Source organism: Delphinus delphis, chromosome 7, assembly GCF_949987515.2.
Source record: "Delphinus delphis chromosome 7, mDelDel1.2, whole genome shotgun sequence".
Classification (NCBI taxonomy): Eukaryota; Metazoa; Chordata; class Mammalia; order Artiodactyla; family Delphinidae; genus Delphinus; species Delphinus delphis.
The window spans coordinates 22,191,202-22,479,559 of record NC_082689.1 but is presented as its reverse complement, the minus strand read 5'-3'; the positions used below and the strand labels follow the sequence as shown (position 1 = coordinate 22,479,559).

At 38.1% G+C, this 288,358-nt stretch overlaps 1 protein-coding gene across 1 annotated transcript; it reads right to left on the bottom strand.

Annotated features, from left to right (window-relative positions):
* Positions 1-86,538: 86,538 nt before the first annotated feature.
* ABCA12 (ATP binding cassette subfamily A member 12) lies at positions 86,539-266,832 on the bottom strand. Its single transcript, XM_060016160.1, has 53 exons — positions 266,428-266,832; positions 254,072-254,165; positions 207,541-207,694; positions 197,747-197,838; positions 195,650-195,747; positions 192,819-192,995; positions 190,911-191,089; positions 187,163-187,275; positions 182,677-182,752; positions 178,837-178,955; positions 177,714-177,820; positions 171,555-171,811; positions 171,344-171,456; positions 169,993-170,117; positions 167,412-167,585; positions 164,207-164,371; positions 163,671-163,881; positions 161,712-161,851; positions 159,845-159,964; positions 156,623-156,713; positions 154,299-154,478; positions 153,392-153,707; positions 150,546-150,660; positions 136,056-136,385; positions 134,875-134,944; positions 134,652-134,786; positions 133,631-133,786; positions 132,542-132,728; positions 130,535-130,753; positions 128,861-129,057; positions 127,895-128,055; positions 126,247-126,483; positions 124,463-124,613; positions 121,901-122,153; positions 121,251-121,337; positions 120,342-120,435; positions 117,597-117,724; positions 116,067-116,154; positions 114,187-114,292; positions 109,657-109,711; positions 108,910-109,087; positions 107,332-107,447; positions 106,168-106,327; positions 104,673-104,926; positions 102,443-102,647; positions 101,437-101,546; positions 100,998-101,139; positions 99,942-100,076; positions 97,898-98,001; positions 96,239-96,331; positions 91,485-91,590; positions 89,024-89,161; positions 86,539-87,716 (listed from the first exon to the last, which is right to left on the bottom strand). The coding sequence occupies exons 1-53, from the start codon at positions 266,494-266,496 to the stop codon at positions 87,615-87,617; spliced, it is 7,782 nt and encodes a 2,593-aa protein (XP_059872143.1). The 5' UTR covers positions 266,497-266,832; the 3' UTR covers positions 86,539-87,614.
* Between the last annotated feature and the right edge of the window lie 21,526 nt (positions 266,833-288,358).

Below are 288,358 nucleotides of genomic sequence, written 5' to 3'. Positions count from 1 at the left end.
CAAAACTGAAAGAGGGTCCTAGGAGGGTGGTGATTAGGGGTCCTGGGAGTAGCAGACCTGCCCTAGTCTACCTCTTCAGTGCATCCCAAGGAGGTGTTAGGAGCTTGAAGAATGGCTGGATCCAGTCACCAAAGCTCCCCGCCTCTGCAAGGGTCTCAGTGCTCATGTTATCAACGATACCTCTTTACAAAGAAAAGCCCAGGCCTGGACAATAAATTGTGACCTATTTGGGCCACAGACAAGACCTACTGAATCTGAGGTGCTGGGGGAGTGGGCTGGCAGAGGGAGAGGTGTGTTAGTTTTCTTAGAAGTACGTAATTGCTGTAAATACTCATTTAGGATATGTCGATTGCTTATCTCAGACTCAGAGACCTTCAGACTCAGGTCTGATCCAGGCCTTTGGAATAGGAGTGGCTCATATTTACTCTTGTCTCCAGAGTTTGTGGGGTTTCTGAAGGTCTCGGGATCATCATTTCCAGCACATTCATACATTTAGAATTAGAGATATTCATTTTCACCATGATTTAATAAACTATATTTTACATTTGTCACGGTCACAAAGAACAGAAACCAATATGAATATAGGCCATGCAAAGGTTGAACATTTACCACAGAAAGGTAAAAACAAGAGGAGACACTCATACACACAGCACAAGCTCTTTTCCAAGTACTGTTTTAAGTGAATGAGCTAGATTAAGCTGCATGATACTCTTAACAACCCTATAGACAGGTACTATTTTTATCTCAAGTGTGACTACTGCCATGAGAAGGATGGTGGATGAAGAAATGCAAACACTGACTAGGTAGGACTTTCCATCAGGAGAGAAGATGAGATTGAGCACCAATGAAGTAAAGCTAAAGGTAATTCCTGGATCAAAATCAAATACGATCAAAAGAGAAAAATAATCTATTATTTTTACCAACGTTAAAACCAGACACAGAACGACTTTTGCCGCATAGAGGATGGATGACGTGATTATGTGAACTTATTTTGCCCCCTCCTTTCTGGGAGTCAGTTGCTTTTTGTATATAAGGCTTTTCGGCATTATCCCTCTTGAGTTTTCATTGAACAATGAAGGCTTACTGTTGGGTGATTTCCAGCATCATCATTAGGAGGGTGCGCCACCCTGAATCCAGCCATCATTTCCAGGCATCTAGGGGCTTCCCATTGATTGTAATAAGCCAAAATGCTCTGAAATTGAAAATTTTAGGTACTATTGCTCAATAGAATCTACTATGCAATTTATTTTACAGCAAAATCTATCACAAAGCATTGAGTAAATTAATCTGGCTTGACTGCCAGGAGATTCTAATGTTCCAATATTTTTCCCCCAGAGCACCAAGGGGAGTTTGTTCATCTGCCCTTCATATTATTCCCAGTGTTTTATCGTCAGTGACACGGCTGACCCTAGGCAAAATGGCAAAGCAGCCAAAGCACACTTTAGGAGTCCTTCCTGCTTCTCGTGCTTACCCTCTTCATCTTCTTGAGAAAGCACGGATTGTATCTAGTCGCAGGAAGGCTCAGATATCCATTGAAGCTCACTGGATTTATGAAGTGTTTAGACAACCAAAATTTGTCATCAGGATTGAATTGACCTTCCCATTGCTAAATCCACTCATAAATGCTTAGTCCTTATTTGGCCTAACTTAGCAGCAGCATTTGATACCTCTTCCTTGCTGTATCATTTTTCTTCGCCCCGTTGGCCTCCCATTTGGACATCCCATTTCCTCGGTTTTCTTCCTATTCCACTGCTAGCTTCTTTTTGATCTCCGTTGTTCCTTCTCTTCCCTCTAGCCTTTTAACATTGGAGGGATGCAGTGCTCAGGCTTTGGTTGTCTTCTCTTTCCATCTGTATTCACTCTCTTTTTTAATTTTAATTTAATTTAATTAATTTATTTATTTAACATCTTTATTGGAGTATAATTGCTTTACACTGGTGTGTTAGTTTCTGCTTTACAACAAAATGAATCAGTTATATATATATACATATGTTCCCATCTCTTTTCTCTCTTGCATCTCCCTCCCTCCCACCCTCCCTATCCCACCCCTCCAGGTGGTCACAAAGCACCGAGCTGATCTCCCTGTGCTATGCAGCTGCTTCCCACTAGCTATCTACCTTACATTTGGTAGTGTATATATGTCCATGCTTCTCTCTCGCTTTGTCACAGCTTACCCTTCCCCCTCCCCATATCCTCAAGTCCATTCTCTAGTAGGTCTGTGTCTTTATTCCTGTCTTACCCCTAGGTTCTTCATGGCATCTTTTTTTCTCTTAAATTCCATATATATGTGTTAGCATACAGTATTTGTCTCTCTCTTTCTGACTTACTTCACTCTGTATGACAGTCTCTAGGTCCATCCACCTCACTACAAATAACTCAGTTTCATTTCTTTCCCTTTTTGAAGGGAACCTGGCCTCCTCTTCTTAATTAATGAGTCATGGGTCTGATAACTGACTCAGATGTGAACACAAGTGATCGTGATCTGTTATTGCAATGGCTGACATCAACCATTTGCTTTCCAGCTTTGTTTTTGCTTATACAAATCAAGCAAGAATTGTTATTGGTTGCCTACTTACCTAGTTCCAAGGCACACCCTGGTCAATTAACCATCGTCACAGATCCTTGTGGATCAAGTTTCCTTGGTTACCACTACAGTCTGTGCCTGTTATAGAAATAGTTAAGTGATGCCACCTAACCTCTGTTATTCCAGAATCTTTTCATCTCCCTCATCACCGGGAAGCTCAGTTTCATAGCAGTCTCCCCTATTGTCAACCCTGACCTAGAGATGACATCCATCACTTAGTTTTTCAATGATGCCGGCACCCCCTCACTAGTGTATCCTTCGAGTTTTCTTGAAGAGTGCCTGCCCAGGCCCTTCTAGGTAACAGAGTCAGATAGTGGGTTCCCTGGACTTAAGTAATAAACCCATCCCTTTGAGTATCAGGACCCCTTTCTCAAAATTTTGCTGAGGCAGTGCTGGCATCTCCATCTCCACTGTTGACGTCCTTATCTCCAAGTTCAAGGCGTCATTCTAGCTGCGTACTAAGACCGACTCCAGGCATCCCTGTCAAGGTGTTGCACTCTAAGTCACAGGAGAGCACCCCATATTGATAAACTCTTCCCTAGTGTTAATATTCTGTCCCCACCTTACACCCAGCCCCCATCCAACCCCCTCAAAATTCACATCATACAAACCTCCTGGTTCTTGCTGATATATACTAGCCAGGTTCTGAAGAACTCTGGGGACATTAGCTGTTTCCTACAAAACAGGGACAGTATTTCCCCCATCTGATCCATGCTGAGACCTGACCCCAGTCACTGGTCTAGAAGCCAAGAGGGGAGGTGAAGAAACATCATTTTGTGAGGCATCTGCCTCTGGAGAGGTCTTTGCATGAGCCCCAGGCAATGGGAAGCTAGAGGGAAGGAGGTGCTCATGCCATCCAGAGATGCTGGAGGGTTAGTGCCAGTAGTAGCGACCCAACCCTCAACAAATAGCGGAAGGGGCTTGCCTGGGACTCACAACTCAGTGGCACAATTCTGAAGTGTATTCCACAAATTCTCTGAAAAAGTCTGCAGCAAGATTGAGCTCTGGTCACTGACCGTGGTAACCTGCTCATCATAATGTTAAATAACAGATACACAGATGCATAACAGGCCAGGCATCTGTGCTAATCATTTAACAAGAAGTACTCCTATTGTTCTTGTAAGAAAGGGAGGAAAGCCCATACAAAGTGCATTACTATCAGATGTTTGCTCCTAAAAACAGAAAATTAAGATGACTAAAACATGGCTTTTGGATTTATTTGAATTTATTTTTGAAAAAAAAAATCTCATAATCTTGTTTTTGGTTTTAACTGGAAAGTTTGAGTTAGTCTAGAGCTCCTAAAGGACTGTGTTCTATCAATCCTTGTCCTTGAAGCAGCTAGCCTTACACCTGGTTCATGGTGACATCACCACTGGCCAGAGAAATTAATCATTCTCCAAGATTTGGGAAGGTACTATTAGAAGGACAAAACCATTTGTTTCAAGTTATATGTGAAATTTTAAAATATTTTAATTGATCACATTAAGATCCTGTCAAATGAAATAAATTTTATACTTGTATGTGGTAGTATTTGAAAAATTATCAATTCAAAAATATTTATTGAGAACCTACTATTTGTCCCAAAGTGTGCTAGAGACAAGATATTAATTCTCATAATCGCTGTCAGTGGAAGTTTCCAAGGTAGTTAATCCCATTCCTGGTTTTTCTTCTCAGCATCATTCTCATAGGGAAACTGCCCATTCAGTGGATTAAAGAAGGATCCTTCTAGAGAACTGTCACTGGGCTGTGATAGAAGTTCCAGGATGTAGAAAAGAGAACAGTCTGCTGTAAATCTTAGTTTTTCTTGCTGCATGTTTCAGAGCTGTGTTTCATCAGATGGCTGTCCCCTGTGGCACAACACTGAGTTATACAGGAGAGCACTGATATTTCCCACCTCTGTACTCCATGAACAGCATAGAGACTGGCCCTACTCAGCCTCTGTAAAGAGAAAGATATTTTTGTAAACGACTCTATACACTAGCTCCCTTTATTGGTTTGGACTCTGAAAGTTGTACTTTAGCAAGGTAAACATGTCAGTGGCATGATTAAAATCAGTGAATCTGTCCAAAGAAAAGCAAAAAATGTACAAGATTCCTCATCAAATGCTTTAAAAGAAGATCTAGCAATAATTTGTTTCTTGTCCTTGGATGTCCCTGGGATTGTCCGTTGTGTCCTTACTGTAAAACACCCTGTGGTGTGCTGGAGCTGGTTCTTCCCTGCTCTTGCTGATCATACCCATGTCTTCCCAGCTCTGCACTTGGTGACATCACCACTGGTAGTTTGAAACTAACCATAAGTAAAATGTATTTACATCATGGAAATCTAGCAAATGCTACAAATCCTGGCCTTTTTTCCCCATGGAGACATTTACCAGCATACCACTGACACCCTTTATTTAACAAGTATATGGTTCCTTGCACCCAAACTCATTGACAGGAATAAAAGTTCAAAGTCATGAAAAGACACGGAGGAACCAAAAATGCTTATTCCTAAGTAAAAGAAGCCAATCTAAAAAGGCTACATACTGTATGATTCCAATTATGTGACATTCTGGAAAAGGTAAAACTATGGAAACAATAAAAAGATCAGCAGTTATTTGGGGAGGGGGATGTATAGGAGGGCACAGAGGATTTACAGGGCAGTGAAAATGCTCTGTATGATATTGCTGACCTAAAGCAAATACACTGCCAGATATTTCTCCAGCAAAAATGGGATTTATTCAGGACCAGCAGAGAATCGAAATTTGGGGTATACAACTATGATGAGCCATGTGCAAGCTTCCCCATGGCAAGGGAAGGAGAGCATTTTTATAGACAGAGAAGGATGGTGGGAGGGCTATAGTAAAAAAAAGTCCACAGCTTTTCACTGGCCAAGTCCTCGCCAGGAAAGAAGAGGCAAGTTCATGTGTCCAAGGCACGATGAGCCCATACAAACTGAAACGTCGGAGCTTGGAGCAGAGAAAGGTTTATTGCAGAGCCAAGGAAGGAGAACAGGTGGCTTGTGCTCAAAATTCCCTGAACTCCCTGATGATTTTCAGGGAGAAGTTTTTATAGGCAAAATTTGTGGTGAGGTCTGCAGGGTGATTGACTTTCTTCTGATTGGTTGGTGGTGAGGTAACACAGTGGTACTCCAGGAATCTCAATCATCAGCCTTCAGATTTTAACCAGTCTGGGGTCTGAGCATGTAGTTACCTTCTTCCACGTGGGTGGGGGTCTTAGTTCTTGCAGAAGAACTCAGAGATACTGTTATGTATGTTCCTTGAGGAGGAACCAGGACCCTGCCCCATCACTGCAGTATTGTCTCTTGACTGCTCTTCCTTTGTTTCTGCATTCCCTCCCTTCCCTGATTAGCAACTGTTTGAATCTGCCCTTTGGTATTCCAGAAGGTCTAGGAGGCTGAAGTCTTTTTCCTGCAAATAAGAAATGGGAGATGGGGGCAATGTGTTTAGGGGGGCAGAATTTGCTACCCCAAAATGTGTCTCTTTGGAATATTATGTTAAGCTGGTTATTTTTTAAGAAACAGCAGACGTGGGAAAAACTCTGAAAACCAAGTAGAAGTTACCTTTTCCTAAGAAACATTTACACTTATAAGGGAAATCTCCCTTTGTAATGGTGTCTGTCTCGCTGTACCAGGAAAAGAAGGATGACCAATTCCCCAGAAACTTATCAAAGGATGGTATTTAAGGTGAGGGCTTCAGCCCTTTTGGTGGATTACTCAGTTTTCCTGGGTCTCTCCCATGTATACGTGTTACTAAACTTTTGTTTGATTTTTTTCCTGTTAATCTGTCTCATGTCAATTTAATTCTTAGACCAGCCGAAAGAACCTAGAAGTGTAGAGGAAAATTTCTTCCTCTCCGACAGGGGTATATGGGAAATCTCCACCCTGCTTTCAGTTTTGCTGTGAACCTAAAACTGCTCTAAAAAATAAAGTCCTTAAAACATATATCAATGGATACCTTAAACAAGAAAAAAAAAGGGAATCAAATTTCAAGTTACTTTTCACTTGGACAAGTTACTTATTCTCTTTGAAGCCCAGTTTCTCATTCACAAAAATGGAAACTATGATACTGCCTTATTTACAGAAAATAATGATTTTATAAGAACATATTAAAACTACAAGTCATCCTATAAAAACTTGATGAAACAGGGATCAATGGCTGTATTTCAAAGCATTTTATTTCTCCTGGGGTAACTCAAGTGTCTAGCAGACACTTTGTTGCTCTGAGCTACTCCCACAAAAAACAACAAAAAAATAACGCCTCCCATGAAGGTATTAGTAAGAAACATAGGATTTACAAGCAATTTCAGAGGAGAAGCAGAGGAACTTTACTCCATATGTCACTTAGCCAATGATTTAGTAATATCTTCTTAAAATTTTCTCTTTTCCTCTGAAACCTGTTAGGTTGGGCAACCATGTCCTCCTCTTTTTTCCAGAAACTTGCCGCTCCCAGCCCTTATGTCCTCCCCTCCCCCCTCTCCCTTCATATTATTCAAATTACCTTCCTTTTTCAAGAAACATAGGGGCCAACTGGGAGCTTCCTTAGACCCCACTACTGGCATCTCTTCAACAAATCTGTGTCTTTTCCCACAAAGGAATTCTCCTACCAGCTGCAAAGAAAAAAGCGTTTTTCCCCAGGTACTACATATTCCCCTGAGAAAATATTTCCTCCCTGACAAATCATTTATAGAGACTCTGTCCCTTTAGGCTGAATGAACAGAAGAGAAACACAACATTTATATGTGATTCTCAAGCCTTAGGGTTCCGTCACTCGTGCTAGGATGCGCAAGGGTACAGGATACAGGAAATGTTTTCATCTCTTCCCATAGGGCATCTTCCCCACGCTAGCCCACCTCCCACTCTGGAGAATTCTCCTGTTCTTCACGCAGAAGTGGATTTCATTGGTTCATTACAGGAGCTTGGGGATATAAATTTGCCTGGGAAAGTAGCTGGGAAGCCCACGCTGGGTCCTCAATTACCCCAGAGCCCAGGGCTCATCTCTGGCCTTTCATCCCTGACCCCCACTCCCATTGTCTCTGAGGGCTATACCTGGCTTGTGTCAGCCTCACCTTCAGGCGCCCTGCCTCTGGTGGGAGGAAAGGAGGCTGAGAAGGTAGTAAGTCTAACAAGCTAGAATACCTTCACAAATAACCTAACAAGCTAGAATACATCCCTGCCTTATTTTCTTGTCTCAGTTTCTGGAGGACCAGGGTAAAATTTGCCTCATAGATGTACTCCTTCAAGATGCCTATTCTTCTCAAAATAGAAAAAAAAAGAAAAAGAAACAGAAAGCTGATTGTTTCTCTCAACAGAGTTCCCAGCACTCCTCTGTCTTCCTCAGAATGAAACAGGAGGGAAGGGGTCAGAGCACTAACTTTAGAAGAATGACATAGCCATTGATGATATGACATAAACTGGTTAGAACCAGTCAGGCCCAAGATGGCGGAAGATTCCACTTCCAGTGGACCTTGAGTCTCATTATGTGCTATTATAATACATTAGGATACGCTAAATGACACACCCACAGGTGCCATGACGGTTCGAGGCTGACCATAAAAGTCCAAAAAGTGGGCAGTGGCCCAATTCCTGGAAATCCCCACCCCCTTCCCCAAAAGGGTTGGAATAATCCTCCCATTCACTAGCCTCTAAAATTACCCAGCCCATAAAAACTAACCACCCCATATTTTAGGGCCAGCTCTTGCCTTCTGAGATGGACCACATTCTGCCTATGGAATGCATCTCTCTCTAAATAAACTCACTTTCACTTTACTATGGCTCGCTCTTGAATTCTTTCCTGCGCAAAGCCAAGGACCCTCACTTGGCGGCCCGTCCCAGGGACTCACCTGAAACCTGGGACATGACCGTCCTCTCAGGCCCCATTTTTCCTGCAACAGGAATACCAGAGGACTGGTGCTCAGGTGGTCGTGCCTATCCTGTCAGGGAATAGGTAGCCTAAACCACCTGTACATTAGTGGGTGGAGCTTAACCAGGAGCTGAGCTTTCCTGTGCATGCTTCTGTGGAGGACTGGGTTTTCCTCTTTTTGAGAAGTCTTCCTGTGGGGAACTGGACTGGAGCTGGGAGACTGAATCATAACAAGTAACTCTAGTTCCCCAAGTTTGAACTGGGACTTACCTGGGCAAACTCCCTTTTTGGTTTACCTGCAACCTGACAGCAGCCAGATCTCTCCTTTTCTTTCTTCTTCTAAATTATCTCCACCAATTTTGGCAAATTTCTTTCTGACCTTGCCTCTGTCTCTTAGCTGTCTGAGCTCCTTCAGAAAAATCTGACTGTAAATTGTTCCTATACCTACCCACAGAAATCTTTCTGACTTTGCCCAGAGCATCTAGTTTAAATTCATATCGACACAGTCTCTCCAGTCCTGGTACAGGGGCTGAGGCCTTGTCTTCTTGTAATTGTATGGTCAGAATCGACCTATTGACGCCGGCCCTGGTAAATCCCTATACTCCTGAATATCTATTGATATATTCCCGGACACCTGTTTTAAGGTCACGAGAGACATTTGAGGCCTTAAACTCCTGAATAATTCTGAATGCCAGGCCCAGAAATTCTAATTTTCATCCCCAAATCCTCCCCTCCAGTTCCTGGCACTGAGTACCTTGAAAATGCTTATATTTTCTAGAAACATGTAGCTCTCACTTGATAGGCACTTGCTACATAATCCGATGTCAGCTGCTGAAGGATGGAAAAGGACCTGAATTAGCTCATTTCTCATAACTTCAGATTCTGATCTTTCTCCAGGAACACTCCCACTTTCTAAAAAACTTCCATGGAGACTGGGTTAACTATGAATTTCTAGCCTGCTACTTCATGAGCTTGTTTCTTGCACTTAACCAGGACCCATTCACCTGATCCTGCATTTATCTGATTCCCAGTAGGATCCATATATCTTGAACCTTGTCATCTCCCCAAAGACCAGATTGCCTATGTCATTAGAGTTTCCACATTCTCTTGCAGAATTTTGAAGGGTGTTCCAAGAACTGACAATCTCCTTGAACTCTGTTTTGAAGAGGTCAGGGTTCCACTGGTGAGGGTACACTCCTGGCTCAGTTCCATGAAAATATCAAGACTCTTGGAATAATAGTGGAAAAGAACTCTGTAGCAGACACAGGAACACTCGGTGCCAGCCTTAGCTCCACCACTAATTAAATGGTGTAACTAAAAACAAGTCACTTAGCCTTTCGGTGCCTCGTTTCCCTCATATATCAAAAGGGAAATAATAACTAGATTTGTTGTGAGACAAAACTCAATAATGAGAAAGTGCTTTGAAAAATATGAAACTGTACCAGTGTGAGGCAATTTTGTTATTATATAGCCTAAGTTGCTTTGGTCTTCTAATTTTAGTTGAAATGAAACATTTGAACACGAAATATCAATTCTGTAAAGAAAATACAGCAGAATAAACAGTAGTAAAAAGATCAATTTAATCTAGACTTCATGTTTTTATTATGTGAAGTCATTTAAAAAGAAATGGTATTTTTACTTATAACTTTGGTTTAAGAAAGGAAATATATATTGGAGCAATTGCAAAGAATTGGGCTGTAAATTTTATTAGATTTTGACATCCTTTAAACACACTTCAGGTAAAGGTTATATGTTTGTTTCATGCTACCAAAATGGTAAACTCAAATGATAACACCGTATAGGGAAAATTAAAAGGGCTTTTATCTTTTGTGTTAAAAAAAAGAAGGGCTCTTTCTTTAAAAATATTAGTATTGTAAATAGATTTTAATAATTTTTGCCTGTGAATTATTACAAGCCATAAGAACAGCAAGTAATAATTCTTTCACTTATAACTCATTATGATTAAAGATTTTAAGTATAATTTTGCATTTTTATCATTAAAAATTTCAACAGTTTTTAAACTCTTGTCCCTTCTGGTTTGTTGCTGCTGGTTTACAAGCCTACAGTCAAGGTGATTCAGCAACTCCTCTGCTTGCTTAAAATGACTTGAATTCTATTCACAATCACCAGGGTGGACAATCACAGTGCAAAGAAATCCCTAAACAATCTTGTTTTCAGGCAGCCTCCCCACCTTAATGCCTTGTGTTTCTGGGATCAGAACACCTCCTTGGAGCAGACAGAGCGCACTGTATGGGCTTTTCCATCAGGCAGGTCTATTTTTCCAAATGGAAATTAAAGTTGTTTCCAAATCTGGTGTCGAGAGCACTGGTCTACACCTACATGAAGGGTGCATGCTGATACACTTTTTACAGATAGGACTGTTGCTCACATATTAGGAGTACACTTGTTTAGAGCACCAGAAAACATGTATTTGATGAATGGTGAAATATCTAGAGAGCTACAGTTGAGTTTCATCTTTTAACAACTTCTAATTTATCTTTTTCCCCTTGTCCTCCTGGTTCTTAAAATTCTGAACAATTCAGCTCTGAGTATAACATTCAGCAAAACAGAAGTCCTAGACTTAAATTATTCTACCCACGTGAAGAATTAGTTCAGGGGCTATATTCCTGCATCTTCGGAATCTCATATACACCTCCAAGTGGCAAAGCAAACTATTTAGTCTCCTCTTTAGGGGTTAGAAGGTAGATATTTGGCATCTTGTTGCTAGTAAAATTTTTTCTATATGTTTACATTTGTAGTTATCCTTGATTTGTAAATACAAGTGTTTGAATTTATACTTTTCTATTGTCAGGAAGGAAAAACTTTTCCTCTACACTCTTAGATACAGTGCTGGGGGCATGCAAATGTAACTGACAAAAGACAGAATAATAGGAGAAAAAGAACAAAATTTATTAATATTTTTATATTCACAGGAGTTCACAGAAAAGAAGTGAAATTGAAAGAAGCAGTTAGACACAGGAGCTTATGTACCCTTTTTAACAAAGGAAAGATGGTTTGAGCTTCAAGGTATGATAAACTGTGGGAAAACTAATGGACAATACGGGTCACTTTAGTAAGCTTTTTTTTTTTTTTTTCTTTTTGCAGTACGTGGGCCTCACACTGTTGTGGCCTCTCCCTTTGTGGAGCACATGCTCCGGACGCTCAGGCTCAGTGGCCATGGCTCAGGGGCCCAGCCACTCTGCGGCATGTGGGATCTTCCCAGACCGGGGCACGAACCCGTGTCCCTTGCAACGGCAGGCGGACTCTCAACCACTGTACCACCGGGGAAGCCCTTTAGTAAGCTTTTAAAATGCAGATTCATCTGGCGATAGGGGTCACACATCCTGGTATAGGATGGGGGGAAACTTATGTCTTGTTTTTAGGCAGATAAAGAGAGGGCAAATAACTCTTCCTTTATTTGTTGATTCTTAATTGCCTTCAGCTCAAAATAATCTTTATGCCAATGTGGCATATATTGGGGTGTCATATCCAATCCCCTTCACTATTAACATCTCTAGTGAGTCAGCATCTTCAGCCTCTGAGGCAAACACTTGGTCAGATGAGTCATTGTTATTCCCAAACCCTTTCTCCTTTGCCTTCTTACACATTGGGATGGTAAAAGCTAAATATTCTTTTCCCAGGTTCCCCTCCAGCTGGGGGTGGTCAACAAGACATACGAGAGATCTCTAGCTTTCTTAATAAGAGGACAGCTATGACTTGCCATCTACTCTACTCATTGTTACTCTCAACATGGCTGTACCATTAGAAGCCGCAGGCAGCATCTTTGCCACCATGAGATGCTAATCTGAAGGAAAGGCTGAGAGAATTGTAGAGGCTTTAAGCCTGACAGTCAAGCCACTGGACCGAGAGCCAGCAGTTTCTTTCCCCCAGAATTGTTCTGAGAAAAATATATCCCTCCGTGAGTTGGATTTCTCTATTACTTGAAGCTGAATGCGTTTCTTAACTGTAATAACCTTCCCCTGAACAAGACAACAATAGTTTGCTTTCGGTTACATCCTGCATTCCTTTCTCAGCAGTTCCCATTGTCACATTAGCTTTTCTTAAATGTTGTACATTGACAAGTCACATATCTCTGCTTCCTTCTGCTAATTGGATTCTTTTTCTCCTTTTACTGGAGTTTATCCCTAGGAATTCTTTCAGAAAGAACTCATAGATGGTAACTTCTTGAGCCTCGCGTGTCTGAAAAATGTCTTTATTTTGCTCTCACACTGAATTGACTGGATATAGAATTCTAGATTTGAGCCAATATTCCCTCAGAACTTTGAAGTGCTTGCCTCACCACTTTCTAGCTTTTCTTGCTAGCAGTGACAAGCCTGGCCAGGGTGCTGTATTACCAACTGCAGGCAGCGGTCTTATGTGATTGGTCCCTCGGGGGCACAGTGAGAGCTGTTCCCACGGGGGATGTAAATTCCTGGGGGCCCTGACCCTGACACTTATTCAATTTTCATTCCTTCATAGGAATATGTTTTCTTGTTTTCTTTCTGAAAGTCTTGAGATTTTCTCTTTATTCTTAGGGCTCTGAAATACTTGCAGCATGTGTCTGTATGTGGGTCTTTTTACATCAGAGCTTCAGCACGCGTTGCGCCTTTCAGCTCTGGTGAATTTCCTCCTCCACCTTCCTTTCTGTTTCCTTCCTTTCCTCTCCCTTCTCCTCTGTTTATAACTTCCTCCCTTTCATTTCCTTTGCTCTCTCTTTTGTACTGCCTGTGGGAACATCTAAATGAATTATCCAGACTTATCTTTTCTGTTGTACTTTCTGCCTCTTCTCCTGAGCCGCATTCTCAGAAATCTACTTAGCTCCGCTGGCCCCTCACTAAGTCAGCCTTGGTTTGTTCCCAGTCCGTCAATCTACTGACTGTTTTGGGGTAGGGGTCATATTTTTCGTTTCTATAATCTCTCCTTGTTCTTTGCATAGTCACTTATTCTTGTTTTTCTATTAAATGGTCTCCTTTGATGTGAATTTTCTGTTGAGTTTGGTGCCTCTATCTCACAGCTTTTTCTTCAGTGTTTGGTAATTTTGTTTTTTTTTGTCATGTAACTATTTGAAAATTCTTCTTTCTCTCTTGGTGACTGTAGGTTCTGTTTAGAGCCGCTTGTCCCTGGCAATTACAGGAGGGGGGAGTGCGTGAAGCCAGGGTACATAGGGATGGTTTGGCATCAGGGCATTTGCGTCCTCATGCCTCCCAGAGAACGTATGTCACCAGGGCGCTGGCCGGCCTCCTCTAGCTCAAGCGCCCACTCTGTGTGCCTCCCATATGAGAATTTCGACTTTAGAAAATAATACTCATGGTTCAGGTCAGTCTAGGGATGAGTCAGATTCTCTCTTGCCTTTTCTTCAGTCCTGCTGTTCTTAAGGGGATCTATAGAGAACTCAGAGCCTGCTCTGCATCTCTCCCCAGCCCTAGCACTCATGTCAGGAGAACTTCTAGGCAGACAGTTTCCTAGGTTTAGAAAGCAGTTATCAGGGACTTCCCTGGTGGCGCAGTCGTTAAGAATCCGCCTGCCAATATAGGGGACACGGGTTCGAGCCCTGGTCGGGGAAGATCCCACATGCCACAGAGCAACTAAGCCCATGTGCCACAACTACTGAAGCCCACGTGCCTAGAGCCCGTGCTCTGCAACAAGAGAAGCCACCGCAGTGAGAAGCCCACGCACCGCAGCGAAGAGTATCCCCCGCTCACCGCACTGGAGAAAGCCCACATGCAGCAACAGACCCAACGCAGCCAAAAATAAATACGTAAAATAAATAAATTTTTTAAAAAAAGCAGTTATCAAAGTGTTAGCTGGAGAGCAATATCCATGTACCAATATTCACGTTCCAAACACAATTAATTAATACCCTGATGATATTTTGATACCTCTCACTCTCTCTTGTTTCTTTGAGTTTGGGATATAGCTGGACTTTCTCTTATCTCTCCAGTCATTTCCTCTGTGCATTTCCTTCTTTCAGTCTGTTTCTCTGTTGATGTGCTCCTATCTGTTTTCTATCACTTGGGACCTTCTGTTCCACTGATGGCACCCTCGTTTTTTAGCACCATGATGGAAATACCTTCTTAAAGATATGTTTTCTGTTATGTAAAAGAACCCCAGACAGGAAGGTGGGTAGATGTTGTGATTGGTCTTAATTTTTATAGTGTTTTCTGGTTACTACTCATAAATTTGGAAATGCAACTTAAGCCAAAAATAAAAATCACATAACCCCAGTATCTTGAGCTAATCAGTATTCATATCTTGATATTTATCTTTTGGGGTATTCTACTGATATTTGTTGAAACAAAAATGGGATCATTGCAAATCTGTTTACCTTTGTGTTTAATGAGTGTCTAATAAGTAGCAGGCACAGGGATGGATGAAAAGATTTAGAGGTGTGATGAGGCCACAAAGGAAAAACAAAATTCTCTGCCTTTAAGTAGCTCCCAATCTAAAGGATACACAAATATATAAATATTACTACTTTCTCCCAGTTACTCAATCAAACATGAATCTAAGTATTGCTATGAAGGGATTTTTCAGTTATAATTAAGATGCTACAGCAGTTGACCTTAAAGTAGTGAGATTATCTATATATGTCTGGCCTATTCAAATGAATCTTTTAAAAGAAAATTTTCTCCAACATGGTTTGGGAAGGGGAAGCCAGAGATTTGAAGAAGGAGAAAGATCAAGACACGGAAGGATTGCTGGCTTGCTAGATGTAGGTGTCCACATGTGTAGGAATGCAGTAGGCCTCTAATTGCTGAGGGGAAATCCTGCTGGACAGCCAGTAAGAAAATCAGGACCTCAATCCTACTACTGCAAGGAACTAAACCCTGCCAACAGTAAGAATGATCTCGGAGGCCTTGGGCTTCCTCAGAGCCTCCAGATGAGAACCTAGCCTGGCTGACACCCTGATTTCAGACTTGTGCTACTCGGAGCAGAAAACCCAGCCACACCACGCTGGACTTCTGATCAGCACAACTTTGAGTTAAGAAATGGGTACTGCTGGGCTTCCCTGGTGGCGCAGTGGTTGAGAGTCCGCCTGCCGATGCAGGGGACACGGGTTCGTGCCCCGGTCTGGGAGGATCCCACATGCCGTGGAGCGGCTGGGCCCGTGAGCCAGGGCCGCTGAGCCTGCGCGTCCAGAGCCTGTGCTCTGCAACGGGAGAGGCCACGGCAGTGAGAGGCCCGCGTACAGCAAAAAAAAAAAAAAAAAAAAAAAAAAAAAAAGAAGTGGGTATTGTTTTAAGCCACTAAGTTGGTAATAATTTGTTTTGCAGCAAATAAAAACTAATATGACCCACACATTGCTATAGGACTTAGCCAAAATATACTGGCGAATTTGGGGAGCACCCACAGGCCTGGATTCTGAGAGTGCTGGATCAAAGGGAGCAAAACACAGCTGTTTATTGATTTGAGAGCTCTCTTTATCACATTTAATACTTGAAAAAGACCACAGGTTATGGTGTTTTTCCTAGAAGCATGGACAGGGTGGTAACCCACAATAAATGAGGTATTTAATATTAGAATTGCCATAGCAGACAGTGGAAGAAAGGATTAAAACGACTCAGAGAATTGAACATGCTCTGAAACAGCTCCCCTCTCCAGGCAATACAGTAACTTAAAACCAACACTGTATCCCAAACAAACGGCAGAGATTAGTGTGACCCTCTAAGATCTAAAGGACGCAGGGGTGATGCTCCCTTTCGTATCTCCACTTAGTTCACCAGTTTGGCTCCTGCAGAAACTAGGCAGATTCTGGAGGTTATGGTGGTCTACCACAAACTCAACCAAACAGTATTCCCAGTCGCAGCTTCTGCATCAAAGATCTGTGGGATCTTTACTAGAGTGTGTGAACATGGCCACAGGTAAATGGTAGATAGCCAATGAGCTGCCAATTGCATTCCATCCCTTTCAAAAGCAGGATCAGCAAACTTTTCAGTCACTTAGAACAGACAAATGTATACATTTACAGTTTTGCCCTAGGACTATGGCAACTCTTCTGTCTTCTGTTGTAATATGGTCAGAACAGACCAGGACCGGCTGGATTTTCCACAGAACATCACACTGATTCACTCTCTGGATACCAGCTTGTCAGGTAGGGGGTCTTTGTAAGACACAAGCCATCCAGATGTGGGAAATAAATCTACAATACAAAGATTCTTGGACCAAACACATCAGTACATTTGGTAGAGGTTCAGACATCTGGGGCATCAAAGACACATGATCATATTTTGAACTTCCTATGATGAAGGCGGCAACACAATGCCTGGTGTTTTATTTTTGAGGCAGAAGATTCCACACTTAGGAATACTATTCTACTACTCTAAGCTATATATCAGGTGACAGAAAGTGGCCCTGCTTTTTTGGCCATACAGCCTTGGGTTTCCTATTATATTAGAGGTATCGGTGGTAGGAAGAGATGCTCTTTGGCATTTACGTCAAGTCCCAATGGAAGAATCACAACATAGATCCCTAAGGTCCTAGAGCAAAACTATAGCATCTTCAGTGGAGAATTATACACCTTTCAAAAATAGTATCTGGCACGCTATTAGGCTCTTGTGGATACTAAATGCCTGACCATGTTATATCAGTTGATCATGTAGCCAGAACTGCTCATCATGAGCTGAGAGCCTCTACACGTGATAAAAATCGGGTAGTGTATAAGATGGAGGTGGCACATTCGGTGTTAAACATGAAAAGACTGGAAGCACATGTATGATGCACAAGCCTAGATATGTTTAACATCCATCGCAGTTTCATCAGCACCTCTCCCTCAGTTCACACCTATGACTGCATACTGGTTCCCTGATGACCAGGTAACGGAAGAGAAGAACATTCAATCTTGGTTCATGGATGGGCTGCGTTGTTATATAGATGCAAGCTGATACGGATGGCAGCTATACCAAGGTCCCACTCAGAGGGGGCCTTGAAAGAAAATAGTGAGGCAAATGCTTCTAACGAATGGAACTTTGGATGGCGCACTGAGTCATTACTTTATGTAAAAGGAGACATATTCTGAAGCTAGAACATACATAAACTCATGCCTTGGCTAACTGGATAGGGACCTGGAAGATCTGCAGTAGAGACGTATGAGTGGATATATGCATGTAGGCACAGTGTGAAAATACTTGTATCACGTGTAATGTGCTCAGCAAACATTCAGCAAGGAAGAGGCATTAAACAATCAGGCAGACCAAAAATATCCAGTTGATATCAGCCAGCCTCTTCTTCATCTACAACAGGGCTGTCTCAATGGGCATATGAATGAACAGCTATGATGGCAAGGCTGGAGGCTACGCATGGACCCAACTGCATAGACTGTCACTTATTAAGACTGATGTAGTTACTGATGCTACCAAATGTCCAATTTTCCTGCAGCAGAAACTAATGAGTTCCTCAATATGACACCATCCCTCAAGGAGAACAATCAGTTATTTGATAGCAAGTTGATTACATGAGATCATCTTTACCATGAAAGAAGCAGCTAGTTTTTTGACAGAAAGAGAGAGAGATTTCAGGTATTGATTTACATTTCTTGCCCACAAGGCCTCAGGTTTATATAGTATTTCCTCCATTCATGTGGCATCCTACATACATTGTGTTAGACTAAGGAACCCATTTGATGACAAAGTGTGGGAGTGAGTACATGACCAATGGATCCACTGGGCATGTCACACTCTACACCACCCAGAAAGCTGACAACACAGCTGAATGGCAGCCCAGAGGCAATACTTTGCAATGATAGCTACCATCCTCCAGTGTATGCCTCCAGTATGTATTTTAATCAGTGCTTCTCAACCAGGGGCAAATTTTCCCCCTGAGAGACCTTTGGCAAAGTCTAGAGACATTTTTGGTTGTCACAATTGGGGGTTGCTACTGGCATCTAGTGGATGGAGGCCAAAGATACTGCTAAACATCTTATATTACACAGGATAGCTCCACAAAAAATTATCCAGCCCCAAACGACAACAGTACCAAGGTTGAGAAGTCTTACTTTAAACTGATGACTTTTATAGGGTGCAGTTTCCCTGGAGTTGAATACATTGGTCTGAGACCCATGAGTAAGAAACAGAGTGGTCCATTTACCATCACTTCCACCTCTTCTCTCCAGCCCTTGCAATCTCAAGAACACTCCCCAATAAACCGCTTGCATATAACCTCTATCTCAGTCTGCTTCCTCGGGAACCCCATCTATGCCAGATTATAAATTGAGCCAAGGCAGTTGCAATAGCAATAAAGCCTGCATAGCAATTTTAGAATATTTTAAGGAAAAATAGAGTTCATTGTCAATTGGATGTAAAAGGAGGGGAAGATGGAAGACTTAATTATAATTTCTAGGTTTACTTGGACAACTGGGTAGTCAATGGTACATTCACTAAGATAAGGAATATAGAAATAGGAGAGAATTTGAGGGGGAAAATGACCAATTTTTTCTGGTACATTTTCATCATGTATATAAAGGAAAATGCATCAATATGATATGTATAAAGTTATTAGGCTGAATCATATGAAATTGCCATTTTTATAGGTCACAAACTGTCAAATACTGGCAATTTCAAATAGATCAACCTAATAATTACATATTAGCTTCTACATGGGAAAATTTACTATTTTTATTAAAACTGATATAGGTCATATAAGATTTTAGAAAGGTAATATCTGTCAGATTCGAAAGACAATCTTTTGGGTAATGATATATCATTTACATTTAAGCTTCCAAAGCAAGAATATAAGTCACATATCATTGCTTTAAGGCACATTAGGGGATCTTGATGAAACTGGAAACTGTATTTTATATCAATTTTCTTGTGAGAGTTGAGACATAATTGCTGTAAGCAGAGCCAGGAAAGGTCACAGATAACTTAACTTCCATGCCAAAGCGTTCAAAAACATGCTATCATCTGTCATAAAACAGAGTCTAAGACAAATGTAGTATGCTATGGCATTTGATTTCCCTATCGACAGGCTCATTTGCAGAACCCAAAATGCCTACATGCAGTTTTAGGTGAGATCAAATCTGTAAACTTATAGATGAGCTCACATCACTTTTATAGGCTGAAATACACACTCATTATACCAAGTTATACCAAGGTTGTAGCATGTAATGTTGATTGAGTATGGACATCCAAATATTGCTGATATAACTGATTCAAAAAGGTAGGTGAGGGGGTGGAGTCAGAAGAAGGCTGTGTTGCTTCTTATTGTGCCAAGCCTGAGAATTTGGTTTTCATTCCTTCAGTAGAGAAGTAACCCACTGAATCTATACTAAATTGATCAAAGAAAGATAAATATTCATGACTAATATTTTGTTAAACCACTGACCTGGAGACATAGAAAATTAGTACATGCAGAAAGAAAAATAACAACCCTTTTTTAAAATATAAGCATCGGTTCGAGGACAGAGGAGCGACATCGTTCACAGAGGATATAAGCGAGAGATGTGGTGAAAACTATCAATACACGTATCAGTTAGAACAGACTAGGTTGTTCTGAAGTTAAAACAAACAAACAAACAATCTGGAAATCTCAATGACTTAAAACCACTACGTTTATTTCTGGCTCACATTATCTGTCCGCTGCAAGTTGGCTGTGGTCTCTACTCCCCATTGTCCTGACTCCAGGACCCCAGCTGAATAAGAAACCATTGCCTGAAACACTGCCAATCACCCAAAGTGAGCAGAGAGCGTGATGAACTGCACACTGTTTTTTAAAGCTACGTCCAGGGTAATACACATCCTTTTTGCTCACACTTTATTGCCAAAGCAAGTCCAAGGCCACTAATAACTGCAGGGGGATGAGAACGTACAATATTACAGAATACCTGGGAGGAAAAAATAAAAATATTTGGTGAGCAGCACTAATGACAAACGAAGACTGCCACTTTCTTAGTCTGTAGCTGAGACCAAAAACATGGCAGTGTTGGGAGATGCAGTAGCAGAAGAGATAGGACCTGGCAGACCAAGGAGAGTAATGGTAAAGGCATGAGGCCAGAACATGACTCACTACAGACAGCTTTGAAGTTTCAGGGGGCACATCAGCCTTTCCTGGAGGTGTGAGAGCAACTATTTCTCCCATACACGTGCATAAAGCCTAGATTTTGTTATCATCAGTGAGTAGAAGAGACGCTAATATAGGGAAATTAGAGGTTGAAAAGGAAAGTTGTGACGTGAAAGAGTGACTTATGGAATCCTTTCTCCTCTTGGTGACATTCAGTAGCATAAAGTGTGCTACTTTTTATTCATCTCCCAATACCCTGTATTCAACTTCAAGTCATTGCTTGAGGGCAACATTATTAAGACAGAATTTTAAAATAGAATAAAAAGTACATGTTTTAATTACTCCCTAAAGTGCTATTTCTGTATTAATTCCACATTTCTACTGGTTTTTCTAGAGTTTATATATTTGATATGATTTATTAAAATAATTATTCATTTACCCAATTATCAGCTGCTATATTACTTTGTATGGTTTTAATTTATAGGGATAGGAATTGTAACTAAGAAAATTGCATTTGCATGAGTTTAGACAGGCTGTATGTATTGTAAATAATTCTGAGCAAACGGCATCATTCTGCAGACTACCTGCTGCTGCTCAGAAATGTTCACAAAAGAGAGGAAGAGTCCTTTCTATTTTCTTCAGTCTTATGTGTGACTTCATGAATAAGATTTATGCAAAAGCAAAATGATGTGGTTATTAAATCTTACAGTTAGGTTTAAGTATACCTGTAAGACAGATTGTTAAAAATTTGGTTACTGGCAAAAAAAATAAATAAGTAAATAGGTTACTGGCTACGATGACCAACATCTTGTTACAAAACTATACTAAAGAAGCTGCACCAGGTGGTTCTTAAATTGTTTTAATTACCATGGGCCACTTTAATGTTTCCTTCAATATTCAAACAGTAACAACTCCTCCATTTGATCTCGCAGTTACAAAGTCAAATAGTGTCCATGAAGTAGAACAGTAAAGCCACATTTTAAAGTCAGTGGTCATTTTCATCTTCATAGCTAGTATGGAGAACATTTGTTAATGAAAACAAGACGGGAGGGAGAGAGAGAGAAAGAAAGGAAGAGAAAGAGAGAGAGAGAGAGAAGCTTTTTTAGAGGCTCTGAATGTTTCCAGTATCTAGCACAATGTTTTGTACATATGATAAGCTCAATGATTGTCAAAATGAACTGAGTTTAGAGTTAATTATTATATACTGAAAGTTCTTTAACTCCTTTTTGATTGAAGAAGCTGAATTAGGAGGTTTGTTATTTTATCTTATATTTTCGGTATCAGTGTAATACTGGCTGTATAAAATGAGTTGTTTATGGATATATATATGTCCAATCATATAGGATTAGAAGTACTCCTATCGCCTCTATTTTCTGAAAGAGCTAATCTGAGATTAGGATTATTTCTCCCTTAAATGTTAGGAGGAATTCACTAGTGAGGCCATCAGGGCCTGGAGTTTTCTTTGTGGAAAGATTTTAACTATGGATTCAATTTCTTTAATGGATTTTGGGTCAGTTCTGCTAATATGTATCTTTCCAGGATTTGTTGTTGTTGTTGTTGTTGCTGTTGTTAGTTGGCTGAAACATGGACGAAAAGATGCCCCAGAATGAATGTATTAGAAATGCTTGACCTGCTTCAGTTTATTTTATTATTTTTAAGACTATTTTTTTATACAACAGGTTCTTGTTGGTTATCTATTTTATACATATTAGTGTACATATGTCAATCCCCATCTCCCAATTCATCCCACCCCCTGCCCTCCCCACCGCTTTCCCTCCTTGGTGTCCATAGGTTTGTTCTCTACATCTGTGTCTCTATTTCTGCCTTGCAAGCTGGTTCATCTGCACCATTTTTCTAGATTCCACATATATGTGTTAATATACAATATTTGTTTTTCTCATTCTGACTTACTTCATTCTGTATGACAGTCTCTAGGTCCATCCACGTCTCAAAAAAAGACCAAATTTCCTCCTTTTTATGGCTGAGTAATATTCCACTGTTTATATGTACCACACATTCTTTATCTATTCGTCTGTCGATGGGAATTTAGGTTACTTCCATGAACTGGCTATTGTAAATAGTGCTTCAATGAACATTGGGGTGCATGTGTCTTTCTGAATTATAGTTTTCTCTGGGTATATGCCCAGTAGTGGGATTGCTGAGTTATATGGTAATTCTATATTTAGTGTTTTAAGGAACCTCCATACTGTTCTCCATAGTGGCTGTATTTACGTTCCCACCAACAGTGCAAGAGGGTTCCCTTTTCTCCACACCCCTTCCAGCATTTGTTGTTTGTAGATTTTCTGATGATGGCCATTCTGACCGGTGTGAGGTGATACCTCATTGTAGTTTTGATTTGCATTTCTCTAATAATTAGTGATGATGAGCAGCTTTTCATGTGCCTCTAGGCCATCTGTATGTCTTCTCTGGAGAAATATCTATTTAAGTTTTCTGCCCATTTTTGATTAGGTTTTTTTTTTTTTTTGCGGTACGCAGGACTCTCGCTGCTGTGGCCTCTCCCGTTGCGGAGCACAGGCTCCGGACGTGCAGGCTCAGCGGCCATGGCTCACAGGCCCAGCCGCTCCGCAGCATGTAGGATCTTCCCGGACTGGGGCACGAACCCGTGTCCCCTGCATCGGCAGGCGGACTCTCAACCACTGCACCACCAGGGAAGCCTAGGTTGTCTTTTTAATATAGAGTTGCATGAACTGTTTATATATTTTGGAGATTAATCCTTTGTCAGTTGCTTCACTTGCAAATATTTTCTCCCATTCTGAGGGTTGTCTTTTCGTCTTGTTTATAGTTTCCTTTGCTGTGCAAAAGCTTTGAAGTTTCATTAGGTCCCTTTTGTTTATTTTTGTTTTTATTTCCATTACTCTAGGGGGTGGGTCAAAAAAAGATCTTGCTGTGATTTATGTCAAAGAATATTCCTCCTATGATTTCCTCTAAGAGTTTTATAGTGTCCGGTCTTACATTTAGGTCTCGAATCCGTTTTGAGTTTATTTTTGTGTATGGTGTTAGGGAGTGTTCTAGTTTCATTCTTTTACACGTAGCTGTCCTGTTTTCCCAGCACCACTTATTGAAGAGACTGCTTTTTCTCCATTGTATATCCTTGCCTCCTTTGTCATAGATTAGTTGACCACAGGTGCGTGGGTTTATCTCTGGGCTTTCTATCCTGTTCCATTGATCTGTAGTTCTGTTTTTGTGCCAGTACCATATTGTCTTGATTACTGTAGCTTTGTAGTTTAGTCTGAAGTCAGGGAGCCTGATTCCTCTAGCTCCTTTTTTTTAAAAATTTATTTAATTTATTTATTTTTGAATGCATTGGGTCTTCACTGCTGCACACAGGTTTTCTCTAGTTGCGGTGAGCGGGGTCTACTCTTCCTTGTTGTGCGCAGGCTTCTCATTGAGGTGGCTTCTCTTGTTGCAGAGCACAGGCTCTAGGCACATGGGCTCAGTAGTTGTGGCACGCAGGCTCAGTAGCTGTGGCTCGTGGGCTCTACAGCACAGGCTCAATTGTTGTAGCACATGGGTTTAGTTGCTCTGTGGCATGTGGGATCTTCCCAGGCCAGGGATCGAACCCATGTCCCCTACATTGGTAGGTGGGTTCTCAACCACTGTGCCACCAGGGAAGCCCTCCAGCTCCGTTTTTTCCCTCAAGATTGCTTTGTCTATTTGGGGTCTTTTGTGTCTCCATACACATTTAAAGATTTTTTGTTCTAGTTCTGTAAAAAATGCCATTGGCAATTTGATAGGGATTGCACTGAATCTGTAGATTGCTTTGGGTAGTACAGTCTTTTTCACAATATTGATTCTTCAATCCAAGACCATGGTATATCTCTCCATCTGTTTGTGTCATCTTTGATTGCTTTCATCAGTGTCTTACAGTTTTCTGAGTACAGCTATTTTACCTCCTTAGGTAGGTTTATTCCTAGGTATTTTATTCTTTTTGTTACAGTGGCAAATGGGATTGTTTCCTTAATTTCTCTTTCTGATCTTTCATTGTTAGTGTACAGGAATGCAAGAGATTTCTGTGCATTAATTTTGTATCCCACAACTTTACCAGATTCATTGATTAGCTCTAGTAGTTTTCTGGTGGCATATTTAGGTTTATCTATGTATAGTATCATGTCATCTGCAAACAGTGACAGTTTTACTTCCTCTTTTCCAATTTGTATTCCTTTTCTTTTTCTTCTCTGATTGCTGTGGCTAGGACTTCCAAAACTATGTTGAAAAATAGTGGCAAGGGTGGACATCCTTGTCCTGTTCCTGATCTTAGAGGAAATGCTTTCAGCTTTTCACCATTGAGAATGATGTTTGCTGTGGGTTTGTCATATATGGCATTTATTATGTTGAGGTAGGCTCCCTCTATGCCCACTTTCTCGAGAGTTTTTATCGTAAATGGGTGTTGAATTTTGTCAAAACCTTTTTCTGCATCTATTGAGATCATCATAAGTTTTTTACTCTTCAATTTGTTAATATGGTGTATCACATTGATTGATTTGCATATATTGAAGAATCCTTGCATTCCCTAGGATAAATCTCACTTGATCATGGTGTATGATCCTTTTAATGTGTTGTTGGATTCTGTTTGCTAGTATTTTGTTGAGGATTCTTATTTCTATATTCATCAGTGATATTGGCCTGTAATTTTCTTTTTTTGTAGTTTCTCTGTCTGGTTTTGGTATCAGGGTGATGGTGGCCTCATAGAATGAGTTTGGGAGTGTTCTTTCCTCTGCAGTTTTTTGGAAGAGTTTGAAAAGGATGGGTGTTAGCTCTTCTTTAAATGTTTGATAGAATTCAGCTGTGAAGCCATCTGGTCCTGGACTTTTGTTTGCTGGAAGATTTTTAATCATAGTTTCAATTTCATTACTTGTGATTGGTCTGTTCATACTTTCTATTTCTTCCTGATTTAGTCTTGGAAGGTTATACCTTTCTAAGAATTTGTCCATTTGTTCCAGGTTGTCCATTTTATTGGCATAGAGTTGCTTGTAGTAATGTCTCATGATCCTCTGTATTTATCTGGTGTCCGTTGTGATTTCTCCTTTTTTATTTCTAGTTGTATTGATTTGAATCCTCTCCCTCTTTTTCTTGATGAGTCTGGCTAAGGGGTTATCAATTTTGTTTATCTTCTCAGAGAACCAGCTTTTAGTTTTATTGATCTTTGCTATCGTTTTCTTTGTTTCTATTTCATTTATTTCTGGTCTGATCTTTCTGATTTCTTTCCTTCTACTAACTTTGGGTTTTGTTTGTTCTTCTTTCTCTAGTTCCTTTAGGTGTAAGGTTAGATTGTTTGAGAGTTTTCTTGTTTCTGAGGTAGGATTGTACTGCTATAAACTTCCCTCTTACAATGGCTTTTGCTGCATGCCATAGGTTTTGGATCGTCGTGTTTTCACTGTCATTTGTCTCTAGGTATTTTTTGATTTCTTCAGTGATCTCTTGGTTATTTAGTAACGTATTTTTTGGCCTCCATATGTTTGTGTTTTTTACATTTTTTCCCCTGTAATTCATTTCCAATCTCATAGTGTTGTGGTCAGAAAAGATGCTTGATATGACTCAAATTTTCTTAAATTTAACGAGGCTTGATTTGGGACCCAAGATGTGATCTATCCTGGAGAATATTCCGTGTGCACTTGATAAGAAAGTGTAATCCACTGTTTTTGGATGGAATGTCCTATAAATATCAATTAAAACTACCTGGTCTATTGTGTCATTTAAAGCTTGTATATTCTTATTAATTTTCTGTCTGGATGATCTGTCTATTGGTGTAAGTGAGGTGTTAAATCCCCCACTTATATTGTGTTACTGTTGATTTCCTCTTTTATAGCTGTTAGCATTTGCCTTATGTACTGAGGTGCTCCTATGTTGGGTACACATATATTTATAATTGTTATATCTTCCTCTTGGATTGATCCCTTGATCATTATATAGTGTCCTTCTTTGTCTCTTGTAACATTCTTTATTTAAAAGTCTACATTATCTGATACGAACATTGCTACTCCATCTTTCTTTTGATTTCCATTTGCATGGAATATCTTTTTCCACCTCTCACTTTCAGTCTGTATGTGTCCCTAGGTCTGAAGTGGGTCTCTTGTAGACAGCACATAGATGGGTCTTGTTTTTGTATCCATTCAGCGAGCCTGTGTCCTTTGGTTGGGGCATTTAATCCATTCACATTTAAGGTAATTAACAATATGTATGTTCCTATTACCATTTTCTTAATTGTTTTGGGTTTGTTTTTGTAGGTTCTTTTCTTCTCTTGTGTTTCCCACTTAGAGAAGTTCCTTTAGCCATTTTTTGTAGAGCTGGTTTGGTGGTGCCGAATTCTCTTATCTTTTGCTTGTCTGTAAAGTTTTTGATTTCTCTGTTGAATCTGAATGAGATCCTTGCTGGGTAGAGTCACCTTGGTTGTAGGTTCTTCCCTTTCATCACTTTAAATATATCATGACACTCCCTTCTGGCTTGTAGAGTTTCTGCTGAGAAATCAGCTGTTAACCTTATGGGAGTTTCTATGTATGTTATTTGTCGTTTTTCCTTGCTGCCTTTTTTTTTTTTTTTTTGCGGTACGCGGGCCTCTCACTGTTGTGGCCTCTCCCATTGTGGAGCACAGGCTCTGGATGCGCAGGCTTAGTGGCCACGGCTCATGGGCCCAGCCGCTCCGTGGCATGTGGGATCTTCCCGGACCGGGGCACAAACCCGTGTCCCCTGCATCGGCAGGCAGACTCTCAACCACTGCACCACCAGGGAAGCCCCCTTGCTGCTTTTAATAATTTTTCTTTGTCTTTAATTTGTGTCAGTTTGATTACTGTGTGTCTCGGTGTGTGTATCCTTGGGTTTATGCTGCCTGGGACTCTCTGCACTTCCTGGACTTGGGTGGCTATTTCCCTTCCCATGTTAGGGAATTTTTCTACTATAATGTCTTCAAATATTTTCTCGGGTCCTTTCTCTCTCTCTTCTCCTTCTGTGACCCCTATAATGGGGATGTTGGTGCGTTTAATGTCGTCCCAGAGGTCTCTTAGGCTGTCTTCATTTCTTTTCATTCTTTTTTCTTTATTCTGTTCCACAGCAGTGAATTCCACCATTCTGTCTTCCAGGTCATTTATCCGTTCTTCTGCCTCAGTTATTCTGCTACTGATTCCTTCTAGTGTATTTTTCATTTCAGTTACTGTATTGTTCATCTCTGTTTGTTTGTTCTTTAATTCTTCTAGGTCTTTGTTCTTTAATTCTTCCATGTCTTTGTTAAACATTTCTTGCATCTTTTCCATCTTTGCCTCCATTCTTTTTCCAAGGTCCTGGATCATCTTCACTATCATTATTCTGAATTTTTTCTGGAAGGTTGCCTATCTCCACTTCATTTAATTGTTTTTTCTGGGTTTTTATCTGTTCCTTCATCTGGTACATAGCCTTCTGCCTTTTCATTTTGTCTGTCTTTCTGTGAACGTGGTTTTGGCTCCACAGGCTGCAGGAGTGTAGTTCTTCTTGCTTCTGCTGTCTGCCCTCTGGTGGATGAGGCTATCTAAGAGGCTTGTGCAAGCTTCCTGAGGGGAGGGACTGGTGGTGGGTAGAGTTGGGTGTTGCTCTGGTGGGCAGGGCTCAGTAAAACTTTAATCCACTTCTGTGCTGATGGGTGGGGCTGAGTTCCCTCCCTGTTGGTTGTTTGGCCTGAGGTGACCCAGCACTGGAGCCTACAGGCTCTTTGGTGGGGCTAATGTTCGACTCTGGGAGGGCTCATGCCAAGGAGTACTTCCCAGAACTTCTGCTGCCAGTGTCCTTGTCCCCGCAGTGAACCATAGCCACCCCCTGCCTCTGCAGGAGACCCTCCAACACTAGCAGGTAGGTCTGGTTCAGACTTCTATGGGGTCACTGCTCCTTCCCCGAGTCCTGATGCGCACACTACTTTGTGTGTGCCCTCCAAGAGTGGAGTCTCTGTCATCCCCAGTCCTGTTGAAGTCCTGCAATCAAATCCCACTAGTCTTCAAAGTCTGATTCTCTGGGAATTCCTCATCCCGTTGCCGGACCCCCAGGTGGGAAGCCTGATGTAGGGCTGAGAACCTTCACTCCAGTGAGTGGACCTCTGTGATATAATTGTTCTCCAGTTTGTGTGTCACCCACCCAGCGGTTATGGGTTTTGATTTTATTGTGATTGCACCCCTCCTAACATCTCATTGCAGCTTCTTCTTTGTCTTTGGAGGTGGGGTATTTCTTTTGGTGAGTTCCAGTGTCTTCTTGTCAATGATTGTTCAGCAGTTAGCTGTGATTCTGGTGATCTCGCAAGAGGGAGTGAGTGCACTTCCTTCTACTCTGCCATCTTGAACCAATCTAGCCTACTTTGGTTTAATGTAGAGGAAGAAATTCAAAGGCTTAGGGAGATTAGAATGTTAGAGTGGATTTGACATTTAAGACCTATTCACCTACACTGGGAGGGTCCAGAATACACGCTTTCACAGTTACTGTGAGAAAAAAATTTTTGAGCTGAGCCTCGGCATCCTTGAAGGGTTCCGTGATCACTCTTCTCTGTAGACCAGACTTTGCAGTGGGAACTACAGTTGTTGAGTTGAGAAATCTAAATGAACTGGGAGCAAATTGGATCCCAGAGGTGGCAGGGGCCAAATGGCAGCACTCAGCTGCCAAAGGCAAGATAGGCATGGTTGCTGTAACGGAAAGCAGAGTCAAAGCAGCAATCAGAATACTCTAACTCCCACAGACCTACGGTGTTGGCTACTTGATCTTGGTGTTCCTAGAAGCAGATGGGAAGCCCAGTGAATTCTCACTTGACCTGTATAAGCAGAAATGTTCTAGGTCAAGTGCTATGGACTGAATTTTTATGTCCCCTCAAAATTTATACATTGAAGCCCTAACTCTTAATGTGGTCATATTTGGAGGTGGGGCCTTTGCGAAGTAATTAGATTTAGATGAGGTCATGAAGGTGGTGCCCTCATGATGGGATTAATGTCTTTATAAGAAAAGGAAGAGATGTGAGGCCTCTCCTCCCCTCCCTCTCTCTCTCTATATCTATATCTATATCTATATCTATATGTAATACACACACACACACAAGCACATATCAAGAACAGGGCATGTGGGCACATAGTGAGAAGGTAGCCAGGAAGTGGGCTCTCACCAGGAACCAAATCTGCCAGTATCTTGATCTTGGAATTCCTAGCCTCCAGAATTATGAGAAATAAGGGTCTGTTGTGTAAGCCACCTAGTATATTTTGTGATAGCAGCTCAAGTTGACTACAACAAGTACTGCAGTTGAAGTGGTAGCCATAGCTATAGGAGAGTGCTGCCTGCTACGAGCTGGGTTGTCAGTAGAGAGATGCAGGCTTGGCAAGGCAGGAGGTGAGAATTAATACTCCGAAGTTACCTTCTTCCTGCCTTCCAATCCCTTGCTGGTGGCTCCTATGTGCCAAATCTAACTGGAAGCCAGAAAAGTTTGGTTTATGTAGTTCAGGGGTCAGCAAACTGTGGCCCACAGGCCAAATCCAGCCCATGGTCTTTTTTTGTAAATAAACGTTTATTGCAGTTTTATTCATTTGTTTATGTATTGTTGGTGGAGGCTTTCTTGCAGTAACAGCAAAGTTTATTTGTTGCAACAGGGGCCACATGCCCCTTGAAGCCTAAAATATATATCCTCTGGCCCTTTACAGAAAATGTTTGCTGACCACTGATACAGTTCACATGATTCAGTCTCTCAAGGCACAGAGCAGTGTGGAGAAAGATGGAGAATGACTCTGAAGGGGCAAACAAAGACTATTCAGCATAAAAAGTAATTTCATATTCTGTCAGTGCATATTTGCAATAGGTTCCTAGGAGTGGGATTGCTGAGTCAAAGGCTAAATGCCTGTGTAATTTTTCTAGATATCACCAAGTTCTCCTTCATCGGAGTTATATAACATTTTGCATTGTCACTGGCAACATATGACAGGGCCTGTTTCCCCACAGCCTAGTCAGCAGAATATATCAAACTTTTGGATTTTTGCCTATCTGATAGGTAAGAAGTGGCATCACAATGTATTACTTCAGTTTGCAGCTCTGTTATTAAAATTGAACACCTTTTTGAATGTGCGAGGGACACTTTTATTTCTTCTTCTCTAAACTACTATTTGTTTATAGGAGGAATAAGATTTTTTTTTCCATTGAAGAATAGCATACTGTAAAGTGCACTGAATGTATAAATATATAGCTCAGTGAATCTTTTAAACAAAGTAAATATTCTCACGTAACAACCAACTAGATTAAGTTATAAACATTCTCAGCATCTCTAAAGCTTTCTTCTTGTCCTCTCTCAGTCATTATCCCCACAAAGATAATCACTATTCTGTCCATCATAAATTAATTTGATTTTTAACTTTCTATAAACAAAATTGTATAGCATACGCTCTTTGGTTTCTTTCATTCATCACTGTATCTGAGCTTTATCCATATTGTTGGTGAAGCAGTTCTTTTTTTATTGCAATATGATCTATTGTAGAAATATATAATTCATTTATTCATTATATTGTTGATAAGTATTTAAGCATTTCCATTTCTCTGCAATTAAGAACAGTACTGTGGGCTTCCCTGGTGGCGCAGTGGTTGAGAGTCCGCCTGCCGATGCAGGGGACATGGGTTCATGCCCCGGTCCGGGAAGATCCCACATGCCACGGAGCGGCTAGGCCCGTGAGCCATGGCCACTGAGCCTGTGCGTCCGGAGCCTGTGCTCTGCAACGGGAGAGGCCACAACAATGAGAGGCCCGCGTACCGCAAAAAAAAAAAAAAAAGAATACTACTGCCACAAACATTCATGTCCATGTATTTTGGTGCACATATGTATATATTTATGTATGATATATACACAGAAGTGAACTAGAGGGTCATAAGGTATGACTCTGTTCAACTTCAGTAGATAACTGATGAAAGCTTTTCCATAGTGGTTTTATTAATTTTTATTCCCATCAGTAGTATCTTAGAGCTCTAGTTGCTGCATTTTTTTTTTTTTGCCAGAACTTGGTATTGTCAGAATTTTAAATTTAGGCCTGTAAATCAGATATCCATATATAAAAAATATAACTGTAACCTCTAGCTTGCACAATTCACCAAAATTTACTACAGATGGATTTTAAGCCTAAGCATGCTTCAACAACCTTCAGTGAGAAGGGATTTATGGTCCATGCCAGATTAAGTTTTGTCTTTCCTTGTAATTCAGTAAATTATCTACCTATCTATCTACATTTACATCCATATCTATATAATCACTATTTACTTCTATCTATGCCTGAACATGAATTAGTGTCATTTTTATGCTTTTTATTTGCTCCAGTTTCTTGTGGTTGCAAGACTGAGGCTCTCAGCTCTTAAAGGTCACCTTCAGTTCCCCACCATGTGGCCTTCTCCATGGGCAGTTCACATCATAACAGCTTACTTCTTCAAGACCAACAGAAGAGTCTCTTTTTTCAGTCTACTAAGACAGGATCAGATAAGGTAACATAATCATGGGAGTAACATCTCATTACCTTTACCAAAAGACATAACTGAATCAAGAGAGTGGCATTCATTACATTTTCCCTATTCTATGAGTCAGAAGCAAGTCACAGGTTCCACTTGCTCTCAAGGGGAGGGGATTATACAAGGTAATGATTCACTGGAGTATGTCCACCACAGTGCAGTTATCACAATGTGTACACAACATGCTTGGAAGTAAGGGAGATGAGAAGCCAAGAAGGGTATTGCTCGAACTGAAAAATTAATATAAATCAAAGATGGGGACTTCCCTGGTAGTGCAGTTGTTAAGAATCCACCTGCCAATGCAGGGGATACGGGTTCGAGCCCTGGTCCAGGTAGATCCCACGTGCTGTGGAACAGCTAAGCCCTTGCACCACAACTACTGAGCCTGCGTGCCACAACTACTGAAGCCTGCACACCTAGAGCCCGTACTCCACAACAAGAGAAGCCACTGCAATGAGAAGTCCGCGCACTGCAATGAAGAGTAGACACTGCTCGCCGCAACTAGAGAAAGCCCACGCACAGCAAAGAAGACACACGCAGCCAAAAATAACTAAATAAAATAAATTTTTAAAATATATAAATCAAGGATGAATGATCAGGAAACTGAAGACCACCAACTTAGTAACAAGTTATAAACTCACTTGCAGCTTCTGTACCTGAGTCACTGTCTGACTCTAAACTTATCGATTGAAGAAGGGGGACTCTGTAACAATGGCAAGTCATTTCTCAACAGGACTGACAGGCATTTACTTGTATAACAAAATTCTGAAGGAAGAGGAATACACAAATATTTTGAGGAATGTTAGATGTCAGGTCTGAGTCGACATCAATAATAGAGACATAAAGCATCGTCACTGTCCCTATGTTAAAGTGAAGGCATACGGAGGCTAGATAGGTAATAGAATTCTGGCATAAGTCCAATTCACAGTAGTTGGTTCACTGGGTTCACTGACTCCCAAAGTGATTGTTTCCTTGGTCCCAGGATATGTAGTTGGAATGGAGATCCTTGGTAATTAGTGTTCATTAGATTCCAGAATATTCCAGTGTGAAGGCTGGGTGGAAATTTCTAAAACTCCCCCCACCACGCCCCCCCATCCCCACACTTGTGAAATATATTGAGTAAAAAAACCCAATATTGGGCTTCCCTGGTGGCACAGTGGTTGAGAGTCCGCCTGCCGATGCAGGGGACACGGGTTCGTGCCCCGGTCTGGGAGGATCCCATGTGCCGCGGAGCGGCTGGGCCCGTGAGCCATGGCCGCTAAGCCTGCACGTCCGGAGCCTGTGCTCTGCAGCAGGAGAGGCCACAGCAGTGAGAGGCCCGCGTACCGCAAAAAACCCCCCAAAGAAACCCAATATTGCATCTCATGGGGAATAACAGAAGACCTAAAAGATGCAGAGGCCATGGGTCCATCATATGATGATTTAATTCACTATTTTGGCCCCCTAAAATGTCCAGATGGATCCTGACAATGAAAATAGACTACTGCAAACTCAGCCAAGTAGCAGCACTAATTGCAGTTGCTATTCCAAAAGAGGTATCTTTGTTAGAGCATAACAGCTTCAGGTACATGGTATTCAGTCACTAATTTGTCTAATTCATTTTTATTTCCTCCTCTATAAGAAAGAAGGATCAGAAGCAGTTCTGTATTCATGTGGGATAAACGTTTATAAATTTACCCCATTAATAGGTTAATTTTCACACCCTCTGCCATGATATTGTCTAGAGGGACCTGAGTTCAGACATCTGTATAACATCATTTTGGTCCATGATATTGATGACATATTAATTGGACCACATGAACAAAAAGTGGCAAGATAAGTACACTGGAAGCCTCGTTAAGACACATGCTCCAGAGAGTAAGAGATAAACATTGTGAATGTCAAGTACCTGCCACATCAGTTAAATTTTAGAGACTCGTTGGTTTGAGGTATCCTGAGACATCCCCTCCAAAATGGTTAAATTATCGTGTCCTCACATTTTCTATCACTAGAAGAAACACAATGCTTGGTGGCTTTGGGAGATTTTAAGGCACTTTTTTTTGCACACTTGGAAATAATGCTCAGCTAGCTCTGAGTGGGACTCAGAGAGGGTAAGGTCTGTGCAGTAGGTCCAGATGGAGCAGAATCCAGAGGCACCTGTGATAGGGTAGCTGTGAAGTTAATGACAATAGGATAATCACAATTCCAGTACTTGTGCTTTCACGAGTCCACAGACATAAAGCAATTGGACTCCTGGGGCTGTACTGAAGGAATTACACTCAAGGAGACTCATCCACATTTGAACGTGATTTAAATGAGGTGATAGTGGACTTTGATCTGATGCTGTAATGGATTGAGTTTTACAGGGACCTGGAGGTGGCGAGTATATTTTTCATGTGAAAGGGATGAGAATCACCAGGGGCTGGGGGAATATGTGCTTATTAAATGGCTCCCTGTAATTCCCACCTTCTGGTACTCTCCTGTATAATCCCTTCTCCTTGAGTATGGACTGGACCTAATTACTCACTTTTAGAGAACAGGATATAGCAGAAGTAACGGGATGTCACTTCTCAGATCAGGTTATAAGGACTATAACTTCTGGCTTGGACTCTCTCTTTCCCTGGCTCTTATTGCCTGCTTGTTTTGATAAAGCAAGTTGCCATATCATGAGATGCCTAATAAGGAAGCCCGTGTGGAAAGGAATGGATGGCAGCCTTCAACCATTGGCCAGCAAGGACTGAGGTCCATGAAGAGCTGAATAGTGCTAGTAGCCATGAGTGAGCTTGGAGACAAATCCAAGTTGATCCTTGGAATGACTGAAACCCAGATGACACCATGATTGTAGGCTGTGAGAAATCCTGAAGCAGAAGACAATAAACAGTGCTCAGATTCCTGATGCACAGGAACCCGTGAGAGAATGTGTTGTTTCAAGCCACTAAATTTTTGAGTACTTTGTTATAAAACAATAGATAATTAATATAATAGCATGTCATTGCACAGCTTGAAGTTCATCTATTCAAGACCCTCCCTCATTTTATAGCAGAGGAAAATGAACCCCAGTGTAGTTAAACATGTTCTTTTAACATTTTTTAAGATAAAAAAGTTTTTAATCACATCGAGATGTTTTATTTTTCTTTTAAAAAACACCAAATCTTTCAAGATGTTTAAATAAATGAATTACTGAATCATGGAATCATAAAGCTGGAAAGGAATTTAGAGTCAGCTAGTTGTATCCCCTCATTTTACAAAGGAAGAAACCAAAAATCTACTTTAAAAAATTCCCTTTTATAATTGCCTTCTAAAGTGGTTTATGAGCTACATGAGAAAACTTGGCTCATTACTTTAGCTCACCATATTTCTGAAACCCCAAACAGCAGAACCCTATTTAACCAACTACTTTATTCACTAGTCCTGACTTTTGGCAAACTTTAAAAACTCAAATCCCCTGTCAAAGGATGAAGATTTGCCACTAGTGAGGACAGTCAAAGAAATTAGCTTCAGGCTCTGAAAGCAATTTCAGGAGGAGTTCTAAAACTGATTTAAGCAATGGCAGTCCCGCTGCAATAAATGTATATCCTGTCAGGGCAGCTATTTGAATGAGATATAGTAATTTGGATCTGTAATTTCCGCTTTGTTTCTTGAGGAGTAGAAACATTATATACCAAGTGTGCAGAAAACAATAGCCATCCATCTCATAACAACTACAACAAAAAGATTTAAATAAAAGATTTCAAACAGTGCTTCACTCTTCGCTCAACAATCTACACCTATGATCCTGAGTATGACCTCTTCGCATTGTGTAGTTAACAGCTATTTGGGTTTACAATACTCTTTCTAGGAGGTCTGTCATTAACTATTGATTTCTCTAACATTTTCCTTCAATATAGTGTCTAATAGAAGGACTAGATTTATAATTACGTGAACCATCACCCCTCAGTTCCTATCCTTTCATCCTACCATACAGCTCATACTTTCTCTATAGTTACACATCTTGATTGATGCTTAAAATGTAACCATTACGGTTTTATGACATAGATACTGAATTATAAATAGGTTTTTATGTTGCTTGTTCACTTTGTTGAGCTGCCTGTGGTTACCAGAATGCCAATATTGAGAAAGCTTCTGTGGCTTCATCTGTTCTCAGTGGGCGAGAATTCCACGTTTCGTTAAGTCTGCCACGATCAAAGAGGAAAAGCAGCCACATGTATATTGATGACTTTCTTTGGATTACTGCTTTGATTCTTATTGCAATGAAGATATCTCTAGGGTGGATAATGCTTTAATAATTGTCAGCCAGTTAAACCTCAAAAGGAATAAATGTTTCCATTGTGTAGAAGCAGAGAGCACACACAGCTAGTATGTATTGGGAATATGGGATGTCACCATGAGGAAGAATGAAACAGAACTGTTGCAAAGATGATCTATACTTCCATACTTCACAGTGCTTTCAAGTGTATCTTCAATTTAGTATAGTTTCCTCTTTTCACCATTAAGGAAAATGGCAGAAACCCGGAAAAATTCATACTTTCACTTATGCTTTCAGGACATCGAGTTAATCTCAGCTCCATTGTGCTAAGATAGGTTGGAAAAATTCATACTTTCACTTATGCTTTCAGGACATCAAGTTAATCTCAGCTCCACTGTGCTAAGATAGGTTGATTTCCCAAGCTATCATTTGCCTGAAGAAAGGGCAGAATTTATCATGGTTGTACCTGGAAGAACACCTGATGGCAGTATTTTATGATATTCCTGGATATTGAATCAGGAAGCAGTCTTACAGTCCTCTATCCCAGTCACATCTATGGTCAATGCCCAGTGTTTGGATGTGACTCTCCTTTCACCTGTGCTTGGGGCTCAGAGACTGTGAATTTGATGTCAAAACTCCTTTTCTTGCCTGCAGTAATAGCTAGACACAAGAAGGTAAGCGATCAGAAGAGTTTGGGAACAACTCATACAGGCACACTTTGACCCTAAAAACCTGAATCACTTCACGATACTCTAGATTTACCTGGTATTACTCTTATAGCTTCCCTCCCCGTCCCCCACCATGTTCGTCTTTCCTCTCTCCTCTTATTGGTCTATATCTCTCTTCAAATCTCCTATTGATGTTCTTTTCTTTTTCTTATTTTTCTACCTCACTTTGCTGTAGCCATTCAGAACTAAACGGAATGCCAACCTCTGAACCAATCTATAGTATATTACTGTGACTTGAATCCCTTTTTCTCAGTTACCGATAAATTGCAGTTCATTTCTCACAGATTCCTGACATAACCTCTGACTGGTTCACACTAAATCTTTACTGTATCCCAGAAATCTAACCTGGTCTAGACTCTAGTTCTCTTTTATGGTAACTCAACGTCTTTCTAGGAGAATTATCCTAGTTAGCATTATCAAACTTTTTCTTAAAGTTTGAGACAATATTTAAAATCTAGGGAGAAATTATATTAATTATGAACAGATTCTTACAAATCTTTTAAAAATTTTACTGTCATTCCAGCTGGAAGAAATATGACACTTTGTTATAGAATGGCTGAAATTTACTTTTTCTTTTATTTTATTAAGAAAAATGTTGGAAAACACCAAAGTATTCATGTTTTCTCAAGTCAAGGCTTTGCTTTGGTGGGTTGGGAACTTTTCTGAACCCTTTCTATGAGAAATAATTGGAGGTGTGCATAAGATGAATTACAATTCAAACCAGTCACTGCAAGCATAGTGACTGGCTCCCTTGAAAATATAGCAAATTCATTACTGGTGAATTCTCAAAAATCAGTTTGGCAAAGTGAGGTAGAAAAAAATAATTATAGCTTCTCATACCACTGATTATCTAATATATAAATTAGTTTGTATAATTGGGTATTTATCAGTGACACAACTCAATTATGCTTTCTTTAATAGATTGGAGATCTCATACTACTAACTGCTACTTCTCCACACGGCCACCACTGCCCTGCCACTGCCAATGAGAAACAGCACAGACCGCAACCACATTCCTTAAAAATTCTTTCCAGATAGAGAGCTTACTCTTCATTTTATATAACAATCTTGTCTCCAGTGTCTGATGTGGATCCCAGATGGAAGATATGCTAAGAATTATCTGGGTAGGGAATGGAAAAGAAAAAGATACTGTGAACAGTTTATTCCTATAACATTGAAAGAGAATCTTCATCCCCTTATTAGAAGGAATGATACTGGTTATAGAGAAAAAAATTTGTACCCATGCATATCTGCTCTCCTAGCAGTACAGTCTTAGTGAATTTCCCTGAGGGCTACATAGCACCACTGGAAACTTCCTTGTTAGCCAGCTATCTGTTTCTGGCTAGTCTCAATTAACGTGCATTTAAAAATAATTGCATGGTCAGAAAAAGCTTTCCAAAGCCTCCAAAATGGCACTTCTGTCTCTCAAAATATATAGAACATCACTGACTAAAAGGTTGCTTTAGAGTGAATGGCAAGTAACTTCTGCAAGGGCAGGCAGGGTAAGGCAGATAGAAAGCAGGGTCAGTCTTTAAGTGCCTAAGTGATCACATTTCCTAAAGGGCATTTTTGGAGGAGGTCATCAAGAGGACATGACCACCAGTTGACCCAAGAACTGGACCTGAACAATTGGAGACTCCTCCCTGCCTCCCCATGTGCTTGAAATGTACTCTCTCCCCGCTGTTCCCACAGCGGGACTCATTTTCAAGGACGCAGCCTTGATAGAGCAATGTGTTGTTGAGACCATCCAGATGGTACAGGTGACAGAACCCAGTTAAGGCCTTTATATAAAATTTTAAGATTTGGTGGGTGGGTCGGGAAATCTACTTATCTTGCAACTGCCCAAGACAAGCTTGTTAAGTAAGTTCCCTTGTTTATCAATCCTGCCACCTACCAACCTGGAGTGGTCTGCCTCTTTCTTCCGTCTCTCCCTGCCCTCCAAGTATGGAGGTGATTTTAGGTTATACCTGGGCAGCTCCAAGGAAGTTTGTGAACCAACAGGCATATCTCCTTCCATTATATCAACCAAAGAAGAAAGCATAAAAGGCATAGCCTGAGGGCAAATGTCAGGAACAAGAGGGAAATCCTGCAGGGAGAATCAGAAACCACATGGAGGGTACAGATTATAGGAAAAAATACAATAAAAACAAACTTGAGGGCTTCCCTGGTGGCGCAGTGGTTGAGAGTCCGCCTGCCGATGCAGGGGACATGGGTTCGTGCCCTGGTCCGGGAGGATCCCACATGCCGCAGAGCAGCTGGGCCTGTGAGCCATGGCCGCTGAGCCTGTGCATCCGGAGGCTGTGCTCCGCAATGCGAGAGGCCACAACAGTGAGAGGCCCACGTACCGCAAAAAAACAAAACAAAACAAAAAACTTGAGAAGTCAAAGCATTGGGCGGTTAGTCCCATAAAAAGTTTTTTAAAAAGGAAGAAAAACTGAAAAGTAAAACAAACTTTAAGGATTTGCACTAAAAGTAACAGAAGTCTAGTAAAAACGGTTTTATATCTAGACATTCAGCTAGTTGCAGAGGCATATTTCTATGTTACACACAACCGGAAAACAAATATAGATAGAAGCTCTCCTGTAGATGATGGATACCTCAAGTGGTAGAATGAGTTAGGACACTGTGAGAGAAGTAAGGAGAAAAGTTGATTTAGAAGGCAGAAGAAAAGGACCTAACAGAGATCCTTGTGAAAGTCTCTGATTGAACTCTGAAAATGTCAGTAACATACAGCAAGATTTTTCCTTAAGAGAGCTGATGAAATTAACAGATATTCAACTATTCTCACACAAGGAATCTCCTTTCTGAAATAGGTGCTGAATATTTACCCCAAGGGAGCATGAGTAACATCTATAACTTTCACTTTAAAGGCCTTTGTTAGAAACTCTCTTTTTTTACCCTTTATTTGCATGCCTCATAGATGAGGAAGAAATGTGTACCTTTTTATTCCCAAACAAGACAAAAGGAAATTGTAATTGGATTTTATGAAACCCACATATTCTTCATGGAGGAAGGCCGTAAAAAAGGGCCAGAATCCCCTCTGTGCTGGAATGATCTCAGGGAATCTTGTGTGGGAGCTTGGATGGAGCATCTCAGTAGAGGCAGATTTACTGTGAGGTCCATGATGACCGAGCTTTAGGGACCCTCACCTGTATGGGCCTCAAACAGAAGTTAATGCTTTGGGTATGATCTGATTTTTTTTTGCTCTTGTTTTAATTTTCTTTTTGATGTCAGGATAATTCCTATTAATTTTATTATTTTTCATTCCATTTTTTTTCATACTTTATTACTTATTATCTGAATTTTCTCAGGTCTTTAATATATAAATTTATGTATGACAAAGACAGTGCTATTTATATATTCCATGTTAGTGTTGATAATGTCTCATTTGTTTCATCGAACATCTTTAAAATGATGACAGAATGGGCCTCTGAACAACCACAGTTAGGCCATTACTTGCTGTCTCTCACAACTATTTCTATGTGTGGATTTTATGAAGTCCTAATGCCACCAGTTAGTACCTCTGAGGGTCCAGCCACCAGCAACTCCCTGACTCAATTTCCCGGTTTTACCCCTTGAGACAGATTTAGGGATTGCCTCTCTTACATTAGTTCTAATTAAAAAAAAAAAAAATCTCAGGTGAGTGTAATGTCCATTTTTTAGAGCATTTTGGACATATTTGTTCTGGTAATTTTGTATTCTTTTTCTTAAGGAGGGCCCTCAAATTGTACAAGCTTCAGGACCACAAAGCCTACATTAGCTTCCAGCTGGGTCATACCTCTTGAAGTATAAAGCAGCCCTAGATTAGAGAATCAGAGCAGTTCAGTGATCCATGAGTCTGATGGCTGATCATTGAGGCATCATCTGGATATGTAATGACATCACAATTGACAGGAAATATAGTTATGCTTTGTTGTTGACCCACCCTTTCACATTGTTATAATCCAAAGACTCAGAGTACTGCCTAGACTTAAACAGGGAATTTTCTCAAATATTGGCCGATCTTAAAACATTATGTTATTGCCAGAAGAGTTTGGGGGTGTGGGTCGGGGAGAGGCGTTAGAAGTTCAATGCAGGCTTTATTAACTTGTTATAGAATAAATAATTACATTTATGCTTATTTTAATTCTCAAATCAAATATTTCCCATGAGATGCTCATCAGGTTATTTTCTGTTTAAAATCCCAATTTTAAGAGGCTTAATTGAGCATTGCATATAGTGGAAATACCTAGTATAGGGACCAATGACTACCTGGTTAATGCAACAGTGCTTAACAAAGAATGAAAGGAGGGGGCTTCCCTGGTGGCGCAGTGGTTGAGAGTCTGCCTGCCGATGCAGGGGATGCGGGTTTGTGCCCTGGTCCGGGAGGATCCCACATGCCGCAGAGTGGCTGGGCCCGTGAGCCATGGCCGCTGGGCCTGCGCGTCCAGAGCCTGTGCTCCGCGGCGGGAGAGGCCACAGCGGTGAGAGGCCCGCGTGCCACAAAAAAAAAAAAAAGAATGAAAGGAGATAGAGTTTCAGAATTAACATACAGTAGTGAAGGTCTCATCTCTAAGTCTTTAAATTTTTTGTAAAGAGAATAATTGGCAAACACTCCAGTCTCCACACTAGAGGGAGATGGCTAAAGTTTAGGAATTAATCATATCTCAGAGTCTCTCTTCAAGAAAAAATTTGGAGTCAATATTAAAGGCTAATGTAATTAATTATTCAGGAAGACCCCCCCCGCCCCGGCACACTAATGCTCTAAATGCTACTCAATACAATTATAGGATCCAGGGAAAGGTGAAGGGAGCCATGCCTTGATAAAGGCATAGAGAGAAACTACCTCAACATAATAAAAGCCATATATGACAAACCCACAGCAAACATCACTCTCAATGGTGAAAAACTGAAAGCAATTCCTCTAAGATCAGGAATAAGACAAGGATGTCCACTCTCACCACTATTATTCAACATAAGTATTGGAAGTGCTAGCCACAGCAATCAGAGAAGAAAAAGAAATAAAATGAATACAAACTGGAAAATAAGAAGTAAAGCTGTCACTGTTTGCAGACAACATTATACTATATACATAGATAATCCTAAAGATGCCACCAAAAAACTACCAGAACTAATCAATGAATTTGGTAAGGTTGCAGAATACAAAATTAATGCACAGAAATCTCTTGCATTCCTATACACTAACAACGAGAGATCAGAAAGAGTAATTAAGGAAACAATCCCATTTACCATCGCAACAAAAAGAATAAAATACTCAGGAGTAAATGTACCTAAGGAGGCAAAACACCTGTGTTCAGAAAACTATAAAACACTGATGAGGGACTTCCATGGTGGGGCAGTGATTAAGAATCTGCCTGCCAATGCAGAGGACACAGGTTCAAGCCCTGGTCTGGGAAGATCCCACATGCCGTGGAGCAGTGAAGCTTATGCACCACAACTACTGAGCCTGTGCTCTAGAGCCCGCAAGCCACAACTATTGAGCCCATGTGCCACAGCTACTGAAGCCCACACATCTAGAGCCAGTGCTCCGCAACAAGAGAAGCCACCTCAATGAGAAGACCATGCACCACAACCAAGAGTAGCCCCCACTCACTGCAACTAGAGAAAGCCCACGCACAGTAACGAAGACTCAACACAGCCAAAAACAAATAAATAAAATAAATAAATTTATTAAAAAAAGAAAAACACTGATGAAAGAAATCAAAGATAACATAAACAGATGGAAGAATATACCATGCTCCTGGATTGGAAGAATCAATATTGTGAAATTGACTGTACTACCCAAAGCAATCTACAGGTTCAATGCAATGTCTATCAAATTACCAATGGCATTTTTCACAGAACAAGAACAAGAAATTTCACAATTTGTATGGAAACAAAAAAGACTCTGAATAGCCAAAGCAATCTTAAGAAAGAAAAATGGAGCTGGAGGAATCAGGCTCCCTGACTTCATTCTATACTACAAAGCTACAGTAATCAAGACAGTATGGTACTGGCACAAAAACAGAAAGATAGATCAGTGGAACAGGACAGAAAGCCCAGAGATAAACGCATGCACATATGGTCACCTTATTTTTGATAAAGGAGGCAAGAATATACAATGGAGAAAAGACAGCCTCTTCAATAAGTGGTGCTGGGAAAACTGGACAGCTACATGCAAAAGAATGAAATTAGAACACTCCCTAACACTGCATACAAAAATAAACTCAAATTGGATTAAAGAACTAAGTGTAAGGCCAGACACTATAAAACTCTTAGAGGAAAACATAGGAAGAACACTCTATGACATAAATCACAGTGAGATTCTTTTCAACCCTCCTCCTAGAGAAATGGAAGTAAAAACAAAAATAAACAAATGGGACCTAATGAAACTTAAAAGCTTTTGTGCAACAAAGAAAACCATAAACAAGACGAAAACATAACCCTCAGAATGGGAGAAAATATTTGCAAGCGAAGCAACTGACAAAGGAATAATCTCCAAAATATACAAGCAGCTCATGCAGCTCAAAATCGCAAAAACAACCCAATCCAAAAATGGGCAGAAGACCTAAAAGACATTTCTCTAAAGAAGACATAGAGATGGCCAACAAATACATGAAAAGATGCTCAACATCACTAATCATAAGAGAAATGCAAATCAAAACTGCAGTGAGGTATCACCTCACACTGGTCAGAATGGTCATCATCAAAAAATCTAGAAACAATAAATGCTGGAGAGGGTGTGGAGAAAAGGGAACCCTCCTGCACTGTTGGTGGGAATGTAAATTGATACAGCCACTATGGAGAACAGTATGGAGGTTCCTTAAAAAACTAAAATTAGAACTACCATATGACCCAGTAATCCCACTACTGGGCATATACCCTCAGAAAACCAAAACTCAAAAATATACATGTACCACAATATTCATTGCAGCTCTATTTACAACAGCCAGAACATGGAAGCAACCTAAATGTCCATCAACAGACGAATGGATAAAGGAAATGTGGCACATATATACAATGGAATATTAGCCATAAAAAGGAATGAAATTGAGTTATCTGTAGTGAGGTGGATGGACCTAGAATCTGTCATACAGAGTGAAGTAAGTCAGAAAGAGAAAAGCATGCATGCTAACGCATATATGTGGAATTTTAAAAAGTGGTACTGATGAACCTAGTGGCAGGGCAGGAATAAAGACACAGACGTAGAGAACGGACATGAGGACATGGTGGGGGGGGAGGGGAAGCTGGGATGAAGTGAGAAAGTAGCATTGACATATATACACTACCAAATGTGAAATGGATGGTTAGTGGGAAGCTGCTGCATAGCACAAAGAGAGCAACTTGATGCTTTGTGACCACCTAGAGGGATGGGATAGGGAGGGTGGGAGTGAGGCTCAAGAGGGAGGGGATAAGGGGATATATGTATACGTATAGCTGATTCACTTTGTTGTACAGCAGAAACTAACACAACATTGTAAAGCATTTATACTCCAATAAAGATGTGGGAATAAAAAGAAAATTATATTTTCAAAATATTTTCATCTGGTGTCCCAAATTCAGTGGATAGACATGTGTTTTGTTTGGCCTCTTCAGTGTTTAAAAATTGGACATTTCACATGTAAATCCACTTCTTTGAATAAAGAGGAGAGAGAGGTGACAGGTCTGTTTAATTCCTGCAAAACAGCCGTTTTTAGGAGGTGCATCACAGCCGTGCCCTTTGCAAAGGCATGCAAGCTCATTCTACTTTGTCATAATTCCAATCTTTGCCCATTAATAACACCAAGTCCATTTCACTCATTTATATTACCTGCTTAAAGTCCAAATGTCTCAATTTGTGATTCTTGGATTAAAATGCCCCATTGTCCCTAAATTAATGACTTTTCTTGGATTTGTGCTTCACTTAAATGTTCCTTAATTATGAGGATCTCTCAATTACAGCATACACTGATACAGTATTGAAAAAAAAAAAATCCAACGAAGAGGCTCCTGCTTCACTATTACCAATGGCTCAGAACCATTCCTCCCTCACCTGTTCTGTGAGGCTGGGTTATCCACCTGCTTCACTGACCATCTCGCTAAACCCTGGGGCTGCTACTCCATTTCAAGCATTTCACCATGTGGGGTGTTTATTTTAGGAGAGGAAAGGTGGTACTGAGCAGAACTCTGTGAGGCCCTGCTGGGTACAAAAGCCCCTCCATGTTCCCCATTTCTTGTTTGTAGAAAAAGGCTTTAGTTTCCTAGGCCTTTCCTGAGTTCCAAAGTGCCGCCTCAAGCACTTGCTAACTAGGGAGGTGAGAAAATACAGAAACAAAGGAAAAGCGGTCAATCAAGAAAAGTAATGGCAGCTTAAACAATAGTTTAATGATAAAACAGAGACCTAGTTCCTCCTCAGGGGATACACATAACAATCCGTGCATATCTCTGAGTTTATCTGCCTCCACCCCTGCCACCCAGGTAAAGGATGGGGACTACATGCCAAACACAAATACCCCAGACTGGTTGGAACCAAAAGGCTGATGATTAAAAGTCCTGAAACATCACCCTGTTACCACACCACCAACCATTTATAAGGAAGTCCATGAGCTGCAACTCTCACCCCAAATGTTGCCTTTAAAAACTCTTTCCTGAAAGCCATTGCGGAGTTGGATCCCTGCAATAAACACTGTACTTTCCTTAATCATAATCTGGTGTCAGTAGACTGGCTTTGCCATTTGGCTTTGCCAAGTTTAGCTCAGGATCAAGGGGATGGATTCAGGAAGAGTTGGAGTGTTCTGTCATGGTGGGTAGAAATTCAGGCCAATGACTAGCCGATAAAGATGTTTGAAGGAAACTTAATCAGTCAAGGAGGGGATGTTACCTGAGGACATGGGAGCTAAAAGAGTTGTGGAAAAACCCATGAGGGGAACTCCTTTTCAGGATCCAGTTCTTAGGTGTCTTCACTCTCAGTTCTCAAGTATAACCTTTGTTGTCTATTTTACACTTCTCTTCTGAAATTGCTCTAATCTTTTAGTAAAGAAATTTGCATTTGGCTAAACATCATGTATAGCAGTCTTTAAGAGACTAAATGATGGGTTAGTAAAAGGAAAGAAGCCTTTCTCATTCCATGAATTTCTGGCACCTGGGAAGAGTGGCAGTTCTGGTTACCTACTGCTGTGTAACAAGCACGTCCAAAACTTAAGCCACAAAGTAGCAACCATATTATTATGCTCACAAATCTGCACACTGGGCAGGTCTTCACATGGCTGAGGGCTGAAGTGGCAGCCATGTGTGCCCTTCTCTTCATGCAGTCTCAGGGATGCTCCACATGGCCTGTTCATGTAGTTTCTACAGGAAGGTGGCCTCAGGGAGCTCAGAGTTTATACAAACCAGCTGAGAACTTTAAAGAGTAAGTGCAACACTTCCTATATCCTCAACATAGAAATTTTAAAATGTCACTTCTGCAACATCCCATTGCTCAAGTCAATCTCTAAGACCAGCAAAGATTTAAGAGGATAGGAATTAAACTATGCCTCTCAATGGAGAAACAGTGAAGAATTTGTGGATATATTTAATCTACCTCGGTGGCCTTATAAGGTTACTGGGTACAGCGTGACACAGATTTCAGGCAGTCACTAGCATTACAGAAGGGAGACTCCATGGTCGGGTTGGGAACTGAGGGGCATGATCCATAACACTACAGGAGAACTCTGCAGGGGGAACCTCTCAGCTGAGCTAGCAAGATCAAACCTTTGGATTGCTCCTAAAAAGGGAAACAACGCTGACATTGGAAAGGGGAATGGAGGGAGGCGGAATCGTTTTTGTGAGATTGTTGAATAGAAAGCAGTGAATCAGTTGAAATAATGTCAATGTCTCACTTATTTTGGTTATCTCAAACATACAATGCAACACGGAAGAAAACTAAAAAGGCTTCAGAGCAGCCAGAATGGTGGTAGAAAGTCTAGATGTTAACGTGTATTTACTTATTCGTAAGGGGGTCACTCCAGGCTTGACTCAAGAGCTCCTTTGCTCTTACATGCAACTAGGATAAATGCAGTTTGTGGTATTTTAGCTGGTAATAAATTTTAAGTGGATTGGTGGGGACAGAGATGGGAGGTGCTGCTAGAGGTAAGTTCATTGACAGTAATAAGAAATAACTCAGTTTCTAAGCCTAAGTAGCTGCCAGACCCTAGCATCGTCCTTCCCTTTCCCATGCTCTAGTCGGCACCACATTAAAACTCTGGGGCCATCTGTACAGACTCATCTTCATTCGCAGTTCCCGAGGTCAACAAAAAGTTAAACATTGGAAAAACCTCTTTCTGACGCTCAGTATCGAGTTACCTTTGGTGTGGAGCTGACCCTGAAGTTTTGTGTCTGTTCTAATAACCGGTAATCCTCTCATTCCTGAGCCCCACAATTCTCCTAATTCTTCTAACTGGGCTTCAGTCTAGGTCTTTGTTTTCAGGGTGTTATGCTGATACCTGATGTCCAAATCTCTTCTGGATTAGGGTTCTGCCCTCCTGGGGGTACCATAGCCCATGAATCCCTATTTAGTTAGTAGGGCTCTTTCACCCTGTGAAAGACCTTGCAAAGCCAATCCCTATCAGCTGAACTACTAAGTGTCCCTAACCCAAGTCCCCAGAATCAGATTCTCCTCATGTTAGGATGTCCTAATCTTTCATTGAAAAACTCTATTGCTGACTGTACAGGCCACAGCTGAAGAATTGAGGGGGTGACCAAATCTGACCCTAAGTTTGCCACTCTGGCTGATCCTCCATTGTCAGCATTGTCCCCTGTCTGAGTGGACTTATCTCCCCCTAGTGGCAGGTCCAGTGCTAGATGACGTAGATGTTACTTCTCTCCCGGCCTGCCCCACCATGCTCTAAATGGTTGGCCAAAGACCATGCCCTCTTCATGCCCTAGATATGATCTCAACATCCCCAAATTAAAGGAGGAGAAAGAAAATAGATATCTATAAAGCAAATACAAAATCAAAAGAAAGAGTGTGGGATTATTTTGTGAACAAATAAACACCTCAAGAATAATGAGAACAGTAGACTCACATGTACTGGGCACTTCCTGTGTCAGGCACTCTCCTAAGCCCTTTACATGTATAAACTCACTTCATCCTCACAACAACTTGGTGACGTGTTCTCATTTTGTAGATGAGAACACTAAGGCACTAGTGTGTAAGTAACCAGCCCAGGTTATATGGCTGAGTAAGTGGGGGGTGGGGGGTGAGCGTGGGCAGGGGCTAAGTTTCCAACTCAGTGATCTTGCCCCAGAATTCTCTTACTCATTTTTCTAAATCCTCAAAAGATGTCAGTGTGTCCTAGCCCAGTGTGATAACTCAAGCCCATAATGATGGTCCCGAGTCCTCAAAAATATTCAGTTCTATTTTACAGGGCAGAAAATTGTGTAAAAGATACTTCAAATAATTATCTCAAAATTGATTAAAAGTGATGTCACTTCAAGGGGGCAGCGTCTGTTATCTGGAAAATGAACTCACGAGTTGTTACTATCTTATAGCCATTCACTTTTTCATCAGGTCTATTTACTACTTGAGACATATCACATCATGAATTTAGACCTAAATCTTCACAGGGCATAGGTACATGCAGTAATGTATTTCTAGAGTTACACCAGAAACAACTTTATTTATGGTGTAACATATTTCAATGCTACCTAATTTTTGGATTACTCAGCTCTTTTCAGAGCTAAGATCAACAATAATCAAAAGTGGTACATTAGAATCACATGTAAAAGACAATCGCCCCAAATGGAAAATAATTGGTCATTCCCCCGTCCCTCCTCCTATCACATTTGTAGAACTTAGATAAGAGCTTTTAATTTCATCTTCCTAAAAGTTTGGCCAAGTGACTAAAAAAAATGCTGTTCCCAACATTATATTTCTTAAAAAATGAATTCCAATTACCTCACAGCCGAGGCACAGTTACAGGTCATGATTTAATTGCATCAATCTAGAGTTTATTGCCAAATTATCTTGTTAGCATCCAGGGCCTCTAGCCCACTGAAAGTCTAACTAAATATTTATGTTGTCATAAATCTTTTCTCAGGAAGGACAGATAGGGGTATTAAAAACACATAAAAATAAAAAAGAAACTGTCCAGGACATTGAATGTTTCTTCTTAAGAAGTGGCCAACATTGGCATTGGTTAAAAGGAAAAGCATCACCCGAGAAGTACAGCAAGGCCTTTTAACAAATACTTGGGTTTAACCCCAGAATGATTACATCAGGAACTCAGGGAGCAGGCCTTGAATACTGGTGTATTTAAAATTTCCCCAGTTAATTCTAACATGCAGCAAGCTTGAGAACAATGATCTAGGCCAGGGGTTGGCAAACTGTGGCTGTTGGCCTGGCCACTTTGTAAATAAAGTTTTATTGGAACCACAGCAACACCCATTCATGCACATGTTTTCTATGGCTGCTTTGTGGCTGCAAGGGCAGAGCTGAGTAGTTGAGATGGAGACTCCGCGGTTCTAAAAGCCTAAAATATTTACTATGTGGCTCTTTAAGGAATAAGTTTGCCAACCCCTGCTGCATGCTAATGCAATATCACTGTTTTTGAGTGGTGTTATTTAAATGTGTTAAATTTGCTCAAAAGAAGGGAGAATAGGTTTAGAAGTACAGTATGTGTCCTCCTCCCTTAATTATCCTTCCAGAAAGTTACACACACCATTTCTGCTTGCATCCTATTGGTTAGAACTTAGTCACATGGCACTGCCTAGCAGCAAGAGGAGCTGGGAAATGTAGTCCTTATTATCATGGCCTTGCCCAGCTAAAATTCAAGTGTTCTATGACTATAAAGGAAAAAGGGAACAAAGATATTGGGTGACTAAAAGAACTCTCTTCCACATCAGTCAGTTTTCATATTTAAATACTATACCCAAGTCCTGAAACAGAACAGAAAGAAATACTCTTTGGATCAGGAAACAACCAAAGACAGATTAAGAATCCATTTGCCATTATCTGTTATGTTAAAACATTTGAACCTTCAGCTTTTGCATATGATATGCTCACTGAAGAAAAGAATGGAGAACAGAAAATATTTTTCAGTTAGAAATCTCTCTATAATCATAAGGTTTGTGATTGACTCAGATATCCCAAACTAACAGAACAGAGTACCTAACATTTGCTGCCATACCTGATGGCTGGGGTGAATATATAATTTATGTTCCAGCTGGATAGTTGAGAGTGAAAGGGATGTTATTAACAGCTGTTCTTGGACAACAGGTATAATCTGGAAAATTGAGACAATAGTCACCTTAATTTTGATCTGCAATTTGGGTGAGCATTTTCTAACTTAGGATAAATAAAGAGGAGCAAAAGAAAACAATCTCATTGTTGAGCCTGATCTAATCACGACCAATCACTGAGCCAGATGGTTATCATTACTGTAGGGAAAAGTAGTAAATAATATTATTCCTGGCACTGAGGTAAATTCAATGTTATTTTAAATTTCAAGAGATTATATTTTATTACTTAAAATTGTGGTAAGTCTTTTAGTTCACCTAAAATCTGTGGTCTTCGTGGGGGCTAAACATACATTAGACAGTCCACAGATGACAAAAACTTGAGAAACACTCACTGAAAGAATTATTTTGAGAGCATACAGACTTTTAATCACAACGTAAGACAAGTAACAAAAGGCACGGGGACAAGTCTTGGCAATTCTAACTTAATATTTTAAAATCCACTACCTTCTATCAATCCTTTTCATTCCATCTCTAGTGCCATTATTCTAATTGGGTTCCTTGTCTCCGATGTATTTGTCCCCCACATCCATGCACCACGCTGTTCCTAGGGCAATTTTCTAATGCACAAATCTGGTCATGTCATCAACTTCCTTTTAAAATCTTTCCACTATTCCCCATGCTCCTCATCACCCTTCAGGGTCAAGTCTAGACAGGGCTACATAATTTGTAAGGCCCATTACAGAATGAAAATGTAGGGTTCCCTAGTTCAAACAGCAGGGAAAATAATGCCATTAAAAGTCATGGAATATAAAGATTTTTCCTTTATTCTGTGCTGTGCCTTTCAACTTGTCACAGTGTTTTTATTTGCTATATAATGTTCTAAATAAAGATAAAGTCTTAAATTATTAGAACAAATTTTACTGTTCATGTTTATATAGTGCCAGTTTTAAATGTAAAAATAAATGTTTAACTTAAATATAGAATCACCAAACTGACACAATTTCTTCTTTTTTTTTTTTTGCTCTACGCGGGCCTCTCACCGCTGTGGCCTCTCCCGTTGTGCAGCACAGGCTCCGGACGCTCAGGCTCAGCGGCCATGGCTCACAGGCCCAGCCGCACCGCGGCATGTGGGATCCTCCTGGACCGGGGCATGAACCCGCGTCCCCTGCGTCGGCAGGCGGACTCTCAACCACTGCGCCACCAGGGAAGCCCCACAATTTCTATTTTATAGCTTGTACTTGCACATGTAGAAATGCTACACAAAACCAACTCAACTGTTTGTATTTTACTTCTTGACTCCTTTACTCTCTCACCTTCAGTCTTGGCAAAACATTCCTCCAACCTGCCTCATCACACCTCCACCATAGCACTTGTTACACAAGGCTCTGCATAATAATATGGTTCATTTCTCCTCGCAACTAAACTGGGAGTCCTAGGAAGTCAAAAGAATAGGTTGTTCACCTTTGTTTCTCTAGTGTCTGGCAAATCGTTGATATTCAATACCTGTTTTTTGGTTTAATATGTAAATGACTAATAAATTAATGAATGATGAACCCCATTTCTCAGTTTCCAATTCCCAAATTCCACAGACAGAATTGTCAGTTATGTTTTTCAAAGATTCCCAAGGATAGAAACGCTATAGGTGTTTTCTGTAGATATAGAAATACTTTCTGTAGATACAGAAGTACTTTCTAATACTTTACCAACTTGATCATTTTCTCTCACTGTCAAATGGTTAAGTTTTTCTATTTGCTCACTACTCTTTCGTAGACACTGAGCAGGGCTTGTTTTGGCCATGGTTTAGGGCAAAGATTCACACAGACTAGGGTCAAGCCTCTCTCTAAGTCGCTTGTCTAGAATCTTCAGGCGAGTTACTTAATTTGGATTAGCTACCTTCCTCGAGGAGTTACTGCAAGAATTATCTCAGAGTATGAAAACATGATAACTAGTCAAGAGTAGACTTTCAAGAAATGTTATTCTCCTTCCTTCTCCTTCCCAGCCATTTAAATACAGGTATCCCATGCTTTTGGAAAGTTCACTTTACGCCACTGCGATTTTACCAAAGACCTACGTTTTCACTAACAAAAAGAAATTCAAAGAGGATTTTCACTTTATGAAAAAAGGCAGAAAGTGAAAATAGCATTCACTGTTTCAGAGGCAGCTCCCACCGTGAGCAGTGAGAGTGGCACTGCTAAGCTCCTTCCTCGGGAACTAGACTCAGCATCTCAGCATTAAGCCACCAGGGCTTTGAACTGAATCTGTGAGCATCTGTGCTTTATCTCCTTTAACAGTAGTCCCCCCTTACCCTCGGGGTTACGCTCCAAGATCCTCAGCAGATGCCTAACCACGGATAGTACTGAATCCCCCAAATACTATGTTTTTTCCCCATACATACATATGATAGAGATTAATTTATAAATTAGGCACAGTGAGAGATTAGCAACAATAATAATAAATAGAACAATTATAACAATATACTGTAATAAAAATGATATAAATGTGGTCTCTCTCTCAAAATATCTTATTGTACAAATGTAATGCCTTCCCCATCTTAACTAAGCACTAACACACTGTGGCCATAACTTTTGCAGTTTGAGGTGAAACAGCAAAGCTAATAAAAAATTTTTTTCCTTCTTTACAACCTCATGGATAGAAGATTCGTTTTTACCATAGATCTTAGCAACCTCAGCATACAATTGTTTTCTTTCCTTATTCAGTTCAGAACTTTCACCTTTTGACCTACAGGAAGCACTTTACAGCTTCTCTTTGGCATATCTAATTGCCAGCATCACTGCTCTTGTGCTTTGGGATCATTATCAAGTAAATTAAGGGTCACTTGAACATGAGCGCTGCGGTACCTCTACAGTCGACCTGATAAGCGGGACGCCTACTAAGTGACGAAGGGATAGGATTCTCTGGACAAAGGGATGATTCACGTTCTGGGGGGGATGGAGAGAGACAGAGTGAGATTTCCTCACGCTACTCAGAGCAGCTTGAAATTGAAAACTTATAAATTGTTTATTTCTGGAATTCTCCATTTAATATTTTCCGACCAAGGTTGCCTGAGGGTAACAAACCTTAAAAAGCAAAAGCGCTGGTAATGGGGAGTTTACTGTATTTCGTGTGTCCATTAGCAAGATGTGTCCTGAGGTAGTTGCTTCTTTGATTTACAGCTACTGAAGGGTTTCATAGGAATGCTCTACTTTTGGATAGTGGGAGAAACCTGTATCTTTTACATAGTACAGCAATTGTTTTATCTCTGAGATAAATAGCTTTATTTTTTTAAATTAATTTTTATTGAAGTATAGTTGATTTACAATGTTATGTTAGTTTCTGCTGTACAGCAAAGTGAATCAGTTATACATATACATATATCCATTCTATTTTATTTTTTATTATTATTTTTTTTTTTCGGTACACGGGCCTCTCACTGCTGTGGCCTCTCCCGTTGCGGAGCACAGGCTCCGGAAGCGCAGGCTCAGCGGCCATGGCTCACGGGCCCAGCCGCTCCGCGGCATGTGGGCTCTTCCCCGACCGGGGCACGAACCCGTGTCCCCTGCATTGGCAGGCGGACTCTCAACCACTGTGCCACCAGGGAAGCCCTATCCACTCTATTTTAGATTCTATTCTCATATAGGTCATTACATAGTATTGAGTAGAGTTTCCTGTGCTATACAGTAGGTTCTTATTAGTTATCTATTTTATATATAATAATGTGTATGTGTCAATCCCAATCATCCAATTTATCCCTCCCCCTTTTCCCCTTTGGTAACCGTAAGTTTGTTTTCTACATCTGTGACTCTACTTCTGTTTTGTACCATTTTTTAAGATTCCACATGTAAGTGATATCATATGATATTTGTCTTTCTCTCTCTTACTTCACTCAACATGACAATCTATAAGGCTGTCCCTGTCGCTGCAATTGACATTATTTCATTCTTTCTTATGGCTGAGTAATATTCCATTGTATGTATGTATGAGACAAATGGCTTTAAATCATTGTATCTTAACTCAAGAGAAGACCATTAGTGGTCCAAGGTAACTTGAACTTTGTCATTTTTTTTCATTTGTTTCTCTGTGTGTGTGATGTTGGTTAGACAATTTAATATATCCACCCAATACACGGAAATTATACACTTAAATATATTGAATTTTATTTTATGTATATTATATCTCAGTATACTGGACAATATAAATAATAATAAAGATATGCTAAAGTCATGTCTCTTTCACTTTCTAATATCTATGTTTCTCTTGATTCAAACTCCCCTATCTTTTCTCCCTCCTGGATCCTTTCATATTCTCCAAAATTCATACTCTCTGTATTGGTTTGCAGACATTCCATAACCAAATACCACAGACTGGGTGGTTTGAACAAGAAAAGTGTATTTTCTCATAGCTCTGAGGGCTCTAAGTACAAGACCAAAGTGTTAGCAGGTTTGGTTTCTCCTAAGGCCTCTCCCCTTGGCCTGCAGATGGCTACCTTTTCACCGTGTGTCCTCACGTGGCCTTTTCCCTGTTCAGGCTTCCTTGGTATCTCCCTTGTAAGAACAGCAGTCACGTTGAATTAGGGCCCCACCCAATTGGCCTCAGGATCATTTAATCGCTTCTTAGAAGGTGCTACCTCCAAATAAAGGCATATGGGTTGGGGTCCATCCACATGACCTCATTTAAACTTATCACTTCTTCACAGGCCCTATCTCCAAGCACTTTTACATCCTGAGATACCAGGGACTGAGACTTCAACGTATACTTTTGGGTGGGGGGGACACAATACGGCCTACAACACTCTCCTATTAAACTCCCCTAGTTAAAACCTCCCTGCTTTAACTGGAACCTGACTCACTCCAGTAAAATACTTAGCATATCCTTTCCTCCCAACTGGGAAATACTTTTCATCTTACTTTCATTTAGTTAACTCTTATTTATCCTTTAAGTCTTAACCTAAATATCCCAAATATCACTTCCTTAGGAAGGCCACTCCTTAACCCTCAGGTTAGGTCCTCTGGTTCCTGCTCACCATTGCACCCCGTAACCCCTTTTTATTACGTGAAGGTATTTTGGTCAGCTTTACTGAAGTGCAATTTATATGCAGTAAAGCTCACCAATGTTAAGTGTACAGCTCGAGTTTTGACAAAATTATACAGTGGTATAACCACCACCACAAACACGATATAAAACATTTTTATTACCCTAAAAAGACCCCTTGAGCCCATCTGCAATCAGTTCCCTCTACCCACGGGACCTCCCTGGCAGTCCAGTGGTTAAGACTTCGGCTACCAATGCAACGGGTGCAGGTGTGATCCCTGGTCTGGGAATTAAGATCCCACATGCCTCCGGGCCAAAACACCAAAACATAAAACAGAAGCAATATTGTAACAATTCAATAAAGACTTTAAAAATGGTCCACATCAAAAAAAAAAAAAAAAACTTGAAAAAAAAATTCCCTCTACCCACAAGTAATTACTGGTCTATTTTCAATTGCTATTGGTTTGCCTTTTCTAAAATGTCATATAAATGGACTCATACAGTATGTAGTCTTTTACGACGGCTTCCTTTCATTTATCATAATGCTTTTGAGCTTTGCACATAGTAGGCATACCAGGAGTCCATTCCTTTTTATTAGTGGAATTCCATGTATGGATATACCACAATTGGTTTAATCCATTCAAGAGCTGATAAAGATTCTGGTTTTTTTTTTTTCCCCCCAGTTTTTGACATTTATAAATAGCAAAATTGGGTTGTTTCCAGTTTTGGGCTACTATAAATAGTTACTATTAATATTTACATACAAGTCTATGTTGACAAGTTTTCATTTTCTTGGAAGACTACCTAAGAATGGAATGTCTGGGTCATATGGTAAGTGTATATTTAACCTTTTTAATAAACTCCCAAATGGTTTTTCAAAGTGTTGTACAATCTCACTTTTCCATTTGAGGTGTTTAAGAGTTAACATTTGTTTCATGTCTTCACCAAAACTTAGCATTTTCAGTTATTAATGTTAGTCATTCTAGTGGGTATTTTAAAGGTATTCATTGTGATTTTAATTGGCTTTTTCTTGATGACTATTGCTATTGAGTTAATTCTCTCTTAATACCTTTAAGTACTTGCAGAATGTCTATCTAACCCTCCCTGCTAAACTATAAACCTCATGACAGAAGAAATGGTATACTTCTTTTGTCTTTTTAAATTTTGGGACCTCTATGCTCTTTATTCTTTAAAAATGTTTTAACAGAATATTTCAAAGTTACAGAAAAATTGTGAGTAACAAACCCTCGTGTATTCACAACCCATGTGTGAGTATCATCTAGACAACCCCACTGTGTTTAATCTTTTTTTTTTTTTTTTTTTTGCGGTACGTGGGCCTCTCACTGTTGTGGCCTCTCCCCTTGCAGAGCACAGGCTCCGGACGCGCAGGCTCAGCGGCCATGGCTCACGGGCCCAGCCGCTCCGCGGCATGTGGGATCTTCCCGAACCGGGGCACGCACCCGTGTCCCCTGCATCGGCAGGCGGACTCTCAACCACTGTGCCACCAGGGAAGCCCTGTGTTTAATCTTTTAACACCCCCAAACCACTCTCCCAACACAAACACAGATTAATTTTTAAACAAATCTGAGACTATATATCTCTCTTGCTGACAGAGGTATCTCTAGTGTTTAGAATATGCCCCAAATGGGAGGCACTCAATATTTATTTGAATGACTAGATGCCACTTTTTGTATTTAACTTATTTTATCTTATGGTCTTATCTCAAAGACAGACCATGACTTTGAGTTAGCTGATTAATGGAGTTGAGATTTTTTTGGTAAATTTGAACAGGAATATATCATTAGCCTCCTTCAAAAACTGCACCCATTCTCTTACTGTCAGAGGGATGGTTGAAGTTCAGAAATATCAAAATTTTCTTTAGGCTGAGAAACATCCCTTGATTACTTGCTAAGATTTTTTGGTTGTGAAGCAGTATCTCTGGGTAAATCAGCCATGGAAATGAACTGCTGCTATAGTAGGTTTTAGCTTTCAAAAGCTGTTTTTACTAAAGTCTGTGTTAGGTTGAATACTGAATAGTCCATCATACCAATAATGGGGCGAGAACAGAATAGCTTGACTCTGGTTTGATGCCGCTTTAATACATAAGTTGTAAAACTGGCTGTCAGGACGGAATAAACAATCAGAATAGCCTGTAGCAGAAAAACATTCATAGACTGATGATTGGGCCACAGTAAGGAAGATGTAAGTCAAATTTCTGGAGCCAACTTAATTCTAAGGCATAATTCACAACATAACAATGCTTCAAGAAACATGTTCTTCTATTGGTTAAGAGATAAATAAGACCGCCCAAGAAGTAAGAGAGGTAAATACATCTCCCATATTCCCCTAGTTTGGTCCTACAATGAATCCTGAACCAAAATGCTTCTGAATCTTCCAGTGAGTTTTGAAAAAACAAATGCCTAAAAGGAACTACGTTCTTCCAAAAATCTAAGTTCTGTGTGATAGCCTCAGCTCTGTTGTTCCAAAGAGCAATCGGATGACTCAAAAAGCTTAGTGATGGGCTTCCCTGGTGGCGCAGTGGTTGAGAATCTGCCTGCTAATGCAGGGGACATGGGTTCGAACCCTGGTCTGGGAGGATCCCACATGCCATGGAGCAACTACACCTGTGAGTCACAACTACTGAGCCTGCGCATCTAGAGCCTGTGCTCCGCAACAAGAGAGGCCGCGATAGTGAGAGGCCCCCGCACCGCGATGAAGAGTGGCCCCCGCTTGCCACAACTAGAGAAAGCCCTCGCACAGAAACGAAGACCCAACACAGCAAAAATAAATTAATAAACTCCTACCCCCAACATAAAAAAAAAAAAAGCTTAGTGATAGGTGATTCTGACTGGCTGACAGGTGACTCAGCCAAGGTAAGGTGTGTGTATTAATTGCAACAATTCTCTTAAGCAGTTAGCTTTTTATGCCATGGGTTGTGGAATACGCGACACAAAAGCATCACATTTTAAAGCGGCAGTTTGACGATTTCTGTTAATCCTTCTGTTGTGGTTAGATGCCAATGGCTCCCTGAAGGCTACAGTTTAAAATAGCAATTATTTTAAAGTATGTCTCTTTTGTACACCACTAGTAAATTGGATTATGTTTTCTGAGCCTCCCAAGAGCATTAGCCAAAGCATACCTAAAGCTTTTCCAGTGTTATAAATCACCTTTATAGGCTCACAGATATTTTATAATAAAGGTTGGAATTTCCCTAATCTTTTTAATATGAAATTCATGTTTCCTTCTCTCCATTAATCCTTATCTCATTTCTGCAACTCCACTCACACATTAAATTTATCTAGGCTATCAGCCAAAGTGGAGGGCTTGTTTACTTTCTTGCTAAAGCCGGTTTCTTCATCCAAATTACCCACAGTAGATTAGGACTCTATTCTGACCTTGCTGCAATAAATAGGGGAACTCAGTTATTCTGAATTGTATGTAGGTGGATAGGCTTATAAATTATCCACCTGTTTTGTTGGTATTAACTTATAAGAGGAAGTTCTTTTCAGAAAGGTATGTTAAAGGTTGTGAGAAAAATAAGGAAAGACCTCTTTGTGTATCTGAAACTAACTGAGCTGTTAACTCTAGGGCATTATTTTAAAAACTGCTTATCATTGGTAATCTGTAGTTTGCATTGTTAGATGTCTTCCTACACAACTATACAAAATCTTAATTAAAAAAAAAACCTCCCAAATGTCAATGTATTTTAATTCTGAGCTCTATTTATTTGATTTTGTAGAAACTCTTCTCTAACCCCATCCCAAAGTAAAAACAAAAACACAAATAAGTAAAAACCACTCTACAATGAGCTCCAGCCTAATTATCAATGCCATATTTAAGGGGGAAAATGTCATTAGAATCTGAATCTATTTAAATGTGATTTTTAGGGCAAAATCAGAAAAATAATTGCTATTAGAGAGATTTGCTTTAGCTTCAGTAAGAGGATATAGTAGATAAATGTAATTAGAATGTTAGGTAAATATTATTTGGTAGAGATATAGCTCTGCATTGCATAATAATCATCAAATTTCCTATCAGTTAATGTGGTGATTTTAAAAATTCTTTTGGCTACGAGTAACAGAATATCCAACTTAAATGGCTTATCAAAAGTAGTATAATTATTTCATCATAAAAGAAGCCCAAAGGCTGGGTGCTTTCAGGATTGGTTCAACAGCTTAGTAACATTATGAAGGATTCTGGTCTTTCTGTATTTCAGCTCTCCATCCTCAGAGGATTGTCTTGAAGCTCAGGTTTACTTAAACCTCTTGGATGTAAGAGTGTGGCTGTGGTTTAGGGATCACATATAGAGATGACAGCACCTGCCATAAAAAATGCACAGTTGCCTTGCATATATCTTTTTGTAATAGGAGGGAAACTTTTTCCAGACACTCACTAGCAGACTTTCCTTTGGGTCCCTTCTGCTAGGATTGGGTCACATGCCCCTGACCTAGCTGCAAGGAAATTTAAGAAAAGTACGTGTGACTTTTTTTTTTTCATGGAAAGGCATTTTATTTTAAATATAGCAGTGTGTACATGTCAATCCCAAGCTCCCAATTTGAGACTCTGTAGTTGAATGTCATCTGGGCCGGCAGGAAGAAGTGGGGAAAGAGAGAACTATGCCAGTTAGGAATACAATGTCTACCAATAGTTTATATCACATTTTGCCACTGTTTTTGTAAAATTAAGTTACTAAAAATTAAGTGTAATTTAATTTAAACTTTTGGGCTTTTTTTTGCAAATAAACTTGTATCAATACATTACAGATATTTTCCATAAGAGATTTACAGAGTAATTCTAATTAAACCTCTTGAATTTCTTTCAAGTAAATTTTAGAAGTCCCCTTTAAACATACTTGGGAAAAAAAAAGAAACCTTATTGTGATATACTATTCCAAGAAATAAAAAACAATAGGATGTGATGACTTGAGAAACCAAATCACTCTCTTTCAATGGAATGTGGCAAAGACCAACTGACTAGTAAAATAATTAGGGAACGAGACCCTAAGCATGCACAAAGGCATAATGGAAACAATCAGATTAAACAGACATCAGCGCTGTGATTACATTCCACAGCAGACATAGAACTGAAAACACCAGGACACCTGTTTAGTTCAAACTAAAGCTAGATTTTACAATGTTTGAGAGGCAGAGGGCAACATCAAATCATCTTTCTTCATTTGGCTTGATTCACTGGGGAGGCATCTAGATTTGCCAAGGGTGGGACAATTCCATTCAGGAAAAAAGAAACAACTAAAAAGAATCCAACAATGAAAACAAAACACCGAAACAAAAATGTTTCCTTCTTCTGAGTGCCCCTATTCCAAAATATTTCAAAAGCATATTTCTCTTTTCATAGTTTTCTAGTTTCACCCCAAGTGAATACAAAACAAACAAGCTTTAATGCAAAATATTTCTCAAGGACACAGTGTAAGCAAGGATTTATGAATCCTCAAAATGGCTTGCTTTATTGTTTCCCTCTCTTAAGGGAAAAAGAAAGAAAAGAACTCGGAGAGTTGCAAAGGGGGCTTAAAATGACTTGTTCGGTAAGTCCCCAACTAAAGGACCAGAGTCTAAGGTCGCCTATATTTTCACGAAAGACAAAGGGGAGCTTCAAAGTTTCCTCCAAGCGCCAAAATGAATACAATTCTGGCTGCATTTAATTTGGGATTAATAGAGAATACAGAAATTACAGCACATTATTAAGGAACCATTCCACCCCCTGAAAGATAAGGTGCTTTTCTGATGAAAACAAGCACAGTACATTGAAATTTTCTTTAAAAAAAAAACAAAAACAGAAACTCATCCTAATGAAAATCGAGAAATACCATTTTATTAATTTTTCAAGAATAAAGGCTTTTTATATTCTTCATTATTCTAAAAGTCAAAATCTCCATTTGAATAGAGGGTTTTTAAGGGGAGATGGAGGGAAGTTCTAATGAATATTTATGTCTATTTCTATCTGGATTTGCTTCGTGACAGGACACAGAACCTTTTCATATACTTTTAAAAATGTGCATGGAACCTCACATGAAAAACAGGATTGTCATCACACTCATAGTGCTGCGACTGGATGTACTTCAACAGGACATTACAAAGGTCTTAAAAGAATTATGCTTTTTCACAGTAACAAATGGCTTTCCCTCCAAGATACAATACAGCAAAACCAGCAGTCGTTTCATTGCAGCCTAATTGAGCCTAAGATAATAGGTTTAAGTCTGTGGAGTATTTGAATCCGCAGCAGCAATTAAAAACCCTGCATATGATTATTCCTCCTGTCAGTCAATAAGTCAGTAGATAGTTATTGAACACTTAGTGTGCACAGTGATGGATACCGGGGACACAGCAGTGAACGAATCTTAGATTCTGCCCTCAACTTCCAGTCCTTTTTTCCCTCTTTTATCTTTTCCTTTAGGATCTAGGGGAGAATTCTGAAACCTGTTTTTGCAAGATTCTCGAGTGATGCTAAGGGATCCAGAAAAAGATAAACACCCATGTAAATGATATACACACCTTTCAGGTTTCAGCTCAAGCAAAGCTTTATACAGAGAACCTTTCTAGACCCTCCTTCCTTCAAAAAACACACAACTTAATCAAATCAGGTCAGACTTTCATGAACTCCAATAGTATGTAAAAATATTTCCTTCCATTTAATTTAGCTTAAATCAAAGGAGAGACAATGGGGCTTCCCTGGTGGCGCAGTGGTTGAGAGTCCACCTGCCGATGCAGGGGATGCGGGTTCGTGCCAGGGTCTGGGAAGATCCCACATGCCGCGGAGTGGCTAGTCCCATGAACCATGACCGCTGAGCCTGCGCATCCAGAGCCTGTGCTCTGCAACTGGAGAGGCCACAAAAGTGAGAGGCCCGCGTACCGTAAAAAAAAAAAAAAAAAAAAAGGAGAAACAATGACTGGGAAATTAATACAGTTGGAGGTATAGCTGCAGTGGTCAGTAATATAATCTCTGCATGATCTTGATCGTCGTGCTAGTTACCATCAGTTTAGTTCCCGTTGTTTTTACAAGCAGCCAAATGACCGGAAACAAACAGACCTGAAGCTCTGCTGGAATTTTCTTTTCTTAGAATGAAGATACTTCCCTCAGGAACTTTACATAATGGCATGGGTATGGAGACATATTTCTCTGCTGTATGAGAGACGACAATGCAGGCATGACGATAAATTTGGTCACTTTTCTGACAAATACTTATTAGAGTGTCTGCAATATATCAGGTAGTGTTCTAAGTGTTGGGGTACTGTGATCCCTGCTCTTTTGGAACTTTAATTCTAGAGTGGAGGTGGAGTCAGAGAATAAACAAGAAAGCAGGTGGCCGTGTAAGTTTATTTCAGAGAATCATAAGTATCATCAAGAAAAGAGAAGAAGGTGAAATGGGGTAGAGTCACCAGGTCCAGGGAATGGGGGAGCTTTTCAGTATGAATGGTCAGAAAAGGCCTCTTGAAGTATTTGACACTAGCCTCAGAGTCAGAAGAAACTCTGAGATGGAGGCAACTTAACAAACTAGAGAAATGCATGTCTCATCTGAGACCAGCAATGCCACTGAACTTGTGCAGACTATTACTACTTGGCAATGGAGGGATACGGGGCTGGATGGGGGAGACCATGGTGCCAGATATGGCTTTCCAAGAGAAGCCAGAGATTTTGATTTCAAAAGAAAACTGCTTTTCAAAATGTTGGCAAATAATTAAAATTTAAAATATTTTGCCAACTAACTCTATATTATTGGGAACTAAGTATTGATACATGGGAGGGCTGGATCAAGGTAGAGGGCTGCCAGTACTTGGACTCTGCTCTATGTCTTTCTTTTGGTCTAGATTACCTAGGGCTAATCTAATAAAATAATCTGGCAAAAAATGTTAATGGCAGATAAGGACGTATCTTCTAGAGATGATATTTACAGTTTAACTGGGACTTTCCATGAAATGTGAATGGTAAGACATGGTTGGAAGGAGACTGCTGATCCAGAGTGGTCTGGCTCACTCTCCCTCAAGTCACAGCTACATACTTCCACCCATTTTCCCCCTTGTAATGCTCCTACTTGTGGATGCAAAAACAATGGGAACTCAACTGTCGGTAATTAGCATGATGATTAAGATCCTTCAGAGAGTTTTTTTTTAATGGATCACTGTAGGTATATTTCCAACTGTATTAACTTCTCAGTCATCTCCTCCCTTATGGTTTAAATTAAATCAAAGGAAAGAAAATGAAAATTGGACACAGGTTCCTTGATTTAATAAGGAAATAACTATGTTGATATTGTCAGTAATGCATTATAGAACTAAAAACATATGCTTTATAGCAAGAAGCAAATGATATGTAGCAACAGCGTTTTCAGTTTTGCTCCATTTTAGGCTTACTTGGAGCCTTTTTCCATTGTCTCTTTATCTGTCTCCTTCATCGTGTCTCAGCATGTCGGAACTTGGCTATGATTCTTGGAAAAATCGTGCCACATAGTGTCAATGCCTCACCATTTTTAAGCAAAGCCTGTACTCTGCCCATCTTGAAGCACAGAAAGCACTGTAAGCAATTTTCTATTATTTCTTTTTTTTTTAACTTTATCTTTTTAGAGCGGTTTTAGGTTTACAACAAAATTGAGAGGAAGGTACAGAGATTTCTCATATGTTCCCGGCCCCCCAGATATGCATAGCTCCCCTATCAGCAATATCTCTCACCAGAGTGGTAAACATTTTTTTTTTTTTTTTTTTAACCAAGGAAAATCCTACATGGACACATCATAATCACCCAAAGTCCGCACTTTACCTTAGGGTTCACTCTTGGTGTTATACATTCTATGGATTTGAACGAAAGTATAATGACATATATTCATCATTATAATACCACACAGAGTATTTTTATTACCCTAAAAATTCTCTGTGCTCTGCCTACTCATCTCTTCTCCTCTACCCGCCTGGCAACCACTGATTTTTTTTTTTTAACTATCTCCATAGTTTTGCCTTTTCCAGAATGTCAGAGTTGGAATCATACGGCATGTAGCCTTTTTAGATTGGCTTCTTTCATTTAGGAATATGCATTTAAGCTTCCTCTATGTCTTTTCTTAGCTTGATAGCTCATTTCTTTTCAGTGTTGAATATTACTCCATTGTCTGGATGTACCACAGTTCATTTATCCATTCACCTGCAGAAAGACACCTTACTTACAAGTTTTGGCAATTATAAATAAAGCTTCTGTAAACACATGTGCAGGTTTTTTGTGGTCAGAGTTTTCAACTCTTTTGGGTAAATACTGAAGAGCACAGTTGATAGACAGTGTGGTAAAGTATGTTTGGTTTGGTATCTATTTGCTTTGTAAAGAAAAACAAATCTGACAGTCTTCTATGTGTTTATATAAATAAGTGCAGATTTTCTTCCATTATGTTTGGTTTTACAGCCAGATAATGATTTCTGAGACACCTGACCAAGTTTTATTTTTTTCTTTTAATTCTTAAACATTTCAGATCTACAGAAATTGATGACAATTAATTAGATTCTAAAATATATTAAACAATGTGGTCTTTCTTTGAAAAGAACTATTAAAGTAACTGAGTAAAAACTATCCAGGATAAACTCTTTTGGAAAACAGATTATTTAAATTAGAAATATATTTAAAAATTAAAATAATTACCCCATTTAGATTTTAGTTTATGATGACAAACAAAGACAAAAAGGAGGGGGAGGAAAAGGAGAAAAGAAAGAAAAGAAGAAAGGAAAAGAGTATCAAAATTTTTTTCGAGGAAACCTTTCTTTTCCCCAAGGATAGATGGCCTTGGTTAAGGGCAATGGGATCCTCCATCACACTAATGACAGCAATGATAATGGTGAAGATGGGAATAAGGATAAAAATCTCCCCCATGGTTAGAAAGCTACCATGTGAACCAATTCATTTTGAATTAAAAATTGGGACCATCTACTAAGAGACTTAAACACAGGTATGGAAATCACACCCAACTCCAAGGTCTTAGTTGCTTTTAGTTTCTTTATTCTAGTTGATTGTTTTTCACTTTCCTATATTTTCATTGTCATTCTTATGAGCAGGAGAGGAGTTAGCATATTTATACCCTGAATGCAACCACTTCCAAATCAGTATGTTTCTTCTTTTTTCTTTTGAAAGTCTCAGTGAATGTTACGTACTTTGAAGAGGTTAAAACACATTATATTGATCCAGGGAGAAAGTATCCTCTGCATAGACTTTCCTTTCGGAGAAAATTATTTTTGAACAATGCCATTTGACCTCTCTGTTATACTGTCCATTTGGACATATAATAGGCTGCAAACTGTTCTTTCTGCAAAATGAGCTTGTTTTGAAGTTAGACCTTGGTTCAGAGAAGTATTTTGTACCGACTGTTTAGAGAAGCTGGAATCTGGATGGGGAGCTGTGGGTGTGGACTTGCTTGTGGGATGGAGTTGCCAGGCAGGTTTGGATCTCGGCTATGGAAGCAGATATTTGAGGACCTGATCTCTTTCCAGCTCGGCTGCTACAGATGTATTTAATTATTGTTAAGTCACTTCAAGAATGTAAGCAAATAGCTGAGTGAACCCCTTACTCAGCTCCCAGACTTCCTGTGCACAGTTCCTGTAAGCTCTCAGAAAACCCTCCTAAAGTCTCCGTTTTCAAACTACTTACCATTCTATCGCCAAAGAACTACTTATCATTCCATTTCCAGGGCACAACCTTTGGCATAAAATAAAAACTGCTCCAGAACCTGAACTGATGTGCTTCATCCAATGACTAAAACACCCCTTGGGGGCTTCCCTGGTGGCGCAGTGGTTGAGAGTCCGCCTGCCGATGCAGGGGACATGGGTTTGTGCCCCAGTCCAGGAAGATCCCACATGCCGCAGAGAGGCTGGGCCCGTGAGCCATGGCCGCTGAGCTTGTGCGTCCGGAGCCTGTGCTCCGCAATGGGAGAGGCCACAACAGTGAGAGGCCCGCGTAACGCAAAAATAAATAAATAAATAAAATAAAATAAAACACCCCTTGGAAGGAAATTCCATTTCCTTCTTTATCCATACATTCGAGTGTTAATACCCTTTTTCTAAGCAACAAGTTCTTATTTCCCAAGCTCAAGCTTTCTGCTTCATCCCTATCACAGTAAATGAACAATGATGTAATGAGCACAAGACCAGCTAATCATCAGCTATCGAGACATAAATATCTGAAAGTATTTTGTTCATTCAAAATTAGGGTGCATTTGATTAATGGTATTTGGTATAATTAATATTCAAATTACATGATATTTTACTGCCCTCTAAATAAACTGTGTAACCATATAATTTTAAAAAGGTTTGAAATAATTTAATATTTTTACAGTCCTCTCAATAAATGACTATGTAACTATGAACAGTTTTGAGAGTGTAAAGAAGCATTATGAGTGACTAAGCTTGGTTCACAGATGTAAACCAGGACTGTCCTGTGCAAAGCAGGATGCATGTTCTCCCTGCTTCCAAAGCACATTCTCAAGCTAAAGAAGAGTTAAGTTTCCTCAGCCAACTTTCTCCCATTTATAGTTAGAGTTTATATTTGCAAGCAAATGAAATAATCAATTCCCCATTCCTGCAAATAGGGAAACCCTGTCTACTTAAATTTTCAACATCAATAACTTCTCCAATGTGCATGTAACTAAATTACACTACATCACTCCTCCACCGAAACTGAGGAATAATGTAGCGAGAACTTCTTGTTCCACTCTCTCTGCCACTCTCTTCTACTATCTGAAAATATCGCTTTCACTTTTATTTTCCAGTTTCTTTTCTGTCCCCCCCACCTCTCCCCAACCACCATGTGAGCTCCATAGAGGCAAATACTTTTTCTGGTTCATTGCTGTATCCTCACTGCCCAGAACATAGTAGGTGCTCAACAAATATTTACTGAATGAATGAAAGTCCATGTGCAATAAGTATTATTCAATTAAAAGCTGAAAAGGAGATAGATAGGAGGACGATACTCTTGGCAGGGTTTTGTAGGGCCAGAATTTCAAATGTCTCTTAGGACAGGTAAAGGATGAAATGAACACAGCCAGGGGAAACCCTTATGCCTACCATGCGGGGGCAGTGGGGATCGTGCTCCACTGAAACAGGCAGCTACACACCAGCTCCAGCCAGTTGCTGCTGCGTTAAGGTGGAGAGTCCAGTGATGTCAAACCTTACACGTTTTCAAGACCAGAAATTTGAATTTCAAGCCAATACCTAGGATGTAACATGTTGGCTCTTTAATCTTTTCCATAATATTGTGCAGAGTAAGTGAAACATATCTTGTGTAGAATCTGGTTTTTCAACTGCACATTTGTGACCTCTGGTATATTTCTAATTCCATCAACTGAAAATTCATTAGGATAAATTTTTTCTGATATAAATAATGCTTAGAGTATTAATCTTCCCTCTCATTCTCAATTTCAAAACAATGACTTCTGTTACATCAATACATCTGCAGCTATTACCTTCCAGAAATGGGAGATTTGACTGTGGGATGAAAAGGGACTAACCTATCATATCTGACTTTGAGAGAGGATCTTTTTTTTTTTAATCTCTCTTCTCAATATGACAATCATTTATTTTACATCTCCCTTCTCAATATGACAAAATTATTTTTAAAATAATCATCATGAAATAAAACTAATAGTAGCCACAAAAGCAATGAAAACTGTGAAGATTTATCTTTTATTGAATTTCACATATAGTCATGCCAGTAAAAAATAGAAAATTAATAAACTCAGAGAATAAAATAAATATTATGTTAAACAAAGAAAAAAGTAACAGATTGATACTTTTTAATGATCTTAATACATTTTTTGTTAGAAAAGGGAAAAAACATCTTTTTAGTTATTTGTTTCTAAATGAACACAGTTTGTGTGTCAAGCCTTATCTTCTGCAAATTTGTCAATGCCTTTCTCAAAATAGATTTTTGTGTATTTAAGCTCATTAGCAAGTATAGCCAGCCTGTTTAATCTATCTTCGCTCATAACTCAAAGAACACATTAATTTCAAAATAGTTTTCTCACTCAAAGCAACAATTATATAAATAGTCAGGAAAGCCTTAAAAATAAAAGTTTGGTAGAGATTTACAAAAATTTCATTTCACAATAAATTTAGCTACCCCAATACTCGTCACATCTTTATTTCTTTGGGATTGATACTAGCAGCCTTTAAATATCTATGTAGTCAAAAAATTTTGAACAGGGCTTCCCTGGTGGCAGTGGTTAAGAATCCACCTGCCAATGCAGGGGACACAGGTTCGAGCTCTGGTCCGGGAAGATCCCACATGCCGTGCAGCAACTGGGCCCTGGGCCCATGTGATACAACGACTGCGCCTGTGCTCTAGTGCCTGCAAGCCACAACTACTGAAGCCTGCATGACCTAGAGCATACTCTGAAACAAGAGAAGCCACCGCAACGAGAGGCCTGTGCACCGCAACAGAGTAGCCCCCGCTCACCACAACTCGAGGAAGCCCGCACGCAGCAACGAAGACCCAACACAGCCAAAAATAAATAAAATTAATTAAAAAAAATTTTTTGAACATAAATAAAAACTTGAGGAGCCTACACAGAATGACAGAATTGAAGTAACAAGAGCCCTTTCTTCTTTACAATTACAGTGTTATCATTGTTTATTTAAAACCTGTTTAAACGCTGGAAATTATATATTCCATCATTATATTCTTGCAAATTGTCTTATGTTTACCCTCTGGATCTGATTTCCTATATACGCTAAGGTAAGTCATTGTTTTTATTTAAAGAAGGAGTCACTGAGGATGCTAAAGTAACTGAGCTCTGGTACCCCTCAACTCATTGGAAGTCATTTTAGTCCCCTTTGCTCCCCAGGGGCTTAATTCAGGGCCACCACTGCCTGCTGTTCAACTCGAGTTTCAGCAACCTATTGTTGCCAGACACGCCGCGATCCAAATGCTGAAACACCAACGTCCGCAGCAGAGAAGGGGTTTACTCACCAGGCAGATAAGTGAGAGGATGGGAGAACAAATCTCAAATCCGCCCCTCCAAAGGTGAGGGCCTCGGGATACTTACAGGATAAAGCTGAGGCTGGGAAGCACGGGGAAAGGTAACTGGAGAAAAGGAAAAGGTGAAGGAATCATTGCTCTGCACAGGTACAACTAAGGCACAGATTTCTTCACAGGACGCTGGTCCAGAAAATGGCGGCGCGAATGTGCTCTGAGGGTGGACCTCCTAGTCGCCTGACATCAAAAAGTCCAAGCAGACACTCGCGCATGCCCAGTTGGAAGCCCGTGGTCCTAACCAGTCTTAACCGGCTCGGGCCCAAACTAGACACAGTTGAGTTCAAGCTCCTTCGAATCAACTCGGGCAAATATCTTGTTTGTATGTGATGCTTGGAGGTCTTTTGTAGCAACAATTAAAGCCAGCTGGAGCAGCAAGGCAGGTTCCAGGTGTAATGGATTTAACTGATGATTACCCTCGGTTTCACGCTGGCTCTTATTTCAGCTGTTTCTGATCCGTGAGCCTGTTTATCTTGTTTTCGAAACCAGTCCTGGTTTTGTTTTATCTTTTGCATTTTATCTACAGTTATTCTATTTTTGTAGTAAAGGTGGGTGCAGCAGAGCTTGGACTCCGAGCTGGCATCTCTGTATTCCACTGGCATGTACATATGCATGCACGTTTGTAAGGTTAATTAAAACTCTTAAAAAGTTCTTGAGTGAAATGCACTAAATTCATCATGGTGCTTATCTCTGGGGAGGTGAGGAGGACGCTCAAATTGGGAGTGGTGTCAAAATCACTTTAATCTTATCTGTAATATTTTAAGTTTTAAGGGAGTCTGTAGAAATATATTAATTCAGTAATTTAAAATTCACTTAAACATTAATGAAATAAAACCTAATGAGAATGAGGGAAAGTATTTCCTAAATACGTGCTGTTTTATTCTTTGTAGTTTTTAACTTAGAAGCATGATTTTATCTCTATTAAGTCTAAGTCCATCTATTTATGTGATGTTACTTTAATGGAGCTTTAAAAATATTAAAAATATATTGTTGCACTTCATGCTTTTATTAAGATATGTTTAAATTTTAAAAATTGAAAAATTATTCACAAAGAACAATTCGCTGAAATATTGTAATGAACCATTTACTCTTCCAGCGCTAAAATCTACAGAGATAAAAGTATATACCTGGGGCCTCCCTGGTGGTACAGTGGTTGAGAGTCCGCCTGCCGATGCAGGGGACGCGGGTTCGTGCCCCGGTCCGGGAGGATCCCACATTCTGCGGAGCGGCTGGGCCCGTGAGCAGTGGCCACTGAGCCTGTGCATCTGGAGCCTGTGCTCCGCAATGGGAGAGGCCACAACGGTGAGAGGCCCGCGTACCGCCAAAAAAAAAAAAAGTATGCATCTGTGTCTCCATTTTTCTGAAAGTAATTAATTTACTAAGAAAACTCATTTCTCTGTGGTACTTCTTACTCACTGATACGTAACATAATGCCTTAATGCCTTAACTGGATTGTTAGGTAGGATTTAAATGATTCACATGTGATTCTGCAACAAAGCCCATTCTCTAATAACAGCTCAACATGATTCATGCTCTGTGCTATATTTTAAGAAAACAAGAAAGAATAGAGAAACGACTACAAAAGCAGATGGGACAAATACTTCAGAAGCTGTCTTGGTACCTATAAGTGTTGTAGTACCACCTGGCTAAAAAAGCAAAAGAATGTTCATTAGGAAAATTAGCAGAGTTGTTGGGAAGAGATTCTTTTGGAAAGACCCCAAACTCAGGTGTGTCTTCCTCTTGTACGTGGCAGTTGAGTGCATTTACGTTTTTTAAAATGTTCCATTAGTTTTAAAATATAATTAAAAAAAAAAAACTAGGGCATAACTTGATTTTTACATCATTTAAAACCACTATTTGAGGCCTCAAAAGGCTCTTCTTTCCAATTCTGATTTTAGTGACATGATTATAATACAAGTTTTCAAGGGGCATTAGTACCTGGGATCTATAGTACAGCAATACAATTTATAATTCTATCTATGGAACCAAAGACTAATACAAATTTAATAAGACTTTGAGGAGTGATATATCACTTTTGAAGATTTTCAATGATGTCAGTTATCCACAGCAGATAGAACCATGGATCTCAACCTCGGTTGCACATTAGAAACACTTGGAGACCTTTTAAGACTCCCAGTGGCTACACCATACCCTGACCAATTATATCAAAATTTCTAGGAAAGGTGAAATTCTGAAATCAGTATAATTTCCCTGGGTAATTTCCTTTTTTTCTGTAACATTTTTATTAGAGTATAATTGCTTTACAATGTTGTGTTCATTTCTGCTGTATAACAAAGTGAATCAGCTATATGTATACATATATCCCCATACCCCCTCCCTGTTGCGTCTCCCTCCCACCCTCCCTATTTCACCCCTCCAGGTGGTCATAAAACACTGAGCTGATCTCCCCGTGTGATGCAGCTGCTTCCCACTAGCTATCTATTTTACATTTGGTAGTGTATATATGTCAATGCTACTCTCTTACTTCGTCCTAGCTTACCCTTCCCTCATGTCCTCAAGTCCATTTTCTACATCTGCATCTTTATTCCTATCCTGCTGCTAGGTTCATCAGAACAATTTTTTTTTTTTTTTTAGATTCCATATATATGTGTTAGCATATGGTATTTCTTTTTCTCTTTCTGACTATTTCACTCTGTATGACAGACTCTAGGTCCATCCACCTCACTACAAATAACTCAATTTCGTTTCTTTTTATGGCTGAGTAATATTCCATTGTATATATGTGCCACATCTTCTTTATCCATTCATCTGTTGATGGACACTTAGGTTGCTTCCATGTCCTGGCCATTGTAAATAGTGCTGCAGTGAACACTGTGGTACATAACTTTTTTGAATTATGGTTTTCTCAGGGTATATTCCCAGTAGTCGGACTTCTGGGTCATATGGTAGTTCTATTTTTAGTTTTTTAAGGAACCTCTATACTGTTCCCCATAGTGGCTGTATCAATTTACATTCCCACCAGCAGTGCAAGACGGTTCCCTTTTCTCCACACCCTCTCCAGCATTTATTGTTTATAGGTTTTCTGATGATGGCCATTCTGACCAGTGTGAAGTGATACCTCACTGCAGTTTTGATTTGCATTTCTCTAATGATTAGTGATGTTGAGCATCCTTCCATGTGTTTGTTGGCAATCTGTATATCTTCTTTGGAGAAATGTATATTTAGATCTGCCTATTTTTGGATTGGGATGTTTGTTTTTTTGATGTTGAGCTGCATGAGCTGCTTGTATATTTTGGAGATTAATCCTTTGTCAGTTGCTTTGCTTGCAAATATGTTCTCCCATTCTGAGGGTTATGTATTCATTTTGTTTATGGTTTCCTTTGCTGTGCAAAAGCTTTTAAGATTCATTAGGTCTCATTTGTTTATTTTTATTTCCATTACTCTAGGAGGTGGGTCAAAGAGGATCTTGCTGTGATTTATGTCAAAGAGTGTTCTTCCTACGTTTTCCTCTAAGAGTTTTATAGTGTCTGGCCTTGCATTTAGGTCTTTACTCCATTTTGAGTTTATTTTTGTGTATGGTGTTAGGATGTGTTCTAATCTCATTCTTTTGCATGTAGCTGTCCAGTTTTCCTAGCACCAAATATTCAGAGGCTGTCTTTTCTCCATTGTATATTCTTGCCTCCTTTATCAAAGATAAGGTGACCATATATGCGTGGGTTTATCTCTGGGCTTTCTATCCTGTTCCACTGATCTATATTTCTGTTTTTGTGCCAGAACCATACTGTCTTGATGACTGTAGCTTTGTAGTATAGTCTGAAGTCAGGGAGCCTGATTCCTCCAGCTCCATTTTTCTTTCTCAAGATTGCTTTGGTTATTTGAGGTCTTTTGTGTTTCCATACAAATTGTGAATTTTTTTGTTCTATTTCTGTGAAAAGTGCCATTGGTGGTTTGATAGGGATTGCACTGAATTTGTAGATTGCTTTGGGTAATATAGTCATATTCACAATGTTGATTCTTCCAGTCCAAGAACATGGTATATCTCTCCATCTGTTTGTATCATCTTTAATTTCTTTCATCAATGTCTTATAGTTTTCTGCATACAGGTCTTTTGTTTCCCTAGGTAGGTTTATTCCTAGGTATTTTATTCTTTTTGTTGCAAAGGTAAATGGAAGTGTTTCCTTAATTTCTCTTTCAGATTTTTCATCATTAGTGTATTGGAATGCAAGAGATTTCTGTGCATTAATTTTGTACCCTGCTACTTTACCAAATTCATTAATTAGCTCTAGTAGTTTTCTGGTAGCATCTTTAGGATTCTCTATGTATAGTATCATGTCATCCGTAAACAGTGACAGCTTTACTTCTTCTTATCTCATTTGGATTCCTTTTACTTCTTTTTCTTCTATGATTGCTATTGCTAAAACTTCCAAAACTATGTTGAATAATAGTGGTGAGACTGGGCATCCTTGTCTTGTTCCTGATTTTAGAGGAAATGGTTTCAGTTTTTCAACATTGAGAATGATGTTGCCTGTGGGTTTGTCATATATGGCCTTTATTATGCTGAGGTAGGTTCCCTCTATGCCTAATTTCTGGCGAGTTTTTATCATAAACGGGTGTTGAATTTTGTCAAAAGCTTTTTCTGCATCTATTGAGATTATCATATGGTTTTTATCCTTCAGTTTCTTAATAGGTGTATCACATTGATTGATTTGCATATATTGAAGAATCCTTGCATACCTGTGATAAATCCTACTTGATCATGGTGTATGATCCCTTTATTGTGCTGTTGGATTCTGTTTGCTATTATCTTGTTGAGGATTTTTGCATCTATGTTCATCAGTGATATTGGTCTGTAGTTTTCTTTTCTGTGACATCTCTGTCTGGTTTTGGTATCAGGGTGATGGTGGCCTCATAAAATGAGTTTGGGAGTGTTCCTCCTTCTGCTATATTTTGGAAGAGTTTGTGAAGGATAGGCATTAGCTCTTCTCTAAATGTTTGATAGAATTTGCCTGTGAAGCCATCTGGTCCTGGGCTTTTGTTTGTTGGAAGATTTTTTTTTTTTTTTTTTTTTTTTTGCGGTATGTGGGCCTCTCACTGTTGTGGCCTCTCCCTTTGCGGAGCACAGGCTCCGGATGTGCAGGCTCAGTGGCCATGGCTCATGGGCCCAGCCGTTCCACGGCATGTGGGATCTTCCCGGACCGGGGCACGAACCCGTGTCCCTGGATCAGCAGGCTGACTCTCAACAACTGCGCCACCAGGGAAGACCTGTTGGAAGATTTTTAATCACAGTTTCAATTTCAGTGCTTGTGACTGGTCTGTTTACATTTTCTGTTTCTTCCTGGTTCAGTCTCAGAAGGTTGTGCTTTTCTAAGAATTTGTCCATTCCTTCCAGGTTGTCCATTTTATTGGCATATAGTTGCTTGTGGTAATCCCTCGTGATTCTTTGTATTTCTGCAGTGTCAGCTGTTACTTCTCCTTTTTCATTCTAATTCTGTTGATTTGAGTGTTCTCCCTTTTTTTCTTATGAGTGTGGCTAGTGGTTTATCAATTTTTGTTTCTCTTCAAAGAACCAGCTTTTAGTTTTATTGATCTTTGCTATTGTTTCCTTCATTTCTTTTTCATTTATTTCTGATCTGATCTTTAAGATTTCTTTCCTTCTGCTGACTTTGTTTTTTTTTGTTGTTGTTGTTTTCTTCTTCTTCCTGTAACTGCTTTAGGTGTAAGGTTAGGTTGTTTATTTGACATTTTTCTTGTTTCTTGAGGTAGGATTGTACTGCTATAAACTTTCCTCTAAGAACTGCTTTTGCTGCATCCCATAGGTTTTGGATCGTCGTGTTTTCATTGTCATTTGGTTTTAGGTATTTTTTGACTTCTTCTTTGATTTCTTCAGTGACTTTTTGATTATTTAGTAGCATATTGTTTAGCCTCTATGTGTTTGCATTTTTTACAGTTTTTTTTTCCCTGTAATTGATATCTAATCTCATAACGTTGTGGTCGGAAAAGATACTTGATATGATTTCAATTTTCTTAAATTTACCAAGGCTTGATTAGTGACCCAAGATATGATCTATCCTGGAGAATGTTCCGTGCGCACTTCAGAAGTGTAATCTGCTCTTTTTGGATGGAATGTCCTATAAATATGAATTAAATCTATCTAGTCTATTGTGTCATTTAAAGCTTGTGTTTCCTTATTTATTTTCATTTTGGATGATCTGTCCATTGGTGAAAGTGGGGTGTCAAAGTCCCCTGCTATGATTGTGTTACTGTCGATTTCCCCTTTTATGGCTGTTAGCATTTGCCTTATGTATTGAGGTGCTCCTATGTTGGGTCCATAGATATTTACAATTGTTATATCTTCTTCTTGGATTGATCCCTTGATCATTGTGCAGTGTCCTTGTCTCTTGTAATAGTCTTTATTTTAAAGTCTATTTTGTCTGATATGAGAATTTCTACTCCAGCTTTCTTTTGATTTCCATTTGCATGGAGTATCTTTTTCCATCCCCTCACTTTCAGTCTGTATGTGTCCCTAGGTCTGAAGTGGTTGTCTTGTAGACAGCATATATACAGGTCTTGTTTTGGTATCCATTCAGCCAGTCTACGTCTTTTGGTTGGAGCATTTAATCCATTTACAATTAAGGTAATTATTGATATGTGTGTTCCTATTACCATTTTCTTAATTGTTTTGGATTTGTTATTGTAGGTCTTTTCCTTCTGTTGTGTTTCCTTTCTAGAGAAGTTCCTTTAACATTTGTTGTAAAGTGGGTTTGGTGGTGCTGAATTCTCTCTCAAGCCAAGTTTTGCTTGGCTGTAAAGGTTTTAATTTCTCTTTCGAATCTGAATGAGATCCTTGCTGGGTAGAGCAATCTTGGTAGGTTTTTCTCTTTCATCACTTAAAATATGTTCTGCCACTCCCTTCTGGCTTGCTGAGTTTCTGCTGAAAGGTCAGCTGTTAGCCTTATGGGGATTCCCTTGTATGTTATTTGTTGCTTTTCCCTTGCTGCTTTTTTTTTTTTTTTGAATTTTTTTTTTTTTTAAGAAGATGTTGGGGTTAGGAGTTTATTAATTAATTAATTAATTTTTGCTGTGTTGAGGCTTCGTTTCTGTGCGAGGGCTTTCTCTAGTTTGGCAAGCGGCGGCCACTCTTCATTGCGGTGCATGGGCCTCCCACTATCGTGGCCTCTATTGTTGAGGAGCACAGGCTCCAGACGCGCAGGCTCAGCAGTTGTGGCTCACGGGCCCAGTTGCTCCGTGGCATGTGGGATCCTCCCAGACCAGGGCTTGACCCCATGTCCCCTGCATTAGCAGGCAGTTTCTAAACCACTGCGCCACCAGGGAAGCCCTCCCTTGCTGCTTTTAATATTTTTTCTTTGTATTTAATTTTTGATAGTTTGGTTAATATGTGTCTTGGTATATTTCTCCTTGGATTTATCCTGTATGGGAGTCTCTGTGCTTCCTGGACTTGAGTGACTATTCCCTTTCCCATGTTAGGGAAGTTTTCAACTATAATCTCTTCAAATATTTTCTCAGACCCTTTCTTTTTCTCTTCTTCTGGGACCCCTATAATTCGAATGTTGTTGCGTTTAATATTGTTCCAGAGCTCTCTAAGAGTGTCCTCAATTCTTTTCATTCTTTTTTCTTTATTCTGCTCTGTGATAGTTATTTCCACTATTTTATCTTCCAGGTCACTTATCTGTTCTTGTGCATCAGTTATCCTATTGATTTCTTCTAGAGCAATTTTAATTTCATTTATCATGTTGTTCATCATTGTTTGTTTGCCCTTTAGTTCTTCTAGGTCCTTGTTAAACGTTTCTTGTATTTTCTCCTTTCTATTTCCAAGATTTTGGAATCATCTTTACTATCATTACTCTGAATTCTTTTTCAGGTAGACTGCGTATTTCCTCTTCATTTGTTTGGTCTGGTGGGTTTTTACCTTACTCCTTCATCTGCTGTGTATTTCTGTCTTCCCATTTTGCTTAACTTACTGTGTTTGGGGTCTTCTCTTTGCAGGCTGCAGGTTCATAGTTCCCATTGATTTTGGTGTCTGCCCCTAGTGGCTAAGGTTGGTTCAGTGGTTTGTGTAGGCTTCCTGGTGGAGGGGACTGGTGCCTGTGTTCTGGTGGGTGGGGCTGGATCTTGTCTTTCTGGTGGGCAGGGCTGTGTCCAGTGGTGTGTTTTGGGGTGTCTGTGAACTTAGTATGATTTTAGGCAGCCTCTCTGCTAATGGGTGGTGGTGTTTTCCTGTCTTGCTAGTTGTTTTGCATGGGGCGTCCAGCACTGGAGCTTGCTGGCTATTGGGTGGAGCTGGGTCTTAGCACTGAGATGGAGATCTCTGGAAGAGCTCTCGCCGATTGATATTACTTAGGGCCTGGAGGTCTCTGGTGGTCCAATGTCCTGGAACTCACCAAAAAAGATACCCAACCTCCAAAGACAAAGGAGAAGCCACAGTGAGATGGTGGGAGGGGCACAAACACAGTAAAATCAAATCCCATAACTGCTGGGTGGGTGACTCACAGACTGGCGAACACTTATACTACAGAAGTCCACCCACTGGAGTGAAGGTTGTGAGCCCCCCGCCAGGCTTCCCAACCTGGGGGTCCAGCAACGGGAGGAGGAATTCCTAGATAATCAGACTTTGAAGCCTAGGGGGAGTTGATTGCAGGACTTCGACAGGACTGCGGGAAACAGAGACTCCACTCTTGGAGGGCACACACAAAGTAGTGTGTGCATCGGGACCCAGGGGAAGGGGCAGTGACCCCGGGGGAGACTGAACCAGACCTACCTGCTGGTGTTGGAGGGTCTCCTGCAGAGGCGGGGGGTGGCTCTGTTTCACTGTGGGGACAAGGACATTGGCAGCAGAAGTTCTGGGAAGTACTCCCTGGCATGAGCCCTCCCAGAGACTGTCATCAGCCCTACCAAGGAGCCCAGGTAGGCTCCAGTGTTGGGTTGCCCCAGGCCAAAAAACCAACAGGGAGGGAACCCAGCCCAACCCATCAGCAGTCAAGTGGATTAAAATTTTACCGTGCTCTGCCCACCAGAGCGACAGTCAACTCTACCCACCACAAGTCCCTTCCAACAGGAAACTTGCACAAGCCTCTTAGGTAGCCTCATCCACCAGAGGGCAGACAGCAGAAGCAAGAAGAACTACACTCCTGCAGCCTGTGGAATAAAAACCACATTCACAGGAAGACAGACAAGGTGAAAGGCTATGAACCAGATGAAGGAACAAGATAAAACCCCAGAAAGACAAATAAATGAAGTGAAGATAGGCAACCTTCCAGAAAAAGAATTCAGAATAATGATAGTGAAGATGATCCAGGACCTCGGAAAAAGAATGGAGGCAAAAATCGAGAAGATGCAAGATAAGTTTAACAAAGACCTAGAAGAATTAAAGAACAAACAAACAGAGATGAACAATACAATAACTGAAATGAAAACTACACTAGAAGCAATCAATAGCAGAAAAACTGAGGGAGAAGAATGGATAAGTGACCTGGAAGACAGAATGGTGGAATTCACTGCTGTGGAACAGAATAAAGAAAAAAGAATGAAAAGAAATGAAGACAGCCTAAGAGACCTCTGGGACAACATTAAATGCACCAACATTCACATTATATGGGTGGCAGAAGTAGAAGAGAGAAAGGACCCGAGAAAATATTTGAAGAGATTATAGTCAAAATTACCCCAACATGGGAAAGGAAATAGCCACTCAAGTCCAGGAAGTGCAGTGAGTCCCATACAGGATAAACCCAAGGAGAAACATGCCAAGACACATAGTAATCAAACTGGCAAAAATTAAAGACAAAGAAAAATTATTGAAAGCAGCAAGGGAAAAATGACAACATACAAGGGAACAGCAGAAGCTCTACACGCCAGAAGGGAGAGGCATGATATACTTAAAGTGATGAAAGGGAAGAACCTACAATCAAGATTACTCTACCGGCAAGGATCTCATTCGGATTTCATGGAGAAATCAAAAGCTTTACAGACAAGCAAAAGCTAAAAGAATTCAGCACCACCAAACCAGCTCTACAACAAATGCTAAAGGAACTTCTCTATGTGGGAAACACAAGAGAAGAAAAGGACCTACAAAAACAAACCCAAAACAATTAAGAAAATGGTCATAGGAACATACATATCGATAATTACCTTAAACGTGAATGGATTAAATGCTCTAACCGAAAAACACAGGCTTGCTGAATGGATACAAAAACAAGACCCATATATATGCTGTCTACAAGAGACCCACTTCAGACCTAGGGACACATACAAACTGAAAGTGAGGGGATGGAAAAAGATATTCCATGCAAATGGAAATCAAAAGAAAGCTGGAGTAGCAATACTCACATCAGATAAAATAGACTTTAAAATAATGTTACAAGAGACAAGGAAGGATTCTACATAATCATCAAGGGATCAATCCAAGGAGAAGATATAACAATTATAAATATATATGCACCCAGTATAGGAGCACCTCAATACATAAGGCAACTGCTAACAGGTATAAAAGAGGAAATTGACAGTAACACAGTAATAGTGGGATCTTTAACACCTCACTTACACCAATGGACAGATCATCCAAAATGAAAATAAATAAGGAAGCAGAAATTTTAATTGACACAATAGACTAGATAGATTTAATTACGTTTATAGGACATTCCATCCAAAAAGAACAGATTACACTTTCTTCTCAAGTGCGCACAGAACATTCTCCAGGATAGATCACATCTTGGGTCACAAATCAAGCCTCAGTAAATTTAAGAAAATTGAAATCATATCAACCAACTTTTCTGACCACAACGCTATGAGATTAGAAACGAATTACAGGGGAAAAAACGTAAAAAACACAAACACATGGAGGCTAAACAATACGTTACTAAATAACCAAGAGATCACTGAGCAAATCAAAGAGGAAATGAAAAAATACCTAGAGACAAATGACAATGAAAACACGACGATCCAAAACCTATGGGATGCAGCAAAAGCAGTTCTAAGAGGGAAGCTTATAGCTATACAAGCCTACCTCAAGAAACAAGAAAAACCTCAAATAAGCAATCTAACCTTACACCTAAAGCAATGAGAGAAAGAAGAACAAACAAAACCCAAAGGTAGCAGAAGGAAAGTAATCATAAAGATCAGAGCAGAAATAAATGAAATAGAAACAAAGAAAACAATAGCAAAGATCAATAAAACTAAAAGTTGGTTCTTTGAGAAGATAAACAAAATTGATAAACCATTAGCCAGACTCATCAAGAAAAAGAGAGAGAGGACTCAAATCAATAAAATTAGAAATGAAAAAGAAGTTACAACAGACACCACAGAAATACAAAGCATCTTAAGAGACTACAAGCAACTACAAGCAACTCTATGCCAATAAAATGGACAACCTGGAAGAAATGGACAAATTCTTAGAAAGGTATAACCTTCCAAGACTGAACCAGGAAGAAATAGAAAATATGAACAGACCAATCACAAGTAATGAAATTGAAACTGTGATTAAAAATCTTCCAACAAACAAAAGTCCAGGACCAGATGGCTTCACAGGTGAATTCTATCAAACATTTAGAGAAGAGCTAACACCCATCCTTCTCAAACTCTTCCAAAAAATTGCAGAGGAAGGAACACTCCCAAACTCATTCTATGAGGCCAGCGTCACCCTGATACCGAAACCAGACAAAGATACTACAAAAAAAGAAAATTACAGACCAATATCACTGATGAATATAGATGCAAGAAACCTCAACAAAATACTAGCAAAGAGAATCCAACAACACATTAAAAGAATCATACACCATGATCAAGTGGGATTTATCCCAGGAATGCAAGGATTCTTCAATATACACAAATCAATCAATGTCATACACCATATTAACAAATTGAAGAATACAAACCATATGATCATCTCAATAGACGCAGAAAAAGGTTTTGAAAAAATTCAACACCCGTTTATGATAAAAACTCTCCAGAAGGTGGGCATAGAGGGAACCTACCTCAACATAATAAAGTCCGTATACGACAAACCCACAGCAAACATCATTCTCAATGGTGAAAAACTGAAAGCATTTCCTCTAAGATCAGGAACAAGACAAGGATGTCCACTCTCACCACTATTATTCAACATAATTTTGGAAGTCCTAGCCACAGCAATCAGAGGAGAAAAAGAAATAAAAGGAATAGAAATTGGAAAAGAAGAAGTAAAACTGTCACTGTTTGCAGATGACATGATACTATACATAAAGAATCCTAAAGAATGCCAGCAGAAAACTACTAGAGCTAATCAGTGAAGTTGGTAAAGTTGCAGGATACAAAATTAATGCACAGAAATCTCTTGCATTCCTGTACACTAATGATGAAAAATCTGAAAGAGAAATTAAGGAAACCCTCCCATTTACCACTGCAACAAAACGAATAAAACACCTAGGAATAAACCTACCTAGGGAAACAAAAGACCTGTATGCAGAAAACTTTAAGACACTGATGAAAGAAAGTAAAGATGATAGCAACAGATGGAGAGATATACTATGTTTTTGGATTGGAAAAATCAATATTTTGAAAATGAGTATACAACCCAAAGCATTCTACAGGTTCAGTGCAAGTCGTATCAAATTACAAATGGCGTCTTTTACGGAACTAGAAAAAGAAATCTTAAAATTTCTATGGAGACAAAGAAGACCCCGAATAGCCAAAGCAGTCTTCAGGGAAAAAAACGGAGCTGGAGGAATCAGGCTCCCTGACTTCAGACTATACTACAAAGCTACAGTAATCAAGACAATATGGCACTGGCACAAAAACAGAAACATAGATCAATGGAACAAGATAGAAAAGCCCAGAGATAAACCCACGCACCTATGGTCAACTAATCTATGACAAAGGAGGCAAGGATATACAATGGAGAAAAGACAGTCTCTTCAATAAGTGGTGCTGGGAAAACTGGACAGCTACATGTAAAAGAATGAAATTAGAACACTCCCTAACACGATACACAAAAATAAATGCAAAATGGATTCAAGACCTAAATGTAAGACTGGACACTATAAAACTCTTAGAGGAAAACATAGGAAGAACACTCTTTGACATAAATCACAGCAAGATCTTTTTTGATCCACCTCCTAGAGTAATGGAAATAAAAACAAAAATAAACAAATGGGGGCTTCCCTGGTGGCGCAGTGGTTGAGAATTTGCCAATGCAGGGGACACGGGTTCGAGCCCTGGTCTGGGAAGATCCCACATGCCACAGAGCAACTGGGCCCGTGAGCCACAACTACTGAGCCTGTGTGTCTGGAGCCTGTGCCCCGCAACAAGAGAGGCTGCGACAGTGACAGGCCCGCGCACCGCGATGAAGAGTGGCCCCCGCTCACCGCAACTAGAGAAAGCCCTCACGCAGAAACGAGGACCCATCACAGCCAAAAATAAAAATAAATAAATAAATAGCTCTCTTAGCAATACCGACTCCATTTAAAAAATAAATAAATAAATAAACAAATGGGACCTAATGAAACTTCAAAGCTTTTGCACAGCAAAGGAAACCATAAACAAGACGAAAGACAACCCTCAGAATGGGAGAAAATATTTGCAAACGAATCAACGGACAAAGGATTAATCTCCAAAATATATAAACAGCTCATGCATCTCAGTATTATAAAAAACAACTGAATCCAAAAATGGGCAGAAGACCTAAATAGACATTTCTCCAAAGAAGACATCAGATGGCCAAGAAGCACATGAAAAGCTGCTCAGCGTCACTAATTATTAGAGAAATGCAAAGCAAAACTACAGTGAGGTATCACCTCACACCAGTTAGAATGGGCATCATCAGAAAATCTACAAACAACAAATGCTGGAGAGGGTGTGGAGAAAAGGAAACCCTCTTGCACTGTTGGTGGGAATGTAAATTGATACAGCCACTATGGAGGACAGTATGGAGGTTCCTTAAAAAACTAAAAATAGAATAACCATATGATCCAGCAATCCCACTACTGGGCATATACCCAGAGAAAACCATAATTCAAAAAGACACATGCACCCCAATGTTCATTGCAGCACTGTTTACAATAGCCAGGTCATGGAAGCAACCTAAATGCCCACTGACAGACGAATGCATAAAGAAGATGTGGTACATATATACAATGGAATATTACTCAGCCATAAGATGGAACAAAATTGGGTCATTTGTTGAGACGTGGATGGACCTAGAGACTGTCATACAGAGTGAAGTAAGTCAGAAAGAGAAAAACAAATATCGTATGTTAACACATGTATGTGGAACCTAGAAAAATGGTACAGATGAACCGGTTTGTGGGGCAGAAATTTAGACACAGATGTAGAGAACAAACGTATGGACACCAAGGGGGGACAGCTGCAGGGGGTGGGGGTGGTGGTCTGATGAACTGGGCGATTGGGATTGACATGTATACACTGATGTGTGTAAAACTGATGACTAATAAGGACCTGCTATATAAAAAAATAAATAAAATAAAATTCAAAAATTAAAATAAAAATAAAACAAAGAAACAGAAAAGATTAATTCAAGGATGATTGATTAATTTTACTGGAGTCATATGTCAATCTCTAAAGTAATCAAAGTGGTCGCGAGAAATTAGGTACTCTGGTCATCCTGGGTCATCTGCCCACCCTAACTGCTCAGCATCTGTGCTTTATGCAGAAACAACATTTCAATGTAAAATGGCTGGTTATCTGAACATTTTTCCCTAGCAGTTAACATTAAATTATAATAGCTAGTCTTCTAAAGCTAAAACAAACATAACTGCAAAAAATTCAGAGCAAAATTATGAAAATATTTCTACATTGAAACAGACGTTTTGGTGTCTCAATGATTTATTGAGCAAGAATAGTTGGTACTCTGCTGGGTATGGCAGATACAACGATGAAGGAATAACAGGTCACTACTCTTGATCAACTTAGAGTGTAATGGGAAGAGAAAGACGGTATAGAGATGATTATAATCTAGCAGGGAAACACTGCTGCAGAGGCCTGCACGGAATGCTTTTGTAATGAGGATAGAACAATGAACTCTGCCTGAGGCTTTCTGGGAAGATTTCCTTAAAGAAAACGTGAAGAAGAAGAGGAGTTTCTACATAAAAGCTGAGTGGGAACAGGGAGAAGGTCTTTCAAGAGAAAGGAGTGGCACAAGCGCAAAGTGGCACAAGGGTGCGAAAAGATCTGTCATAATAGGAAATAGCAAGCAATTCATTGAAGTTGGGTGTAGAGTACATGAGGAAGAGAGGTGGACGTGGTGGGGTGTATTATGAAATATTGATTCTTTGAGGGTCAGTTAAGGAGTCTGCATTTCGTTCTACAGATTATGGAAAACCGGTCTGGGTTGATAAGTAAGGGAGGGATAAGATTAAGTGTCACAAATGATGCCAAAGGAAATAATATCATTCCCTTTTAGCTTGCTGTTATTACACTTAAAATCTTATGTTGATAAGTGTACTTTAATGAAGCAAGCAGGCTCCCAGGCTCCTGTCGAGGTAAGAGCATGCAAGCCTGCTGCATCACCCTCACCCTCACCCAGGAGGGCATTTGCTATTGTCTAGGGAATTATCATCTCTGAGGAGAAGAATGAATCATTCGGGCAGAGAGCATATTTGGAGAAGGTAGTTGTACATATCATTTTTCCAAATGTTTTAATATTATGAAAATCAGGTTTTATACGTGAGGTGAAGATTGCCACAATCCTCAGAGGTAATTTAGGTAACTCATATGAAAAAGCGGAATCTGTACGGGTTATCCAGAGTGGAGGCAGTCCTCCAAGAACTGGGAATTCTCAAAACATTTTCTCTACTGTAGAGAAGCCCCAACGGATGTGGGTTCAAATAGTTTTTTATGTACGTTCCTTACTTATATGTAAAAATGCACTGTAAAACTCAAACAGTACATCCTCACAGACAAAAAGACAAAGAAGAAATAAATGTGCAGGAATGTACAGAAGCAAAGCATTAGAATTCCATTCCCAAAGAAGGTACCCAAATCCTCCTATTCCAGTGGATACACTGTAATATCTGTATTATGGAACAAAGCGTCATCTTTCCTTTTTCTTCTCCATGAATAAACTACCTCATGGGACACTTCACTGAATTTCATAGATTTAAACAGAATAAAGATGCCTGGTTTCCATACCAACCATGCCTGCTTCTCTTTTGTTTCTCATTCATTTATTTATTCATCTATTTAACCAACAAATCTTTATTGAGTACCACAAATATTTATCGTGTGTGTAGGTACTGATGGGAAAACTAGGAAGATCAAAGTAGGTCTCCTGTCCTCATAGAGCTTCATGTCTAGTGAGGGAGAGAAATACTAAATAAACACTCAAAAGTGCCATCCATGTCATTCAGAGGGCAGCTTGGACTTCCCTGCCTACTGAGAGGTAGATGAGATTGGCTGGAACCTCCCAGATCCACATCCTGGGGGGTCAGAAGCTCCGCTCAGCACATATCCGGACCCCTCCGACTCATGGTCTCGCCTCCCACCAGGCTTCTCCTGCTCTGTGGTGAAGCAGGCATTGTTCTGTGCCTCTTTCAAAGAAGACAACTCATCCTTTCCTCAATTTCCACTAGACACTCATTCACATAAAGCATTAGTAAGTATGACTGACTTTAACCAAGATTTAGGGGTAGGAGGACAGTCCACAGCATGGCTGCACAGCAAACGAATGTGAAAACATTTGGAAATTCATGGTTTTAAAAGTCCATTCAACCACTCAGTTTCTCAATACTCAGTTTCTCTTCAATACTCAGCCTTCTACCATCTCACTGGTTCCTCCTTTCTCCACTTCCTTTCTCTCCTCCCCCTGTGTTTCTCTTCCTACAACTGCTCAGAAGCAAGCAACCAACCACCACAATAACAAACACAATGAACAATAAACAAATCCCTCTATTCTCTCATGGAGCCTGACCATTTTTTTGCTTGTTTGGACCGCTGAAGACACTCATCCTCTCAGAATTACACTGTCTACTCCAAAAAGCTTATCTATGTATTATATTCAACAAGGATATTTTCTATCTTAAGAGAAATTTTGTTGCCATCTGTTAAGATATATATCATTAATCTAGATATATTACAAATTAGGATGCGTGCTCTCACAGAAAATTAGGAAGTACAATAGAGTACAGTTTTAGGACTGGGGGATTGGATTTAAACTGAAGAATTAGGGAAAGAAAGCTTCTTTGAGAAAGAAAAACATTTCTGAAGACTTAGCTAGGCACACACTGTGGGGGAAGGGCATTTCACACAGGGAGACGTATGAAAATACATGCAGAGGTGTGGAGGGAGGAAGGAGTTTGGTGCACTGGCAAAACCAAAAAGAGGCCAGCATGGCTACACCCTAAAGAGGAAGAGGAGAAAGAAAGTGGTGAAGGTGCAGAAGTAAGCAGGGGCCAGGTCTCATGGGAGCTTGTCATCCATGTGACTCCAAGTTTTAAATTCCTGGCTCTTCCCTAACAAATGAAATGACTTCATGAACTGTTTTTACTAAATGTTGATTTTATTGATTTTCAAAACAGATGTGCCAAAGCAAACTCATATAGACACATAGACACACACACACACACACACACACACGTTATGTAAAGCACCTCCCCCAAGGGCCATATAATTTGGCATTATTATGAAGTCTATTCTATAGCCATATATATGATTCTGGGTCAGCCGGGTAATTAGCTGAAAATTATCTTCATATTCATTTTCCTTCCACAGGAATGTTTCCTTCAGAGAGACCCAGAATATGAACCTTTCTGTTAACAGCTTTAAAAAATGTTGTCTGCCAGCAGCACATGAATTCTCTATCATCTTTCAGGATTTGTATCTGCCCAGCTGACACACCTATTTCCGCCGAAAAGCAAGTAGCTTCTTGCTCTGCTCTGTGCCTTACTATTGGCAAGGCACTGCAGGAATAGATTTAAGCTCTATTTACCACCAGGGTAAACTGCCCTTCTATAGCATTCTTGTAGAAAGGCATTTCGGGGGGGTCAGTATGTCCCCATGTATTTACAGGTACTGAAGATGACATACACAAACACTCTAGACATTGTGCCCACTCATTACTGCCAATGTTAATCTGGCCCTTGGCACTTTACACATCACAATAGATTCATGTATTCATGATGATGTTCATTCTATTATTTTCTGAAAATAAATTATTTTGTTTGCTCTCCCAATTCTACCTACCCCAAACTACCTTACTTTTCTTCTCCACTCTTTCCTTTCAACTGCTAATAGCCATGCTTTTAAGCTGTCTTTTTATTGAAAGTAACAAATTAAGGCATTCATCTTCAGAGGTTTCACCTTTGCATAAGAGTCAGCAGCTTACACACTAGCATGCTCACAGTGCTGAGTAGACAGAAATTCATTTCAGTAGTAAAAACATTCACTGACCTTAGAAAGAAAACTTTCCATTTATAGTTACTGGCTAGTCTTGCACAATTGTAACTTTCCAATACAGAATAATACTTTAAAATTAAGATATTTTGAGGAATTTGTATCTTCTGCGGCTCCTCAAAATGAAGCCATTGGCATTTGTTGAGACTGAGTTTGCTGGAGGTACTAAGACTACAGCTGGTCATCTTGTGAGTCAGTGCTTACGGTGGAAACTTGGCTACTGGTATCGGCAGTCTCATAGCACTTTTGGTCTTTGGCAAAGTTGATGAAAACCTGATTTTTCAAGGGAAATAAAGCCATTAGTACTTGGTAAACCAAAGGAAGAAATAAGGTGTGTGTGTATGCACAATGGGAGAGCTAATAAGAAGAAAACTAGATGTCATAGGGGCACGCCCAAACACAGAAACAAACTCTCACTAGGAGTCCTTCCTTTAGGTACTGAAATTTATCTGGGGTTTGAAAATAATATCTATATCTACAACTATAAATACATTTATAATCATAATATAAATCTAAAGCTATAATTAAATATCTATAGCCACATATTTGTATCTATTTGATCTGTATCAGTATCTTTCAAGTATCTTTTAACAAGGAGCCCAAACCAAGCCCTTGTCAAATGTTTGTATGATGATGTTGAGAGAAATTTCACTAGTTTCAAGAGGTTCGCTAGTTTCAACAGTTAATGCACTAAAATAAAATTTGTATACAAAGCTCACATTAACATTATGTTCAGTAAGCTTATTATTTAACAGGCAGAACTTTATGACTTTGTTTAAAATTCTATTAGTCATAGATTCATCCAGAAAATATTGAGAGTCTACTTTGTGCCAGACATGATACTGGTAATTGGTTACAAGTCAAAGGATAAATCTTCTGTGTTGGTAAGGCCATAATTGCTTAACTTCCCATAAAAAATTGTCCATGAGATGCAGCATGATTCAGAGGCCTCTGTAGCCTCACTTTCAGACCCATTCCAGTGATAGGTCCAATCAAATGTTCTATATATCAGGTTGGTTGAACTGTATAAAACTAAAACAGTGCAAAGGTGATGAAGGATGTTCCATGATGCCTCGAGTTATCGAATATAAATGTAATTAAGACAGATGATGTGAATGAAACAAAAGAATCCTGCATTTACCACTTTGGTTGCCTGAATCTAGCAGATCTAAAGCTTTGGCACCAAATTCTCACTAGATAACTCCATCCTCCCCTAATCTAGGAAGCCAATCAATAGAAATGTTATTTAAGAAACCTACCAAGGAAAAAGTAAGGAAAGTGTTAACAGCTATTTGTTTTAGAGATGAAAATAACTGTTGCTTTACATATACAGATAACTGATAGGTACAGATGTCTTATAGAAGGAAAAAAACATTTTCTCCATTAAAAATAGTTAACTCTTTTCATATTTTTTCCTAACATCCTCAAATGCACTTAGAAATAAATTAAGCTAACTTTTTCAGGTGCAAGTTTAGATACTGCTTCAATCAAAAACAAATTCAATGTCATTAAAAAGCAATAATCAGAATGTATAATAATTTATGTGACATTGTGCACATGGATCATGGTATCCAGCTTACCTCTTCCAGAGTAGTCTGACTCACTAAGAAATTTGTGATATTTAAAGCAGTCTTGTTGGTTTCCAGCAGATCAAAAATGTTTGCTACTCCTCCTGCGGTGACCGGCACATGATACTCTAGCATGCTGAGGTGCTGATCCTGTGGGAACCAAAGGGAAAAAATGTATTTCTCAATGTCAGGTAATATTGACTTGACTAGACATAACTTGACCAAGAGCTAAGAAACGTACTGAAATTCATTCCTCTGAAAATGATGTTACATTGTAAATAATGGGTATGTTTTGAGATTAACAGCTTTCAAAGATGAGATAAAAAGTTTTATGAATGTCCAAGAGAAAACAAATTAAAAAGCTAATGAAAATTCCAAAATATTCTACATTCATGTGCACTTATAAAGACATTATAGTCTTGCCTAGGAGAAAATATTGTGGAATGGTATTGCCTATGTCAGATTACGCTTAGCTCACATAAGCGTTTTCAGAGATAACTTTTAGAAATTTCATTTTTTTTTAAATGTTAAAATTGTTCTAAAAGGCTAAGGATTAGCTGTTCAATTTATATTGGCTATAGTTGCCAGATTTCAAAAGCATTGTCTATGAGAAACCTCATTCAAATAATGCTACATTCTTTCTTAACTCACTCTAAAATACTTTTCAGTTTATTTAGTCTGTAGTATCACCATCAATTTAGTAATCTATTCTTATTTCCTTGGAGTATCTTCAACATTTTGCTTTTCTGCATATTTCATCAATTATCATATCTTATTTATTTTTCCTCTAAAATAACTCTCAAATGTAACCTTTCCTCTCTATCTGCACCATCAATTTTACTAACTTGCTGCTCATCACTCCACATCTGAGTTATTGCAACAGCCTCTTCAGAAGCTTAGAAACCATATACACTCATATGTTCTGGCACAAAGTAGCTAGGATAATCTTTCCTAAACACTAGTTTGGTCAGGATGTTTTTTTTACTCCATAAACAATCCCTGTAACCTATATTGATCAGATCAAGATTGTATATTGCAGCCTGGTATTCCAGACCTGCGTTACTGGAAACCCCTCTTCTCACTCCTTTGCTCGCTGTCTAGCCCCTCTCATTGATTTGTGTTTACATCATACCTGTCAGTGCAATCAGGCTATCATATCGATACTTATTTTTACTCCCAAATTGTTGTTTGGTTATTTCCCTTTTAGAGATCTAGAAACCATCACATACTTGTAGAGAATGGTCTGCTTAGGAAGTAATCAAACTTTTATCATCACTGCACTTGTCTTGTATAGCGCTAGTCCCCTGAAGAACAGACCAGGGCAAATGTAATCTCATCACTCAGTGAATAAACACAGATTTCAACCCAGAAGTTCACTGAAAGAAGAAGTACTATGACCAACGTGGTTTGTGCAAAAAAAAAAAAAAAAGAAAAAAAAAGTGTCCTTTAATTTTTAAATTTGATTTTAATTTAGATGATAGAAAATGGACTTTGATAAGAATCAGAGGTTGAGGCAAAGGTATTTTGTAGAGATAAAAGAATTGTTTTTAAAAAGGAACTCTATTTTGCTCTCCAAAATCACTTCACGTTAATATGGTGCCTGACAGTTTATGAAGCATCTTTGTGGACATTTTATCATTTAGTTCTCACACCAGTCTTGTGAAGTAGATATCAACAGTATTTGTAAAATAGGAATACGAGGCTCAGAGACTTTAAATGTCTTGCTGGAAATCACATAGGCAGAGCTGGACCTCAGCCCAAGTCTTCCAATTTCTGTTCATCATTCCACACCTGACTTCCGTTTAAAAACAATCACTTGCTATAATCATCTTATATCAATTACCTGCACATCAAAGATGTTACAATGATAATTTTTTTGTCAAGTGCATTTAAATATGTACTATGTGAGATTTATATGTATATATCTGTGTGTGTCCATCCTGTTGATATGTATATGTAAGATGAAATTAATTGAGCAATGTTTCAAGTAGTGTGTGATTTAAGAACTTGATTTCCAAGCAATTCTGCTCAAAACTTTGTGGGCTTATCTTTCAAGTGAGGAAAGCAAAGGAGATAATCTCTTCTAGCTGCGACATTCTGGAAATTTGTAATTTTTTTTTTCTTAGAAGAAATGCCCTTGGTCATATGTATCTGTCATTCCTCAATTCCCTAACATATGTAACTAATAATCTAGTTAAGCATACAACCTGAAAAGTAATACAATACGGTCATAAAGCCTTTGTGAGGAAGAAATAAAGGTATGTAAAAGGACTATGTTACTCTTAAGTAGCTACAAAAATATATAACTAATTTGAAGATTTTATCTGTTAATACTAAGTGTGCTTCAGAGTATCTTAAGCATCTTGAACTAATAAATATATATTGATGAATAACAAGGCTATGGTCAGCTTGAAAATGACAAACATCCACTACGATATTAGATTATAGCTATCAAAACCAGTCAATCTCTTACTTTTAAGTATGTTTTTGGAAAGTGAAGTTGCATGAACCTTGTGAGGGGCTCCATGCTCACTTTGACATTCTTCACGTGAACCTTGACGGTAAATCCTCGTCCAAACCTAGAAAGAAGTGCAAAATACAGTATGAGTTATGTTTTGCTGAAATAGCTCCTTTGGAATTCTAGATAGTGAAACAGGACCCAAGCTGACCATGATAGCCCCTTTTCCTATATAAAGACTACCATTTTGCTATAAAAGTTCAGGGCCTGTTGCAAACTGGAAATAGTACACTGCTATTACTTTTTATTTATTTCTACCACTATACAAAGTCAGATCCTTTGGACAAAAGTTGCATTAGAAAGAAAATACAAAATCCTGGCTTTCTTTGGCATCCATGAATTGGTAATTGATGTAAATTCCTGGAGCTACATACTTTCTAATTTAAAGCAAAGAGAATCTTTAAAGGCAAGTTATTGGAGATTTGATGTGAATAGTAAAGATTAAAATCACTGGGGTTTTAAAAATAAATAATAAATCAATATACTAGCTAACAGTTTGCACCAAAAATAGAGTTTGTAAACAAGTCACAACAGACTCTCTGGGAACAATATATAAGGCCTTTTTCATCCTTTTTTCTTATCTTGGTTAATATTGTCTTATAAGAAAGCCAAGCTGTTGTACAGACAAAGGTATAAAGTAATGTCATGATGTTGGAAGATTAACATGGACATGTATAAATGCATATGCACTATGATAAACATAAAAATATTAATTTAATTTTAATTTGATAGTATGATATTTATGCACATCTCCCCAATGTATTTTTGGTGAAAAGGTTTTGAATGTAGTAAAAATGTTAAATAGCTTGCTGAAAGCCTGTTCAAATGGCAAATGAACATTCTAGATAAAAATCGATGCCTTCATGTACTTGTCAAGGTCTAATTTGTTACCAAGATAACGTTTTTGTGTGTGTGTGTGTGGGGGGGGGCTTCTCATTGCGGTGGCTTTTCTTGTTGCGGAGCTCGGGCTCTAGGAGCACAGGCTTCAGTATGTGTGGCTCACTGGCTCCAGAGCACAGGCTCAGTAGTTGTGACGCACAGGCTTAGTTGCTCCGCGGCATGTGGGATCTTCCCGGACCAGGGCTCGAACCCGTGTCCCCTGCATTGGCAGGCAGATTCTTAACCACTGCGCCACCAGGGAAGTCCTGTCATTTACTTTTTTTCTTTGAATTTTTGAATTATATTTTATTTATTTTTGTATACAGCAGATTTTTATTAGTCATCAATTTTATACACATCAGTGTATACATGTCAATCCCAATCGCCCAATTCAGCACACCACCATCCCTGCCCCCATGCGGCTTTCCCCGCTTGGTGTCCATACATTTGTTCTCTACATCTGTGTCTCAACTTTTGCCCTGCAAACTGGTTCATCTGTACCATTTTTCTAGGTTCCACATACATGCGTTAATATACGATATTTGTTTTTCTCTTTCTGACTTATTTCACTCTGTATGACAGTCTCTAGATCCATCCACATCTAAACAAATGACTCAAATTTGTTCCGTTTTATGGCTGAGTAATATTCCATTGTATATATGTACCACATCTTCTTTATGCGTTCGTCTGTCAATGGGCATTTAGGTTGCTTCCGTGACCTGGCTATTGTAAATAGTGCTGCAATGAACACTGGGGTGCCATGTCTTTTTGAATTATGGTTTTCTCTGGGTATATGCCCAGTAGTGGGATTGCTGGATCATATGGTAAGTCTATTTTTAGTTTTCTAAGGAACCTCCACACTGTTCTCCATAGAGGCTGTATCAATTTACATTCCCACCAATAGAGCAAGAGGGTTCCCTTTTCTCCACACCCTCTCCAGCATTTGTTGTTTGTAGATTTTCTGATGATGCCCATTCTAACTGGTGTGAGGTGATACCTCACTGTAGTTTTGCTTTGCATTTCTCTAATAATTAGTGACGCTGAGCAGCTTTTCACGTGCTTCTTGACCATCTGTATGTCTTCTTTGGAGAAATGTCTATTTAGGTTTTCTGCCCAGTTTTGGATTGGGTTGTTTGTTTCTTTAATATTGAGCTGCATGAGCTGTTTATATACTTTGGAGATTAATCCTTTGTCCGTTGATTCGTTTGCAAATATTTTCTCCCATTCTGGGGGTTGTTTTTTTGTCTTGTTTATGGTTTCCTTTGCTGTGCAAAGGCTTTGAAGTTTCATTAGGTCCCATTTGTTTATTTTTGTTTTTATTTCCATTACTCTAGGAGGTGGATCAAAAAAGATCTTGCTGTGATTTATGTCAAAGAGTGTTCTTTCTATGTTTTCCTCTAAGAGTTTTATAGCGGCCTGTCTTACATTTAGGTCTCGAATCCATTTTGAGTTTATTTTTGTGTATGGTGTTAGGAAGTGTTCTAGTTTCACTCTTTTACATGTAGCTGTCCAGTTTTCCCAGCAACACTTACTGAAGAGACTGTCTTTTCTCCATTGTATATCCTTGCCTACTTTGTCATAGATTAGTTGACCATAGGTGCATGGGTTTATCTCTGGGCTTTCTATCTTGTTCCATTGATCTATGTTTCTGTTTTTGTGCCAGTGCCATATTGTCTTGATTACTGTAGCTTTGTAGTATAGTCTGAAGTCGGGGAGTCTGATTCCTCCAGCTCTGTCTTTTTTCCCTCAAGACTGCTTTGGCTATTCAGGGTCTTTTGTGTCTCCATACAAATTTTAAGATTTTTTTGTTCTAGTTCCTTAAAAATGCCATTGGTAATTAGATAGGGATTGCATTGAATCTGTAGATTGCTTTGGGTAGTATAGGCATTTTCACAATATTGATTCTTCCAATCCAAGAACATGGTATATCTCTCCATCTGTTGGTATAATCTTTAATTTCTTTCATCAGTGTCTTATAGTTTTCTGCATACAGGTCTTTTGTCTCCCTAGGTAGGTTTATTCCTAGGTATTTTATTCATTTTGTTGCAATGGTAAATGGGAGGGTTTCCTTAATTTCTCTTTCAGATTTTTCATCGTTAGTGTACAGGAATGCAAGAGATTTCTGTACATTAATTTTGTATCCTGCAACTTTACCAAATTCATTGATTAGCTCTGGTAGTTTTCTTCTGGCATCTTTAGGATTCTCTATGTATAGTATCATATCATCTGCAAACAGTGACAGTTTTACTTCTTCTTTTCCAATTTCTATTCCTTTTCTTTTTCTCCTCTGATTGCTGTGGCTAGGACTTCCAAAATTATGTTGAATAATAGTGGTGAGAGTGGACATCCTTGTCTTGTTCCTGATCTTAGAGGAAATGCTTTCAGTTTTTCACCATTGAGAATGATGTTTGCTGTGGGTTTGTCGTATACGGACTTTATTATGTTGAGGTAGGTTCCCTCTATGCCCACCTTCTGGAGAGTTTTTATCATAAACGGGTGTTGAATTTTGTCAAAAGCTTTTTCTGCATCTATTGAGATGATCATATGGTTTGTATCCTTCACTTTGTTAATATGGTGTATCACATTGATTGATTTGCGTATATTAAAGAATCCCTGCATCCCTGGGATAAATCCCACTTGATTATGGTGTATGATCCTTTTAATGTGTTGTTGGATTCTGTTTGCTAGTATTTTGTTGAGGATTTTTGCATCTATATTCATCAGTGATATTGGTCTGTAATTTTCTTTTTTTGTAGTATCTTTGTCTGGTTTTGGTATCAGGGTGATGGTGGCCTTGTAGAATGAGTTTGGGAGTGTTCCTTCCTCTGCAATTTTTTGGAGGCGTTTGAGAAGAATGGGTGTTAGCTTTTCTCTAAATGTTTGATAGAAGTCACCTGTGAAGAGCTTTTCTCTAAATGTTTGATAGAATTCACCTGTGAAGCCATCTGGTCCTGGACTTTTGTTTGTTGGAAGAGTTTTAATCACAGTTTCAATTTCATTACTTGTGACTGGTCTGTTCATATTTTCTATTTCTTCCTTTTCCAGTCTTGGAAGGTTATGCCTTTCTAAGAATTTGTCCATTTCTTTCAGGTTATCCATTTTATTGGATAGAGTTGCTTGTAGTATTCCCTTAGGATGCTTTGGATTTCCATGGTGTCTGTTGTAACTTCTCCTTTTTCATTTCTAAATTTATTGATTTGAATCCACTCCCTCTTTTTCTTGATGAGTCTGGCTAATAGTTCATCAATTTTGTTTATCTTCTCAAAGAACCAGCGTTTAGTTTTATTGATCTTTTCTATTGCTTTTCTTTGTTTCTATTTCATTTATTTCTGCTCTGGTCTTTATTTCTTTCCTTCTGCTAACTTTGGATTTTGTTTGTTCTTCTTTCTCTAGTTCCGTTAGGTGTCAGGTTAGATTGTTTATTTGATATTGTTCTTGTTTCTTGAGGTAGGCTTGTATAGCTATAAACTTCCCTCTTAGAACTGCTTTTGCTGCATCCCATAGGTTTTGGATCGTCGTGTTTTCATTGTCATTTGTCACTAAGATAACTGTTGAAACTGCTTTCTGAGAGTATTTTGGTTGGGGAATAATAATAATAATAATGATATTATTAGCTTTTAGGCCTTCCAGCTTTTGGGGTTATTAATTAAAAAAAAATTCAATCCTCAGTACTATAATTTAACTTCAAGGTAAATTAATGATTAACTTCTCCATTCCAGTTTCACTACTCATTGTAGGATGGGCTGCTGTGATAATCCTTGAAGGTGAGTATAGCACTGGTAGATATGATTACCCTTTACCATGTGTTAAAGAATACATTTGTTCCTCACCTGCTCTTAATATGCTGCAATGATCCAATACATTGGAACCTTCCATTCACCATAATGGCCAACCTGGTACAGAGAGCTTCACATTCCTCCATGCTGGAAGACAGAATCATGTCAGTATTCTGGGCACAGAAAATTGGTTTAAGATCATGAGCATAAGCTTAACTTTTTTCATTATGGCACCTTAGAAATACTGTTTGAGTATTTGAGTTCCTTAAAATGTCCTTTCCCTTGAAGAACAAAAATATCTTTTAACATATAAATTAAATGTCTTCATATAGGGTTTATTACTGTTTCTTCTCAAACTTGAGGTCATCTCTCTCACCTGGATAGCCCACTCTATCAAACACAGTATTTCTTTTAAGCTCTTTCAAACTTTGACTCAAGACCTACATTTCGTAAGAAATGTTCCCAAAATACTACTAAGCTGTTTTCATTACGCCTTATACTCCGTATTCAGTTGGCTTCTATGCTTCTGTGTTTATAACTAGTTAACCTGTACTTGATTATATAATTCTAATTTCATGTATGATGATAACTGGAGGAGATCTTAGGTATCACCCTGTCCACTTAATACAAAAGTTAATGGAGGGCTTCCCTGGTGGCTCAGTGGTTGAGAGTCTGCCTGCCGATGCAGGGGACACGGGTTCGTGCCCCGGTCCGGGAAGATCCCACATGCCGCGGAGCGGCTGGGCCCGTGAGCCATGGCCGCTGAGCCTGCACGTCCGGAGCCTGTGCTCCGCAACGGGAGAGGCCACAGCGGTGAGAGGCCCGCGTACCGCAAAAAAAAAAAAAAAAAGTTAATGGAAATCAGGGGAGAATGGATACATGTATATGTATGGTTGAGCCCCTTTGCTGTGCACCTGAATCTATCACAATGTTGTTAATCGGCTATACTCCAACATAAAATAAAAAGTTAAAAAAAAGTTAATAGAAATTATATGATTGGCTTCAGAACGTATACTGTGCCAGGGCAAGGCTAGTATATAGGATATAAACAAGTCTCTTGATTCTAAACATACCTAGTTCTTTTTCTACTATATGATCATTATAACGAAAGGATGAACTTAATATAAGGCCGACCTTATAAGAAAGGCACAGAGAAAATTCTTTAGTAGCTTTTTTACCTAATTGATTGGAAGGGTCTACTTCATGGAGAAGGCTTGTGAACGAGCTCTTAAAGGACTAGTAAGATTAGAATCTGGAGAGATTTTGTGAAAAGATCAATTCCAGTAGAAGGCACAGCCAAAGAAAGTGCATGTGATAGGAAAGAGCAGTGAGTGTACACGGAACCACGAGTCATTCAGATTGACAGATAGGAGAGAGTGTCATAGGAAAAAAAGACTAGAAGTTTAGACGAGGCCAGATAATAAAAGGCCTTGCATACTAAGCCGAAAAATGCTGAATTTTATGTGATAGGCAATAGGGAGGCATAGTTGAATTAAGAGGGCCGCAAGTTATGGGAAATTTGTTTCTTAAAAGATTTCTTAGGCCCTGTCCCACCACAGGAGCTGGAGTCTCACCATGAAACCTTCCGGACTTGCTCCTTTGACTATGAACAGAAAATACTTTAATCCAATTGCGGAATTCACTATCAGTATATATTACACGGGATTACCTTTCCCGTCTCTCATCCTAACATCGTGTCATCTCTCAGCTTACCTGTGAGAAGTGAGGATGACGGCACATTTATTCTGTACTTCTTCTGAAATGATCTTCCAGAGGTGCCGTTTTGATTTAGGATCCATCCCAGAGCTTGGCTCATCCTTAATAGAAAGTTACAAGAAGAATTTATCAAATTAATTAAATTTTGATGAGGTTCTTTACATGAATCATTGCATCTCACTTGCCTAGAACAGAAATCACTTTTCCAGGTCATGTGACTAACTTGTTTTATACTTAATAGGCTTCTTTCTGCTGCTGTCAGAAAGCTCAAAATTAATCATTTAAAATTGTCAATGTGTTTTAAAAAGTATCTCAGTGAAGTTGTACTCTTACTTTACACTTGTCTCTCATATTTCTTTGGAAAATATTCTGCTTCAATTACTGACAAAGCAAGAATTTTTACATTTAATACTATATTGTCACATATATATTTGAAGCTACATCAGCAAGACTGCTACCTTGCTCCTGATGGCAGAATTGTGGCTGTGAGTGATAGATAATATGTTATGTGAAGCACAGAGAATTCAATTTGATTTGTTTTTGTTAATATGATTGAGGTGTACTTTCAGTTTTATGTTATTAATTGAAATTTAATACTCCTTGGGGAAATAAAAGTAAGATTTGCAGAAATTGCCAAATAGAAAGATATAAATTACATTTTAAAGTAAACGATGTTTAGAAAAATTATTCAGACATAAAATTAGAAATGCAGCAATGGAAAACCTAAACAAGCAATAATAAATCCTGACAGATGATTAAAAAACCAAATTGTAGGTCAAGGTTAGGTAAAAATTAAAAACATATGTCTGAAATGGAAAGTATATACATAGGATCATCAGAGGTTTATTTTTACAGTAAGGGGTTAAATTTAAATTTAAAGAAGGAAATGAGTGTTAATTTGGGGAAACAGTAAAGGTTATATTGTCACTGTTCCTATTTTTGAAGACAATGGCATTACAGTAAATATATATAAGAGAAAATACGGTATCTTTCTCTCATAGCCTGATTTTAGTTCAGCTCATTAATACATAATATTTGCATAGAGCTTTTAACAACATTTTAAAGTACTTTACATCTATTATCTCACAGGGGTGCCTAAGGATTGTTTTCTTCAATTTAAGGTACACTTATACAATAGAATTCCATTATGAGCATCGATTGGCGGGGATATAATGCATTATAAGCTTCCGGTATTATAGAGAGATAGGTTGTGCATTACTCTACTCAGTTTAAATGATTTGATCCTCTATATTACTTAATCTCTGGAATAATGTGATGATTTATAACTGGTGATTTTATTGCATATAGTTAAGCCTCTTCTGGAGTTTGGAAGTCCTTGAATGAAGGGGATCTTCCAAAATAAGGGCAAGCTTATTTCTCTGAAATAAATACTTTTCACAGTGTTTGGCCTGGGGAGCAGAATGCTATGTCACTCCTAGTGTAATTTATATTTCCAGGTGATCAACTTAATTTTTCAGCTCTTAATCAAAATATAAACGTGACACGTATTTCTTGCCTCCAAAAAATTCAGATAAAGTAGAATGGCATATTGTCAAGATTGCATCTCAAGCTAGGTAACTCATATTTTTAAGCAACAAGGAAATAACATTTTAGCACAGCATGTTGTCCTCAAATGTGTATTTCCTTTTTGGTAGAAGTTGGAAAATATGTTAGTTCACCTGATCAGTTACTAATAGAACTGATTTCTTCAATAACTGGGAATCAAATTCTGTCATAATTTTACTTACTCATTTGAATATCCTGACTTCGTTTCAGCTACTTCCTATTCCCATGTTTCCTCTGAAACCGACTGAGCCATAGCTTCAGACAAAAACATTTTTGACGGCATATTTTTGTGGCAACAAATTATCTGATATAAATTCCTTAGTGAGACAATATATGTAAAGTGTTTTACAAAATAACTAGCATATAGTGAGACCCCAGTAAATGTTTATTGCAATAATGATAATGAACTGTTACACACACTGTTGGATATGTGGTTCTAATTAGGTAGTAGCCTTTTTCACAATGATTCTCTTACCAGCAACAGTATGGAAGGTTTCCCTATCAAGGCCAGTGCAGTGGATAATTTTCTTTTTGTGCCGTAACTACACATAGAGGTAGTTTTGTCCTTGTAGGGCTCCAGGTAAAGCCTCCTAAGGAGTTTATGAACAGCCTGTGGGTGGAAAAGAGGACTTAAGTTGATTTTTCCCTTGCCAAAACCCTTAAAGCATTAAACAGAAAAAGAGCTACTTGTGAAAAGAAAGTTTTATAATGAAGAAATACATTCCCGAAAAAATTAAAACATTTAAATTCAACATAAATTTTAGTTTATTTTCAAAGGTCCACTTAAACATTAATAGTTCAGGGACTTCCCTGGTGGCACAGTGGTTAAGAATCCTCCTGCCAATGCAGGGGACACGGGTTCGAGCCCTGGTCTGGGAAGATCCCACATGCCGCGGAGCAACTAAGTCTGTGCGCCACAACTACTGAGCCTGTGCTCTAGGGGCCCGCGCACCACAACTACTGATCCCAGGTGCTGCAACTACTGAAGCCCGCGTGCCAAGAGCCCATGTTCCACAACAAGAGGAGCCACCGCAATGAGAAGCCCGCGCACCACAACGAAGAATAGCCCCTGCTCACCGCAACTAGAGAAAACCTGCATGCAGCAAAGAAGACTCAATGCAGCCAAAAAAAAAAAAAAATTAAAAAAAAGAAATATAAAAAATCAAATTGGAAGCTATTCTATTTTACTTGGGCATTTTGTAGGTAATTCCATGTTTCAGTACTTATCTGAACACTAAAGGATATACAGGCATCACCAAACATGGCTCAGTCCAGAGCCTAAGGCAAATGTCATTCTTTATTTGATAGTTTTTAAAAGACAACTGAACAAACATGGGCCAAGATGTTTCTAAAGTCGAGTGCATAGGTTCATTTATGATATACACAATCAAGCTAATACTGCCTCAATTATCACTGTCAGGAGAGAAATGTCATAATTTTCCAGATGTCAACTTGGTCTTGAGGGTGGGTGTGTGAGAAGCAGAAATAATAATGGTTTTCAAATGAACTAGTTTTTCACACTTATACTCACTTCTTTAATATCTTTTTCTGGAATTCCATGTATCCTAGCATAGAAATACAAGTGTTCTTCCACGGTTACCAGGTCATCCAAAGCATCTTCCTGAGGACAGTAGCCAATTAATGAGCTGTCAGAGTCAGCGTGAGCCAGAGACCTGAATTGAAAGAATCAAAAACACAAATGACTTTCAGAAGATGTTTCCCTCTTAGCCCTCAGATGTTGGGAAGGTAGCTCTATTTGGGTCATCGTGATTGGTGAGTCTGGAAAAAAGAGGTAAAAACAATCCCACCATCATAGTCATACTTAAAGGTTTAAAAATTTCCACTCGAGTAGCTGTTTCTCCTCTAAGGATTTAATAATATAACCACAAAATAACAGAAAGAGTTCATTGTAATTATTTTTCTCATTTAATTATATTGTGTTCAGTAATTTGAAGCATTTGTTTTCATACCCAATCTTATTTCTGATCAGAATGTTTCCGCCTGTAGGAATTATGTCTCCAGTCAGCATCTTGAAGATGGTGGTCTTTCCTGCTCCATTCACCCCAAGAAGGCCAAAGCACTGGTTTGAGGGAGAAAAAAAAAAGATGTAAACTTTAATTCAAACCAAAGACATGGTACTATTATATCTCTTTTCTTCTCCTTGGGTGAAATAAATTACCAAGAAAAATAAATCACTCGAATTACTCATGGATATTGCAGTGCTTTGCTGGCACTGGATAAAACTTTTTCTTTTAAAACAATTAGGTACTTAAGTATCTTTTTTTCCTTTAATCATCTGAACATTTTACATATACATAGGACTTGTTTTACATACTATATTATAGCACACCTCTGTGTGACATGATAGGATACCCAAGTCAGATATGCTAACCTGACAAAGTAATTATATTTATAGATTTCAAATTATTCACACAAAACCACAACTTTACTGAATAAGCTACTGAAGCGATAATCTCTTTATGTGGTAGAATAAACCTGATGCATTTAGTTTGCAGTCAGGCTCGGCAAAAAGGGAAATGTCCGCATTCTTCTCCTCCTTTCAAAGCTGCCTTACTATTGCTTCTGTGAAAACAGCAAGAATGTGAATATGAATGTGAATATGAATATGAAATCACTTCCGACAACTGATTTCTTTATGCTGTCTTTTGAAGAGGCCTGGAAACTAAGAGTTGAAAAGAGCACCCTGCCTGGACTTCTTGACTGAAAGTCCACTCAGGGAGGATAGTAACTTGGGAGGGGGCTCAGGATTTGGTGTGTGGTGAGTCCTCCCTGCCAAAACGAAGACTTACAGGGTAAGTAACACATAGACACATGTAAATTACATATATAGAATCCATCAAAATATTCAGGGGTTGGCTTTCAGATTTCTAGAAAAAAATTAAGGAAAGATAAAGATTTTTGTCACTTAACCATGTCAATACAAAGGATAGCTAGAAACAAAACACTGTTCCTTACCTCCCCAGCAGGTATCCCAACACTGATGTTGTTTACAGCTATAATCTTTTTGTGGATAAGGTGGTAGGTCTTTGTAAGATGATGGAGTTGAACCAGGTCACATTCATTTGCACCATTCTCAACTCTAAACCTCTCAGTCCACACATCTTCATCTTCAACTATTGTCTCAATAACAGGTGGAGAACGAAATTTTTTGAAGAAGCGTCTAAAAAATGGGCCCAATGATTCTGCATCAATGACTCTGAAATGGTACCACTCAGTTTTGACATATTTTAATAAGTTCTTACTTCATTAAAAGTGTGCTATCACATACTAGGTTTCTTTTAAATTTTTTATGCATTATGGTACTCAAACAACTTAAAAATTAGTACGGATGCTCTTTACAATATTTGTTATAATATTTGGGAAAACAGCTTTTGCTTTCCATGACTTAAATGCTTACAGATCCACTATTAAAAGTGAGAATCTTAATTTCAGTAACAAGGAAATTAGTTTGGGTTTGAAAGTTACTGCCTAACAGAGAGACTAGAGTCATTAGTAAGACTCAACATTTTACAAGCCCATGATCAATGATCACCTTTTTTAAATCCTCTCTATTTCTTCTTTTGTCATCACAATATGAATGTTATTCTACAGTCTTTTTACTGTGAATGTCTTATCTAGGATCTAGCCAATATATTAAGGTTATCAGTCCTGAAAACTCACGAAATCTCAAACCCACTTCAGTATCTTGCCTAATGAATACCAAAGCAAAACAAACCAACAAATCAATTCAGGTCTTCCTCCCAATGTCCCGTTTCTTTTAATGATACCCCCAGAGATTCCAATTGTGATGTTTTCTTTGAAAACATCCCCATTCCAAAATCCACTCACGCAGTCAGACTCCTAGCACTGGAAATGCCTTATAACAGCCAGTCATCTATCATTTTCTGTCTTTTTCTATTACCATCACAGGCTTTCATTTTTTTTTCACACAGATTTATCCAAGAACCTCAAACTGGTCCAGCGTCTCTGACTCTTCCCTTACAGTATGCACTGTCTCCACAAAAATCACAGCTCCTAAAGCACCATTTGATCCTGTTGGTGTCTGTTCAAAAACCTTTAATGTGCTACTATTTGTTTCTTGAATAAAGTCCAAGCTATCGCTTTTTAACCAATCAGTAGACTCCATAATTTTCCAACCCCATGCTTTAGCTCCTACTCTTTCGTTACATTTAGTCTATGCTCTAGTCAAATTGTATTACTCACTTCTCAAATATGCCTCAAGATTTTTCTATCTTTGCTCTTATCTTTCCTTTCATTATTATTAACTTAAATCTTATTTTTCAATAGGTGATACATGCCGTTCATGTATTAAAATTAAAATGGTACTGAAGAATATTTAGTGAAAAGTAAGTCTCCTTCAACCATATACAGTTTTTTAACAGAGGCACTCATAATTAGAAATAATCTATGCATATGTATGCATAAGTAATATATATTCCTTTTTTTAAACTCAAATTGTAATATACTTCATTTATAGTTCTGAACTTGCATTTCTCACTTAATAAATATTAGAAGTAATCCCAAACATTACATAGTGAACTGCATCATTCTTTCTAATGGCTGCATAGTGTTTCATTGATAAATTATACATATAATTCATTTAACCAGCTCCCAAATGAAGAACATTTAGGTTGTTTTCATTCTTTTGCTATTAGGAATTCTTTTGCTATGATGAATAACTTTATACATACACAATTCTGCATATGTGTTAGCATATCTATTGGAAAAATTCCTAGAATTGTTGGGTCAGTGGTATGTGTATTTTTATTGATGATTTTGTCCTCACTTTACTCAATCTTCTTTTCCCAAATCCATTGCTAATATTCTACATACTCAATTCTCTTTCCCCACTTCTACTTTCTATCCTTCCAAACACAACTCAAAGACTACATCTTTTGTTTATGTATATATTTTCTCTCTACCACTGAATCTTGATCTCTTGGAGGCTAACAATTGTGCTTATTTAATTTTACTCCCTCACTTTACAATACTTGCAGAGCCACAGTAAGGTTTGATAACTATTTACTGAATTAAGTAGATTGTGAATTATGCTACAATTTTTAAAAGTTTTTTGAGCAAAACATTTCCATATTACTAATTGAAAAGCTTAGACTACTGACCCCTCTCTGAATATTTTGAATTGAGTTTTGTCATGGATGTCAAACACTGTTTTCATTGTATTTACCTGAGTTTATTTATTAGCCACTCATTGATTAGAAGTCGCAAGAAAAAGAACACGGTTCCTTGACAAACCAAAGCCACAAACATTGCACCTAGTTTATCCATCTCAAAGGTTTCACTTGGATACTCCACTCCATATGCTTTTAAGAAGTCTAGGACAGACTGTTGTTGAGAAAGTTCAATCAAACCATAGCCAAAACAGAACTGCGGGAAAATCAGGAAAATGCGCTTGAGGGTTTCAGAAATAAGTTCTAAAGTCTGAAATAAAAGAAATAAAAATAAAGCTCAGTGTTAGCCTTCCAACAAATTGACAAAAAATTGAAACTAGATGTAGATAAATATTGAAACCTGAGAAGCTTATCTAGATTGGCAATTGTTTCACATGCCTACTGAATTTACATATAAACATTTACTATAGCCAAATGGTGGAGATGTATTACTAAAACACAAGCCAAAAAGGATTATATATATATATATATATATATATATATATATATATATATATATATATATATATTTATATTTAAGATGGTCTAAGGTGTCAGGCCAAACCCTGGGGGCAGAATCACTTCTAGACCTGCCTTAGGTCCTAGGAATGTAGTAACAGCCAGGGTGCTAGGGTCTGATAGAGTATCTATGGGTAGGTGCCTGAGTAAAGGAGGGATTTAGTACAGTAAAGTTTCAGAACCTAAGGTAATTCCTACTAGAAGAGGGACTAAAATGGTAAAATGATACAGAAGGAGAGACAACATATCTCAACGAGGAGCATATGGCTCATTTTCACGTTATTCACACTTGGGACCAACCACCTGCACCTCATGGATTTTCTTCTTCCTCCTGGAGTGTGCTTGTCTAGTCCTCACTTCATACTCTTTCTATTCTTTTCCATTCAGTTGTCCAGCACTGAGTGTGCCTGTCTATTCCTCACTTCATTTTCTTTCTATTCTTTTCCATTCAATTTCCCAGCACTGGTAGGGCTTCCCTTGTCACCAATCATGACCGTTAGCTCTGAACGGAAAGTGATGCTTACAATGAAGTAGACTCCAATACATGACTGAAAGGGAATGAATCAGGTTTTTTCTCTATGGGTGCTCAAATGAATCTTAATCCATAGTCATATAACTAAGCCACTGTCCTTGTCCCTACCATACCATAACAATTTGTTAATGAGTAAAACGTTTAGCTGACCGATTGGTTGCATGATTTTTGTAGTGCCATACAAGGTATCTGACTGAATGTATCTCCATTTACCTACTCAAGCCCTATCAAATGTCAATAGTTTTGACACTGCGTAAATATAATCATAGACATTAACCTAGATGGAACCTAAAAAGAATTTTAAAACGCCATAGTTTCCCCTCTACTATATTTAATAGAATCAAATGAAATGCCCCTATTCTATTTAGAGAATGCAAAATACAGAAAATCTTTCCACCTTGGAACATGTTGAAGCATTTGATCCAATAACTGAAGTTTAGCAGACTAATAAAGGACCTTACCGTATCATTAGGCTTTTCCTTGGAAAGGAAGTACACCACCGACAGGGAAACAATGGAATTGATGCCAAGAAAAAGGTTGATGCAGACGTAAGTGATGAAAGCCACTCCTGTTTCATGGAAGAGCCCAGCCAGCAGGTACATCCAAGAAAATGAGGCATACCTTTATGGTAATAACACTAAGAATTAAAATCATGCCGTAATTATTCTTTTACTAAATAAATAACTTCGATAGTGTTCCAAAGTGAAAATAAACATTAGAGATCAGTTGTCAAGCCTTGTAGTTAGATCTCTCTTTTATCCCTCTTTTTAACAACAGCCAAAAAAAAAAAAAGTGAAGCACACTTTTTAAATGACAGTAAAGGTCTTTTAAGGAATCTTGAGTAGTCATTACAATTACAAATTAATTTTTCCTAGAGATGGTGTTACCCCACCCAGGCAAGACATTTTTTTTGGCTCAGAAATGTGAGTTTAATAGATATATCTTACAATTTAAAGTTGAGAAAAAACCACATTGTCAGCTAGCTAAGCAGAGAGAGTATGCTTAGAAGCTGCATGTCCTGTTTTGAGCAAATACTTGAGCGACCTTTGGGGTAATGAAGTACAACTAGAGACAGAGAGATCCTTCATCAGCTGCAATTGTTAACTAAATGGATACTACCCATTCATTCAGGGCAGAAAGAACTGCTATGATAAGTATTGGTTGTATCAAACTGTATTAATTACCCTAATTCAGAAACAATATTATGTGTGTTCTTAGGCATCGATAAAAATAAAAATAAATATACATGAATATATTTACTTTTTAATGCCTTATATATTTATATATACTCACAACTTGTTAATATATAAATTCATACATGTATACACATTTTTCTGATCATTCTAAGGCCTCCATTTTTACGTAAATTAAATTACATATGTAAATTGTTAAGTGTGACAGCACCCAGTAAGTGCTCATTAATGACAGGTATTCTATTAACAACAACAACATTAATTTTCACAAGTATTACACTTTACAAACTATGGACTAGCAGGTATAATGTATTGTTAATCATTACTCATGGCTAATGAAACCCCAAGACAATTGTAAATTAGCTAATGAGATTTAGGTCCTGTTTGTATCTAGGAGCATTTAATTCTGTTAATTCTTTCACTGCAGCTTACCCAAACAACAGAAGTAGGAGAGATACAGCGCTTAGGTTGTTTTCACTGTAGAAGGCAGGTAACTTGAAAATTGCAATGACACCAACTGAAAATGCTACAGGCACCAAATAGAAGGCCTATGGGAATATGTAAAACTATGTTTAATACATGGCAAATATTTTTTAAAAAAATCAATAGCCCATCTAGTTTAAAACTGTAACAAACTGAACTAGAAACACTTGAAGAAATGAAGTTTTATCTATGCTCTTGTTGCTTGTAACATTCAGTTCATTTTACATTGATTTCACTCTAGAATTTGTCTCCTGAAATAGGAGGTCAAGCCAGTCTCCATCTTTATAGAGATTCTCAGAGTCCCTGGTGCTCCTCCCTCCAGGCTTTGAGACTTGGGATCATTTGGTGACAAAGGTTAAGTGAGAAAGATAAGACAGCCAGGTATCTTTGTATTCGATTCAGCCCTCCAAGTATTGATTTTATTTTGAGTGCTGGAACTCTCTCAGATGGTTGATTTCTAAGGCTTGGTTATCAGTGTGAGCCACTCTGTGCAAAACAGCAGGGCAGTGGGTACCACACATTCTTAGAATCACAAGGATATGAACAAAGAATTCAGTGTTTCATCGGCAAGCAGATAGAGTAAATGCTGAGGGTTTGCAGCAAGATGTACACAATGAAAGAGATGGGAATTTAATTAGGGAGGAAAATCTCCTAAAATTGGAATGAGAACCAGAATCTAAGTAGTAAGTAGCCCTTCACAGAAGTGTGTACTTTAAGCTTTCTTGACATATTAAAGCTCCTATTAGGTCCAGAGGAATCATCACCATTGTTTTTTAGATCTGACTTCTACAACAATCGCATTTCAGACCTCACTGGATACATTAACCAAACGGAGAGGCAGTTAATTACTCTGCAACCCTGCAAGCCAATGACAATTTCACCATAATCTCCAGGCAAATACATACCCATCCTGGGCTTTTGGCCATACTGACACATTTGGAGTCAAGAAAAACCATCTGAATTTGGAACCATTTTAGGCAAATAAGAGAGTTATCAATTAAATTCACCCTTTATTTTCCCTACTAATCTCTAATGTGTTATTCAGCAGAGGCTACTACTTCGAATTTTTCACTATTAGTTGATGAGATTTTTATAAGCTTGCTTATGTGGTACCACTGGGCAAGGCTATTCTGCTCCTAAGCTTCCATTTCTCCACAGTAGTGGTTCTCAAACTTCGATGTGCTTAAAATAACTTGGGGGAGCGGTTGTTAAAAATGCATATTCTCCATGCTCCACTCCCAAGATAGGGACCTCTTAAGTCTGGAGTGAGGACCAGCAATCTGGATTCTAATAAATGTCCTGGGGAATCTGATATAGAAGGTCCTCAGACCACAGAGATAAGGGCAAGGCAGGTGGATTTCTCTTTCTTCTGACCGCTGGACGAATATAAGCCTGATGCAATTTTTTTCTTCATTTATTGTCTTTGTGGCAATAATCGGAGCAAACCAGGGCAAATAAATCTCAAATATAAAACTGTCTTCTACCCAAATCGGTCCTGTCTTTCTTGCAAAGACACAAGTTACTCACCATGTCGTAAATGAAGTTTGTCACCCAGTAGCATATGACACCAATGCCTGAAATGTGCTGCAGCTGCTTGGCTTTGTTCTGATGCTCCCGCACAACATAGGTGACAAAGCTGGCAGTGGTGACAGAGTAGCCCAGCAGGATGGAGAGCGCCACTAAAATATCGATTAAGCTGCTCATTCTACATTGAGCAATAGGGAGAGGAGAGCACACATAAGTTTTGGGAACTCTTTTCTTTTCAGAAAGATTCACGGCTAAAGCCATCAACAAAACAGTGCAAGAGTTGGCTGTGACACAAATAAGTCTTCTTGCAAGGCAGCCAGATAATATCTTCTACATGACTTGGCTGTGACCCTGGGATAAATGTAGCTTGAGTGCATCTGAATTGACTAGGGATATTTGATGGAAAAACCTCAGTCAACAAGGGCTACAGGGTGTATGCAAGAGATATAGTTCTTGAGCATAGAAATCGTACTTAAATGCTATGCAGGGAAGTTGAAATGATGAAACACTTATGCACTTGACTTACAAAAGCAGGAGATTCTGTGAATCTACAGTCAACAAGCTCTACTTGGCAACCTCACTCTACACACTTTCAGAAACCTCCTTTTATCCCAGTGAGTGACTTGTATTACCAGCTCTTCTAGATTGACATTCATTCAGATACAACTGTGATTTCCAATTATAGCACTTTATACAAAGGCTCAATAAGCCAAGGAGAAAAGAGTCATGCCATATATGTCTGCTTACGTGGCTTGTTCTTGGTCTTGCACTCCTGGATAAGGATGGCTATACAAGATGATACCTTAAAGAAGAAATGGTTCTTTTCATTAGTAGGTATTCAGTTAATCAGGAATACCAATTTTTATGCACACTACTATGTATAAAATAGACAACTAATAAGAAGCTGCTGTACAGCACAGGGAACTCTACTCAATACTCTGTAATGGCCTATATGGGAAAAGGATCTAAAAAAAAATGAGAGAGTGGATATATGTATATGTATAACTGATTCACTGTGCTGTACCACTGAAACTAACACAACAAAATCAACTATACTCCAATAAAAATTTTAGGGGGCTTCCTTGGTGGCGCAGTGGTCGAGAATCTGCCTGCCAATGCAGGGGACACGGGTTCGAGCCCTGGTCTGGGAAGATCCCACATGCTGCGGAGCAACTGGGCCCGTGAGCCACAACTACTGAGCCTGCGCGTCTGTAGCCTGTCCTCTGCAACAAGAGAGGCTGCGACAGTGAGAGGCCCGTGCACCGCGATGAAGAGTGGCCCCTGCTCGCCGCAACTAGAGAAAGCCCTCGCACAGAAACGAAGACCCAACACAGCCAAAAATAAATAAATAAATTTATTAAAAAAATTTTTTAAAAAAAAGTATCAATTTTTATTTATTTATTTATTTATTAAACATCTTTATTGGAGTATAATTGCTTTACAGTGGTGTGTTAGTTTCTGCTGTATAACAAAGTGAGTCAGCTATACGTATACATATATCTCCATATCTCCTCCCTCTTGCGTCTCCCTCCCACCCTCCCTATCCCACCCCTCTAGGTGGTCACAAAGCACAGAGCTGATCTCCCTGTGCTGTGTGGCTGCTTCCCACTTAAAGAATTTTACTTTGGGGATACTCTTTTAAAGGAAAATGATGCCCCCACCCCCTGCCAGTCTCATCAATGCCATACAATTGATGGTACTCACACACACACAAAAAGCCCAAAACAGTTTTTCACACTGTGCATGGAATTTTGGGGGAAGGGGCAAGAATTTACACTTCTTATATAGCATGTTTCCCGTCTACTACATTTAAGTCATTGTTTTACAGTTTCTTCTCTCCATCTGGTAATAAGGATGTTTGTATTCAGTAGCACTTTAGAAATGCATGACATTTAAAGAAGCACCTCAAAGGGAGACCAATTATATGAGGATCTCCTGAAGAACAGACATTTTCCACCCCCATCCGTCTTCATTGTGCTATTGGCTGTCGTAGGGAAATACTGTAGCCTGAGAGGATCCCCTCTCCTCCTTTACTGCTTCTGAGATGCCCATTGTTCTAGAACTCTACCAAGAGTAGAGCTTGGGAACTTCAGCCACTCTGGAGGGATTTTCACTGAGACATAAAGATCCAAAATGATTCAGAGAAACTAGCTGGCTCCAGAAAAGTAGTCACTTAACTCCAATGCAGTCCTAAATTATCTGTATCTCCAAGCGTTGGTTATACTTTCTGCGTATAAGTGTAAGCAAGGTTCTTTCCTCCCTTTCCTTACAGGACGCTGGTTAGACAGAGTCAAAATGGGCTGACAAGTTTCGCAAAGGGCCACAGTGTGAAGGCAAACCCTATACTGTCTGAGTAACTTTGGAAAAGAACTAGGAGTGAGGATATCCCTTAAGTACTTTTTCCTATAAAGTCATAAGCTGAACAAGAACTTTCTCACTACTGCTCACATAGTATATGTTCATTATATTAGGATATTAAGGCCCTTTGATAGCACCCAAATATTATTCATTATTCTAAAGTTATATTATTTCCATTAACTTAAATTTATAACTTTTATCAAGTAGAGTGTGACATATTTTGAGGTTGAAATCTGCAATTGTTATTTATTGAAGAAAAAATACAATATATAGTTAAATCAAAACAAAGAAACTACCAGCAACAATAATCAATCTGACTGATAATTTTAATCACATCATTGAGGGAATGCACTTCTCTTATCTTTTGTGTAAATTAATGGGCTCTCTTTTTACTGAGATTCAATTTTCTTTGGGCCCTACTTAAACCTTGTTGCTGGATTATAACATAGGCAAGGAGAAAACATTTCTCTTAGTCCTGATCTGTATTTCAGAATCAAGAAATACTCTATTTCACCAGAGGAATCTTTACAAATACATTTACTCCAATATGAAAAATGCTGCTAAACCAATTTTTTTTTCTACAGATCTTTAGCGGAAACATCAAGTACATATATTAGGGTTTGGAATCTATATCACAATCTTTTCTGTGGGTTCTACAGCATCCAGCATAATGTCTTAAGTACAGCGATTAGTCAATGAATGCTTATTGACTCGAATAAAATCTTACAATTTCAATTATTTCCCCCATATACAATACACATTAAAAAGAACACATTTTCTGTTATTTCTACATGTGTAAACCTAAAATGAGTAACTTCCCATTGACCACTGCTAGTAATGTAATAAGAATAAACATTAGGGTGGAGGGAACAATGTGTCAATATTTTTGGAAAAGAGCCTGGTTGTGTAGCATTTGTTAGTGAACACAAGTAAATCTGTATTCTAGGGGAAGAAAGAACAGAACTTTCATGTTAAATTAACCACTAGAGGGAACCACATGAATATAACAGATACTGACATTGCAAAGGAAAGCTAATTAAAAGATTTTTATTAGCATGTTAAAATTCAAAGAGAATCAATTTTACAGCTAAAGCAAAATCTCAATTCATGTAGAATCCAACAAAGGTGGCTTAAAACAGGTAGTGTAGTAGGGAGAGGTGGCAGGAGAATAATTGAGCTGATTTTTAAAGACAACATTATCATGGCAGATCCCATACATGCATTACAAAACAATAAAAGCATTTTAAGGTGACATGGATTTCTTTTCTGAAAGAGAACAAACTCCTTCCAGAGAAGGTGGAAAGCTACCACTTTCATAATAAGCCTATATGAGAAAAGTTAATAAAAAACAGAAGGCACACTAGTACTAATCTCTATATAACTCAAGCTAAGCCTTATTTTTAAATTAAAAACATTTCCTTTTAGGGTCAATATGAAGCTTATGTTCCAGAATTCTTAATTCTTTAGACTATGTAACTTAAAAATACACTTGTAGGGGCCACAACAAGCCTGCTGGGATCCAGAGTGATTCAGACTGCTTTCATCTTGGTAAAGAACACTAATAATAAATGAAACCTCAATATAGGTTTCAAAAGCTGATCCTTCAAAAGTGGCATTGTCTCTTTTTCTTACCTACATACCTTTGCAACATTTCCTCCTAGTCATTTCTATGGTTCTTATACTTTCATTATCCGTCATGGCAACAAATGTCCTTTGCTCTCAATAAGACATCCTACTGAAAGTCAAGTGTTCAGTAGTGTTTCAAACCAGGCTATAGCAGACCCACCTGGCTTTAGTCATCATTTAACTTAATTTACCACTTTTGACTCCACACTTTATTGATGCTCTAGGTCTAAGGACTATCTATCAATCTTGTTATTTTCTTCAGGGCTCCTGCTGCTAGGAAAATGCGAAAGCAGTTGGGGAAAAATACTGTTTTCTCTTAAACGAAGACTCTGAAAGATTCTGTTCTTAGAATAAGTATGTGACTCTACAGTTTACTTCTACAATCACCAGAACGTGCAGCACATGCTATTATGCCCAACAGTAGGGAAATGAAAGAAAAGTAGACAACGGCATTTCTTTGTTTTTAATAGTCTGTTAACCTATTTATTAGGGTAGAAACTGTTGGCCAGCAGATACTTTACTCTATTTTCTCCATCTTTATTATTATTATTTTGGGGGATCAGTATGGGAAAATAATTTAAGCAAGGCTTAAGAAGATAGAATGGTCTGATGAAGAGTAATTGAATTAGAAAACAAATAAGTCTCTTTCAAATTCCAAACCCTTTTTAAAAACTATGTGGAAGCTTCTTGGGAAACCCCACTAAAGTAGACCTTGCTGAGTATAGAGAAGTATTAGGAAAATGAAGAGGCAGGAGCCAGGCACTTCTGATTCCCAGAGAAATAGCAGTAGGAAACAATACTACTCATCCTGAGAGGGAGCTAAGGATTAGCAATGTTTTATACAAAGCAAGTGTCAGTACGGTAAGTACTCAGTTAATGGTAGCACTTCTTTCCTGTTAGAACTTCTTAGCTTAAAAGTTTTGTTTTCACATTTAGATTTGTGTACAATATTTATTGACATTGTTATTTTAATTTTTAGCCTATGTACAAGTAAATAGTTATAAAATATTTTCCTATGAGATATAACTACTAGGTGTGAGAGCACAAATAAGTGGGAAGTCAGCATTATTATCCTGACTTGATAAATGAGGAAACTAAGTTAACCTGAAGTTAAGGGGCTTATCCAGAATGTTCTATCTGGTGGTAGTTACTACTTCCAAACTCCTTTTAAAGATCTGTGATCTAAATACCATAAAATAGCTGCCACTGGGAGGAAATGGCATCTAGTGCACATTTTCATGTGGACAGTAGCAGAAGCTGCAATACAAGAAACTTCTAAGTAAGTAACTTTACCATGTCGGGCAGCATCGTCTTTTGACATGTTAACTCGCAGGAGGAAATTATTCAGGCTGTTGAGGTACGCTGGAAGGGAGTGATAGCCTTCCGGATCATACCATACCTGTTAAGATTCCGAAAGAAGGCAAGATCAGTGTGGTGTTCAAATAAATCAGGCAGTCTTTACATCTTACAGCCTATAGAATTTATATTTAAAATAAGGGCACCAATTTCCCAGTAACTTATTTCATCTTGGCAGATTATGAACCATCCACCAGTGTTGACCACAGAACTCTAAGTTTCCAACCTAGAGATGGGCAGAGATTGGGAAAACGTTTTTTTTTTCCCTGCGTGAGAGCACCAAGTTACTAGTTATTCTAGCTAGACCTTCTCTAAAGTGAAAGCTTGAAATAAACAGAAGCCTTCATTATTATCTTCATTTCTGTGACTGGACTGTAGTGATTCTGGAACTAGAGCTAGGGCATTCTGTCTCTCAGTAATAATGATAATAATAATAATTAAAAAGCAACTGGCATATAGCCCAGGCTGTAGAAAGAAATTAAATACATATATAAGCATTGTGCCCTTAGCAACATGATTGATAATCTTGAAATATCCCCACTTACTTTCTATTCCTAGTTGTAACCCACAAGAAAGTGAGTTAGTTCATCTGCTATGTCAAAAGCAGAGGGATTTAAAATACTGGTATACCTCAATTCAAGAAAGCCAGTTGGTAATTCAAAATTACAAATCTGATTTAGAGAGAAATTATTTAATATTAGAACTCCCTTACTCTATGTGTCGAGAGAGGGAGAAAAGGAACCAAGCGTGGCTGGGGGTGGGGGTGGACATTCAAGTCCCTAGCACTACTATTTAGTTTCTATATGACCTTATAAAACCCAGCTAAAATAGACTCAATAATATCTGTCTCTTAGGGATGTCGTGAGGATGTGTACATAGTTTGTATAAAAGGTGATACTAGTTCTTGGTTTATAACAGTCACTAAATGAATATTATTTTCTTCACTTCCCCCAAGGTTGTATACATCTCTTACTACCAAATGAGAAATATGTGAAGAACAATTTAAAATTTAAAGACTACTTGTGATCATATGTGTAATCATATGTGTCTGATTCTGTGACTCTAGCTTGTTTCAAATTCAAAGCATAGGTACAATCTAGAAGAAAAAAAGTCAACAGGATTATTTATATCCACCAAATTCTAAGTTTCCATGTTCTTTGGAAAGCAAAGCTAAACACATATGACACATGTACAAGGAAAAATGCATAAAACATTAATGTATAGTTTAACAAAGAATTATAAAGGGAGTATACCCATCACTCAGGTTGAGAAACAAAATCGCCAGCATCCAGAACGTCTCCCTGACACTCTGTGTCCTTCCAAACCACAATGTGCTCTCTCTCTCCCCTAGACAATATGGTTGTTTTGCCTACTCTCAAAGTTTATGATACATGCAATTATAGTTGTGTATTCCTTTTCGTTTTTTCTTTTGCTTACTAATAATGTTTGGAAGAGTTAGTCTGCTTGTTGTATGGAAATGAGTTCATTCATTTCCATGGCTGAAAGTTCTGTTAAATGAGTATATAACAATTTGTTTATTTATTCTACTGTGTATGGACATTTGGGGTTGTTTTTTCGGCTAATATGAGAAATATTACCACGCACATTTTTGTATATGTATCTGGGTACTTGTGTGTACACGTTTCCCTAGGATAAATACACAGGACTGGAACCACTGTAGTATGGAGTATGCATTATTCCAAAGTGCTTTTCAAATCTACTGACCCATGTCTTGTTTTTACCTCATGAAAATGCTTGAACATTTCAAGTTCACATTCTCATTTGTATGACATCCCAAAAGAAAGATCACAATTTACCTTGGCAAGTGTTCTATTAGCAGGAACTGCTGTTATATCAAAACGAAGGTCTTTAGTCAAAGGCAGCCCAAAACTCCAACCTCCATATCTATATAGAAAAATTGTTTTAATGGAGAAAATATTCATAAATAGATCTAAAATGTTTAACTAAGAGCTCATTTTTTTTCTTTCCATCAGGAACACATTTACAGTATGAAATAAATACTGTCTGACAAATGTTTTACAGTTTTATCGATTTCTTTTATCATATTTTAGTCTAAAGCATACATTATAGCTAGAAGTTCATGGACTCTTAAAAATAAAAAGTGGATTAAAAAAATTCAAATAGTAATTTTAAGGATAGATTAGTTAAAATATCCACCAAATTAAGACTGGGTTAAATAAATAATGGTGTAGTTACACTAAAATAATTTTCTTGTAACTGTTATCCTAAATGTGATGCTATACAGCTATATTTTTGACATGGAAAGAACACTATAGCACATTCTTCACTTAAGAAGTAGGTTTTGGAATGGTTTATTTATAATAAACCTCATTTTGTTGAAAATATTTACATGCGTATTCATGTGTACTTACCAACTATCCCCCGCAGCTTTATTAAGACATAATTGACAAATAAAAAGTGTATATACTTAAGGCATACGAATGCTTTGATATATGTACATCTTGTGAAATCATCCCCACCATCAAGCTAATTAACACAGCCAGTATCTCACATAGTTACCATTTTCTTGTACGTATGTGTTGAGAATTCTTCAGGTCTACCCTCTTAACAAATTTCAAGTAACAATACAGTATTCTTAACTATAGTCACATTGCTGGACTTAGACCTCCAGAACGCATTCACCTTGCATTACGGACACCTTGTACCCCTTGACCAACATCTCCCCATTTCGCCCTTCCCCCCAGACCCTAGAACCCACAACTCTACTCTCTGCTTCTATGAATCTGACTATTTTGGATTTCATATATAAGTGAAACCATGCCATGTTTGTCTATTATTTCACTTGGCATAGTGTCTTCCAGGTCCATCCATGTCATTGCAAATGTAAGCCTGCCACACTTACCTCTGTGGCAAATGTTCAGGTGGCTTAGGAACATGCCTGTGGCTTTGCTATACAAAAAGACATTTTATTCACATGCAGATATCATACTCCAAGTTTTGAGATATTCATATTGGAACTAAGGACAACTGTCACCAAAAGCCACACCTTAAAATTCTGCAAGCTGGCACAATCTAGTCAACAACTCCACTTTTGCCTCGAGAAAAAAATATGTACACGTTTAACAATACATTTTTGAGGCCTAAAACAATGCTTTTCAATGTGCTCAAATAAATCTTAATTCAGAGTCATTAAATTAATTTACTTAAATTTTAATATATAAGGCTGTTTAGATAAAACAGAATTTACCCATATAAATAATCAATAGAAACTTGCATTTATTGTCACAAATTCAAAAGACAGTTACAATTAAAATTAGAAAGCATGATATTCTAAATTAAACATGTTATAAACAGAGTATTTTTACCTTTTTTGCATAAACTTATTGGCAGTTGATATAAGATAGTTTTCCAAGTGGTGGTCAGTGAGGTTATAAATTAGATGGGAAGAATAAGTTCTTCTATGAGGTGGAGAATAGTTAAATTTAGGACATTCCTGAAAAATAAGGTTAAAAAAAGTTCTCTTTGGACAATTCTGTACAAATTAAATAGACAATGTCAAGGAGCTTCAGTTTTATGATCTGTCTATTAGTGCAACTGGTAGAGTGTGAAAAGAGTGTCCTCTGCCTCTAAAGAGCTTTGAAAAGGAAGTCATCTTGCCTATGCCAAAAAATCGGAACAAACATTTATTATTTATACAGAGAATATACATGTGTTTAGGACTTGCTTAAAGCCAAAAAAGAACACAAGTTAATTAATGTTCAATATTTCTTTCACTGTACTGACAAGCTTGATATGTTTGGAGAATAACATTAAACGTTAAGATGACTCAAAATTCCCTCAATAATTCACAGGGAAGAGAAAAATGTTTGCCCCAAATTGAAAAGATAACATTAACAGACATAGGTTCTCAGGGATGAACAGCAGTGGATAAAAAGTTTGTGTTATATTAGTTTTAAGGTACCAACCTAGGTGTCAGAACCCAATTTTTCCCATATCCAAATCCAATCTTTATATATATATGTCTTATATATATGTATATATGTGTCACTTATACATATACAAGTTGCAAAGACAGTACAGAGAGTCCCTGCATGCCTTTCACCCAGATTTCCCCACTGTTAGCATCTTACATTACCATCATACATTTGTCAAAATTAAGTGCCTTGGTACATTACTATTAACCAATCTCAGAGCTTACTTTAAACCACTTATTTATGTGTTCGTAGCTTTCTGCACTTCCTGACTACTAACTTTTCATTGAAATGTCCCATGCTTCACTGCCATGAACTTTAGTTTGGGAAAAGCCTAGCACTTTGCCAGTTTTTCCTTCCATCTTTCACATGGTGTTCCAGAGCCTGAGGCTAGCACCACATGTGTATCAAGAGCATAATGTTGCAGGTTGCTCTAAAAAATGAAGGCTGAATTTCACCTTGCATCAAGTTGTATCAACTTGAAGATCACATTCTATAATGCCACTGGTTTCATAAACAGAGATATCCTTATGTATGCAACTTAATTTTTAGCTTTAACTTTTTATTGACTTATACATACAGAAAAGCACACATATTATAAGGATACTGCTTGATGAGTTTTGACAAACTGAACACACCCTTGAACCAGCAACTGGAACAGAACAATGCTATTACCCCAGAAGCCCCCTCATCACGCTTCCTTCCAATCCTACCACTCCCATAGTAACCAGCACAGAAGAGTTTTTCCCGTTTTTGTATTTTATATAAATGGAATTGTATCATATGTACTCTCTCGTATTTGGCTTTTTTCACTCATCATTTGTTTCTGAGAATATGATGTGTGTAGTGTAGATTATTCTCATCTTGCTGTATATAGAATTTCATTGTGGAAATAGATTACATTTGATTTATCTACTCTACTGTTGCTGGGAATTTGGGTGGCTATTACAAATGGTATTGCTATGAATATTCCAGTATATATCTCTTGGTGAATTTATTCACATTTCTGATGGGTATATAACAGGAGTGGAATTGCTGAGTCCATAGGGTATGTATAACTTCAGCATTAGTAGACACTGTCAATTCTTTTAAAAGCTATTTACACAAATCTGGATTCCCATCAACGGAATATAAGGTTGAAAAAATTTTAATCTACTGGGTTTTTTTAATTAATAAAATTTATCTAAGTTAGTTAGTTAAAATTTATCTAAGTTAGTTAGTTACTAAGTTAGTAGACTTTTACTGTGAACTAAAGAAAATACATGAAGGATTTCAGAAACTAGCTAGGTTAGGTAAGGGATTAGAAAATGCTTTGAGTACTGGGCAAGAATAATATTTATATGTGCAAGGATTTCAAAAAATGCTTGCTTGATCCCAGCTTTTATTGTTAGTAACCGTCTTACGTGAGACCACAAAAATAGGCTGCATTTACTGAAAACATCTTTATTTTAAAATACTGTACCAAGACAGTTTAGGACGTAATCATATGTCACTTTGAAGAAAATATTGCTAGATTCCTCCCCTATTGAGAGGTAAGTTGACAATACAGTGACTCTCAGAAACTAATAGTTACCTCTTTTCTTCAACAATCTTTAATTTCCCCAGTGAATTTGTTTTCCTTAAAGTTTATTGAATTGATAGGCCTAGAAAACTAAGGTGTGTATTTATAGAATACAGACAGGGTGTTGGCTGGAGAATCTTTAATGTTTCTTTCAGGACATGGATTTTTCTTGCATCCTGGAAGTGCTGCTTGGAGACATACAGAGTTCTGTTCTGGACTTACACATTACTAACTTCCCAGATGACCACTATAGTAGCAGTCTCACTGTGTTTTCAAATATGACAGTTATGTGAAACACAGAGCTTTCTGGTTACAACTGAACTGAGACCAAAAACTCATTTTCTGTCAGTTTCCACAAAGACTGTCATAGAATTACCTACCTCGGGAAGTTTGTCCTGAGATGGATTAACAGTGACCTGAAGTTCAGTGTTTTTCAGCTGCCCAGGTCGACATCGCTGAGCTACTAGCCTCCATACAATGAAATGATACCAACTCTTTGATAACCTAGATAGATCTTTCAAGCTTTGATATTTATTCCTTTCTTTTTTCTACTTCACTGAAAGCGAATTCCATCTTACCTGGATATTTTCTGAGCAGGAACAAACACCAAAATTAGTAATAGGATCTTCACTGCTGTTCCATTTTCCCAGACTGTCTTTCTTTAAACACCTTCTGCAAGTAAAAATGATATTGAAGTGAGGTATGTGTACGTTCGCATGTTTATGTATGAGCACATAAGCGAGTATTTGGTATTAAATTCAGGTGTATAGTCCTAAGTTCAGTTTACTGACTTTTCATAACTTGAATATACATGGCACAACCATTTCCAAGTGATCTGACATTTTATGGGAGATTGAGGGAGAGCACTTCAAGATTAAACAGTGAAGAGACCAAAGCTCATTGAATTGTCTTCATGTGGCAGGATGGAACTTTTTGGACCCCTTTATTTTCTTTGCTCTCTCATCCTCTCCTCTGAAGGGAAGGGGATACTTTAGCAAAATAATGCACAGATGTCAGGTTTCCACGTGTCATGTACTATCCTGGAAGTTTCAATAAGCAACACTATGTAGTGCAAAAGCATGGGGACGGAGCTCGGAAGATGTGGGTCTCAGCTTTAGCTACACAACCTACTTTCTAGATTTCTTTAGACAAGTATCTTAGTCCACATGAGCCTCAGTTTCTTCATCTTAAAAATGAGATTAATAATTCACAGGGTGGTTGTGACTGTTTAATGAAAACATGTACACAAACGAACCTTACAAGTTATAAAGCACCTCTTTATTACTACAGTATAGCATAACCACGGGATGAACTAAAGGAAGTAGATAAAATCTGTTAAAGATAGAGTTCAATCAGGGTGCTGACCTCCTCCAGCCAAATCACACACACTCACTTAACCACACTCCCCCACACACATACACACATGCATACACATGCACACACACAACTGGAATGTTGAAAAAAAAAAAACAACAAGAACCACTTACGGATCACTGATATTCAAACACATGTTGTCAATGCCAGGGAAGCTCCACATTGCTGAGACCAGTTCTTTTGTGCTTGGGTGAGAATTTCTGTAATATTAAAGGATAGAAACAAATTCACGATTCCTCCACTAGTCTCCCATATTAAACTCATGCTCATAAATAATTTGAAGAAATGAAATATGCTGTCTATAGGACTGCTTTCTTAAAAATCTAAGAAAGACTCAGACTCAGAAAGAAAAATGGTCACCAAAAAAATAAGCACATGTCTCTATTTGGCTGCCTTATTATTTGTCACATGCATTTAGTGATCACCTACTGTATATATAACATTATATTATACAGAATTCTGACGCTGCTAGTCAATATTCAATAAAAAGCTATTTGCTATATATTACAACAGATTGGGAAGCCATACCTAACCTGGCTTTCCTGATTAAAGTCTCATAATTAAAAATAAAGATGTACTATAACTTTATTTTTAGACAAACACAAAAAGGAGTATCACGTTGCAATAAATCAAACTGTGTATTCCTTTGGCAGGATCAGGTACTGCGGCTACTAGGTTCTTTAGCACTACATGGCATTCACAGGTACAATGTACCTCTGGAGGTATGTGGAAATGTTGTTTTAGTTAAAGGGAAGAAACTTACGCATAGAAGGTTGTCTGTTCAGAGGTACCGTAAAGAGATGGGGAGATCTGGATCTCTGGATAGCTGTCGCTGGAACTTCTTAGCGTACCAAAGCCCATGGCAGTGGTTACAAAGATGATGGGGAGAATAACCTGAGCTATGAAACCTTTCCAGTTCCTGCGGGTGTGGTGGAACCTCTGAATGAGTATAGCCATTACTTTCTTCAGTAACAGTCCAAAACCATCCAATCTCTCTCCTCTGGTCAGGATTTTGTCTGATTAAAAAAAAAAAAAAAAAATTTAATACGGTTCTGGGAAATCCTGCTAAATCCAGAACTAAAGTAACTTCAGAACCTATAGATGAATGGTATAATGTGGCATGGTAGGAAAAGCTTATATTTTAAAGATTTGCATTTGAAGTTCAGCTCTTCATTGATCAGCTTTGGGCCCGAGCCCCTCCATCTCATACAGCTTCTGTGAAAGTGCTTTGAAAATTATAAATTACTATATGCAAAATATTCTCTGTCATATACATAGTACTTTTACATGTCAAAGTGAGATATCTAGAATTTTATAAATGAATATTGTTCCCAATCTCTTAAAGTCTCAATGCAGAATCAGTATTATTACTAATTACTAATATTCAAGAGGTAGCTTCTATCAAAAGACTGAATTCAAATAAAATAAATAGAAACCAGAACAGCAGCCTAGTCTAACTCATTCCTATTGTGGGCAACTTAGTGATGGTAAGTGTAATTGGCTCTCATTGTAATGTGAGGTCCAGTGAAGTCACCTCAAACATAGGAAAAGGAAAGTGCTCTCCTCCAAAGTATAATTCTCGTTCAAATACTTATTCATTACATTCCTTTTAGAAATCTGGACTGATTATATGGCGTTTCAAAACTCTATTTTTATCACGTGAGTCACAAAAAAGAACTCATTGGAAAAAAATGTCTACCCTCTTTCCTCCCAAACCCACCCCACACTGCCCTGAAATGCTCTTCAGGTGCTGAGAAGATATCCGATGGCTTCTGAGAGTGAGAGCAGCTGTGGAGGCCATAAACTGTTGCTTCCCCAACACTGCTCGTACAACTAATAATTTCAGCAGCCCCTCTAAAAATAGTTTCAAGTATAACATTCCCTCCGAAGGCCTGCCACCAAGCGCTCCTTTACATGTGATAAGATGACAGTATTTGTCAACTCTGTGGATATTTTTAATTCTCCATCACAAATTATGCAGCACAAAAATCATGATCTTCATTTAGCTGATAAGGAAAAATACAAAGCTGCTTAATTTAAAATGAATTCCAATTAAATAGAGTGAACAAGTTTAAATGCAAACTCATATCTCTGCAAAGGGGAACTGCAGAAGGAGCTGAATATTTTAAGTTAATTAGTATGCTTTTCTGTTTCTTGAGAAATTACATGTCGATGACTTACAGGTGTATCAAATGGAGCAAATGTGCTTTCTAAATGATAATGTCAATGAGGGGAACATTCTGACTGAAGAATAGTTTCAAATTATGAGACAAATGCAGAGGCAAATACATAACATTTACTTCCTGAAGCAGATGACCACTCTCTAATCAAAGTCTTCCATTCCACAGTCTCGACAATTATATTCCCAAAAGATGATACCTGAGGAATCTAGCAGAGGACAAATGAGACTCCCAAGTTCCAGAATTACACAAACATTAGAGATTATCTTTTCTGAGTTTTAGAGCCAAGCAAATGTTTAATCAAAAGTTCTATTCCTAGAAATTTTTCCCAATTTAAGCAAACTGTTGAAATGACTACTCCATCGTTTATACATGATTTTACTATATGCTTCCTTAAGTAAATAGTGTTTCCAAAGGTATAAATCAACTGTCAGAAAGATAATAAGACAGGATAAAAGTTATTTTCAAAAGAACCCAATCCCTCAAAGTCATGTCAAGAAACATGATTTTCCAAACATATCTTATGTGAAGAACTGTGGGGAAACCTATTATTATAGATTCTTAACCATCAAGTCCAACTTTACCAATTCAGAGACCCTCTCCCAAAAGCATCTTCTCAGAGCCTGAATTTTCTCAGCATATGAATCACTCAGAGGTGGGGGAAGGTTAGACATGTTTTCCAATGAGGTCCCATAAAGAGGGATGACTCTTTTTTACAAAAAAACTTTTTTTGACTATGACCACCACTTGAACATGTGTAATAGCAATGAGTGAGCTACCTTAGAAGGTAACTTGGCTCACTGTTGGACACCACCAATTACAAGAAGGATTTTAACTCGTTGAACACAACTCTGGAGTTGTAGTAAGTCACATCCTGAAAATGACTTCTGGTGGCTAGAAGAAAAACTAATCACCACCCTAACAAGGAAGTTCTTTCACATTCTTCAAAATGTTTATGAAACAGAGAATTCAATTGGGTTTAATAAATATTTTGTATATAAAAAAGAAAGCTTATATTTCTTTAGTCTTTTTAAATTTAGAAAGAAAATTTAAAGTTGAATTAAAAAAAAAATCTGTCCTGTGATTTTTCTCCCTTAGGTCATTTATTGGAATTAAGCAAAATGTGCACATTAGATTTATTATACCATCTCTGTCTGTGAAATTGCTGCTGCTCACAGATAAATCATCATGAGTTGAGATGACACTGGTACTGGAGTTTCCAATTTTCTTTTGTGTTAAGTGCTCAAAACTCATATCATTATTTTTCTGTGACCCTTTAGTCAAGTTCAGAAAGACCTAGAAAGAGAAGCCAGAACACTTCATTAGTGTAAAACATGCATGTGTTTTCTAGTTTCTTTTTTTTTTTTAACATCTTTATTGGAGTCTAATTCCTTTACAATGGTGTGTTAGTTTCTGCTTTATAACAAAGTGAATCAGTTATACATATACATATATCCCCATATCTCTTCCCTCTTGCGTCTCCCTCCCACCATCCCTATCCCAACCCTCTAGGTGGTCACAAAGCACCGAGCTGATCTCCCTGTGCTATGTGGCTGCTTCTCACTAGCTATCTATTTTACATTTGGTAGTGTATATATAAGTCCATGCCACTCTCTCACTTTGTCCCAGCTTACCCTTCCCCTCCCTCGTGTCATCAAGTCCATTCTCTACGTCTGCGTCTTTATTCCTGTCCTGCCCCTAGGTTCTTCATGACCATTTATCTTTTTTCTTTTAAGATTCCATATATATGTGTTAGCATACGGTATTTGTTTTTCTCTTTCTGACTTACTTCACTCTGTATGACAGACTCTAGGTCCATCCACCTCACTACAAATAACTCAATTTTGTTTCTTCTTATGGCTGAGTAATATTCCATTGTATGTATGTGCCACATCTTCTTTATTTGATGGACATTTAGGTTGCTTCCATGTCCTGCCTATTGTAAATAGAGCTGCAATGAACATTGCGGTACATGACTCTTTTTGAATTATGGTTTTCTCAGGGTATATGCCCAGTAGTGGGATCGCTGGGTCGTATGGTAGTTCTATTTTTAGTTTTTTAAGAAACCTCCATACTGTTCTCCATAGTGGCTGTATCAATTTACATTCCCACCAACAGTGCAAGAGGGTTCCCTTTTCTCTACACCCTCTCCAGCATTTACTGTTTGTAGATTTTTTTGATGGTGGCCTGTTTTCTAGTTTCTAAGCTCAATTTTGATTTTAAATTTTTACCATATTTATTGAGACAAATAAGTACGACTTTAAGTGAACATTTTTGAGAGGGACTTTAAGTGAACATACTTGTATGTAAAAGATATGTGTTCTCTAAGTGAAGCAACATGTTTGTTCTCAGAAGTCAGTCTTACATAACAATGGTATTGAGATAATTTTAAGATTTTGATTTTGTAAAATGTTTTTTTTTAATTTTTAAATTTTTTGTAATCAAAAGCATCTTTATTTTTGGTTCCCTTCTTGAAATGTTTATTTATTTATGTTTTAAAATTTATTGATTGATTTTTGGTTGCATTGGGTCTTCGTTGCTGCATGTGGCTTTCTCTAGTTGCGGGGAGTGGGGGCTACTCTTGGTTGTGGTGCACAGGCTTCTCATTGCGGTGGCTTCTCTTGTTGTGGAGCATGGGCTCTAGGCACGTGGGCTTCAGTAGTTGCGGCCTGTGGGCTCTAGAGCATAGGCTCAGTAGTTGTGGTGCACGGGCTTAGTTGCTCTGTGGCATGTGGGATCTTCCCGGACCAGGGCTCAAACCTGTGTCCCCTGCATTGCCAGGCAGATTCTTAACCACTGCACCACCAGGGAAGCCCTGAAATGTTTACTTTTAAATATTTCTTTTCTTTCTAAAAAGAACTGTTCACATTTATTCTAAAGGAACAGCAAGTTAACCAGTTTTAAGCAAAAAGGAAATGTCCAGGTGTACCTCTTCCATGGTGGTATCTGAAATGCCATAACACCCGATGTTGAGGTCACTCAGGCCATTGTCCAGTGTTCTCAGGAGTGAAAGATAGGCCCCTGAGACGTTGGTGCTAAACGGAGGAAGCACATAGACAAGCTCTCCCCCGATGTCCTCCTTGAGGTAGGCTTCAGGGAGATGTGATTGGATCACTGCTGTCACAGCTGTCGTGTCACATACTGCACTTGCATTTACATTTGGACTCTAGAGACGAAAAGAGAAGTTAAAAACTCCCTTGTCTTTACACTGTAGTGCCCAAGGGCCCCAGTCAGAGGGTGGCAAGTTCTTTTAGGCCAGTTCAGACCTATGCCACATAGTGATAACACATGACTCCTCTTGTGGCTTCGTGTCCCACTTGGGACCCCTCTACTTGCCTATAAGTCACTTTCTACTGGCTCCCCTCTCTCACCTCACCCTGTCCCTTCTCCAGCCTCCTTGCTCACCATCCTCTTTTCCCTCTTATGTATGTGCCCCACCCTAGTGACAACAGACTCCTTCTGTCATCCGACGCTTCAGGCTCAGGCATGCTTCCTCCTTAGGGCCTTTGCAATTGTTCCTTTGCCCCAGATAGTGGCGTGGCTCACTCTCTGCCTGGCCTCAACTCTTGGCTCAACTGTCACCTTCTCAGAGACCCCTTCTCTTACTGCCCTACTTAAAATGGCACCACGCAGCACTCCCCATGCCCCTTCCTCTGCTTTATTCTACCCACAGCCTTTATCACCTGCTAATATTCTAAATAATATATTTATCAATTTTACCACCTGAATTCCCCACACCCCATCAGAATATAAACTCCATGAGGGCAGAGATCTTAATATCATCAGTTCACTGCTGTATCCCCAGCACCTAGAACACTGTCTTGGGCACATATTAAGACATCGTATGCACCTAATACATAAGTTTTTGAATGAATTAATGAATATAACAATGAACTACTCTTTTATATTTTGGAAGTCACATCCGGACGATCAGATATGAAATAAATGATAGTGGTCAAAACCTTCCTAATAGCATATACCTCTGGCACAGTGTTGATACCTATGCTATTTTAGGTGGTCCAGGGAGCCTTAGTAAGCACTTTTGTTCTTCCAAGATGTGAAAGCACCACTGGCCTGTCTGAATTAATCTCCACATTGCCATTCAAGGAATACTGATCAGAAAGTGATTACATGACTGCATGTTCTCTTCATTTGCTTTTTATAGAGCGGAAAACCTAATTTTTAGCCTTATAGGCTGAAACGCTAGGGAAACTAACAGGCTGATCCTCCATCAGTAACCTTAGTACAGACCTTTCCTTCATCGAGCACACTGGTTCTCAGTGTGCAATCCCAGACCAGTAGGAGCAGCAGCACATGGGCTGATGTGGACCTTGGCAGAAATGCAGCAAATTCTGGAGCCTCATACCAGATTTACCGAATCAGAGACTCTTGGGGATGGAGCCAGAAATTTGGGTTTAACAAAAGACCTTCAGTGGTTCTGATACTCGCTCAGTTTGAGAAACATGATACTAACAGATTAATTTTAGCAATGAATAAAGTTGGACACATTCTGCTTCTGTTTCATACAAAACTTAATTTACGGTCCCATAATGAGGTATGTTTTCTCTCCTACAAACCTTTTTCTTGGTGAGTGTGAGGTGATACCCGTCCCCAAAGGCTTCCTTGAGATAAAATGGTGACCCGCAGCAGCGCAGCCCACCCTCCTCCAGGAAGGCGATGCGGTCACTCAGCACTTCAGCCTCGTCCAAGTGGTGTGTCGACAGAATGATTGTTCTGGCTTGAAAATACAGAGGAGAACAACCAAGAATGAAAAGTGAAGCTGCAGTTCCCAGGATGTACGGAGTTAGCACAAGTAAATCCTGTGATTTATGAGGAGGAGAGTCACGTCTTATGGGCTAACTGAAAAACTGATCAGAATGAGCTTTCAAACTGAGAAATGCGGACGGGGTATTCCTAAATGTTTTTCTTATAAATTGGCAGCAAATACACATCGCTTATGCTGTAAGGCTGAGTGTCCACCCTCTGCAGGGGGGGCAACTCTTCTTAATCCCTTAGTCTGTCCCCTTGGCTTCACTTCCATTCTCTCTCTTTCTTTCTGTCACTTCCCTTCTCTCTCTTTCTTTCTGTCTCTCTCTCTCCCTCCCTCCCTTCACTATGAAAAAGCAGTAATTTTAAAGACTTTTTGAATATTCTTCTCTGATTAAGCCACTCCACTCTGATTGCTCCTTTGCTTCACATCCTGTTAGCACTTACTTAGTCTGTTTTCAGTTTATTTTCATTTGTGTATGTTTGGTATCTCTAATTAGATTCTAAGCTCCTCTAGGCAGAATTTGGAACTTCTATTGGATTTGCATACTCTCAAAAGGGCCAGTTAAGTGCTCAATTCACAGTGGGCACTACATAGACATTAACTAATTGATCCAGGAATTTAGCTGGGAGAAGAGAAGACCTCACAAAAGGAAGAGCACACCTTAGATCTTTAATGGAGATTATAAACAGAAAAGGCTTTAACTTCTTTGCGTGCATCCCAGAGGGCAAAATTATGACTGTTGCTTGGCGAAGTTGTAAGAAGATACTCATACCAGTTTTGTTCTTGGATATAACATCCCATATACTTCGGCGAGAGCATGGGTCAACTCCAGTGGATGGTTCATCTAAAATGACCACCCTTGATCCTCCAATAAGAGCTATGGATATGGATAACTTCCTCTTCATTCCTCCTGACAATGTTCCAACTCTCTTATGACGATGACTATACAGTCCAGTATCTTTTAAAGTCCTTAAAAAATGATATATAGTGGTTATTTTTTTACAGACAGAAAATGTGAACAATGGAAAAAATACGAAAAGCACCCTAAATGAGAGGTATTCACTAAGCAACTATTATGTGCTCAGCAAGGTAAACTATTGAAGATTCATGATACAGTTTTCTGTTACTTATCATCTAGCTGGCGGTATAAAACTAATACTCAGAAAACAACATAAGGAATACATGGCTCATTATTTTATTCATTCGTTTGACAAATACTTATAGAGTACCTGCCTGTTTTCTGCCAGACTGTGTTTTAGGTGCCGTGGAAAAGCACTGAGCCGATAACGTTCCTAACCCATTAGGAGATTATGTTCTAGTAGGTGTGTATATCAGGAGGAACGCTGGGGAAATTCAGTAGGTAAACATATTCCCAAGTAAGTTTATAATATGCTATTTCATGATAAGTGTGATTAAAAAAAAATACAGGGTATATGAGATGAGTGCCTGGGATATGCTATTTCAGGCATCTATTCTACACATGGTAGTCCCCTCAGAGAAGCTGACATTTGAGCAGAGACCAGTAAGGTGGAGGAGTAAGTCAAAGGGCTGTCTGGGGAAGGCTGCTCTAAGTAGAGGGTACATGGGAAGCTCTGAGGCTGGAGCAGGCCTAGCATAACTAAGTGTGCACCTGGGTGAGCGTGCTTAGAGCAGAGTGAATGGGGAAAAAGCAGAAGGAAATAAGATCAAAAGGATTGGAAGCAGGTCAGGAAGTGCCTCATAGGCCTTGGTAAGAACATTCCTGAGTTTCACAGAGTGTGGTGAGAAGCCATAAGAGGGTTTTGACAAAGGAGTGACCTGGTCTGATCTGCAGTTTAAAAAGGTCACCTTGTCTGCTCTTTGAATAGACTGTACAAGGGAAAGTAGAAGCCAGGAGTCCAGTTAAGACCCGTATGGTAGGGACTTCCCTAGTGGTCCAGTGGTAAAGAATCCACCTTCCAATGCAGGGGATGCAGGTTCGATCCCTGGTCGGGGAACTAAGATCTCACATGCCGCAGGGCAACGAAGCCCATGTGCCACAACTACTGAGCTTGCGTGCCTCAACGAGAGAGCCTGCATGCTGCAAACTACAGAGCCCACATGCCCGGGAGCCCACGTGCCACAACTAGAGAGAGAAAACCTACACGCCACAACTAGAGAGAAGCCCGTGTGCCACAACTAAGACCCGAGGCAGGCAAGAAAAAAAAAGACCAGTATGGTAGCCTCGGAGGTTAGAAACAGAGGATTGGGGGTAATATGGGAGTCAGAGATGAAGACAGTTAAACAATTCCAGTATAATAACTGGCCAGTGAGGATAATGCCCTTAAATGTATACGATACTAGAAAAGTAGAAAAACTAAAAACAATTGTTTCCTGAGAAACTGTCTCCTACTGGTATTATTACTAGACCTTGACCTCTTTTTGAGAGGAGTTACCCACGCATGTTCTCATTGCTGTCATATCTGACCTTTTTACTTCCTCGTGCAGCTGCTTTTTAGTCCAGTGAGGAGCTTTGATGGAGCCGTATAAGAGGAGGTGCTCCTTGGTAGTGAGGTAACTGAACAGGACATCATGTTGCATGCAGACCCCCAGGTTCTTCCTCACGGTGTGGAGATCTGTTTTGATATCTTTTCCATAAACCAAGATGGTACCTGCTGAGGCCTCAAACAGCCCAGTCAGCAGTGAGCTGGGAATGAAGAAACCATAAATTAGGTGTGAACCAAAACTCTGAGTTAGATTTTAGGACTAAATGTATCTCAGTTGTTAGCAAAAAATGTTACAGTGTATCTTCCCAAGCCAGGTCAAGCTATGAAGTAAAATGGGATTAATTGGGAATAAAAATTAAAATTACTTTTACGCCTCCAATAATTTAGAGTGTGATAGAAATACTATGTGATGATGATGATGATAGTGGTGGGGTGATGGTGGTAGCAATGACAGAAATGGTTGCGCTTTTTAACTGCAAATGCACTCCCTCCTTGAGCAAACTCCTGCACTTCCCTGGCATCAGGTAGTACCCACAGGCAATTAAGCCTCAAATTTCTGTTTTCCACATGAACTTTGGTCATCTTAAGTCCCTTACTCTACCCTGTGACGAGAATATTCTCACCTACAAACTCCTCATATTTCAGATGGTCCGTAAACTGGGAAGTTATTTAATATCCATCTTCTCCACTAAAATGTAAGCTCCATGAGGTCAGGGAAAGGACTTGTTATCTCACCACCCTCAGTACCTAACTAGTGTCTTGCACGTAATAGATCTTAAATGACTATTGTGGATTAAATAGGGAATCAATATAATATGTAATTCTTCCCATAAATACACATTAAAATCAAATAACATATTTCTTTATATTCAGAAAACTGAAATGGGGACTTTCTCAGCTAAAATTATAGCCTCTTCAAAATCCTTATCCATCACTTTTCTTCATTGTCCTCTTGTTACCTGTTAGAAATCTTACATTTTAAGCATTGTATTCTTACTAGAAAGCCAACTCTGAATTGAAACAGGTCATATAAATGAGAGTAGCTGCATGTTCACTCATTTCATAACTTTCCTTTGTCCCCTTTTATTTACTAAAGATTAATTTGTATATGTTCTGGCAGTCACTGAGCTTACTCATGATGATAGCAAATAGCATATCCAACAACAGACACTTGTTCTCAAATAAGGCCTAAAGCACCAACAGCATCTTAGAGCTGACTCCAAGCTAAGCCTAGTAGAGCACTGGAGGTGAGTCACAGAAAAAAATTCAACAGAATGTCACTTTAAAAACATTTGAATCTTCTCCATTAGGTTACAGGAAAATGCTAGTTAACTGAAGAGAGAGAAAGAGCAGCCCATGTACCACTTGTGGCCTTTCTGATCTATATCTGATAGCTGGTGATCCTTTTCTTTCTTCATGAATCAAGGTAAGGGCTCTCTGTAATAGAGTGGCTGGGGCTGAGTGTGTTTATACCAAGGTTTGTGAACCCAAACTGGTACATGGGCCAGGATAAAAATGCAAAGAAATGAAATAGACTGAATGTATGAGGCAGTAAAGATTGGTGGGGACCAGGGATGAACCAGAAAGTAGATGGCCCCTTTGAGAACAGTCACTAACAAGCCCCAAACAATTATCTCTACCGAAGCCTGTAGATCCAATGTTGCCAGAACTTCCTATTATCTAAGAGATAGCAGGAATATTTATATTTATTGGAGAACTCTCTCATTTTTAAATGCTGGCACTGAAATTAAAAATTTTAAGAAGTACCAGTGTGCCAATATTAGGTAGAGCAAATAAACCTATCTGGTGGGTCTGATCTGGACTTTGAGCTCACAATTCGGACCTTTGACTTGGACTCCATTTTCCAGGAAACAACTTGAGCTATCTTAATCCATCTGGGAGTTGTAACAACTTTATATTTATGAAAGAAGTGAAGAAATATTAAGTAATATGCTTCCATGACACCTAAGTGTTGAAAAGTAACATACATGGTAGTAGTTTTCCCAGCGCCATTGGGCCCCAGCAATGAAGTAATATGTCCTTCATAAAAGTTCAGACTGAGGTTAGCAACAGCAATTTTTGAGCCATAGTTCTTTGTGACCCCATGCAGGGCAACCCCAACTGTGAGATCTTTAGGTTCAGACTCAGTGTTGGAGGGAAACACGTATTCAGGACCTGGAAAGAAATTAAGAAAAGACTTGTAAGCTCACAAGGAAGATAAATGAAGCTAGAGTTAGACTTTTCATTAATTAAAAATTGAAGACTATAAAAGCACAAGCCTCAAAGTAAAAAATCATTCCAGGAATAAATGATCTACTATAGTCTTCAGCCTTCTCACTTGTTTCAAAAATGAATGAGGGCGTGGAAACACACTCTAAGGTTTATATTGTCCTTCCCTGTCAGAAAAAGGAGTCTCAGAATATAGTATCATAATAATGAATTCTCCTTTATTCCACAGATCTCAAATACTCAAAACACAATTTTAAGGCTTGGTCCTCCAATTGGACAGGATGATATCTACTTACAGAATAAATGTCTACAGTGACAAGGCTCGCTCAGATCTGTGGTTTATAGAATCGGTTCATTAATTACTCTCCACATTTCCTTCGGGCATCACAGAAGGACCACTTATATGGGTCATCCTTACTTTATGAAGCTGACACTGCTCACCCAATGTCAGTAAAACATGAGCCTTAAACTGTCTGTTCAGTGTTGCTGACGGGTTAGGCTAAATTATCCATACTTGTTACTTGGTTACTCCTTATGACTAGTGACAGACGGCTGAGGTGAGGGGTGCAGACTGGCGCCAAGGAACAAAGTTTTTCTCTGTGTGAATCTAACTGGAACACAAAGGGATCTGCAATCTTGGCCTAATTAGCACCATATGCTAACCAACTGGGCTAATGAGCTCAGAAAAAGCCACAATTTAATCTCTCTAAGAGTCCCAACACATATGTGTAGACATATTCATCCATGACTAAAAGGATAATTTTGCCATTTAGAAAAAGATAATTAAAATCACTAGTCATGTAAATTTTATATCACTTCTCTCATAATAATGCATGTTGTTGACCTACTTGTCTTACTGGCAGATGGGATGGTGTTCTGCATCATGATATTAGTAAAGATAAGGCCATTGCTTTTCTCATGCTTCACTTCTGCGCATCCCAACCGCTCCTTCCAATAGGAAGGAAGGAATGGAAAATACCATGGAGCTGCCATACCATATGTACCTGTAACAAAAATGTATTAGGAAAAGTAATTATTAATTGATTGCTAATATTAAGCATCAGAAGCTAAATAACAGAGTACTTACTATACAGCATTCAGGAAGTATTTTTATTTTTTTGTGGTCTCAGTTTCCAAAGTAAAGTAAAAAAGATAGCCTTTTAAAAAATTCTTTCTTTTTTAAACAGCTTCATTGGGTATAGTTACATACCATAAAATTTAATCATTGTAAGTGTAGAGTGAGACGATTTTTAGTAAATAAAGTTGTGCAACCATAACCACAATCCAAACATTCCAGTAACTCCAAAACTTTCTCCCATGCCCTTTGCAGATAATCCCTACTTTCAATCCAAGTTACAGGCAATCACTGATCTGCTTTGTCTCTATATACCTCTCTTTTACAGAAATTTTATATAACTGGAATAGAATAATAGTCTTTTATTCATTTATAGCATCAAAAACGTACAAATATAAATAAGACTTAGTGGAAAAACTCCTGATCATGTTGAAGTTTTAACCACTTGAGACCTAGGAGGGGAATCCCACCAGTCTTGTTCCATTAGAACCGGATAAGTTCTCCTTAGAATTAGGAGACTTGATTTTTGCCTTATGATATCTTGTTCTCCCATTTGGAAAGACTGGATTCCATGCTCCTTAATTCATGCTATCCTTTAAAGGAACATCAGAGAAAAAACTCAACAGTGCATTATCTCCTCCTGGAAAATTTTGTTTAGTTTTGGGATTTCAGTGTTTCTTTTTGGAGATGATATGTGGCAAAGAAAAATATTAGAAAATATATATTAGCAGATTTATAATAAATATAATTTATTACCATAAAAAAGCATGTATCTATAGGAAGCATGTTTGTACCTGGGAAAACGTTCCTGACATACCAAGCAATAAGGAAATAAATGAAAGAGTCGGCTAGGATTAGACAGCATAGCCAGCCAAACGAAGTGGTGTCATCCTGAACTGGGGAACTGTACATATTTTCCCACTGAAGACCTAAGAAGTGAACACATAGATTTATTCTTCTGTGAGACATATTGCAGGTGTGAAAGATAAAATCCAGTTGTAAAGGAAGTGAACCTACCAATGCCCTGCTCCTCATATCGTGCAATGTACTGACTTGCATAGCTGAAAGCTGTTGGGGACAGCAGGCTCTGTGAAGAAAATCAATGGCAATGATAGTTCTTGTAGATTTCACACATTTCGCCCAGAGGGATCTTAACATACTTAAAACTTTGGGCACTTATATAGATAAAACTGACGTTAACTCTCTAAGCATATTTAAAATCACAGAGGTCCCTTACCAAGCATGCTACAACTCTGGAAGAATAGGAGAGGAAATAGCAGAAAACAAAAGCAGTAAAATTATAATTTGAAAAATATTTATCAAAAATCCAAAATATATATATCTAAACTTATTAAATGTTGCTTAGCAATTTATAAAACCACTAATAATAGGGTAATGCAATGTTAAGGCTAATATCAAATGAAATGTTAGGGGCCAGAAGATGTTTGTACTTCAGAGACTGACTTCAAGTGATCGAAGTTTTATGCACAAAAATATACTGTCAATTGACTACTAATAATGCAACAAATTAAAAATTTAGATGTTGTTTAAACTCAAGGTGGTCAATGTCAAATGAAAGTTATTTATCACTTTCTATTTCCATAAACAGCAAAGTTTTAACATGGCTCGCAGTCAATGATGAGCTTTACTTCTGCTTTCCAAATTTCAAAGTCAGTAAACTTAATGCTTTCGTTAAAATTCTTAAATTAATTTAGTACTTTAATTGAAAAAGCAGAAAAGAATTCAAAGTTGACTATATGCTCTCAGCGTATTTGTCTTTATGCCTGTATGTTATATTATATGTCATAAAAACCATGAGAATTATTCATTTATGAGAACAATGCCAGCTATAGAGGCTCTAAGATATTTAAGGAATTGGGCCAAAGAGAAGTCAGAATTCTTGATGATCTTCAAAACCTGATGTACTACATTTTAACTGTTCTTTCTTCAGGTACTATCTTATAGTAGCATCACATATTATAGTTTTAGAAACCGTGGAGAAAAAGTTTTCTTTTCATAGTCTTACACTTGTATGGTAGACAATAATGTAACTGACTCTCATCAGGACAGTTACTTATATTTTGCAAACACTGAACTTTTACATTTAGATAAGTGTATTCTCAGTTGGAGAGCCAAGACCACCAAAAAAGGTCCACTCCTTTCACACCCTGGCCATTCAGTTGTGACAGCTGACTCACCATGAATACTTTTATTATACAGCTCAACTCATTCTCAATTGTAACCAGAACAATAAATGGAAAAAAGGCAATGATGTAGATGAGGCTTCCAATCAGAGCTGCAATGTTGGTGTTGTTGAAGAAGACACTGATAAGGTAGCTCATGGCAAGAACTGAGAAGCTATAGTCCGAAAAATACAGGAACAAAATGAACCCATTTGTTTTTGGAAGAATATTGCCAAACTTTAGTATAATGATGAGGATGATGATGGTAACCAGTAAAAATGCAACACTCTCTATAATCCAGGCAAAAAAGTGGCTGCAGGAGTTTACACCCATCATCTTCATGTACTGAAAAAAGGAAAAAGTGTTAGCTCCTTCTTAAGCTAATATACACTTAAATAACAATTATTCCTGTATCATTCCAAACTGTCCATGAGACTCTTCATACACATGGAACCAAGCATTTTAATGATTTATCTAAGTCTAGTATTTGTCCATGCTTGCTATGTGAAATTAATACGACCATTTATTCCAGTCTATCTTAGATCGTATATTCCCAGAGTGCCCCAATATAATGAATGATTTGGATGGTGAGGTTTGTTTTGTTTATTGACAACTTCATTTTATAACTGCTATCTAAGTGATGTCTCCAGATTAAACTAGTTTAGAATAGATCATCAAAATTTACGGTATCCCCTGCAGAATTTTACAACATGAATTTGACATTTGTGCAGGCATGAACATTTCAAGCTGGTGAAAACCCATGGTTTACTTCAAATTCAATGTAGGGACTGAGGTAATAAAACTCCATAATAGTTTTACTAAACATGAATGAACAACACAATCAGTATTCATATTCCCGACATAAATAGAATAGACCTGATTCCTAAGAATTTAAAACAAGCAAACTTTGAAGGGGGACTTTCTGCCTTTTGACATAACATTCCCCTCCTTAAAATCCCCAACAGTCTAGGTCAGGTTTGTCATCTTTGTTTTCCAAAAAGATGTCCATGAACCCAAAATGAACTCATGTATCTCAGGTAATCTATACTCTCTCTCAGTTGATATTCTTTAGTAACCCAGTGATATCCCTAGAGACCAAGGCATTCCACCAAGGTAGAAAAACAGACCAGCAAGTTTGTGCATTAACTCAAAAGGATTCTGAAAGATCTGAAGTCCCTAGGACCTTGGGTGTCTTGAATTTGGTGACTTGAATTTGTACCTGGTTTCTAGTTTTAACAACTCTTAATGTTAAGCTTATGAATGTAAGTTCCATTTAAAAAAAGAACAAAAGAAATGTTCCACTAACAGCTTTATAATCCAGTACTTTTTTTGTAAAATCAAGGATTTTCAATGCCCCCCAATTTAAACCTTACTTGTCCAGGAAAAAAAAAAAAAAAAGGGAACGTGCCAAATCTTTTGCTCTACAAGCAAAATTGTGAATTTTACTTTTTGCCTTTGCAACTCATTACATTTTGATAACTCTGCTGCTCCAGTTGTTACCATGGAAACAGCTACCTGACTGGCAAGAGTCTAAGCTGTGGGCCTTAAGCTAATCACCACTGTGGAAATCCTGTGACTTTTCCTCTTAACTTTGCCCTTTTCCTCACCCTCTTCTCTCCTCCCAGACCCTGCCACCCTTTGCAGTAAAGACGCAATCTATGTTTCCATAGGAATAAATGTGTGGGTCAAAGTAAAAAAAATCAGCATGGAGTGAAGATTCACTATGGAAAGTTTTCTCCAATTGCTATGTATCTATCATTGAAAAGAAAACTACATTTTGGTGTGAAAAAGACCTCACAGATCGGGCTTCCCTGGTGGCGCAGTGGTTGAGAGTCTGCCTGCCGATGCAGGGGATGCGGGTTCGTGTCCCGGTCCGGGAAGATCCCACATGCCGCAGAGTGGCTGGGCCCGTGAGCCATGGCCGCTGAGCCTGTGCGTCCGGAGGCTGTGCTCCCCAACGGGAGAGGCCACAACAGTGAGAGGCCCGCATAACGCAAGAAAAAAAAAAAAAAAAAGGCCTCACAGATCTTATTTTAGCAATTCTTTCCCTGCACCCCACCCCATTTGAGAAATTACTGTGTCATGTTTGATGACTTCATTTCAGAGATATTCACCAGTTTTTTGGTGACTTTCTGGTTATTTGTATTTTGACGTTTTTACTGAGTGTAATGCCTATTTGAATATAATTAAATGGGGAGTTACAGAACCCATATAACTACCCCAAAGCTGATATTCACCACCTAATTTCATGTGACCTACACAAAAACTATTGCCCCCCCCACAGCAATGTATGTCAGTAGGAGGCAAGTCACTATATTTTACAAGGTGGATACACAATATCCAGGACTCTATCAAGGACATGAAATACAGCTGACTTAATGTATAAATATGTTTTCCTTCCCTGACAATGGATAGCTTCAGTATAAAACATTTATATATCTAGAAAATTCTACATTCATAGCCTTGTTAAAAAATAATTTAGCAAACCCAAAGACCAGGACTGAAGGTGTCGATCACCATAATTTTGAAATTTTCAAGGCTCAAGATCAGATTTCTATTCCCAAGAGTTGGTAAAAGTTGGAGACTGATCATTGCTTTTCTTTTTTTTTTTCGGTACGCGGGCCTCTCACTGTTGTGGCCTCTCCCGTTGCGGAGCACAGGCTCCGGACGCGCAGGCTCAGTGGCCATGGCTCACGGGCCCAGCCGCTCAGAGGCATGTGGGATCTTCCCGGACTGGGGCACGAACCCACATCCCCTGCATCGGCAGGTGGACCCTCAACCACTGCGCCACCAGGGAAGCCCCTGATCATTGCTTTTTATCAAAAAAGATCAGCTTAGGTGCTTCCAAAAGTGTTTACTACTTAACATTCTAGATCAAACTTCAGTGTTAAACTTCAGGATTTTACGCCATGAGAACAGCTGTTATTCATAAAGAGAAAAGGCAATGAGACTATGTAAGTCATCCATATATTATTCAGATTCACTGCCAAATTCGAGATAATCAACAAGACCAAACTTGCTAATGAAGGTCACCCACAGAGAACGGCTGGCATTAGTGTCTCCTCAGGGTGACAGATTCAGGTGTTGGCTTTGTAATGAGAGTCACTTTTCTCAAGCCCCCCAAACCTGTTGAAGCAATTCATCAATATCTGATAATGTGTTACTCAGGAAAACCCCTCTGCACAGTGGTCAAAGTCTGTTCCAGTTCTTGGCAGAAAATAATGACAAGAAAGAGATTCTGTAAGATTGTGGATAAATGTGTCACGTTCAAGAGAAGCTTACGCACAGGGATTGACATTAATGCTGTCAGGAAAAGAAATCATAAATATACATATATTTACTTGACAGCAATGTCTTCATTCAATTCAACAAGAATGTCAAGCACTGGTTACTAAGAAATAATAACATTTTCTACCTCAAATTTTATATCCTATTATAGAAATTTTTGTTATTGTTTTTAGTTAAGATATAAAGGATATTGTGATCATTACTTGGAATATTCCAAATTCTCACTAGTAGGATGGATAGTGTGTACTGAGAAGATATAAAAAAGAATAAACTAGGCAGAAGGGGAGAGGCAGCATGACCAAAGGAGGGCCTCTGGGGTGTGGAGTCCTGGAGTTTGGAGGAAAACACATCCCCTTTCTCACAGAGCTGAGGTTGAGGAACAGTTGCCTGGCTGCCTACAGTGAAAAAGAGAACCTGGGTGGGAAGGTTTCCATGCCACTTACTGTGAAAAAAGTAGAGGCATAAAGAGGCTAAATAATTAGTCAAAAATGAAACAGCCAGGAGACGTTCACGATGGCAGAAGAGTAAGACGTGGAGATCACCTTCCTCCCCACAGATACACCAGAAATACATCTACAGATGGAACAGCTCCTATAGAACACCTGCTGAACGCTGGCAGAAGACCTCAGGCCTCCCAAAAGGCAAGAAACCCCCCACGTACCTGGGTAGGGCAAAAGAAAAAAGAAAAAACAGACACAAAAGAATACGGATGGGACCTGCATCTCTGGGAGGGAGCTGTGAAGGAGGAAAGCTTTCCACACACTAGGAAGCCCCTTCACTGGCAGAGACAGAGGTGGCGGGGGGGAGGCTGCAGAGCCATGGAGGACAGCACAGCAACAGGGGTGCGGAGGGCAAAGTGGAGAGATTCCCACACAGAGGATCGGTGCCGACCAGCACTCAACAGCCCGAGAGGCCTGTCTGCTCACCCACCAAGGCAGACGGGGGCTGGGAGCTGAGGCTCGGGCTTCAGAGGTCAGATCCCAGGGAGAGGACTGGGGTTGGTGGCATGGACACAGCCTGAAGGGGCTAGTGCGCCACAGCTAGCCGGGAGGGAGTCCGGGAAAAAGTCTGGAACTGCCTAAGAGGCAAGAGACCATTGTTTCAGGGTGCACAAGGAGAGGGGATTCAGAGCACCGCCTAAATGAGCTCCAGAGACGGGCATGTGCCGTGGCTATCAGCGCAGACCCCAGAGATGGGCATGAGATGCTAAGGCTGCTGTTGCAGCCACCAAGAAGCCTGTGTACAAGCACAGGTCACTATCCACACCTCCCCTCCTGGGAGCCTGTGCAGCCCGCCACTGCCACAGTCTCGTGAGCCAGGGACAACTTCCCCAGGAGAACACACAGTGCGCCTCAGGCTGTCGCAACATCACGCCGGTCTCGGCCACCACAGGCTCACCCCGCACTCTGTGCCCCTCCCTCCCCCCGGCCTGATTGAGCCAGAGCCCACTAATCAGCTGCTCCTTTAACAATGTCCTGTCTGGGTGGAAACAGATGCCCTCAGGCGACCTACATGCACAGACAGGGCCAAATCCAACACTGAACCCAAGGAGCCATGCGAACAAAGAAGAGAAAGGGAAATTTCTCCCAGCAGCCTCAGGAGCAGCGGATTAAATCTCCACAATCAACTTGATGTACCCTGCATCTGTGGAATACCTGAATAGAAAACGAATCAGCCCAAAACTGAGGTGGTGGACTTTGGGAGCAACGATATATATATTTATTTCCTTTTTCTCTTTTTGTGAGTATGTATGTATATGCTTCTGTGTGTGATGTTGTCTGTATAGCTTTCTTTTACCATTTGTCATAGGGTTCCGTTGGTCCGTTTTTTTGTTTGTTTGTTTGTTTTTGTTTTTAGTATAGTTTTTAGCACTTGTTATCATTGGTGGAATTCTTTTTTGGTTTGGGTGCTTTCTTCTTTTTAAACTACTTTTTAATTTCTTTTATTTTTAATAATTATTTTTGATTTTAATAACTTTATTTTATTTTACTTCCTTTCTTTCTTTCTTTTCTTCTCCCTTTTCTTCTGAGTCATGTGGCTGACAGGGTCTCGGTGCTCCAGCTGAGTGTCAGGCCTGAACCTCTGAGGTGGGAGAGCCGAGTTCAGGACATTCGTCCACCAGAGACCTCCCAGCTCCACGTAATATCAAACGGTGAAAGCTCTCCCAGAGATCTCCATCTCAACGCTAAGATACAGTTCCACTCAACGACCAGCAAACTACAGTACTGGGCACCCTATGACACACAATTACCAAGACAGGAACACAGCCCCACCCATTAGCAGGGAGGCTGCCTAAAATTATAATAAGGTCACAGACACCCCAAAACACACTAACGGACGCAGACCTGCCCACCAGAAAGACAAGATCTAGCCTCATCCACCAGAACACAGAGTCCCCTCTACCAGGAAGCCTACACAACTCACTGAACCAACCTTAACCACTGGGGGCAGACACCAAAAACAACAGGAACTACGAACCTGCCTGTGAAAAGGAGACCCCAAACACAGTAAGTTAAGTAAAATGAGAAGACAGAGAAACACACAGCAGATGAAGGAGCAAGGTAAAAACCCACCAAACAAATGAAGAGGAAATAGGCAGTCTACCTGAAAAAGAATTCAGAATAATGAGAGTAAAGAGATCCAAAATCTTGGAAATAGAATGGAGAAAATACAAGAAACATTTAACAAGGACTTAGAAGAACTAAAGAGCAAACAAACAATGATGAACAACACAATAAATGAAATTGAAAATTCTCTAGAAGGAATCAATGCAGAATAAGTGAGGCAGAAGAAAAGATAAGTGACCTGGAAGATAAAATAGTGGAAATAACTAGTGCAGAGCAGAATAAAGAAAAAGGAATGAAAAGAATTGAGAACAGTCTCAGAGACCTCTGGGACAACATTAAATGCACCAACATTCGAATTATAGGGGTCCCAGAAGAAGAAGAGAAAAAGAAAGGGACTTATAAAATACTTGAAGAGATTATAGTTGAAAACTTCCCTAATATGGGAAAGGAAAAAGTCAATCAAGTCCAGGAAGTGCAGAGAGTCCCATACAGGATAAATCCAAGGAGAAACACGCCAAGACACATATTAATCAAACTATCAAAACTTAAATACAGTGCTCCCCTGGTGGCACAGGGGTTGAGAGTCCGCCTGCCGATGCAGGGGACGCGGGTTCGTGCCCGGTCTGGGAGGATCCCACATGCCGCAGAGCGGCTGGGCCTGTGAGCCATGGCTGCTGAGCCTGCACGTCTGGAGCCTGTGCTCCGCAACAGGAGAGGCCACAACAGTGAGAGGCCCACGTACCACAAAAAAAAAAAAAAAAAAAAAAAAAAGTTAAATACAAAGAAAAAATAATAAAAGCAGCAAGGGAAAAGCGACAAATAAGATACAAGGGAATCCCCATAAGGTTAACAGCTGATCTTTCAGCAGAAGCTCTGCAATCCAGAAGGGAGTGGCAGGACATATTTAAAGTGATGAAAGGGAAAAACCTACCACCAAGATTACTGTGCCCAGCAGGGATATCATTCAGATTCAATGGAGAAACTAAAACCTTTACAGGCAAGCAAAAGCTAAGAGAATTCAGCACCACCAAACCACCTTTACAAGAAATGCTAAAGGAACTTCTCTAGGCAGGATACACAAGAGAAGAAAAGGACTTAAAACAACAAACCGAAAACAATTAAGAAAATAGTAATAGGAACATACATATTGATAATTACCTTAAATGTAAATGGAGTAAATGCTCCAACCAAAAGACATAGACTGGATGAATGGATACAAAAACAAGACCCATATATATGCTGCCTACAAGAGACTCACTTCAGACCTAGGGACTCATACAGACTGAAAGTGAGGGGATGGAAAAAGGTATTCCATTAAAATGGAAATCAAAAGAAAGATGGAGTAGCAATTCTCATATCAGACAAAATAGACTTTAAAACAAAAACTATTACAAGACACAAAGAAGGACACTACATAATGATCAAGCGATCAATCCAAGAAGAAGATATAACAATTGTAAATATTTATGCATCCAACATAGGAGCACCTCAATACATAAGGCAAATGCTAACAGCCATAAGAGGGGAAATCGGCAGTAACACAATAATAGTAGGGAACTTTAACACCCCACTTTCACCAATGGTCAGGTCATCCAAAATGAAAATAAATAACGAAACACAAGCTTTAAATGATACATTAAAAAAGATGGAATTAATTGGTATTTATAGGACATTCCAGCCAAAAACAACAGAATACACTTTCTTTTCAAGTGCTCATGGAACATTCTCCAGGATAGGTCATATCTTGGGTCACAAATCAAGCCTTGGTAAACTGAAGAAAACTGAAATCATATCAAGTATATTTTCCGACCACAACGCTATGAGACTAGACATCAATTACAAGAAATACTCTGTACAAAGTACAAACACATGGAGGCGAAACAATACAATACTTAATAACCAAAAGATGACTGAAGAAATCAAAGTGCACATCAAAAAATTCATAGAAACAAATGACAATGAACACACGATGACCCAAAACCTATGGGATGCAGCAAAAGCAGTTCTAAGAGGGAAGTTTATAGCAATACAATCCTACATCAAGAAACAAGAAACATCTCAAAGAAACAACCTAACCTTACACTTAAAGCAATTAGAGAAAGAAGAACAAAAAACCCCCAAAGTTAGCAGAAGGAAAGAAATCATAAAGATCAGATCAGAAATAAATGAAAAAGAAATGAAGGGAACAATAGCAAAGATCAATAAAACTAAAAGCTGGTTCTTTGAGAAGATAAACAAAATTGATAAACCTTTAGCCAGACTCATCAAGAAGGGAGAACACTCAAATCAACAGAATTAGAAATGAAAAAGGAGATGTAACAACTGGCACTGCAGAAATACAAAGGATCATGAGAGATTACTACAAGCAACTCTGTGCCAATAAAATGGACAACGTGGAAGAAATGGACAAGTTCTTAGAAAAGCAGAACCTTCTGATACTGAACCAGGAAGAAATAGAAAATATAAACATACCAATCACAAGCACTGAAATTGAGACTGTGATCAATAACCTTCCAACAAGCAAATCCCAGGACCAGATGGCTTCACAGGCGAATTCTATCAAACATTTAGAGAAGAGCTAACACCTATCCTTCTCAAACTCTTCCAAAATATAGCAGAGGGAGGAACACTCCCAAACTCATTCTACGAGGCCACCATCACCCTGATACCAAAACCAGACAAAGAGGTCACAAAGAAAGAAAACTACAGGCCAATATCACTGATGAACATTGATGTAAAAATCCTCAACAAAATACTAGCAACAGCACATTAAAAGAACCATACACCATGATCAAGTGGGGTTTATCCCAGGAATGCAAGGATTCTTCAATATACACAAATCAATCAATGTCATACACCATATTAACAAATAGCAGGAGAAAAACCATATGATCACCTCAATAGATGCAGAAAAAGCTTTTGACAAAATTCAACACCCATTTATGATAAAAACCCTCCAGAAAGTAGGCATAGAGGGAAATTACCTAAACATAATAAAGGCCATATATGACAAACCCACAGCCAACATCGTCCTCAATGGTGTAAAACTGAAACCATTTCCAGTAAGATCAGGAACAAGACAAGGTTGCCCACTCTCACCACTATTATTGAACATAGTTTTGGAAGTTTTAGCCACAGCAATCAGAGAAGAAATAGAAATAAAAGGAATCCAAATTGGAAAAGAATAAGTAAAGCTGTCACTGTTTGAAGATGATATGATACTATACATAGAGAATCCTTAAGATGCCACCAGAAAACTTCTAAAGCTAATCAATGAATTTGGTAAAGTAGCAGGATACAAAATTAATGCACAGAAATCTCTTGCATACCTATACACTAATGATGAAAAGTCTGAAAGAGAAATTAAGGAAACACTCAAATTTACCACTGCAAGAAAAAGAATAAAATACCTAGGAATAAACCTACCTAAGGAAACAAAAGACCTGTATGCAGAAAACTATAAGACACTGATGAAAGAAATTAGAAATGATACAAACAGATGGAGAGATATACCATGTGCCTGGACTGGAAGAATCAACATTGTGAAAATGACTACTACACAAAGCAACCTACTGATTCAATGCAATCCCTGTCAAACTACCAATGGCATTTTTCACAGAACTAGAACAAAAAATTTCACAATTTGTATGGAAATACAAAAGACCCCATATAGCTCAAGCAATCTTGAGAAGGAATAACAGAGCTGGAGGAATCAGGCTCCCTGACTTCAGACTATACTACAAAGCTACAGCCATCAAGACAGTATGGTACTGGCACAAAAACAGAAATATAGATCAATGGAACAGGATAGAAAGCCTAGAGATAAACCCATGCACATAGGCCACCTTATCTTTGATAAAGGAGGCAAGAATATACAATGGAGAAAAGACAGCCTCTTCAATAAGTGGTGCTGAAGAAACTGGACAGCTACATGTAAAAGAATGAAATTAGAGCACACCCTAACACCATACACAAAAATGAACTCAAAATGGATTAAAGACCTAAATGTAAGGCCAGAGACTATAAAACTCTTAGAGGAAAACATAGGCAGAACACTCTGTGACAGAAATCACAGCAAGATTCTTTTTGAACCACCTCCTTGAGAAATGGAAATAAAAACAAAAATAAACAAATGGGGCATAATGAAACTTCAAAGCTTTTGTACAGCAAAGGAAACCATAAACAAGATGAAAAGACAGCCCCCAGAATGGGAGAAAATATTTGCAAACGAAGCAACTGACAAAGGATTAATCTCCAAAATTTACAAGCAGCTCATGCAGCTCAATATCAAAAAAACAAACAACCCAATCCAATAATGGGCAGAAGACCTAAACAGACATTTCTCCAAAGAAGATATACAGATTGCCAACAAACACATGAAAGGATGCTCAACATCATTAATCATTAGAGAAATGCAAATCAAAACTACAATGAGGTATCACCTCACACCTGTCAGAATGGCCATAATCGAAAAATCTAGAAACAATAAATGCTGGAGAGGGTGTGGAGAAAAGGGAACCCTCTTGCACTGTTGGCGGGAATGTAAATTGATACAGCCACTCTGGAGACCAGTATGGAGGTTCCTTAAAAAACTAAAATTAGAACTACCATATGACACAGCAATTCCATGAATGGGCATATACCCTGAGAAAACCATAATTCAAAAAGAGTCATGTACCAAAATGTTCACTGCAGCTGTATTTACAATAGCCAGGATATGGAAGCAACCTAAGTGTCCATCGAAAGATGAATGGATAAAGAAGATGTGGCATATATATACAATGGAATATTACTCAGCCATGAAAAGAAACGAAATTGAGTTATTTGTAGTGAGGTGGATGGACCTAGAGTCTGTCATACAGAGTGAAGTAAGTCAGAAAGAGAAAAACAAATACTGTATGCTAACACATATATACGGAATCTTAAAAAAATAAAAATGGTTATGAAGAACCTAGTGGTAGGACAAGAATAAAGATGCAGACGTAGAGAATGGACTTGAGGACACGGGGAGGGGGAAGGTTAAGCTGGGACGAAGAGAGAGAGTGGCATGGACTTATATATATTATGAAATGTAAAATAGATAGCTAGTGGGAAGCAGCTGCATTGCATGGGGATATCAACTCAGTGCTTTGTGACTACCTAGAGGGGTGGATAGTGATGGTGGGAGGGAGACGCAAGAGGTAGGGGATATGGGGATATATGTATACATACAGCTGATTCACTTTGTTATACAGCAGAAACTAACACAACATTGTAAAGTAATTATACGCCAATAAAGATGCTAAAAAAAAAAGAATAAATTAGGATTCAAAAAAAAAGAAGAGGGCTTCCCTGGTGGCGCAGTGGTTGAGCGTCCGACTGCCGATGCAGGGGACACGGGTTCGTGCCCCGGTCAGGGAAGATCCCACATGCCATGGAGCGGCTAGGCCTGTGAGCCATTGCCAGTGAGCCTGCGCGTCCGGAGCCTGTGCTCCGCAACGGGAGAGGCCACAACAGAGAGAGCCCCACATACCGCAAAAAAAAAAAGAAAAAAAAAAAAAGAAGACATAAAAAATTGCCTCAAGTGAAGCACCACAGGACTACAGACTCTTGCATAATTCTTGGTAATCTGTCTGCCGACCACAGATATTTTAGGCTACCTGTCTGAACTGAGAGAGAGGACAACTCCAAAATTTTGTCTCCAAAACAATATAAACAATGAAGTCCCCATAAATGACTTATATTAGAACAAATAGATGAAACCAATCACGAAACTGAGAACATAATGTGAAAAACAACTCTTCGGTGTGATATAAAATCAACTTTTGTACAGATTTAGTATTTTAATTTTAAAAAGCAAGGAATGCAGAATAAAACTCAATTGCAAGACATTTTGAAATAGTTTTGTTTTTTAACTACAGGCTTAATTTTATCAATAAACTTATTGGGCATCAGTATTTGTGCTAAACTTCTTTAATAAGTTAAAGGAGTTTACTAGAATCATACGATAACAAGTTCAAAGGTGAATGGCTTCACTGAATTAGCAAGTGACCTGGTTTCTCTGCCTAGCTGTGACAACAATTACAGAAGGAAAAATGTTTTGTTTGTTTGTTTCCTTTTTTATTCAGTTGGGAAAAGGAAGACGAGAATGGACAGATTTAGATCTTAGTAAATATTAAAATGGTAATATTAAAAAGTGATCTTGAGTCGCTGGTAAACTAAGAGTTTATCCACCATCATCTTCAATAGTCGTTAGGAGTCTAGGCTACTAAAATAAAATTGTGACAGAGAAGGTAGCTATGACATGCAAAATAATTGGTCAGAAGTCCAGACACTTGAGTTTTAGACCCAGATCTACCATTAACTAGCCCATAGTGTTCATCAAGTCACCTCTCACTTTCTGGGCTCAGATTTATCATCTTTAAAAAGGAGGAGGTTAGTTTAGAACTGTTGGCAGAGGAGGGAGGCTGAGCAGGGGCATTAGAAATATTCTACTCATTCCACACCAGCTTCCATCAACCCATCTCACGAACAGACCATATTCCTTTAAATTTAGGACACTGCTAATTTTAAGATGTGTCATTATTTTACATGCCACCAAGAAAGAAAAATCACTGCCAAATAAATTATGACGGCCTATCAAATACATCTCCATTTCAGAGGCTTTAAAATGTGAAAAAAAATCATTCTTAGAATTGATAAAGAAATGAATAATCGAATACCTCTTCTGTTCTGGCAGTGAGAAAGTACATTCTGGAAATATAATGCTGAATGAAGTCTAGATGACAAGACTCAGAGAGTTTAAGGGACTGGGCCCAAGTGAATATGAACTGGAAGACTCAAAGCCTTATTTTCTGCTTCCAAGTTCAGTGATCTTCCACTATGTAACTTTGACCCCCAAGACCAGCTAGTTAAGTTTTGAAAGTAGATGCCTGCAAAATGAAGACACAGAGCTACCAAACAGAAACTGGTTCATTGTTAAAAATGTCTTTTCATGTCTTCTATTGAGAAAAACTCTTTATTGTGTTTTGATGTTTTCTGATGACATCCACAGATGCATTCAGAGAGTACTATTTATTTATTTATTTATTTTTTGGCCATGCCATGCAGCATGTAGAATCTTAGTTCCCTGACCAGGGATCGAACCCGCTCCCCCCTGCATTGGAAGTACAGAGCTCTAACCACTGGACCACCAGGGAATTCCCCAGAGAGTACTATTTTCAAACCAAAATAATACAGAATGCATGTATTTTACATATACGTATATAATATATACATAATAGACATATCGCAACACATATATACACACACATAATTATATTTACTTATATTTTTAAGGTAGATTATTTTTTGTGCTGTAGAAAAGAACTCAGTTTCTATCACAATTTTCTATTTCAAAGTTTTCCTTTAATTTGTAAAGATTCACTTCTGAGTACCAGGAACCTGACAGAGAAATATAAGGTAGGAGCTTGCAACCAAAGTTATGGTCCAGGGCATGGATTCGAGTTTCTAAATTGGGGTTAAGAAAACATTGTACACAGTCCTGAAAACAATGGGGCTCAAACCAGTTGATGAGACTTTTACCAAATTATAACTGAAATATAAAAATGCAGCTGAAGATCACCCAGAATTCAAATAGGAAAGGTAAAAAGTGTGGGTTCAAACTCTAGGACAACCCTGGAAGTCTGATGTTGAGCTGACAAAAACATAAAGCAGTAATTTGTACTTTGTAAGGAGAAATAATCAATTGCCTAAAAGCACTGGCAAAGTAAGTCTGAAAAGTACAATTGGGCTAACAGGTTACTCTAACCTCATTGTTTCAGATTGTCAGCCAGGCCTGCAATAATTATCGTCCCTCAGTTTTGAAATGTTTCTGCTATTTTGTCACTTCATGAGTGAGTGTAAAGAATGGGCTCATTACAGGATTAGCAGATAAAATTATTTCTACTGTAATACAATTAAAAAATCACACAATGCTTTTTCATAAATTCTAAAAAGAAGTGAGATATTTTGGATTTGGGGATAATGATGAAGAATATGCTCGAGAAGAGATCATGCTTCACATCCCAGGTCCTGTCTTTCATCGTCATATTATTAACCTAATCAGTAGCATAACATGAAATTCTTAGTCTCTATAAATCACAAGTCAGTGAAAGAGGACTGAAGGAGACAAGGTATACTGGAAAGAGAATTTGCTTCTTGAGAGCTGAAACAAGCCATATGTCTCTGTCCACATCCAAATATGTATCTATCTATATCTATGTCTATATCTATATATCTATATCTTCATTTGGACTCTTTAGTTACTATGCCAACAATTTTCCTGCCTTAATAGTTATTATTGTTATTATTTAAAATTCTTTTGTTAAATCCTAAGTCCTACAGGTAACTTCTTGGGCAAAAATTAATGTTAGGATCATAAATCGTACTTAGATTTTATTCAGAATTATTCAGATTTCGTTTTTCAGAAGCATTTATAAAATAACTTCTACACAACTTTTTGAGAAGACAGAATATTGCCGTACCAGCTGCCTTAATGTTTCATAATATATTTTTCCATCTAATTCACCAGGTATGGGTCAGGCTTTCTGAGTTTGCATAGGTATGACGAAAATCATGGTAATTAATTATATCCATGTACAACTTATTTAATAACAGATTCTCAACATACCTCATGAAGTCGGAGGTCTTTCTCATAAACAAGTTTTTTCACAAATGCAGCTATAAATATAACCCAGGCAACCATGAGCACGATTGGAAGGGAATAAGAGACACTGGTTAGGAAGCTGTAAGGAAAAACAAAAACAAAAACAAAAATCCAGTGACCAAAATGAATGTCACACTTGCAGATTTTAATATATAAAGAACACACTCCCTTCCTACATTGAAATTATACTCCTGTTCTGAAATTGAGACTAATTATTATTATGACTCTTTCATTTATGAAGTGTGAAGCTGACTTAACAGTAAGTGCATGATTTTCTTGCCATACTGCTGCAAGAGTAAAACAGTTCTGGATTGTTAGATAAAATTGCCAAATCGTTTAAAGGGTGTTTGTGTATGTCCTGTTCAGGAAAATAATTATTATACAGATATAACTGCAAGGCTCTAAGCCCTTCTGTCTAAACTAAATTCTTATCTAAAAGGCAGATTTAAAATTACATGATGATTGGTTTACCTAGCTAAAAGATATATCTTCTCAAATTACTGTATTTATCTACTCTTTGGAAGCTCATAGTTATTATTAAACCAAATTTCCCAAAACGAAATAGAATGAAACTCAGAATCATTTGATTTAAAATGCAAAGAACTCGGATTCCTCAAAATAATGCTCTAGGGGTTGTTTCATAAACAGTATAAAAATGTTTTTTCTGGTAACTAGAGGGTTGCTGGAAGACTTCATTGGGCCCTAAATAGATTCCTGAATGGCTGGCCCATAGTACCTGAATGTTCAAATGCAGTGTTTCTCAACGTTGAGCAATGCATCGAAATCACCTAAAGGGCTTTTTAAAACAGATTCTGGGCTCCATCCATGAGCTTCTGATTTATTATATCCGAGATGGGGTTTGGAATCTGCATTTTAAACAATTTCCCAGGTGATGCTGATGCTGCTGGTCTGCAGACCACACTCTAAGAACCATGATTGTGACATTAGCCACCAACTATGGGCTAAGGCAAAGGAGTAGTTTTCAATGAGAGAATCTCTGAATTGATCTGTTTTACATATTAGGCTCCACTGAAACTTTCACTTGCAGAAATGTCTCAAGGCCATTTTCTTTTTAGTCTATAAGGCCAAGGAATTACCTTCAAATTCTCCATGAAAGATGCAAATATTTATGGAACATGACATCACCAGCATTCATTTTCACTTTAGCATCAGAAGTGTATCACCAACAGAGATATGAAGGATTTTTTAGTGGGGGAGAAGTGAGGGTTGGGGCCACATCCAGTGTTTTTGGTTCCTGGGAAACTGGCAAGGGGGAAGCACTTAAAGAATATTTGTTGAATGAATTTTGTCTTGGATCAGGTCCAGCCTTGATGCTATTTCTGGCCCTGGAATTAGGCAAAGGCCTTCATTCATTAATAACAAATCCCTGCTAATGTTTCTTCCAAGTGACTGTGTATTTTAGGTTTGGTATAGTATGAAACAGAAAATTCTGGTATTGTAATTAATGGACCAATGCAGTACCAGCTACTCAACTTCAGGCAATTTACTTGGATTTCAATTTTTTCATCTGGAAAGCGTGGCTGATAATATCTGCTCTCACTTTATGAGGTTGTTTGGTGCAACAAATGAAATAATATATGTGAAAGCACTTTGTATGCAACAAAGAGTTTATATGGGTACATTAAGGCATTATGTTCATACTCCCATGAAGAATGCAGAGTACAGTTACTTTACTCTTAAAAGAAACATCCAGGTAACTACCATCCTAGGTATTAAAATTTACAAGGGGAAGAAAGTCAGAAGGAAAATAGATGAGAATTTTCATTTAATTGAAACTACAGGTCTTTACTATTCATGCAAGCCATTTCAGTTCACACATGGTTTAGGTAACAAGGTCCTGACTGGCTTCTACAATAAGTAGCTAACCTTGACAACCTGCTGACGGATCATCACCTGTCTTCTCGTATCACTGCTGCACAAACAGCTACATAACCTCATCTCTACAGCTCTTGAAGCAGTCAAAGGAGACAGAAGCATTGATAGAAACAGAAAAAAAAAAAAATCCAGACCCATCTCAATTGTATATAAACTGCAATAACTAGGCTGAACAACAAGCACAATTCATTTAAAGTAATATTCAGCCTCAAGCTTTTGTGTAGAATGAGCTTGAAAAACTTAGCCCACCACCCTTATTTTCTTACTGTGGTCAGAGTGGAAGAACCATTCAGTGCTACCCTACTGGCAAATTTCTTGAATATTCAAATTCAATTGTCTAAAAGCATGATCTTTACATTTTTTGTTCATTTAGCAAAACCATTTTAGATAAAGATTCCTACCAAGTGGACTGAGAATACATAAGATAGTTTCAGATAGCACAATATTTATCATAGAGAGTTGATCAATAACGTTTTATTAATTTTTTTCTGTAAAATTGATCCTACACTCACGTATTTCTAATTAAATTTGAGAGTTGGAAGGGATTTTAAGATTGTTTTGTTTAACATCCTTATTTGATTAGAGAAAAGGAAAACCAGTTGAGAGTGGGTAACATCAGAATCATGCAGCAATGCACTCAAGTCTGGAGTCCAGCTCTCTTAATTTGGGGGCCAAAGGACTTGGAAGGCTAAGGATTATATTAAAGAAAACATGGATCATTTAGTAAGAACTTTAGCATCGTTTGGGTAGCGATGGGCAGCTCTAGTGAGCTGTGCCCTATACTGTGGATCTTTCCCTTGAAACAAGCATTTGACAAAGGTTTGGTGAACGTTATTCCTTTCATGTGACACATGTGAATGAATTCTAAAAAAAGGGGTTGATTATTTAAAATGCCTGGAAGTGCATGGACTTACTTGTCTTTCATGTAGCAGGGATAAGGAATTGCTTGGACCTGGACTGCTATTTCCTGGGAGTTCCTTCCAGTCTGTAATTCAACGACTGCTCTTTCAATACTATCCTGTAAGTAAATAAAAGCCCTGCCATAGATCTGGTTGTTTGACGGAGAATTGTGTGGCCCTGGGGCCCATATCTTGGTTCTTATGCTTCTTGTGGTCTGTGAGGTCTTGAGACTCATGCGGATGGTATATTTTACAACAGGAGGAAGAGAGACGTTTTCAGAGTCATAGCGTCTGTGCTGGCTGCTATCAGAAGGAAGCTTAAAAATAACACCTAAAAATAAAATGGCAACAACATCAGAAGGTTATTTTATGGTTGACATTATTCATTGTTTGGAGGATACACATAGGGGGCAGCCAAACAGGCAACTGACTTAGTAATGTGACAGTAAGGTCAGACTTCTAATTTACAGAAAAGATGGCTAACTGAAAGTGACAACCTCAGAGACTCAAAGCAGGAGTTTGAGAAGATAATCACAAACTAAGTGGCCAGATTAAATATATCACTCTAAGCCACTTACTGAAATTAACCACACACACACACACATACATACACACACACACACAAATGAATAAGAATAACCCTGACTGATTATGAGGATGGACTCAACTTCATCCTGTAACTATGTAATCCTTTACAGTTTTAATTTTAACCATACCAACAAAATTACACATATTGAAGGCTCCTCATTCAATACGGTTGGTTGCCTACATGAAAGGTTCTCATTTCTAAGGACATCAGAGGGGACAGTGTCCTCCCTCCACCCCCAACTACTTTTCTGAGTTCTGGATGAAAGAAGTGAGGGAAGAATTTGGCCAATTTTAGTACAGAGAGAAGCTCAAATTCTAGTAGAATAACACTTACTTCCAAAGAGTTCATTGCTTTTGTGGAGTCTTTTAGCCTCTCCTTCCATTTCATCTATGCTTTCTGCTGCCTGAATACGGTCATATAATATACAGGAGGAAATATTTACTGTCAGGGAAGACAGTGTGGTAAGATGATCAATGAGGTCAATGCCGTTCTCTAATTTTAGCCTTAGAATATCTAAAGAGAAAAAAACAGACACAAAGCATATTATAATGTTGTGTTATAATGTTGTTTCTAGTAGGAACAGGACAAAATACTGATTTTTTTGGTAAGTAGTAAACCTTAAACTAGATTATAAATAATAAGAACTTGTAGAATTTACTATAAAAATATCTAGTACTCTGTATCTGGGAAAATGTAGCCAGTCGTGCAAATGTTCACTGAGGAGAATGTTGAACTAGTTACAGACACAGTAAACCCAAGTACAAAGAACGGTACAAAGTAATTCAGAAGTATATTCTGCTACAATTTAATTAACCAAAGACTAAAGGTGAATAATTTTTAAAAATCTATCTGCATTAGTTAGGAAGAAAACTATAAACTAGAGGTGAAGCATTTGAATAAACAGAAATTCTTGCTTTGTTAAGGGAATGTAGATGTAAGAATTTAAGCAAGGAAAGTCTATGCAGAGTGTGTAGAACAAATAAATGACATCATTCAGTCAGTTGTGATACAGAATCATTTCTCAGGTGACAATCTATGCCACACAGTTACAACTTTCTAATACTGTTTGACTTAAAACCTTATGTGAGCTATCTCTATTCGTAACTGTATTAATCTAGATAAAATGATCAAGATATTTTTTCAGGTAATTACTCTGGAAGAAAGAGGATTTAATTGCTCTTCAATTTCATGATTCCTTATGAGGAAATCAACTGAGACAAAGGGTAAATATAAAATTGCAAGTTAATAAATCACTTGGCCAATTAAATTTTCACTGACTTGATCACCATGAATACTGAGAAGGCTGTGATATCATAAATCCCTCTTCACTGAACCCAAACATGTCTCTACCATCATCCAACAGAAGACTAAATTTCTCACAGAGGGCAACTTCTTAAATGCACCTCTCATTAGAATTTAAAATGAAATGTTTTGCTTCATATAGACATTGGTGGGGGAGGGGTAAAATTGTGGTTGAACAGTGGCCTCCAGCTGCCACTGGAAATCAACATAACAGCAAAGGATTCTTCAGAAATGCTGGTAGATAGAGCTATGAAGAGTCAGTGCTCCCCAAATCCAAACTATAAAACCTCTTTGATACTAAGTTAAATATACAATTACACAAACAGTAAGTCTCACTGCTGTAGTCATTTTAACCTTCTTTTAAATTCTAAAACTCATCTCCTATATCGAAAGTTAGAAAAAAAAATCTATATAGGAAATTTGTAGTTTATCCCTGATATTTTGATCAAATGTTTCCTTACCCAAATGATAATTTTAGAGAATAAATCACTAACATCTTTCTTTAATCAAACAGGGTTGACTATCATAAAGTACATAAAATTATACAGAATATAAATGTAGGCATAATTCCTCCCCACTGGTTTACAACCTAAATCACGTAAGTCCCAGTAGCACTGGGGAGGAGGAGGGGCATTTGCTCTACTGCGGTCAAATTCTGATGCTTTCAATCCCTTCCTCTTACCCATGGTTGCATAGCAACAGGGAATCAGACACAGACTGAATTAGACATCTTGCATCCCTTGCATGTTGAAGGTGGGGATGTGGCAGAGGGAATGCATAAGTTCAGACAGCTTTCTTTGATCCTCTTCTGCCTGTTCCTTTTAAATGATCATGAGAGGAGAAGCCGACCTTGAATAGTGATTTAGGTTTATTTTCGTTTGAGTCTCTGCATTGCTTTTGTTTTGTTTTTGCTAACTCTATAACTTCTTCTGGTTACATTCTGAGTTAGTCAAAGTGATACTAAGGCCAGTGGAGATAAAATTATAAATGTAGCCAGAAATAAACCATTTCATCTTCTTTTGTCCTTAAAGACTTGCTTTTCATCAAGTTACCCCAAAAAAGTGTCCTCCTGTAGCAACCTACCTGTGATTGAAGGACAAGCTGCATTTACACGGAATATATTGCATTATAATTATTGAAACTAACTACAGGCACTAGGTATCAAAATAATCATTACTACTTGTAACTGTACAACTAACTAGGAAGAAGATGGATAGATATATCCAGGATTTTACTTTTCTTAGGATAACTAGATAGAAAGCAAATACAGAAGAAAAGGAAAAGAAGATCTTATATGGCACAATGCTTTTCACATTTCTGACATGACAAGTAAATAAAAGTTTTTCTGGACTCACCGAGTTCATCCATCTGTTTCAAGAGTTCAACAGCGTCAAGTCCCACGGAGAATTTTACAAAAACTTGCACAAAGGGGTTTCTTAGAGTATTCTAATAATATAGGGAATCAGTTTCAGTACAAAAAGAAAACATGTTTAATCGTTGTCTCTCTAATAACACCACAGTGAAATGAGGTACCACTACTGGGCATTTTCAATGCGCCATTTTGCAAAGGCTCCCAACTGATTTGTATTCTAGTCCTACTACTTCCTAGCTCAGAGGTTTTCAGCAAGCACTCAGCCTCTTCCAGCTTCAGGTTACTTTTCTGTAAAGTGGTATCTAATCAGATTAGTCAAATGTAAATTATTATGGTATTGTTTTATACTGTAATAAGTGCAGCTATGTGAACATGGAAAAATAAACTGATGATAAAACTTTACATGGAGTAACTCATGGAAAGACTGAAAATTTAAAAAAAAAGTGCTTTAAAAATATAAAGGCTTTTGTAGCTATCTTGCAAATTAGGAGACATAAATTCTACCACTGTAGTTGTCTACTAGGTAATACTTATTGAGATTTTACTAAGTGCTGGGCACTGTCTAATAGAGTTTACCTTACCTTGATTTTCTCACTTAGTTTTCAATAATATCTAGAGGTAAGTACTATTATTATCCCCAGCTAATAGAAGACAAGGCTAGGGCCCAAGAAGCTATGTAAATTTCCCTAAGGATGCACAATTAATAAGGGTCGAAAGGAAAGTTGAAGAGAGAAACTTCACCTTGATTAAAGAAATGTTTATTCATCTTGTGTGTAAATTCATGGCCTAGTTTTTTTGTGACCCAGGCTTAAGTTGTTCTCCCTTTAGAGGACAGTTCAGTACTACTTATTATTCTGTCCTTCTACCAATATCTTGTTTTGTTATCATGGAGATAAATGATTAAGAATAATATGTATTAATAGAGCATATATATAATAGAATTAATTTGCTAAATCTATAGTTGCTGAGGAGTCTAAGCGTAGTTGGTAGCATGAAGACAGATGGCTATTATGCAGCTATACACTATGATAACCCAAGTTCTTTAAAATCTAACTATTTACCAGGAATTAATTTGCACATTATAGAAAATCTGAATCAGAACGTTACTAGTAAGGAAAGCACTGTGTTAGTTGCAATTCAGAGACGATCCATCTAACTCTATTTCCATTCTCTTATCACTCCTGTTATAATCAATCCTGCCTATAATATATATTATTTTCAAATGCTTCCACAATATGATCTTCACAAGTCTGTGAAGTGATTATCAATGGACCCATTTTAGAGTTTCATAAACTGTAGCAAGTATTTTAAGTCATTTGCCTAAGAGTTCACAATGGCAAAGCCAGGTCATGTGTTAAAAGCTTGAAGTTTCAAATTCTGTACACATTTTCAGAAATAAGTTTTCCTCAATAATTGAGAACAGGAACTTATTTTGGTCTAGAACAAAATAAAGATACTCCCATTAGATGATGATCCCTTTATGGACATGGTCATAGCATTTCTTCTTAGCAAATTACTGTACTTTGGAACTGCTATGCACAGATAATGTCCTTTCTTAATTCACTGCTTTAGCCAACAAAACTTTCCTTAATGAAATAATATGTGTAGGATATTTATCTGTTCACAGAAAAAAAGTTTTAGGAGAAAAGAGCAATTTTCCACTGAGGAAAACACATGTGTCAAAGGTATCGTCCATGTAGCCTTTGTTATCTGAGATTCACTAAAAAAGGCCACTTAAAATATCCATTTGTGATTACCAGAGGTAGGGGGTGGGGAGATGGGGAATTGGATAAAGGTGGTCAAAAGGTAGAAACTTCCAGTTATAAGATAAATATGTACTAGGGATGTAATCTACAACATGATAACTATAGTTAACACTGCTGTATGACATAGGAAAGCTGTTAAGAGAGTACGGCCCGAGAGTTTTCATCACAAGAAAATTTTTTTTCCTTTTTTTTTTGTTATCTATATGAGATGATGGATGTTAACTAAACCTACTATGGTCATCATTTCATAATATGTATATATCAAACCATCATGCTATATACCTTAAACTTATACAGTGGTGTATGTTAATTATTTCTCAGTAAAACTGGGGCGGGGTGGGGACTGAGATTTAATCAAGATAGTAATGTGCTCAAGATCAGAGAAGAGTAGAATATTAAAATAAATGGACATGCTTAATATTAGAACTAAATTTAATAGTAAATTGTGGGGAAGATGTTTGATGAAAAGTTTATTTTGTATTAATTGTGTTAAATATCTATTTTAGAAATTAATTTTATCATTTATAACAAAATTCAGGTTGTAATTGTAACTATGCATTAATTGATAGTCAAAACAAAGACTGAGTAAAGCATCTTTTGTGTATAACTTTTCTAACAAAGTTGTATGACACAAATTCTTTGTTCTGTTTAACTTTTTGAGCATGATTATAAAGAAGGGCACTTTTGTTGCTGCAAAAATCTTCTAGGGCTCCATCAATTTTCCAAGGGCCTCTCTCAAGTCTTTGAATACACAAGCCATACTCTCTTGAAGTTCCTAAGTTGGCACCATTCCTGAAATTTTTCTCTTCTCCTATTGATAATGGGTCTAACTCTGCTGCTTGATGTTTAGCTGCCAATAGCTCTCTTTGTGATTGGAACATTTCCCCACACTACTTGCATCCTTTTCAGAAAACCCTGCATCTTTTATGGGAATTGAAGATTATACTTTTCAAGTAGTGTGTATTGGATTTGAGTTGCACTGTCAAATCTTTAACCTAAAATAGAGTGTCAAATGTTTTGACGAAAGAACTCCCTAGATTTAACATTCTTCTTCAGAATATTAGTATTTTAGGAATTTTGGTTCAGTTAAAATAGCAAAACATAACCTAGAGAAATAAAATAAGCATTTTTAAGTAGTTTTTATTGCATTTAATTTTGGAAAATAGATTTACATCACTAGTTATGCCTCAGGATCAACTTGTAAAATGACTTATCTCTGAATTACATACAGAGAAACTGTGGCATAAGAGGTGAGGATGGTTACAGACTTAAGTGACAGATCTGTTATCCTGTCTCAGATCTGCTCTCTGGAGCAGAGGCAATTTTAATCTGTTGAATATGGATTCTAAGTTACTATCTGCCCATTCACATAATGATGGTGATTAAAATCTCAAAGAATTACAATTCGTACAAAAGTGAATAACAGAACCATCTCCTACCTGGAGAATTGGAATCGTCTGGTTTAACAGGTGGAAGGAATTCATGAAAAATGGTGACTTATCCACCCACTCTTGAGATTTTTCTTTTAATTCTGCCAGCTGCCTCAGAGTTACATTAGACTTGAAGAAAAAGAAACAAATCTGGTCCGTTAGTATTTTTCCTATATTTCAAAAAGGTATCTTATGGTTGTTTTGTTACATAATTTCAAGAAACAGTTCTAAAAAGTAGAGTTAGTAGAACATTGTCAGAAATTTCCCATATGGTCAAAAGTTTTTAAGTGGCAGCTTTTATAGGATCGAGATCACTTATAAAAATTCTGGAAAATCTAGGGTTTACTTCATGTCCACAGAAAATTTACAGCCAAAAAGCATGTTTTCTGGAATTCTCACAAGTTACCCATTTTTACCAATGGTACAGTTTACTGCTAAAGAAACATTCTAGTTCAAGGATATAAGAAGAAGAATACTTTCATGAATTGCTGGTGGATGTATATAGATTTTTTGGGAAAGCAATCTGACAATAGTCATTAAAACAGAATATAATATCCTTCAATCTCTCAATCTTGAATATTCACCTCTGTGAAATAAAAATACCACTGTGTAAAGTCATAGGCACAAAAGTAGTTGTTGCCGCATTGCTTACATGAGCAAAAAAACAAAAGCAAACACTAGAAACAAAAAGAATGTCCAACAATTGAGGATTGGCTGAGTAAGTTCCATAGTATAAAAAAATTTACAATCTTCAAAAAGAATGAATAAACTAAATCTATCGAATAGGAAGAATTTCCACAAGGTATTGCTGTGTGACTAAAGTAATATGCAGAAAAGTGTTATAATGAAACCTCATTTTAATAATGCAAACAATGACCATTCTGCATATGAATGTGCATACAGTATAATAATATATAATGGATTAGAGAAATGCACATAAATTATAGAAAGCCACATCCTTGAATGCTAACATTCATTAGTTTACATGAGAGGAAGAGTAGGATCAAGCAGGGAGAAAAATAGGTGAGAGTCAAAGCAAAAAGAAAAGAAAAAAAAAAAGACTGCACTTAGAAAATAAGCATTTAATGACTTCATTTATGCAAAATTATGTAAAAGTGTGTAGTCAATAAAGCAAATAAGGTATTAAAACACAAACAGTGAAAACAAAGATCATTCTAGAAATCAGTGATGACTTCATGTTTATTTTTATATAAACCTAAAACTAATTTATATTTATATAAACTATAGTGTAATGACCAAGTAATGGTAAAAAAGAGTTTTTTTTACTTTCACTCTATCATTTTAAAAGCATCAAGTTTATAATTCAAATCACTAAAGCCAACTTTAAAAGTGAGAGAGAAATGCTATCATGGTTATATTAGGTAGGTGATAAGTATAGTCACTATTAATAATGTTTTTCTCAACACCTATCCTCTATATAAGATATTAAGTTGTACAACCAAATATGAAGCCAATAATCTATAATTTATCAATTGTTTTTGTTCAAACTAGTTATATAATGCCCAATATTGTTTTTTCTAGTGCCATTATTTTTACATACTTTGAAACTTAGATGCTAGTTGTAGAAAAATTTTCTGCTTTTGGAGATAAATTGAAAAATCTGAGCTCTTGCTCCAACTAACTTCATTCTCAAGTGTTAACAAAGTTCATTCCTCTTCAAGGAGCTACCACCCAATCTACATTGTTTACACATATACAGGCAGAAGTTGAGAATTGTTAAGAGTTTCAGAAAGCCAAAGGTAATAGTATGTAGGCTATAAAGAAGTCTGAGCCAGCTAGACTAAATTTGGAAGCTGACTACTTTAAAAATCATCTTAATACTCAAGATAGAAACTTCGAGTGATAATGGTCAAACCTTTTCCATTATTGCCTTTGTGATGGGGGTATATGGTGCGTACAAAATCCTTCCCAACAACATGGGTTTCAAGAAAGCCCAAATCACAGGTCCGGCAGGCATATTAATGATGTCTTTATAAAGAGAAAAGCAAAATGGTGCTGGAAAGAAAAAGTGTAATAAAACCATTTAATACATGCATTTAAAATCTATTCATGGTAAACTGACAAATATTATTGTTATAGCACCCCAAAATACATGCCTTATACTTCCTTTGTTATTAACAAATGTGACACATCTGGTATCAAAGTAAGAAAGCATAGTAACAAATCTTTTTTAGGTGTAACAGTTTAATCCAATAAGCAAGTGAATAGCAAGTGATGGCATTTTGCCAAGAGGAGTTAGAAAGGTTGAAAAGCATATTTCAGAATGTCTTCCAACAGATATTCCTCACCAGCCCTTAATTTTTAAAAATATGCAAAAGTTTGCTATTGTACTAGATACATAAGAGCTGTCCAATAAATGTTTCTTGAATGAATAAAAAGATGCGTAAATGCATCAATCCAATTGATACATTAAACATCCCTATATTGTTTGGTAAAGCTCAGCCAATCATATTTTACATCTCAAAACTCACAGATCAAGTAAACAGCTTTGATGTGCCACTGAACATTTATAGTTCTGCTGCATTCATGAAGCTCTTCTGTGTGTGATACAAATTTCTAATTCTAAAAAGTTAAGAAAAAATATTGACCTGAGCAGATTTAAGGCACATCATTTTATCATTTACTGGCAAGGTGTAGTGGTTAAGAGGCTAGACTTTGCAGCAGACTGCCTGGGTTCAAATCATAGCTTTGATACTTTCATGTTGGACAATGGTGTCCAGGTTACTCGATCGCTTTGTGCCTCATTTCCCTTACTAAGATGCAGCTATAGTAGCACCTACCTCATAGGTAAGTGAAGAGTGAATGAGTTGACATGCAGAACATGCTTGATGTGTGGTTAAGTGCTGTATGAGTGCTTTCTTGGGGAAAATTAATGCTTCATTTATTACAAAAAGCTAAGATTACAGCTCAGCATTAAAAAAAACACCCGATTAAAAAATGGGGAGAAGACCTGAATAGTCATTTTTCCAAAGAGGAAATGCAGATGGCCAACAGGCACATGAAAAGATGCTCAACATGGCTAATCATCAGGCAAATGCAAATCAAAACCCAATGAGATATTACCTCACGTCTGTCAGAATGGCCATCATCAAAAAGAACAAAAATAACAGGTATCGGTGAGGATGTGGAGAAAAGGGAACCCTCGTGCTCTGTTGGTGGGAATGTAAATTGGTGCAGCCACTGTGGAAAACAGTACAGAGTTTTTCTCAAAAAAACTAAAAATAAAACTACCATATGCACTTCCACTCGGGTGTATACCCAAAGAAACCAAAAATGCTAATTAGAAAAGACTCATGCACCTCAATCTTCATAGCAGCATTATTTACATTTGCCAAGATATGGAAGCAGCCTAAGTGTCTATCAACAGATGAATGGATAAAGAAGATGTGGTGTGTGTGTATATATATATATAAAATGGAATATTAGTCATAAAAAAGAATGAAATTTTGCCATTTGCAACAACGTGGATGGACTTGGAGGGCACTGATGCTAAGTGAAATAAGTCAGACAAAGACAAATACTGTATATTACTTTTATGTGGAATCTAAAAAATACAACAAACTAGTGAGTATAACAAAAAAGAAACAGACTCACAGATAGAACAAACTAGTGGTTACCAGTGGGGAAAGGGAAGGAGGGAGGGGCAAGATGGGATAGGGGACTAAGAGGCACAAACTATTACGTATAAAAGAAGCTATAAGGATATATTGTACAATACAGGGAATACAGCCAATTAAAAAAAAAAAAGGCCAAGATTTAGCAGACCATGTTGTCAGGAGGCGACATTCCCACACTGATTTTGAAGTATACTCACTGGCATGTAAGGGAATTCCATATTTTGCAGCAATTTGCTCTTTACTTAATTTATAAGTCAAAAAATCCTTGGTGTGGTTGCCTCCCTGCCTCTGAGAAGAGGGCAGCATGGCAACTAAATATTCAGTGGTAATTCCTTGGGAGCACAGTGCTTGGGAAATGGTACTAAACGATCCTTGTGGAGTGTTTAGCCGGTTGTTTCTGTACATTGCCTGTGAGATAAAAATACATGATTTATTAACATTATATGAGCTATAAATGCTATTGAAAACAATATAGAAGAAAACCTGATAATGCTTAGACGATCCTTATAATTCCACAATTCCTTTAAAACATGTATCCCAAATGTACATGTACGACACTAAACTTCTCCAATTTAAGTGGCAAAAACTTTTGCCAGAGTAGAAGAGTTTTTCTGTAAGTGATTTCTGTCAATGTACTATATTTGTAGCTGAATGTATTATAACTAATCTCAAATAAAAGTTAAGATGACAAAAGGAATTTTCCAGCAGGAATATTACTGGGTGACTTTTCTACCTGTGTTAATGGAAAACTTCTGGACAGGTGCATTTGCTTCAGGGATCTCATTTTGTCTAGCAGCGGTCGTGTGACAGAAGCCATCTGATTGAGAATCTCCTTTAGCCTTATGAAGAGTTCTATCATCTTTTCTACTGGCTTTTGATTTTCCCTAGGGAAAAACACCTGACAGGAACAGCAACAACAAAAAAAGAAATTATTTTTGTGGAGAAACTGGAACCCTCACACAATGTTGGTGAAAATATTAAAAGGTACAGTCACTTTGGAAAACATTTTGGAAGTTTATTAAATAGTTAAACATAAATTTACCATACAACCAGAAATTGGATTCCTAGGCATTTACCCAAGAGAAATGAAAAAACATGTCTACACGAAGATTTGTATGGGAACGTCTATAGCAGCATTACTCACAAGAGCCAACAAGTGGAAACAATTCAAATGAATGGATGAACAAAATTTATATCCTTAAACTGGAATACTATTTGGTAAAAGAAAGAAATTACTTACTGACACATTACAACATGTATGAAACTCAAAACATTATACTAAGTGAAAAAAGCTACACACGAAGACCACATATTGTACGATTCAATTTAAATAAAATGTCTAAAAAGGCAAATCCATAGAGAGAGAAAATAGATTAGAGGGTGCCTGTGCTAGAGGTCAGAATGAGAACTGACTGTAAATGGACACAAGGTTTCTTTTTGGGTTGATAGAAATGTTACAAAATCAGATTGTGGTAACGGTTGCACAGTTCTATAACTTACTAAAAAACCCATTAAATTGTACACTTAAAATGAGTGAATTTTATAACATAAAAAAATACCTCAATAACTTTGCCAAAAATAAATGATTTTAAAAGTCAGAAAGGCAAATGTCAATTACATAATTCTTCATGTACGCCATTATTCAAAAATCATATAATGTGCTCCTTAAAATCAGAAAAGCTCTGTCAAAAAGCTCATGTGGTCTATCAGGTTTAATCATAATCCCCTAACGTATTTCTGTTGCAGGAAGAAACACTGAAAATATTTTTTAAATTAAAATTTTAATTTTATTCTCTCATTCACTCAATTATTCAACAAACGCTAACTGAGTGCCTGTTATGTTCCCAGCACTAGGTGAGGTGATGGGTACGAGGTGATGGGTACAGTGGTACACAAACTGGCATCATCCTTCCACTCAGGGAGTTTTGTAATAATAGGAGAAACAGATATGAAACAAATCAATGAACAAAAAGCTGGGGAATATGAGGAGGTAGGGAGTTTAGCTAAGAAATCAAAAGAAGTCTTTCCAAGATGACACCCCAAAGGGGAGAAAGAACAAACCATAGGAGGAATAGGGAGAGGAAGGTAATAGACAGAGGGGGAAAGATTTGTGAGGTTCATGAAGAGGGAAAGCTCTTCGTGTGTCCAAGGGGGTCAAACACCACTATATGAGGACAAGATTCATTTGGAGAAATATCACAAAGACAGAGCTGTCTCAATAACACAGCTATTAATTGCAATCAGATTTTTCTAAATCAGATTCAACATTTTAATTTTTCTTCCAGTTCTGCCAAAATTCTAGGAATTCTGACACTGATTTGAAATAAACTGACTAATGATGAGAAATTTTTATTATTTTTACTTGCAATACCTGAAAGAATTAGGAATGGTCTTCTGCTTGTAAAATGCACATATTTATTTACTATACTCAACAAGAAATAGTTGGTTTGATATATGCTCTGCAGAGACATTGTAAGATAAGGATTAAAATTTTAGATAAAAAATTAATAATATCAATTTATATGCATTTTAAGTTATGTAAAATAAATATTCATTTAGTTAATGGTTATTTGCTAAGTTCTTCTATGGGCCAGGCACTGTTCTTGGCATTTGAAATGTTTCAGTGAACAAAAAGGCCCTTGTGGAGCTTACACCAAATAGAGGTAGACAGAAAATAAACAACAAAAGTGAATACTAAATAAAATACATAGTATGCTGGAAGTGTAACAGAAAACAGAGCATCGAAAGGAGGTTTGAGAGGGCTATAGATGAAAGTTGGTTGCATTTTAAATAGGATTGTCGGAGTATCTTATTAAGAAGGTCAATATTGAGTAAAGACACATAGTGCAGCAAATCAGATGAAGGGCACGGCCTGGAGTGGTCCCATGCAGCAGCCCTGGGCCCAAGGAGTAGCCACGTAGGAAATGGGATTTTAGAAATAAGGAGAGGTTGTGCAGGCCCTGGGGCCCCGGCAGGATTTGAGGGTTTGCTGGAATAAAATGAGGAGCCACTGGGGAAGGTGTTGAGCAGAGGAATGACATAATACAATTTAAGTTTTAAAGGGATCACTCTTGCTGCTCAGGGAGCGGTGGGGACAAGTGTGGAGGCAAGGGAGGCCAGTTAGGGGGCCACTGCAGAATATAAGGGTCGGATAATGATGCCTTTGAACAGGATTATTTGTAACTAGTCCTAAAATGCCTTCATCCCCTTTGCTGAAATGCATCAACAACATAAGTCAGCCGTGTTGCTTCTGGTTTTTCTTACTTTAAAGAGAAAAACACTTTTTTTTCAGTGTTTTCAATAACATGTAAATAATTTTGACCTAGTAGAGATCTGGGTGGATATAGGTGTTTAATTTTCCTATGTTTATATTTTTGTTTCAGTTTTTTATTCACTAAGTACTTATAAAGCATCTAGTTATTGCAAGCTGGAGTTACTGCTGACTTTACAGCTCTAATAACGACCACTGTTTTGTTGTACTGGATAAATAATGGTAGCCTCTATCAAAACTTGATGAAGGAAACACAAAAAGTACTTTTTTAAATACCCAAAAAAACCTTGATTCTTTTACTTGAAAATGAAAAACTTTGTTCTAATCTTTATTTTTAGCCCACAAAATTAATGTGCATTCAATTTTTAAAAAAGTTATTATAACATTTGTATTTCATACTCTAGTATAGTGTATATTAAATTTAATTCCTGGTCTTGGATATACAAATTGAGAGTTAATAAGGCCATAATATTAATTTCCTCATCTATTAAATATGCAAATTTACAATATATGATCGCTAAGGTCCCACTTAGCTCTAAAATAAAGCTATAATTCCAAAAGCTCTATAAATGGATCACATTCCTTATAGTATCAGGGAGCATACAGGTATAATCAATTTTTTATATTGTACTATAAATATTAAAATATTTCATCAATAGCAACTTGCCTTGTATGTGAAGTTGTAAATGTCTAAGTAGTGCAGAAGAGTGAGTCCAATGAGGTAAGACAGACGGGATCTCTCTGGAAGAGGTATGTTGCAGAATTCCTTCATTGCATCTTCCAATTTGGGACTGGTCACATTAACGTCACAGGAATGCCACCAGAACACACTAGAAATAATCTACAAGTTGGAGGAAGAAAAATATTTTAGCTGTGAATCCTCTGAATCCACCTGTCCATTTTGAGAGGTTTTCTTATACTTTTAGACTTCATTTAAAAATAAGATAAATTATACTCAAAATCATAAAATTTTTTGGTTTAAAGCACTAATTACTATCAACACACCTAGAAAAAGTCCATAGTTCACTGGAAAGCTTAAGAAGTAAGATGGGAAAAGAGACAGAAAAAAATCCATAATGATTCCCGTATTTCTTGCTTGAACGACTGGGTGAATGATGACACCAAGAAAGAAAATTGGTTTGGATTGTTTAGGAAAATTACTAGTTTAAGACTTTTGCTCTCTCGGGAATTCCCTGGTGGCGCAGTGGTTAAGAATCCGCCTGTCAATGCAGGGGACACAGGTTTGAGCCCTGGTCTGGGAAAGATCCCACATGCCACGGAACAATGAAGCCCATGCGCCACAACTACTGAGCCTGTGGTCTAGAGCCCGTGAGCCACAACTACTGAAGCCCGCGCGCCTAGAGCCCGTGCTTTGCAACAAGAGAAGCCACCACAATGAGAAGCCCACGCACTGCAACGAAGAGTAGCCCACGCTCACCACAATGAGAGAAAGCCCGTGTGCAGCAACAAAGACCCAACACGGCCAAAAATAAATAAATAAAATAAATAATTTTTTAAAAAAATTGATAAACTTTTAAAAAAAAGACTTTTGCTCTCTTTAAAATTTTACTCTTACTTTATTTAAATTGCATTTCATTGATATAATCATTTGAAGTTATAATCTTGTACAATAAACTCTGGGGTCCAGAGATGAAAGGTGAAGACAAAAAGCCCAGAATCACACAATAATATGAATCAACCATCCTGGAGAGTAATGCTTGTGTGAAAAGTGATGTGTGACTATGGGAAGTAAGATGGCAACTCTATTGCCACTGAGTTGAAATAAAGAAAAAGTTTATGAAATTCAAGATTATAGAAACTTTTCTCTCTTTTCTTTTTAAAGTAATAAGAATGTATGTTCTCTATTTACCTGCTTTTACTTACTAAAATGAACCTGCTCTTCAGAGGCCAAAAATGCGATAGCTGATCTTAGGATCATATAAGTAAAAGGTGAAACCAAAGGGGAAAGAATTAATAAAGAAACATTAATTGCTGGGCTTCCCTTGTGGCAGAGTTAAGAACTGCACCTGCCAATGCAGGGGACAAGGGTTTGAGCCCTGGTCCGGGAAGATCCCACACGCCATGGAGCAACTAAGCCCGTGTGCCACAACTACTGAGCCTGAGCTCCAGAGCCCATGAGCCACAACTACTGAGCCCACGCGCTACAACTACTGAAGCCCGCACACCTAGAGCCCGTGCTCCGCAACAAGAGAAGCCACTGCAATGAGAAGCCCGCGCACCGGGCAACAAAGAGTAGCCCCCGCTCGCCACAACTACAGAAAGCCCGTGAGCAGCAACGAAGACCCAACGCAGCCAAAAATAAATTAAAAAAAAAAAAAAGAAAAAGAAAGAAATATTAATTGCTATAACAAGAGGAAGAAACGTGAAGGTAAAGCAGTTTTAATTTTTGTTTGGGAGAACCAATTAAAATGACACAAACATAAATATTCCAAAGTCAGTCTTAAAGGCTTTTAAAAAACTTTATCCCATATTGGAGAATAACTGGGTTGTGTTTAGAAATGACACACTCTGTCACACGTAAGTTTTGAATGGATGAGCTCTTAAGCGCTGAAATACTTTTAGAAAATTTCTGTGACACTTCCAGACAATGAACTTGGAAAAGGGGTAAAAGATAAAACATTTCAAGTGGAAAACCCTATTATCAGCCTATGAGGAAATAACGTTACTCATTTTCACAGCAAAAAATGTTTACTATACCTCCAAACTTACCCAGAGTTCCCTTGACCATATCTATTTTATATAGTCTGTCTTGTCTTGGGGCTTTTAAGAAATAAAAAGAAGTATTTCTTTTAATTTTAGTTTCAACAAATTGTAAATGGTCTTTTTTTCCCCCAATTAGATTACTGAAACTCGACTTTGATATCATCATAATAGAATGTGAAAATTTACCTCAGATAATGTGAATGTGACAATGAATATAAAGAATTACTGATGGCATCACTTATTTAAGAAAAGCATCTAGGGTAAAGAAAAGGAGAGGACAAAGGAGGCAAAGGAAGGGATAGGAAAAGTAGAAGGAAAGGAACAGACAATGATAATGTTCTCGCTTCAGGATTTTTCTTATATTTTCACTTAAGAATTAGGCCTCTAATTTTATCATTTGCATGGAAAATTCACCATATTTGCATGAAGCTTCTCAGTGTTTTACTGGTAAGTGCTCAACAAATACTAAATGCTATTTAAACTTTTAGAAAACTGGATGTAAATACAAATACGTTCCACCCCACCTCAGCTCTGTTGTCAGGGGTGGGAATGGCCAGCAAATTGTCGATACTCCTATTGGACATTCCTGTTGTTCTCCTCAGTTCTTCTTTCAGCTCTTCAACATTTTTAAACATTTCTATTAACTGACCTGAAACAAAACAAAACAAAACAAAACTCACATGTGGGTTGCAATGTAATTCTTTCTAGTCGTTCGTTCTAACATAGAGAAACCTTCTAGATAAAACATATAGTCAACATATATGCCTTGTGTCAGGAACAGATGTCTCTCAGTTTTGGCAAACTTTGCATCTTTAGGTTCTATTTCTATCTGATTTAGACTTATTCCTATTATGATATTATTAACCTAAGGTAACAGATTGCTCTGGATTATAAATTTTCCTTAAATGTCTACAACGAAAGGTTGATTCAGAGAAAATACGGTTTCCTCGCAGACTTTGATCACACAATGTGCTAAATATACATTTCTACATTTGATTTAAAACATCACACAAATTCAAAATGCTTTTTAACCTTGGATCATGTAATATCATCAGCTTAGGACAAGGTTTGCTAAATCTGAAACGTAATGCCACAGAGCACTTTTTCCTTAACTTTGCCCAGCACCTTACAGCTTATAAAGGGTTTTCACAATCATTACTTCAATTTTTAAATAGAATGTGTTTAATTCCAAACTCTTTTAGGACAGTTATTACAATTATTTCATATCTGGGTCATTCAATGAATAGCAAAAAATATTTTGACCTTATTTTAGCAGATTGTGATCTCTATTTTGCAAATGCCTTTCAGTTTCTTTATGAAGTATCTCTCATGCAAATATACCTTCTTTATTTTTGGACTTAGTGCCCTTCCAATTTTGTGGCTGCCTGTTGTCCAAAATTCTGAATGTCTTTCTTTTCAGTATTGAGGTATTACGCAAGAATACATGTACTGCATGATGCGTCATGCTCAGAATACTAATATGAGGCTCTGAATCGATATTTCTGTAGACAGCAGTGCATCTTTATTTTTAAAATCAGATTATTCTCACAGAAGTAAATAAATTTCATCCTTGCTCTTGCAAAAGACTAATGCACTTTAATATATCAGAGAAATAAAAGGTGAATAGTCTAACTAGTTAAATTTTTGAAGACATTTTTCTGTGAAACCAGATTTTGCTGTTTCATTCTCTGCTGGCCTGCTGTGTTGTTTATTTTAGACAAGTAACCATATTTGAAAGCTTCAGATGTCTCATGCATAAGGGCAGATACAAAGTAGGTTTGGTTAGGAACTTCAAAAAAGCCTTTTCTAAACTGCAGCATGAGAATCACATGCATTTTTAATAAGACAGCATTTAAAATATGGATGGGGAAACACCTGGTTTTTCCAAGGTGTCTGCACTGTTATTGACATGCAGCATGGCTTGAATCTTCGGCATTAACCGTGTGATATTTTCCAAGTAATTCATTTGTAATGCCTCTTCTAGAAACCTGGAACAAAGCAGAAGAGGAGAAGAAATTGAACTAGGCATATCAATAATTATTTGAGAAGGGATTTCACCAAGGAAGAAGACAATGGAAAAACTTACCGATCCATATCTAAATTAATTTTGCTTGGATCCCCAGAAAGCAAATCCCTCAGTTTTTCAGATAGAATATTGTCATGATACAGTAAGCTGGTGGCTATTTCGGTGCTGAATTCTGCTGCTTTGAGGAGTTGCACATGAAACGCACTCTCTTCACACAGGTTCCCAAAGTCCATGCTAGACAGCTGGCACATTTTCTCTAGTGAACTGAAAGTTTCAGGTTCACAAAGAAGTTTGGTCAAGTTTCCAAGTTGAGACAGCTTTCGAGAGGGGGAGAGATGGGAAACATTAGTTATGTTATTCTAAATGTTTATTAGTTGATAATAAGCAACCAAAATTGATTTACTTCCTAAAAACATTTTGCTTATATGTTTAGTGAGTTGGCATTTGGCAACAGTTTTACCACAAAGCACTATTTTCTATCATTTGAGTTTACTGTTCTCTTAAGAATTTTATAAAACTTTTGGACCTGTTAGACCTCTTGCTCAAATGTAGTCATATCTTGTGGATTCACAGGTTGAAAAGATGTAGTTTAGTTTTATCTCATTTAAATCACAAATACTTAAACTAATTTTATATTTTAGTTTATTTTTTAAATCATGTGTAAGGGCAGATAGCAAAGCAGATTTGGTTTGAAACTTCAAAAAATGTTTTCTTCACACCCACCAGGATGCCTACTATCAAAACAAACAAACATACAAACAAATGAACAAATAAATAAATAAAACCTGAAAATAACAAGTGTTGGCAAGGATATGGAGAAATTAGAACCCTTGTGCACTCTTGGTGGGAATATAAAATGATGTAGCTACTGTAAAAAATAGTATGGTGAGTCTTCAAGAAAATTTGAAATAGAATTAACATATGACTCAGCAATTCCACTTCTAGGTATATACTCAAAAGTATTTATTGAAAGCTAGGGTTTGAACAGATATTTGTAGACCCATGTTCACAGCAGCATTATTCACGATAGCCAAGAGGTAGAAGCACCCCATGTCCATTGACAGATGAATGGATAAACACAATGTGGTAAACACATAAAATGGAATATTATTTAGCCTTAAAAAGTAAGGAGATTCTCTCACATATTATGAGGTGGATGAGCCTAGAGGGCATTATGCTAAGTGATATAAGCCAGTCATAAAAAGACAAATACTGTATGATTCCACTTATATGAAGTACCAAGCATAGTCAAATTAATAGCAACAGAAAGTAGAAATGCAGGTGCCAGGGGCTAGGGGGAGAGGGCAATGAGAAATAGGTGTTTCACGGGTAGAGGATTTTTGTTTTGCAAGATTAAGAGTTCTACAATCTGTGTGTATTTAACACAATTGAACTGCACAGTTAAAAATAGTTAAGGTGGTAAATTTTATGTTATGTGTATTTTATCACAAGTTTAAAAAAATTAATTAACCAAAAAAAGACTTTTTAAAACTGTGCATGAGAATCACATATATTTAAAAATATGGGTTGGTATATATCTTGTTTTTCAAAAGTGTCTGTACTGTTATTGACATTATCTTCTATCCTCTTACTTACTGAGGGAAACTTTTGTTCTATGGAGTGCTTAAAAGGGCCTAAAATCCCATACTTAGAGAAAAAGGAGAAAAATGAAAATCAACTACTTTCCTACGCAAGTATATTCCTCCTTGCGGTTCACTATGCTCTGTGTGTTCTGAGGATATATCTCCAAGTCATACTTCCTGGGATAAAAAATTATGGCTCTGGGGAAGTCAGTTCTGTTGTGCTTGGAAGCAACCCTAGAGCTACTCTTTTTAAGAAGTGAAATAATTTGGAGAAACATCTAAAGAAGCAAATATGTGTCATTCATTGCAGCTGAGTTTCTAATCAGAAGTTGCATTTTGACAGAAATGAATTATAATACAGGAAAATGTTCAGGAATATTTCTTTGCCTATGTCAAATGGGAAAGGTATAGTGATGTGTCTTGGATGAGAGACTTACATTAACTACACGTAGGCAGTAGCAATTAAACACCAATCATCTTAGATAGTAAAAATCATTGGTCTGCTTTCCACTGTACTTAATATTCTAATTGACTTCTGGTTTTGAACTATCTAAAATGGTTTCATATGTATTAAAATTCTACTTACTAGTCTTATTACTATGAGAAATTTTCCATTCTGTAATAAACTCAATCATTTTACCAGATGTAACTGTATGTTTGTCACTTGTTCCTTCCTTTGATTTTCCAAATACTAGATATGATTAAACTTCTAATGAATAGAGCCCAACCTCTCTGCCAGTGACTTTTATTTTGGTGATTTCTTAAATAAAAAGATAAATACTGGGAGCCCAATTAATTTTTTTAATTGAGCTCTTAAGGGTGTAGTAAATGTGAATGACTTTACTCAGTAGAGACTGAAATGTATTTTTTAATTGCAAGTTTGACATACATATAACAAGAAACCAATAAAAGTCCATAGAGTATAATCTTGGCTTGATAAAAGATATAGAAGGAGAAATTGGAAATCTAGCCATGTTACTGAAGTAGAACTGGTCCTCTGAAATAAGAATTTAATTCAGGGTTAATAATGTGGCCTGCACTGTGAGGCACATCCGCCGAGGAGCAACGTCATGGTCATTTACGATTTGTCATTATTTACTACTTTCTTCTAAAAGCAATACATGCATTAAACTTTTAGAAACTTCATAGATCATTAGTCATCAACATACATTCAGAGAATTATAATTACCTCTTCAAAAGTATGTGTCAAGCCCAGATTACAGGTTTGTCACAGTCTCATGTATCACGACACTGGTCTACATAGTAAGGGCTCAGGCCTAAACTTGAACAGTGACCCATAACTAACTCCACGTCCAGCTGTGACTGAATTCCCTAGTGCCTACAGTTCCTAATGCATCTGAATCAGAATTGTAAGTAACATGATGGCGTAAACTTCAAAATACTGTATGTGTTAAAATACTGAAACTGCAACACTCCTGGGCTCTAAGCAGGTAACTGAAAGGAAACGAGACTTATTTAAAAATGTAAAGGTATTACAATATAAATAATGTCCTATCTGTATTTCTGCTTAATATAGAGAATATCCATTTTATGAGTATTTCCCCAATCAGGAAGTTATCCTTCCCACCAGAGAGACTGGAAATAAAAGAGGAGAAAACAGACGGTGAAGGGAGGAGAAAACTAAAGTTCAGGAAGAGTAGAACGTTCGGGGCTAGAAAAGAAAAAAAGTCACCAATGAATGACAGGCATTTGGCATTTTGGAGGGTCTAAACCTTCTTAGAAATATCATGAATAAAAATGTTAGGGTGGGCCCTAACTCACTGTCACAATCAAGATACCAATTACCAAGGAGGATGAAGCAGGGAAGTAAAAGCATCTCTTCTTACAAAACTCTAGGAGTCTGTCTTCATTCTTTCAATGATATGTGCTGAATATTTTCCATGTGTCAGACTGTGCCAGGTGCTGAGAGTACAGAGTAAAGTGACAGACTTAACCATGTTCCTATGGAGCCTGTAGTCCTGGAATGGACGGGTTCTGTCAATTGCAAATAGCAGCCATGCTTGTTATAAATGACAGTAGATTTCCCACCTAAGGGACGGGACTGTAGTTTATTTCCACTTCTGTGGCTTCTTGAACCTTTTTCATAATGTAACCCACAAGGGAAGCAGTACACTCAAAATGTGGATGCTGTTCTAAGTTATCCTTAGCTCCATTCCCATACCATTATTGTAAATGACTGAGAATGTATTGTTTCCATTTCCCAATGTATATTGTGTGCTGCTCAGTTACTTTGCAAGTTGAGAACTACAATGAGGAATTGCCCAGGTAATATGATTACATCACCAGGGCTCTACTTAAACACCATCATTTGTTCACAAATTCATAAGTCAAGTCTTAAGATACTACTGTGTGCTAGATGTGAGACTTTAGAGATGCAGAAGGCATAATTTCATCAGATTTTACACTCTAGTGAGGGAAATAGACCCTACATATACAATGAGCTATAATGCTAAGTAGTAAATTCCAAAAGCCAGAAATCTCACTGTAATCGGAGACTCCCCTTCCCTATGCCTCACACCTCACTGGCTGCCAAGTTGTGTCAACCCACCTCCTACAATGCTCTTGAAATTCTTTTCCTTCTATTCTCTGCCACTGACATAGTGCAGGGCCTCACTTTTTGCTTAGGTTACTACAAAAAATCACCTACTTGGCTTTCTTCCAATCTGTCCTCCATAATTCTCCTAGAGAGATCTTTTCCTAAAATGCAGAATTCACCTTCTTCAAATTCACAATTTTCAGGATCAGATTCAAACTGCTTGACTAAATATAAAGAGGCCTTGGGGAGCTGGGTCCCCTTTCCTGCCTCTCTCATAGGCATCTTGTGCTCCAGCTGGACACATAACTCCAGGTAACCTATATCTGTCCTTCAGGTTCACACCTCTGCCTTCTTACCAACGCATGTCTCTATGTCTGGAATGTAGGACTATAACCTAATCCTACACAGCCTGCAAGGACTCAGAGTAAGGAGTATCTCCTCCATGAAATTTCTTCTCTCCACCTTCATGCTCTGCAATCTGAGTCAGATATGCCACCTCCATATACAGAATCCTGTCCATCCACATACCACAACACTTATCTCACTGTGTTATAATCATTGGTCTGCTTTTCCATCTCCTCCACTGGATTGATTATTAAAGATTTTGGGGTTAGAGATTATATCTTTTAAATAAACAGATTAGCATTATGAGAGCACAGATGATGGATGGAATGAATGAATGGGTAAATATTACATGCATACAAAGTCATTATCCTGACTTGGAAACAGTGAGAAAGGAGATACTCTAAGAGTGACATTTAAACTTATCCTTGAAGGATGAGTAGGACTTTTCCAGATGAATGCATAACTTGCTTCTCATTTGCACAAACTAAGATAGTGCTAAATTAAGTACACTAGAAATTTTGATCCATGTAGAAGACTTAAGACTACAATGCAGGTAGTCTAACTAGCATATTTATTTGTAATATACATGGACACATGCTTTGTACGCCTGCTTAGTTAGACCAGGTTGACTATACAGCAAGTCATCCTGCTTGCTCTGCATAAACCAGTTCTAATTTTACTTTATCCCTGGCTACATGAATCCAATTAAACTGCTGTTCTTGCTAGGAGAGCTGCTTTCAAAATTTAAAGGGTTATTTAAGAAAGAGAGTGAATTTCATGATAACCTGCGTACTGTATGTATGAGCTAAACAAAGAATAAGAGACAAATACCAACCAATTCAAACTTCAGAGTTAACATTTTTCCCACTGCGTTCCCTCCCTTTCTTCAATATCATACATTCTAATATGATTTACAGTATTAGTTTCTGCTTCTGATGATAATAATACAAATAAGGTGAGTCAACTTCTGAGATTTTTGTACACTGTGAAGTCTAAAACATCAGCTTTTGAAATCAACTTTTATAGTTTTAAAAACTAGGGGGCTTCCCTGCTGGCGCAGTGGTTAAGAATCCGCCTGCCAAGGCAGGGGACATGGGTTTGAGCCCTGGTCCGGGAAGATCCTGCATGCCGCGGAGCAACTAAGTACGTGCACCACAACTACTGAGCCTGCGCTCTAGAGCCCACGAGCCACAACTACTAAGCCCACGTGCCACAACTACTGAAGCCCACACACCTACAGCCCATGCCCCACCACAAGAGAAGCCACCGCAATGAGAAGCCCACGCACCGCAACGAAGAGTAGGCCCCGCTCGCCGCAACTAGAGAAAGACCGCGTGCAGCAACGAAGACACAACGCAGCCAAAAATAAATAAATAAATTAAAAAAAAAAAAACTAGGGACATTTCAAATTAGGAATCAAATTTTTAATGCTTTTTCAAATCGTGTAGCTTAATGAGACAACTACATCAGGAGCTGTTCCTTTACGTATTGCATTCTGTAATTAGTCTCTTATGGGTCATTTCAGACAGAGATATCCACTGATTAAAAACAAAATACAATTATGTAACACCAGAACTCTTGTCACCCTTTTTCTAGCATTAATCTAGACTCAAAATAGAACCAGTATTTTAAAAAATACAGATTTAAAACTTAAATTACAAATATATCTTGCCAGAGAATTACAAGAGGTTTTTGAGGTTTTTGTTTTTTTTTTCTTTTTCTTTCATGGCTTACTTTTGATTTCAAGACTTCAGGAACTGGAGGGAAGTAATCCTCATAGGAACCATTTTGAAGAAAAGATTTTTGAAATCGAATTGTAGAGTGCAGCAGTCTTAAATTTTCTGTAAAGGAGGAGAAAAGAATTACCTTATGTGAACTGCGAGGTCATCTAGGAAACCTATTTGAAAGACACCTTTATCCTAATTTACTACTAAGTTTTTTCTAAGATAATAGCCTATTTCAATCTAAATATAAAATGAGTGAAAATTTAATCTTTCCTTGAACCATGGAGACTATAGAGTTCATTATTTTTAAAATATTCATAGATATTCTGCTTAGAGATAAAAATATTTCCAGCAAAGGTGCTATACAGTTTTGGTTCTTGGTGAACTGAACATGCTTTTATTTTGGATGTACTATTAACTTGAAGTGTTTGAGAGAGAATAGGTTGTATAACACTGTGACACAAATATGCCCTTCCAACCTTGATTAATTCATGTCCGGTAAAGAGAGACCACACTTAAATACCTGTTGTGCTATTTGCTTGCTATTAAGTCTCAAAAAGCTATTTTGGTGTAGGAACAGTGAATGTATATCTCCTACAAAGTGTAAGAAAATAGATGTTTTATCTTTAAAAAAAGGAAAAAGAAATATTTGATTAAATGCAATCTTCAGGGTTAAAGTGTGTAAGGATCAGAAGTAAAAATAGTCTGCTACAAAAATGCCTTTCTTTATGTAATTTACATCTGCTTTTGGAAGTCTACATTATCCTTCTTCATTATTTTTTGACAACTAAGATTATTGAGGGCATAGAAAATGTCACGGAGGGTTATGTGAACTCCTAATTCTGGAGACTTGGAAAGTTTATCCAGGTGGCCATTAACACATCTGTTATCTGGCCATTATACATTAAAGTTTGTCCAGGTGGCCAGGTGGTACTAGCAGCAGGGACAGGAGTAATAACATAATAATATGATTAGACAGTCCCTTTATATATCAAACCACTGAAACAGATGCATATGGAAACTAAGATTTTTAAATTTTCTTTCTTTTTTAAGCCAACATCTTATAAGATTTACTATTTTAGAACAAAATTACAAACCATGAGTAGCATTTTGACTCTTAAGAGGAGTATTACCTTTTGATCCCCTGGCCAAATTGTCAGTGACATTTCTCACACATGCCAAGTACGGAATATAAGGACTATCTACTGATATATTTAAGAGGGCATCTTCAAAGTTTTCCAGTATTAGGAGCCTATAGAATTAGAAAAGAATATATAAATTAAGTCATATAAAAATAAAGCAAAGCCATTTTGTTGAGATCATGTGAGTCCCTAGTTGTTTGGCATTGGTTGATTTGAGCATTGAAGCACTGTGAAGTAGGACATCTTCCCCCATCCAGCCCAGCTGCACAATGACAGCACTACTCTGGATTCTCTAAGTATTTACCTTTTCCATGGGTACTATCTCTATATTTAATTATTTTAATATCCAATCATAAGTGATCTTAACATCATTTCTAGGCACATTTACATGAAAGAAAAATCACTGGGCTAGGGTTGCCAGATAAAATACAGGAGTCCCAGTTAAATTTGAATTTCAGGTAAATAATGAACAATTTTTCAGTATTAGTATGTCCCATGAGTCTTGTATGTCTCCTTCCCCTCCCCTCCCCTCCCCTCCCCTCTTCTCCTTCCCTTCCCTTCCCTTCTCTTCTCTTCTCTTCTCTTTTTTCTTTTCTCTTTCCGCTAAATCTGGCAACCCTCTCTCTGGGCTTCAGTTTCCTCTCTTGTCAAATGATCTGCTAGATCCCTTCCACCTATAATATTCTCTAAATAATTTAAATTCATTTAACTGTGATTAAAAAGAAATGGTAGAATCCAAATGAACAATAGAAGTTCCTTTTCTTTTCTTTAAACAACCAATTCAGAGTTCCCAAATTATCCACTTTCTGGTTTCCTTTCAAACTGACTGGCATGTGAGGACATAGTCTAAGATTTTTGAGGCATACATATGTGAGTGAGTAAACATGTGTATGTTACGCATGCCCTGTCACTTCAACTGTGAGGCTGCATCTCTACTCATTTTGTAATTTCTTCCCTTAGTGTCTACTATTGAATGTTATGTACAGCAGAGATAGAACAAGTATCAATAGTTTATTTGGGAACCATCTATTTTGAATCAAACTGCACGACAAATTAACTAGTTCTATTGGATATTATTTTAGATTTAAGTCAAATACTAATGGAAGAGACTTATCCTGGCATAGCTAGTAAACATGTAGGACAATGTTTGCATTAACACTAAAGAAGTCTTAGGGTGTTTACATGTGGGTTAATGACACTGGATATTTGAGGAAGTTTAACAAGAAAAAAAAATCTATGGCAAGAAAAGTCCCTAACTTGGCAGTCAGAGCCCAGTTAATTGGTCAGATGGCCGACTCTCATTTAAATACAACCCACAGCCTCCATGTTTAAAAAAATTGCACCCATTCCTGAGGCTTCTTGTTTTGTTTAGGCATTTCCTTGACCAGAGACTCTCCTCTCAGTATTATCTCTCTTTTGTGTTTGTCTTCCTCTTTGTCTTAATCATTATAGCATTGAGCCATTTCCATTCTGGTGCTGTGCTCAGGGGCAAAATACTGGTCTACTTTTCCAGATGAAATGGCACAAGAATGGTGAATGGTAAATTTTCAAGCTTTAAAAAAAGAATGTTGGGCTAAAAGTGACCTTGAAATATCATCTAAGCATTATCTTAGTTCCATAAAGAACATCTGATTGCCAAGATTTTTGAGATTAGATTTAAGATACACCAAAAATTAAGATACATATGTGCCACTGTTTTGGCATAAACATCCAAGTATTCCTTTAAACGATTTAATTTATGTATTCTTTATATAAAAATCTCACCTACTTCTCAAGAATGGTTACAACTAAAGATGAGCTTACGGATGTATGCATGCATGTGTGTGCACGTGCACACACACACACAACACAATAAAAAATAATTAACTTTAGTGCAAAAACAGTGAGAGAGAAGAGCTTTGAGGAAAAGAAAAATTTTGAGCAGCTTTCTTTAGAAAATTCTGGATCATAAACATTTTTATCTCATGCCAAGTACTGCCACTCTATGATTATTTTAAAGTGTGGAGGGAAAGGAAGTCCAAAGATAAGAAATCCCTTAATTGCATCAATCTCAACAAGAGCCATCTTAAAAGTATTGAATTCTTTCTAATAAACTGTAAGCTAGCTGTCAGTAACCAACTACATTTGCTGTGGAATTTTCAGGTCTGAAGCGCTAACATTATCAATGTTACGGATGCCCCAAGGCTCTGATAAAGATACCTGGCTTCAGCAATAAGCATCCAGTTGTCTCAATTCAGAGGTTTTATATATATATATATATATATATATATATATATATATATATATATATATATATATATATATATATATATCTTTATTGGAGTATAATTGCTTTACAATGTTGTGTTAGTTTCTGTTGTACAACAAAGTGAATCAGCTATAAGTATACATATCCCCTCTCTCTTGAGCCTCCCTCCCACCCTCCCTATCCCATCCCTCTAGGTCATCACAAAGCATCGAGCTGATCTCCCTGTGCTACAGAGAAGCTTCCCACTAGCTATCTATTTTACATTTGGTAGTGTATATATGTCAGTGCTACTCTCTCACTTTGTCTCAGCTTCCCCTTCCCCACCGTGTCCTCAAGTCTGTTCTCTCCATCTGCGTCTTTATTCCTGCCCTTTCACTAGGTTCATCAGTACTGTTTTCTTAGATTCCATACATGTGCATTAGCATACGGTATTTGTTTTTCTCTTTCTGACTTACTTCATTCAATTCAGAGGTTTTTAAAAAAAATTATTTTTCTGGCTATACAGAGAATGTGTTTAAAAGACTTGATTATTTGGGACATGGAATCCTGTCTGGGGTAAAATTGCCCAGAGCTGTGAGATTGCTCTTGGGAGAAGCATCTGGTTCAGCCACCTTAGAGGAGGAGAGATGTGGGAGCAGAAAGAGGAAGTGGTTATTGATGGAAGGATTTTGCCTAGAATTACCCAGAGTTGGGGAACTTCTCATTGAATAATAGAAAGTTTATAAACAATTGCATAGATTTTATTTTAGAAAAAGAAATGAATGGTTAAAAGTAATTCCTATTATTTGTTTTTACTTGTACACATTTCCATTAGCACAAAAATATATCCTTTGGGACTAAAGTTAAAGAAGTTCAATAGTGTAATTTACCAGGCCCAAACAGCCTTTTACATAACAGGCCACCTAGTCTCTAAATTTGCCTTGAACTATGTGCATTTACTTCAGTCAGCTTCTACCATAACTATTACAGTTACTTCAGAGAACTGTTTATATTAATGGTCATTAGAAGCTGAGGTAACTGCTGTTATTTCCACTGCCTATTCCTGAGACAACGTATTTACATGCCCCACAAAGAGTCCAAAATCAAATTACCTATAAACAGTTTTGGCTACCTGAATACTACTGAAGCAAACAAAGTGTGCATTACCTTGAGTGAGCATACAAAATATTTTGATTTTTTAAAACCGAAATAAATAGTAATGTAAAAAATTGGAGACTTCTACATCTTTCATAATGAAAGACCTGAAAAGAGTTGGAAATTGCGCCTCCAGCTAGATTTTCCTCACAGACATAAGGTAACCAATCCAGACAGAACATGTGGGATCTAGTTATACACTCTTAGAACTGAAAAACAGATCCTCATGTTGCATTATCCGAAAGTATCATTGAATAATACCAAAAAACAAGTTTCAACTTTACTGCACTTCAACTGTATCTTTTTCTTTGGTCAGTCAATAATTGATTTTTCTATTCCATGGCATTAGATACTGAAAAAAGAATTATGTTTATGAATTGTTTTGATTGCTTATTCAGCCACGTTACTTACCAGTTTAGAAACAAACCAACAAACCACCAAAGACTTACTGTGCAGCCAGGCTGCTTGGGGATAGAGACTGTCCATCTTCCTCACTCCACACATGTGTTGTATTATCAGAGCCACCTAAAGTGATAATATTTATATAGGAGAATATTTAACATTTCTGTAAAGGATTTATTTTTCTAAGCAAAAATCATCCCAGGTCAAATTAATGGGAAAAAAATGCAGGAAGTCTGCAGAATTTTTCTCCAAAGGATTTTACAAGAGATGTCTAAGCTCTTTCAGTTGGAAACATTTAAGATATTTATAGGAAATAGATGCCTACTAATTGAAATAATTCCAATGGTCAAGCATATGCATTTTGAACAAATTATTTCTCTGTGCATCAAACCATTGCACTATTTTATCCTAAAACCTGTATGCATAGATGACTCTTAAATATCATAATGCAAATTGACTACCCCATGACTTCTTAATCAAACGAAGCCAATTTCAGTCTTATGGGTCACTGGATTTTTTTGTTTGTCTTCGGTTGTCTAGAATGTAGCCGTAGGAAACATCTACCATCACTAATCTATATTTTCTATCTTTCAAAAAGCAGCCAGTGATTTCAACTGAATGCAGCTGTGAATGCAAATTGGCTAACGTTAACAGAACCATTCTGAGTGGTCTCAAATAATATGAAAGTTTGGAGTGTGGAAGTCTATCACTAAGTTGGGTCTAATGGAAACCATATGTGAAGATCTCATTCAACACAGAGAATTGTCCCTAGAAGTTAAACAGGTTCCTTATTCCGCTTGCTGCATAACATTGTATTGTTAAAGAGTAAGCGTGCAACAACATTCACATGCAAAATTGAAAATGAAATACTTTAAACAGCTACTACATAAATAAAAACATCAGAAATCCAGTGCTTTCATTCGGCCCCTTTAAGGAAACGGTATTACTTATTTCAGTCTTCCCTGTAGACACCACTAATTCCTTATAAATAATCCAGTAGTTTTAGTGCTGTCATTTTTAACATTGGCCTAACCATTTTCAATAGGATATTTTATTGCCAGCTTTAAGGCTTCTCCCATTGTCTCTAGTTCGCGTGTTCTAAAGCCTTCTAAGAAGGTCCTAGCACAAAACTAGGAAACCATCTGTACTTTTCTCATGCTGATCATTTTGTTTAAGCATGTGTGTAAAAGACTCACAGAATTAAAGACCTCCTTGCCTACGTCTGTATCAGTCACGTCTGAGTAACGTCTGCTCCGTCCCTAGTATCTGGCAGAGTGACTTTTTCAGTTTTCCTCTCTGGCAGAAGGGAGTTCTCTGCTCTGCTCAGGAGGCTGCTAAGTATTATTGCTCTAATGATAGCAATGCATTAGTGAGTGAAAGGACCAAGAAGAAGATACCCAGAATAAATAAACCTAATTAATAATGGTAATACCTATTATTTATTGGCAACCATATAGAGAATAATCCAGGATAGGACTCTGGAGGCTTACGCTTTTGCAGTGTAAAAGTATATAAAACCATTTTCCCAAGATCATATCTTGCTCACTTTGAATTCCTATGTGATGCTGAGCAAGTTCATTAGCATTTGTATTCTATATGGTTATGGAGTGTCTCTTCCTCATCACGCTATTCAGATGAATAACTAATAGAAATTAACTTTATACATATCAATTATAGGCTTGACCTTGCTGTTAAGTATGGACTTCTCCCTCTGGCCACTTTTCATTCTGGACTCTAAGGTGTCTGAGAAGAAATACTGTATTAAATAGGCTTTAATGAAGTGGAAATTGTTACAGACCTTTAAAAAGTCAGATGTTACTTTATTTGTAGAATTAGGCATATATAAAAAAGGGTGCCCAAAGACATAGAAAGAAATCCAGTGCACAGATAGCCTCTTTCACCAGTAAAGATTGCTTTCTGCTTCTAAAGATGTAATTTCATGTAATTTACTATACTTTGCAAAACAGCAAACTTCAATGAGCCAAAAAGGTAATCTTTGCTCTCAAAACTCAGTTTTATAAATGAAAATACTAAACTGTGAAGTAGGGATCCTCAGTGGGGTGGAGCTGAGAATCAGACTCCTTAAAACAGGAAGTTAGGAGACAAGCTTCTTCCCAGGTGTTTATTAGCATCTCCATAGTATCATGGTTGCTGAGGAGGCTTCTGAAAAAACCTTGAACTATGTTCATAACCAGGGTTGAATCAGAACTAGACATGGGGTGGGGAGGTCTGAATTAGAAATAGACATGTGGTGTGGAGAGGAATTGGGCAATGGCTATCAAAAAATGTATCATGTGAGAAGGAATCTGACACAAATAGTCAAACTCCATCAGTGGCTGAAAGTGGAGCCAGTTCTGAGGTTTGGTGGTGGCAGGTACTTGTGTGAGCTATCATAGTGTGTATATGTCCCAGACGGTAAATATGAGTGAGGCCATCTAACAAAGAGCTTGGGGACCTGGCTTTGGGCTTAGACAGATCTAGGCTCTAAATCTCAGTTCAGCCACTTGCTGGATGTATAACACAGGCAAAGTGCCCAGCCTCCCTTTGCCCCAGTTTCTTTGTCTGCAAAATGGGAAAATAACTATCTCTTATAGAGTTGTTTTGATGATCGAAGGGACTTAAGATAATAAAATATTTATCACTGACACAAAAAATACTACCCTTTTATTTTTTCTTTGAAAGAAGGAGTGAGACCCTCAAAGCTATCTGAGCCCTGTCATGCCTTAGAGAGGACCCAAGCAACTCTGCTTTAAGAAACCATTCCACTCCAGTTTACTGAGTGTAAAGCCAAGGGAAGAAGTATGTTCACAAATACTGCTAAACACCATGGAGATTAAGCATGGGTGGCTTGGGCAACGTGGCAGATATCTGTACTTCAAAACAAGTTTGAGTTTCCTGAAGGATTCCCAGAAATACCTGGAAGGATTTTTCAAAGGCCATGAAATTTCTGCTCAGGCAGGTAGGTAGGGGCTTAGGGTTAATGACTTAGGAATTGACATTAATGCTACTGTGTTGGTATCCTCAGACTGATAAAGTCACACGTGTAGGAAATTAAAAAACAAACAAATATAAGCACATCTAATTTAAAAAATGAAAGCACATTTCCTTGATGTTTTTCCTTGTCATCCTGACTATCCAATTGCATGGCTTAATACATGCCAAAATCATTAGCATATTCATAGACATGAGACATGGCCATTGTTAAGTATTGAAAATTGAGTTAGTTATACTGTTCAACAGAAAAAAGTGTTCTGCTGCCTCAGTTAATGACAGGTTCTTTTGCTTCTAAGGCACTGAGGAGCTTCTGTCCTTTGTAAAAAAATTTTCAACTTCATCCCTCTACTTTACAATTACAAGGTGTGAGTCTGAAGATGACAAGGAAAAGAATGGTAAAGAGAACTTGAAGTTCTCAAGTCTTTAAAACGAAAATATAAAAATATACAGAGGAAATAATTAGTGTCTTTTACTATACTGTCTGGTTTTCTGGTCTGGACTTTTTTAAAAGTGCAAAATTTTTTTTTAACCTTAATGTTCGTCAAGACCATTGAATTTAACAGCAATCAATCTTGCAAGCTAGTCATTAATTCTGTAATTGATGATATAAAAAATGTTCTAGACTAACAGAAATTGGTATCTAAGTGTATGTTAGAACCTCCTTCGAGAAGTCTTCAAAGCCTTTCCAAACCTGCTATTCATATGAAAACTAATAAAGACCTTGTAATAAACAATCAGGTTGTGACCTGATGCTCTCAGGACACTTACCAGTAATCCAAAGGTAAAGTCTACATATTTAAAAGCTGACAAACTCAGCTGAGAAAGCCTATTTCTAAATTCATTCAGGAGAGGTAAATGCTAACGAAACATTTTACTTGGGAAGTACGGATTTATTCCTTATAGCCCTTAATGTTTGTCTGTATATGGCTGTGTGTGTGTCTGTGCATTTCCATGTGTGTGGTATACAATGCTATCCTCTATATGCAAAGGTGATTTTTTTCTGATTCACTAGCAACATGCTATAGTTTGTCTTATACCTATAAGTGACAGTAGAGCTATACTGATCTATTCACGCTCTGACGTCCATCATGCATTTTCAAGATGGTTGGTTGAGGGGTATATTTTTACCAAAGACTCATCCTGATTAAAAAGACAAAATTTGAAAATGAGGGCAAAGATACTGCGATTCAGTGTAGGCTTTTGTTCAAAAAGTAGTAGTAGAAATCTACTTGCTGAGGCTTACTCCCTTACTCTGATATTTATTTTTCATACCAACTATAAACATAGCTTTATAATATAGCTAAGAGAGATCATTTTTACCAAAATAAAAATCCTAGAAAGTCAGAGCCTCTTTTCTGGCCATTTCTCCTTGTCTCCACACTTTGGTTACCCTAAGACCCAGATTTAGTTGTAGTTTATGTCTCTACCTAAGAATGATACCATCCATAACTGATTACTTCTCTTTGTTTTTTATTTTTAATGGAACTGAATACAGAATTGCAACACAGAATTGAATACAGGAAGATGGTAATATAATACCTTGAGATGGGGAGTCCAGAGTGTAAAGCAGATGTTTAACAGATTTATGGAGAGCTCTGAAACCTTCATTAGTTGTAACCCGTGGATAAACCCTCTGCACGGCCAGCAGCACACTAACAAGTTGAAAAACAATTAAACCAGATTGTATTTCAAGGTTTGCAGACAGAAACAAAAGGTTATTCAAGGAGAAAATAGCTACAGTATAGAAAACTATTCTTATAACATAAGAAACAAGATGCTGCTTTTGTCGTCTAATTACTTGTTTGTCTGTTTATGCACAAAATCCCAACAAAGTGTTCTTGAACCAGACAGAGCACTTCACCGGTTCCAGGATTCTAAAACCTAAAAGGCCTTAAAGTAAGAAGTGAACTTCATGTCAGTTTTTTTTTTTCTTTGTTAAGACCTAAAAATAAGTGGTTAGAAATAGAAGCTTCCAGTGAAAGGATACTTCTTTTTTGTTTTTAATTAAAGGAAAAAATTAAATATTGGAAATTATTTTCATTAAAAATCAAGCCCAGATAAAAGATCCAGTTTCAAGAATAATTATTAATTAAGCATTTGATAAATATTTATCTTTACAAAGGTAAACAAATGGTAATGTTTTTGAAGAAAAAATGGAGCTTGCCCTAATTAAAGACTGCATTCTATCCCCTAAATGGCCCATAGGCACTACTCCAGGGGTAGCTCAAAATTAATATCCAGACTAACTGGCACTGTCTTCCTATGAGTTTTACGTTACTAATAAGATGGGCGGTCTACACTGTGGATGAACAATCAGCAAATTCACTTATGCTGGAGTTCATTCCATATTTCCAAAAGACCAACCAGTGACTTAAGAAATGCCTTTTTTTATCCCCTTATTGTCATTAGCACATTTTAAAAAATGTTAGCATTGTACAAGTATGTCTGAATTTCACAAATAACTGTGAGGCAATGCTTCAATATACATGAGTAGTAACTTAAAAGGCTTTGTTAAGGATTTGCCACTGTGAAGTTACATGTAATACATACGAGGTGATAGTTTTTCCGTATGTATCCTAATCAGCTGAAGGCTCACTCCAGCAACAGCATGTGCATATACTTCCTACCATATTTTTGGAATTTTTAATATTTAAATTAAGGTCATTTTAATTTTAGCTCCCTAGCTATGAATGAAAATATTTAGAGAGCTAAGAGTATCCTCTAGTTGCTAGTAGATATGTGTCTATATATAAACATATACATATTTATAATTTTATTTACTTCTCTAATAGTTCCATAAAGTCATTTTCATTTGTTTTGTTTTATAGACAGGAAAACTAAAGTTCAAAAAGTTAAATAACTTACAGGAGGTTATCCAAATAAATAGAACTGGTTCTGTCTAATTTCAAAGTTCATGTTCTTTCCACTTTATGTCTTACCTCTGGCACTTTGCCCCAACATGGCGGGGAGGAGGGCAGAACATTTCTGCACTGAGCCCACAGCATTGTTAGCTTGTTTTTACAGCTGTGCGCTTGGCCATAGGGGCATGGCTGTATTTTTTTCATTTCTGCTCTCTATACATAACAGTCAATACCTCAGGCATTTTTATATTTGCCCCCAAGAATCTCCTGGTTCTCAGACTTTGAGTTACTTCTGAACCCTGGTCACCGTGGAGACCAGTTAAATGTTCTGAGGTTGTAGATCTCTGCCAGCCTTCTCCCAGCTTGGCCTTCTGCTTGACTCAGCTAATCTGTTGTCCCAAAGTAACACCTTCAAAGACTGAACACTTGGCAATCTCATTGTAACTGTCAGCATTATTGTTATTAATATAATTAATAAAAATGTCAGAAGACTTAATTCATCTTTTTCTAACAAAACGTGACTTAAAAATGACACCTGACCATTGTCCTCTCTGAAATCCTTTAAATTATTGATCAAAATACTTTTATTTCACTTCACTGATTTTGTTTTTCTGTCCTTTTCATCATATACAAATGGAAGTTATCCAAAACAAGTTTCCTTATATGTAAAGGTAATTTAAAAAGGAGTTTTTGTGATTCATATCTCAGCACAACTTCTTCCTCATAAATGGTGAATATCATGTATGCTTTTTCATATACAATTCTTGACTTTTGAGATTACTCATTTTTGCTAACCTCTGTCATAATCTTAACATTATATAATCTCATTTTGGTGACTGAACTATATTACAACTTTGTAAAATTGCTGGTGTAAATAACCTCAAAACCTTTTTATGGGGTTTATTTGTCCATATTACTTGATCAACAAAGAGTAAGATAAACCAATGATTTGATGATAAAATATAGTCATTTGTGAAGAATTTACAGATTTTAGTGATACTGTTAGTTTAATAATAATAGTAGGGCTTCCCTGGTGGCGCAGTGGTTGAGAGTCTGCCTGCCGATGCAGGGGACACGGGTTCGTGCCCCGGTCCGGGAAGATCCCACATGCCACGGAGCAGCTAGGCCCGTGAGCCATGGCCGCTGAGCCTGCGCGTCCGGAGCCTGTGCTCCGCAACGGGAGAGGCCACAACAGTGAGAGGCCCGCGTACCGCAAAAAAAAATAAAATAAAATAAAAAATAATAAACATAATAATAATAATAGTAAAGAAGATTTAACTTTAAAAAACCAGTGTGTGTTTCCTCTTTTATAAAATGGGGATATCTGTAGTCTCAATCTCAAAGAACTGTTGTGAGAATCAAATGAAACTAATGCAACAACATGAGGGCTTATTATAAGGTCTTTGAACAAATATAAACTCTTGGAAGCTTATCAGAGAAGATGAGAAAACTCTTGTGTGCTTCAGACATTAGCGATGGAATCCACTGTGCTCTTAGTGACATATTACAGAGGCAGTCTGGGTTCTGGAGTTAAAAAACCCAGGTTCAAACCCTCCTAGCGGCATGATCATCAAATATTTAATTCTTATAACCTTCTGTTACCTCACTTATAAAATAAATAATAGTTCTGTTGTAAGTTTCAATGTGATATATATAAAGGGTCCAGTAAAGTGTCTGGCATGTAACAGGCAGTCAGTAACTGCTAGTTCTTAATATAGTTGTTGTTGTTTTGTTTAATGCACATTTCCAAATTAGCTGGACAGCCAAAACCTAAGTATGTGTCCATCAAACTCTGAATGCTGGCCATGCTCAGATCTCTTTTATGAGGAATGCAGGCTTTAAAAGGGTTTCTTCTGCAAAATTTTTCAAATCTCTGTGTCATATGTGTCAAATAAAGCCAACCCAATATGCAGGCTTAGGCTGGCTGCACCTGAAGGAGGCCAAACCCCTTGGGGTGGCTTGGTGTAAACTCTAGCCAATGGGGTTGTTTTTTACTGTGTAGTACCAACCAAAACCCAATGAAATATTTTCTTCTTGAACAGTTAAAATACTAGATGCACCGAGCCCTGGTTGTCCCTGAGTGAGCCTGAGTCAGGGTTCCAATCTACCATTGGTCCTGCTCTACCATCTTTCTCAGAAGTTCTGGGATAGCAACTGACACTATAGATGTTATGATTAGTGTTCGTCCTTGTTTCCCCATAAACCTGTCAATAATCCTGATGACCACAATGTGTGTTTCTCCTTTGCTTAACTAATACACTTACTTTCGTTGCCAAAATCTGCAATAAGGTGCTGAAGGATTATTTGCTGTGTTTAAATTACCTACCTACCAGTGATCCTACAGGTAATATTAAAAAAAAAAAAAAAAAAAAAGAAAGACTTCTTTATGAACAGTAATATTCCCCTTAATTCTTACTTTTTCCTACCTGTTTGCACTTCGAAGAACATCAAATAGATTGCTTAGTGTCGTGTCATTCCGGAACACATTTGGAAAACTGGAGAGAAGCTGCCACAAGGCTGTCTGCTCTTGCACTTGTGAGAAAAAGGACAGCACTTTGACCATTTCCTGAAACACTGTCTTCTGGTTATTGGGATCTCTTGATAGCTTAAAAAATAAAACCACAAACAGGGTGAAATGAGACTTCAATATGTGTAACCACATGGCTAACTGCCTTTGAAAACATTAAAAGTTTAGATTTTCACATAAGTAATTCTTTCAGATTTTCATTCAGTTTGAAGTCATCTTTTACTTGGAAAAACTATAAACCATTTCAAATGTTCTTACACATAATTAGATTCTTTCCTATAGTTCCAGAAATTGGCATATTTAATGTTTGGTTAACAAAACTGTTTATACAAAATATTTTAAATTGTGTTTGGGAAATTAAAATTGATTTCTTAAAATAATATTAGCTTCAGAGTAATATTTTTGTTTTTCTTTAGGATCTGGTGTAGGATCTGCAGACGTATCTTCTCTATATCCATTAGTAGACCTTAATTATTATTTGCATAGAAAACCCTTAAAAGTTATATATTTTACATTATATGGGTGTGAATATGTATATATACAAACATATGAAAATGTCTACTATTACAATTATACATACTTAACAAAATAAAATATTTCCAAAGTTCTGCTGGAATATAAGGAACTTCAGTTATAATAATGATTTAGAGTGAATATCCTTTGTAATAATCATATCTTGTACTATAAGCAAACAAATAAATGAAAACCATGACCTATACTTTTGCTCTGAATCACAGGACCCAGCTAATACCTTCATTATATTCCCACCCAAAACAATCTTCTTAATAAGCTCATTCATACTAGTAAAGTCAGGCTTTTGTTCTGTCTTAATTCAAGGTCTTTCACACTGAAAATGTGATTTTGAACAACATATTCTTAACCACACATTCTACATGACTGCTGAGTTTGTTGAGATAGAATTTCAAGTGCTGTACATTGGATTGGGGTTATTATAACAGTGTCTCTAGCTCATTTGGAAAACTCAGACTACTGAAGAGTAATCTAAGCATTCTGCACTTACTGACAATAAAATTCAGAGAATCAAGGGGAAAAATGTTAGGTGTGGACATGTTTCATTTATTCCTGTTTAGAAAATTTTGAGAGAAGTCTGAATATTTTTATGAACTTTCATTGTATGTGGAGTTTCATTAAAAGAAGATTATCAGTAAAAAAAAAAAAAAAAGATTATCAGTGTCTTATTTTCACATCTTAATTTAAGACTAGCATAAAATGGTCATTAGCACTCCATATTATAAAGTTCTTGGTTTTAATGTATAATATTTGGGAAAGAGGGATTATATTATTTCATAAAAAATCAAATTGGGTTTGACCTTAGAAGAAACATTTTAAAGATTATCCATTATTCTAACTTCTGAGAGTTATAAGGCTCTGATAGTTTAATTATTAAACTTACATTGTATCCTGAGTAATCTCACTTAAATAAAATATCTCAGAGAAAACAGTCAATCTTCATTCACCATAGAGCAAAGTCAAATTTCATCTACAAAGATGTCTCCACATTAACCATAATGCAATATTTTTGGTTCAACATTAACATAATTTCAATCCTGCACATTTAAATAGCAACCAGACATATTACTTAGAATTAGACATTGTATGTGAATCTCTGTGCGAGGAATTCATGCCAAAGGTGAGCCAACATTTCAGTCAGCATTTCCTAGTCCATGTGGGCTATGAATTTGCTCTTTGATTCATTTTGAGTCACTTTGTGTATACGACAATGGAAACAATACACTTCTTTCTACTGTTTATGAGATCTTGATCATGTTAAAATATTTGCACTCACCTGAGAGAACTGGTTTGTTAGTTCTCGGAGAGAAGACTCTAAAAGGGTCATGTTGGACAGGCAAAATATGTTAAAAACATTTTTCCCTAGAGTGGTCCAAGAGAAGGCATAATCGGCAGTATATCTTGGATAGCTCTCACACAGTTCTCTTCGTATATCTTCTGAAGTCGAATTTTGCTGTAAAAGCAATGTGTGTGAGAAGAGTGGTATAATAATGTTAGTAAATATAGATATTAACATATCCTAGTCATCAAGGAAACTGACCTGTCTACATAATAGCCATTTTAAGGTCCTGCATTATAGCAACTATTAAATTAACACTAAAATACATTGGGTTTGCCCATGAAAAGTCACTGAGAGAATGTGTAAATGTGGTAACTCTTGTCATCTTTATGATTTAAAAGATTTGCATATGATTTTTTAAACTGAACACATTTCCTGTCTCTGACTAGACAACCTAAATGTACTAGATCTTGTCTCACAAAAATCTTCAGGCTTAAAAATCTTAAGCTTTTCCTGGACATTTAACAGCAGAGACTTAGGTGTCCTAATAATTTGTGACACTTCATGGGAAATTGGCCAGGGTCTTTGGAAGAATTCCAAAAAGGAAGAGCTTCAGAGTCTAGTCTCAAGACCAACAGTGTTTGTTTAGAGAAGTGGAAAAACATGGATTATGTTTCATCTGCAAAGCAATTATTTCATTTAAGAATTATGCATATAAAGCAAAAAGAAAACACATATATGAAAATACATACAAGCATATAATTATCAAAGGCAATAATTGGAAAGCAATTTCATAATGGAAGTCCCCCACATATTTCACAGTACAGACCAGTTAACAGATGCAGCACTATTTTCATCTATAATATTGATCACATTCACCATTAAGTTGTTTAGATATTTATAGAGCCAATTACAGTTAGTTGCAATATTTAATACATCCTTCCTAGTAATTAATTACTATAAGCTGTGAGGTGAGGGCTAGCTAACTTCATCCTCCCTTTATATCACAAAATCTACACTCTACCTTCCAGTGATTCAACTTCTAAATGTAATGAAACAAGACAGGCTCCACTTATTCCAGGAGATACTCTAAGTGCCAGGTCTTCTAGTCATTCATCCACATCTCTTTCTTAACATTACATATAAACTCACCCCAGAATGATTTCTCTACTTATTCTTGCAAGGGTTGCAGAAAGCAGTAAACAGAAAGAAAAAGAAAAAAAAAAAAGAAAAAGGAATCAGAGAGATTGCTGACAGAGGCATCAATATGTGATCCTGATTTTTACATCCCTTTTCTGCTCCAACTACTCTGAAAATATGTATCTATACATAGAAAATTCATTTTTGACTTATCTCCATCGGATACATGACTCTGTGCTGCCTCACAAAATTCTGAAATTTTATTCCATATGAGAAAGAGAACCTGGGAGTTTCAATACAATAAAGTGGTATTTTTGAGAATAGCACTGCTATTCTAGCTATTAAAGAATTTAACTTATACAATTCAAGGCTGTTTGCTTCTAGGAACCAATATAGAAGAAATAGAATGGAATAAAATAACTTTCCCTAGTTGGCAACCTAGCATGATTTGTGGAGGCTTTATACTGGAATTACGTGGGCACATGGTGGGGCTTCCTCAGCTACACAGGGTGCTTTAGGTACCTCAACTATTAAAAAAACTAGACTTTCAAAATCTAGATTGGACTGACCCTGGAAGTCTTATATTTCAACCAGCACTGGCTGAATTGCCTTGATAGGTATGGTGCCTTTTCCTGACATACATTTTTGTGTTGTTCTTTGGCTTACTGACATAAACAAGTTTATCAAGATGCCTCAGTTATACAGAATGTTAATTCAAGGGGAACTAATAGACACATATTAAGCAGCAGTGGTTATGGTCACAGGAATATATGAATAAAGACCAGAGTTATGTCCCTATGTTTCAGATGGAAGAAACGTCTACTACATAAGACATGGATATATTATTAAAAATTCTTATGTGTGTGTGTGATAGATAGTCAGAGAAAGAGAGAGAGAGTAGTAGTCTCTCCATGGCAAAATATTAGAAACGATCTCCTCTTAATTTCTGAAGAGCACGTAAAGCAGGATTTAAATGTCCACCGGCCAGCCGAATAACTTAAATGTATGAATCTGGTTGGATAAAAGACAATAAGGAAAAGTGGGGATTGCAGCTGACAGAAGAGTACCTCTTCTGCCTAAAGGCATTCAAATTCAGTTTCTCAAAAGCCTTGTGTATGTGCACACATACACATACAGCTCACAGGTCGCCAGTTTACGCCTCCGATAGAAATGATGTTTATCATCTTGCAATCTGGAATCTTAAAGTGGAAGACTGGTAAACAGACGGAAATCCATAGGTAGGCTTTAAACCACGCTAAGGAAAGGGATTTTATTACTTTGGGGAGATATTTTTTACAGCTCTAAGTTTTCCAAAAGCATTATTAGTACAGATGAGGCAGCAAGTCTGATGGGTGTTAAAGTTTCATCTGCTTTCATACAGCATTTTTTCTTTCCTGCTTCAGGAAATTAAAAGATCACATGTAATGCCACCCTATTTTTTACTAAATGAAAATCTTAAGTTCAACTAAGGGACTTAACAGGGAAGTAAATAAATATCCAAGCCCTTAAGGAATTTAGAATGCCTCAAAATTAAGCTTTTTATGAAAGAGCTCCCAAGAAAAGAATCTCCCGGAGACATTACTCCAAATGGGAATATGCTTCCTATTTGGAAGATTCCTCTATTAATCTAAGAGGCATTTGTTTACCTGCTTTTTATTATGAGTTCATACAAAACTGAGTGAAATTACCTTTTCCAAACTAAGGATCCAGGCAAGCACTTGACTACCATTGAAAGTATATGTTCCATCACTTTCCAAATCAGAACGTGGACTAGGAAATACTGTGGCTGTTGTAAAAGAAAGAAGAGATTAGCATACTACACACACACACACACACACACACACACACACAGGCAGGTTCACATAAGAATCCATAAATATCACTTATGCTCTCATGTACTCCACAGCAAGAATATGCTCAAATATGCATCTTCCATGAAAGTTTCATATTGGCAAAAGGGCAAAGTCCATCAGTTTTTCCTTTCACATAAAACTGTGATGGTTTTGGTCTGCTTTGGGGTTTTTTCCAATCATTTTTGGATGTCATTGGCTTTCATTCCAGTTTATATCGTTAAACTTTATCACCAATATTATTGCCTAATAAACTGAGTCATTTCTGTTCAGGCCTAGAGGATCTGAGGTGCCTCCACTAGCTCCACAGATCCATCATACCCAGCATCTGTTCAAAGGATCTGCCAATGCACATCTGGTGATAATGTTTTTTTTTTTTTAATTATTCAATTGGGAGGCTAAAATATGCTTAGGATCATAAATTCTCTCCTCCCCAAAGTGGTTTTTGAATGGTGTTTTAGATCAAATAAATGGGAGAAAGCAATTAGTCCAGACTACAGTATATGCTAATTAAGTAATTCCCAAAGTGGCCTCATCCAGTACTATTTATAATGTGGCAGAATGTTCCTGGTTAGGAGCATTAGCTGGAAGAGCATGTTCAGATCTATAGCATGGACGTTCATTAAGCCAGTGTGTTCACTTTTATAAATTGTGTACAGAAATACTTTATTATCCTCACAACAAAGAATCTTAATATTCAAAGATACAGTGACCTAACATCAGTGGGGCCTAGGCTTTGTTAAAATGCTCACTGGGCTGAAGAATTTACCAACTGATTCCTCTAGACCAAAGCAATACATTTGTGAGATGACTGGCCAGGCTAAGAAACATAATCTGTGGCTACTGAGCAAAGCAAAGCTTACTGGACCACAACAGTATGATCTTATTTCTAATGTGCTGTAACTACTCAGCCAAACACCCAGAGATCATTCACAACAGCACGTTAACTCCTCAAAACCACCCACCGCCATATTCCTACTTCAATAACAAAGGACTTTTTTTCATTTGGTCCATCAACTTGTATTGGAATGTTAATATCATAGAATCTTAAATATCACGTGGCATTTTTAAAGGTACTCCTTTTTTCCCCCATATCACCCATCATATTCTGACATACAGGAATCTTTGTTTTGTTCACTAATGTATCTTCAGTACCTAAGACAGTGCCTACATGACAGCAGGCACCCAATAAATATTTGCCAATGAATATAAAACAGTCCTGCTGTTTTGAGAGTTTACTCTCAATTTGTGGCTTCTAACAAGTGTCTCTCAAGACCATCTGCAGCAAAAGCACCTGGACATAAGGTTCAGGGAGCTCAGCCTGTGGGTATTCTGCACATTGCTGTCTCAGGGCCACTGGCCTAGCTGTGAATGAAAGAAGTACACAAGCACACTGAATGACTGTGATGCTGAGTGGTAGAGTGGGAGGAAGAAAACTACAGCTAGAAGAGCCCCATCTTGGTAGCTGCCCTAGTACCAGGTCAGCTGGATGATGGGACAGGGAGGGTGCTTAACCTTGCTGGGCCTCATACTCCTCATCTGTAAAATATAAAGTTTGGACAAATCTCTGAGATTCTATCCAACATTTTTTATTGATGGGCATTCTAACCATCCCAGTGTTATCTAATTGCAGGCAACTGAAGAGTCCCTAGTCAATTCTGGGAAAGCGTGTAATTCTCAACATTATAATAGTACCATTTAGGGTTTTGCTCCTAGAGAGTACTTCAGTAAGAACTTAATTTCCAATTATTCTCAAGACCTTTGCATAACTGCACCACCACACTCAGGCAACCATAAGGAATATTTAGATCTCTTAGGGATATTCTAGGCATTCCATCTTTGTTTGAAAAGTTAAAAGTATAACTGTTAAAGATTAGACCTTTACTGGTTGTTCCAAAAGGCCTGTTCTAAACTGGGCAGAAGAGGATAGCTTACCCAGTGATGCGTGCCTTTTTTCTGGAACTTCAGTGCTCTGGAGTGATAAATTGCTGTCCTTCTCCAGGTTGGGTGACTTTCTCAGAATTTCACTAGAGAAGAAAAAGCAAGAACTCTATAACTTCACTCACATTAATTTCAGTTAGTTACAGCAATGTATTATATGGTAGATTCCAGGGCTCTCCTAGGACTTTCAAATTTTTAATCTACTTTCTAGGATTTTAATGACAAAACTCACCTAACCATATACCAATGAATATATAAGGGCTCCTACAAGGTAAATTTTTACTCAGAGAAAATGGCCTAGATAAGGTTTAAAATACTTATTTTTTACTTCACTCTTATAGAAAGAAAAAAGGACTTTAGAGCTAAATACTGAAAATATTTATGATATACATCTTTTCTTTTAAAAAGATGGCGGATCCCAAATAGATGGTGGTCAAAGGGTGCTTCAGAGACTGAAATCAAGGTCTGCTTACTTGTCAACCACGAAAGAAAAAGAAGTTTTCTATGTTAAATTATAGATGGCATTTTGAAGACTGTCAAAGATGAATACTTGCAAGACCGATTCAAAGAAGAAGGAGAAGACACATTTATTGAATATCTAGTCTGTGCTAAGCACTGTGGTTGGTGTCATTACAGGTGGCACCAGGTGTTAAAGAAATAATGATGTACTCAGGGTTTTAATTGTACTGAGTGTATCAAGGCTGTAATGATAGCATGTGGTGCCAGGAATCTCTGCACAACATGGTCACACCAGCTTTTGGAAGAAAATATTATTGGACCACTCCACAATTCAGTAACCCTCTTTTAAAAAAATTGCTTCCTGTTTATTATTATTAAAATGGAAATAATCATATTTTCTTGAAAACTTGATATTCCTAAAGTAAGTGTCTAAAATAAATATATCTATTTCAAGAGTGAAATAAGTCCAGATGTCTGGAATGAATAATCTGAATTTTGTCTGATTGTTTATAAAAAGCTTACTTACGGTACATAAGAATGGATATAAAAAGATAACAGTGGAAAAGCAAGAAGTTCTGCTTGCTACTGTGGTTCGATTTGATTTCCCTTTTTAGAAACAAGATCTGAGTCCTGGTTCCAGGATACTTTATGATTTATAATTGGGAAAAAAAAATCTGTTTTTTTCCCAGCATGTCCTTTTAATAAAAATGATAAGAAGGGGTGATATTTGTTTCCATTCCCTAGTGTTCTTCCAATATTCTCTATAAAATGTACTGGTTGCTCTAAAAGTTCTGCATTCTTAATGTATATTTGAATTATTCATGACCATGACTGTATTCCCCTAAATCTTCTTACATTCCTTATGCTGACTATTTGGATGGGAAAACTGTTCAGATAAAAATAAGAAATGACCTGAACCTTTTTCCTGCTCTCAAACAGAAGTTTTAGAAAGTTTGAGAAAGTCAAGTGCACTCTTCTTTTTCTCGACATTTTTTTAGTTCAGCTTGAAATACTGTAAGAAACACTACTGAATATCAACACATTTTGAAATAAAGGGAAGAACTGCCTTCATAAAATTTTTAAGGAATAGGGACAGCAACAAAAACCAAAGGGAGAGTGACAAACATCAAAAAGAAGAAAGAAGGAGCACGAGAAAACAGAGACTTGAAAAATAAATGGGAGTGGGGGAGAAACAAAAAAGAGGTGATGGGAAATTAAGGAAGTGTGAGCTTGGAGAAGCAAAAGCTGCATCAACGCTACAGGGGACACCTTGCCCATTTCCCACGTTCAGATAAGAGCCCGAAAATTATTCCTTCAAATATTCTTTCAATGCCAAAACAAGTTCATCCCCTTCCCAGCAAGCTGCTGGCTCAACAGGTTTGAACTTGCTCAACAGAAAATGGCTCTTCCAGACAAGGAACTCTGGAGGCCTCTTTTCTAACAGGACCCGTCCTTGACCAGGAAGTGCCCACAATTACACGGTTGCCTACAAGTCCCACGTTACAGGAGTGGGGAGGCGGTTCATCTCCTTTTAGGTGGTCCCGGCACGGCCTTTTGTCAGGGAGAGAGCATGGGATCTCACACGTGCTTTGCTGGTCATCTTCCTGCAAATTTTCCCCAGTGTTGCTTTGCATTTACAGTGTGTAGTGTCATGGCATGTGTCCTCTGCCACTGCTCAACGTAACTATTGTCTGTCAACTCTTAAAATGGAAACCACAAAATAAATGTGCAACATCAAGCATTGTGGGTAAAAAGATGAATTAAGGCTCTAAGTTGAAATACAGCTTACCTCCCCCAAGCAAAGGTAATTAGTTCTTTTTGACTCCCTATTAAATTACTAAAGGACAGGAAGGTATCCAGTCTTACTGAATTAAGTGTAATCTCTGAGCTTTCTAATTAGCTTGACCATACTTATAGACAGAGAACTCTATGCTTCTTAGAGTGATGAATGAGAACCAGTATCTTTTCCATCATTTTACACAATTTAAGCATTTTGTACATACTTACTTTATATAAATTTTAAGTGTATTATGTTTGTCTGTGTACCTATTCCTACCACTTTTCCATTTTAGGCCGTGACATCTTTGGAAGTAGGCACCATGATGATGCTCTTTTTATTCAAAACACCTAGCACGGCACTGAACCATAAGATAGGATGGCTGATTAAATAAAAAGAGACAGTGTTGCTGGGATGTAGAAGAAAGAACTTTGGAGCTGTTAGATATCTTTTGAATCCCAGCTCTGCCTCTTCCTGAAAAATTTCAGCCTCATCTGAAAATTACGAATGATACACCTATCTTGCAAGGCTGTTGTGAGTACTAGGTGAGATGTCCTTAACAAGTGCCTCTCTGGGCCCTGTCATCATAGGCACTCACCAATATTAACTGTCAAAGTGCCCACAAAGAAGATGGTACAAAGACACAGCCTTCACCATCGGTATGGAGCTGAAGCCCCATACTTATGTATCTATACTCCCCACATAATCTTACAATACTAGAACCTTCAAGATCTCTGGACACCAAATGGACGCACCCTTATCATTCATAATCTGGAACCAGTGAGCACTGGCTGGTGAGGTGGGAAGAGGGGAAGTACCTTACCCAGAATTCTGTACCCCTTTCTTCATTTTATTATTTAATTTCTTTATCAGTTTACTCATAAGAGGAATTTTCCATTTGAAGTAATGATCAATTTTCTCCTCAGACTGTAAAATGCTTGAGAAAAGTCTATTTACAGTGCACTGTGTTGGCAGATGGTAGGATGTTTAGCACATGGCAAGCACTGAATAATAGATAATAAAGAATATCACTTGGAAGAACTGACAGCTAAGGAAGCGTCTTTTTTTTTTTTTTTTTAAATAGCCTGCCCTGCTTCCACTGTTGCACACCTGGTTCTGCAAAGGTCCTTGGAAGAGGAAACACCAGAGGTGGCACCACAGACACAAACATATAATCAATCTTACACTTTATCCACCATATTCATCCATAAACTCACTAACATTTATTAAATTCCCACGATATGTAATATAATGGGCAAGTCAAATAAAAAAAACAGGGACTATAATATGTTAATTGTAATAGCTAAGTAAGGACATGCCTAGGGAATGATGACAACACATGACTGGGGGTGCTCAATTAGAGTGGTCATTTGTGTTTCTTACAGAGCGAGATCCTAGAATCATAACCTAATTCATGCCTCTTGCTACCTTAAAATCTTTTTCTTCATACTTTCACTAGACTCGTAGTTTTCAACTGGGGGCAATTTTGTGCTCCCTCCCCTGCTCCCAGGGGATATTTGACAATATCTGGAGAAATATTTAGTTGTCACAACTGGACGGGAGTGATGCTACTGGTATCTAGTGGGTAGAGGCCAGGGATGCTACTAAACATTCTACAGTGCACAGCACAACAAAGAATTATCTGATCCCAAGTAGCAATAATGCTGAGATTGAGAAACCCTGCACTAGGCTGTGACAGAGAAGTGGATTTATTCAATGATGGCTCTTCCCTAATCCCACTCTCTAGGACCTACTCAGGAGATTTAAAAATCCTATTCAGGAACTCTGAATAGCTCTAAGAAAGTCTCAGAGAATCTCTCTCATACTAGATGTCTCTGGGAGGTATATTAAGGCATTATACAAAATTTGGATGCCCCTGAATCCAGCATGTAGGCTCACCTGAGTCCAGAGAATTCAACCTTCTGGATGAGGCAAGAAAGCCTGAGTCAAATCTCCAAGTGGCCCATGGCATCACTTTACTGCCTTTTACTGGACCCAGCCACATGTACAGTACCACGGAGATGGCTAAGGGCCTGCCTCTAAGATGTTGAAGAGGTAGAGTCTGCTTCTATCGTATTTATAGTGCTCTACTTTGAAAAGGAATTTAATAAGGGAAACATCTTGGATTCAAAATGTTAAATTTAAGATACCAGGAGGGAAACTAGGCTCAGAGTAGTTTTACTTCTTCTCAGACATGTCTACCAACAGGTACATTGGGGAAATGACACATTTATAGATATCATTGCAACGGTAGGATTTATGCACTTATATTGAATGTCTCTGTATTTCCTGTGAGTGGGAAAGACTACCTGTGTGGGCGGCATCCATGTGTGCCATGGTAATTCTGTCTTTAAAAGGAACTGCTTCCAGGAAAGACACATATGGCAAATCCTAAAAAGAAAATTCTGACATTCTTTTTTTGTCTTTAAGGATTAAACTTTTTATATTTTTTCCCTTTTTCCCCAGACTCACAATTATACGGTATGTAGTGACACCTGGAAAGAAGGCATGAAATCTGCTCCAGGTCCAGTTCTGATTCCAGCTTCAGATGACATTCATTACCGACTTTTAAGTACAAATAAGAATGTTGTAATGGCATTGAGGCCTCCTCAGTGATTTGATACGCTTGTCCTTCCTGACTCCCCCAAGAAGAAGTCATTTTAATTTTATTCATTATTTTCTTCAATTTCATTCTGATGTTCATCCTTCAGGGTCATCTATGCTTCAGATACAACCCCTGCCTGCCCATGTTCAACATACACCTCTCTTCTAGGTAGCTCACTTACCAATCAACAATCTATATCATTAAGGTGTTAAGATTTAGAAATGCCTTCATATGTTGCTCTGTCCTAGGATTTTTTATACTCTTTGGAGGGACTTTGGAGATATAATGTATATCTGAGCTAATACATTTCTAAAGGCACCATGATGGGCAGATGAGGAAATGCCTTGGGGGTATAGGTGTATCAGAAGCACATAGAATATAGAGGAGGAGATAACATCACAGTAGCTTTCAGATGACCCTGTACGTATTATGTTCTACCTAGCCCTGACACAGGCAGATTAATATGGCAACACTACAAGGGAATTTGTCATTTTGCCATCACAGTCAGCAGCAAAGCTACCTGCCTATTCCTCTAAACTGACTCTACAAGGGCCGCCATTGATTTCTTTCCTTTATGAAGTTCTGAGATTCTTTTTTTATGGCCTATCTCAAATACACCTTCCTCTAGTCTGGTAACCACCACCCTATCTGTCCTTAATGAGCTTACTCACACAGGTCTCTGGAGAACTCTTCTGATATCTCCCCACTCAAACCTCTCTCCACTCCAATAATATATCCAACAGTCAGATGCATATTCCTCAGGCAGAAACAATGTCTCAGGGTGTCTGTGTAACTATTCACCATTTGTTGTCTGACGTCCTGGGCACAGTGAGAACTAAACAAATATTCATCACATTTACCACGTCATAGATTAATTTACCTGTTTAGTAGTCTCTATCTCTCTCTCCCACTAGATTTTAAGTTTATATAGGGATATGCCTTAGTCATCTATGTATCCATAGTGAGTTGCATTGTCTCCAGCAGGTGGTACACATTCAATACATTCTAACTCAATGAATTAACAATTTTGCCTGTGTGGCAGTTAAGACTTCCTTCCACTTTGTTTTTGATAAATGAAATTTTAACCTTTATTTTTATATGAATACTCACTAAAATGATTACTAGATGGTTAATAATTACTCTGAAATTAATACAGTGTGAGACTTATACATCTCACCTCATCTTTATAGTCAAATGAGGACACATAACTGTTTTACTTCCACTTCCTTTATATTCCCAATAATACCTTCAGGTCAGTTTCTAAACACATCCATATTTTTCAGTATTAAACAAAAGTCTTGGCACTTAAAAAATTTCCCTGAATAGAATCTGATTAGCTATGTTTCAAGTTCTGTAGGAGCCATTCAATAGGAGCAGAGGTATGAATTTGGAAAACACAGGTCATGGATGAGTGTCGACATGACAGAGATAGGGAGTAAATCCACAGAGGCAATACCCCACAGGAGCTGCAGGAATGTTGAACTGCTTCTCCAAATAATGACCCTGTGAGCTCTGCAAGATGATCTTTGCCACTTGCCAGCTGTGTGAGCAATGGCACAGCCATTCTGATGTATTCTTAGAGGCAGGGCAGGGAGGAAGGACCACAAGGTTATGTCCCATGATGTTGGATCATCCCTTGTGCATTAAGGGCCAAAAAATCAGAAATGTAATCATTTCTTCTTTCAGACAGCTAGTTACAGTTGATGCTGAGTATAGTGTTGAATTCTTTTTTAAAGCACCTCATCCTGAAGCTAATGCTTAAGAAAAATATGAATTTAATAACAGAAGGTTGGTGCCAATGCAAAAACGCATGAAAAAACTTGGCGACTGACCAGCAAGTAGTGACTGAGTGTGATCATGTCTTTCAAAATAAACATGGTGGGCCTTTTTTTTTTTTTTTTTGCGGCACGCGGACTTCTCACTGTTGCGGCCTCTCCCATTGCGGAGCACAGGCTCCGGATGCGCAGGCTCAGCGGCCATGGCTCACGGTCCCAGCCGCTCCTCGGCATGTGGGATCTTCCCAGACCGGGGTACGAACCCGTGTCCCCTGCATCGGCAGGCGGACGCTCAACCACTGCGCCACCAGGGAAGCCCCAGGTGGGCCTCTTTTGATGAAGCCAAAGACGGCATTTTTTTTTTTCCCTGACTGTTTTGTTTCTTAATGAGGCTATGCTGGTGAATCTTTCTTCACCAAAGGGAAGTAATTTAGTGCAATGGCTTACTTAGTATGGGACGGCTTACCTAGTAACCATGCCCCAGTTTCACTGCATGGCTATAAAGCATAAAAGTTAATAGCATGGTGGGGAATATCATTAATGCAATTTTATTATTGTACATCATTTTCCAAATTAAGTTCCAATTACTTGGTAGTTTAGAGAAAATACTGAATATACAGCAATATAGAGCTTGAGTTCAATAAAATACCTGGAGATTGGAATAAAACTGAAAACAAAGAGACATGATCAGCTATCTGGAGAATAACCGACAGAGTGTAAAATAAACCTGGACTTTAATCCTGGTTCCAAAACTAACTCAATGGCTCATCTCAGGGGACTCCATGGATTTGGAGTATTTTACATAGAAAAATACTTCTTTGAGCAGAGGTATATTTATGGACTTCTTAGATTTTGTTAACTATTTCCCTCATTGTTACTTAGTTCTTCACAAAAAAAAAAAAAAAAAAAAGATACAAAGATGAGAGCCCCAGCTGAAGCTGTAATCCAATTTGTAAATAATGGACATTAATTTTCCCCATATCTTCTCTATCACTTGGCTCACGAAATGTCCATCTCAAGTACAACTTTTCCATGAAGATTTACCTGATTATGTCAGCTGAAAGCTCTCTTTCTACTTTAAGTATGGAGGTGTCTTGCTTCAGCATCCTTCTGGCACTCTTCATTGCACTTTCTCCTGCTATCGTTGATTTAATATTTACCTTACCCTGCTAGAACATAGGCATAAACCTTGCCTAATTCATCACTCACATAGGGACATAGAGACCATCTGTGAAGTGGTTGAATGAATAAAATATTCATTCACTTTATCTCTACACTGATTACACAAGGGGGCATAGGCTCTAGTCAGCTTTGGGTCTCCTTGCAGAGATACACAACTCAACTAGTTGCTAGCTGAGGTAATGCTTGTATATGTCTAGAATATATTAGTCTCATAGAAAATATGTCATGTCATTTCCCTGCTTAAAAATTTCCAGTGGCTTCTCATTATACTAAAAACAAAAGACAAATCCTTTCCCTTTGCTTACCTGTTTGATTCTTCAGGCTCTTTCTCTCATGGTTTTTATTGTTTCGCCATATCCCCTACCGCTTTCATTATCCCTCACTATGTTCTAGTCATATTAGCCGACTTTCTGTTCCTCTAAATGATCAGGTTTGTCCCCGCTTCAGGATCACTGACTATTTCTCTGCCTGGAATTTTATCTTCTAGATGTTCACATGCTGGTGCTGGTTTTTCCCTGTCCTTGTTGGTCTCTACCCGAATGTCACCTTCTAGCAGAGGCCCTTCTTTTGCTACCCTATTAAATTCCCACCTTTCAGTTTCTACCTCTTAACCTGCTCTATTTTCTTGCTAATACATTTATTATTATCAGTAATTATGCTATTTATTTATTTTATTGCTTTTTTGCTTACTTTTCCATTACAATGCAAGTAACAAAATGGTAGAGAATTTGTTTGGTTCACAAAACCAATGTGAATTAGCAACCCAATAATTAGGTGTCTCAAGTCATTTCCCAGGACAATTCTTGACATGTTGATATTTTATGCTAAGCAGCTTGTAGTTAGTAACTCTCTTAAAGTATCTCCCATATTATCTGATGATCAAAATCACAAAGATAATATTAAAGGAGAAATGGTGCTACATGTCAAGGAATTTAAATTAAAATTTTGGAACCAAATATCTCTGATTATAGAAAAATATAATCTTTTCTTGCGAGACACTTAAAAAAATCTCTACCAGGATAATCTCATGGTCAAGTCAGATTACAATGTTTTTCTCAGTTCTACAGACAGTTGGGCTCTTGGGTGTCTCTTTAGGTTTAAAATCTCAGGATGGAAAACTGAGGTTGTAAGTGGTCTAGATTCCCTAACTTTATTCTACAGTTTCTTCTCACACCATACACATTAACTTCATTTAAAGATTGCTGTTTAGTTAAGAATACTTTCAACTTTATTACTTTGATTTCTAGACCCTTAATTTCCTTATTTGCATTTCCTGGTTTCTGTTATATCTAGAAGTTCCACATAGAGCTAGATAAATATGTTATTCTTCCAGGAGATAATATCCCTGACATCGCCCTATATCTTATGCTTGTGATCGAGTCTTAGGGCAATGTCACTGACAATTTGAGGTAGGATAGAGAATCTCTGAGGGAAGTTAAGAAGGACTGCCTTGCCAACCCAGGTTTTTTTTTGTTGTTGTTGTTTTTTTGATTTTTGTTGGAGTATAGTTGATTTACAATGTTGTGTTAGTTTCAGGTGTACAGCAAAGTGAATCAGTTATACATACACGTATATCCACCCTTTTTTTTTTTCTTTTAAGATTCTTTTCCCCTATAGACCATCACAGAGTATTGAGTAGGGTCCCCTGTGATATACAGTAGCTCCTTAATAGTTATCTATTTTTTGTGTATAGCAGTGTGTATATGTCCGTCCCAATTTCCCAATTTATCCCCACCCCCATCCTCCGGTAACCGTAAGTAGTTTTAAAAGGCAAAATTTGAGTAATTCATCAAAGTAGATTATGCTTAATCCTACATAAAAATGGTAATTCCAGTTTGTACCCACCTCGTTCATTCATATTTAGATCATCACATTTGTAGATAGAGAAAATAAAGTTGTATACCTAACCTAGGAAGGCTTCCTGGATATCTCATAAGGAAACAAGGTCTGATCTCTCACAGCAACTGAACACACTTGGAAGTGTCCCTACCTGTCTTTAAATTGTGCATCGTCAATTCCTTGCCTACGAAGCAGATCCTGTGGCCCATAGGGTGTGTCTTTGCATTTAGAGTCTGTGTCACAGAGTAGGGTTTGCAGCAATGGGAAGAAGCCAGTACTAGGAAGGTTTCGAGGTGCAAGGTAACCTAAAAGTTAAAAACAAACAAACAAACAATAATTAGATCACTGTGATGTTTGCCTGGGAAGGGAAAGGAGTGCAGTTTTGTGAAATTATCTTCTGCATTATGACTGTTTGGGTCCCCCATGTATCAAAAGACTTTAAAATGCTTGTTGCCCCAAAAACTTCTCTTCCTCGGATTTACTCTAAGGAAGTAGCTGCAAGAATCTTTGCCAGAGTGTTTTAAAAATAAATCACAGTGTACCCATATAATAAAACACAAGGCAGCCAATAAAAATGTTGTCAAATAATATGGAAAATATTTGTAATACACTGCTTATTAAAAAGAGGAGATCAGAAAACAGTATGACCAGAATAGCCATAATTGTAAAAATATATATATAAATATATGTAGTATATTAAAAAATCTGGAGTGGGACTTCCCTGGCAGTCCAGTGGTTAAGAGTCCACACTTCCACTGCAGGGGTCTTGGGTTCGATCTCTTGTCAGGGAACTAAAATCCCACATGCCGCATGGCATGGCCAAGTAAACAATAAATAAATTAAAAAAATAAAAAACCTGGAGGAATTTTTTTCCTTGGTGGTTATTTCAAATGACTTTGTTTACTTTCATTTGACTGTATATTAACTATTTTCTCCCACAATGTACATGTCTTCTTTTGTAATCAAAGTCATTATAAATGCAGCCAATCTTCCAAATACAGGAAATATTTTTGTTGTCCTCAAAATTTAACATAATAGCTAAATTAATTATCCTGGACACACAACATTTTCTTCCTATTTAAAAACCAATAATAATGGTATGAATTAATATGCAGATTTTCCCCAATACTAAAGCCACAAGTATTGTAACAGTTAATGGTTTTGTAACCTTTACTTTAACATTTGCTTTGTAAAATATGATGATGGCACACACATGAGTCAAGATAAAAGGCAATGAACATTGTGGTACATGACTCTTTTTGAATTCTGGTTTTCTCAGGGTATATGCCCAGTAGTGGGATTGCTGGGTCATATGGTAGTTCTATTTGTAGTTTTTAAAGGAACCTCCATACTGTTCTCCATAGTGGCTGTACCAGTGGCACATATATACAATGGAATATTACTCAGCCATAAAAAGAAAAGAAATTGAGATATTTGTAATGAGGTGGATAGACCTAGAGTCTGTCATACAGAGTGAAGTAAGTCAGAACGAGAAAGACAAATACCATATGCTAACATATATATATGGAATTTAAGAAAAAAAAATGTCATGAAGAACCTAGGGGTAAGACAGGAATAAAGACACAGACCTACTAGAGAATGGACTTGAGGATATGGGGAGGGGGAAGGGTAAGCTGTGACAAAGCGAGAGAGAGGCATGGACATATATACCCTACCAAATGTAAGGTAGATAGCTAGTGGGAAGCAGCTGCATAGCACAGGGAGATCAAAAGTGCCTGGAGGGGTGGGATAGGGAGGGTGGGAGGGAGGGAGACGCAAGAGGGAAGAGATATGGGAACATATGTATAACTGATTCACTTTGTTATAAAGCAGAAACTAACACATCATTGTAAAGCAATTATACTCCAATAAAGATGTAAAAAAAAAAAAGATAAAAGGCAAGCTGTGAATTACAAATCTTTTCACAATTAGGTTTGATTCTAAAACACTAGCTTCCTCCCTTCCGGGAATACAGAGACAATGAACTTTCAAAAAAGGCAGGTTTACCTCCCAGGAGCCTGTGCAGCCCACAACTGCCAGGGTCCTGTGATCCAGGGACAACTTCCCCCAGAGAACACACGCGCGCCTCAGGCTGTTGCAACGTCGCCCCGGCCTCTGCCACCACAGGCTCACCCCGCACTCCGTGCCCCCTCCCTCGCCCTGGCCTGAGTGAGCCAGAGCCCCCGAATCAGCTGCTCCTTTAACCCCATCCTGTCTGAGCAAAGAACAGACGCCCTCAGGTGACATACACGCAGAGGTGGGGCCAAATCCAAGGCTGAACCGTGGGAGCTGTGTGAACAAACAAGAGAAAGGGAAATCTCTCTCAGCAGCCTCAGGAGCAGTGGATTAAATCTCCACAATCAACGTGATGTACCTGCATCTGTGGAATACCTGAACAGACAACGAATCAGCCCAAATTGAGGAGATGGACTTTGAGAGCAATGATATATATTTTTTTTTTCTCTTTTTCTCTTTTTGTGAGTGTGTATGTGTATGTTTCTGGGTGTGATTTTGTCTGTATAGCTTTGCTTTTGCCATTTGTCCTAGGGTAATGTCTGTCTGTTTTTTGTTTTTTGTAGTACAGTTTTTAGTGCTTGTTATCATTGGTGGATTTGTTTTTTGGTTTCAGTGCTCTCTTCTTTCTTTCTTTCTTTTTTTTCTCCCTTTTATCATGAGCCGTGTGGATGACAGGCTCTTGGTGCTCCAGCCAGGAGTCAGTGTTGTGCCTCTGAGATGGGAGAGCCAAGTTCAGGACACTGGTCTACAAGAGACCTCCCAGATCCACATAATATCAAACAGCAAATATCTCCCAGAGATCTCCATCTCAAAGCCAAGACCCAGCTCCACTCAACGACCAGCAAGCTACAGTGCTGGACACCCTATGCCAAACAACTAGCAAGGCAGGACCACAAACCACCCATTAGCAGAGAGGCTGCCCAAAATCATAATAAGGCCACAGACACCCCAAAACACACAACCAGACGTGGACCTGCCCACCAGAAAGACAAGATCCAGCCTCATCCACCAGAACACAGGCATTAGTCCCCTCCACCAGGAAGCCTACACAACTCACTGAACCAACCTTAGCCACTGGGGGCAGACACCAAAAACAACAGGAACTATGAACCTGCAGCCTGCAAAATGGAGACTCCAAACACAGTAACTTAAGCAAACTGAGAAGACAGAGAAACACACAGCAGATGAAGGAGTAAGATAAAAACCTAGACCTAACAAATGAAGAAGAAATAGGCAGTCTACCTGAAAAAGAATTCAGAATAATGATAGTAAAGTTGATCCAGAATCTTGGAAATAGAATGGAGAAAATACAAGAAACATTTAACAAGGACCTAGAAGAACTAAAGAGAAACCAAACAGTGATGAACAATATAATAAATGCAATTACAAGTTCTCTAGATGGGATCAATAGCAGAATAATTGAGGCAGACAAACGGTTAAGTGACCTGGAAGATAAAATAGTGGAAATAACTACTGCAGAGCAGAATAAAGGAAAAAGAATGAAAAGAATTGAGGACAGTCTCAGAGACCTCTGGGACAACATTAAACGCACCAACATTCAAATTATAGGAGCCCCAAAAGAAGAAGAGAAAAAGAAACGGACTGAGAAAATATTTGAACCTATTATAGTTGAAAATTTCCCTAATAAGGGAAAGGAAATGGTTAAGTCTAGGAAGCACAGAGAATCCCATACAGGATAAACCCAAGGAGAAACATGCCAAGACCATATTAATCAAACTATCAAAAATTAAATACAAAGAAAAAATATTAAAAGCAGCAAGGGTAAAACAACAAATAACATACAAGGGAATCCCCATAAGGCTAACAGCTGATCTTTCAGCAGAAACTCAGCAAGCCAGAAGGGAGTGGTAGGACACCTTTCAAGTGATGAAGGGGAAAAATCTACAACCAAGAATACTCTACTCAGCAAGGATCTCATTCAGATTTGACAGAGAAATTAAAACTTTTACAGACAAGCAAATGCTAAGAGAATTCAGCACCACCAAACCACCTTTACAACAAATGCTAAAGGAATTTCTCTAGGCAAGAAACACAAGAGGAGGAAAAGACCTACAATAACAAACCCCAAACAATTAAGAAAATGGTAATAGGAACATACATATCGATAATTACCTTAAATGTAAATGGATTAAATGCTCCAACCAAAAGACATAGACTGGCTGAATGGATACAAAAACAAGACCCATATATATGCTGTCTACAACAGACCCACTTCAGACCTAGGGACACATACAGACTGAAAGTGAGGGGATGGAAAAAGATATTCCATGCAAATGGAAATCAAAAGAAAGCTGGAGTAGCAATTCTCATATCAGACAAAATAGACTTTAAAACAAAGACTATTAGAAGAGACAAAGAAGGACACTACATAATGATCAAGGGATCAATCCAAGAAGAAGATATAACAATTGTAAATATTTATGCACCCAATATAGGAGCACCTCAATACATAAGGCAAATGCTAACAGCCATAAAAGGGGAAATCGACTGTAACACAATCATAGTAGAGGACTTTTACACCCCACTTTCACCAAGAGACAGATCATCAAAAATGAAAATAAATAAGGAAACACAAGCTTCAAATGATATATTAAACAAGATGGACTTAATTGATATTTATAGGACATTCCAGCCAAAAACAATAGAATACACTTTCTTCTCAAGTGCTCATGGAACATTCTCCAGGATAGATCATATCTTGGGTCACAAATCAAGCCTTGGTAAATTTAAGAAGATTGAAATCATATCAAGTATCTTTTCCAAGAACAACGCTATGAGACTAGATATCCATTACCAGAAAAAATCTATAAAAAATATAAACATTAAACAATACACTACTTAATAACCAAGAGATCACTGAGGAAATCAAAGAGGAAATCAAAAAATACCAAGAAACAAATGACAATGAAAACTGATGCCCCAAAACCTATGGGATGCAGCAAAAGCAGTTCTAAGAGGGAAGTTTATAGCAATACAATACTACCTTAAGAAACAAGAAATATCTCAAATAAACAACCTAACCTTACAAAAGCAATTAGAGAAAGAAGAACAAAAAAACCCAAAGTTAACAGCAGGAAAGAAATCATAAAGATCAGATCAGAAATAAATGAAAAAGAAATGAAGGAAACAATAGCAAAGATCAATAAAACTAAAAGTTGGTTCTTTGAGAAGATAAACAAAATTGATAAACCATTAGCAAGATTCATCAGGAAAAAAGGGAGTGACTCAAATCAATAGAATTAGAAGTGAAAAAGGAGAAGTAACAACTGACACTGCAGAATACAAAGGATCATGAGAGATTACTACAAGCAACTATATGCCAATAAAATGGACAACCCGGAAAAAATGGACAAATTCTTAGAAAAGCACAACCTTCCGACCCTGAACCAGGAAGAAATAGAAAATATGAACAGACCAATCACAAGCACTGAAATTGAAACTGTGATTAAAAATTTTCCAACAAACAAAAGCCCAGGACCAGATGGCTTCACAGGCGAATTCTATCAAACATTTAGAGAAGAGCTAACACCTATCCCTCTCAAACTTCCAAAATATAGCAGAGGGAGGAACACCCCCAAACTCATTCTGCAAGGCCACCATCACCCTGATACTAAAACCAGACAAAGATGTCACACAAAAAGAAAACTACAGGCCAATATCACTGATGAACATCGATGCAGAAGTCCTCAACAAAACACCAGCAAACAGAATCCAACAGCACATTACAAGGATCATACACCATGATCAAGTGGGGTTTATTCCAGGAATGCAAGGATTCTTCAATATATGCAAATCAATCAACGTGATACACCATATTAACAAATTGAAGGAGAAAAACCATATGATCATCTCAATAGATGCAGAGAAAGCTTTCGACAAAATTCAACACCCATTTACGATAAAAACTCTCAAGAAAGTAGGCATAGAGGGAACTTACCTCAACAGAATAAATGCCATATATGACAAACCCACAGCGAACATTGCCCTCAGGGGTAAAAAATGAAAGCATTTCCACTAAGATCAGGAACAAGACAAGGTTGCCCACTCTCACAACTATTATTCAACATAGTTTTGGAAGTTTTAGCCACAGCAATCAGAGACGAAAAAGAAATAAAAGGAGTCCAAATCGGAAATGAAGGAGTAAAACTGTCACTGTTTGCATATGACATGATACTATACATAGAGAATCCTAAAGATGCTAGCAGAAAACTACTAGACCTAATCAATGAATTTGGTAAAATAGCAGGATACAAAGTTAATGCACAGAAATCTCTTGCATTCCTATATCCTAATGATGAAAAATCTGAAAGTGAAATTAAGAAAACATTCCCATTTACCACTGCAACAAAAAGAATAAAATACCTAGGAATAAACCTACCTAAGGAGAAAAAAAGCTGTATGAAGAAAATTATAAGACACTGATGAAAGAAATTAAAGATGATACAAACAGATGGAGAGATATACCATGTTCGTGGATTGGAAGAATCAACATTGTGAAAATGACTATACTACCCAAAGCAATCTACAGATTCAATGCAATCCCTATCAAACTACCACTGGCATTTTTCACAGAACAAGAACATAAAAATTCACAATTTGTATGGAAACACAAAAGACCCCGAATAGCCAAAGCAGTCTTGAGAAAGAAAACGGAGCTGGTGGAATCAGGCTCCCTGACTTCAGACTACACTACAAAGCTACAGTAATCAAGACAGTATGGTACTGGCACAAAAACAGAAATACAGATCAATGGAACAGGATAGAAAGCCCAGAGATAAACCCACACACATATGGTCACTTTATCTTTGATAAAGGAGGCATGAATATACAGTGGAGAAAAGACTGTCTCTTCAATAAGTGGTGTTGGGAAAGCTGGACAGTTACATGGAAAAGAATGAAATTAGAACACTCCTTAACACCATACACAAAAATAAACTCAAAATGGATTCGAGACCTAAATGTAAGACCGGACACTATTAAACTCTTAAAGGAAAACATAGGCAGAACACTCCATGACATAAATCACAGAAATATCCTTTTTGATCCACCTCCTAGAGTAATGGAAATAAAAACAAAAATAAACAAATGGGACCTAATGAAACTTAAAAGCTTTTGCACAGTAAAGGAAACCATAAACAAGACCAAAAGACAACCCTCAGAATGGGAGAAAATATTTGCAAATGAAGCAACTGACAAAGGATTAATCTCCAAAATTTACAAGCAGCACATGCAGCTCAGTATCAAAAAAACAAACAACCCAACCCCAAAATGGGCAGAAGTCCTAAATAGATATTTCTCCAAAGAAGACACACAGATTGTCAACAAACACATGAAAGAATGCTCAACATCATTAATCATTAGAGAAACGCAAATCAAAACTACAATGAGATATCATCTCACACCAGTCAGAACGGCCATCATCAAAAAATCTACAAACAATAACTGCTGGAGAGGGTGTGGAGAAAAGGGAACGCTCTTCCACTGTTGGTGGGAATGTAAATTGATACAGCCACTATGGAGGACAGTATGGAGGTTCCTTAAAAAACTAAAAATAGAACTACCATATGACCCAGTAATCCCACTACTGGGCATATACCCTGAGAAAACCAGAATTCAAAAAGAGTCATGTACCGCAATGTTCACTGCAGCTCTATTTACAATAGCCAGGACATGGAAGCAACCTAAGTGTCCATCAACAGATGAATGGAGAAAGAAGATGTGGCACATATACACAATGGAATATTACTCAGCCATACAAGGAAACAAAACTGAGTTATTTGTGGTGAGGTGGATGGACCCAGAGTCTGTCATATAGAGCGAAGTAAGTCAGAAAGAGAAAAACAAATACCGTATGCTAACACATATATATGGAATCTAAAAAACAAACAAACAAAAATGGTCATGAAGAACCTAGGGGCAAGACGGGAATAAATACGCAGACCTACTAGAGAACGGACTTGAGGATACAGGGAGGGGGAAGGGTAAGCTCGGACAAAGTGAGACAGTGGCATGGACATATATACACTACAAAATGTAAAACAGATAGCTAGTGGGAAGCAGCTGCATAGCACTGGGAGATCAGCTCCGTGCTTTGTGACCACCTAGAGGGGTGGGATAGGGAGGGTGGTAGGGAGGGAGACGCCAGAGGTAAGAGATATGGGGATATATGTATATATATAACTGATTCACTTTGTTATAAAGCAGAAACTAACATACCATTGTAAAGCAATTATACTCCAGTAAAGATGTTAAAAACATAAAATAAAATAATACATAAATAAATAAATAAATAAAAATAAAATAAAATAAAAAAGGCAGGTTTAGAAAAAATGAGGGTAATTCCAAACCAAAGACTGCAGAGCAAAACCTTAACTTCCTCATGAATCTGTTAAAAAGATTGTCGGTATAGATATGTTTTTATTATAAAAAGAAAGAAGAAAAAATAGTAAGAGCAACATGGCTAAGTATGCACTATCAGTAGAAAGAATAATAAATAGAAATTCAATCTAAGTAACTGAAATGCAGATCTACATAAAAAAATAAAATTGAAAATAAAAAGGAAGGGGTAATAGGAAAGTTGGCCAGAAAAAAATTAAAGAGAAAAAAAAAATGAAATGGAGAGAAAGATTAGAAGATGCTATACTGTTGACTTTGAAGATTGAGGAAAGAGCCAAAAGCCAAGGAAAGTGGGCAACCTCTAGAAGCCAGAAAACAGATCCTCCTAGAGCCTTCGGAAGAAATGCAGCCCTGCCAACACATTAATTTTTAACTCACTAAGACTAAATTTTGGGCTTCTGAACTCCAGAACCATAAATTAGTAAGTTGGTGTTGTTTTAAAGTCACAAAGTTTGTGGTAATCTGTTACAGCAGCTGTAGGAAAAACTAACATATATGATAATACCAGTATGAATTGAAGTTTCAAAAATTCAAAATAAATTGGAAAGAACTTAAATCCATCAGACTATTCACTACTACCTTCTAAGATGCTTCTTTTTCTGAAACCAGAAAGACCCATGTCTCTCCTAATATTAAACAAGTGAAAATTGCAGTGAACCTTCAATGTTTTCACTGTGGCGCAATTCCTTGAATAAGCACAGAGCAGCAAATTACATGTTAGCATTTCACATCACCCCTCTATAACGAAATTTCTGCCACGGTGAACTGCATACAGCAAGACCTTTATAGTTCTGCAGTGGAATTTCACCATTAATGGTAAGTCACCCTTTTACACAGATTCCACCTGGAGCCACTAACTCAGGGTTAGGAAGAATCCTAGTCCATCTCAAAACATGCAGGGGGTCGTTTGAATGGAAGGCAGATAGAACCAGGTGACCCCTTTGCTCTATACCACTCACCAAGCTGATGGCGTGACTAAGCCAGTGCTGAAAACTGGCAGCTCAGGAGAAGCCACATCGCAACAGGAAGAAAGGAAGAGAAGGGAAAAGATGTCACGGGAAGAAGGTCTAGTAAGAGGTGGCACATTACATCCAGTTTTACTTACTCTGGCACTAATTACAATTTGAAGATTATTAAAGAAAAATTTGAAAGAATTTAAACCCACAACATTCTCTGCTATGGTTAACAACAGATATGCTTATTTTACAGGAAAATTCATCAAGGAATTTCTTTAGAAATAAGATCCCATGGTGTTTAAAAAGTATAGACAGTCCACGTTTTGCAGTTTTTTTGATAACTGATATTTAATTTGTTACAATGGGTTCATGAAAAAGAGGAACTTGTTGTGGTATGTACAAGTTTAAGTTAACACAGCATCATGCAGAATCTGAACTGCCTGCATTATTTATTTTACCATCACTTTTTAACCAAGAACCATACACTCATTGAAACAAGAGAGCAACAACAATAGCACTGACTTATCAAGCATCTACTGTATTCCATGTATGTCATTCATCCTTCTTTGATATCCACAGTATACTTTCTCATGCCCATCAACTTGTCACAAAATCTGGAAATCCTCTAGAACTAACAAGTCAGAATGAAATAGATTTAAACTGTATTATAGCTTTCTTGTGAAAAACATGAAATTTTCAATCTCCTGCCCATCTTAGTTATGTGTACAAGGAAGTAACTACTCAGAGCAATGGTGGAATCCAACCATCCATCCCATGTTGTGAAGAGCTGCTACTTCTAAACTGAACTCATTCTGCTCTGAAGGTGTCTCTGGCACTTTCAGGCTCCAAAATTATGTTTGTCTTTATATTCCTAAACGCTAGGATGCTGGAAAAAGAGTCACATTTCTCTATCCTTCATAGAACTTCTGTGCAGCGAGCAAGGAGCATGCCAAGTTAAAGCTAATCATTGGTGGCCCACGTTCACAGCCAGAGCACAGATTTTAGGATACATGTGGTGGAAGATGATAAATGTGCAAACTATGGCACCACTTGTAGGTGAAAAACCAGATCTAAGGGTCTTGGGATGGAGTGTGAGGCAGAATAAAGTCCTTGGTATCACGAGTCCCCAAAATCTCTCACTCAGGACAACATTCACACCCATCTCCAGGAGGAAAGCTATTGAAGAACTTGCAATTTCGCAGGGAAATTGTAGCCCGGAGACTCCAGCAGGGTCTGGGAGTGAGGTGGGGTGGGTAGTAAGCAAAATTTCAAGCCACTTATGCCAGGCATCGTCAGTGAGGTGGGACGAGCAGCCACCCATGGGTGGGAAGCGGGTGGTCCCATAAGATGGATGCAGTCAACATTATTGACACAGTCCAGTAACACTGACAAGAGTCCAACAGTATTCCAGGGAGTGGATTCAAACCAAACCGTAAAACATTTTTAGCAGTAAACCACCAGTTAACTAAGCTTTTAACGAAATCAAATTTAGTTTTCATCGTTTTAAGAATGAAACTGGCATTACAAAAAGATCCAGTTTAAGAATTTTCAATAAGATACTTTGTAAAGAATTATGATATCAACCTATGCCTCTGTGTTTACCTAGAAGGAGGATCAAGTTTGATTTTCCTTTCCCTTTCTGCACGAATGTCCTTATTCAGTACAACATTAGGGTGACATGACATAAAAATTACAGCAGTAGCTCTCAAAGTGCAGTGCCTGGCTCAACAGCATCAGCGTCACCTGGAAACTTATTAGAAATGAAAATGTGAGATCTACTTCGTAAAAAACGTTGGGGATAGGTTTCAGTAATCTTTATTTTAACAAGTCCTCTAGGTAATTCTGATGCACACTAAAGTTTGAGAACAACAGGATTAGACTGCAAACTTCTCTATAAGAGTTAGATAGTAAATATTTTATGGTGTGGGCCATACTGTCTCCATCACAATTACCCAACCCTGCCATTGTAGCATGAAAGCAACCATAGACAATGTGTACATCAATGCGCCTGCTTGTATTCCAATAAAACTTAATTTATGAAAAAGGCAATGGACTGGCTTTGGTCCACAGGCTGTAGTCTGCTGACCCCCAGGAGGATAACCTCTTACACATGTCCCTCTCCCTCTCCTGCCTCGTTCATTTCTTGTTTACACCTGACCTCCATCCTTCTTTTCCTTTTCCCTTATCTCATCTAATCTACCTACTATTCTCTTTTCTCTTCTTAATCTTTTGTTCTTTCCTTTCCACTTGCCACCTTCTTCTTTCCATTTCTTCTTTTCTCTCCTCCTCCTGAGGCTCCCCTTTCTCTTACCTACCTCTCCATCTCATTACTCACTGATATAGCCAAGAATGCACATTTCTCCCAACATCCTCTCTTATTCTTTTTTTTTCTTTTTCACCACTACAGAAGGATTTTTGCCCACTTCCATAATAACTTCAGGAGCTTTCTGCTCATTGGCACTATCTACAGAAGTACTATTTTCTACTTACTGTAATTTTTTTTTTTTTTTTTTTGCGTTATGCAGGCCTCTCACTATTGTGGCCTCTCCTGTTGCGGAGCACAGGCTTCCGACGCACAGGCTCAGCAGCTGTGGCTCACGGGCCCAGCCGCTCCGCGGCATGTGGGATCTTCCCGGACCGGGGCACGAACCCCGCGTCCCCTGCATCGGCAGGCGGACTCTCAACCACTGCGCCACCAGGGAAGCCCCTTACTGTATTTTTAAAGAAAGAACTGTCACAGTCTTTTTGGTAATGAAGCCACTTCCATCTGACATCATTAGGCTCAGAAAGCATTCTGTAGGCTGCCTTGGTGACATCTGTAAGTATTATAATAATGGTAGAATCGGAGAACTTCCACTGTGTTTCTTTGTGTTTTTCTCGAAGCAGGTCAGAACCCAACCTAGGTGGTATTTTTGTGTTTCCAGGTGAAAGGAATTTGTTCTTTCCCCCTAGTGAAGAGGTGAATGATAAATCTTGGAAGAAAATTCTGACTTTTTAAAATATGGAGTTATTCATTCGAGGAGTTATATTTTTCTTAACTTTTTGGATATAGGGTCACATCTGCAGAAAGAGTATCAGGCCTTCTAATCAGGCAAATGATAAGTCGCCTTGTGAAACACCATGGCAAGAATCTGTCACCAAGACAAGCACGCAAAATGAGACAAGTATATCTGGAAATATTACCTGCAAACAATCAGATAACCAGATATGAATAAAGAAAGTATGGGAAAGGAAATGAATCTCAAAGTGTATCTGTAATAATTTATTAAAGTAAGCCTTTTCATTCTTCTAATTTTTGAGCAAATTTCCTTCTCAATTACATTTTTAAAGACATAATTAAAATTATGAATGGCATAAACCTGACCTTTCAAATTATCATGAACCACAGGACTGTCCTTGTTCTCGTACAAATGCACTTTCCATTTGGAAGATCAGGCTGTTCCCTGAGGAGGGCTGTCTTGTTCCCCTGCCCATCACGAGGTAAAATCAAATACACTAGCTCTTCCTGACTTTACTCCCTCTGAAAAACGGCTTTTTTTTTAACCTTTGCAGCCCAGAGAGACCTTAGTTTAGGATTAAATACTGATATGACTGTGAATCTTCAGACAGAGACATTAGCTCAATAAAACTGCACTTTTTGAGAGACTAAAGAATAAGCTAGGGCTTCCCTGGTGGCGCAGAGGTCGAGAGTCCGCCTGCCGATGCAGGGGATGCGGGTTCGTGCCCTGGTCCGGAAGGATCCCACATGCTGCGGAGCGGCTGGGCCCGTGAGCCATGGCCACTGAGCCTGTGCGTCCGGGGCCTGTGCTCCGCAACGGGAGAGGCCACAGCAGTGAGAGGGCCGCGTACCGCAAAAAAAAAAAAAAAAAAAAGAATAAGCTATTTGAAAGAAAGAAAAATTCTTACATATTTTTTAGCACAATGCTTGACACATTGTAAGCAATAATTAATTATATTAATAAATGAATCAATGAATAGATGAAACCCTGAGGGTCACAGTGAGACAGCATGATTTAGGATTTTAACATAATATACATCTTTATCTTTATTATTTGTAAGACAAAGTTTCAAATTTTATCCCTAAATTATAGTAAGTTCAATGGATAACAATGGATATAGTAAGTTCAATGGATAATAAGTACAAAGGATAACATTGCATTATATTCATGTTCCTTATAAAAGTGGAGAGATTGATGCTGATTAATGAAATCAATAACATTTATCATTACAGGCTCTTAGTTCTTGGCTTCTCTGAAAACCTAGCTGGTACACACTGACATGTAAAACACCAACCACTGAGTTTATTATCCACAAAGTGAATCCATCCATCATCTATTCAATAAATATTTACTGAACAGATATTGCGTGTCTGTGGTGCTAAGTAAGGTTCATTCTTCTATTAAATCTTCTTTCATTTAAACATTTTTATAATGTAACTCTGGGTTATTAGTGTGTGTGTGTGTGTGTGTGTGTGTGTGTGTGTGTGTGTGACTGTGTTTGAGAGAGATAAAGCAAGTGAGTGCCTGCTTTCAAACCTCATCATACTTTTATTAAACAAAATGCATATAGAAATCATTTGTTTTCATGAGTCGTCAGAAATTTTATGTATAAAATATAATTTAAAATAAATAGTAAAACATTGGCTTAAAAAAACTTCATATTTTGAGAGAATTAAACAATTATAATTTCATGTGAACCCATGACAGTCCTATAGGATAGGCAGGGCAAGTGTACACCTATTTTGCAGGTAACTGCAGAAAGATCAAACAATTTGCTCAAGGTTACATGAAAACCAAAATGCCAGGGATGGATCTAGGACAACCATGATATATGACAATAATGAAAACAACATTTTTTTCAGCTAAGTTTCAGTATATCTTGGAGTGAACAGACTGAGAATTTGAAAAACAGATACCACTTCTGGTTTTGCTGTTGATTCACTGAATCACCAGGGGTAAATTAACCTCTTTATATCTCTATTTCCACATCTACCTAATTGAGGATAAAAGACCTTGCCACCTCACAGGGTAACAAGAAAGATTAATTAAAGCTTGTGTAAGGTGCTTTAGCCCTTGTGTAAGGGCTAAAGTGAAACTGGGTATACATGGTATGACTGTGCTGATTGGTCATATCAAAATTGAAGCATTGAAGAGGAAAGACCACACAGAATCATGAGTTACTACCATTGCTCGCCAGACTGCTGTTGCAACATCTGTCTAATTCACACGCAATGGCTGGGGCTCTGCTGCTCTATGTGATCTCCCATTTCTGTGCCTTAAACCAATGAATGGCTAGGATGATTGCATGACATGTTTCTCTTCCTAGTAATTCATAATGTGTACCTGTATCAACTGGTGAAGTGCTTCAATTACTGCGTGCTCAGTGGGTGTGGTGCCATGACACATTCTCCCTCATTCTCCCCAGGCAAGTCTTGCTTCATAGCATAGGTGCTTTTCCAAGTTCAAACCCATTGGCAAAATGAAGACAGTTTCTGGCAGTGAGGTCTGTGGCACAATGACTACTCCTTAAAACAGTGGGTAAGGAGGTCCTGCATACTCAAAAGGTTGGCATCTGTATATGTTTAATGGCTAGAGCCACAGAGAACAAGAACAAACTTTGGGTCATTGAGATGGTGTTCTTCATGCTGGGATCCTTCCCATGTCTCCCACATCCCTTGGAGTTGCTTCCAAGTATCACAGTCAACAAATTTTGAAAGGTGCAAAAAGTGTCCCTGTGGGGATAATTTTGGGCTCTGGTTATGACACTGCAGGTGTGAGAGGAAGTGGGGAAAGATTCCTGCCTGCTTTATGTCTTCGGCTTATTACTATTATTATTTTTTAAAATTTTATTTATTTTTGGCTGCATTGCGTCTTTGTTGCTGCACACGGGCTTCCTCTAGTTGGGATGAGTGGGGGCTACTCTTTGTTGCAGTGCGCGGGCTTCCCATTGTGGTGGCTTCTCTTGTTGCGGAGCACGGGCTCTAGGCGTTCGGGTTTCAGTAGCTGCAGCATGCTGGCTCAGTAGTTGTAGCTCGTGGGCTTTAGAGAGCAGGTTCAGTAGTTGTGGTGCACAGGCTTATTTGCTCTGTGGCATGTGGGATCTTCCCAGACCAAGGATCGGACCTGTGTCCCCTGCACTGGCAGGCTGCACCACCAGGGAAGTCCCCTATTATTATTATTTTAACATCTTTATTGGAGTATAATTCCTTTACAATGGTGTGTTAGTTTGTGCTTTATAACAAAGTGAATCAGCTGTACGTATACATATATCCCCGTATCTCCTCCCTCTTGCGTCTCCCTCCTACCCTATTTTTTAAGATAGGAGGGTGAGGCAGTTTGGAATTGGGACATTGCTATCTCTTTGGATGTTATCTCTTTGATCCTAAAGTACACACTTGAATCGATGGTCACCCCAAACGGCTCCATAATCCACCTTACTAAGTTTCTGGAACAGACTGTGCTGTTCTCCTTTCTGAATATTAAGGAGACTCTGCTGGGTGATGAGTTCCAAAGGGCATGGTCCAATCTATTCAAATTGTAAACAAAATGGTTTGATTCAAGGCTAGGAGACATAACAGGAACACATACATGCTAGATAATAAACTGCCACATGGACTGAATCTGGAGAAATTAAAAAGCAGGAATCTCCACTAATACTACTCAAAATATTCCCACTTGGCAAAGAATGTTGAGTTCTACAGCTCATCTTGGGGTCTGTTCATCCTGTTAGACAGGGCCTAACGGTAACCAATATTTTGCTTTTCTGACGCTTGTTTTTTGGGAAGAGAGATTCACAATCGCGTTTTAAAAATCTCCCTGCCACGGCCATTCAGAAACAGAATCTTGGCAACTGTTTTATTTCCTTCTAAATTAGAGTTAAAAGAAAAATGAATCCTACATCCTCATTTCATTGCAGGACATTCTTCCTATAAAACTTAATTTCCTAATTCTCCCTGCATGTGGCTGACCAGGAGGGGACCCTCTGGCCTCTGGGGCAGGGCTAAAGTGAAACTGGGTACACATGGTATGCCTGTGCTGATTGGTCATATCAAAAAGACTTGGTACCGGTGGGTTGAGAGCCACTGTGCTGAGCCCCATCCATTGCAGCCCCTCCTCTGAGACAATTCCCCCTCCCACAGATCCAGCAACATCAGTTAACCTGTAGCAAAATGAGGGAGTACTCTGGAGGAGTGATACTTCCTCCAGTGCCACCACATCTGTTCTGATTTGTGCAAGAAGTGCTATGCTAATTGTTAACTACATTGCATATCAACCAGGTGTTTACGTAGTTAACTCACAAAGCCTGCACTGGGAGAAGGAACTGAGGAATTAATCCCTCTCCCATTACAGAGGGTCTCCAATGTGATGTTGCGGATTGGGAGAGCAGGTAGTGGGGGGAATATCAGGAGTTCCATAAACCAGACTCTGGGGCCAAATGAGTTTAGGAAACTAAATTCTATGTCCTGTTCTGGGAAAGCCAGAATATATTTGCATATTAAAGACTCTGAGAAGTTTTTTAGTAAAAAACCTGAATAACTTTGGTTACTTCCACATTTCCACATATGTGCACACAGAATTTTTTTCCTCTCTTCTTCTTCCTGTTTCTTAAGGTAGCACTGGATCATATCCTGAGGATCAATATCCCATGGGGCAAACTTTGGGAAGCAGTGCCTTAACCCATTGTCTCATGTATTCCCAACTAAAAAGGGACCTGGAACTGGAAAGATTCCTCCCCGCAACCCTTTCCAGGAGGGAACTTTTTAATAAGAAAATATCTTGGCTTTGAGTCTTATTGTACTAAAACTTACTTGTAAGCATTCTCTTCACTAAGTTGGCTTAGATATAGTAATTCAGCAAGCACCTTAGCATTTATTTATGGGAGTCCATTACAACTGTGGCAGTCCTTCAGCAAAATCTAAGCCATTGCTTGGAGAAGGGAATTTCATTCCAGAAGGATTTGGGGAGGTTTTTTAAAGTACACAGTCTGGGACTTCCCTGGTAGCGCAGTGGTTAAGAATCCGCCTGCTAATGCAGGGGACACAGGTTCGACCCCTGGCCCGGGAAGATCCCACATGCCGCAGAGCAACTAAGCCTGTGCACCACAACTACTGAGCTTGCGCTCTAGAGTCTACAAGCCACAACTACTGAAGTCCACGTGCCACAACTACTGAAGCCCACGCACCCAGAGCCCGTGCTCTGCAACAAGAGACGCCATGGCAATGAGAAGGACACGCACCGCAACGAAGAGTAGCCCCCGCTCCCCACAACTAGAGAAAGCCCACGCACAGCAACGAAGACCCAATGCAGCCATAAATTTTTTTTAAAAAAGTATCCTTTTTAATCCTAGCTTTGCAAATGATTTATTACATAACCATGACCTCTACAATGAGCCATTTCCTCACTTACGCAGGAAAAATAAATCCGGACTACCCATTCATCATAGCTATTACAAGTAGAAGAATCTCCTATAAAGGAGATTAGCCATGTTGAAGTATTAAGCACTTAATATAAGATGAAAATTATGTTTGAAAATTAAAATGTGATCTCAGTAACCCGTTAAGAATTATGATATGGAGAAAAGAATTTCAGTAGTCATCCCTATAGAGGTATGTTACTATTTTTTCTCATTGAGAAATCGGATTCAGTTATGATCACAGAGAACTTTGTGCATTAGAGTATAAGAATAAAAGTCAGTGAAATACATTGCTAGGATCATTGTATAGAAAATAATAGGTCCGGGCTTCCCTGGTGGCGCAGAGGTTGAGATTCCGCCTGCCGATGCAGGGGACACGGGTTCGTGCCCCGGTCCGGGAAGATCCCACATGCCACGGAGCGGCTGAGCCCATGAGCCATGGCCGCTGAGCCTGCACGTCCGGAGCCTGTGCTCCACAACAGGAGAGGCCACAACTGTGAGAGGCCCGCGTACCAGAAAAAAATAATAATAATAATAATAATAATAGGTCCTATAAAGGCAGAAGCTTAGTAACTTCTCTGATTCAACAAATGCTCTATTCGTTTGGGAAGAACAGGGTCTGGTTCCGGATCTGATCACTCCTCAACAGCTTGTGTCATATTTAGATCTCGGGTATTCATATTACATCGATTTACAAATGATTGATGTGACAACCTGCCAGTGGAAAATGTATGTCACAACCTTTTCTTTTAAGCAGGGCTGCTGACAAGTAGCAGCCTCATCTTCTTGTCAAACTTGACTTTCTCCTAAGCCAACGATTCTCTTACCAAGACTTCTGCCAATCCGAAAGAGACAATTTAAGTGAACTGTGGCTCGCTTTGTAACCCACAACATATTTACTGGCCTTCCTCCTCCCTCTCTATAGAGTTTTTATCAAAGCCACTGTCTCATTAGGAAAAAATCATGAGAGAAAAATTCCCCAGTGGCATTTTCTTAAGTTGTAGAGTCAAAAAAATATTAATATAGCAATTAGTATTTCCTATTTTTTCTAAGAAAAAAGTTTTTTTTCTGAAAAGAACATACCTCAGAAAAATACAATTGAAATCATGAAATTCCATTTTACACCTATCAGATAGGCCAAAGTTTAAAAAGTCTGACAATACCAAGTATTGGAGAGGATACGCAGCAGTGGGAACTCTCATCCCACGGTGGGGAAAAATAAATTCGTAAAGCTACACTGTGGAAAGCACTTGGCCACATTCAACAAAGTTTAAAATATACATAGTTCTAGGTATATATGCTAGACCACATGTGCACACGTGCACACAGAGACATATAAAAGAATATCCATCACAATACCATTGGAAATAAATTAAAGAACTGAGATCATCAAAGACCACGGATAAACAGACTGTAATATATCTATGCATGGAGTACATGATCAAAATGAATGCACCAAAGTTGCATAAATCTACAGAAGTAAACACATAAAATACAATGCTGAGCAAAACATAATGTCCAGCTTGAAAAGTATGATGTTAAAGGATGCTGGAGTGGGGTACCATTTACGTAATGTTTAAAAATCCTGTGGTCAAAAGGTACAGACTTCCAGTTATAAGATAAACAAGTCCTAGGAATGTAATATATAGCATGGAGACTATAGTTAACAATATTCTATTGTACATCTGAAAGTTTCTAAGTGAGTAGATCTTAAAAGTCCTCATCACAAGAAGAACAATTTGTAACCATGTGAGGCAATCGATGTTAACTAAACTTCTTGTGGTGATCACTTTACAATATATATATATATTGTATCACTATGTTGTATACCTGAAACTAATATATTATTATATGTCAATTATATCTCAATAAAACTGGGAAAAACACTTACGGTTATGCCAGGAGACATATAAAATAAAGGTTCAGGCTGCACTGTTCATAATAGAAGAAAAAGAAGAAAAAAAAGAACCACTTAATATACTAGCAAGGAAATTAGCAGAGACACACTTCTGCAAAGAATCATAGAACTGTTCCTGATTCCTGACAATGCCCAATTCAGAGCAAAGCTCTGCTTCCTAGGACCTGCCTCAGTTATCACCCAAAGTCTAAATCCTACAATAACACCCTCTCACTGAGACGCACCACAGTGTGTGCACTCCTCATGTTGTGCACTCTCCCTATTTCCAAGGGGTAATAAACTCAACCTTTCCAACAACAACAAAATTAAATGAAGTCCAGAAATCATGAAAAAATTTTTAAAAAGTAGCAAAGTAATGTTATGTAATGTAGTCAGGTATATAAATATGTAGTAAAAAATATAATACAAGCATGGGAATGTTAAACCCTGAATTAATGATAATGGTTTCCTTTAGGAAGGGAAGGAGGGAAGCAGGAAGGAAGGGAGAGAAACCAATCTGGGTGGTTTACACAGGGTCCTCAATGGTACATTAATGTTTGATTTCTTTTAAACAACAACCAAAAAATTCTGGAAAATATGACATAAAAATGTTAGGGTTTGATAAAGTTAGGAAGTGGATATGTGAATGTCTGTGGCACTTTTATGCTTGCCAGTGTGTTTGAAATGCTTCCCACTTTTCTTTTTAATGATAATATGCTGGAATTACATTAGAGTTAAACTAGGAGGTTTTAGTTGCTGAAGTACCAGAGAAAACTCATTATAATGCAATCTTACCCACAAACCAGTTTCAGAATAGCTTTAGAGCAATGCTCTTTTGAGTTGATAAATGCCATCCATTTTTTGCAAATGTTATGAGTAACTCATTGACCTAGGTTTTTTTTGCCCACTGTCCTCCTTGCCCTGTTTATTATGATACTAGTTGGAAATCTCTCTTCCTGAATGGCATGGCTAATTCAGAACTCATTAAATGTATGACTCTAAACTGTTCATTATATATTACCTCCATCTCGTCTCCATTGTGTTTACTGCATTACCGAGCTTAATTAAGTCCTTCAAGAGTTTCTTATAATCCTCCGAACATAAGTTTGGCAAATATGTACCATTTGTTTGCATTGCTTCTGAATTATTAATAAATATGTTTTAAAATTGTTTCTATGTTTCTAAAAGTCACCTCACTCTTCAAACTGATTGCCATGCTCTCTCTTTACGATTCTGCTTACCTCAACTGCTTTTTGGAACTGTCCTGGGATCTAACCTTTTATCTACTATTAAGTTATACCTCAACTTATTTAAAGGACCCTACACTCTGAGCCTTGTGAGAAGATCACAACAGAGTGCCAACCACTGGCTTTCCTAACTGCAAATATTCAGTTAATTCTCAAGGAATTGTAGCAGGTTAGAAAGACATAATTTATTAAAACCATACCAAGTGAGCTGCTTGGGAAATCATTTCTTTTTCTTGCTAAAGGAAAAATGTGCTCACACCTAATGTGAATTGCTCCCAGGATCTCTCTCCTCACATTTTAAAAACAGGTTAGCCATTAGCCAGCTGGCGGCTCTTTAAAGATATTCTCACAATTAATGGTAAATGATACAACGTTATTAGTGGGTCAATTTCATTCTGCAGTCTCTTCAGATTTTTTAAAATGATAACCAAGTTAAGCAATGCCATTTCAATTCCCCAGACTCCTACAGCTTTCACTACCACTCAGGTCGGTGGTCTCCACCATCATGCAGACAAGGGTAATGCAAGATCATGAAGCATGGTGTTTAGCCTCGACTGTCTGAAAGAGAATTGATCTAATAGACTCCTTTGATTTACCACATGGATGCTATCACGGAATTCCTGTTACTCTTTTAAATTGTGGGAAATTTTGTCTTTAAATCCCTTCTTAAGTTTATGCAGCCCCAGATGATAAGTTTCTTCTTTGTTGTCCATTCTTGGGTAATATTGTTCCAATATGTGTTTCTACATTAGCAATGCAACATCGTTATTCACTCAATCAATCTGCAAACGGCCATCAAACACCTTGTACGTACATAACGTGGAAATGTTATTGGTGGACAAGAGAACTATAACTGTCTCTACCCTTAGGGACACTAATGAGAGACAGGAAGAAACAGAGAGTTCATCACGTTAGCAAAACAAACTCTGGTCACCCCCATCTTTATTTTTGACCTTTAATACCTGAGAATTATATCCAATTAACTCAATAACCTTCAGGCAATTATCCCCCTTTTTCTATCTTGGAATTGCCCTTCCAGGATTAGATTTCTCTGAGGCAACAATGAAACTAAATCCTTCCCATAAATCCAATAATTAAAATAAACTGGGATGTGAATCAGTACATGAACTAGGTGAGTAGTATAATGCATTTTGTTTCTTCCTCCTTGCCCCTTTTTATGTATATTTAGTGAATTTTGTAGCAGCCCTTTTTGTGTCTGAGGCAAGCAGATGTTTTCACTGTCTTAGCCTAATGATGTGGAGAAAAACAGAAGCATGTGAAAAGTCTTCAAGTGCTTCGTCCTCAGAGATAATAAATAACGAAAATTGCATTCCTCACACCATCCTCTCTTCCCAATTCAATTTCTGGAAAAGGTGAAAGAAGCATAATGCAGTGCTGTAACACACAAGAAAATCCTTCTGTAGACAGTGGTGGGTTTCTTTCCAGAAAAAGGTGACCAACTATATGCAACTGAAGGATTAGAACTTCAAAATCACAGCACTTTCTTTCTGGCTCTGAGACAATAAAGTGTAAATGAGGGGGCCTTACTAAATATTCAATATCAGTTCCTCAGTGTTGGCCCTGGAGAATATTGATAAATAATAGAAATGAAACATGGAAGATATCTGAAAGCTCAAAACGATCTCCAATTTTCAAATATCAAAATTGATGTGATTTCACTATTTACTATACTCAAAGGAACAGTTAATTTATTCCAATTCAACGTTAGCTTTTCCTGATCATTGCCTCTCTTGTTTGTATCATTCAAGTCAACAAAATGAGTTTGCAGTTTTTGCTTATTGCTACTAGGCACGCACCAATTTCCCCATATGCACCAGACTCTTTTTAATTACTCCTTTTGGTAACATTGCACAGATCTTATTTTGTGTTACTTAATAAAATGTTTGGGAAAAAACTGATAGAAACTTTAATTTCCAAGCAAGTGACTGCCAACATTTTAAGAAGTTATGAAATCAGGTGCAATAAAGAAAATTGTGAAGAAATAAAAGTTAGATATACCAATAGGATTAATATCAAAATACTGATTGGGGCAGGATTCCCCAATGGATAAATGGATGACTACCATTTATTGTACTCCTAATATGTATTCCTTTATTTGACATATATTGTTTCTAATTCTTATAACAGCCCTGCTAGGTGGAGACTTTCTTCCCCATTACATATAGTAACTGGGACGGACTGTCTTGCATGTATTTGGAAGGTCTGTTTTGCATGTTCTATCCCACATCATTTTTCCTGATTGTTTATGGTAAAATGAGGTCTATTATTAGTAACTTCTAGTGTGGGTCTTAAAAATTCATTAAAAAAAGTGGAAACTCCTCCTTAAGATGTAACTAAAAGAGTCAGAAATGTAAAAGGATTTATCATAGAACTAAGATATATTCCTAATTAAGTATCAAGATGCTTTAAAAACATGTATTTACAAATCTAAGAAACAACTGCCCTAGGCTATTTAAAAGAGAAAAATTAAGAAAAGAAAGACACTGCTGGAGTAAATGACACGCCAGAGGCAGCCCAGTCAATGGCCTTAAGTAACATGCATTCCTTCCCATGTCCAGTGGGATGCTCTACTGGGAAGTCAGGATTGCATCTTAAGTGCCATATTCCACTCAATGCTCCATCTTCCTGCTTTTGCTACAGTAACTGGGGTTTCATATAGACAATACTAGAAGTACCTGGTAACCATTCAATGGAGTTTAAGTCAAGCTTTTCTTTCCTTCCCCCTCAGAGCTATATTATTTTTAGTCTTTTCTGGACCAGTTCTGGTCTAGAACTATTAGTTAACTGAAGAATGAGAATTAGCTTACTGACCTTGAGAATCATCTGGCTTATTAATTTTTGCCTCCTACACCAAGTTTGGTTTTATGGTAGCAATTTCTGGCCAGGAAAAGGAAGCTATCAATTACCCTGTCTAAATTTTATGTTGTGCATATTTGTATTCAAAAGCTCCAGTTAAAAATTATCTTAATTGGGCTTCCCTGGTGGCGCAGTGGTTGAGAGTCTGCCTGCCAATGCAGGGGACGCGGGTTCGTGCCCCGGTCCGGGAGGATCCCACATGCCGCAGAGCGGCTGGGCTCGTGGGCCATGGCCGCTGAGCCTGCGCGTCTGGAGCCTGTGCTCCACAACGGGAGAGGCCACAACAGTGAGACGCCCGCGTACAGAAAAAAAAAAAAAAAAAAAAAAATTATCTTAATTGGTTCTCTTTAGTCTACCTCCCTTCACTTCTCGACAAAACAAACAAAAATTTGGGAGGGAAGGATTTAGGTTTAGTTTCACTCTAAATAGAGGTGAACTTTAAACACTGGGCTGCTTTGACACACACTGCTTACTTTATAATTCATCAGAGAGCTAATGTTTAAAAGTATACATTTAAGTGTATGTGTATATTTTATTATATATTATATAGTATTTTGAAAATATGTTTGTGTGTTTACATGTACATATACACACACAATACACGTGTCTTTAGGAAAGCTCAAGAGAATGCAAGAGGGGACACTGAGACAGGGAACAGAGGAGTGTTTAGGAAGAAGAGATTCAAAATGGAGTTCTGATCCTCTATGAAATCAGTAGAGGATCTTGAAGTTTCTAACACTTCAATGTTAGAAGTTTAAAAAGCCAGTGTTAAGAAGCCCGTGGATAATTTTTTGTCCTTATTGGAATTGCCTTATTATGAGTGTTATACAAGTTGTGTAGACCTCAGATAAAGGTGAGAATCCCTCTTCACCGTAATATGTTTAAGTAACATTTTAATGCCTTGTTTTCTGAGCAGCCTTCCTGCCTTCAGGATAAAGTCCAAACTTCAGCATCGAGTAAAACTCCTACCAACCTCCACCCTCTACTAACTTCCAACCACAGGATGTCTCTCCCACCAACTACGATGAATCACTTCGTTTATATTTTTCAATAAGACTTTATAGTTGTGCCACAGAGTTCACAGGAATATAGCCCCAAGGAAGTAAATATTCCTTGTTCGAGCACTTGCCTTCTTTCTCCTCACTGCATCCATCCTGACAGTCTTAAGGCTGAGCTGAGGGAAAAGAAGGATCAGTGGCCCGTGAAGAGTCAAGAAGTGGCTGGTGTATAAACACCAAGTCTGTGTGTTCCACACACAAGCCCCTTACTAACCACCATTCTTCTTGCAGTTCTTAGAATACGTATAACCCGTTATGTCTCCTTGAAGAGTTGGCTCAACAGGGTGTCTTTTTCAGTTACTATTATAATAATATATGCAACTATCTGTAACTCTAACTTGTTTTTTTTATTATTAATTTTTATTGGAGTATGGTTGCTTTACAATGTCGTGTTAGCCTCCACTGCACAACAAAATGAATCAGCCACACACATACAGATATCCCCTCCCTTTTGGACTTCCCTCCCATTTTGGTTACCCAGTGCACTAGGTAGAGTTCCCTGTGTTATACAGTATGTTCCCATGCTCTTTAGCTTTAAAAGTACATTAGAGCCTCACTCACGTAACCATGGACGCTAAACATCATTTCCCCTTTTATGGACTGGGTAATGAAAGCTCAGCGACATTTGTAAGTAAACAAGTTTGGAATTTTAAACCAACAGCTGTGATTTCAAATCCCATACACTTTCTTCCATATCATTTACATTGTGTGATCTGAAAGCTGATGGATGTATAGAAGTCTCCCTCCCACCCCGCCCCTAATTAAATCTTCTTCCCTACCTTGGCATTGAGATAGGCATTTCCATATAGTAATGGCTCTCAAGAGATGTGTGCTTTTAAACCAGATTAATGGATTATGTTACTGAGGTGTGTGAGACAGTGGGTATCTGACATACCCACAGGGATTACTGCCTGTTAGTCATTAACATGTAGAGTCACCTAGCAGAGAAGAGGTGTCTGTGGCAATGAAGAGTGGAAAGTGAAAGTCTGATGGACTGTGTTCAATACAAAAGTGTCAATACAAAAGTGTCAGAGAGGGCTGGGATGATTCATGGGAGCCAAAGAGAAAGGCTGGGAGTGTCCCATGGTCTGAAAATTGCCTTTGGGCATCATAAGAGATTATATGTCGAAGTCCCTTTACCTTGGACAGCCAGAAAGAATTTGCAAGAAGAGAGGAAAAAACTAGCCACACTCAGTTGTCCTTTGGGTGTTATACTGTCTTTCATTATTTCTCTAGAGTATGCTAAGTAGAAGTCCTATATACTTTACCATCATGGTGCTCTCTTGCGGACAATGCAGTTGAAACCCACAGGTCACATGGGTACACTGAGGCAGAGTAGTTCACATGACATGTCAAGTGGCTTATAATATGTATTCAATCCAGTGAGTATGGTATATGGTATTCCGTACTGCGTTCCTTAGCTTTAACTGCAATGTATATTTTCCCCTTAAACCATCATTTCAAAATGGAAATACTTTTGGTATGGCTTGGTCTTTTATGATTTTCATGTTTATCATTATGAGGTTTCTCTTTCTACCTTTAACCTTTCTTATAAAGAATATTGCCAGTCTGTACCGGAAACATCAATATGTAACTTACATGTGAATCACAACTTATGCTTATAGACAGCATTATTTCAGACACCATAAAATGCAATGACCCTTTATTTATCAAATGTCAATCTGAGTCACAACAGTAGTTTATTGTCTTATTACTGAAACAAAATGGTTGCCTTTGTCTTCCTGTAATTCTTTAAAATCAAATGCTAAGGTCAAAAACAGTCTTCTACTGACCTGAAATGTCTGTAAGATTAAAGGTTTTCAACTACCAAGGCTGAATTAAAATCTTTAACCCTCAAAAGAGGGAGCTTGGCCAGAAGCTTTTCCTAACTATTATTCCAACTGCATAAAGAGCAATGTGCTAATTTGATCCCAGGAACCCACTGACGGTTACAATTCTCCATGAAGGTCAATTTGCCTTACTGGCAAGGTTTTATGTGTATATCATGCCATATATAGATAGGATGGTTGGAGTAGGAGCTCAAAAAATATAGTTGAATGGACAAATAAACAACAGAGTGTTTGCTGCCTAAAGAAGAAGCTAACGCTCTAACATCCACATTTCAATTACAATGAGTTCCCCATGCTTCAGATGTGCTAGACTTTCACTGTTGTAAATATTAGTTGAAATTAAGTGAACCAGATCAAGATTTCTAAATATGTTTGGCAACAGGTTATAATAAGGATTTGTATGATGGTAGCTCCAGCTTCACCACTGCATGACTTTAGCCAATTGATTTCACCTCCTCTTTTCTTTAGGGACAAAAAGGAGACAACAGCATCTACCTCAAGTGATACTGTAAACATTAAATGAGATGTTGTATGTAAAAGATTTACCACAGTCCTGGGCACAATAAATGTTAATTCCTCATACATAAATATTTTTATAATGGGATTTACTTCAATAAGACCTGGCCTAAATTAATTTGTTTTTATATGTAGCAATTCTGTCTTCTTCATTTTAACATTATATACACAAGGATGAGTTTCTCCCTTCTTTAAGTTTCTCCCTTCTTTGGCTATTCATCCTATAGACATTTTAGCACTTCATATGTGTAAGTAACTGTGCTGCGCACGGTTACTAGGGAGGGGAAAGTAGAAGGGAGGAGGAAGGGGAGAAATGTTTAACAAAGCATCATTCTGCTTCCACAAGGAAATTAAGCACGTAGGCACTTGGAGAATTAACAAATATGTAACTGACAGACCCCAAGTGTAGTGAAAAGACCATTATATAATTTTAATAGAAAACATAAAAGGTAGTAATGGTGGCAGAAGAACCAGAACACCAGGATTGAAGACAGGACTACTGACAGCAAAACAGGGAGAGTAAGGAAAGGGAAATATTTGTTATGAAAGGAGTGTGTTTGTTCAGCTATAACCAATCCTTCTGCCTAGAATCTGCTGCTGTCAGCAGCACTTAGAGTGCACCATTTTTAGGAGGGGGCTGGCAGAAACCACTGTGTCTGATCAAAGGATCCAAGAGTGAATTGATATTATATAGTCTATATTTTTAAATACATGAGGATACAGTAGGTTAAGTGTGTTCATTAAGTTTAACCTAGCAGGACTTCCCTAGTGGCGCGGTGATTAAGAATCCACCTGTCAATGCAGGGGACAGGGGTTCGAGCCCTCGTCCGGGAAGATCCCACATGCCTTGGAGCAACTAAGCCCGTGCGCCACAACTACTGAGCCCGTGTGCCACAACTACTGAAGCCCACGCACCTAGAGCCCGTGCTCCGCAACAAGAGAAGCCACCACAATGAGAAGCCCGCGCACCGCAACGAAGAGCAGCCCCGGCTCGCCACAGCTAGAGAAAGCCCATGTGCAGCAACACAGTCAAAAATAAAATAAATTAATAATAAAAAAATTAACCTAGCAACTATCTAACTTTTGAAGTTAATTCAAATCTAAAATCCAGAGGCTATTAGTTAACTTTTGAAGTTCCCAACTCAGGAATACACAGTCCTGGGATAGTTAAATCTAAATGAGAAACTCTAGGAGGACCCGAGCCAGGGTGGCATTTTGCAGAGGCAATGCTTCTCCTGTTTTTACTTCAGTCAGCCTTGGAATGTGTTAGGTAGCATAAGGGGTGTTAGAAGTACGTTTTCATTAATGAAATGAATGCTGTTCAAGTTAATGTGGCTTGGCTAGAAATATTGAAAATGCACTTCCACCTTTACGTGAACAGGGTCTAAGAATCAGCAGACCTGTAGACTAGCATTTCCTTTCAGCCCTGGGCTCCGACACCCACTAGATGATTCCGGGGCTAATGCCCACTGCTACTAAGTGGAGTGCTGCACATGCCTGCAAGGTCCTTGTTAGAGTGCCTGCAAGGACAAAGAGCTGCGACTTCACTGAGCTTCACGAACAGTTTCATGTGACCTCTTTCGTGCATGCTTGCTGATAAATGTTTTTATGGATGGCAAACCACAAGACTTGTTTTCACTACAAATACACCAACTGCCAGCAAGGTGGTGGGGGAGGAACCCCACGGTGCTCATTTATCTCAAGCTAGCAGACAATTATTAATGCCTACCAAGAAGATCCTAACCACCAGGAATGGCCAAACTGCCTTAGAATATTCTTAACAGATTGGAAAACACAAAGTAGCAAATATTTATTCAAATGGTTTACTACAAATCCAGATATTCTGGTTCCATTCAGACCACAAATTTATTCTTTGTGCTTGCCACTGGGCTGGGTGTTAGAAGCAAATATAGATATGGAAAATAAAATTCTTACGCTAAACGGGCATACAAACTTTATCAGTGTGTGCTCACACAAGTGCACGTGTGTGTGTTGTGTGTTGAGGGGTTCAGGAAGATAAAAGAAAAGAGACAGGCATGTGTCTGAACAATTACAACTGGCATAATGTTTGCTATGATGATGGGGTCATGCCCTGCACGTGCTGCTGAAGTATGAAATTTGGTCTCCTACTACCATTTGTAGGCAGAAGGTAATGTGGACAGGAGGGGGTTAGTTAGAGAAGTGGTAGCTGCCAAGAGTTCTGAAGGACAAGTTGGAGCGAGCCGAGAGAATGACAGGGAAGGGAGAGGATAATATATGCAAAGGCATAAAGGTAAGAAAGCCCTTGAGGAGTCTGAGTACAATACAATCCCATGATAATGCAATAACTTGAATTCAGATGTAAAGCGTAGGCTCACCAGGTCATTTCATTATCCCTGCAAAACAGGCTCTTGCATTTTACATGATTGAATGTTCTGGACCCCTTATACGATGCTATGGCAGCATTTATTTTAGTTCACTGAAAGTGGCTAGAGTGTGAAGTACGTGGCTGTGAGTGATGGGGAGAGGCTCACGGCCAGAGATGGCACTGAAGAGTTAGGTCAGGGTGTGATCATAAAAGGACGTAGGGGGCATGCGATAGTATGGATATTAACTTGAAAGTAATGTTGAGTCAGAAGGATATAAAGCAAGGAAGAGGCGTGAACAGATACGTGTTTAGAAAAATAATTGGCATCAGTATAAATGATAGACTGACTGAAGGGGCTAGGTCAGGGAGATGGAAACTAGATAAAAAGCTATTGCAGTCAGAGCAAAGGAATAGGATAAAGATCTAAACTAAGGCAGTGACAGTGGCAGTGGAGACAGAAGACATTTGTTAAAAGACATCTGGAAGGAAAAATTGAGAGGACTCGGCGACTAAAAGCATGTGTAGATCCATTCCCCACATCATGAAATGGTCAGCCTGAAAGAAGAGGAAGGTAAGGAGTGCAGTAACAGATTTGTTGAACAATTGTAACAACCCACATTTCTTAATTATCTTTCTTTAGGTATTGCAATTGGGTTAGTCTAACATGATGAGAACCATTACATTTCAATAGCTAGAACTGAATGGGATTAGATTCATTTATCATGAGTTGACTGGAAGATTTGCAAATGAAACTGTCAGAGGCTTAGTTTGGGGTTATTTGCCATCAGACCAAACTAGAATTTTAATAAATGGGAGGAGGCAGATTGTATTTCATTAAGGAAAAGGCAATGAGAATGAAGACAGGTGTTCTTGGAAAAAAGCCTGTTAACTCCTAGTCATGATCGTGCCTTTGTCATCAGTCGTGCTGAATGATGCTGGTGATGTGACACAGTGGCTCTCAAATGAGGGAACGGGGATTTGATGCTTTGGGGGAAACTTCAATGATGCACTGATCTAGTCATTCCATAAAGCATTCATATATCCATCAATCCAATAAATATTTATTGAACGTCTGCTAAGAGCCATGCACACTGAAAGAGTTAAGAGAGCTGAGAATTTTAAAAGAAACGGATCAAATCTTGGTCAGAACACTCAAAGAAGGTTTGGTACTTCAGACCTCCATTGTACAATTAAGGAATCCAGAGATATGATAAGAATAATTAAAGTGAATTAACATCTTCTCTGGTTTGACTGGATTGTTTTTAGCTATGGCTCAAGTTTTTTTGTTTTTCTCAAGACTTACTTATGCTCATATAGGTGCCTTATAAACTATATAATCTTTTCTTGTTTATTGTTTCATGATATTCATGTTCCTTCTTCTGAGAATGGGAAAAGAGCATGTCAAAACGAAAAGAGTGACTGTTACTCTAAAACTATTAGGAACCCCTATGTTCAAGAAAACCAAGACAAATACTAGCAAGGATGTGACAGTAAAACAAAGACTCCCTTTTACAAATTAGCGTGCAGGCCATAAAGCCTCTGAATATTTCTGCTCTCAGAAAACATCTTCTCATCAATTTACCTCTCCTGTGTGATTGCTATCTAGGGTCTACTGGAGGGAGTAGAATTCTTTCAAATGTTGGTTCTATTAAAATGTACTTGGCTTCACAACTATAAATAGTTTATGTAGCAATCTTTATTGCCTTCAGTTCTCAAGTGCAGACTCACAAAGAGAAACAAGTTCCATTCACAGTGGTTGCCGCTAAAGATGACAGGGCTAATTGGCATTAAGAGGATTTTAATCCAGTGTGTTGCTCTTGGCACAATTTCACATATAGGATCCAGCACATAAGTTTACAAACCAAAGCACAATTTATTTCCTTTCTCAAATCTTAGGATAATTTAGAACAGCAGAACTAAGATAAAAACCACTGATTTCTTTTTTGTCTCAAACACCGGATCAGTGATTCTTAAAGCATGGACTGTAATAAATAAATAGGTCCTTGTGGGTAGTAAACGACCGATATTTTCGTAGCTCTATCCCTGTGCCTTAATTTTTTTTTCCTAGTAGCAACATGACATCCATAACAAATGCATCACAAGATCTGGGTTCAAGTTTGAAGCTCTTCCACTTAATAGCTGTTTAATCTTGGGCAAGTCATCTAATCATAATAATGTTTTCTAGAGCACTTACCGTATACTTCTACAGACTACAGACATCTTTATATTATCACAAACTATCTTATGACATGCTATCATATTAGATGTGTTACTTTAACTCCCCCCAAGATGCTAGGGGGTAGATACTTTGATTATCCACATTTTACAGATGAAGAAACAGGCTCAGAGAAGTTAAGTGACTTCTCAAGGTCAAACTGGGACTTGAACTGAGCACCCTGAACGAAGGTCCATGGGTTTGGTCATCAGGCTCTACTTGCCTCTCTGAGAGCTTCGATTTTCTCATCTGCAAACTAGAAATCACAGTCATGAATCTCTCAGGATTTTTACAAGAAGTTAAAGGCAATATTACTTAAAAGGGATCATTGTTATAGTTGTTGTTCTATTCTCCCAATCTCTACTATATCCTACTGGCTCTCTCTTCCCAACATTTTTAAGACTTATTCATTCTTCTCCATTTCTGTTTCTCCAATTGTGTTAGACACTTTTTATAATTTTGGTAACTGTGCAGTTCTTTTTCTTGCTCCAGCCTTCCTCACTCTGATCTTCTCACACTATCTGATTAATATACACAAAGCACCATATTCCTATTACCATGTGTCACTCTTTATTGCATAGCAGTTAAAGACATCCCAATATCGTCACTCTGGTATTTGAAACTCTGGGTCCCTTGGTCTTTTATTACACATTCAAAATCGCTTCTCAGTAGAATCTAATGGAATTGGGAGGGGACATTTCTTTATCTATTGAGTGTCTGTTACGTGTGAGGCATTGCTCTTGTTTGGTGGAAAAGACAGGCTTAGGCATAGGCCACAGGAAAGGGAGACCAGGATCCAAACACCAAATAAAAACATACACAGTAAATTACAATGATAAAGGAAGGGTGGTATGGGGGTGAAAACTAACCTAGTGTAGTGGTTCCGGGAAGTTTCCCTGAGGCAAAATAAGACCATTCATCTTATATCTCCCACCACCATGGACTTAGTTCTTGTCTTCCTTCCCTTGAAAAACTTCCCATTCTTTCCATGCAAATCCAACTATCCTATTTGTCTTCCTCAGGATGCAATTTAAGTCCTACTTACAACATTAAGCTTTGCTAAGTTCTCCACCCCGCAAAGATTGTAATTTTTAACAAATCTTAATGCATTTGTGGTTTTTCATTCCTGCCATCAAAGTTGATAATGCAACAGATGATGGGTTTTAGGGTTAGGTATGGTCCCCACAACTTGATTATTGATGTTTTTATCTAAAAATCCCATGTTCTCCTTTAGATTCCACATAGCATTATAATAAATGAGGCTTTGTTTAACGAATGGCTGAGTGTTCAAGGGTTGTGCACAGCTAGATGTCTAGAAACCTATGTAACGAAAGTAGGCACCAGAACCATGGCTCTAATACCTTAAGTAACCTTCCTAATGTTTGAGATTAACCTAAACCCACTCTTGTTCATTTGCTTTAGGTTTAATTTGAGCTTAAACTTGATACTCTTTGCATTAACATTGCAGAAAAACTGTTCATTGTTCTGAAGGTTTGGCTACAGTACCTAATGCTAACCCAGAATTCATAATAACCCCAAAACTAAGCCTCTATGAAGTTCACTGCTCCCTGTATTTACCCTCCAGATTACATATTTAATGCTAAATTCCTGCATAAAACTAAAGATGATTCAACAAAATAAAGACCTTAAATTTCAGCCCTTGGCATGCTGCTGAAAGGAATGTAATCTACATAACAAAGTTCTGTGTGTTTGGTTTTTGCTTATGTTTGTTTGTTTTTGTTTTTTTCTGGTTTCCAGAGCTCTGCTCAGCATGCAATCTTATAAACAGCTAATTAAAGCTAACAGGATTCAGTGGAGGTGGGTGAAGTTTTTCAGTGCAGATTAGGTTCAATTTTGGTACAAAATTTTGCCAGAGTAAACAGTGTTAGAGTTGTGTGGAGAGGTGTGTGACAGCTTAGGTATGCCATGCTGTTCTCGAATTCATTTGTTTCCCTTTGTCTGTGGGTTAAATATCAAAGCATAATGCTATTCACATGAGAGGAATTCCAGTTGAACGACACTTATTCCTCCCCTCTAATCCACTCCCACTCTTAAAAAGACTGTATCCAAAACAACGGCACACAGAGCACCCAGCTGAGCTCCCTGTGCTATACAGCAGGTGGAATGGGGGGTGGGGGGTGGGAGGGAGGTCTAAGAGGGAGGGGACACGTATACATATAGCTGATTCGCTTTGTTGTACAGCAGAAACTAACACAACGTTGTAAAGCAATTATTAATTAATTTTACAAAACAATGGCACAATGATACAAAGTTCATTCCACACAGAATCCTATGCAGAGTCATCATATCATAAACTTCTCAAATCACAGGAGCTCCACATTCCTATACTTTTTGTATCTAACTTCTATACATTAGACACGATGTCCTTTCAATGAATATGATAAAATAATAACCTGTGAAAGAAGCAAGCATTCTGGTCTGTATTCCCCAGTTTTCCATTGACTTGCCAGTAAATCTGAACAGATTTCTTCATATCTCAGGTCTTCATGTATTGTTGCACTAAATTTGTTCATTTGTTTAACAAACATTTCTTGAGTGACTACTAAATGCCAGGTAATATTCCAGAGAGTGGTTCTGTTAGCTATGCCAATAGCAAGTGAGCATTTCTAATAGAGATGAGTGATTCTGTTTGACAGATAGCATGGTGAGTAGAAAGAGAATTTGGGTAGTAAGACCAAATTAAATCTTGGCTTCAACACTTACTTAGTGAGATCTGTCACTAAAATCTCTGAAAATAAATATCTTCATCTACAAAATAGCAATACTTCAAAAAATATTTAATGATGCTTCCATGTGCAGGCACCTGTGCCAGGTGCAAGGAATGCAGTAAGGCCTCAAACAGATAAGGACTCTGCTGTGATGGGGCTGGATATTTCAAGCATGTTTCATGTACACTATTATTGTATCACTGGCTCTTGTTAGTCCATGGGATGGTTTTAAAATGTGTCCACAGAATCTTTGACACTTTTTCCTTTGAAAGGCAGAGCTTAATTCCCTTGCCCTTGACTATGTGTCAGGCTTAGTGACTTATTTCTAATGAACAGAACATGATAGAAATGATGCTCTGAGGCTTCCGAGGGTAGGTGATAAAAAGGGTAACTTCCATCTGACTGTCTTTTGTATTGCTTGGTCTGGCGAAGCAGCTGCCAGGTCATGAGGACACTGAAGCAACCTACAGAAAGGAACTGAGGGTCCTCACCAATTGAGGCCTAATTGAATTGGTACCAACTCATTAGTCATATAAGCAATCCACCTTGAAAACAGATCTTCCGGCCCTAGTCAAGGTGTCATATGAAGGCAACCCTAGCCAAAATCCTTGACTGCAATCTCGTAACAGACTCGAAGCTAAAACTCACAGATAAGCCACTATCAAATTTCTGACCCATAGGAACTGGAAGATAATAAATGTTTACTGTTGTTGCCACTAAGTTTTGGCAACTTGTTATAGAGCCATAGATAACTAATATAGCCTGTGATAGAAACATCTGGATGAAGGTAAACAATTATGGAAGAAAATCTTTCAAACTTCCTTTAGTTTAGCTTCCATATCAGAGAAAGAAAATTTAAATACCTCCTCACAATGCTTCTATTACTACAGGAGAAAATCCAAACATCTAGGTCTGGTATTAAAAACCCTACATGATCACACCCCACCCAACTTGATCTCCTCTACTGTTTAGCACACTCGACTTTGGCCAAACCAATCTACCTACCCTCACCCAGTTTTTAATCCTGACCTTTCTAACTCTTGAAGGGCACATAGCTTCTTGTTGCATAGGCATCATATTAATCTTTTTTCCTTCCAAGCTCAAGTACTGGGGTGATTCTTGACTATGCTAATTCATAGCAATCTCTTCCTTTTTTAAAATTCCAGTAGTTTTTGTCACCAATGCTGCTTATTTAATACTACTTATTTTCCTAAGTACTTATATTATTATTACATGTTGCTATTAAATAATCAATAAATGTCTGAGCTTCTGATATGTGCAAAGCACTGTGCTAAGAGTTATATCTAACACTTTTACTTTAGTTATACTTTTTCATCTATTATGGCATGTAAATTTTTATGTGTGTGTTTCTTCCCCCCACAATTAGATTGTAAGCACCTTAAGGGCAGAGAGCAGGCCTATTTGTTACAGCTCTAGGCATGTCTTGTAGAATATGAATCTCCAGAAGCATCTTTGTATCATCTCCACAGAGGGCAGCAATTTCAAAACAATGAAGTGATTTTTTGGACATTTTCTCATTCTCCTAATATTTACGAAACTAGCAGCACAGTGATGCAATGTTAGAGTGTGAAACACTTGTTTCAGTGGAACTGGGTTCCCCAGGCCATGTAACTTAACCATGAAATCATCTTGGAGAAACATCTGTGCAGAAAAATTCAGGGAATTATGAACACTTCTTTCCTTAGTCACCAATCTGATGGTACTCTTTGAGAGAAGGCATTCTCCTCAACTGTCCTGAAAATGTTGTCTTCAACATAAGACATGAAAAATGGTGAATCTTTGGACATCCTTAGGATTACAGCAAAAGATTCAGTGCTAAAATGAGGCAAAGAATGCTGGCAATGGCTGCAAGGTAACAGGGTGAAAGCAAATTCTTCCATGAAATAACTCAAAGAATTAAATTCATTCAATAGTAGGGAGCTAGTAGAAAATGCAACTGACTTCAAATAAGAAAATAATTAAAAAGAAAGAAAAAGATAGCTCTCAAACATTAGGTTGCATAAGAATCATCTAAGGAGTTCTTTAAACTCCACCCCACTCACTGCCCTCAGCACCTCATCACCTCAGCATCTCATCACCACCTTCTCCATCACCATCACCAGGTGACAATTCAGAAAGCCTACAGTACTAGTGGGAAGCAGCCGCATAGCACAGGGAGATCACCTTGGTGCTTTGTGGCCACCTAGAGGGGTGGGATAGGGAGAGTGGGAGGGAGCCGCAAGAGGGAGGGGATATGGGGATATATGTATATGTATAGCTGATTCACTTTGTTATAAAGCAGAAACTAACACACTATTGTAAAGCAATTATACTCCAATAAAGATGTTAAAAAAAAGAAAGCCTACAGCAAAACCCTGGAATCTATGTCTTTCAACAGGTGTATTTAGATGATTTTGATTAAGGTCGAGTGGTTAAGTGTATCTGTTTGTAAATCATGAAGATAGAGAAAAGATAAGGAGAAAAAGCACTGTTAATATTGTGATTCCTGTATTACTTTCTCTTTAGTTAGCTGCAATTCCACTCCCAGATTTGTCCTAAATTGTGTTCATCTCATTTGGACAGTATGAAATTAGAGGGTTATAGCTAGTTGTGCATGGAAGACCTCCATATTATAAAGAGTAATTATTCTTTAAAGAAATCTGGATTTGAAAATCTGGAAAGAAAATGAAGAATTGAAGGAGGCAGTGTTAAAAAAAATTCTGGGGAAATCACCAGCTGTGATAGAAAAGTCTACAGACATTTTAGCCCCCTAGCATTTCCAGGGTAATCAAGAGATCGTGAAAATGAAAACTGAAGTGCGAGTCTTAAAACCAGAACTCTGTGCCCAAGCCAGTCACCAGTTCCTACTAAACCCTCTTTCATTCTGCTGTAGGAACTCTTTCTAAAATGTTATCTGATCCCGATGTTCGAATTTTAGTTGTGTGTATGTGTGTGTGTGCGTGTGCGTGTGTGTTATATGCAGAGAAAAAAGTCTGAGAAAATGTACACTGAAATGTTAACGATGGTTATCTTCAGAAGGCAAGATTATGTTACTTATATTACTTTAGAAGGCAAGGAGACTTCTCCTTTTTGCAACATGAATACTTGTATTAAATTACTTAATTTTTAAAAAATGAGCATGTATTTCTATGGTCAGAAAAAGAGATAAATATTTTAAAACAAAATTAATTTACTCAGAAGTTCCAATGTCTTCTCATCCTCTTCAAAATAAAGTCCAATACTTTTGCTACTGACCAAACAGCCTCATCTCCCAACACTCACAATAAACATTCTCCTTTTTCAGACAAAGCAAACTCCAAATTCCTGGCACATCTAACTCTTTCATGTCCTATGTCTTCACTCATGTTGATTGCTCTCTGTTAGGAATGCAAAGACACTAGTTGTCTAGCTGACAAACTCCTACTCATTCTTTAAGAATCATGCTAAGACACAGAACTTCCTTGTGAAACCTTTCCTGATATCCCAGGTAGTGCTATATGAGCCACACCGGAGCCCAAGGCAAAAGAAAAAGCAGTAACACTGATCTTGACTTTAAATGTTGGTTTTATTTAATTTTAAAATTTTAAAATTAATTTTAAAATTAAATTAATTTTATTAATTTATTAATAATTTATTAATTTAATTACCAAATTAATTTTATTAATTTAAATACCAACATTTAAAATGTTGGTATTTTGTATATTGAATTTTAAAATTAATTTTTATATTTTAGAATATTGTATTGAAATATGATTGATCTTGATTACTGAGTTTTTGTTAACCCCTCAAATTTTGCCTTGTATCTGCCTCCCCATGGCCCTAGCCCTGATTCCAGGTAAAACTGCTTGGATTCCATCTTTTCTGCTGCTTCTGCTCTTGGTCCGACCTCCACTGGGGAATTTATTGCACTGCGTACTTATTTTAGTTCCTGATACATAGTCTGTTATAGACTTGATTGCTCTGGGTCCTCATGACGTTCTTGATCAGCACAGACATGAGATACCTTTTAAATATGTGACAATGGCAAGAATAAATGTGAAACCTTAATCAAGTGTCTTAAATTTTCTGAGCCTGTTTTCTTATCCGTCAAATAATGACAGCCTAGATGATTTCAATGATACTCAATTATTGATATTATACTCTGTATGTATTATTATATCATATATAATATAAAAAATAATATCCAACACTAATGTAGCTCTTATTATGTGCCAGGTACTTTTCTAAGTATTTAACAAGTATTAATTCATCTAATTCTCACCACTCTATGAGGTAGGTGCTATTATTAACTTCAATATACAGATATGGAAAGTGAGGCTCCAAGAATCCAGGAGTTTTATCCTGGGCTTATGTGTGAATACAGGCAGCTTGCATCTCTAGTCTGTGCTCTAAGCCCCTACATTGCCTCTCACGATGGTAATGATTTTATAAATAAGCATAAGTACATAAATATATAACCAAAACAAAGATTTTATTTTTTAATGTGAAAATACTATAGGTCATTCTAATTCTAACCCACAATGAAATTCTAACTGACCTGAGACAAGCCAATATTGTATGCTGTGGCATTTCTTCCATGAGAGATACTTTCACTCTAAAAATACACTGGTTCATTTATCTAAGCAGAGGACATGATATGACCTGATCAAAGAGAATGAGAAAACCTGAATAGCGAGAGTAGCATAAAATGCCTAAGGTCTGGTAGGCCAGCTTTCCTGGGTGGTGCTTAGAGGAAGGTTTAATAAAACAGTCACTCAGGAAAACACACAGCCAACCATGAAGCCAGACCCTCACCTGTGAGCCTGTGTGTGGGCTCTATGTTCTCTGACAAGTGAAAAGGAATTGGCTGAAATTTGTTAAATCAGCCTCTTAGCTCCAAGGGTATATTGGAAACATCAACTGATAGTGGTACCTCAGCAAATGACATTACTATACTTGTGAGAATTTTATAAGCAATCATTTATTTATCTGTATTTATCAGACAGGCTTGGATATTAGAGGTTCCTATCTGACAGTAACAGGAATTCCTCTGCTCTTTATAAAGGGAAGAAAAGGGAAAGGGAGTAAAAAAAGAGAAGGCATGTGACTCCCAGAGCCACTTTCAGTGAGGCAGTCACCTGTGGGAAGCTTGTAAGGTAGATCATCAAAAGTAGGGATGAAGCAAAAGGAGCAGAAAAACAAAATCCTCCACTGGGCAATCAACAGCTATTCTTTACGCTTTATCTTTCTGCTTGTTAAATTGTTATTGTACTTCAAGGTATTTCCCGTTCTCTGATGCAACTCTGTGCACTAAGCCTAAGAGGGAATTAGTTGATAAATCCTTTTGTCATGTTATGTGGCATTAGGGTGTGCCCATCTGCACTGAGTGAAAGAATGGCAGAATTCCAAGTCAGGGAGATGGGCAACTACCAGCAGGAACTGTGGCCGTCCCTGTGCACAAGTGTAGCGGGGCCGTATTCACGTCCCCTTTCCTCCTGCTCCATTCAAGTCTGCCCGGAGCGCTGGAGCAGGCAATCACCATCTAATCCCAGTCCTCGGCTTCTATGAGTTTCACAGAATTTACCTCTGGGTTGTCATCTAAAGGGTCAGTAATGTTCCCCAAAACAGTTAACTACTGACTTACTGATGGAAGAAGTAAATGATAGGACTCTGGCTTTGACATTCAAAAGCTGTTCCATGCAATGCGACTGCTTCCCACTAGCTATCATCTATTTTATATTTGGTAGTGTATCGCACGGGAAGATCAGCTCGGTGCTTTGTGACCACCTATGCAATGCGACTGCTTCCCACTAGCTATCTATTTTATATTTGGTAGTGCATCGCACAGGAAGATCAGCTCGGTGCTTTGTGACCACCTATGCAATGCGACTGCTTCCCACTAGCTATCATCTATTTTATATCTGGTAGTGCATCGCACGGGAAGATCAGCTCGGTGCTTTGTGACCACCTAGAGGGGTGGGATACGGAGGGTGGGAGGGAGACACAAGCGGGAGGGAATATGGGGATATATGAATACATATAGCTGATTAACTTCGTTATACAGCAGAAGCTAATACAACATTGTAGAGCAATTATACTCCAATAAAGGTGTTTAAAAAAAAAAAAACCTGTTCCAACATTTCTGGAACTTAAACAAGAAGCAGACTGTAAGTCTCTCCCACACAAAAATCTTTCATATGCGTTCACAAGAATTTATTAATTTGTGAGGGAAATTCCCAAGTAAATCTACCTGGGGAGGAGTGAGGGAGATTTATATCCATTTTCTTTTCCTAATATTACCATTATAGACATTTTTGATAGCACAGTCATGTTTACCTGGGTAAGAGAAGTAAAAATCAAACCCTAAACAAGCTAACTTGTTGTCCTTCACCCACCTGACTTACACTGATTTTTTTATTATCCATCTCTGGATGAATTTTGTAATCTAATAATCCATATCAATTTTTCAAACTGTATCGAATTCTGACCAACACATAGCATTCCTATTTTGTTCCCTATGTTAGGAATTACGCTGTATCTGACAAGAGTGTGATCAGAGTGTGATGTTATGATGTGATTTCTGCTATTAATGTGCTATCTGTCCATGAGTGAGTCCAGATTAAAGCATAAAGCGGTCAAAGACCACTCATTAGTAGCCAATATATCCACAAGAAAGATATAAAGGAGAAATAATTGGAGTTTGAATGACCAGGGAAGGCGAAAGGGTAAGCTTGTCTTTTAATAGACAATGGTGGGGGGAGCCATGAGCATGGGATGTGTGGAAGACTTTCAGAAACAGTTTCTTTAGGCACAGGCATCATACTTCAGAACAGAAAGTTGGATGAATCCTAATTACGAAGGTCCTGAAAGTGAGGCAAAGAGGAGTTGAAATCTGATTGACCCAAAGAGTATTTTAGGGGATTATCTGACGATAAAATGTGGGAAGAGTTAGAGGCAGGGCTTCCAGAAACCAAAAACAAAAAAAACACAAATAAAAAACAAATAGACAAATAAAAATACACCTTTTGAAGAAATCCAGGCATGAAACTGAGATCTTGAACCAAACGGTGGCAGGAAGTATGGAAGGGAAGGGATAACTCCAGGACGCATTTCGCAAGATGGATTCTGATTTGAAGGATAGTGGTTTGGGAGGTGAAGCAAAGGGAGGAGTCAAGATGACTCAGATGTCTCTAACCTGAGAGATTACCTAGAGCTGCTGGCACACCTGAGAATGGAGAAATCGGATGGGGCAATCCTGAGCAGAAGATGAGTGATGATGAGTTCTGATCTTCACAGAACAAAGCCTACATTAATTTTAGCCAATCAACATACAAAAGGATATTATTTACCATGGGTCTCTCAACTAATACTATTAAATCATGAGTGTTCTGGAGAGCATGGTGCACCCCGGAATTCTATCCTTGTGCACTTGCCTTCACTTTCATAAAAACACATCACACAGGGCTACCTGGTGGCACAGTGGTTGAGAGTCTGCCTGCCGATGCAGGGGACACAGGTTCGTGCCCCGGTCCAGGAAGATCCCACATGCCGTGGAGCGGCTGGGCGCGTGAGCCTGCGCTTCCGGAGCCTGTGCTCCACAACGGGAGAGGCCACAACAGTGAGAGGCCCGCATACCGCAAAAAAACAAAACAAAACAAAACAAAACAAACAAACAAAAAACACACCACACAAAAAGTCAGAGCAAGAGCAGGGCCAGAACAAACCTCATTCCTCTGGCTTTCAAAGCCTTCACCAGTGAGGGGCCTCATAGGCTCTTTCCCACTAACAATTCAGATACCGTAGGTATAACAACACCCATGGATCCCACAAGCCACCAAGTAATCAATAATTTCAATCCTTCTTCTCACATTTTTTCCTAGAGCTGCTGACAAATAGAAAAACCAACTGCGTTCACTTTTACAACCATCTTTGATCTCCGACAGTACTAACAGGTGGTACGAGGAAGACACTGGAGAGGTTGTAAACTCAAATGAGCCTTAGGATTGCCATTGTTGGCATTTGTGACCTGGAAAAACTCACTGTATGGGTTGGGGGAGGGGAGGGAACTGTGGTTAAAATCCAGGCTCAAGGACATAGTAATTATGTGAACGTTAGTAAATTACTTAACATTTCTATGCCTCAGTTTTTTTACCTTTAAAATAGGAATAGTCATATTACATAGTTCAAAGAGATGATGTAAGTCTTAACTCAGGAAATATATGCAAAGTACTTAGCACAGTGCCTGCCGATGGTCAAGCTGTCAATAAATGTTTACTACTATTATTATTTTTATTGCATCCATGAAGACAAAATGTATGCTTTGGAAGCAAAGACGTGTCAGGAATGATGACCTTGGATTTACCAAAGCTGCTGAGTCACACGTGGATGGGTGGAATTCAGTTTAACCCTGTGATAACACAAATTTAGGTATCATTCAGTTAGCAGTTTCCCTTGCCTTCCAACAGTCCCTGTTTTCAGCTGTGGGATTGGCTGAATTTCTTATTTTCTGAGGGGGCAGGGGCATTAGAAAGTGACAGCCTCGAGACAGCTGGAGTTTAATTCAGCACATGATCATATATGTACAGTACAATTTCCATTTCAGTGATATTTTCAACCACTTAAAAAACATTGTTTCTCATTAACTTCATAGAAATGTGACTTCTCGTTGGCAATACTGCATGTTTGGGAGGCCACTTATTTCATTGTGGGCGGGTCTTGTAAAGTAATCATCACTGAGGAACTGCTTGCCTGCACTTTCATGGGTATGTACGTGTTGAAAGGAGACAGAAGCAACTCTCTGCACATTATAGCTTGGCTTAGCCTCAATGTGATTTGGGAGTTTGGGTTGCTTTTGTTTGCTTTTGCTCCTAAGCATAATATTTTGGCTTTTAAAGCTTGCCTCTTGACAAGCCACTGCCTGTAGAGATTACAAGCGGTTGGAACTATTTCAGACCTGGCGCGTAGGCCCATTTCTTCTCCCTGTGAACAAGAAGTATCTGGGCCTGCCTGCCAGCCTTTGGAAAGCTTTCTTTACCTGGGACTTATTATTTGCAGGGGCAAGTTAACCTAAGCTGTTGGTGGCAACACAAAAGGGAGTAAATGAAGGCAGATGATGCCAAAAGTAAGCATTTTGCTTCCGACTGGTGCTCACCATGGCAGGGACTGCAGCAGCTTCCTTACTCACCAAAAATCCAGCCTTCTCCAGGGCCCAACAGAAGGACTATGGAGGGAGTCCTTTGAGTTGCTGATTATATTTGCTCTGAATGATTTACCAGTCCTACATACCTGCCTGGCTAATCTGGGAGCAGAATGTACCCACGGGATGACAACTCCCATTCTCACCATAGCTGAGTTTCAGCTGGGGTGTAGTCTGGAGTTTCATCTTCATTTCTCTATTGCCCAACTAGTACTGAAGAAGTCACTGAAGTCCAAAAAGGATTTTTACTCTGTTAAGCAGGATCTGATTTCTGTGATACTAGAACTACAATGATGCATGCAGAATTTGTCAAACAGGGGCAGCATTCCACATTAAAAAATAATATTTAGGATAAGTCTGATACCTACATCAGAATCCACTTCTTCCCCATATTTTTTTATTTCATGATAGAGACAGGGAAGGAGTTTATATTCCTAATTTTTAATTTTTAGTCTACTTTTGCAAAACCTAAATAATGAAACATGAAAAATTAGTGCTGACTACTGGATGTAAGAAATGTGAGCCTATGAGCTTAAAACCAGATTCTGGAGCCAGACTGTCTGGGTTCAAATACTGACACCACCACTTATTAACTGTGCAACCTTGAATGAGTTACTTAACCTCTCTGTGCCTTGGTTTTCTTGACGGTGAAATAAGGAACACAGCCATTACATAGTATGAGATCAAGAAATATTTATCATGATTATTATCAGCTCATTTGAATCTTCCAGTATAATAGATGTGGGAAACAAAGAAAAACAACAATCTAAAAAAACAGAATTAAAAAACCTAAATCCAAACTATCATTTTGAAGTTATTCTCTCTCTACCACAAGAAAGAAAAAAAAAGTAACTGCATCTATACTAGTTTTAGATTCTCTACATTACTCTACAGAATAGTACCTCCAATTATAAAATTACATTTTATACTCTACTGATTACAGGATGAGTTAAAATCTTGGACATACTTTGTATTTGGCTCTATGTGTAAGAGGGTAAGATATGACACAAATCTCATGGACAAAGAATAAATAAAGGTGGTTTCCAATACCTTTCTCTCTTATCCCACATGATTGAATTTTGGCAAATTAAAATCTCCTTGGGTCCCAGTGTTCTCATCTGTAAAGTGAGAGGGTCCCTTTCAGTTCTAATAACAAACCAATAAACTATTTTCTAGACTGAGTCTTACACGGTCTGAGAGACTAGCAAAAATACTTTCAATGTTTGAACTTTTCTATAATTTTGTTCCCTCCTACCCACAAACATAATATATTCTAAGCTAATTATTACTAGAGTATGATAATAGGTTCACAGTAAAAAATGGTTATTCATTTCCTTTTGGATAGTGTGTTTTGCAGAGCCTTTTATTTGGTCTGTGAAGCACTTGTCACATGGCTTTTCCAAGTTTTTCTTTATAATTTAGTGGGATTATACGAGCTCTCCATGATTTTCCCCATGAATCTCTAAATCCTACAGGGTAACATCAATTGGTTTAAGACTACTCACTCACACACCTTATATTTTTCTCTTAGAAGTTTTAGAAAAGGAACTTTATATAACTGAAAAATCCTTAAGAACAAGAAATTGGTGAAAATAAGTTGTTGAAAGGAGCTAACAAACTCCTATTACTATCGCTAGCAAATTGATAATTAGCATCTTTAACTAGAGTAGTTCAAAGAGTATTTGTCCTTATGTGCTGAATGCATTATTTCTGAAGTCCATGTTATTTAAGATACACAAGAATACATAAATTCCAACAGTATACAATGGAATTAATCTGTTATAATAAAGAACTAATATACACACAATATGAAGAGAACAAAATTATGCTGTTTTTATAAACAACCTAATAAAATCTCATCAATAACTCTACATAATCACTTGTGCAAAAGTCCTTTAGAAATGATAAGGTGCAATTCAAATGTAAGGAATTATTTGTTCTAGCACCAAGAGTTTAAATGCGTCACACTAACTGAATTGATACTTTCTTTTGAATTATTATATTGTGTGTAATTCAAGTAGATTCCACCATGGCTCTCACCTTACTTCTTAGGGCTGGGTGATTGAAAAGCACTGTGCTTACTTTAAAATGTCACTAGCTCATTATTCTCTTTACAAATAATTCGGCATAGTGCTCTTTTATTTGGTGGATTACCATAATTTATCTGAAATACAATTTGAGTTTTCAGAAATCTGATTTACAGGAAGCTTTTTAGGAGATGGCTGCTTTGTGAAACATGAAACATCTGACCTGACTTTACTCCTCTCCTAAGAAAACTGACTCCGAAGTTTAAAAACAAAAGCAAAAACAACACTGGTCACATCATTGGGGTTAAAAGGCTCATCCTGCTCCGTTTTGAAGACTTTTCTGAGTCTCTTCTGCATTTCCATCCTGGATCCAAAAGAAATCACGAACTGAGTGGGCATTGTGCCCATTTTATAACTTGGTAATGACTAAATGTAACTGAAACAACACTAATTGGAAAATAATCTTCTTTTAAACTAAATGTTTTGATACATTGCACCATTCATGAATTAGCCCTGAAGAAAGATGAGATTTTTATAGTACTCTGGATTTCATTTGTTCAGTTGATCAAATTCCACTCTATGGCTTCTGCTATGATACAAGAGAAAAGGATGATCTAAGTTTGAGATGGCTGCTTGTTTGCGGTGTACACACTATGGTGGGATTTATGAGATGAACACTAAATGAGTTAAAATTTTATAGTTAAAGATTAAAATATATTCTTGCTCCTACATACTTTATATTTTTCTAGATAAATATTACAGGCTCAACTTCTTACTGATTCAAAAGACTGGGGAAAAGACATACTAAGCATTTATACAAACACTTCCAAGTGGGAACGCTACTCAGAAAAATAAATTTTACAATAAAACACTAAAGTGGTAGCAAAATAAATTTTAACTAGAATCCAAAAGTTAGGGAAATAAACAAATCTCATTTACTTACAAGTTGCCTTTGGTTTTGGAGGAAATTTGGTCCGGGTAATAGCCAAAATTAAGAAAATAGTAACTGGCCATAAAATCAAGACAAGTGTCCAAAGCTGCAAAGTAATGATAGAAAAAAAAATGTTAATTATATTGCTAAACCAAAACACCTGACAAGAAGTACATTATACTATAAAATTCCAACACAAGCCAGACATTTGCCTGAAAATATTATTAATAAGAAAGGAATGAGAGAGTTTTAAAAAGGCAAGAAACCCTGAAATAAACACAAGAAGGATTTTTCCAGGTTTAAAATCTTAAAATAACCTTCTGAAGCCCCCTGTCCAGTCACCTTTCATGACTGTCCCAAGAAGGATGCTCTTCAAATTCAAGTATGATCAGGAACTTCCTAACTTGAAAATCTTTTAGAGCTTCCCAGTTGTTTGTTGGATAAGGCTCAACATGCTAAACAGGGCATATAAAACCCAACCTAATTTCAACCAAGATGTATCTTACCACTTCCAATATTAGCATTCTATGCTCAGGCATAAAGATTAGTGTGTGACATTGGCTAATGGCTCAATAAAGATTGTTGAACAAATGAATGAATGAATGGTTGAGTCAACAAGTAAAAGAGTAAACAGAAACTTAAAGTTCTATGCAACCCCCTCCAAACCACTATAAATAGTATCTTGTGTCTGCTTCTATTATAGAACTTATACTCTTTTTGTCAATATATCTTTTTTTTGGCTTGGCTCATGAAATAAACTGGTAATTCTTTTATGGCAAGAACAGTGTCTAATTCATCCCTGAATTTCCACTGGTATAGAATAGAGGTTCGAGAAATGTATATTACATTGAAATTTCTATTAGAGAATTTCACTGTAAGACACTTCAGGAGTGGCTTTCCTCCCCATGTAAACATGATGCAGTTCATAAGACACTATCTGCTTCATATTTTACATACCTATAAAATTGGTTCCATAGCAGTGAAAAACATGTATTCACAAGAACATTAACTGTGCCTATAGTTAAACTATGTTTCTATCTGATTATGCAGTCAGACCTGTTCTCATTCTTCCCCCATTTTGCAGAGATGATTTGCTTCTGCCAAATCTCAAACTACTGCCTGGGGCTCTTCAATTCTCCAAAACAATCCAGACCCATTCAACTATTGATCCTTAAGTAACTCCCAACCTAAATTTTCCATGAAAATCTCCATGTGTCTCTATCAGCACTGATCTCCTTGCTGGCAGATCTGTCATGAAATTCTTAGAACTTTGGGTTTAAGGGCAAGTTTTAGAAAATGGAGGAAGCTGACTGTCGATCTGGGGAATCCTAAGGTACTCAGTTTAACCACAGCTTAAAAGCTCCCAGACAGGCTCAACAGCCTAATCTATAGAAGCACTTCTCAAGCATTAATGTGCGTACCAAATCACCTAAGGATCTTGTAAGCACACAGATTCAGATTCAGTAGGTCTGTGGCTGGCTGGAGGTACTGTATCTCTTTCTAACAAGCTCCAGGTAGGTGAGCTGATGCTTCTGTCCATGGTCCACACATGGAATAGAGGAATTCTAAATGCACACCACCCTACCTAACTAGCAGGACTGTTTACAGTCTTGGAATATTTTTGTTGGAAATTTCCTTTGAGATCATCTAATGCACAGAATTCTGGGCATTTCTAAACTTGGACAGGAAAAAAAGATCACATTTTTATTTTCTCCAGCTTATGACTCTTTGGTATTTCCATTAATGATGAATATAGGCTAGGAACCACAATGGTATTAGAAGTACCTGTGACTTTGTCACCAATAGAAACCAGATATTTTCAAATCATATTAGTGTCGTTGCAGATACCTCAAAGTGCTGTTTATATTCATCACAGCATTAAAATTATAGTAGTCATGGATTCACCTTTATTTATTTATTCAATGATAGAATAAACATGCATTACCGTATCATAAACTTGCTTTTCGATACCTTAATAACTGAATTTCAATATAATTGGTTTTATTTGTAATTGTATTTATTTCACTGATTTAAGAACATTATTCTTAGAAGGGCCATAGGCTTCACCAGGCTGTCAAAGACATCCAGAGCACAGAAGAGGCTAAGAAGCCTTGATCTGATCCAACTCCCTTTTTTATTCTCTGGGTTGCAGAGAGTTAGCATAACTTATCCAAAGTTACACACCCAGTTGGAAAGCAGAGCAGGGGACAAGGATGTGAACACCAAGATACTAAGATAGCATTAAAAAAAACCATGCTGCTCCGAGGAATACGAAAGTACTAAAGAAAGTGTATTGGAAAAACATGCGTGTTATGAAAATATAAGATGTGTTATTATTCTAGCCTAATCTCTGATATATTTGAAAATTAGAGTCTATTCTTCGAAGATCCTATATACAAGGTACAATTTTTATTCTATGTGACTCATTTGAAATGTAGACTATAAGGAATTAAGGTTAAAAATATTTAATGTTTGTGGATTTATTGGTTTTATATTTGAAGCCATAGTTATCCTTTTAAAAATGTATTCATCTGAGTAGGTTCAGTGCCCCATAGCTACTTTTAGGAACATCTATTCATTTTCCATAGCAACCTCATGAGAATTCAGCGAGCAACTGAGATCAGTTACACCAACACAAATGTACATTTGCATTCAAATAAAGAACATATGTCATGGGATATTTTTAAGTTATCTTTTGGTTGATATAATTTTATGGTTTCATGCGGATGTTTTGGTAATTTTGAAATTAGTTTTAGACGTGATTTAGATCCAAACAAAAGTGCAGTATCAGAGTAGTTTAAGGCACCCTGTTTTAGGTAAAATCCACTGCAAGCCCATAAACAATCTATTATCACAAGATTTCCCCCAGGATTTTAGGTCAGAGAGGTTTGGAGAACATTTCTGCATGCAGCACTTTAGAAGGATAATAAATCCAAAGCCCTCCACACTGTGATCTCAGGAACGTTAAGGTTGACAAGTTAATCACAAAAGCAAGAAATAAAATTTAAATTTTCATAGCAGCAGGATTGCTCTCAACACCATTCTAAATATTATCATAAACAACCTAGAAGCGAATGCAATGTCAAGGATCCAAATATTAAACCGATGAGCCATGACTTTTTTTGTCTGTTTGGAGAAAAGGCTAAAATATTGATTTTATATATACAGACATTGGGGGCTACTTGAAAACTTTGGGAAAAATAGTTTTTAAGAGTTTCATATTTTTGCTAATATTTTAATTATCTCACACGTGCCTCTATACGTCACTTGCATTCCATGCTCCCTGAATTCTTGACATCTAAGGGCATATGCACACTGAGTAATTTACAATTCCTTAGTGGGCCATGGCATTTGTCTCTTTTTATTTCTCCAGAGTTTATTTGCTATTGAGATGTCCCCTTCTGTTCGCTTTCTCTTCACTTTCTCCTTTCTGAAAAATTCAGTGCCCAAAATCCCTTAGGTGGGGCAGCAAGGTAAGTTCACATTAGGACTCGGGGCACCACAGTGACACAGTGAGGGAGGTGGGTCCTTAGCAAGGTGAAGAGGATATCCACAGTGCAGCAGACGTGGGGTGTCAGGACCCAAGTCGGGTAAGGAGGCTGTCTATGCAGGGCAAGGAGCAGGTGATTGGTTTCATATGGGAAGGTTGATTAAAAGTAAACATATCCTACGTTGGAGGAGCCTGGCTTTTCACTATCCATCAGAGAAATTATAAACATGATAAAGGGCGAAACTAGAATGAACCCGGTAGTGTTGGGTTACAATTAAAGATATGGCTATGAACTGCTGGTTCATGAAATATAGCGATAAATGTGTGTGTATAACTTCTTTCTTTCTTTCCAGTCCCACAAGTTGTTTCTACCTCATTGTGTACTTTCTCTGTCCCGGCCCTGAAAATACCCATTTTTTTCAAGAAACACTAGCTTCTTTTAGTGGATGAGAGCTAAGTGTGCTTGTTGCTATTAGGGGATTGCCATGTCCAAGCTTGAACAGAGCTATAGAATATATGTAGAATGTATGCAGACACAGAGATAGTTGGATACATACATACATACATACATAGAAAGAAATAGGTAGGTAGGTAGACCAATAGACAGAAGAGCACTAGATATACTGCTCAGAGAATCTCAGAGAATGATGGGGACACATCAGTAAAACACAGATACCTGCAAATGACCATAACTGAGCATCAAATCTGACCCACTGGCCAAAATTAAACATTAAAGACATTATGTTAATAAAAGAGTATATCTAACTGAATAAATTAGGAACCCATGAGTCTATGTAAATATAAATAAATGTATAAGGAAACAGATAAATTGAAAGTTTAATGAGGAATGGAATACGTAGTTGGTCTCAAAATATTTCCCCATAAAATGAGACAAACTGACATCACGCACCACCTGATGTGATGCAATATGAAGAACAGAGAATCACTTCTGTGGTATTCCTTCCAGAGGTAAATAACCTGAGTCTCTACTAAATGAATATGCTACAAAACAACAGATACCCTACAAAACAACTGGTCTTGAATGTTCAAAATGTGTCAGGGTCATTAAAGTCAAGGAAAGACTACCGAACTGTTACAGACTGAAGGAAGCTAAAGACATAAAAACTAGATACAGAACATGACTGGACTATTTTTCTGTAAGGACATGATTGGGAGAACTGGTGAATATTGAATTGGATCTAAGGATTTGATGGTGGTATTGGGTTATATTGGAGGATTTCCTTGTTTGTGAAATATGCACACTAAAGTATCTGAGGTAATGGGGCACCAATCTCAACTAGCTCTAGAAAAATATATATTTGTACTGTTCATGCAACTTCTCCTTAAATTTGAAATTATTTTAAAATTTAAAGATTTTAAATTATTTTAAAAGTAATTCTGTTTGAAAATCCAGAACCAATTTTTAAAAGACAGCAAAAGAGGGGCTTCCCTGGTGGCGCAGTGGTTAAGAATCCACCTGCCAATGCAGGGGACACAGGTTCAAGCCCTGGTCCGGGAAGATCCCACATGCGACAGAGCAACTAAGCCTGTGCGCCACAACTACTGAGCCTGAGCTCTAGAGCCCGCAAGCCACAACCACTGAGTCTACATGCCACAACTACTGAAGCTTGCGTGCCTAGAGCCCGTGCTCCGCAACAAGAGAAGCCACGACAATGAGAAGCCCGCGCACCACAACGAAGAGTAGCCCCCGCTCACTGCAACTAGAGAAAGCCAGTGCACAGCAACAAAGACCCAACACAGCCAAAAAATAATTAATTAATTAAATAAATCTATTTAAAAATTTAAAAATATAAATAAAAGACAGCAAAAGAGAAGAGGACCAAGAAAAGAGATTTAAAGAAAAAAAAAAACATGCTTTCTATCTAGGAACTCTATCCTGTTGCACAATGCAGGTGATAAGTTTTGGAGAATTAATGATGATGACAGGACACACTTCAGTGGCCTTGAAGTCAGTGAGGTCATCCACTCAAAATTCTAGGTTTAAATCTTAAGAAATTCCTTGAATGAACCAAATGTAAATTCACTCCAAAATTTCCATTCACTACAAGATCTGTAGTACTTTTTAACTCAATTGAATTACCTAGTAACATTTGCCTCTGCATTTGCTGAGAACTATTGTTTCAAATCTCTGAAAACCTTTCAAATCTAATTTTCTGAAAAATTTTGGCAGAGCACATAATTTCAACTTTAAGTCATTCACACTTCATTACTTTGTTAGAACCCTTTATTCTAATTATTGTTAGTACACCTGATTCCAGTTGTGGCCATCATTTTTATTATGTTCTTATTTTCATTGAAAGTAAATAAGAAAATAAGATACAGGTGAACTTTAAATCAATGTATTACTATATATTTAAAAATTTGAGAAACTACTACTATTTGAATGCCTGTAAGTAGGATATTCTCTCTCTACTCTTAATCATAAATGTCCTCATTTCCTACCACCTATGCTTGTCCCATTTCACACAGTTACATTGCCTGTCTTGCCCTTACAGATATTTGAGTTTGTATCCCTTGCACTACAGTGGTTAGAAGTTAGTTATGTCTGAAATGAATAATACTGAATATCAGTACAATTTCCAGATTTCAATGGGGATTCTTCTCCTTAACTCTGAAAATAAATAAAAGTAAAATGTTTAGGATGAAGATTCTCCATTTCCCTCCATGAAACCACAGTCTTGGAGAGTCTTAAGGAAACTTACAGTTTAACATACACTATAGTAATCATTCATATAAGGCTTATACATTCATTAACACAATAAAAAATTATTGAGCACCTACTGTGTACCTGGCCCTGAGGATAGAGCAATTAAAATTTTCAGTCTTTTGAGGAAGGGAAACATGAAAAAAAATTATCACCAAATGTAATAGATAATGCTAAGATACAGGAAGTCAAGAGTGTGAAAGGAAGATAAAGCAAGGGGAGCTGAATCTAAAGCTAAAAGATGAACAACGGTCAGGCAGAAGAAAGGATACGTGTGTTGGATAGAATATGAGAAAGAAGTGGGAGTCTTTCAAGCCAGGGAAACATATGGGTGAAGACCCACAAATGGGAAAGAGGGTGGAATATTCCAGGAAAAGAAATAAGTCCAGAATGACTGGTACATGAAAAGTTAGGGAAAACATCTCTGCAATATGGTTATGCAGCCTGTACTTGAATGTTTCTGGTGACTAGAAGTTCAATATTTCACGAGACTTCTTCATTATTGGACAACTCACATTGTCCGATTTTTTTGCTCATATCAAGGTGATATCTTCCTTCCCATGACTAACATTTATTAGTCTTAGTTTGGCTTCCCCTCCGGCAGGAGAATTCTACAAGTATTCGAATAGAGACAAAATCCTCTCTCCTCTTGGGTACCAATGCCAGTTCCTTCACCAATTCCCTGTTAAATATGATTTCAAAATATCTTCCCCAGGGTGAATTCTTGTTGTCAAGTGGTCTTCTTAAAATTAATATCAAAATTCAATAAAGTACTCCAAATAATAGCTAATACATGACTGCTGAGAATGTGCAAGGTGCTACGTTAAACACTTAACATGCACTATCTCATTTAATATAATCACCTCATTTCCTCTTGCAGATGGGAAGTTAGAATATTAAAGAGACTAAATAAGCCTTCATTCCATAAGCCACTAAACGCTAGAGCTGATATTTGGACCCAGGGAGCCTGACTTCAGCACCTGCACAGTTAACCACTAAGTTTTGTAGCCAAACCCCTACTAAATAGATTACTAGCTCTCTTTGCAATACCACACTTTTATTAGTTCAGCCTATGACAGCATTGAAAGTCATTTAAATGTTGAGCTATAACCTAGAATCATAACTTTTTATTACAAACCTGAAAATAAAAATCGCCCAGACTTTCCTATATAAAGTATACAGTCTTTTTCTTCCTCTTCTATTCCTTCCTTTTTGCATTGTCTGTTAAGTCAAAGGTGACTGTTACTTGGTGTTAACAAGTAACAAGGTTCATATTCAGAAGTAAGAGTGTGATACTTTAGATGTGAAATAAACCTTAGTTTCACCCCCAAAACAAGGAAACAAAAGTGGCACAAGAGTTCTGTTAATTGGGCTTTCTGCTAGTGAACACTGCCGTCTACGTAAATAACCCATCTAAAAACTGGGATCAAGACAATGTTCTGAAATCCATATTTATAGATTATAATACAATTTGAAGATTGGTAAACCTTCTTTGATGTTTATGAAAATAACATATTTTTATTGGGCTTTAAGCTAATTATTTCTCTATTGCTTCCACTTCCAAAACATCTTTACCTCATTTACTTTTTGCTTGACTAAACTAATAAAATGTGCATGTCTGCTATGTGCCAGGCACCGTAATGAACAAGTAGATACAAATTTTTTGAATAATTAAAAGGGCTTAAGGGAGTAAATAGTACAGATCCAGAAGAGGTAAAAGGGCCTGGAACATTTGACCATATAGTTGAGTGACTTGTGCAACACTGAATTCATTTTAATCTGATTTAGAATTAAATTTGAAATTCGAGTTTAATTCTAAATTGTTTTAATCAAAAAATTATTTTAATGCATGGACCAACCTGTCCCAAAATTTTCAAGTTAAGTCTTCCTTTTTCTTTAGCCATTGTGAGGGAAAATTAAATGAGCAAGGTGAGGATTGGGGAGGAAGTGTCAAATTCGATCCAGTTTTAGAAGTTTATCAAGTTGTAGGAATATCTATGATAGAAAAACTAGGTCTATCATCAACTGAGCTAAAGTGTGATCCACCAGCTAAATAGTTACAAAAGAAAGTAAATAGCTGAAGTTAACTTTCCTTCTTTAGGTCATAAGTCTGGAATTAGATTCCACTTCTATAGAGACCTGTAGTCACTTCTTGATATGCCTATTTAGAATCCATCTTCTTAATGAAAGATAAATTCTTATCTTGCACGATCTAGTCTTTAAGCCTTCAGTGCCTTTGCTGTCCCAGGACTCTGTTTCCTGTCATTAACTAGCATCTCATTAGGTGAGCCTCCCTGTTGCTAACCATCTCCGGTGGAATGTATGCTCATTTTTCCCTTATATTTTAGAGTTAAATTACAAGACCAGCAGGGTAGCAACTGCATCTAATTGACTTTCTCTATTGCCTAACATTTCTGTTGGTGCCTAATGTATTTTTTCACACTCCTCTAGTATTCATTTTTTGCAATATAATTGAGAATTGGTATTACCACTAATATTGAAAAACAGCAATATCTAAGGCCTCCTTAGCGAATATGATCTCTTTGTTGATGGGCTGAACTCTGAGCAGGGATTAGAGAATATTGGGAAAGGAAACTCAACTTAGGAGCAATAGAGAGGTATTGGAATAGCAGGAGGTAATGGAAAGAAGAGATCCAGTTTTGGTAGAATATAACTGTGTTTTTAAACTCACTACGTGACTCTGGACAAGTACCTTGAACTCTCAGGGGCCCTGTAAAATCAAGGCAGTTAGATAATCTCAAAGAGTTCAGAATTCTGACATTTGATTTTACAAAAAAGAGAGAAACATTAGCTCTAAGAACAATTTTGAGGAAAGTCACCTCAAAAATTAAAAATCTTGGGCTTCCCTGGTGGCGCAGTGGTTGGGGGTCCGCCTGCAAATGCAGGGGGACTGCGGGTTCGTGCCCCGGTCCGGGAGGATCCCACGTGCCGTGGAGCGGCTGGGCCCGTGGGCCATGGCCGCTGAGCCTGCGTGTCCCGAGCCTGTGCTCCGCGGCGGGAGGCGCCGCAGCGGTGGGAGGCCCGCGTACGGCAAAAAAAAAAAAAAAAAAAAAAAAAAAAAATTAAAAATCCTGCCTTCCCTTTTTTGCAGCCAGGTCATCATGTAGCTTATTCCATTGTTATTTTACTTCTTAGACAGCATAGCTGTTTAAAATAGTTTTTTCACTTTCTAGTCTAGTATATACTTTTATAATAAACTTCCTCAGTAATCCCCACTCAACTTTAATAATTTTACTATATATTTTTTTTGTTTTACATCTCCATTTATAGATTCCTAACTTCTTCCTCTACACACTATCCTTCCTACTGCCTTGCTCTGTGATTGACTCTCTTGAAAACAAAATGGAAGAGGATGGCATGGAGGTGATACTAGCATTTTTCCTCAACATTCACTAATGACTATACATTTCCAGTGTCATACAACTTAATTTCTATTTTCCTGGGTATAAAAGTATATTTTTAAAGTGCCATATTCAGAACAATTACAAAGATAGAGATAAAAATACCTGCATCTTAAATAACTGCTTGATGGATGCCAAAGTCCAGTTCCTATACAAAGACTTTGTCCTCTCCTCCAATTTATATACCCCTTCTTTACATGTTCTGTCTTCTAATTTGTCTATATTTTCTCTTTTCACATTTTAGAAACATTTATCTCCGTTTAGATTTTTTAATCCTAACTTTCCAACCTCTTGATTTTCTCATTCTTCCCTCTTAAGTAACACTGGCACACATATATCCCTTCCACCTGTGTCCTCAAATCCTCTCTTCCAGTACCAAGACATAGGATTGGCTCTAGGCAAAACTATGAGGAAATACACCTTTCTTTGCCCTCTACCTCTCCACTTAAAATTGTCTTTCCTTCTCCTTTTGGCATCACCGTTTTCTAAAGGTCTCTTCTGTCCCTCTGGTTACTCATAATGGATTCCGGTGGGCCTTCTGTAGTGCCCCAAATTCTGGACTTTTAATGATCTCACTTCCTGCAACCAAGACTGTGCTAGGTCCCATTCTCTCAAGGTGCTCTTAAGATCTGAATCATTTGATGTCCCAAAATGAACTAATAGTTCATGTATTCTCTTTCCCTAGGCAAAAGTATTATTATCAGGGGCTTTCAGGGATTTTGGTTACTTAGGAATAATATAAGTTATCATAGTGAAAACATTTTAGCATGCCTGACTTTCACCTTCTTTAAATATGCCATGTCCAGCAGAAATTGACTCAAATGGAGAAAAACTCTAAAGTAGAAAATTGATATGCCAGCTACTTTACAGATGAGGAAGGAACTTATTAAAGTTTCTAAAGATAAAATTTCCTAATGAAAAAATTTATTCACTTGAGGGTTTATTTTTAATTTTTAGGTAAAATGGAATTGTAAGGAAAATATACCACCTTAGCATTCAGCTTATCAGCAACAGATATACGTTTTCAGTTCCTTTATTCTTTTATTTTTAACTATTGAGTTTTCATCACTTAGGAACTTTACTGTATATAAATTTCTTTCTTTCTCCCTTCCCCTGCTTTTTCTTTCACCATTACTTTGAATAAAATATGACACAGACATTGCCCCAAATCCCTCTATAATCTATTTGCCAAGTGTTTCATCATTTATAAAGCACTTTGAAATACATTAGCACATTTGGTTCTTACCACCCTATGAGACAGATATGGTAGACCAGATGCCCATTTTACAAATGGGAAAATCAGTGCTCAGAGAAATTGTGATATGCTCTTTAAGTCATGTAGCTAGTGAGGAACAGAACCAAGAAGCCAATTCTTGTCTTCTAACCACCTCCACCTACCCAGACTCTTTCCCTGCTGAATTCCACACAGAACCTACTGTGGGAAAATTATGGAAAGTTTCACTTTTGTGTTGTTTCCGATGTGTTGCTTCCGACAATGAAGCAAAAATATTAATGATTTAAAATTTTATATCCACACCCACACCCGTGTAATCACATAATGCCTTGTGATTTTAAATCCTATCCACCAAATTCACAAAGGCAAATCAACCTCTCCCTCATACTATATACATCAGAACACTTGTAAGGTGTAAGTAAGTAAGGCGTCAGGCACTGCAAGCAAACCTAGAGTGAGATAAGGTGTATAGATAAACTGGTTTCTATGATGCATATTATTTGCAAATACTTATATTATTAATTTTAGGCTGGGGGTTACCTTCTAAAATGAAGTATATCGAGTGTCTTTTTGGATTTCTCCAGTTTTCAAACATTCTTCTGAATATGCAACAACTCACAGAAGCCAGTTCCTTTCTCAATCTCCCTGCACCCTATCTGGTGAGGATGTAATAGCTGGCTATGTAATTTAAAAAGCAAACATGAGTGTAAGAGCACAAAAAAAAAAAAAGATGTTGCAATAAGCTGAGTAGACAGATTGTAGCAATAAAGTGATTCAATAACACTCTTGAAGCATCACATACATATTAACCTTTGTTTGGCATTTCTAGTAAATACTGTTTCTTATCAACCAACCTTTCTATTGGTTTTGGTTTTTAAGTACATTTCTCCCCCATTTATTGTACCTTTCATCTGAAACTTTTCCTCATCTCATTTTTTTTTTTTTTTTTTTCAGTACTTGGGCCTCTCACTGTTGTGGCCTCCTTGGTTGCGGAGCACAGGCTCCGGACGCGCAGGCTCAGCGGCCATGGCTCACGGGCCCAGCCGCTCCGAGGCATGCGGGATCCTCCCAGACCGGGGCACGAGCCAGTGTCCCCTGCATCGGCAGGCGAACTCTCAACCACTGCGCCACCAGGGAAGCCCCTTCATCTCATTTTTAACAGAATTCATTAGGAAAATTTCTGAAAGCATTTTGGCCCCAAATCTAGAATTCAACACAAGTTCCAATTCAACCGGTAACAAGATGTATCCTTTCTTGCCCGGGCCATGTCCTGGTTTATTCTTTTAATTTCCTGAAATCAAAAGGCAGCTTTGGGGGCATGTTTAGACTCACCCCATTTAGCTGTAGGACAGATGCAGGGATGATTTCGAAATATCTCATTCCTGCTTTAGAAAATGATTTAAAACTCTTCTCCTTCTCTTTTTACCTGTCATGAACACTACATTTTAAAATTGTCTGGAGCCTTTCCCCCAGGACCCCTTCCCTTGTTTTACTCACCGGCTGCCTTTTGACGCCTAGCCAATTTTTCCAGACCAAGACGTGAAGCTGATGAGATGGAGAAGCCATCCTTCAAACGCCACGAACAAGAGAATTCCTCTCTTTTCCTCCAAACCTCAAAAGAAGAATTGGTTCCCCGTCCAACTTGCTGTGTGTCAATGGGTCAGAAGCCTTTTCATGGCATAGCCTTCCTGCGGGCTGGGGTAAGAAACCCACAGATCTTCTCTCCCTCTTGGATTTTTCCCTTGGGTTAATCCTGACCAAGGAACACTTCTCAACCAACTCTTTCTCTCAAACAAGGACCCAGACCAGGATCTTTTGGTGGCTTTTGCTTATTTTAAAATAACATCCAGTTGCTGCTTGTTGCATAAAGTTTAGACTCAAGAGAGAATGAATATCCTTCAGATACTGCCTCACGGAAAGAAAAAAAAAAAAGCTGAGCCCACACTTCCTACTCTCCATAAAATTAACTGCCTATCCACACCTTCGAGCAGGTGTCACGTGGCCTGGACACGTCATGAAGAGTTAGGTGGGACCCTTGCCAGGCCAGTAGGACTTGTCCTATATTCTCTCGATTTCTTCAGTACATAGTGCCTGCTCTAGCAGAGGCAGGGCACAGAGAGTGTGTTACAGACTCTGGGCCTAATGACTCTCATAACAAAGTGTCATTAAGATGTTTTAAGTCAATGAGGCCAGAGCTCAGCTGAAACACTTTGAACCTCAGCCCACCACTAGGTACACTAGAGAAGGTCTCAATATTTAGCTTAAAGTGAAGCTGAATGCTTTGATTTAGCAGGAAGTGACTATGCTGGCTTCTATCACAATTTAGATTACAAAAAATGCAGAAAATAAAAGGTAGGCTGTGACAGAAATGATATACAATGGATACCCTCATTTGGGGTCCAGGGATTCATGTGTCTATTACAGCCATGTTGTTTCAGGCTTTTATGGTTAAAGGAGACATAGGTTGACCCAGGATATTTCTGAGTATATAACAGAGTTCTACTGCACTTGAAATCTCTAAATCAGCAGAAGAAATCTATTGTAGATTAAGGAAAAAGAAAAAGGCTTATGCTTGAATTATTCAAGGTACTTTATAATTAAGTAATTTTAATTGTGATTTAAGGGTATACATGATCCAGGAAGTCTGGAATAAAGGCTTTTAGGAATAACCTTGCTTAAACACCTTAATGACAACCCATTCCCTCTGATTTTCAATGCCTACACAGTCTAGCTCCAGCCAATTTTCCAGTCTCATCTTCCAACAGTCTATCATAAATGTGCGGCCACCTGCCGAACTGGTATGTATTACAATATGCAATGTAACCTCTGCTTCCTGGTCCCTGGCTTGCTTATGCTAACTCCTCTACCTTGAATACATGCCTCCCTCTCAAAGCACCTACCTCTCAAAACTGTCCCCAAATTGACATCTTCCATGAAGCCTTTTTAGATACACCCCTGTGTGTGTGTGTGTGTGTGTGTGTATATATATATATATATATATATATATATATATCTCCCATCTCCTGTCTTTGAATCCAGTATAGTTTTTTGTTTATATGTCTGTCAAGGAACTTGCATTTTTGCCTTATTGTGCCCCACTCCTGACTGTAGATTGGGATGTTATTGACAGATACCTTAGGATTTCCCCTTGAGGGAAGAAAGAAAAATTTGGCAACCAGAAATATGCTGCACCCAGGACATAGAGTTGATGAAAAATAAAGTTTTTAAGCAAAAACTAAACTGAGCAGCAAATAAAGAGAGTCAGAGTTAGAACGATACAATCCATGAAGGAACACATTTACCAGTAAGCTGTTTACAGATGTTATTCTTATAGTTGTACTGAGAAGTTAAATCACTCCATTTGGCAGGACTACAGTGATCTGCCACGGGACGCGGCTGTTCCACTGCTTCTGCCTGAGGCCAGCACGCCCAGGTTGTCTTTAGGAATGATTTTCAATTCTCAGTCCACAATATCTGCCTCTGACCCCTTTCTCTGCTGTCGGTGACTCTACATCTTTGAGACTGACAGGTGCATCCCTTTATCAAGTAAGGAGTCATCACATCTACCAGAACATAGGCAGTGCTTACTTTTGTACATTCACTTCACCAGCAGTAAAAATAAAAATATAGCTTTATCATGGAATAGCCTGCGCAAAATTAGTTATTCCAAGGATTCTAGACTTCTGCTTTCCAGAGCACTAGTAATCGCAAGTTTTGGAGAACAGTTCAAACAGCACAAATTTGACTTAAGCCATACTAAGAATTAGATTTGAGCATGCATAGTTATCCTCCTGAGGCTGGTCTCACCTACTAAACCTAGTTAGGATAAGAGCTCTGATAAAGCTACACAACCGTGTTACTGGTGGGCTCCATAAACGTTGGATGTGGCAATTCTTGTCAGTCAACCAGTCAAGTAACACACCCCGGGAGCAGGACAAGAGGGAACTGGTCCAACCACAGGTAAGATATTGATGTGGCTGAAACACATTAATTTGTTTTAATAGTATTTATTAAAGATCTACATTAATAATAACAATAGTAATAATAATAAATACTAGATCAGAAAGCCCATGTCTATTTAACTCATCACTGAATAATCCGAATCTAGCACAGGTCTCATCCTGTAGTAGGCGGTCAATTAATGCTTATTGAATAATTGAGTAGGAAACATTGGTTAAGAATTTATTGAATCATTATAAAAGGCCTATCATATAGAAATTGGCATTATCCCCATTTTCAGAGGAAGAAAGTGACATTCATAGAGATGCTGTAACTTTCCTAAGTTCACCCAGTTAGAAGTGGGGACAGTGGAAACAGCAGAGAGGGAACTCAAACTCTAAGTACACACTTTACACCTCTGTGTCATGATACCTTCAATCCTATGTGCTGCACTGCATGGGAAGAGCTGAGAAGAAGAGGAAAGAACTTCATGGTTTTTCCTGGTTCTCTAGGGGCCTATAAATCACTTATATTAAAAAAATGTTTTAATGTCAAAAACAAGTGCACAAAGAATAATTGCACCAGGAATTCAGGAAAAGGAATGCTGCTCGTTTTAGATTTATTGGTAGAGCAGCAAAGAACTTCCCAGCCTGGCCCTTGCCAGCCTCATCAGGTGTGTCTCTCCAGTCTCAGCCATCCCTCCTGCCATCTGCTGTAGTGCCTTGGATGAGGACCATCTACTTTCAGGCTTTGGTCATGCGGCTCCCTCTGCCCAAAATAAAATCATGCTCATTCCTAAAGGACTGACAAAAGTGCTACTTCCTCTCGGAAGTGTTTCCTAGCCCTTCCACCCACCACAGCCCCACTCCCAGCTGAATTTAATCACCCCTTCACCTGTTTTACCATAGACCTCCGTTCATAAAGATAGTCAACTCCTTATTGGCCTTCGCCACAGACAGTTGGTCTCTTCATCTATACTCCGAGCCCCTTGAAGACAGGGACTATGCCTTATCAAACACGAAGGGCTGGAGATTAATTCTTTATCCCTGGAGAATGGTGAGAACTCTGGCCTGATTAGATCTAAGAGCTGGTTTGAAGTGGTAGATGATAAAGTCTGGAGAGTGAGGGACCTTAATGCTAAAGATCAGAGGATGCCATGTTGAGGATTTAGAATGGGAAGTTCCTGGCAACTCTTCGAAAGAGACAGAGCATGATAAAATTGATGCTGTGGGAAGATGAAAATGTTAGTAGGATAAGAGATTCAGGTTAAGACCTGAAACCTCTATTTTGAATGAGCTAATGATGAAGTGAAATAATTTAAGAATTTTGATGGGAACCATATGCATAATTTTAGTCCTTGACTTCCAAATCTGTTTTTGCTCATAGCAACAGTGACAACTTACTTTTTTTCACACCATTTAACTGACTTTTACGGTAAGATGCTATGGGATGCTCATCACACACAGGATCCAATCTTTATAATAAACCTGTGATGTCAGTTTATAACATCTGCTCTATAGATAAGGAAGCATAGGTCAAGTAGCTTTTCTGTGTTACATAGCTAATGAGCGTAAGGACAGTGATTTGAACCCACGTCTCTGTGTCTTCAAAGCCTGTTCTCCAATAGGCCTTCATAAAGCAAGCATGGATCAGAACACATGGCAAGCGTGTGCATTTAACCCAGGTGGAAATGTGAAATAAGTTGGAAAATTGAAGCCAACTCATGGCAAAAATAACAGCATCCTCCTTTTATGAGAAGGGTGGGGTTCCACCAGAAGCTTAAGGTAATGGGGCACCAACTGCTAATACCTCATTACCTTAGATACACTGTGATATAAGGTGGTGATAGCCAATGCTATAAAACAGGTAGATGTGAGGAAGTTCTCAGATTCAGGATTTTCAGGTTCTTTATCAGTAATGAGACACTCCAATGATGATGTGGTTAGAACTGTTTCAGGAAGCAACTGGTAAAAATCTGATCCACAAAACCAGAAAGATAAACATATTTTAAATGGACTTAAATAAGACTCACTCCAAGCTAAGTTATAAGGCAGCTTCTCCTTCAAGATGATACAATGGTACAAAATGACCCATCACAAATAACATGGTCTTGTAAGGAGAGCCATTTTGATAAACTAAGGATTATCTTACTTACCACTGAGCCTGGGAATTTCCACCTGTGACTCTGGGAGTTTCAGGATGATTTACAGTCTTGCAAAGAATTACTCACCCACTCACCCAGGATGAGTAATAATTTCCTTGTTTAAACTGGTGAAGTATGTTGAATTAATTTTACTATGTATGTTGCTATAATCTTGTGGGGATAAGAAGTAAGAACTAATTGGTCCCTTTTTAGCCAACCTATTAAAACTTAAGGAAAGATTTGATGTAGGAGATCAGTCCTCCCTTTTTGCAGTATAAGTTTTCGTCAATTCACTTTAGAGGAAAAGATGAAAATGAAAAATACTATTATTGTTTTCTCCTTCTCAACTTATGTCTTTCCCCACAAAAAAAACCTAACACAGCTTAAAAGACAAATCTGTGTTTTTATCTAGTATTACTTCTTTTTTTCAAAAAAATACAACAAACCAACTTCTGCATGTGTTTTAGTCTTTGGTAACTGGCCTGTTCATGGAAAAATTGTAAAAAGAATATCACAAATATTAAAGGTTCCTGTATGTATGTGGCAGCATGTGTTCTCTTGAATACAACAGAAACTTAGAAAAATTTATTTTTTTTTGAACAAGCTAGAAAGTTATAATGTCTTGCATTTTAAAATTCCAAACCTACAGTATAGAAAAAAACAAGTCACCCAGTTATCTGTCCCCTCAATCCTGAGCAACACTCAATTTTTCCATATATTTTCTATGTGTATTACTACTAGATTACTTTGAAAAATCAGGACTGGGGTAGAAGGGGCTTGGTCAATGATTTCAATTTAAATCAATAATAAAATATTTTTGTTTAAAAGTCTCTGATTCAAGCACTATTTGGCTAGTCCGCAGAGAACTGAGGTCTTTGTTTTCATGCCCCTTCATGTGGCTCCTTTAATAGCACTTCCCTTTCATCAGCTGCCCCGCAAGCAATATTTTGAAACAAAGGAGAAGAAAAGAAACCAGGAGAAATGGAAGGGACTAATTAGTTGTCATGTGTGCTGGTATCTAATAGTTTGACTTCTGAACAAGAGAATATATTTTTTAAATAGGGTAGAATCAATTCACAGGTCCATACTCAAAAAAATCCATTTCTGTATGTGTGTATATAGATATAAAAACATGCCCGTATAGATTTTACAGACATAGAGACAGAAACACAAAACATATGCATAAGTATGTAAAGAAATATTCACAAAATTTTAGCCATTATATAAGCATACATGAATTGTAAATGTGAAGAAAATGGTGTATAATAAAAATGAAACATCTGGCCCTTCAGATATGCATTTTAATGAGTGCCTTAATGATAGCATGTGACAAATGGAGCATATGGCATGATATCAGTAAACTTTTGCTACAAAGAACTGGACAGATCTTTTGAACCAAATTTTGTAGCACCTAGATTTATCCGCAGTATTTTTCTAAACATACAAATTCAAAACTATTTTAAATTAAATAACTTCATATTCATTAACTTTTTATTAAGTTTATACATTAACTTTCTTCTTAGGAGGAAGCATTTACATGTAACACAAAATGAATATATCTCAATCTAAAATGACAATTTCAATGACTGCAATGAAGCTAATCTTGCCCATTCTGCTATTACTCAGGCTTTCTCTCTGGACCATGGAACCGTCCTGAAAGCCGGTTATGATCTGTATAGAGGCCATAATAAAGACAAAACTTGTTCAAAACTCTTCAAAAGGGCTTGCACAAACTTTCCCACCACTACGGGAAACGTAATCCCATTGTCACCTAGAGCTTGACCCTCAAATCTTCAGTCTTCCTTCAATAATGAAAGTTCATTGTTTAGAGCAAACAGCAAGCATTTTGTGTAGCACCAGGAGCCCCTGAAATGAACTCCTGTTGACACTGTGGTTCTGCAGCCTCAGGAGGTCATCGGCAAGATGCCACTTTGATATAGCAACTTCATTCCCTAGGGGCCACGTGAGAAATGTCAAATCACATTGCAAGAGAAGGCACTGGCTTGCTGTAAAGGGAGAGAACACTACAAGAGCTTATTTTAAAAGAAATTTGTCTTGACTGACAAGGAAGTAGGGCGTTTGAGGGGAAAGAGCAGAGGGAACCTAGTGAGGAGACATATATTGGGGCCACTTTTCCTCTTCCCAGCTAGGTTGATTCTGGAGGCTCCAATGCTCTATCTAGAAAGTAGGGTAATAGTTATGTTTAGTCCACAGATTTGTTGGGGAATTAATTAAAGGATCAAACAAATGTAAACAACTAGATAGTACCTAAGTCCTCGCTGCCCCCCAGTTCCTACATCTGCGTATGTGGCTTGAAATAACACTCTATATAACCCAGATAGAAATTCAACCCATTGGTGATGTGTATAGGAAAATCAAACAAACCAACATACAAAAAACCTTCACACAAATTGTTTGCTGAGTTTAGTCCCCTTATTGGAGATGAGTGGCTCACAAATGTAGAGTGTGTGACCTCTCACCTTCACCAATGCACCCCCTCTCCTCTCTCCCTCCCATCTCCTTGTTTTCTTCACTCCTTTCTTCCTCCTCCTGTTCTGGGACTATTAAATTCCTCTCCTTTTCTCTTGTTGAGTAGTTTTGCTTCCTTCTCTGAAGCTTGGATGCCTCCTTCTCTCCAGACTCTAGAGGGATGCATTTACATCCCAGCTTACCAGTCACTAGAATAAGGGCTCTTTTCTCACCATAAGAAACTCTGATAGAAGCTTCTGAAGAAGAAAAATTTCACAAACCCCTTGCAGTTAATTCCTATTATTACTGGCTAAAATAATGCTTGATCACTTGGAACCCCCAGAACAATGACAATCAAGGAATACAATGAGATTAATTCCATAGCAATTACTTCAAACTCAAAGCAATATTCAATTACATATCAGGACATATGAAATACTGTCATTTTCTATTTTTCCTATACCCAAGGCAGTTTGAGTAGAAGTGTAGACCCCTCTGGGATCTGTGACGTATTCTCAGAGGCCCATGAATTCTTTTGAAGATTAATATTTTGGGTCAGGAAATGACTTGTTCATGACATTCTATAAACCAAGATTTCTTGGTTATACTTTAAATTCAGAGAAGATTGTTCTTTGGAAGGTTTTGATTAAATACGAAGTCTGAGCTAGCAAACAAAGTTTTAAAATAATTGATCCCGCCATGTATGATTTGTATGTACATGCATTTCCTACATTTAGAATATACTGACTATATTGCCTATTTGTTGGTTAGAATCGATCCACTTAAATATCAAAAAATAGCAGGTAAACATGGACATAACCCCTATTATTAGAGGTATGAAGGACAGAAAATTAGATCATAAGCAACACTGAGAAACTCCAGGGACAAACATTTTGGGACCTGAGATGATCTATAGATGTGTCACTTGGCTAGGCTTAGTTTCCAGTTATTCATTCAAAGGCTAATCTAGGTGTTGCTGTGAAGGTATTTTGTAGATATGATTAAAGCCCATAAACAGTTAACTTTAAGTAAAAGTAGGACAGATAATCTGGGTGGGTCTGCTTCAATGGCTGAGAGGCTTTAAGAGCGAAACTGAGGCTTCCCTGATAAAGAAGAGACTTAGCCTGTGGATGGAAGCTCCAGCCAGAGTTTCAGCCCGTCCTTCCTGGCATCCTGCACTACAGACTTCAGACTTGCCTGGCCAACCCCCCTCAACTGCATAGCCAATTTTATGCAATAAATCTCTTAATAAAGATCTCCTGCTGGTTCTGCTTTTCTGGTGGAACCCTGAGGGATACAGGGCCTCAGCAATCTGATGCCATGCAGATGTTCCGCAATCATAAGGAATCAATATGAAATAAGAATTTAAATCCAAAAGAACTTGGTAGTTATTGAAAAACTAACCTCTCAAATGTTCTCTTTTTTAAACTCTTGATTTTTAAAAAGTTTCTGAAACAGTTATGCCTATATCCAAATACTTGAAGGGAGAAAAAGAAAGAACTTGCTTTCAATAATTTTTTTTAAATGGTATCTATTACATATTAAATTCCAAAGCCAGCAGGTAGAAGTCTGGGAAATAGGGCAAGTTTGTCCTCAATCTCCCCTTACTTGTTTCACATTCAAGGGGAATCTTTTCAATCCACTTTGGTTTTACATTTCAGTCTGTCCTCATAAAACTTCCCAATCCTGGCTTTCTCTGCTCCCATCACCACGCACCCCATTTCCTCCAAATCAAAATTCCTTTTCCTGGTTTTGGATTTCTCAAGATTTTCTGATAAGCTAAATAAAAGCGTGACACAAAAACAACAAAAAAATGCTATCTACTTCTTCTTCTTTTTTTTTTTTTTATCTTTTTTTTATCTACTTCTTATGAAGAAATATTATTGATCATAAAACTGGGAAAGTTTCAAACAATTGCTGTAAACTACATTGGATGAACAACAAAGAGACTGCAGTGCAGGGATACTTCAACACTAGACAGATAGTTTTAGCAAATGGCCATTAGTGGTAGGCACCAGCATGATGTCCCAAACCCTTGGAGAGAACTGTCTCAGGGGTTACAAGTTCAGGGAACAGACAAGATCTATCACTCTAGTAGAAACCAATAAGGATCCAGAACAAATGTGGATCTGTGAGCCTCCCATTTCCCAAACCTCACCATCACCTTAGCTCCTGATACTTTAAGACCATAAAACCAGCCCTCAGTAAACCCCCTCATCATCTTGAAGAGGATCGCAAGGAATAAGAAGAAATATAAAAGACTGAAAATTTATCTCAAACACATCAAGCCATCATAAAGAGGTTATGTAAACTGGAAAGGACTGTTAAACTGTATATTAGCAAGTTTGTAGATTTTTTTCCCTCCATGTTATCCAGTGGACTAAAATATTATAAAGATGATCTAATCTATTAGAGAAAATAAAGAAGCTGCAATTTAGTTACACATTTAAGAGCAGCATAAGTAAATTTTCAACCTCTTTTATTGAAATAACTGGGATTGCGGTACTAACCAGTGTCAAATGATTTTCCAAAGCCTGCTCCCTGAATGGTGTTCAGGAATATACTTAAAGGGTTTTTTGTTTGTTTCAAAGCTGTGAGAAGAGGGATTATTTTATTTAAGGATGAGTTAGAATAGAAAGGCAATGGAATGAGATGTGTAACATCTATTTCTTTTCAGATAATTTGGACTAAATTTGAATCACTGAGGTTATAGGGTTGAGAACCAAAAACTGATGGAAATGTTCACAAAATATTTTGTGAAATTCTGAGTACAAGTAGAATTTCTTTGCTGCCCAGGTGATAAAATGTAGCATAAAATTAAAAGAATGAGACTGGTTTTCCTGTCAAACAAATGTTGAGCCATTTATAATCAGGAATTAAGACCCTGAATCCCTTTCAGACATCAAACCTTCTGGCACAGAGCAAGCTTGGAGGGAGAAAAAGGCAAAGGGACCCCAACCAATTCAGACTGACCCCCTAAGACAGCTAGAGTCTTTTAAGAGTTAGCACTAGTTCTTTAATAAGGAGGAAATGGAGCTTCATGTCAAATTCACTAAGGCCTTTTGTGGTGGAACTGTCCTGAAGTGTGGCTTTAGTCTCATTATTTGACCAAAATAATTGAGACAGTCTCCCCAGTCTCAGCCACTGTAAGATGAAGCACTGAAGGCCATTTCAGACATCCCTGAACCTGTGTGATTAATGGTTGTATCATCACATATGTTACCACTGTACCTAACCAGAATTTCATGGTCAGTAATAAGTAAATGTCATTTGGTTGTATTATTATCTTAATTGTTCTTTTTAAATATTGGTAAAACTTCTATATATAATTTCAAATAAAAATTTGTTTATGTGCTGGTTATATGGAAATTCTGTGCCAATTAACACATATATTTATTAAAGTAAGAGTAAAATGTTGCTACAATGGTGTGCTTTGAAAGCTATTAATTCAATGTACAAAACAATTATTAAGAACCTTGAAGTCTTTAAGTAACTAGGAAAATAGATTGATAGTTAATATGAATGTTAAGAGAGAATGCACAAGCTTGTACTTTTACATAGACTGTTGTAATAACAAGCCTCCAAGATGACATCCAGTGGGCCTCATAACCTGGTATTCATGCCCTTGCGTAGTACCTTCCCATATTGAACAGAACTGACCTTTGCAGGAGATCAATCAAGATAGCAGAGTGGGGGGCTTCCCTGGTGGTGCAGTGGTTGGGAGTCCGCCTGCCGATGCAGGGGACGCAGGTTCGTGCCCTAGACCAGGAGGATCCCACATGCCACGGAGCGGCTGGGCCCGTGGGCCGTGGCCGCTGGGCCTGCGCGTCCGGAGCCTGTGCTCCGCAGCGGGAGGGGCCGCAGCAGTGGGAAGCCCGCGCACAGCAAAAAAAAAAAAAAAAAAAGATGGCGGAGTGGGAAGATGTGGAACTCACTTTCTACCACAAACACATCAAAAATACATCTACATATGGAACAGTTCTCCCTGAAGACTAATTGGAAACTGGCAGAGAGACTGTTGTACAAACAAGGCTATACGAAAGATCCACATGGAATTGGGTAGGAAGGGAAGAGAAGCAATCAGGGTGGAACCTGTGCCCCTGAGAGGGGACTCAGAGTTAAAGGGAGAACACATGAGCAGAGATCCACTCTGAGGAGAGTGGTCTGAACCACACATTAGGCGCTCCAGTCCTGGGGTCCTACACAGGGAAGAGAGCACCCTTAATTGGTTGGAGGGCTGCAGGGGCTAAGAGGAGGGCTGGGTGAAGCCTGGGCTCCACTTGTGAGGGATGCATGAGCGCTGGCTTGCTCCTGATGCAGGGTGGAGAGGGCAGACTGAAGACTGCTCCAGTGGCTGCCTGGTTTCCTGAAACCACCCTAGCATGCACCCCAGCCAGAGACGAACAAACGTTCCAGCCCCGCCTACTTCACCCTGCAGCTCCACACTAGAGCGAGGCTGCTATGCCGGACTGGGGAGAGAGCTCAGACATGGGACACAGAGGTGACTTGGACCTCAGGCTGTGTCTGCAAGTGGCAGGGGCAGCCAAAGCTGGCGTTTACACAGGCAGTGCATTAGGGATGGTCCTGATCTCTGACGGCAGCCAGACTGCCACAGCCGATGCCCAATAAACGCCAAGAGCCTACATGGGCCCCACCTGCCCTGCAGCATGGCTCACAACAGCCTGGTGGAGGCAGAGGCTGGTGGGAGTGATCAGCTATAATGAACAAGGAAGAGTCAGATACAGCAGGGGCTGCCATTGCTGGTACAGGCAGCACACTGGAAGCTACCTCGACCTGTATGGCTGGCCTGCCATAGCCCATGACTGGTCACAAGCCTAGAGTCTGCATGAGCCCCCTTTGCTCCAGCACTCCCCTCTGGGGTAAGGGTGTCAGTGATGGGAAAGGGGAGAGCACATATTTAAGGCAACAGAGCCAGCTTGAACCCAACCCTCAGAGCTTCTGCTCCATCAACCTGGGATCTGACCCTGCCCCTGATAAGGCAGTGACAGCCACTAAGCAGAGGGAAAGCTCCACCTCACATGGCTCCAGCTCTAGACCCTTCATCTCCAGCCTCACTCCCTACCAAGGTGATAGCTGCCAGCACACCATGAGGAAAGATGTGACTTCTCTTCATGTCAAATCCAAATCTCCCACCAAAGGTACACAGACTATATAGGGATGCTCCCACGTAAGGACACACTTTCAAGAGTGCAATAGGTAACTTTCAACCTAAATTCATAAAGGCAGAGAAAGTTAAGCAAAATGTAAAGACAGAGGAACAGTTCTCAATTGAAGGAGCAAGAGGAAACCCCTGAAAAATAAATAATGAAACAGAAATAAACAATTTACCAGATAAAGAATTCAAAGCATTAGTAATAAGAATGTTAAATGAATTAGGGGCTTCCCTGGTGGCGCAGTGGTTGAGAGTCCACCTGCCGATGCAGGGGACACGGGTTCGTGCCCCGGTCCGGGAAGATCCCACATGCCGCGGAGCGGCTAGGCCCGTGATGCATGGCTGTTGAGCCTGTGTGTCCGGAGCCTGTGCTCTGCAACGGGAGAGGCCGCAGCAGTGAGAGGCCCAAGTACCGCAAAAAAAAAAAAAAAAAGAATTAGGAAAAAGCATAGATGAACACAGTGAGAATTTTAACAAGGAACTAGAAAATATAAAAAAGGCCCAATCAGAAATGAAAAATTCAATAGCTGAAATTAAAAAATGCACTGGAAGGGATGAGTAGAAGACTACTGAAGAATGCATAAGTGATCTGGAAGATAGAATAATGCGTAAATGATCGCATGAGTGATCTGGAAGATAGAATAATGAAAATCACCCAATCAGAACAGCAAAAAGAAAAACAAATGAAAAAAGTAAAAAAAAAAAAAAAACAGTCTAAGAGATCTCTGGGATAACATTAAGCATATCAACATTTGCATTATAGGGGTCCCAGAAGAAGAGAGAGAGAATGGGATTGAAAATGTATTTGAGGAAATTATGGCTGAAAACTTCCCAAACCTGAAGAAGGAGACAGATATCCAGGTACAGGAAGTACAGAGGGTCCCAAACAATATGAACCCAAACAGACCTACACCAAGACATATAATTAAAATGGCAAAAGTTAAAGATAAAGAGAGAATCCTAAAGGCAGCAAAAGAAAAAGCAAAGAGTCATATACAACAGGATCCCCATAAGGCTGATTTTTCTGCAGAAACTTTGCAGGCCAGAGGGCGTGGCATGATACATTCAAAGTGCTGAAAGGGAAAAACCTGCAACCTAGGATACTCTAACCCAGCTATACTACAAAGCTAAAGGATTCAAAACACATGATACTAGTACAAAAACAAACATATAGATCAATGGAACAGAATAGAGAGCCCAGAAATAAATCGATGCATCTACAGTCCATTAATCTATGATAAAGGAGGCAAGAGTATACAGTGGAGAAAAAAAGTCTCTTCAATAAGTGGTACTGGGAAAATTACACAGCCACATGTAAAACAATGAGATTAGAACATTCTCTCACACCATATGCAAAAATAAACTCAAAATGGTTTAAAGATCTAAATATAAGACCTGAAACCATAAAACTCCTAGAAGAGGAGAGGCCACAACAGTGAGAGGCCCGCGTACCACAAAAAAAAAAAAAAAAAAACTTACTCAAAAATGGGCAGAAGACTTGAATACATATTTTCCAAAGAAGACACATACATGGCTAACAGGCACATGGAAAGATGCTCAATATCCCTAATTACTAGAGTAACACAAATAAAAACCACAATGAGATATCACCACGCCCCTGTCAGAATGGCTAACATCAGAAAGTCTATAAATAAAAAACGCTGGTGAAGAGGTGGAGAAAAGGAAACCCTTGTGTACTGTTGGTGAGAATGTAAATTAGTGCACCCACTATGGAAAACATAATGGAGGTTCCTCATGAAACTAAAAGCAGAACTACCATATGATCCAGCAATTTCACTCCTGGGTATACATTCAAAAAAAAATGAAAACACTAACTTGGAAAGACCTATGCATCCCAATGTTCATAGCAGCATTATTTACAATAGTCAAGATATGGAAGCAACTCAAGTGTCCACCAACAGACGAATGGATAAAGAAGATGCGGTGTGTGTGTGTGTATACACACACACACACACACATACATACATATACACATACACACACATACACAATGGAATATTACTCAGTCATAAAAAGGAATGAAATTCTGCCATTTGCAACAACATGGATGGACCTAGAAGGTATTATGCTAAGTAAAATAAGTCAGAAAGAGAAAGACAAATATTCCGTTGTCACTTATATGTGGAATCTAAAAAAATAACACAAATGAATGTATATAACAAAACAGAAATAGACCCACATAATATAGAGAACAAACTAGTGGTTACCAGTGAGAGGAGGGAAGGTGGGAGGTGCAAGATAGAGGCATGGGATTAAGAGATACAAACTACTATGTATAAAATAAATAAGCAACAAGGATACATTGTACAGAACAGGAAAATACAGCTATTATTTTGAAATAACTTTAAATGGAGTATAATCTATAAAAATATTGAATCACTATGCTATACATCTGAAACTAATAAAATACTGTAAATCAACTCTACTTCAATTTAAAAAAAGGAGTGAATCAAAACAAATTTTAAAAAAAACCTAACGTTTGTAAATAATAATCACATAGGGATATGTCAAAACAGATATTGAGGCTTCTGTCTTGCTTTCTCTTGAATTACCTGTCTTGGAGAATCCAACCATTACACAGTGAGGACACTCAAGCAGCCTATGAAGAAGCACATGTACGTAGGAAATGAGGCCTCTAGCTAACAACCAAAACAGCATGTGTGTGAGCCATCTTGGAAGCAGATCCTCCAGCCCCATCAAGGTTTCAGATGACTACAGCCCCAACTAACATCTAGACTGCCATCTCAAAAGAGACCCTAAGCCAGAGCTGTCAAGTTTCTAATCCACAGAAAATGAGGACAATAAATGTTTATTGTTGTTTTAAAACACTATGTTTTGGGGCAACTTCTGATGCAGCAATACATAACTATTACAAATATAATACTTCTTAACCCAACAATTTTTTAAATTTAGTAACAGTGCAAAACAGAATAATAGAGATTATACCATAATTCAAATCTTTGTAGAATTGCTTAATGTACTAGTATTTATAGCACTAAATAAAATAACTTTTAAGAATGACAATTATTAGTTATTTAATTACATTTAGGCCTTAAGTATTTTAAGAAAAGGCTTAGTTTTGGAGTCTTCACATTCCGAGAGGAGGAATTACAAGCAAAATGTTAACTTTACTTCTTCAGTATTTCAGCAGAAGAAAAACCTCCAAAATTGTGTATAAAAATATCCATGAGAAATTATGTTTGATCTAGTCATAATGAAAACTATGAATAAAAGAAAATATTAAAGAAAAATTAGGTACCCCAAACACATTTTGTTTTCATTAATCACACTGCAAAACAGAAGGCTTTATTAAGACTTTTTTGTTTTCAAAATCAAATTTTCTTATAGTCAGAGTCTTAAAAGGTTAAAAATGCAAACAAAAAGCAATAGACTGCCAAACATTTTCCATCACTGAAGATGAATTTTTGAGATACGACAAGACATGAATCCTAGAAAACGTTGCTGAATATCTTTTTCCTGAATTATATCATATCAGTATCATATACGAGTTATACTATGCTAAATTATGTTAATTTTATGAATATTGTATGAATTAAACTGCCACTGATATTACTGAATATGCTATGTGTATGTGTATATTCAGAAACATACATGGAACAGATATGTAATCATGGAACAGCATAATATAGCAAAATTACTCTCCATAAAGAGAAAGGTAACAGTCCCTCTCATCATTGTTCTACCACAAATAAACCATATGACATAATAAGAGATTTGAGAACTGCTTTGATATGTACATATATAAGATATTCTAGCAAAAGGAATGGTGCCATTAGGTGTTGCATATTTTATTTGTTCAACAATGACTACTGTGCTCATTTCATAGTGTCTGCTTCCATTTTCATTGTTTAAAAAAAAAACTTTTAGTTTGAAATAATTTTAAGCTTACAGAAGAGTTGCAAAAATAGCAGAGTGTTCCTGTATACACTTCACTCAGCTTACCCAATGTTGCATGTCCATAGTATAATTATCAAAACCAGAAAATTAACACTGGCACAACAGTGTTAACTGAACTACAGACTTTATTCAGATTTCCCCCATTTTCCCATGAAAGTCCTTTTTCTGTGCCAGGATTCAGTCAATCCAGGATCCCATGGTGCCTTAATTGCTATGCCTCTGTAGTCTCTAATCTACTACGGTTCCTTTCTTTGTTGTTCATGACTTTGAGACTTTTGTAAAGAACTAGTTAGGTATTTTGTATAATATACCTCAGTTTTGGCTTGTCTCATGCTTGTTCACGATTAAAGTGAGGTTTGCATTATTGGGAACAACAGCACAAAGGTGATGAACCCTTCTCAGGGCAGCCCATCAGAGGGCATATGATGTCAATATATCTTATTGCTGGTGATGTTAACCTTGAGTTCATGGTCAAGGTGGTGTCTGCCAGGTTTCTCTACTGCAAAGTTACTATTTTAGAAGAGATACTTTGAGACTACACACATATCCTAATCCTCCTTAAATTTCACCCACTAGTATTAGCATCCACTGGCAGATCTTCCCTGTAGCAATTATTACTGCGGTGTTAAAATGCTGACTTTTCTATTTCCTACCTTTCTTCGGCACTTATTAAAATGGGACTCCTCTGTAAAGAAGTGTGTCTCTTTTCTATCATTTATATATTTATTTGATTATTTATTTATATCAATATGGACCCATGGGTATTTATTTTATTCTTTGGATTAACTTCTACTACGTTTAACTAATTTTTGTTGATTTTATTCAGTCCAGTGTTAAAGATGTCTGGATCAGGAAGACCCAACATTAGTGCTTAAGACAAAATGCTGGAATTCAGTGTAGCCCTGATAATGTAACAGAATTCTATACAGAATTCTGTCTTAACATGTTTGTTTCTGTGTGTGTGTGTGTTCTACACTAAACTTGCTTGTAGATGTCAATAAATGTCAAACAAATTAGTAATTACTTAGAATTGAACATTTACTAAGCCCTCAAGGTATGATTATAACTATGTTGAACAGTGCCCCTGCCTTGTAAACATTATGGGGCTTACATTATTAGCAGGCTTTTATTCCACCATGAGTACACATGATCAAACAGCATTAAGTTTCTCTCCAGAAATGGAGAGCAGAACATTGAATCGTATGTCCAGATATGAATCGTGAGCCCTTGGTTAAGGCCAGTGGGCTAGATTTCTACACAGTAAAGTTACTATTTGGGGAGAGATACTTTGAGACTATGTTACTATATTGTTCCTCCTTCCACTTTTGTCTACCAATTTTACCCACTAAATTTACTCTTCCAGACTGCTATTTAGTCAATCACAAGATGCAAAAATTAAAAATACTTTGACTAAATAATGGTAAAATTAGAAATCTTTTCAGGAAAGTGTAATAGCCTGACGTGGTATAGAGGTTTAGGTAAAAATATATATAATTTAGATAAAGCCAAAGCTTTTCTCTGTTACTCAAGTGTTTTAGTTAAAAATAAATAAATGGCTTTTGCCTAAATTATCCAGGTAATTACAGTTAAATGACCCACATGTAGCATTATATGTTTTGCCAGCATTTCAAAGATGCATTTCAGTATATATTATGTCTTTTTATGATATGAATTATTTTATTCTCTGATAATGCCCTACCACGGTGAATAATCAAACTATTCAAACTACTTTTTCTAATGCAATTTAAAAAGAGCTAACAAAAAATCCTGAGTTCAGATTCTAGGCCAGAAATACGCCTGCATTGGGAGGGAAGAGAAGTTAGGAACATGCTCCCATTGACATTCTCCAGGAATTATTTTAGAACATAATACACATATAAAGTGGCTTAGAAACTCTAGAAAATGGGGAGTCAATATCACAAATTAGGTCAAATAAGAGACATTAATTAAAAACAACCTATAGGGAAGAATATTACTGTTACTATTTAATTTAATTTTAAAAACAATTTATAGACTTTATGTATTATTACCCAAGGGAAAAAAATGGAGAAAGTTTGCATAGAATGCCAAAGTCTATGTACATGACTTTCCATGAGATTAACATGCATCAACCCTCTGAAAACCCTACCACCTGCACTGCATCGAACACACAGCTTTTGTGAGTCCATATGGAATAGGGCTGAAAACTTAGCAAAACACTTATAAATTCATAAAACTATTGTATATAAACCTGTCTTTAAAGTTAATAAGCAGCATATTGGGATTGGTGAAATTAAGTGGCAAAATACATATGTGTACATAAAAAGTAAAAATTGAGGTCAAAGGTGTAGCTTCATACTTAGAATAAATTCAGGGAAACGCCCAGTAAGTCTAAAACATTATACTTGACTTCTGTCCAACTTTATGTGCTCCAGGACATTTCTGGTGAATGCAAAGTCATCTGGACAACTCAGAGAACTGGAAGGTTAGGAAGAAAGTCACCAATTAGCACAGGTACTAAATTTTTTTCATAACCTAGGATATGTCAGTACTCTCTGCATCTGAGTTCTTCAACTCCATGTCTGTAAAATCGAAATTATGATACCAACTTGCTTCTCAATGTTGTTGTGAAAGTTATCCAGTAAGAGGCAGAGCATTTTTAAACACTGAAATGGGTTCCTCTATAATAAAGTCAAATGTGAGTATCTGTTCCCCAGAGATATGGCAGGTTTTTCTCTTCTGGGAGACTTATGAAGTCATTTGTCCTGAAAGTTTGTAACATCCACTGGTCTGAAAGGAGAATGTTGGATTAAATTTCTTGACATCCTTTATAGCTTTATTCTCTTATAAATTAAATGCTGCTTTCATAAAACAGTTCTCAGTAAGGTCTGATCAGTGGTAAGTACTCTATCATCCACTCTCACCTTTCCAAATCATTCTCCAAATTGCATCCACAATGATCTTTTCAAAACACACATGAAAACATGTCACACACACTCCTTTTAAAGCCCTTGAATGCCTTTCCTTTGCGTTTAGGACAAAGATCAAACTTCTTAATGGTCCACAAAACCTACTATGGTCAAAACCTATTATGGTCTGATGCCTACTTTCACACCACCCTCCCAATTCTACCAGTCTTTCTTCAGTGCCTCGTCACCATGCTCCCTCCCACCCCAGGGCCAGGGCCTTGCACACACTTCCTATCCTCTCCCAGTTAGAACCCACTCACCCCCTCCCTTTTTTTTTTTTGGTCTCTTCCTTAAAAATATCTATTCTTATAGCACTGTGCTTATCTCCTTGATAGCACTTATTGTTGCAATTTATTTACATTTGTGTGTATGATTATTTGATCCCTGTCTCCCTTACTGGACTGTAAACATATCAGAATCCTTGACGTGCTGGATCACGTTGTGATCCAAAACCAGGTCCCAGGGCCTACACAGCGTCTTACCCCAAAAACGCTGTCAGTAAATTTCTGTTGAATGAATAATATTTACTTAAATCATTACTACTGTAATTGAAGGCAGTCAAGTGAATCTCCCTTTTTGCACAACCTCTGTACACATTACAAATAAGCATAGCGATATATTGGTAATGATGCTGATATCTATGCAAGATCTTTATTTCAATAAGATTAAAAAAAAACAAAACAGCTTCTCTTTGAATCTGGCATCTTTACTGAGAACACAAGCTGCGCTTGATCTCAGTAAGAAATAGAAACACAATGATGATCGGCAGCCATCGTGGAAACACATTAGTAGGTCTCAGAGTTGTCCCTAAAGGACAACACTCCAGCCTGCTGAAAGGTCTAACCTAGCTTTCCGTCATTTTATATTATGTGCTAATGCTTTCCTTTACCCTTTTTAATCCTCTTGTGGGATAATGCTAATCATTTCAGCTTCCTATTGCTAAAGTCCTCTGGGCACCTTGTTTTTTTAAGGGCAACAGAAAACAGCTAAAATTCTTATCAAAAGTATCCTGGGTGGTATATGCTTCCTGTTTCTATGAAAATAAAACCTGTCCTTAAATGTTAGCACATCTTTAAAAATGTAAATCTATCAAGGAGGAAACAAACATCTGAGTGAGCCCACCTCTCAGGGGAAATATTTGAGTTACACATATTAAAGGACCTCAGAGCAGCTCTCTGAAGTAGAATAAAAACAAAAGCTGAAGTGTATTGGTCAAAGCCCCTGACACCTAGAAAGAAGGGGTCCTGGACTCTCTTTAAGTGCAGAAAGGATCTGTTCTACCCTTGAGCAAGGTGATTTCTTTGGGTCTCTGTTATTCTCTTTAATAACAGAGATATTCATTCTTGCATTCTCTGTTTCACCCTGTGAGATTTTTTTTCTAATTATTTAGGTTTTCCCCAGCTTTACTGAGATATTATTAGCATATAACATATGCAAGTTTAAGGTGACACACGTATATATTGTGAAATGATAACCACAGTAAGGTTAGTAAATACGGTTAACCACCAAGGCACGCACAGAAGCCTGGCACGCACAGAAGCCAATAATATGGCTCTGGCTTTTGAGGAAAGAAAGAACTTTATTGTGAGGTCAGGAGGCAAGGCTCTCAAACTGGTCTCCTCGATCCAAGGTCCTGGGCAAAATTTAAGGAGTTAGGGGAATTTCAAACTTAGAAGCTGATTGGCTAGTCTCAAATCAGTTCATATAAGCTACTCATGCTTCTGGAAGCCAAATTTTCCTTAATGATGGACTCCTCACTTCGTAAAATGCTCTGGTGGCAACATCTCTGATCTTTGAGTGCTGCGGACTGAAGATTCTCGGTTCCAGGGTCATCCTGGAGACATGGGTTCTGGTCTTGAACATGTGCAGTGCTGTCTCTGTAAGATAACTCATTTGTTTGATCAATCAACCTATTGGAGGGAGCAAAACCAGTTGAAGCCAGTCAATGTTTTACATTCTGTTTCAATTCCCCCCTTTATCTTTGTACATTCTTCAATTTTGAGGGAAATAGGGTGCTGACCACTATAGCTGACAATAAGTAGTAAAAGGATTAATCCTAAAATATGACTCCTAATTTTTATAGCTCTTCAAAATAAGACCTTATTTCTTTGAGAATCCATGAAAATGTGTTATTTTTAAACATTGTTAGTGGCTGAATTTGAATTATATAGGCCTGATCCAGACTCTTGGGTGAAAGCCATCTACTTTAAAGACGTCCATGTCTTCTCATCCTGGCCAGGTGGAGTCTTGGCTGTCCTGTTTATTTTTGAAAAGTAATTTAGGGTCAGTGAAGGGTTTACAACTGTAATCAGGGGCTGAGAAATTGGTAATCGGTTTCCCTCTGGTGTTATTAAGATGGTGGGTCCTCCTACTTCCTTCTGTCCGTGGAGAGTACGCCTGTTTGGGAATTGTCCATCCACTTAGCTTGCAGTTGATCCTCAGGGAGTTGATTCTTTCCAAGTTTTGAGGAGGGCCCAATCCTCTGGGCTTATGCAGTGCAGGGGAATGTCTGTGGGAAACATTAATCTACTAGAAGCATATTTATGCATAGCAGATAAAGTAACACCTGGAGACCATCCGTACTTTATAGTATCTAATTCTTTTACAATGCAATATGATCAGCTTCAAGACTGCAATAGTACTTAATCTTAAAGAGGGGTCCTTCCATATAGCATTTCATAAGGGCTCAACTGCAGCTTGCTTCTAGGGACTATTCTCACGCTAAGTAGGGCAACTGATAAGACCTTATCCCAAGTTTAGTTGGTTTCTTTTTTAAGGTATGACTCATCTTTTCAGTCTTCCCCATAGACTGGGGTC

What these genes read in the sequence shown, in the direction of transcription:
- ABCA12 (XM_060016160.1), bottom strand. Translation starts at nt 266,496, where the DNA reads ATGGCTTCTCCATCTCATCAGCTTCACGTCTTGGTCTGGAAAAATTGG. An exon ending in CAAAGGCAATAATGGAAAAG is followed by an intron (nt 159,965 to 161,711) that starts GTTTGACCATTA and finishes TTTTTCTTCAAG; the next exon opens with TCTAATGTAACTCTGAGGCA. An exon ending in GTCATCCTCACTTCTCACAG is followed by an intron (nt 96,332 to 97,897) that starts GTAAGCTGAGAG and finishes TCTGTCTTCCAG; the next exon opens with CATGGAGGAATGTGAAGCTC.